Genomic DNA, 255,299 nt, shown 5'->3' on the forward strand with positions numbered 1-255,299 from the left:
ACCCCCTTCCCTTCTCCACCCCAACCGGAATCTCCACCCCCCGTCCAGCACCTCCTGCATGGGGGGTAGGACTACCAGTCGACCGTCCCCGAATACCTCTCCCTCGACTCCTACCTACCCCTGCCTTTACCTCTACCCTTGCCCCTACCAGTCCCAGCACCACTACCAGACGGGGGAAGGACCCCAGAAGTGAAATTCCCTCCCTTTCGTCGTCGGGGTTGCTGCTTTCCTTTTCCTTTTCCTTTTCCCTTCCTGGGGTTGGGCGTCTCGGGCGCGGGGCGGTTCGACCAGGTGAGGTAGCCTTTTAGGCATGCGCGCCAGGATCTGATTTTTTATTAGTATATGCGTAATTATAGTATAGGAGCGTTGATGTCTTGAACTGAGTGGTTGTTTCCTGGGGGTGGGGGAGGGGTGATTGATATCATACCGTGCCCTAATCCGTACGCTTCGGGCATGAGTAGAATCATCCCCCCCCCGACGAAGGCAACATAGGGCATCTCAGTGCAGTATATATACAGACCCCTAATCGAAAAAACGGGAATACTCACAAATTAAACCTCGTCCTGATCATGGTCGCAATCTGAGTATTCCCCAAAAACATCGCCATCCTAACCGCGGCCTTCGCATCGGCAAGCCACTTCCCCGGCGGATACGCCCTCTCCGCGACCTGCGAAGCCAACAAAGCCCTAACCACGGCACTCAAGCCCAACGTCGCGGCCAGAAACAACTCAGTCCGATTAAACCCACTGCGGGCATGAAAATGCACACCACACGAGATCAGCCAACAAGCGGTGAATTCATTCTTCTCGAGAATGGCCATATGCAAGACGGTCACGTCCCAGTCCGTGTCCATGGTGAGGAGATGGGGTGCTTTTTCGAGGAGGAATTGGCAGGACCAGCGGTCGCCTAGCGCGGCGGCGGTGTGGAGGAGGGTGTGGCCGGAGGCAGAGCGAAGGTCGATGGTCTCGGGGTGGTGGTCGAGAAGGTATTCGAGGAGGAGGGAGGGAGCTTTGGTGCCGTAGATCATGTTCTGGGTAGGGAAGCGGGAGATGGACGCTTCATGGCTGAGGAGGAGTTCGAGGATTTCCTGACGGATGTGGGGGCATTGAGGGCCGGTGTTGGAGGGGGAGAGGAATAATTGATCGAGTTCGGGGATGGTGGAGGGGTGGTAGCCGTCGGGATAGGCGCCTTTGGAGAGGAGGAGACGGGCGATGGGGATTTGGTGGGAGATGAGGGCGAGGTGGAGGAGACAGTTGGAGTTCGGGTCCAGGGAGTTGATCGGGATGGAGGTGAGGAGGGATTCGACGTGGTTGAGGTCGCCGGATTCGATGGCCGTGACGATTTCGGGGGAGTCGTGGTGGGACAAAGTGCAGGGGCGGTTCCATTTGCCCGTGGGCTCCATCCCGATCTGGGAGGGGAGGGTTGGATCGCTGGGCAGGGCGTCGATCCAGGTTTTGCGGCGCAGGGTGGTGGTTATGTGGATGTAGTGGCGACGGTTGGTTTTGGAGAGGCGCGCGATGGCTTCGGGGAGAAATAGGCGGTTGGGGAAGATGTCGTGGATTTCGTCGGGGAGGGCAAGGAGGGCGGGGCTTGCCTCGGGGATGGGGCAGTCGAATGGTTGAGGGGAGGACGGCATGATGGGTGGTTTGGGGAGAGTGGAGATGAGGATGGGTGGCCATGGTGGAGATTTTGGATAGTATGGTTTATATGTTGATGGGGTGGGGTAGGGTTAAGGTTGTTGGAGGTAGGTAGAGTGTTGAGGATTGAGTAGATAGAGAGGATGGGCTGAGGGATTTCTTTGTATGGGAAGTACCGGCAGAGGATCAAGGGAGACAGGGATAATCCCGTGTGAGACGTTGATTTGGGCAGTGGGCGCAGTCCAGGCCATCGCGAAAGATGAATCCCGGTTGGGATGGATGGTGGCTTGCAGTCGGTTTCGGAAAGGGACGATATAAATGTTGGACAGTGATGGTTGGTGGAGTATGTTATCCTTGCACGGGAGATGCCGTTGGATAAAGGCATGGTGCGCATTGTTGATGGTGGATACCGTAATTGAATGCTGGGTGAAACATCAAGGCTGTGACGTTTTGTAGCAGATGAAGTTTATTTGTCGCAAAGACCATGAATGGAATCCTCCTAAGTGCGGTGTTAGGGCGCTTCCGATAGACCACCAACCATCAGAAGGCAGGCGACGGTTGAGCTCATAGGATCTCCTCATGATTCTTTCAGAACCTGTCTGTGCCATCATTATTGACCAGGTCGGAAGTTAGGGCTGCATCATCAGGTCAGCCCACATTCTATCCTTACAGTATACGCCTCGACCAGAGTAGCGCACCAACATGTTTCATATTATCATTTACGCATCGTGTCAACCCGACGATGTAGCAGTGATTGGATTATGGCACCCTCGCAGTTAGCTTGGAGTGTTAAATGTGCTAGAACGGCTATGCTTGACCTCCTGTGCGCATCATTCCATCCACCCATTTAGACATCTCACTCAACCACCAGTCCATAAAAAAAAACAATCACAACTCCCACGTCCCCTCCACCTCCCTCGCCAACTTCCCCGCCATCCTCAAATCCAAACCCGACCATTTCCCCGGATCCATCACCGCATCCACATAATGCCTCATCGCCAACACCATCTGCCTGGCCCACTTCTCCGGCGAGACAAACCCACACCCAGTCGCCAACGGCGTCATGAGCACACTCTCAATCCTCTCTGCTTCCTCCGCACCCCGATTATGTCTCTCCACCGCACAAAACAAACTCCAAAGACACTCATACACGACCTCGCGATCCCAGCGCGTATCCTGGGGTACTCTCATCGTCGGACACAGGGCCAGGTATCTCGTGTTCCAGATATTCCGCGACAGCGGGGTGAATTCCTCCGGGATGGGGATTAATCTACAGGACCCCGGGGGCAAGAAGCCGCGATATTCATCGTAGAGGATGGATTGCACGTGACGGGTCAGAGCGAGGTAATCTTGCTTCGGGGAGAAGGCGCGGGAGATGGCGTCGTCAAAGCCGCCGTCGAGACGGCCGTAGGAGTTGGCGGGGGAGACGATGGCGTCGAAGGTGATGGAGGTGGTGGTGGAGAGGTACGACAGGGAGCAGTTGTGGATGGTGATTTGGGGGAAGTTGGTGGTGTTGGTTGTTGGGGAGGAGAGGAGGGTTTGGAGGGTTTGGCTGAAGTGGTCGTCCATGCAGAGGAGGTGGATGTGGGGGAGGGGGGATGCCATGTTGATGTTGTTTTGGGGGGAGTAGATGGGGTATGATGGTTGCAGTGAGGGTTGTGTGGTTGAGGGTATGAGGGCCTTTTATGTGGTATGTGGCGCGTGCAGCCTGGCCCCACTGGCTGTTCCGGTTAGTGCTGACAGGAGGCTGTGTGAGGTTGATTGCATGACATGTAAGGTTATTCGGGCATCCTATTCATAGGAATTATGTACATGATGCAGTCACAGCTTCTGCAGGAATACCTCCTGATTGGTCGCTGCTACCTTGCCAGCCAGTTCTTCCAAAATGTCCCTCTATTTGATGCGATCAATGGCAGGCAGTAGTTGTCGTGCACCTTTTCAAGATTCCTATACAGAACCCATCCGACTTCGCTACCACCACTGATAAGGAAATGTAAGGGTATGAAATTTTCTCAGTCAAAATAATCTAACGACGGGAAAGTGGATGGAATTGATATGCTCGAGACATGGTAGGTGATGGACTCTCGAAGAAAGTGTGAAGAGTCAACACTGACTGTTTAGCCCAGGTCATGCAGCGTGGATACAGTCATGTGAATATACAGCCCCGTTCAATTCACCTGGGCATTGCTTACCTTGAGCCCTGTCATCCAGCGTTGATAACGTGCTCCTGGCTGTAGTGATCATTTTTGTCTTGCTTTTGTTCTCCAAATCTTTTCATTTACATCATCCTCGCTGTCTGACAGATCTCCTCACAAGGTAATGAATGTATTCGGAATGGAAGTCTACTTCTGGATCGTGATTGGGATTCTATAGTGTGAGTGGGACTAGCAGACCCTTAATCGTTACTAGGTCGTGGCCGCAGGCCACGACCTACGGTCTCGCACACAGCTCAAGGCATTCCGAAACGCATTTTCTTACTAAAGCAGACAACTCTCTCTAAATTACATGAATAATGTACGTAAGCTCTGCAAGTTATATAAGAGGCACGTAGGACCTCACGTAGGGCCTCTGAAGCTATTCAGAAAAGTAAGCTGGAAGTAAAAAAAACAACGGAGAGAAACGGCAGAACAAAAGTCACGTTATCCATGAAAAATAAAAGCCAATAAGAAGCTGAATTGGTGAAATTTTTAGACCAATGAGAAGCGAACGGGCTGGCAACAGACCTAGTAGGAGGCTAGGAGCAAACCTAGAGTTACTCAGCGCTTCGTAAACAACAAACAGTCAAGATCGACTAAGTGGAGTAATTAGATGTGTGGAGTGAATTGAGATAACCAGCACTCCGAGGTGCAGGACATCAAAAATAGCCCTCAGTGAGGATTCTCGGGGTAATACACGTATAAGCATCATACTGAGCAGTCATATCTACATAAAGTCCCCCAGCTTAGCTGGACGCGTTACTCCACCCGTCCAGGTTGACCGTGACGGGTTTCCGACCGGCTCGGGTGATAATCCATTCCACATCTTGATCAGATGGGTTCACTTCCTGGTGTTCAGTGTACCTACACAAGACGATTAGATTCTATCAGCCTGTATGCTTCCAGAATGACTATGACATACGCAGGAATGATGGCAAAATCACCCGGGGCAAGGTCTTTCCGCTGCTTGCCACCATCGAAGACGATAGAACCGCGGCCTTTGGCGGCATATACCACCGTGTCTTGCTCACCGTGATGGTGAACGGCTGACGAGGAATGTGGCTGGGCGCACATGACTGGCAAGGGTTAGCTGTTGTAATAAACTTCGTCAAGGGTTCTATGCCACCATGGACCTAGGATAGGGATAGGGACATACTGACCTAATGCGCATAGCTGATCTGACTTGTCAACAATCGCTCCCTTGCGAACCATCCCCTCTGTATGACCTCCTGTATCTCCAGTCATTATTCAATTCTTCTCATTCAACAATGGCAGTACTTGCCGGTGGCTTCATTCAGCTCAGAAGCTCGCGTCACGTCGACTGTGTTAGCCATTTTGCAGATCCGAAGTCAACCGACACTGTCAATGTGTTTGCAGGAATCTCCCACATCTGCTTTGGGATTTTATATGCGTCGATGCAACCCCACCATGCTGAATCATGCGATGACATCATCGTCCACTCATGCGAAGATTCAAGATTATATCGCGAATATTTCTGCCTAGCATCGGCCGAGTAGCCCTGAATCTCTCAGACACAGTAGCCGCAACGTCTGAAGATGAGATACAGCTAAAGTTGTGGAATGATTTCTGTTCCTCAATTCAACACAGCTCATCTATACGGTCGCGTGCCAAGCTCATGTCTGGGCTTGGTTAGCCCACCGTGCTGAATGTGAGTCGCTCAGACGCGATTGCCAAGAGGCAAGATGTGTGTGGTGGGCCAGATAAGTGGTTCGGACGTTGAAACTGGGAATGGGAACTTGCAGTGCATCAGCCATCAAGGATTGAAGTCACCGTCAGCATGGGCTGCTTTCTGGTCTTTCATGACTCTGATTGGTTGCAGAAAATGCCCTCCTTGCTGCCTTGTCGCCTTAGCTTTTCGCCCTTATGCCTGAGGCGTAACACTTATGCAGTGATGTCCCATTGCTGACTCAGCTACGCGCTGCATGGCTTCTTCCCAAACCGGAAATCCCCAAACATCACTTCTTCGACCATTTCCATCTCCTGTCCGTCCTCTATCTTCCATCATCTTGCATGAATACCCCCATGACATCTGTTTATGCTCTATTCCGAATGCCATGTATTCCTTCCAGATCCCAATCACAATCTCTCCGCAACAAACCGTGGTCCAAGGCTCATGGCCATCCTTCGATCTCGGTAAAATTATATGGGATCATCCAGATCATCGGTACTATGTACAAAGAGCCGCACCTGCAGCAGTACCATGCCGCTGCATTGTCGATCCGATGGATGTTACACAGAATCCCATTGTGTCGATCTCCCGCCGCCAACTGTGTTACACGAGCTGCTTCGGAATGTCTTGGATCTCGGAATGATCCTATAAGTCTCGGATGGTCGTGCATCATCAAAAGATTTGACAGCTTGGGCGTGGGTGGCTTCCGAACTGGTATATTGATTGAAACGATGAATATCCAGTGGATTTGCCAGCTGCATACGGGACAAACACCTCTTGAAAGTTGCATTGTGACAATCGTTGGGAAGTAGAAGTATCAATTTTATCAGACCGATCTATGTCAGTCATCCAACATTTGCCTTTCAGGACGACGGCTAATGCAGTTTCTTGGCAGATGCGCTATTGATCACACTAAAACACTGTTTCCCAAGCCCACGGGTATGGTGATAAACGCCCATAATGGTGGACACGGAGGATGCCGGGACTTGGGCGTTCACGAAACTTGAGTAATGTAAGGCACCCTCTGCATAAAGCGATTGGGCTGTTCGTGTAGCGGATTGTTGCATTGATCGAGTCTTGCTTCGGAGTCATGCATATACAACTAGTGGGATGCCGCAATATCACTATACTACTGATGGTTATGAACAAAGAGCTATTGACTGGGCTCCGGTTACACGAAGCGCCCAAAATGAACCAATGAGCTACATAAGCGACGAAAAAGGTATGCCCGGTAGCTTATCATTCTATTCATTTGATCAGTCGAGTCGTATCACTTACTGAGCCTGAGTGTTTATTGAAAGCGCACCTAGAGGGTTGCGACATTTCGCGATACATCGGACATTCCTAGCAATACATATACCTTTACAAGACACAAAGTCCACCACCGCGTTTGTGGACCGAATGGATAGTGAAACCCCAGCATCCTCACTTTCGACTCCGAACATGTCTCAAGATCTTGACCGCCCCAGAGAATATTCGATTGAGGTTGACATAGAAGGCAAGTTTCCTTCCCCAACGCACTCACCCCAAGAAAAATAACGGCACAAACGTTGCAGAGAGCTAACGGCCGCCAGATACCTCCGAAATCAGCTCATTTGTCAACCACCTACGGACCGAAACCATCGTCATCCGCACGCACAATCTATCCTTCCACGTCCACCGCGGACTCCTAGAGGAAAAGTGCTCCGCACTCTACAACTACCTCACCACACCAGACTGGAACAGCCCTCCAAGCGAATCCCTCTACATCAACACCAGCAACGAGGTCATGTCCTCATTCCTCCAGTGGCTCTACACCGACACCTACCCCATCAAACACAACCCCCAAGATGCAGACAATACCTCCACGACAACCACCGACGCCAGCACCAACGAATTCACCATCTCCCTGATGCACCACACCCGCACCTACATCTTCGCATACGTATACCAGATCCCCATCCTGAGAGATCTTGCGGCGAAACATGTCACCAAGATGGTTGAAGCCCACAAATCATGGGCGGAAGATACTACCCCGCTCTTGATGGCAACCCGATTAGCACTGGTGACCTTGCCAGATGCTGACCCATTGGTTTGTGTTTTCCGGGCAATCATACTAACATATATGGAGATGTGGCAGACACCGGGCTTTATAGCGCTGATCAAAGAGTTTCCAGACTTTGTAGTGACCTCGATGCGTTTGCTAAAACATTTTCAGTCACGGCCCAACCTCCCCGTAGGGGATGTTGCGATGAATTGACTTGTGCAATTGTTTCCACGCGGAGGTGATATCTGATTTCCTTGCTGTACGCTGCGTGCGCCATGTTATCTAATGCATCCGTCTTCTATCTCTATCCTCCACGGTAATTCCAAACTTGTAACGCATCCACCAACAAACCACACCATTCCGACATAATCTCCGAACAGCCACCTGTACTCCATCGCGCCCATTCCCCAACCTTCACCCCCATCTGAAACCAACCCTAGAAGCCCCTAAAGCTTCCCAATTTCTGTGTCCTAACTCTCCAACTCCTAAGCCCTAAGTTATTAGTACCACCTCTCCCACTCTCGTAATTTCCCTAACCATGAGCTCTCATCTCATCCCACAGAACGATCCAAACTAACATTAAAAACCCCATATTCAACCCGACCCTTCAGGTTTTTTTAATCCTCCAATTTCACTGATTGTTCCGACCGTACATTTCCTCCACAAAGGGGACATATCTACCATTGTAGTCTATTGAATCGAGCATATCCTTTTCCACGACGGCTGTCTACGTGATGAGAGTGTTCGTGTCGAGGATAATCATGTTTCCTTGATTACGGATCCTTTTTGCTCGTTATCTACCTAGTCCCAGAGATATCTTGTATCTGAGGTACTATTCATTTCTGAATATCGTCAAGGGGTTGTTGTTGTGTTGTTGTTGTTGTTGTAGTACCATTGACATATATTAGAACCGTAGAAAAGACAGCGGACTATAATTCATAGTTCGAACTGACAAAGGCAACACTCAAGCTCTACAAGAATATGTATTCTCATGACTTCTACTTCGACCCGCGAAGTTTATTATTTGATATAGACATCCATGTCCGTCTGGCGGCTGCGTGCTCTGCCGCACAGTACATTCCCCGTATTTTCCACCGACGTCTTTATGTCCAGTATTTTGTTTTCGTGATATTCACGTTTCTGTTTGTGATCGGAGTCTGGTATTGGTGCCGCGTGGAGTAGCATCTGGCTGAGTGCCACTGAAACCGGACTCGGGAGTTCCGTGAGGACTGTTCGAATCGTTACCCTCAACCTTCTGGACTCAATATGAAATATACTGGATAGAGGGAAGTGAGGAGTGCCAGTACTCACCTGTCGTAACGCCATTCATTCCACGACACGATGGCCATGGAGCGGTGCAGACGGAGCGGTGCAATCTCCTCATAGAACTACTTACTGGTTGGTTTGATTAGCTGAGAAAGCTAGCTCAAGTCCACTTTCAGCGATTGATAAACCGAGATCGCATCTGTCCGCTCGTGCGGCCTCTGCCAGAGGAGCGCATTGAGCAGGCATTTCCCGATCGGCCCACACGCTTCATCATTCAGATATACCAGATTTTCACTGAGCTTCGTGATAAACGCGCGAGTCGGCGGATTGATCAACGATTTCAAATGATCTCCCATGAGGAAGTCATGCAATCTTTGGGGCGAGCCTTCCCATGATGCTCGATGTAGACGGAGGATCTCGTCCAGCGCCGGCAATTTGTCGATGAAGGCGTGTCTCAGAACCGGAACCAACGAGTAAAAGGTCTCCTGCAGTATCACAACCAAAATAAGTAGACAAATCAGTCGATGATCTTGTGCGCCAGAAGAATCCCCCTGTGGCGGTGGAATGCTCGAATCATTGCCCAGGAACAGTATGGTATCATGGAGAGTAGGGTACATGTGTAGTCCTTGGAAGGATTTCGGTTTGTTGTGAGTAAATCGGAGCTGAATGGCGGGATGTACGGCGGAGGGAACGAAATACTCGGAGATTTCCCAGGCATGGGCCGAGGGGGAGAGTCTGGATGGCTCGGACATGGAGAAGGCCCTAGGATGCAAGTTCTCGTTAGACCTCCTGAACAATACGGACCGTTGTACACTCACAGAAATAGAACCATATGCAGACGCCAATTCGATTTGAATGCCTTCAGCCCGCCTCTCGCCCGGAAGACGCTCAGGAGACCGTTTCGATGCGCGCGCCATTGGTCGTCCAAGGCCCAATACTTCTGTGATGGTAGGTGAATGAGCCCCGCACATAAACAGTCTTATGTTCCCTCAACGCATACCTCGAACATTAGCAGACGGGCGATCGCAGCAAGGGTCTCATCCTGTGTCGATCGTCTCTCATCCGCCAGCCACTTGGCGATGATGCCCACGGCCAGGGTTCGAAACTTTTCGGACTCCAAGGACTTGGTCTGTCCATGGCGGTGTGCGACATGGGCTGCGGCATGTGCCATCAAGGCACAGAACGAGGCACTGTTGGACAAGTCCATGGGGAGCCAGACATCGCGAATGGGGTCGAATCGGGTGTTGAGGAAACCGTCGGGCGTGAGACTGGTGTGTAACTCGAGCCCTGCTCGCCGATTTCATCATCAGTGAGATCGTCGTCTGGACAGGAATAGGCCAACTCACACGAGTAAAAGATCGTTTGATCCTTGGGAGAGAGATCGATGGGGAACTTGGTGGGAGGTGCCGGAAAGATGGAAATGTTCGGCGCCTGAGCCCCGTTGCTGCCAGGGCGTTGGGGAGTGACATGCCCAGACACTATTTTCCACCCATCGTCTAGGGAATCTGGGGACTTCCCCTGGGCCACATCCGCCTGGGATTCCCCGCTTTCTGAGCCACACTCCTTGGGCAGGAGAGTTCTCAGCTGAGGTCGGGAGATCCTGACCGAACTTTGCAGAGCCTGGTGTCGTCGTCGCCAGAACTGGCGCATGGCATGGCTGCGCGTCCCGGGTTGGTCCTTCCCAAAGACAAACTGGTACTCGGTGATGCCTGGATCGGAGCCAGGGCCTCTGCTCATGGTGGTGTGATCGATAGGGCATGCTGTCACCGCATGAGGGGTGACCGCGAGATTCATATAGTTCTTCACCGAGAAAAGAAAAGAAGATGCAACGGGTCCAGGTGGACGGCATCCTGGCGGGTGAGGGGTGATGGTCTGGTCTGCTTAAAGGGTTCGGCAGGGGGAACGAGCCCGTCGAATGCACGGGGTGACGTGGTTCAATGGGCCCAAATGGCCTCAACCAAAGTGGACAGCGCTATTTCCCATTCTCATCCTGGGGGACCGGACGATGTCCGAATTTCGCTGCAGCCAACGATAAGGATTGAGGGTAGACGCGCGAAGTGCATCGTCTTGCGCCGATATCCAAAGGGGAAGGTCAAATGAGGGTCAAAGGAGGCCTCATCTGTGGCTGTGCCCATCGCGGCGGGCGGTGACAGGTTCGGTGGCGACATGGCTGCCGGAGGGGATCGAGGCTGATGGAGACTCACTAGTGCCTGGCTAGTCGGCACATGTATCTACAGAGTCTATCCCGAGACTCCTATGGCATGCAGTGGTCGGGTCCGACGAGGAAAACCGAACGAAGCCGTGCCTTGGCTCCATTTCTTCAGGGTCGGCCCGGGTCGTGTCTGATTGGTCGATTACTCTTTCCCAAATCGGGGGAATTCTCTGCATGAGGGGACAAGATAGTATCGTTGATAGTAGTACTGGATCCTATCTGATATGGACCGGGTGGAAAGAAACACACTGGTCGTCGGGGCAAAGTCACCTCCTAGGTGGTTTGACATCTGGTCGGTCACCAGCCCGGCTCCTCTCACGCAGCTTAATTCCCGTTGCAAGATGCTACGCCTTTTGCCTATCGGATGGCGACAATCGATTCGAATATTACTCATCATGTCTCATGCCATTCGTGGTCTCGTTATGAAATAGTAATCTGAACAGGTGCAGCCACGATAGTCCCCCAACTGTTCCCTACACCCACCATCAACGACTGAGTGGATCACGGCCGGTGCAACCTGATCCAGGTCACCAGGCTTGGGTCAATATAAATGAGACATCGAGCAAGGATAGCGAAGGCAGCATTCAGAATGGACGTGGGTCGGTTCTTTCCATCCAAACCGCTCTAGACTCGAGCTATCAGTCAGCCATGTCAGGAGCCTGGTAAACCTGGCGAGGGGAAAGGACAGGATCGGTATGGAGCTGGGAGACGACGCGCTAGCAGGAAAGTCAGCAGTGTTGCCGGAGACTTGGTGGAAAGGCATGCCCACTCAACGAAGCCGAGACTCACGGCCCTGTCCCGCAAATGGTCCCGGTTGGAAATTATACTCGTCATCCCAGCTTTCCTTCGCGGGCAGGAGAGGTGCCCACCGCTTCCAGGTGTCGTGCAGGGATTTTCTCAATCCAGCGACACGTAGGTGAAGTGAGGAGCCCTTGAGCCTGGGCTGCGGATGGCTCTGGGAATTGGACGAGAGTGTGATGTACATTTTGGTGGGTTCTGTTCCGATCGCAACGGTGGGTGGCATGCATCCCTGGTGGGTGGGCAACGGATTCTTATGTGGCAGCGACCGCGAGAGTAGGCCGAGGGAAGGCCGACTGTTGGCCGGTGCGGCGGCAGCTTCCCGGCGTACCGTGGTCATCTTGCGGCAGACATCCTGTAACTCTCTCTCTCCTGATGCCTTCAGGGGGGCTATTCCATATGTCTCCGACTCGAGGGATGACCCTGGTTCAACCAACGTGAGGCCTCTAGACCCCTCCGACTGTCGATCGCGATGACTGGCGAGAAGTGGAGAGCCGGTAGGCTAGCAGACACCACAGGATGAGGAACAAACAGCACGACTGAACCATGCCGAGCTAGACCCGGTTGGCTGACCGGGCCGAGCCATTCAGCGCCATTCAGCGCCATTCAGCGCCGCGATCGCCGTCCCAGGCTCGGACCCGACGGGGCATCCTCCGGCCTGGAAAAGGCTTCCGTTCTGGCCGCCGTTCGACTCCGTAGTTCCCTTGCTTATGCCTGTGATCGCAGAGACTGACTTCCATGACCGAGTCCGCACGCTGGTATCCCTTGCATGTCCAGTTGCCCTGAACTAGCGCCGCCGCGAACCAGACTTGCCCTCTGCCCTACGCCAAACCACTCTCGTTCCGTTTTTCATTTTTCAGTCGAGGAGCAGCCTCCACTGTGGCACGGATCCACGCGGTTTCACTCATATCGATGGTTGGGTGGGGAGCTCGGACTACTTCCAGCCACCAAGATCACTCGGGGATCGACCGTCCCTGTGGCTGAACCACGCCATGTCATGGCGCTGAAGCAACGGACGGCCCTTTTTGTAGGTGACAGATTTGCCACCGGTGGGCCGCCGATTCACTACCGATTGTTCCACTGTAGGTAATGCATTGTGTCTGTCTTCTCGGAGGGTTTTTGGGTATGAGGACCAATCTCCTCCGTCACCTGGTCCGGTAACCACGTGCGTGGTACCACACGTGCTGCTGATCACGAGGATCCCTTTCTCCTGGTTTCGCCGAATGACGGGCGGTGCTTGAGGGATTTTCACCTCCCCTTCCTCTCCTGCATGCGCTAATGCAGCCATGCTTATCAGCGAACAAAGCCTTGACTAGTAGTGCCCGCTCTGATCCAGATGGCCGATCACCCTTTAGTCCGCTGCATCGGGCTGTCTTATCTCCCTGCACTGCCCAGACTGACCCATCAATCTAATCTCCCAAGTCCCAACAAAACCGTTGATCCAACTCGTCTCATTCGCTACCCTAGTAGACGCTATGCCCTAACACACAAAACCACCAGGAAGCAGCCCTACAGCCGCGAAATGTCCTTCACCTTGGCGCCCAACATCCGCGCCAAGCGGGCATCCACCCGACCAAACATCTCCACCACCGCCTCGGTCAGCGGTGTCGGGATTTCTCCTAGCGTCTCCGCCACAGTCGCAACCCAAGTGCGTCTCTCCGACTCATCAAACACGCGATTCCACAGGTCTCGCGGCTGCACAAAATCCTCCTCATCCACCGGGATCTCATGCTGTCCCAGCACAAACGACGGGATGCGCTCGTGGTGGCGGACCTGAGCCGCAGTGGGCTTCACCACACCCGGGGAGAGCGAGCTACGCACGTAATTCGGATCCCCGCCGTAGTTTCTCGTCGTGGTCGCAAAGCCATCTCGCTCATACGGTGCATAGACCGGACAGATGGCCCGGTTGGGCGGAAGCTGGGTGTAATTCACCCCGAGACGGTACCGTTGCGCATCGGGGTAAGCAAACATCCGCGCTTGCAACACTATCAACAGATTAGCCTGAGCCATTCACCATCAAACTCCCCGCGGGGAAGCTCCAATGTAACTAGGGACCTACTCGGATCCGGCGTCATGGCGATCCCCGGGACCATATTCGACGGCGAAAACGCGGCCTGTTCAATCTCCGCAAAGTAATTCTCCGGCTATTCCCTAGTCAGCTCATATCATCCAACCCCATGCCAAATCTCCATGCATTAAACTCACATTCTGATTCAAGGTCATCCTTCCCACCTCGAGCAACGGAAACTCCCTCTGCGACCAAACCTTGGTAATATCAAACAGCCCGCGTCCAAACCTCTCCGCCCGCTCCGGTTCCATGACCTGCACGCACAGCTTCCACACCGGATACTCCCCGCGAGTAATCGCATCCCACAGATCCTGGGTATGGTAGTCGGCATTCGCCCCCGCTAATCGCGACGCCTCTGGCCCAGAGAAATGCGTGATAGGGCGAACCGGTCGGAAATGGAATTTACAGTATCGAAAGGATCCATCCTCGGCGACAAGTTTAAATGTGTGTACGCCGAACCCGGTCACGGCGCGGATAGAGGACGGGATGCCTCGGCTGCCGAAGAGGTGGAGGAGGGAGTGGACGCTTTCAGGTTGATTAGTGTGGAAGTCCCAGAACTAGATTCTCAATTAGATTTGGGGTTTATAGGGTATGAGATGAGAGAATACCATCGTCCAATCCGGCCGATTCGTCGCGGGATGGCGTTTATGGCTTCGATTTAAAGACGGGAAGCGAACGGGGTCCCGGACGAAGAAGACGGGCTTCACCACCTCATTAGCATACCTCCTAACCCTTCCTATCAACATAGGGGCACATACGATATGATTCCCCACAATATCATGATTCCCCTCCTCGGTAAAAAACTTGACCGAGAACCCCCGCACATCCCGCACCGTATCCGCGCTCCCTTTCTCGCCACCCGTGGTACTAAGCCGGAAAAGCACCTTTGTCTTTTTGCCAACACCGTTGAGGAATTTCGCGGCTGTCAGGGCGGATACGTCGTTGGTCACTTCGAATTCACCCCACGCGCCGGCGGCTTTGGCGTGGACGACACTGTTGAGGTTAGTTGTGTTGAGATTACTTGCCTGGGAAGGATGGATGGGGGGTACCGTTCAGGGATCCGTTCCCGGTTAAAGTGCGCGAGGGTTTCCAGGAGGAGAGTATCGCCTAGAGTGGTGTGGGCGCCGCCGCCGATGGTGGGGAGGGTGAGACTGATGGATGGGTCGGAGAGGGGTTGGCCTGTTGGTCAGATTGATGAGATTGAGGATGGAGGGAGGGACGGACCTTCTGCGAGGGTGTAGGTTGGTCGAGACATGATTCAACTATCAATATAATTGGATGGGACTTATGTCTTGGAAGTAAAAGTTGTATATATAGATATGTGGATACGGGTAACAATGTCAGCCAAGAAAATATACTAAGCACAGACATGACGAGCATCAGGGTTCCTTTATATCCCACATTCCCTCGATCTCGATTCCCCCCAGCAAAACTTCCCCAATTGAATATCCCCTCAAAAAGCCGAGCAAGATGCCTCATGAGGGGTATACAGGAATCCATTTCCGTGCTTCATGGCCAGCCGTCTGGTGTTCGCCGAGAGATGCCCGATCCCGGACCGAGCGATTCCCGGCCGCCGAACTTGGGCCTTGCTCCTTGCTTCTCCGCGTGTTTGACTTCTCCTCTCGCTTCCTCGCTTTCCTCGCTTCCCCTCAGCGCTTCTCCTCATCTCCAACTCGTCATTGCAAACAAAATAATGCTACTGCTGGCAATTTTTTTTGGTGACATGATGCATCAACAGGATAGTGGGATGATTAGCTTGACTGACTTGACGGTGGATGCAGTCAGTACCCGATTAACTATGTCGATCGCTGACAAGCATTAGCTATCCCGAGCAGCAGGGATGCAGCATCGGCATTCCGACCCCTCATGCGGGGACGATGCCCGCTGCATTTCTGCATTTCTGCATTTCTGCTGGGCTGAATCTAGTGCCCCCTCACGGCATCCGACACTAGCCCCCTCCGGCACCACTATCTCCCCAATAAGCCACATCGGCCACGACGCTAGTATACGGCCTTTGCTCGGATGTCGGCAACGCATCTATATCAACATCATTTAACGATGAATATAAATATGGCTGAGTCCACTGATATTCATCATCATCATCATCATCATCATCATCATCATCGCATCGCATCGCATTCAGCATCACTCATCTCTTCCTTCACTGAATCCCCATCATGGCGATGGTATCCAACGGCAACGAATACGACTTCATCGTCGTCGGCGGTGGCACCGCTGGTAACGCGGTGGCCGGTCGTCTCGCTGAGAACCCCGATGTCCGCGTCCTCGTCGTCGAGGCCGGTATCCCCAACCCCGACCAGATCGAGGAAATCACCACCCCCTCCAAGGCCTTCAACCTCCGTGGCAGCAAATACGACTGGGCCTACAAGACCACCATGATCAAGCGCGACGACTACGAGCGGGTCGAGAAGCCCAATACCCGTGGCAAGGCCCTCGGTGGCAGCTCCTGCGCCAACTACTTCACCTGGATCCCCGGATCCAAGCCCACCTTCGATGACTGGGAGGCATTCGGTGGACAGGACTGGACCTGGGATAACTGCGTGGACTACCTTCGCAAGTGCGCCACCTACCACGACGATGAGAAGCTCTACCCCGCGGAGCTGAGCAAGATCGGAACCGGTGGCCCCGTCCAGATCGCCCACGCCGACTTGGTCCCGGAGATGCAGCCTTTCCGCGATGCTCTCACGCAAGCGTGGGTCTCCAAGGGCGAGAAGCTGACCGAGGACATTTACTCCGGTGAAATGCGCGGTCTCACCCACTGCGTGGACACCATCTACCACGGCCAGCGCCAGGGGAGCTTCCTCTACCTCAAGGACAAGCCCAACGTGACTATCCTCTACGGCGTCCACTCCACGCAGCTGATCATCGACCCCGTCACCCGCGTCTGCTCCGGGGTCACCGTCGTCAGCGAGGCCTACAACACCGAGCTCAGCGTCTACGCCAGCCGCGAAGTCATTCTCTCCCAGGGTGTCTTCGAGACCCCCAAGCTGCTCATGCTGAGCGGTGTCGGTCCCGCCGCCGAACTAGCCAAGCACCACATCCAGCCCATCATCGACTCGCCCCACGTCGGCCAGCACCTGCTGGACCACCCCATCGTGCCCTTCGTCCTCCGCATCAAGGACGGCTACGGTCTGGAAGACCACATCCTCCGCCCGGGTCCCATCAACGACGCCGCCATCGCCCAATACAAAAAGGACAAAACCGGCCCCATCAGCTCCGGCCTCCTCGAACTCGTCGGCTTCCCGCGCATCGACCAACGCCTCGAGAAATACCCCGTCTACCGCGAAGCCAAAGCCGCCAACGGCGGTCTCGACCCCTTCGGCCCAGCCGGACAACCTCACTTCGAGCTCGACTTCGTGGGCATGTTCAGCACCGCCTTCCAATGGCACTACCCCATCCCGGAGGAAGGCAACCACATGACGGTGATCGTGGATCTGCTCCGGCCCCTTTCCGAAGGCGAAGTCACCCTCAACAGCGCCAATCCTCTGACCCAGCCCAATATCAACCTGAACTTCTTCGGCAACGACCTGGACATTCTGGCCATGCGCGAAGGCGTCCGCTGGACCTACGACGTCCTCACCACCGGCGCCGGATTCAAGGATATCGTGTTGGGCGAATATCCCTGGAAGATGCCCCTGCACTCGGACGAGGAGATGAAGCGGGCTGTTCTGGATCGTAGTCAGACTGGATTCCGTACGTTGCCACCATCCCCCCACCATTCCATCCCACAGAACTAACATGGTATGGTATAGACCCCTGCGGCACGGCGCGTCTCTCGAAGAGCATCCACCAAGGTGTAGTGGACTCGAAGCTGCGCGTGCACGGCATCCGCAACCTGCGTATTGCCGACGCGTCCATTATCCCGGTGATTCCGGACTGTCGGATCCAAAACTCGGTGTATATGATTGGCGAGAAGGTGAGCATATACCTTTCTTTCAAACAAAAACCTAAAGCATGGCTAATGAATGCAGGGCGCCGATCTCATCAAAGCGGATCACAAGGATCTGTACGAGTCGGAGAATATTCCGTACTTTGTGGCGAGTCGGTTGTAGGGATTATCGGGAATCTAATATAAAATAGGAGCTTTTATGATTTATTAGTTTATTGGTTTATGAGAATAAGGGATGTCTAATCGGAGGCGCTATGTGTTACGTATGATCGAAGCAAGGATCTTGATAAAAGTACAGCAGATCCCTACGCAGAGAAATTCCACTAGAAGGTCTTACCCATGAGAAAGTAAATAACCCGAGCCCAAGCCGAGATATCGGAATGATCCAAGAATAGATATCTCCAATCCTCCCAGGTATATGCTCACCAGCCACATGAATCAGCCACACCCCACAGGAATCAAAATCCGAACGCGGAATATCTCTCCCCTCTCCCTATGCACGGGACGGAGGCGGTGTGGTATTACCACCAGCACCGACTATCCCAAGCACGCACCAGATATCTATCCCCTTGGCATAATTCCAATCCTACATCCAATTCACATCCGTGACCTTATCTCCACACCAGGCAACAACAAAAAAAAACACACGAAGCGGTTTTCCCTAATCTTCAATGGTGCACAGTACATATCGATGGATATGAAAAACTGCATTGAATTGGTGGATGGGTTGGTTAAGCCGTAGAGGCTATTGTGCTTGGTTAGGGCTGAGATACTTAGATTATATAGTATATGATAGGATGGTCAGGAGGGTAATCTGAGGTTGTGATAATATAAATAAGCGAGAGATGTATATCCTATTGTGTGGTCTTTTGACATCGAGGTTTCTTTGGGGGGATTTTTACATATACATATTGAAGTTTTAGTCGTTGATGAGTGTTTGGGAAAATAGCTCAGGACTGGGGAGTGAGAATGAGGATAGATGGGAAATGAGACACAGGGGTATCTGCCGGTGATGGCTTCGAGGGCAAGGTTGCTGCTTCCTGGCTGGGAGGCAATCCGCGAATAAGCAGTAGATGTGGCAGGGCGTCATATTGCGGATTATTGTCCAGCAGGATCTCTAGAGTATCGGAACTCTAATGTTACGGATTGCTGCGGCGATGGCTTCTAAAGTGATTGCCACTTACTTTTGCTGCCTTTGCGATACAACAGCGCAGCATGGCATAGTACAGATTTGCGGAATCTAATGTCCAAGGCAAAGTACTTCAAAGAGATCTATCGAATCCTGAGTAGCCTCTAGCAAATGAAGTACAAAGTGTCGGAAAACAGGAGACACTAAACCAAGAAAGGAAAATACTAATCCTAATTAGGTCTAGTATCTTCTGAATACAATTAACTTTACTAGTCAAAGGGAAGGATTCAATAAAAGTTTCCTAAATAGGAAAAAAAGTGATCGAACTTGATCAAAGAATTAATTCTCAGTTAAATCGCTTGAATCGCTTGAATCACTTGAATAAGAATGAAGTGAATGAACAAAGATTGAGACCATATTTATGTTCATTCACCTGTTAGGCTGAATAATCATGAATCAGGCCTAGATCAGTGTGATAGGATCTACTTGTCAGGGTAGAAGGCCTGTCGACTAGGTAAGGAACTGGCCACTGAACATGTAGGATTTCGCTGGTAATAACAAAGGTAGCCTATATCCACAAGATAGACTGATCATTGAAGGATCAGTAGTCTAATACTAAGAAGCGTTACCTTATAAAAGGTAAGGAGATCCCGAACTATCACTGATAATCTTATGACTTCCATGACCATCCCAGCACGTTACCCCGAGGACCCAGACCACACTGGCTGGACTACTATAGGATCAGAACATCAGTCGGGCCGCTGCCAATAAGATAAGGCCTTAATCTGGACCGTTCTATCACAATTAGGATGCTTTGAAATTAAAGTCATGAAATCATTGGAACACGAAGTAAAATAGGGTAATTGTCACAGTGCCTGCCTGCCTGTGTCACGGTGCCTGCCTGCCTGCCTACCTGAACCTGTGTGGTTGCCTGAATCCTGCCTGAATCCTGTTCCTGAATACCCTTATCTAGCGTGCGCAGTGTAAAGCCATTGGCTTTACATCCTAGTCCTTTTGCTGATAGTGTAGCGGGAAGTACCTGGAATGTGCACCCAGTATGCCCCGTGACAGTAATGTAATATTAAAGTAGGATAAAACAAGTTTTTTTAGTGAATGTGATCATAAAATACAAATAAATGAAGAAATAATGATTTCATATAAGCAGGCAAACACGACTATTCACTTGGTTGGCTGGGAAACCAGCCTGTAAAAGTCAAATTATCGGAGATGGCCGATTCCTGCGGAGATGACCGATTGGCGGTTTGATTAGCCAGTTGGCTTGCTGAATTTGGCCAGTTGATGAATTGGGAAATTCCAGCTGATACAAAGGATGCAGCAGAAGAATCCCCCGCTGGATTCAGATACGCGTTGCCTTTCAGTCATTCACTGGAGGCTTTGTCCAATTCGTAGGCGGAACATCGAGCCAGGTTTGACAAGGTTTGTTTCAGTGGCTTTGACAGGCTGACTAGAAAAAGATGATGTAGGTAACAAGGCTGGGCAGTCCCGATTCATCAACGATCAAAAAAAAAAACAAGGCTATCATGTCGATCTGTGCAGTATCACGTAGGCTTATGACGGATCAACTGCAGCAAGGTTAACCCAGAACACAGGTGGTAAGATGTACAGTCCATGGGTCTACTGGCCAGGTGGAATCCATGTGCACGAAACCGGATTGACAGCTCAGACATCCATGGAATGCCAAACCATAACAACGCGGCCAATAAGATGCCCATCTGGAACCCAAATTCTAATCGAAATAACCTTCCATGACAGCCCTCAGGTTCGATCTGGGCACAGCAACTAAATCCCGGCTGTTCCATGATTCCGACTCCCACCCATGGTTCCAGCAGCATCCTGACGCATATCGCATCAAGTTCTCGCTGAAGTAACCAGGCAACCTACCTACTGTATCGGCCGCCATGTGCTGAAGCATATCTCAGGAGTATGCTGCCGGTAACATTCCGAAAAATAATCGCGCTCTACCTCAACCTTGGAGCGCCAGGATCTGTGCGTATTTGCAGCATCCTGAGAGGCTGGAAGTCATTCCAGACAGGTGACGATGGCTTGGCTGATGAGGCCGTCACGATGCGCGCATTTGATCGACAAGATGACTCTGAAATCTGGACCGCAACGAGGTTGCTTCAGACATAAATATCGCCAGATCTGACACGGCGTCGAGCCAATGTATCGTCTCATCTTGAACAACTACACGCTTCTGGTATACGAACATGGACCATCACTTTTCTCATCACGTATCCAATACCCCGGATGACATCGCCATCGACGATGAATCGCGACAATGGTCATACGCGGATCTCGATCACGAGGTCCAGCAAGTCGCGGACTGTCTCAAGGGGTTGCAGCTGCCTGCTGAAGAACCCATCTGTATCCTGGAAGCCGTGGGCAATGCAACCATCATTGCCCAACTCGCCGTCATCCGCACCGGGCTGACATGTGTGCCCCTTGAACCATCCATACCCACCCTGCGCTTGAAGACCCTGTTGAAAGATATCGGGGGTCGATACATCCTCTCGAATCAGTCGCCGGATATCGGGGACGACATGACCATCATCCCAATCAGTGGCGAACATAACCCCAAGTCCATCCCCAAAGAAAAGTCCAACGGCGTCAACGGGACCCAGGTCGACGGGTCCAAGGAAACTCAGGGCTATCGCAGCCATATCCTCTACACGTCCGGCTCCAGCGGCAAACCCAAGGCGGTGCAGATTACAGAAACTAGTATCCTCCACATGGCCTTCGAAACGTTTGTGGCGCCGCTTGAGTCATCCGACCGCGTGGCCGTCATCAACAATCCTGGCTTTGATATCTCCCTCTTTGAGATCTTCGTCCCTTTGGTGGCAGGGGCTACCCTGGTCATCGTCCCCCGGGATATCATCATGGATCCGTTTGATGCGAGGGATTTTATCGCGCGCAAGAACATTTCCATCATGATTCTCACTGCTCAACTCTTTTCCATCATCGCACAGGTCTCCCCTGACGCCTTTGCGGGAGTGAGACATGTACTCACGGCCGGGGAAGTCGCCAATCCATCCAGCATGAAGGCCGTCCTGGAATCCAGCCACCCCCCTCAGCATGTATGGAACACCTATGGCCCTACGGAAACCACCACCCTCTCGACCATGCACGAAGTGACCCATAAAGATCTTGACTACGACAACATCAGCATTGGCAAACCGTTCGGCGATACACTGCTTCACCTGTATGACGAACAGTCCAACCGCATCACCAAGCCCGACACCGTCGGAGAGATCCTCCTGGGCGGATCCGGTCTGACCCCCGGGTATATCGGCCGTCCCAAGGAAAACGAGGAGCGATTCTTCACCGACAACGACGGCAATCGGCTGTATCGCACCGGCGACTTTGCCCGCTGGCGCTCGGATGCCCCCGACCTGCTCGAGTTCATGGGCCGGGCTGATCTCCAAGTCAAGCAGGGCGGGTTCCGCGTCGAACTGGGCGAGATCGAACAGGTCTTCCTGTCCAGCACCTGGCTCGTAGGGGCCGTCGTGGTCCAAATCCAGCCGGACACCCCCGACGACGAGGCCTTCCTCGTGGCGTTCCTCATCCCCGCCGTTTCCAACAGCGTCGGACCGCGAGAGATGACGGAATACATCCAGCCCCGAGTTCCAGGCTATGCCATCCCGCGCGACATTGTCTTCTGCTCGAAATACCCCATGACGGACCACGGCAAGGTGGATCGCAAAGGCCTCGCTCAACAATATCGCGACCAACATCCTCAATCGGATACTCCATCCGACACCTCCAGGGATACCACCACCACCCTCAAATCCATCTGGACCTCTATTCTCGGGGTATCCAAGATCTCCGACTCGGACGACTTCTTCACCACCCACCGCGGTTCCTCTCTCCAAGCCGCCGCACTCATCTCCAAGATCCAAAAACAACTCGGCAAAACCCTCTCCATGCGCTCCCTCTACGAACACCCCCGTCTCTCCGACCTCGTCGCCTGCCTGGACCAATACACCGAAGGCGGCAACGCGCCAGATGACCGCTCGCAATGGCTCTCTGACGCCCACATCGCCGACGACCTCCACGCCGTCCCGGACTGGCAATCCCCCGACGAAGGCCGGATCTTCCTGACCGGCGCCACCGGCTTCGTGGGCGCGCACTTCCTCAACCGATTCCTCCAAATGCCCACCATCAAAGAAGTCGTCTGTCTCACGCGGGGCAAATCCGGCCAACCCTCAAGCGAACGGGTCCAATCCGTCCTCCAACGCTACGACCTCTGGACTACCTCCGCCCCTAACATCAACAAACTCACCGTCCTCACCGGCGACATCACTATCCCGCACTTCGGCCTCGCCCCCGACACCTTCACCTGGCTCACCAACTGGGCCAGCATCGTCTTCCACCTCGCCGCCAAAGTCAACTTCTGCGAGCCCTACGCCGCCCACTACGACGCCAACGTCCTCGGCACGCGCCACACCCTCGAAGTCGCCACCACGGGCCGGCGCAAAGCCTTCATCCACATGTCGAGCATCGACGCCTGGGGCCCGACGGGCCTCGTCCTCGGCACGAAACGCCTCCTCGAAGACGAGCCTCTCGACCCACACCTCGGCGGCCTCCCCTACGACATCGGCTACGCCGCCAGCAAATGGGTCACGGAAAAAATGGTCCGGTCCGCCCGCTCCCGCGGCCTCGCCACGATGATCTTCCGCCCGGGGTTCATCATCGGGGACTCGCAAACGGGGTGCGGCAACCCAGACGACTTCTTCGCGCGCTTCATCATGGGAAGCATCATGCTGGGGGCCTTCCCACACCTCCCGAACCAACGCCTCGAATACGTCACCGTCGACTACGTCTGCGCCGCAACCCTGCACATCGCCTCGCAGAACACCAACCTCGGCCGCTCCTACAGCCTGGTGGCCCCGGACCCTGAGGACTCCGTAACCATCGACGCCACGCACGACGTGATCAACAAGGCCGGGTATCCCGTGAAAATGATCCCCTACTGGGACTGGGTGCGGATGTTACAGGAGGAAGCAACGCCCGAGAATCCACTGCAGGCGGTGATGCCGTTACTGCAGGAGCCGGTGCTGGGACGATTTTCGCGGTTCGAGACGAGTCGGAACACGCCGCATTATGATGCGCGGAATGCGGTAGAGGCGTTGAGGGGGGCGGAGGGGGTGGGGTATGTCCGGTTTGATGAGGGGTTATTGAGGCGGTTTGTGGGGTTTTGGGAGGGGAAGGGGTTTTATCAGTTATAGGGGGGGTGCTTGGTTGTGTTTATGAGGTGGGTGTGAAGTAGATGATAAGACTAGAATTCAGTATTGAACTGATATTCTGTTGGTGTGAGATCGGGATCCAGAGTACGGGCGGAATTAGGGTTCTGGTGGTGTCTGATGTAGCCCTAACCATGCGGCCTTCCAAGTCCTGAGTTTAAATTACCTTTATGGTCTCCCACGCAGGTAAATAAAATAAACATCAAACGTATTAATCGAATACTATCTCAATATTAAACCAAGTGCAGTATTAATCAGGGGCTTATTTATTCACCTGAAGCAGCTGGAATACTGTACAGCCTAGAGTACACAATCAGAGGTAAGAGAATATACCTCAATTCCCATAGTAATACTATCAGATCAACAATATACATAACCAGATTCATATTCTCCCTTCCAATGAGATGTTGCACATGTTGGGTAAGGGGAATCAATGGACGATAAGTGGCCATCGGGCAATATTTGGGTGTTGATCTTGCAAGCTCTAGAATGCCTCACGAGTCTCTGAGTGCTCAGTGCTACAAGGTTGTTGATATGGAGTACAATTCAATTTATGATAAAGTGTTTAATGATCGAGTCAGATTCATAAAGTGTCTTGAACAACACGGAACTTCAGCCTTAGGTAGAGTGGGTCAGACAGTAACCTGAACCATAATGGACTTGTTAGCAACTCTACCTTATATGATTATAAAATAAATATCCCCAAGCCTAATTCCATACTAGAATTACATTTACCTCTAGCCTTGACTAAGTACCTCACACTTCACATATCACCAATCTGAAAGTATCTTTTATATCTCGTGAATAAGATATCACTGATTGGGATCTCCGTCTCCACTACCTTGAGCAAGGTGCAATTAGCAGCATCCACAAACAGGAATCCGAAACGAACAAAGTCTACCATATGAATGTTTCACCTATTAATTGATCAAAGGAAATGAAGTTAATCTTCCTGAGATAAAGGTAACTAGTACATAAAGAAATGTCTACTTTGGAAGATAATTACTGGCGTAATCATTCCTAATTTAGAAAACTATCGCATCTAACTTAATCCCACAGAGTAAAAATATACATATAAATATTATGAGGTATCCCAATTACCTCCCGAAGCTAATAGCCACTTCTCGCTGTAGCCATTCCATATTCGCATTACACTAATCTTCTAATTCACACTCTGAGATAATACTCTAATGATAAATAACCACTTTGAACGTGACAGACATTCGTTGTAATGAAGTGTCTTCAGAGAGATATCTATCTATAATGTCTTAATCTAAGCATGACAGTCTAGTAAGGATCAGATAAATACCCGAATACCATGATCCAGAACCTTGACCAGGATTCAGAGGAATGGAATAACCGAATGCTGAACGCTGTGCTGAAATAATACCACCCTAGCACAGGAACAGATTCTGCGACGGTATACCTTTCACGGCACGTGGAGGATCACATTGTCATGGGTGTTCGGTCAGGTGGTCTTTGTCAAGGTCCGGCTAGCCTGGGGGTTGATCTCACTGTGGCCCGGTTTTGACGGGTCGGTTTGTATCTGGGGTATGGATGGTAGGATATTTGGTTGGGGGGGGTTCTTTGTTTGGATTTACCAATATCATGGTTCTGTCTGCTGTCTGCTGTCCAGGTGTAATTTGAAATATATAGTCTATGATGGGGAGGAAAGATTAATATCATGTATCTAACCTTGAATGAATCTCACTTAATGATTTGACATTGAATCGAACCCAATGTATCTACGCATCTACAACGCCAATCCTGCAACCACCAACCCACCCAAAACCATCGTGACCACCACACACCGACGATAAAACCCGACCGGGGGAGTCCCCAGCAGCACCTCCCGTTGCACCTCCGACGTGGGCAGGGCCACGCCCGACTGCGACCGTGTCAGTCCATCTTTGCGCTCTCGATACTGAGGCGGGTTCAGGAGGTAGGCGATGGGCGCCCAGTAACTGAGCACGGAGAGATAGCAGATGTGCAGCATCGGGGGCCAGGCCACGGTGGTGAGCAAGCGCAGGAGGCGATCCGGGGTCGGGGTGGCGAGGCCGGCGCGGACGGCCAGCAGCATGGAGCCAAGGGTCGCGATCAGCAGGACGATGCTGTAGGCGATGCCGTTGTGCCAGAGGTTGTGGTAGAGCTTCTGGAGGGAGGACGGGGTCGCGCGGCGGTTCCAGGAGTTGGCACTGCTTCCGGTCACGAAGGAGCCCTTGGGGCGGCTGGCGAGGAGATGGAACCGGAGGACGGCGTGGAGATGGGCTAGATAAGGTTAGCGTTGAGTACATGGATGGTGAAATGATGCTGCGTGAACCCAGATGTAGGAACTGTGCCAGGGCCAACGAAAGCACAACAGAACAGAGCAACAACACAACGGGTATAGAGCAGAAACAGTACGATAAGGAGAGAGAAGCGAGAATTACCTCCGGCCAGCCAGGTATTCTCCAAGCGAGCAAATGGCGCACTTTCGAACCCGGTGTGTGCACTTTGCAAAAGGTCATACGCCCAGGTCAAAGCGACGTGGAGGACAGCCAGGAAAAACTGGGTTCTGGCCAACCGCGGCGCAGCGTCCGGGATCAGCGGGCCCGACACCAAAAGCAATGGGACCGCCCCAAACGCAACCAGACAGCCCGCGACCCCCGCCAGGATCGAAAGTCCATTCCAGGCAATCGACCACTGCAGCGGACGGGGAAGAGTCCGGTTGGTGGGCGAAAAAAGGGCCCGAAGTTGTTGGGAATGCCCAATGTTCCAGCGGTTGCGTTGGGCGATGTGTCCATCGAGAGACGTCGGAACCAGCCCGTATTGCAACGGCTCTTGAATTTGGATGGTGCGTTGACCCAGACCCTGCAGCACGAGCGAGAGCTGCCAGTCCTCGGAAAAGGAATACGTGGGATAGCCGCCCGCATCGATGATGGCTTGTCGCCGGAACACGGCCCCCGAGCCTGCATCCCGGGCCACGCCACGACGATCGAGCTCCGCGTTCTCACAGCTGTAGAAGTGGAGGCGGGACTGGGACAGGGGGTCTCCCGCGGGCAGGTTGTAAAAGTACTGCCGGGTGGTCAGTAACGCAGTGTCCGGGTTGCGAAGTAAATGGGGCAGCGTGGCGCGCAGGAAATCCGGCATCGGAATGGAGTCGGCATCGAAAATGACGCAAAACTCGGGCTGCACCTTGTCCTGGAGGGAGAAAAGGGCGTAATTGAGGTTGCCCGCCTTGGCAAAGACCTTGCCGGATTGCTTCCCCCGGGTGTGGTAGAAAAGGTGAGGCAGATCGAGGCGCAGCGCCGCCACGGCGGCCTCCAAGGCGCTGGAGGCCCCATCATCCATCACCAGGACGCGGAACTTGGCGATGGGATAATCCATCCGACACGCGGCTCGCACGGTGTCGAGAATGACGTCCACCGGCTCGCCGCAGCAGGGCACGAGTACATCGACCTGGGGCAGCTGGTCGGTGCCGTGCAAACGCAGTCGCGGACGGGGCTGGCTGCGCGACGCGGGGCCCGCGGACAGGGTGAGCCGCTGATCACGACGCAACACGTCTATGGTGGTTAGCTTAGAAACTTGTTGGTGTTGGGAGGTGGCGCTGCATACCCGCGACAATGGCTTCAACCAACAAGGTTCCCCAGATGCGCCAATTCTGTTCCACGGAGGAGAAGCACAGAACGAGGCGGACGACCAAATACAGGTTGAAGGTCCATCCTGCGGCCGCAGCGACATAATACAGCAGGCTTCGATGTCGTTGGGCCGAGACGATGCGTTGATCGGGAGGGAGCTCCTGGATGGTGTACATCTTGCGGATGAACCCGGGGAGAGACCGTGGCTGGCTGATCGTTTGGTTTTGGACGGATTTCACCACACCACCAAGGATAGCTGCTCACGAGAAAGCAGCCGGGGAGAAAGGGCTGGCATTCCTGATGAATGCTGGGAAGTCCAACATTGTGCGGTACCCCCTTTTACGGCCGGGTTCTAGAATTTACCACGGGGATCCACTAATTGCCTCATTGGGATGGCGGAGGGTCTGGACTGGCCGATGCTGAGGCTGCCATGATATTATTAGATGCTCTATGCATTAAGATTGCAATTTATCTGGATGAAGATAATTCCTAGTAGTATTTATAGTCTCATCATGATGGATGCTTAACCCCGTGCACTGAGCGGGTGCCACCAGCCTGTCGCAGTAAGAGTATCTATCCCTGGTTCTTTCCCGACAGTCCCAATGCGGACAGTCAGTTCCGGCTTCCCCGGAGCGTCATCCAATCACGGACCCCCCTCTGACCGCTCTGCTGTCTGCCAGTTTCCGGCCCGGCCTGGCTGGGTGCCGCGGATGCAGAATGCTGATCAGCGTCAGTGACACTGTGTCAGACCTGGGATCCCTGCAGAGATCGTCTCGGAGATCCAGTGGAGCGGATGCACCATGTTGCCTGTCAACTGTCACGGGTTCCGGTGGAGGCCACTTCCCCATGATCATTTCGGCCGGAGCCGATCAGCCAATCGCAGGTCGAATCGAAGGATGGGTCCGGGTGACCAATCAGGGGGCAAGCGGAGGTTCCTAAGATGCATAGAAATCCTTCTGAGAGAAACAAACTTAATGGACAGAGTTGAGTAAAGTCAAAGACGGGCTGCAATGATCGGCTCGCCCGGCATCCTCCCGTCCGATCAGTCCATTCAGCCAGTGGCATTCATCATAGTCGGGAATCAAAGTCAATCGGCCCTAGTAATGACCCTATTCATGGTAGAATAATATCGATACGTATATCTCCTCCCTTTACTCATAGGAAGTGATCGGTCGGGAGAGGACAAGGTTCAATCGATAAAGGTGGCTGATTGCCAACACGAAGTGTGAAACAGTCCGGACCAACCTTCTGCCCAAGTGACGGCAGTCCGCGCGCCCTTTTGATGGGCCACTGTCTCCCGCTACGGTGTCGCGGGGACCCGGATGGTTGAGTGTCAATAATGGAGGATACTCCAGGAGGAATCTGCCTCTTCTCCATGCGGTTGCAGTGAATGCCATCCGATTTTCGCTGGCAGAACATTCCGTCTATATCGTGTAGCGCACCGGGTCAAATCCACCTCGTTGAAGTCCAGCTCCATGGAGGTGAGGTGGACCGCGGCTGGATAAGTTAGTCTGGGGCAGGCAAGGCTACGGAACGGGAGCCAAAAACACACTCACATACCGTACATTGCCGCGCCATACAGGACTGTCAGGTGCCTGGTTCCATTAGCATTGTTGTTCCGCCCTTTGCCCGCCACCATTTGTCAAAACCTACGGATTATGGGGCACGACAACCGTTAGCCCAGGGGCATTGAAGTGACGATTGAGTGACTGAGTCACGTAGGGGATGTGTGCACCCCCACCGACGATAAAGACATGCTGCATACCCGTTCACACCTTTTTCCCCGAGCAATGAGGAGCAGTGGGGTGCTGCTGCGTCGTTATCATCGTCCGGGCCCTGTCAACCATGGGCTCCAGAATACTGATCATATCCTGTTTGGACAAGAGGACCCTGCCCGTCCGAGCGTCATAATGAATGGGAACTGGGGTTGTTGGGGGGCATGGGGAATATCAGGGGGTATTGACGCTCCGGGAAATGGTCCTGTCGCAGATTCAAAAGCAACGCTTCAAACTGGATCATAAACTGACTTCCCGGAGCTCTGCTATTGACGGGGCGACCTGTGAACCCGTCGCCAAACCGGGCCTGCATCAAGCTGTACAGGCGGCTGTAAATCGACGCCACCCCGCATTTCCCCGCTGTGAAGCCAATGTCAGCGGGGTAAATACCTAGCATTACGCCAACTTGCTGCATAGCGGGGCGATGCAGCCTGGAGTAGCCGGAGGAACTCCTCGCAGACATCGGCGGCACTGAGGGTGTGGGGAAGATTGAAAATTCCTTGCCTGATGTGTTCATTGTCCAAACCTTGGTCGAGTTGCAAATGAAACCAGGAAGCACAGTTCATCCCTGGCAACACCTGGGCTCCCCAGTGGCGACCTGGGGGGTGCTCCAGCACCGAGGGTATTTGCCCTCCTACAAATAAGCTTTCAGGGCGCCTACCCCCGCTGTTTCTATTCTGATCCTCTGAGACTTTACTGTCCAATTTTAGCTCGAAAAGACGTCTTCCGTCCTTGATCCCGCGTTACTGTGATTTACCGGCCCGTGTAATGCCCCAGACTCGGGGTCGTATCTTTCAATGCCGATCCTCTTTGGGGCTTTGGCCTCGTACTTTTACCCCGTCAGCTTTGTTTTACCCAACAACCACATTCTTCGATTACTGAAAGCTTCCTTGCTCCACTCAGTATGATGGGATCCTTGCCTGGACGAAACCGATTGTCGACCATAGCTGAACCACAGCACGAAAGGGTTCGTGACCCCGGTATCTCCAAACAAAGCATCTCCCCGATCGACTTTCATACGCTCGTCAGCATATATACCCCGACAAAGCCCGCCTCCCTTGCTGCCTTCCTTCTCTCCTTCCGAGCAGGCGTCGAGCAAACCCCCCGAGACCCAGTCGTCCCTATCCATCATGCCGCCCAAACGTCCAGCCGCTGCAAAGAAGAAAAAGGGCAACTCCAAGGTAATTCCCGCATATGATCTCATATCATGGTCTGAAGGAGTCCCTGCAAAGGGGCTATTAGGATTGGTCTAATCGGATGAATTTCAGCCCTCTTCGAAACCATCCTCGAAACAGAGCCAAAGCCCGAAACCCGACAAAGAACCGACCCCTCCTGCCAACCAAGCGACAGTGATGACAGGGACAGACAAGAACCTCGAAGCGGGAGGTGGAAGTCCACCTGTAGCGCCAGACGAGACAAAAAAAACGTGATGAAGTGATTGAGCAACTAAATAAGGAGCTTTCAGCTGCGGTAGCAGATCTGGAGTGTCTCAAGGCCACCCACAATGACTGGGGGGCAAGGTGCAATCGATGGGACACCAAGACGATCGGTGATCTGGAGGAAATATTCCTCCATCTTTTCATTAACGTCGGGAACTGGGCATATCGGAATATTGATGCCCCGGCCCTGGACAGCCTTTCTGCGAGCACCAAGCAAGATCTCCTTAGGCGCCTTGAAGGCTACTGTCTCCAGGCAGATCTTAATGAAACCATGTCCAGACTTTGCCCTCTCGTCCGAAATGCCTTTGCCGATAAACTGGTGACCATGCTTCTGATCAAGGATTGCATTACGCGATTCTTTATCAATCCGTTTTGGTATATCGCGCCTGACCCAAACCCCGCCCCTGATACCGATGAGGGGATCCAAGCAAGACCGACGGAGTTTGGCAAGCAGCTCTATACCTTTTTCGAAATATCCTTCCAAGTAAGTCCTTCCTCGCCGAGTATTCGGGATACTGACAGCTTTGTCTAGCCGGGAACGGATTCATCCCCTCGTGGCGTTTATGGACAGTCCGCTTCTCCAACCCACAGGATCCCTTTTTTCGATCCCCATCGTACAATCTCGAGTGACTTTTCCACACAGATGCATGAGCGTCGGGAATCCATGGTCGACGTGATGGTCCAGCAGGTCTTGACTGACCCGCTCCTCCAGACGCTCCTGACCACCCCGGAAAACAAAGACGATGCTACGTCGCGGGACCGAGAGCTGAAAGAGATCTATCAGGAGGCTGCCCGGCTAGCGGTTGATATATCAACCCATACTATCTATTTGGAGTTCCGGACACTGGACAATATTGAGCCGAGGTTTCAGCGTCCCTCGACAGATCTTGAACCGTCAGCCCGGTGTGGCTTGCAGGAGATTGATAACCGCCCAGATGGGCATCGAATTCTGGCCATGAGCTACCCAGCCATCTACGTCCATGATGATATGACACAGCCTCCCTTGAGGTCGTGTTTGGTAAAGGGTTGTGTTCTCCTTGAGAACGACCAGGACTGATTCATCCTTTTTGCGCATCTTCTGGTTTCTCTATACTCTGCTTCTTCATTCCTTCTGTACAGGGCGCCATCGATCTTGGTGCTTCTAATTGCTGATGACAGGTGAATTCAGCTTTCCGGTCTTCCTTCTCTTCTTCTTCTTCTTCTTCTTCTTCTTCTTCTTCTTCATCATCAGAGATTCGTCGCGGTCAAGAGCCCAGATTGTCATGTAGTTGCCACTCTATCGTTGTCGGTACTCATAGCTCTCAAGCCCCCACTTTTTATTTCTATCTTTACTTTCCATTCATTCTTTGCATCTTGTATGAGGAATGTGTAGTACACTGGCTTCTCCATGTCCCGGGCCAACTGGCCAATTGCTCCAACTGGATTGATGATCGGTGCCCTGCCGGATCCTACTGGAGTGCCCCATATCGCCTCCCCAAATCCTACTCAGATGGCCGAACCGTGGTCAGAAGGGCAAAGAGAAGGGTTTCGGCAAGGTTGTTATTTCTATGGCTGTCCTGGTGATGGTATACTGTTTAGGTTGGTTATAGGATCGGCCAACGGACATCCATTCATTTACTCCTCGACTCCAATGGGACAACTCTGTGACTTTGTTACGCATCATTGCTTATTCAATCTGGGTGTGTCTTTGTATCGTCAGGGTGGAACTAGGGTAGTCTCCTCTCGGTTCTCAGTCTGGCTAATCAGATGAGTACATTCATCAATCGCTCCTCGCACCGTACGCCGTAACTAGCCATATACTTGGCAGAGCCAGGCCAATTCCCGATCAGTCTGATATTACCAGTCACTTCTGTGTGCGGAAACCCGTAGGAAACGCCTAAATGGTATTAGATCTCTGTGCCTTCAAGAGTGTGGAATCTATTTTGGGAGGTGGGGGTTAAGGAGGAGGGGGGGGGGGGGGGGTACTCGTGGCTGTCGTGCCGTAGTCGACAGCGATGATCATTCGAGGGTTGGAATCTAAGGCCATCTCGAGAAATCGATATGATCAAAGTTTCGTATGAGCGATGGGTGGAGTGAAGTTCAATGACCACCAGGAGAGCGGGCCAACGCTGGCTGTCAAAAGGCGCCCTGTGGCTACTTAAACGAGGAGGCGGCATCCCCTCCCTCTGATGGGGGGGGGATCGTCTTCGTGGCCTTCGTCATCGGATCTCGAGGTTTCGCCAAAAGTCCCTTTCGTGTCTCTCTGCCGGATCCGACATGCTAGGGTAGAACCTCAAAAGTCCCAGGGATGCCCCCTGTACGACCCGTGACTCGGCGATTCACCAAGACTGGCCGGTCAATAGCGGTGGTTGAACAAAGGATCAGGAGACTCCGCCTCCCCCCCTCTCTTCCCCACTCTCCCTTTTCTTTCTTTTGTTGCTTTCCTTCTGCCTTTCTCTCTTCTCGCATCTGTGAACGACCTTTACCCCCCCCCTCAATGCCTAGGAAAGTAGCAAAGACTGCCAAAAAGGCCAACGAGGCGAGTCTATCCATCTTCATCTGGCTGCCTACTGGTATGAGCAACGTACTTACATCCTGACTATAGCCTCTCCCGGCCGAGCCGACCGCCGTATCAGGCGACCGTCCACGGAGGACTGCCGCAAAGGCTAAAACCCCAAAGGTGAGGCATGGTCGTGCGGATAACCTCCTTTTCAAGTAAATCATCACGTTAACGATCTAAGTAGAAGCCGACCTCCGCGGAACGGATTCGACTCCTCGAGGAGACCATCGCGGATCTGGAGAAAGACAACCGGACCTTGCGGGGGAAGAAACAGGCCCTGAAGGACGCCAATCCAGCAGAGGACTCCAATCAGTTGCTGAAGGCAACGATCAAGAAGTTCAACGAATACCATGCCATAGTGGGGAAAGTGTTCTATCGGTATGTCGAGGACAACCAGTTCGCGACAGATCAGCTCGCCATGGATAATGCACTAGGTTCCTCGAGCCTGGAATGGGCTGATCTGTTTCCCTATAACTGGTCGAAGGAGATACGATGCGCTTGCGGCTTGTTCAAAGAATGGGTGATGAATCATGCCCGACAGGAACCTCAGGACCTTTCTCGGGAACAGAAGACGGACCTGATCCGTCGCTTAGATGGCTATTGCGTGCAGGAAGACATGGATTACATTTATTCCAGTCTCCCCAGGTCTCTCCAAGGCCGGCTTCTGCCACAATTGGTGGCGACCTATTTTATCAAAGACTGCGTGGATAGGTTCTTCACAAATCCCTTTTGGTGGATCGTTCCTCAGCCGGGCATTCAGAAAGGGGACGGTGAGAAGTCTCATTCGAGCACCTCTGACTTCGCAACCCAGCTACACGAACTGTATCAGAACATGCTTGCTGGCAAGGCACTCCCTCCCTGGCCTTTGCAACCATGACTGATGTATGACGGTAATCCCAGCTAAACCACAGGATGCCCATCTTTGGCGGCTATGGACCACGCGTTTCGCCCATCCATGGGCCGGTTTTGGTAGCGAGATGGTCTCGCATCGGATTTCTACCGTCAACTCCATCTGCGCGGACGCTCTGAAACAGGACTTCTTGCAGTCCCTGCTCCGGGATTCCGACCCGTCAGTCATTTCTTCTAGAGACGACTGGCTGCAGCGGATCTACCACCACTTTGCGGAAATATCGGTGAAAATGGCAGCCCATCTTTCTTATGTGCAGCTCGGGACGCTCCACGATATCGATCCTTACTTTCGCCGCTCTTCAGATAATACCGAGGCATCATACGGTCATGGCAAAGTAGACAAGCTAGATGGACATCGGGTCTTGGTCCTAGAGCAGCCGGCTGTCTACATTCGGGGCGGATGGGAAGACCCCAATGGCAGTGTCATCCAAAAGAAAGCCGTTGTCTATGTTGAAGAGCGAGATGATTCGAGCAAGTGAGCTCCAGTGGGCTGCCTTTGTCTATGCTGTTTGCCTGCGTTTTATTTTATTTATTTATTCTTTTTTTTCTTTTTTTTCTTTTTTTCTTTTTTGCCTCGGTTCTCCTGGCTGTATTGGTTCTGTTTGTGACAAATTCACTATTAACATTTTCGTCAATCGCACGCATGTCAGAGCAAGTAATCTGTTTGATTTTTCACCATCAGGACATATGCCCATTCCATCCCGGACCGTCCCTGGCAGTTGCCACATTAGTTATAAAACTCCACAAAACACAAGGAGTCTGCAGGCCGTAAGCAGTATGCGTATATCTTCCTCTTTTACATCTCGTTTGAGAGCATTTGCCAGCCAGTCTGCAATCTCAGGAATGCTACCACGGATTTATCTAGACTGTGAAGATGCCTATGTTTGTATCAGGCCATATTTGGTCTTTTTGTTAGATACTACTGTTTTCATCGGGGCGGAGAAAGGTTCGTATCTTTCTGTTGATACCATGGACTATGGGATAACGGCAGTCAATCCATTCAGCTGGCATTCAACGGAACCTCCTTTCCTTGGCTGTGTTTTTGGTGGCAGTTGAGCTGTTTGGAATCGTAAGATCTCTTCTATTGAAGGTGTAATTACCCTTCATCGACTAGAAAGGATGATGTGATCGTGGTAACTATATGGTCTGGACTGACCAGATGCATGGAAGATTGTTAGAAATTATCTTGATGAGGCGCTTGTGTAATTTGAGTTTGAATCACTGGCTTGCTTGTAGGCTGCATTTTGACCTTGTGTTGCATTGCGAGGTTGAAAGAGCGTGGAGCTGCAGTTGATATTACTGACACTGATTTGCCGGCCTAGTCTAGGTTATTTTAGAAGGGAAACATGCCGGAAAATGTACACGATACTCTTAGCCCCTAGTAATTAGTACCTACAGCCATTATAAACACCCAGTACCGTGTAGGAGGTAATATCCTATAGGCGGTCGAATTGTTAGCCATGGCATGGTAGAAACAAGCATGATGAACAGGATATCATGTTGGTCACCTCGAACCCCAGCTCTCGCAGTCGTCTTGTTTCAGCACCATACACCATTCTAGATAGTACCTTGTCCTGCAATGGGCCCTCTGCCTGAGAATTTGTAGCTCTGTATGCTCTTTTAGGGTTCTGGCCCTGTTCAAAGGGATGTATGTAATTACTGTAATTTACACTGTAGGTTATTTCACCGTGCTAACAGGGTCTGGCAAGATGCTGGTAAGTTCCATCTATTAGTGGTGTCACAGGTATCGATCTGAATCTTTGGTTACCAGACAGCTTCTTTATCTTCATTACCCTTGAACTCTGGTAGCGGTATATCTTTCTTTGTCTAGTCTTGCTGGGACTAATGACAGTATCTACAGACCTGACCACCGCCCGGTTCTTTGTTCGGTTTCAACAGCTGGCAAATCAGGATCGAGATCTAGGCATGTAATCACGTGTCTGTGAATTTTTCCCGGGAGATTATTTATCCGGTTTGTCTTGCTCAGCTCAGTCCGTCCCAATCATCTCATCTCATTCATCCCATTTTCTCATCTCTCGAATCTACAAGTACTTCATCGGATTCCCAGGGAGATTCACGGATGCCCAGGGAGATTCGCGGCATCATGCCCACTCCAAAGTCTCATTGATGAAATCCTGTTTTGCACCATGATGCCATCAGACCCACGTTTCAGCGGGCCCGGTGCGGTTGCAGTCTGCCATGCTGAACACATACTCGTCAACTCACTATCAACATCTTAGACGTGAGAGGCTGACTGTCCTACCCGTCATACGAGAATCTGTCTCCGTGGGATCAATACATGCAGAAACTTGGATAGCGGGATCGAAGCTCGATCCACCCCCATATAACATCTTATCCGATCCGGGGCTATCGTCCACTAGTTAGCTACACTACAGCTGACATCTCACCGGATGATGCCCCATCCCGGACCGTCGTCGGCCATACCTTATCTGCCCGTTCTCTTCTCTGGCTGGCTGCTTCATTCCATCCGACACAAATCTTTTGCAAATGCTTTCCAGAAGCCTTCTGTATCTCGGCTAAATGCCCCACAATCTGGGGCCCCCATTTTGCCGAGCCGACCAGACCATCGGAGCCGTTCACGTCCCGATCAATCCCGAGCAGCCCTGACCGGCCATTTCCGACTGCACACCGTCTGCACGCGACCTCCCACCATTCTTCTTATCTTGATCACCATGCAGTCCATCACTTATCTCGATCCTGCAGGACCACCCCCGACCCAATCGCCATCACCCCAGAAAATGGTCGTCACCTATCTCCCCGAATATGAAAGCGACGAGACGCCACACCCGTCGCATCACGGCCTCGAGCCCGCCATCCCGCCCTTCGCCGGCCGCGTCGGCGGAAACCAGGACTTTGTCATTGATCGCAGCGATCCCAAGAACTCCAAGGTGCTCGAAAAGCTCCCTGATGCGGCGCCCTGCATGACCCTGGCGGAGATTTTCGATCTGCGGGGATTCCTCAGCGTGGATTTATGGAAATTCGCCGTTCTCGAATGCATCGGTACGCCGACCATCTTCACCTCAACCCCTCCATACTAACTTATACCAGCCAGCATGATGAACGTCTTCATCACCAGCTGGGTCACTACCCACCCCTTATCCGCCACCACCGCCCCCCAAACCCAAGCCGGCGTCTACGCCACCGTCACCTTCTTCTCCCCCACCTTCGGCGGCCTCACCAACCTCCTCCTCACCCCGCTCCTCATCTACACCTTCTCCCCGTCTAGCGGCGGCCACATCAGCCCAACCATCACCCTCGCCACCTTCTTCGCCCGCATCATCTCCTTCCCGCGCATGGTCCTCTACCTCGCCGGCCAAACCCTCGGCGGCGCCTTAGCAGGCTTCGCTCTCCACAGCGCCTACGGCACGCGCGCCTTCACCGTCGGTGGCTGCCACATCGACACCACCATGGTCTCCGCCTCGGACGGCCTCATCATTGAATTCTTCGCCTGCTTGATCCTGATTTTCCTTGCCTTTGGCGTGGCCCTGGATCCCAGACAAGCTAAGGTCTTTGGCCCGGCTGTATCCCCGTGGCTTGTGGGTGTGGTTTTGGGGATTGTTACCTGGGGGACGGCTTTTACGCGGGAAGGTTATATCGGTGCGAGTGAGTATTCATCCCTTCCTAAGAAAACCTCAGTTCCATACCCTCCCTACCATGAGATATATCTAACGAAATAGGCGTCAATCCAGCACGATGTCTCGGCGCGTACGTGGCGAGTGAATTCCCCACTTATCATTGGATTCATTGGGTGGGTTTCCATCCCCCTCCCCTCCCCAATGTCACAAAATGGAGTAATAACTAACAAAACCAGATCGGACCCCTCGCCGCAGCCGCCGTGCACGGACTCGTATATTTTGTCGATCCGATGTGGAAGGATCCTCGGGGCGAGTAAACCCTTCTTTAGCCAGTCCTAGTACTGGCATGTAAATAGATGTATATAAGTGTATGTGTATACTAGAATAAGAATATAGATGGAGTTATCTACATTTTTGAAATATGATTGCTTGTTTTCTTGGCGTGTCTTGGCGGTGGGGTTTTTCTTGGCTTGGTGTAAGTGGCTCATTAGGATGGGTAGGGAGTTTGTTTGGGTGGTGGGGGTGATATAAGTAGGGGAATGTTGGGTTCTGGATAATGATAAGGAGTGATATTGGGATAGATGGGTTGTTAGATTGACGAGTCTTGCAGTCAGGTGTGTTAGCGGGGTAGATTATTGCACAGATTTATCCCGCACCGCTCGGATGTATCGAGCGGCGGAGATAGTATCCGTATTTGGACTTGTCTTAGGGCGGAACCTAATTTCATAGAGTTGGATAAACAGATTGGAATCTGGAGACAGCAATCACCATATAATTAAGCCATTTGAACGATGCAATTCTATTTCACACAGTAATTGCGATATCTTCCCAAGAGTAAACAACATGAATACGGAGCGGGGTAAGGGTGGATACATTGTGGAAGGTTCCTCTGCGGGGAATACTAAAATTGACAGATTTGTTGCAGGAGTCGGTAGTCTAGGGTCTGGAAAGGGAGGGGTGTCCTGCTTTGTCAAGACCCAGATTCGTAGGGGTGAATCTGATAAACGGGGTATGTACCTGTCATTGTGATGCGAAGAAGTGAATGTGATGATAAGGGGACAGGCACGTGGTGAAGGATGGATACTTATTCCGCAGAAGCGGGTATCTACATCAGTTGACTTACATATCCCTCTTGGTCGCCTGCCCGAAGTCCTATGCAGTCAGTTGAGTTTACATTAAGTTCACATGTTACTGCAGATATCCGTCCGCTGACAAACCGGATAACCCAGGCACTCGTAAATAATCAACATTACCCATATCATAATACATCAAGCCAATTCACATTCAATCAAACTCTCCACACCTCGCCGAACCGTCCAGATCTTGGTAATCCTCAGTCCAGCCGACTTGACCAGCGCCCGCCACTGCGTCTCCGTGCGCTCCGTCGACGCAAAGTCCGCCATCATGATGATGTCCAGACTGGTGGTTTCCCAGTACGCGTTCGTGCTGGGGATGACGTTTTCGTTCAGGAGCAACTTGCTGTAGCCGGGCTTCATGGCGGGGATGACATTGGCTAGGATGCGACGGCAGTCGGCGTCTGTCCAGTCGTGCAGGACGGAGTGCATGTAGTATGCGCGCGCGCCTGATCACGGGTCAGTGGTGCTCATCACTGGTTGTATGCTGTATCTAACGCACCCTTGATTGGCTGCTCCGTGAAAAAGTCATGGTCCATGAGTTCGATCGCTGGATCCAGATTCATTGTTCTCGCTTGTTCCACGACCTTGGGTAAGTCCTGTAGGATCAACCGTCCTGGCACTTGAGGCCATTTGCGATGGAACTCGGACAGATCATGTCCCATGCTGCCGCCCATGTCGACCAGCAATACTTCCAGCTCGTTGATCCTGGTGTCTGTTACCAGCGAGGGAACGGGGTAGAAACCCACGTCCATCCAGCTGGGTCGGCCTTGATGGTATGCGGACATGTGGTTGTTGAATTGTACCGCATGGGCAGGGTTCTCGCGGAGGAAGTCGAAGAAGTGCAGTGGGGTCTTGAAACCCCGTTGGAAGGCGCAGTTTGTGCCATCGCTGGGGTTGCGGTAGTTGGTTTTCTTGAGTTGGGCGGGGAGTGCGAGGACGCCGTCGGTGATGCAGCCGGTCCTGCCCTGTTAATATCGATCGTAGGGGGCAGGTATGGGGGCTTACATGCACGGATAGGCGTCGCTGTATCGGGGCGAGCCCATCGAGATGGAGAACCCGGTTCGACGGTACTCATCAGGCCCGGTTTCGATGATGACGCCCATGGCGGCGAGGTGTTTCAAGATTCGGGCTGTCAATTAGCTTTGTGGATGCCAAGGACTACTGAACCTACCGAGCATTGTGGGGTCGGCATGCGTTGCTGCAGCCAGCTCGGTGGCCGACTTGGGTCTATCATCCTGCGAGAGAACCGTGAACAGACCCAGGTCAACGCCGGTTTCGATCGCCGCATACAGCGTGCTCTGCGAGTATTAGTATGAGAAGTCCATCGCATCTATGGCAGTACCTGAGACCAGCAGTGTCGGATGATTGCCTCGCGAGGAGTCTCCAGCGCATACACCAATGATCGCGCGGTGTCGAGGATTTTCGTGCGCTCATTCTCATCGCTCTCCGTGAGGTATGCCTCACCATGCAGGGCGAGCCGCTTCAGCAGAGTGGGCACCTCCTCAGGGGCGTTAGGAGAAATCGCAACATTGCCATCGACAAAAGCCTGGACAGGCGGTTCGACGTGTCCATTCGCATGGCTCTCGGCGGGGCCGTTGTTTGCTGCTACTGCGACAGTCATTGTGATAGATCACTTTGAACGGATGGAGAAAGGTTGGGCGATGGAGACGGCATGTTATACTGCAGGGTACTGTCAGGTTCCCCTGAACATGGCCGGCGAGTGGCCGACGCTACGATAACGGCATGGCAGCTGATGCAGTGGAAGTGGGCCTACCCAGAGGGGTAAGCCGGCAGTCGGTTGCCTATCTGGGCTGGGTGACCGTTAGAACGTGGCGGAATGCCGACAGGATCGATCAGCATTGGACGCGTATGGGCCATGTCGGTCTGGCCGCCCATCGATGAGCCGTTGGTCGGTGCTGCTGCCTGCAGCTAGCCAGCTACAAAGTGCATGCCTGAATTAATTTACTTGGCGACTCTCGGGCCCCCTGCAGGTGCAATAAGTAGATAACGCATGAACATCTGGCATAGCATGACATCCATATGCGTACCTGGCAGGATGTTCAGGAGTCAGCATAGCACCGTTAGCACGCCGTTGGCCCGCGGTGGTATTAACCGGATGGGTCGGCTTCCTTCCTGACATGCCTGATCAGGAAGTGACAGGTCTTGACACCGAGCTAATGATCCTTCGGGCCCAGTTGCTCTCCTGGTTGCCAATTACCGTGGTTGCGATTTGCCATCTGGTTGCCTAAATTGTAATCCCTTAGAATTGAGCTGTTTGCTTGGACCTATCCGGGCTCGCTGGACTCCAAACAAAGTACCTTCATTAAACATCCCGGATGCCACCACTGGCAGACCCCGACCAGGCAACGATCGGAATAATAAGCGTACTAAGCTTTAGCCTTTAACGGCCGTGGCGGCTGACGGCCCCACAACCCGGCTGTCACCCTCGGACGGATTGAGACCCGCCAACAGGAGTTTTGCTCGGCTGCATGGATCTCCTGCAACGTTACCAAAACGGACAGCCGTGCAGCCATCCTGGTCGTGTCAGCACCGTATCCGCTAGTTGTTGCCTGGCTGCTCGCTTGCCACCGCACCAATAACATGAAACAGGCCGAAAATGACCAGTCGCGAGCGGCGTTCGTCTGACGGACTTCTGTCAAAATCACTTGATGTACCGACTTGATCGTCAATCCTCCAATCCTTGACAATGTCCTGCTCTGCCCCTTGTTGCAGATATCTCATGTCGACATTCATATTCTGATCACGTCCGTCGCAATCGTGCGTGAAGTCGGTGCAAAGATGACGACCACAGAACATGGCAACGCCAGCGATGACAAGGGGCCGATGATCCTGGCAGTGCTCTGGGCATTGACAGGCCTCACGACCGTGCTTGTCATAGCGCGCATGTACATCCGAACGAGTCTGCTACATAACCTCGGGGCAGACGACTGGCTGATCGCCGCATCGTTGGTATGTAGATACCTTCGTGGAGTGTCACTCTAACGCCAGCAGACGATGGGCCTCATCTACTGCGGAATCACGACTGCCAATGTGGAAATGGGATACGGGAAGCACGCCTGGTTGCTCAGCGAGCGGACAGTGGAAAAGGCTACTTTTCTCAATTGTCTGAGCTTCCTCTTTGGTATCATTTCCTTCACGATACCCAAGCTGGCAGTGACGGCCATGCTGAACCGGATCCTCAACCCGAATCTCGTCCAGCGCGTGTATCTATGGTCTTTGACCAGCCTGGCAGCTGTGGTTTCCGGCATCTGCATCATCATTTTATTCACCATGTGCGATCCGCCCAAGGCACTATGGCAGTCGCATCTGGTGACAGAGGGGAAGGCGACCTGCAAGGACGTGTGGATTCTCATCGACTATGCAATCTTCACTGGAGGTAACGTTATATATCTATCTTTTGAGGTTTAGCTAACAATCCAGCCCTCTCCGCATTCGTCGATCTCACGCTGGCCATCTACCCCAGCACAGTCCTAATGAAACTTCACATGTCACTACGAAAACGCCTAGCTTTATGTGCAGCGTTAGGCCTGGGTTCAGTGTATGTCTATCCCTTCTGATTGATCCCAACTAACATCGCAGTGCATCCGCAATGGCCATCATCAAATGTACCCAGCTGAAGGGACTCGCCGATAAAACAGACTATACTTGTACGCCCCACCCCCACCACCCTGAATACAACACTAACTAACAACTGGAAACCAGACGGAACCGCCGACCTCGTCATGTGGACCAAGTACTCCCTCCCATCCCTACTCCAAAAATCCTATTGACACCGCTCAGCATCGAATCCAACGTCGTCATAATCGCCTCCTGCATCCCGACCCTCCAACCCGTCCTCGAACTCATCCTCGGCCGCCGCACCACAAGCTCCTACAACAACAGTCGCAACCGATACAAAGGCAGTTCCCAACTCCCCGATACCTCCTACGATCACAGCAAGTTATCCAAGCCCCGGAAGCCCGATTACGAGACCACAACGGTGGGCAGTCAGGAGAGTATTCTGCGGGAGGAGGAGAGGGGGCGAGGAGGGCTGGTGGTGGAGGAAAGTCATCCGCTGGGGGCGATTCGGAGGACGGATAATGTGACGGTGGAGTATGAGAGGAGGGGGGATGTAGAGGGGGAGGGGGAGCCAAGGACGTCGTGGTAGATGTTTTACTGTAATTGTTCTCGGTTGATGGTTTGGAGGTGTTTTGTTTGATAGATTAGTGAAACGTTTCCTTTCGGTGTAATATCTTGGTCGGAATTTGTCTATTAGCGCATATCACATCGCACTGACATAGCTACCATTAGATATAAACCAAATAATTAAAAAAAATAGATCAAAATCACAATTCAACCAAGCCTCTTAAAATTGGAACAAAGAACCAACCCCTCACCACTCACTCAGGCTTCACCTAAGAAAATAGACTCGATCTATCACCTACGGAGTACTCCGTACACTCAATCTAAGCCCTTGCATTTCACAAACCAACCACCCAATCACCATCCCCCACTCGACAAGGATAAAAGTACCTGCATCTGGAAGTTACTACGGTAAGTAGCTAGTTTAATTCATCCCCGGAATAGGTAAAATAAACGAATATCCCTGCATTATAACTCTGGGGATATTTATTCGCCGTGCGTGGTATACCACATATTTAGCTAGATGGTATTTATCCATAGGGATTAAATTAATCACATGGAACAATTTCCGCACACACACACACACACACACACACACACACCCTCTACACACATAAAAGGAGAATTTGAAGACGAGCTAAGCTCAGCAAAGAAAGTACGACAATGTAATAGTGGAATCATACTCTACCCCCCTGCCCCCCCTCTGTAGTCTGTCGGCCCCCATGTGACAGGATATGAAAAGTGGGTCTAATTTTCATCGGGCCAATCATGTAGGCATGGATAAATTATCCTCCGCTTTGCTACTGAGTCGGTTTCGATTAGTCGACTGGTCTGGTCTGGGCGGGGTTCGGATGGGGGAATGGGGTGAATGGCATGAGAGTGGGTCAATTCTGGTTTCGATGGGTAGGTACGGAGTAGAGACTCACTACAAGTACTATTTCGTAAGTAATTCTTACTACTAGGTACTTATCTACACAGTAAGTGCTATGTGAAAGGAGGGTATCTCGATTCTGGAGTTTCTCTAGCTTGTTTAAGCATTATCATAGATCCTTTTTCTTTTTTTTTTTTGGATGGGGGAGGACAATCTGGAGCACAGTAATTGAATGTACTCCATATGGTACCAGGTATGGAATTTCCTGGGTTAAATTCTGCAGGACTCGGTATTTGAGGTTCTTTGTACGTAGTATCTATCTAGATAAGGAATGGATGGGGATATGAGTATGATATGTCATGTGGGGCCTGGAAGAGTGCTAGAGACTACAGCTGGGTTTTATTTGATATTAATATAGCTGGTTTATTCTCCTGCGCTGGTAGAGTTGGGTTAGCACTTTGAATAGGAAAATATATTTAAGGAGGGTATTATCTTTAGTGGGTCGGATGTCCCTGCAGCCTTGTCGGGTGTGTTTCGTTCGTTGCATGTTTATCTGCGATTACTGTACATAGATACCTCATCAATATATAGAACATTACCAAGTATATCTTACCGAAGTCAATTGACAGTTACAACACCAAATATCACGATCGAATCCCTCTACCATCCATGACCACCTTACATGCATCCCTACAACATATACCGAAACGTCGGCGACTTATCCCCCATCTCCCCCAACTCCTCCAGCGAATACTGCGGTCGCAACTCCACCAACTTATCCACCCGTTCACGATTAATATGCACGTATGTGAACCGGGTAATCACAATCGCCACCACACCCATAATCCCGAATGCGAGTTCCAAGGCATGGCCGAGCACGTATTGCGGGGCGTCGCGGGTGCGGTAGAAGTGGGAGGCCATTGCTATTATCATTAGTATACTATCCTCAGCAAGAAGGAGGGAGGGGTAAGACGAACCGCCTGCAAAGTTCCCCAGGCCGATGTGAATGGCCATTCCGGCGGCACGTTTATGTTCCGCGGCGAGATTACTGCTGAGCCAGGTGATGAGGGCGGGAATGGCGGGGTAGATTCCTAGTCTTGGTTAGTTCAATTGTCTTGTTGAGACGAGATGGGGGAGGACCTAGGATTGCTAGAAAAACGCCAAAGTATACAAGGCCGGGAACCCATCGCTGTGATCCAGCCAGGCAGACGAAGAATCCCGCGACGATGCATCCGATGTGGAATAGTAGCAGAGGAGAGCGCTCGCCGTTGCGGTCGGCGAACCAGGCGGCGAGGATGGCAGCGATTGCGGCGGTGATGTATGGGGGAACCTGGTCGTCAGCAAGCATACGCTGTAGATGTTTGAGACATACTGTAAGCAGCTGCGCGGTGGAGGATGTATATCCCAGATCGCGGATGATGGTAGGCAGGAAGAATGAGATGCCGTATAGCGGACAGACGGCGGAAAAGTATACTGCAACTGTCAGCGGGGCCACCAACACCACGGGCACATACTTAGAATCGCCATATACACTTGCCAATCCTTGGCTGCATCCCAGACATACTTCCATTTGAACACCACTGTCTCTGGCACCACGTTGCCGTTATTGGAGAATTGCAGTCGCAAACGGCGCAGAACCCAGGCTCGTTCGTCCCGGGTCAGGAAGGATGCAGTATCGGGATAGTCGTACAGTACAAAATAGGCCATTACAGCCACAAGCACCGTCGCCAATCCTTCGATGATAAAGATCCAGCGCCAGCCAGAAAATCCACCGATGCCGTTCATTTTCTACTCTGTTAGCACAGCCAACATAGAGGTAGATCATGACTCACTCCGATCGCAAACGCAAGTAATCCTGAAAAAGCCCCCGCAATACTAGCAGCGCTGAAGCACAAGGCTTGGCGGAACTGAGCTTCATGTCGCGAGTACCACATGGTGATGTAGTAAGTCACGCCCGGGTAGATGCCGGCTTCTGCATGCCGTTAGCATGATACCATCCAATGAAGGTAATAATACCTGCAGCCCCCAGGAACGCCCTCGCAATAAGAAGCCCCTTGTAATTGGTGACAATCCCCATCAGAGTCTACAATTAGCGTCGTCTTGGCTGACGGGCGAGAACCCACCATCACAATCCCCCACGCCACCATCAGCGACGGAATCCATATGGACGGGCGCACTTTTTGCAGAATAAGGTTTGATGGCAATTCGAAAACAGTGTAGGTGAAGAAAAAGACCATGACTGAACCATTAGAATGACTCGATAACAGGCGGGACTACCTACGCGCCCAGTTATATTGTGTCCCTCCTAGGTGCAGATCATCCTCCATGCCTTCAATCCTGGCGTTGCCGATGTTCCCTCGATCGAGGAATGAAAAGAGGTATAGCAGGGTCAGCATAGGCATAAGGTGGAGGTCCATCTTCCGCAGCAGCTTTTTCTCATTGATGTGACTGAGGTTGAGACCGGTTGGATGTCGTTCGCGACATACTGTTCGGCCTTCATGGTGTTGCTTGGATGGTTTCCCAGGGGTCATGTCGATGGCAGTCGATTAATGAAGCCACGAAGTTCTGACGGCTTAGGCTGAAGCCATGGGATGCTGTGAGTTTTGATTGATGCAGGTGTGTCTGTGGCTGAGGGCCATGCAAGGGGCTGAGGAATGTGGGTGGCGCTGGCTGCCGTTGATGTTCGATAGAATTATTTGATTCATATTATGATTTGCTACGTCTGCTTTCAAAACTTAATTCCATTGTTTTGAACCTCCGCTGTGTGGTCAAGCAAAGGGACGGACAGGTTGACGACCGAATTAAAGTGAGACATGTTACGTCTGCTGGCATTTAGAAGGTTAATCGGTGGATGATCTGCGGTGCGCTGAGACTGATGTATGGTCAATCTGGTGATCCTTGCACAGTGCCTTGAAGTCTGCAATGATCTTGGCTGAATTTGGACGACTCAGAAGGTGATAGTCAACGAGGGGTCTGATCAATTATTGGCGCGACATATGATCCACGCAGCTGCAATGAGGTAACTAGGCGTTGGGGCGACCCTCACTAGCGGTGAGAGGATCGCCCTTGCATGACACCTTGCATATACTGATTGAAGGTGTCAGGGGCTTAATAACTGGGTTGGTGGCTGCATGTGGCCCTTGTTGTAGTCAGTGTTGAAACCGTTGACATCATCCAGAGCACGCGACAAGCAGGTGTTGGGCATTAATGGCAGATTGGAAGCGCCAATTGGGCAAGCAAATTCGGAAAATTGCAAGCAAAGGGGAACGGGTATCATAGAAAGCATCGCAAATGGTCAATTGTAATGACCCGGCTGAGAATCGTGGCAGCCCCGCCTGTTCGAGGCTATATATATGATAAGTCCCACCGCTTCAGCGACATGCTGGGCGAGGTCGTTGGGACGACACAACACATTGTCACAACCACAGATCACCACAGCTGCATAATAAGCAATTTCTTGTATTAGGTGTCTGCCCGCCGTTGCTGTCAGCGTCATGATAGCGCCCCACCACGTCGGCTCCATTCACATTAAGTTTGGAATTAATTTCCTGCCGTCCTTTAGACCCTCCGCCTTCAGTTTGCCACCCTCGCAACCAATAACCCGGCAGAAAATCATGTCAAATTCCTAGTCCGCGGAAGTCCGCGTCCTTCATCCACCGTCCCGAGATGCGTGCACGGAAGGTCTCCCCGCCCAGCCAGCCCGGCAGTCCCGGCCCACAATCCGAGGCCGCCGGGCTAACCACTGGGAAGGTTCTGATTCCCCGGGTTCGATCGAGGATGCTGGCGAACTCCCAGATCCGGACCGCTCGAGCTTGCGATCCCTGTCGTCACCGCAAGGCCAAGTGCAATGGCGGGAGGCCGATATGCAGTCAGTGTGAGAGGCTCGGGATTGAATGCTTGTACACGGAGCAGAAGCGCACCCAGGAGAAAAAGGAGCTGGACATGTTGCGGGCTGCCATCAAGCGGCATGAGCGGATGCTGCAGCTCATGTCGTCCCGCTCGACGGATGCAGTCTCCGCAGGACATCCAACGGTAGCTAACCCGACGATGCATCTGACAGCACTAACCTGTGTAGGTTGCTCCACCGAGCCAACAATTGGCCATTCAACAAGCGCTGCCGGAGAGTCTGGATCGCACCATAGAGCTGCTTCACATCCAGCTCAGAGAGTTGCATAGTATTTATCAGACTGTGCATGATTGCGATGTTGCAGTGTTGCCCACCGTGGTGGACACCATCCGTAGGAGTGTCTCGGTGCATGAGGCTGCCACTCAGCTGACACGGCAGATGTCGTCGCAAAGCTCGGGAATCAGTCTGGAGAGGATGCAGAGGGTGTGGCTGACACGGATGTCGGGGAAGCCCGAGTTGGTCAACCGACATCCCTCGTACAACGTGAATGCCGGAGAACGCTGGACGTCGATCGTTGACAATGCGGCTGCGTCGCATCTCTTCTCGCTATTCTTCGTCTGGGATAATCCAACATGGCTCCTCATTGACCCCGTCTCGTTCCTGGAAGATTTTCACAGTGGGTCCACGCAGTTCTGCTCGTCGTTGTTGGTCCATACGATTCTCTTCTATGCATGTGTACGTATCCTACCCATATGTTGGCCGGGCTGACGGAACAGCACTTCTCATATGATCTGGAGAAACCGTGGGACCGGCGTGTGGAAATGTCCACCGCCAAACGGCTTCTGCGGGAGGTAGAACGGCTGTGGCAGCGCGACAAGCAGACCGTATGCATTCCCACTGTGCAATCCAGCCTGATTCTGGGGCTGTTCTTTTGTGCATCCGGGAAAGACAAGATAGGTGTGGAGTATATCCAATACGGGGCCCGGATGGCGTTGCATCTGGGTCTGCATACCGCCGCGCCGCATATCCCGAACGATTCAGTAAAAGCTCGGAACAAGTGGGCGTACAAGGCCATCGCTAGTGCGGTCCACGACGTGCAAACGTGAGTTATTAACAGACGTATACGTAGCACGTACTAATCCAACAGTCTGACTTTGCAACTAGCCAGGATCCCATCGGTCTGGCCCGGGCCACCAGAGCTGTTCTTATCAGAGGAAGAAGCGGCTGCAGCAGATCGGAACCAGCAATGGGCGCCATATCCATTCACTCATCCAGCCCACAAATCATTTCTATACACGGGGCTCTCCGCCAGACGAGAACTGTTCATCATCGTCAATGACGTGGGGCATCTGTTCCGTCAACTCGGTGGTCGGTTTGATATGCAGGGATGGCAGCAGGGGGCTGTCTTGTACCAGAGACTATTACATTTCGAGCGGGATCTTCCAGCTGTGCTGGGGGTCCAACGGAATCGGACGCCCCATAATCTCTGTTTTCAGTAAGTTGCCATGGCTTGTGCGTGGGAATTGCTAAGGGTACTAACCAGAGTAGCATGTACTACCACATGACGGTCGTGAGTCTCTGCGGACTCTTCGTATCCCGCGACAGCACGACCCCGACAGATGTCCTGATCCAAGCCACGAATTTCGATCCTCAAAAGCTGCTGGGCGACGCGATGGACGCAATCGCCACGCTGATATTGCTCTATCGAGTGTGTCACGGATGGAAGTCGATCCCACTGGTGATGATGCACTATTTTGTGGTCGCAGGAGTGCACGCAGCCTCGCATCTGGAGTCGTCGAAATGGCGCGAGGTGCTGGTCAGCTGCGTGTCTGGACTGTGGCACATGGGTCTGGTGTGGCGCGTCTCCCGGGCATTTCTGCGGACGGTCCAGCTGGTGCTGCAGAGTGCAGATCAGACGTTGATTCCAGCCGAAGCAGTGTCAATTCTGAAAGAATTCGGCGAAAAGGTGTGGAACCAGAACGAGGTCAACTCACTGGCAGCTGACTATGTGGTCTACCATCATCCGAAACGGACGCTGGCACTGGACCAGGGGAATAACTTTCAGGGGGAGAAACTAGAGAAGCTGATTCGAGCTTTCGATCAGTTGAGTACGGATGGATAGGAGAAGAGAGATGATGATAGATGGGGGGAGCCGGTCTGTACACGATGACTGTAAATAATGTTTGTTATGTTACCTGCGATACACGACGCAGCCACGCGCCACGAGAATATACGACTCGGGCGGTAAAATACAGCCTGATTTCATCTATTGCCTCTAATAGAGTCCAGCTCGTCTATACCTACAGTCTATACAGCTACGAAACCTCAATCAGCTCATCCCCGACCCTGCGCGTCCATTCCATCCAACTCCCATCATATACCCTCCTCGTCCCTTTGGCCCCAACCAACCGCAACGCCAGGTCCAGCGCCGCCGCCGTAACCCCAGAATTACACGTCAGGATATATTCCACCTTCCCATCGCCATCCTCCAACGCCCCGGCATCCACCAAAACCCTCTTCAACTCCCCAGGCGACAAAATTGACCCCTCCTGTTCGTTCAACAACCTCGCCAACGGCACATTAACCGCCCCAGGCATATGACCCGACCTCAAAGCCGGATCCATCTCCGCCTGCACGCCGCGAAACCGCCCCGGTATCCTCGCATCCAGAATCCTAGCCCTTTTCCCATCCTGCTCCCTGCCCCGTAAAACAACATCCCTAACCTCCTCGAACTCAATCACCCGCTGAGTATCAACCTCTCCTTCATCCACAATATACCCCCCACCTTCACCACCACCCTCACCCCGCCCAACATCCCCCACCACAACCTCCCCATCACCAACCGGCAAACCTAACCGCACATACGCCCTCAAATTATTCAAAACATGCACATGCCTATGCCCAAACAACTCACACATAAACGCCAACCGGGGGGCATGATACGTGCCTATTTCCTCTGCGTCGTAGATGACCAGGATATCGGATTTCTGGATCCCGAGGGCGGACATTCCGGCGGCGAAGTGCGAGGGGGTGGGGAGCATGGTTGGGTAGGGGGAGGGGGTGGTTATTTGGTCGAGAGGGAAGAATCTATCCGGTGTTTCTTGTTAGCTGTGTTTTGGATGGATAGTATGGGGAGGTGGAGGAGGTTGGGGAGGGATGGGGGTACTTTGAGCCTGGGAGATGGTAGGATTCGAAGGAGGCGTGGAGGGTGGGGCGGTAGGCTGCTAGCGGGATGATTCGTCGGGACTGAGGGGTGAGGGTGGCATTGTGGTATTCGGTGGGGGTTATTAGGGGGGTGGTGAAGGGGTTCATTGTGAATTGATTTTGGAATTGGGGGATGGTGGTGGTGAGGGGAGTGAGGATGCGTTATCGATAGTGCATAGGGATGCATATGTGGGATGTTAGTCAGCTGTGCAGATGTGCAGTGGGTAATAGGATCCATGCAAGAAATTGCATCATTGTTTGTATTGTTTGATCATGCAAACTAGAAGACAATACCATAACAATGCATCAAGGAATGACCATCACCCAGCTAAGGTTGTGCCTCTAGTTGACAGATCTCATTCTGATAGCAGCATCACAGCAATTACAGATGTGGCGCATTCAACCCCATCAAGCACAACACCCCAGCTATAATCCCCGCACATGGCATCGCGACCACGCCAAAAGTATCCCTCCCAGTTGCCGCCAATTAACAGCCCCAACATCATAGTTCATCAACGCCAACCCCCGTCGCTGCGGCCGTTAGACACTGCGTCGTTGACACTGGCAATCCCAGCCTTGAAGCTACCAGCACCGTCACTGCAACTCCAAGCTCCACCGCAAACCCTCGTGTTGGGGTCATCTGCGTGATGCCATTTCCCAGCGTCCGCACCACATGGTATCCATACACCCAGAACCCCGCTCCGATCAGTATGCCGGCAATTACCAGGAACCATACCGGAGTATGAGTCTGCGTATCCACAGCCGCTGCACGATTGGTGGCGTAGATGCCGGCCCCAAGGCGCGACGGCATTCGCGACGTCGTTGGAGCCATGAGCGATGGACATGAGCATCGCTGCGAGAACCAGGCAGTATCGCCATAGATGCTCGACGCGATCGTCGTATCGGTGTGCCCTCGCATGAATGGACCGGAGGTGGTCCGAGGGGGTGAGAACGTCGCGGGCAACGCCTTGGAGGAGGAATTCCAGCCAAGACCAGTATTTTCGAGGATGCAGCCAGGTGAGGTGCTGGGTTGGCGTGAGGAAGTGGTCTCTAGGGATGGGTGACTGTTTGCAGATTGACGGTATATGGTCTTGGGCGCTTTCGAGATCACTTGACCCCTGCGACTCGGTGTGTGCTATGGTGTTGACTTTCTCTCGAGGTTCGCTTTCATGGGAACTGGGCACCGCTGGCCAGTACAGCGGACAGTCATCTTTGAGTAGCCATGGTCCCAGCGGCAGATGATAGAATCGAAGCCTGGCATCCCCCTTGACGAGAATACGATGGAAGTACGGGACGAAGAAGACGGTCGCAAAGATCAGACAGCCAGCAAACACTCCCAGGACGATCCCAGCGGCCTTGCCTGCCCCAAACGCCTCCAGGGATGAAGCAGTGGATGCCGAAATCACGATAAACAGGGCAAGAAGAGCCCCAGTGAACGCCAGGTACACTGGAAACAGACGCATGGGCCACTTGAAAGGGTCCGCGCGTCCAAGAACTGTGCCTTTGATGGTACCAAAGATCAGAGCCGACAGGACGCAAGAAACAAGCGGGGAGACACCCCACGTGGCCACAATCTGAGAGACACTGCCATGGCTCCAAGCCCAGTCAATGTGAGCCTGTGATGCGAGTCCCACAGCCACGAGGGACGCGACCATGGTCTGCGTGGTTGACACTGGCCAGCCACGGCTGGTTGCGAACATGAGCCAGATTGCTGCCCCGACCTCGGCGCAACCCATGGCCAGCATATATGCACCGGGATGCTCGCTATATCGATCCACGTCAATGATACTATTCTTGATGGTTTCGGTCACCGGGGCACCGAGGGCCACAGCCCCGATGGACTCGGTAATGGCAGCGAGGATCCCGACATGCCATAGTTGAGGGTCTGCGCCGCGACCGAAGTAGCATAGGAATTGGCTACATCGTTGGCTCCGTTGCCAAAGGCGCAAAAGACAAAGGCGATAGACGCCAGGGCTAAGATCCAGTCATATTTGGCTGTGTCAGTGGGAATCATGTTGAGATAGATGCAGAATGCTGGTTGAGTGAAGCCGAGCATCTCAGTAACTATGTATATATCTTAGACTAGAGGTCAAACTTAGTCGGTCGGTCTAGACAGGCCGGACAACATCCTCCGCAGTGGTTACTGCCTCGTGACTGAATAAGATCATGCTTATCTGGAAGTTAGACTGTCAACTAGGTTTAGAGAAGCAGGTTTGGATGCTTAATTTGGTGGCGTCCTCGGCTCAAGACTGCGACACCATCGCTTGGAGATCCAGGAGAATCCCAGGCTGGTGACAATTGTCGCAGACGTAGGAGCCGAGCCACGGAACGGGTGAAGTAGGCTCAGCGACGCAGGATGGCAGGTGATGCCATCCAGAGGTACAACTGTCAACGTGGACATCGGAACCAGAGAACTCAAAAAAAAAAAAAAAAAAAAAAAAGGATATGTGGAAACGCAAAATGGAAGAGGTGGGTGGGTGGCCTGAAAGCGTAAACAAAAAGTGCCGAAGGTAGGAGGACGGCAGAAAAAAGAAAGGTCGTGCCCGGGATCGAACCGGGGTTGCCGGAAACTTTCGATTGCTCAAAATCCGGAGTGATAACCCCTACACTACACAACCTGTTGTTGTGATAGGCAGATAATCAATAGAAAAAACATACCCTTTTGGAACCAAAAACCGAGGAATAAGCCACGATCGGCCATTGCTTCACTTCCTTTCTCTACACCCAACTACCCGAAGTTTCGATCGATCGCACTACAACACATTAAATTTCATCAGGGTATTCATGCCAAGCTGCCCGACACTCAAATGATGTTTGACTCAATCCAACCAACCTGATTGTAGTGGTGATATTTCCAGCATGTCTACAATCCGCTGCAATATGTCCGTGCATTGTCCGGAATGACGAGCTTGTATGGGATGCTCCGTCCGAAGGACTGATGACAGCATCGACAGTCTCATTCTTCCAGGCACAAGATAACCGACCCTGCAGCTTTAGCGCGATGATCCTTGACTGTTTGGGAAGCCGGACGTCGATCGATCTCGGTGCAATCTCATCCGACGTAAGGATGCACGCATCGCAATGATCTCGGAGATCCCAGCATGTCCATTTCTCTCCAATCATGTCTTATACATACATAGTACTACTATGTATATGGTACTATGTAAATAGCATGAGATATCATCCTTGAGACCATACGCGCATGGCCAACTGAAGCTGACTGACCTCTGCTGTCCTGCTACCCGCGACCCCACCACCGTGCCGATCAATGACGTACTGGACAGCTTCATGAACAGCTCACAGCATTCAGCACAGCTTTTATGCAGCCAAGACCCGGGCCTCATCGGTGATGTAATTCTACACCAGCCGCCAAGTTTGAAGGTTTCTAAATATACCCGACGATGTCGCAACTGCAAGATATATATATTCTGCTAGTGTTCCTGGCATGTCTGCTTCACCATCCCAACTGCAGGGCACATCACCATGAAGACCCTCACTCTCTTCACAACTCTCTCTGCAGCAACTGCATACCAGTTCAATCCTCTTCACCACCTCGCCGGCATTGCTCCCTACTTCACTCCCCATGATCCCCCCATCAACCCAAGTCCCCCGGCCGGCTGCAACGTCACCCGGGCAGCCTACCTAGTCCGCCATGCTGCTATTTACGCCAACGACTTTGACTATGAGACGTACATCGAGCCTTTCGTTGACAAGCTGCGTAACACGACGCAGAATTGGGCTGGCACCGGGTCGCTTTCCTTTCTGACCAACTGGACCGCGCCTATTACCGATGACCACCTCGAAAAGCTCACCCGAGTCGGCCTGCAAGAAGCAACAACCCTAGGGGCCCAATTCCGCCAGCGATACCCAGACCTACACACTGACAAAGTCTGGGCCTCGACCGCTGAACGAACCACCAAATCTGCACAGGGCTTTATCACTGGCTACACACACAACCAAACCCACCTGGACCTCGTCAGCGTGGCAGAGAGCGATACCACTGGTGCCGACTCTCTCACCCCATACAAATCCTGCCCAGCATACAGTTCCAGCTATGGCAGCTCCTACGAAGAGGTACATACCAGTTCACAACCCTCTCCCAACCTCACTAACTTTGTCCAGACCTTCATAAACCACTACACCGCTGCCATAACGGCCCGCCTCAACCTCCTCGCCCCAACCTTCAACTTCACCTCCGACGACATCACCGCCATGTTCGAGCTCTGCGGCTACGAGACCGTCATCCGAGGCAGCTCGCCTTTCTGCTCGTCCACCCTGTTCAGCAGCTCCGAATGGCTGTCCTTCGAATACGCCAACGACATCATGTACTTTCACAACACGGGCTACGGCCGCCCCTTGTCCCCAGTATTAGGCTTCCCCTGGGTCAACGCCAGTTACTCTCTGTTGTCCGCCAACACCACCGACCAAGACATCTACGTCTCGTTCACGCACCGCGAAGTCCCTCCTACGGTTGCCACAGCCCTCGGACTATTCAATAACAGCGCGTACTCGGGCGCGGATAACATCAATGAAACTATGCCAACAGATGAAGTGAACTATAACCGGGCGTGGAAGAGCAGTAACATCTTGCCGTTTTTGGGGAATATTGGAATCGAGAGGATGGAATGTGATGGTCGGAGTGGATATACGGAGGGTGTGTATTACCGGGTGCTGGTTAATGAGGCTGTGAAGCCGGTGCCTGGGTGCAGAGATGGGCCGGGGGAGAGCTGCAGTGGAGATCAGTTTGGGCAGTTTGTTCAAGAGAGGGAACAGAGGTATGGGGACTTTGGGGCCATGTGTGGGAATTCGTCTGCTGTGGGGGAGTTGAGTATTTATGATTGAAGATGGTGGAAAATGATACAATGTATATAATATCTTCCTACATGATATCTGTACGATGATGAACTTCATTCTTGAGTCTTGAACTGTAGTAAGATTCATTCCACGAGAATTTCACTTTCAAATACATCCAGCACCTATCTCCTTCAGACCATGACAAACATCATTAGCCCTCACATGCATACCAAAGTCCTCAACACTCCAACCCGGTATCACGACATTGATGACGCAAGAAACTGTGCCCTGACAGGGGTTCATATCAAACTTGGAACAATACAACTTCTTTGACTCTCTTGGTTTTAACTCGGGGGGAGGTACTTAGTCTCATCGGTCACTCGAGGGGTAGTTCTTTTCTGCGTATTTATTCAATGCATGATAAGATAGCCTCCCGGCACTGAATCGATTGACAGAACGGTTCAATTGAGAATATCGCTTCATGCTGTTCTCATCACTCTCTATCCATGTCCATCCCCATGTCAGTGAGAGGCCCTAGCAAGGAGCCTGCGATACTCTTGTAATGAATGTATCCCCCCTGCTTTCCTCCTCTTCGCTCTCCTTTTCACCCCCCTTCCAGCACTTCACCCATCAAAAGAGATCTGACTTTCCCCACCGAGGCCTTCTATGCCACCACTGCTACTACCACCAGGTCGCTCGTGCTGCCTGAGGTATCCACCAGTGTAATGAAACCGTCGCTATATAATACATGATATTTGCACCGCAGCAGACCCTCTCAACCATAGCATGCCCCGACAACCCACAGACTGCCACCGCCCTCAATCAATATAACCGGCCCATTCGACTCGATGTCGCATTTGCAGTGTGGTAAATAGCCTTTGTATCATCCATTCAACCAACCCCCATCCATAATCCAAACAATCAGACCACACCAACCGCAGGGAGGAATTATGAAATATCTTCAATATAAATTCATCTTCCCTCGGAGTCTCCATCATTCTATTCTCACCATCACTCTTCACCAACACCTCCACCAGCCAGCACGATCTATTCCTTTCGCATCCTCCTCTTCCCCGGAATTTTCATCCATCAAAGTTCCCCAACAGCACCATTAACAACCTCCTTCTTTGAACCCCTCCTTTCTTACCGATCCGTTTTCCACATGCGGATTCAATACCCGGTACAAAACGGACCCTTGGGTAATTTGTACCTCGCTAATCGCATAACCCTCTTATAAAAAATGTTGAGAAAGCTACTGTCTGAAAAGAATCACGACCTTCAAGCTGGTAGCGCCATTTCTTCTCAACTTTCTTGGGTTAATTTTTGTCTGTTTGGGTCTTTTTTAGTAGACGTGCGAGCGGAATGGAGGGTATAGTTTCCACCTGATGGGGTAGTCTTTGATGTTGGGTATTGTGGTGAGTCAGTATTATTTTGTGTGGTTGTTTGTTTTGTTTCCTTTCTGTATCAGGGTTTCCTCGATCAGTGGGACTGAGATGCGATGTATAACGAGACAACACAAGAAGAATGGTAGGTTCAGATAATAGACCTCAGACTCATCCGTAGCGGTGTCGATTTTTTGTAACCACCTCCATTTCCCCGGCTGTCTTTGATAACATATCCATTGTAGAGCTCTGATTGAGTCAAGGACTTTGATTCAGATGGATATGGATCTAAACATCCAGCACCAGCACCCCATCCCCGCAGGAATATAGAAACTTGGTTCCGTAGCCCTGGATCGATGGAACGCAGCTGGGCTGCGAGGTATATGACATCTACCGATCGGCCGTTATGTTGATATTCCGATAGGGAGTTGGAAGTAAAGTAAATGGCAAATAGCCTTCGGGCATGGTTGGTTATGTCGCGCAGGTCTGTGCCATGCAGACTTTGTTCATGTGGGGATGGGTGTTGATAATAGTATCAATTGTGGATGATATCAATAAAGAAAGGTAGATATTGTCAGGGTTCAGCGGAGCCAAGTCGAGCGAATTGCATAAGTGTCCTGAATAGCTTGATCTATACTTTCGTGGCATAATCTGACATTCAGCGCAGCGGATGATGTACCAGTCAAGATAAGATTCTCTAGAATAGATTTTCATCCTAGGAATATCCGCACATGAATATGGCTATGAATCGGGCAGGGAATTGGCAGCAAGTGAAGCACAAGGTATAGCCTTCCTGGGTGGGTGATGAGTTGAGTCGGTGTTGAGAGAGGCCAGCGTTCAGAAGATCCATGATAATACTTGAGCGTGAGAAGACCGCCCTGTCTCGTTTGCGATCCATACGAGTTTGCAGGGCTGATATAGACTTCATGGCTTTGGGATCTTGAATATTCTGCGTACTGTATGGGTTGTTTTCATTGAGTGGTCAGGGGGGCCTAGGGGTAGGTCGTTCGATAGGACCCGACAACTGGACCTGCGGTCCACTCTGATGGTAGTACCTGAAGGTAGAGTGTGATTGGTGAGTTGATTGAATCGGACTTTCTTCCACATATAAGACCTCGGATCGATTGTGTAGAGATGATTCCGATTGGTCGGTCTCTGTGATGAGTATTCGCACATGTATCTGAACTCCATAGAGCGAGCTGGAGGTTGGAAGTAGAGGCCAGATAAGATCAAAGTCTCGCTCCGGCATGTTATAAGTCTTCCAGCTCGGTGATGGGTGTTCCGATTTCTCGCTGGGAAGTGTACATGGCACACATATGGGAGGGTGACATCAGACTTCCTTTTAATCACAGATCGATACCCAGACAATGAAAACCGCGAGGCGTGCTGATACCCAGGATCATAGTCCGTTGTTGTTAAATACGCGACCAGGAATGCTCCATGGCGAGTAACAAGACACGGTCCCTTGAATATTCCATCAAGGCCGTGTCAATCCGGTGGAGAGTTTCTTGTGAGATGCCTCAACAGACCCTTGTGTTCGTCTGGAACCTTCAATTTCTTCTTTCATTCGTCTGTTCGTTCACTTCCGCCGATAAATAGCAGACTACCCGCGACAATGCTGGGTTCGGTATAGCTTCACTAACAGCACATTGAGATGACCGTCTCAAGCCCAGTGTAAAGACGAGTGCGTATCAGCGACAATAAGTATTCGTCGTGTCTGTGCTTCTCAGGAAGCACGTAGGTTGCCGGGAATAATCGCTTCTTCGATTTGAACCCTCAGTCAACGAGTCATAACGCACCACCAGTGGGAGTGACCATGTCGTGTTGGACACGCAGAGTATAAGGTGCAAGCTTGTCGAAAGCCTGCTGAAGATACCGAAGTCCTCTGCTGTGTATTCGGAAGTAGACCAAGAGACATGTCCAGTGGGTAAAAATACCAACAGATACATCTCATCGGTATCATCGACGGAGTATATAGGAGTCCTTGAGCAGGCTGATCTAGTCGCATGTGGATTGAGCATGAAGCTGATGTTTTGACTGTTTTTATTAAATGCTCACAGTCTCAGGTGACATGGTAAATGCAGAGTTATGTCGTCCAGGATATGCATGCTCACTGGTTGTTGGCGCACACTATTACTTCACACATGCGTAGCCAGGGTAGTGGTATCAAGACGTAGACCATACTAGTGTTTCTCAGCGCTACCACGCTTCGAAAACCAGGTTTCAGTCACCGTGGACCGCAAACATGCGGTATTCCTCCAGCTCTGCTCAATCACTGCTTCATCAAGCATGCAATGATACCTCACATCGTGTATCTCGTTCCGTCTCGAGAATAGAACCGCCCGATGCTTCATCCGTGAGGCGGGTTGCTGTATCCTGTAGCAAGCGGAGTATGTAGTTGCATCATAGTTGGCGTAGAAGCCATACATGAGCGATGCAGCATGCTACCGCAACTTCATGGTGTAGTCCATATTGACCCGGTCAATAGAGGAACCTTGATGAGCATGATATCCTGCCGTTATGAAGGCTAATCCAGAGCCCTGATGTGGTCATACTTGGTGACTGAGTATTCGTATAAGGCAGATACGCAATACAGTCAGACATGTCCCCGGTCGGCTGGCGATATGGTAGAAGGCTCAGTATGCTTGAAGCTCGAGACCGCCACCCACTGTAAGGGCCTTGTGATAGAAGAACTCGCAACTTTGACGCGAGCTACACCATGATAACCATGGTGATTTTGCGTATCATATATCAAAATGCGTAAACAATGTCAAGGCCGAGGTGAGAGCATGAGCCTCGACTTGTGCAGCTGTGCTTGATGCAGCCATCAGCGGTAGCTCTGGTGACCATTCGTGTAATCCCTCCGGCGGGTGGAAGAGAACCTATATAGGATCGCAGAACGGGTCGGCCATGCGGATCTTACTACTGGTTGATGAGCGAATAGTTGATTCGTCCTGTGGTTCTGGAGTGAACACCGTAATGAATCGTATCTGGCATCTGGAGTCTTGCTGTGTCTGCCGTGGGCCTAAATGCACCACCGTGCAGCCAGCCTTAATAGCGTCGTCACATGGCCATACCGTCTGAGGGCAGCCAGATGTGAGGCCCCCCCACCCTGCTAATGTTGTCGATGAGTCTTCGGACCACTTGTGCATGGAATCAAGTCAACTGGAGAGGATGGTAGACGAAGTTCAGTATTGCCTTGCATCAACTCAATGATTATGCCGTGAAGGTCACGGCTGAATGAAGTTGGAGACAGTGAACTCTGCCCCGTTGCACAAATTTCTTTGATAGGATGTGTATGATATATACCACTCCAAAATGCCATGGTTGAACTCCACAGAAGGTGCTATCAGTTCACCCAGTAGACGTGAATATCTCGCCGATAGTAGGAGCAAAGCGTATAGCAGAAAGCAGAAATTCGACCGTGTCTCAGTACTGCGCACCCATGAGGATCGACAAGGATGATGCTGATCGGCTTCGTAGGTAACACCCTCGAGTGCAACAAGCGCACAGCTCAAGTTGATCAGGCCCAACGACCATGCAGCACCTGGAACAACGCCTTACTCAGCGTCGTGTCCAGCAGACAGAACCACAGCTGTTGTGGCATCTGAATCGGTGGCAACGATGTGACCAGCTCATGACGCATTGGCTAGAAGCCGAAAACTGTTTTCAGGCCTGCCATGAGCCACCACAGCACCATTACATGGTACTTGGTACCACCATCTTTGCCCAACTTTACTCGTTTGGCATCAAGTTGTGATCGCCGAGTTGGCGCGGACACTCATGAAATAGTCTTTATTGCAGATATGCGGTCTTTTATCTTGCTTCGCTGGCTGGGATTGCCTAGTCGCTGGGATATCCACAGGCATTGGCAGTGTCTGTTGCAGCAGAGGCAAGAGGCATGTTGGTGCCCACGTGGATTTGCTCTTAATCCTGGAAGAACAAGCGCCTCGAGAAGCAGTGGACCGACCGCGATTTGACAATTTTGTATAATGTAGAAAGCAATGTGTGAATCCCCGAGTTTGCAGATTGAGATCACTAATGTATAGGGAGCATGTTGAGGCAAATAAGCCTTCGATGTCGCCAAGTTGGACGAACTCATCTTGGCGAGCAGATTTTCTGAGGATCAGGTGGTCATGTAGACCAAGGAATGCACTCCTTGTAGTTGCGTCGTGATTCCTTGATGGGCTGCCGCGAGCCCATCAGGGGGGACCTTGCTATCTTATTTGAAGATTGCTTCCCCTCGCCGAAGTCTGAACTAGGTTTCTCGTAGTGAAGGCTGTCTTCAGGTGAACGTCAGCCGTTTCTGCCCCAAGAAATCGATTAGGGCCCGTGCAGAAGGACCTGGAGAATGAAATCTCCACTTGTTTCATACAAGGTGATACATAAGCCATCAACTGATATAAGAAAGTTGGTAATTTGCGGCTTCGTTTTAGAAATTACCAGATTGTATGTCGATCTAGTGGATAAATGTCCCAGCGAGTAATGTGTCCAGTTTGTAGCAACGGTTGTCTTCGCAGAGTCACCCAGCGACAATTCATTCGGCGTAGTGATACTATCCGCTCTATTGATGCAAGAACACAAGCATCTGCAGGACGCGATGGTTGCCCATGGCTCATCAGGTTGATTTTGTAGGGAGAGCGCCGAGATAAACCGGGAATGGAAATACCACGCTGATGTCCAATGGCTCCGTCGGTGTGTTCGTTCATTCACCCGGTCTAGAGCCCGAGTCATCTGCGCTGTATCTTAGCAACTTAAGCCTCGCTGGAAGCTGGCCAGCCTCGACAGATGATCTTGCTCATCTCAGGACCAAGGTCAGCGGCGCACATGCCTCGGAAGGTCATGAACGGGACCAATGTGTTTGCATCATTAACCCCGCTTCATTGAAATCAAACGCAGCTCTCGTTGAGACGGCCGTGGTATGTATCGATATCGCTCGGATGGTCTGATGCGATGCGAGGTCGTTTCAGCCTGTTTGTAATGTGCCAACACATAATCGGGTGTCTCGTCGGATTATCAGTGGACCGCAAATTATACTCGTCATAGTCGTCGTTGCGCCTTGCGAACCAGGCCACTCAAGGGTGCTAAGTCCCATCGAACAGAGATGTTGTTATCGATCGAATGTGTTTGCAGACCCGATCCCAGCTCAGTCAAGTCACACGGCGGGGAAGATGGATGCCCAGGCAGCACAGGATGAATCATATGGTAGGTATGATGGGTTCCTTTGCAAAAGCCACTGAAGTTGCCCGCTTAGGTGCATGGCTTGACGAGTTATGGATCATCAGCTGAGGGAATTGCGTCGAGAGATTATGTGTGGTGTCAACATAGTTGATTTCCCGGCTATCGATCAAGCAGGTAGAACCAACGGTCTACGCTGCGTTCAAAGTAGAGCTCGTAAAAACGAATTAAATATGTTGGCAAACGTGACGAGGGAGAAGTACGAGGCGGCTCATGGCCGTGATTGCGGGACCGTTAGTTCGGTTGGTCTGTCTCCGAATCAGAGACTGGAGTACCGGGCGACCTGTCAAAAACTTCAATTAGACAAAGAATAAAAAGAAAAACACAACTTACAACAGAAGGGATTCGCTGGTGGTCACCCATTCAACTACTAACCTCCCGGCTTGTGGCTTAAGCGTGGCCAAAAGTCGGGTGGGTGCCACCCGGTGTGACGGGCTAAGAAGCCGGGTGGACTACGTGAAGTATGATAGTCTGTAAAGGAATTGAATTCGCTGGAGAAAGAACTATCTAATCTGCGGACAGGTTGGGTTTTCTTATAGACAACTCTTTCTGGGGGGTTTCCTTTACGACTTTGGTAAGCTCCTTTGCTGCTCTGGAGATTCCCATCCTTTCTACGGGTGTCATCGGATTAAGGTCCAGGGCCAGACGGGTCGGAACATAGATATTCCGATTCCGGATGGCTGAAAGGGCCTAGCCCTTTTCACCCGGGTGAGCATAGGGTGAGGCCGCTTTACGGTAAGAGACCGAAGTAGTAATTGTGGAATTTTGGGGTGATAAGTACGTGGAGACTGGGGTTAAGGACTATGAGGTAAGACAAGGATTCATACCCTTACTACTTAACTTGCTTCAAAGGGGAAGACTGAGACTCAGCAAGGATTACGTGGACCAGTTGCATATCAACTTTTTTTTTTTTTTTTTTTTCATCTCAAAAGCTAATTTGTCGGATCAAGTCTAGCCTGACAATGGCCTCAATAACAGTGCTTCTCAGATAGCTATTGAAATCCGCCACCTTATCCGGATGATCTGCTACTCTACACCCACATAGCCGCCACTTCATGTTAGTGGGTGTCAGCGTGCAAGTACGAATGCTTTGATGTAGTCCATTCACGAAGGGCCAGTCGACTGACACGCTACAAACTTTATTACATCGTGTCCCCAAAATAAGTTACTGTACCCACAGTCCAAGAACATCTACAGAAAAGGATCAAGGCTGTGTCTAGACGACCAACTGTGACTTCACCAGCCAAGTTCTCCGAGATGGGGGTTTTAGTCCAATCGTTCCCCATAACTTAGTAACGAGATAACAAGATTCTCCGCACAGTAAGTGAAATCATGCCCTACCCACAGATTGGGGAATCAGGATCTTGAAAAGCTCTGGATAATGCTATTCCGGGCGGGACTGTCGCCTGCGGTTTCACCTAGGCAAGGCTTGTTACGTCTGGTAATTTACAGTTATCCGGTATGGTTACTTGAATTTACTCGGAATTACACAGTATGTGCATCTCATGCCGAGTAAGTTGGTCGAATACGACAATACAGCCCCACATCCGATGTAAATCATCGATTTCAATGCTATGCCCCAGTTAAAAGGAAAATCAAAACTTCGGGTATTCAACTGCAGAGTCGCGCTTCTTTCTTTCCCTCATACCATTCTCTTCATTCTCAGTAAAATGCCTGCTTCCTCGATCACCATTATCTTTTCTCCCTACCATGTGGGATTCCGTGACCACCGTGTTGGTAACGGCCCGCACCGGATTCGCTCGCTGGGCGTTGTCGAGGCCCTCGAGAAGCTGGGCGTGACCATCAACTTCAACGAGATCCCCCACGTCGACAGCTTCGAGGGTGAAATTGGTCGCAGCTTTGAACTCCTCCGCCGCATTTCCACCGCCGTTTCCCAAGCTGTGGCATCAAACAGCTTTCCCCTCATTCTGTCCGGGAACTGCATGGCCAGCGCTGCTGCCGCCTGTGGTCTGCCGATCAATGATCTCGGCTTTGTTTACTTCGATGCCCATGATGACCTAGACTCGCCTGATGTCAACGAGAACGGGTATTTGGACGCTATGGGTCTCTCCATGCTCCGCGGAGAGAGCTGGAAGACCCTCATGAACACTGTCCCCGGCTACTCGCCCCGGACCTACCGCCGCTTCCTCTACTGTGGTCTGCGTGACCAGTCCCCCCTGCAGCGTCAGCGTGTCATCGACGCCGGCATGACCTCTGTCTGGGGACGCTCCGACATCAAGGTTGACTTCGCCGCTCAAATGAAGCAAGAACTTTCCGCCCGCTCGTACGGGCCAGCTCTGGTTCATCTTGATTTAGATGTTCTGGATGAGTCTTACGGCAAGGTTAACGACTACCCTTCGCCCGGTGGTATGATGGAGGAGGACCTGATCGCCTGTATGGACATGGTTCCCCGGATGGACACCAGCCCGCAGTCGCTCACTGTCTGCTCCTTCGATCCCAACGCCGGTGATGGTGACAAGATAGCCACTATTGCTGTTCGCGCTATTACGACCTTTGTCCGGGCTCTCTTGGATACGAATGCCTTGACGAAGGCCTGAACTTGGGTCAATTCTTGAAAAGTGTTTCCTCGAGAGAAATGTTGCATTATCGAGAATGGCGGCAATGTTACAGCCAGAAGGAAATCGAGACAATCCTGTGCATTCAACGAAGGTATCAAGACTAAGGAGAAGGAGAAGGAAACTATCTACCTGGAGGTCTTGTTGTTATCACCCTCTAACCGGTATCTTCGATCTCGGTATCTTCCTTCTCTGCCAATTAACACAAGATGAGGCCGCCCATCGTCCCACACAAGGGGAGTTACAATACTTATAAATTCTTTGCATGAAGTTCGTCGAAAGTCAGCTTTCAGAGTGCGGTTTGTGAATAAAGTTATGACACATATGGGAGGAATTCTTGTAGATACAATTTCGCAATATATAAGAGCCGATCTCGAGATAGAAGTATGAGGTGCAGCCGTCCTAAGTACGCAAGTAGATTCGGTTGGGCAGAGACCATTCAATCGGGCAGTGGGACTGCCAATGCAGCCAGTGTTAACGAAAATCAAAGAAGTTATGTATTTCTTACACTAGAAAGAGAATGATGGTTATACAAGTGGATCAATGCTCCAAATCATATTCCCAACGGCCAGGGCTGATCCCCAGGAGGCATGGCCAACAACTCGGGGTTAATAGTATCTTGCTCGGCCCAAGAAGTCAAATCCTGCCACTCCATGAAACCATAGGGATCGAGGTCTTTTAAAGCCGACGGTGGATCAAGAGAGGACAGTGATTGCCTTTCGCCTCCCGGGAACATCCTATGTAATCCTTCGTGGACACCCCATTTGCGTGAGATCAACACTAGCGTTCTGACTGATCGTTCTGCCCATCCCCATGCTGTCTTCATTTCCTGGAGAAGATGGAGTGTTTGCATGAAGAGCCGTTCGGACTTGTCTTGCATCAACTGGTCGTGAGATGTCATGTTGAAAAGATGGATCATGGCAGCTGTTCGGGCTGAGTCGATGACTGAAATGGAAATGTTCCTCTAAGGGATCATTAGCTATCATCACCATCAATCGATGACTAGGTTGGGAGAATGATGGCAAAGAGAACTTACCAAAGAGTAAAACTTGGAATAAACCTGGAGCAGATGCGTGATCTGTTCAGCCGATTTGCTGCATGTCTCATGGTAAGACACCAAGGCCTTATTTAGAAGGCCATCCAACAGGTTGAAGCTGTCTGGGACACCGATAAACGGACGATGAAGGAGGATGATTAAAGTATAGTAGTGAATACTAAGACGATTCTTATTAAGGTGCACGAGTACTTGGCTTTCATCAACTTACTGTAAACAATAAAGATGGGGCGGAACAGGCTGCTTCGTTATAGCGGATGGAAGACGAAGAATGCTTGGGAAATTGCTGTAAAAGGACGTTAATTCGACGGTTGCTTTGGTCATGATATTTTTCTTTTCGCCTGAGGATGTGGAATTATTAGGAGTATATCTGGCAGTGTTAGATACGGGGGTAGCTCTGCAATATGAGAGGGACTTACATGTCGTCCAGTGGCTGCACGACCATCTGAAGAATTCGACACGCATAATGGAAGGTTGTTGTAGAATAGGATAGGAATGGTTGGGAATCAGGGAAGAACTCGCCGTTGTCATCCCATGGCTGATAATCGATCGCTGCACGGATAGGCGGAAGCGGAACCTGGATATCTCGATCGAGAATGATACTCGGCCGGCCGATTCCCACGGTAAATAATCTAGTGATTTCGTCAGTTTCCTGGCCAGGAGAAAAATCCAGTCTCGGGCGGACTTCTGCACGTACTTTTCAATCATATAGCATCCCCACCACGCAATGGATCGTAGTTCAGCCTCCTCGCCAGTCAAAGATCCGGAATTGACCCACTGACTGGGATCGATATGCAGACCAAGATTATACGCCATGCGTATGGCAATGCCTGGGTGAATGGGGGTTTTAAGTCGGTTCAGAAAGCGGAAACGGAAACTCATATAGCCAACTTACCTAAATAGGTCCAGCCTGCTGGTTCCTTGTCCACTGCCATTTCCATAAGGGAGATAAGCGCCGCCGCAATCACAGTTGACACGCGAGGAGCCTCGATCTCTTGAAAGAGGAGCGCTTTGGCTTGCCGTGCAAAGGCATCGCCAGCGGTCCTCGGATCACTGCCATCGACACGGGTCTCAGGCACGTCAACATACCTGGATGCCAAAGCAAGGATGCTGGACAACAGGAGTGGAGTACAATACCCATCCTCTCCGTCCCTGGCGAGACTCCTGGTGAAAGCCTCCTTGTGAATGAGGTATTGCCATTGATTTTGCCACCTCCAGAAGGCTGTCAGCAGCTTGTCCTGAGTATTGGGCAGAAGGGTGCCCCAGATGTCGGAGAGCTTTATATCTGAAACTGCTAGATGGATGGACGATGGATCTTCGGGAGTGTCTACCTGCTGCTCGACCAGACTCAGATGACTGCGAGATCCAAAATAACGGAGTTGATTGCCCTCTCCCAGACTGAGTCCTCCCATCAAGTCAACCAGGTCATCCTTGATACTAGCCTCCTTGAGATGTGGAGGCCAACCCGGCTCTGACTGCATGGCATACTTCTTCTGGTGTAGAGATCGAGAGCTGTCATTCTGGAACTGTCTATCTCGCCCCTGATATTCAAGAAGTTGGGCTTCCAAAGCCTGGACCCGAGCCTCTAATGCCTGCACCTGCTGTTTACTTGGCGGTCTGGGCAAGCCCAGCGGTTAGATGGCGATAGCGTGCGACTCCCTCGAAGTTTCGGGACTTACTTGCGTCTTTCTTCGTCATAACGATATTCACACTGCTCCTCTTCACTGGCACATCGACCACAGACGGGCTTTGCACCATCACACTAGTGAGTTTTTAGCAAGGTTGCAGCTGTGACGACGTGGAGCACTTACTCGTATTCGCTTCTTCCGGCACACGGTGCAAGCTAATGAAACCCGCTTTCGAGTAGGTTCCACTCGAGACATGACAGAATGCTTTGCTACACAGATAAATACTAGGCCGGGGTTTCCCTTGGCAGGCACCTTAGACTATAGTCTCTACAGAACAGGTAGGCCTCGGGGGCGGTAACGGTTTGGAATTTGGAACCGTAAACTTGGGTCATGACCTCAGCTCCCACCGCCCTCGGCAATTCACCGTACAGTGGGTGATCACCTGACGATCAGCACCACCTGGCGATCCATTTCAACCACCAACTCAGCAACAGAACATTAGCAGCTAGACTTGTTAACCCACGGGTTAAAAATGTTACGGGCTGAGCTCGCCCCTTGGGAAGACTAGGCCTGTGGCCTTGTAACCCTGGTAACCCCAAATTCCTCTCCCCAAAACACGTGAAAAGATTCTTGCTCAGCCGGTCCCTTTCTGGCATGTACTTGCGATATATGTCGAAAAGGTTTGTGGTATCTCTCTCATCAAAACTATTTCCCGCAACATATTCATCGTACGATGTCGTCCACCAGGTCTTGATAAAATCTTGCTTCTTCGCACGGCGCTTTTTAGCTGCTTTATTGTACCATACAGCTCGTTCAGCGGCCGGAAGTGAATTCTCATGAGGTCGACCAGCAATCCTTCTGGTAAGCTCATCAATCTTCTGGTAGATTCCAAGCATCTCAGAATCCGTCTCTATTTCAGCAACGGCAGCAGCATCCACCTTGCAAGGAGAGTTAGTATCGCGGTGATGGGCCATACTTTGCTCCGTAGCATGCGATTCATAGTCTGCCTCTTCGTTCCAGAAACAGGCACCTATAGAGTCCACGAATCTCGACCTTTAGGAGGTTTCTTTGCAAGCAACTCATCTAAAGATTGAATGCCCCTAAAGGCGTTGTCGGCAATACCATATACCATCAGCCAGTAAACAAAATTCCTTCCAAGAATCTTTTGCTCTCCGATCCAATTCTTAGGCCTATGTTCTGTTAGTAGTGATCAAATGTAGAGCAAACATCCCTGCAAAACCCGTACAGAATGGTTTCATCGTCATAACGATGACCCTTTAGAAACTCTGGCCTGATCGTAACCCAATATTTGACATTCTCTCCAGCATCCCACCTCATGTTCCAGGAGAGGTGCCATAGAGGCATTAAGCAGTTGGTTTAATTTACCTGATAATAAAGAGCCTCATTGGTGTCCCGGTAGGCACTAGATTCAACAATAGCGCCTGCTCGGGCCCCGGAAGAGGAAAATAGTGACAGGCCAAAGGCTTGTTGAAAACGACCGCGTTCATGCACATAATCATGCGTATCACTTGTGTAAAGATGTTGAATCAGAATATTAAGGTCTACCCGTGTCACAGGGTATTTCTCTCTATGTTTGGCGCTCAATCCGTACTTTGTAGTAAGCTCATTCCTGATATACTGCCATCCAATTAGTAGATACCTTACAAGAAAGGGAAAATAGAGAACAAACGCTATAGGCATCATCTTTGAGGTGTTTAGGTATTGCAATTTGTTTTACTCTTTCCCATTCACTCATGAAACGAGTAAGATAGCCGACGGCTTGGGTGTTCTTCCTCCAGTTCAGCTGCGTGGATAGCGAGCAGATATACAGGCCTGATCGAGCAGAACATCCTTTTCGACATTTTTGCGTAGAGGCTTATCCAGACCGGCGATAATACAGCCAGCCATCGGCAACAATCTCGCGTTGTTCATGACTTGTAGATGTCATCCTGATGCTGGATAGACAGAGTGGACGACAATCCTGTGGAGGCTTGTCGAATAGGCCCATGAGTCCAAGGGCGATCAGAAAGGCCCAACCGTCTAGGATTCCGCCAGGAAACTAGACGAATAGATCCCGGATGCCATTGCCCCAGTTGATTCGTCCCACGGCGGACACAGAAAGTGTGCATTGTGGCCTTCCACCGGGCAGTCAGCATTTTGCCGTCTGCCATATGCGCTGCATCTCTTGTGTCGCTTATTGATCGCCACAATGCTTTCGGTATGTGGCATTGGGCTGTGCCCTTGTGGAATCCCTAAGCGGGATTATCGACCAAACGACCACTGCAGTCTCGTCTCTTCTCTGTATGACTGCCATGAACACAGCGATGATACTCAAATATATAAAAGCAGATGTTCGAGATCAACCATCACGGGGCGACATTGTTTGTTTCTTGTCCACTGCATCAGAACTGGAACCAGACGTACCGCGATGGATTCATCCTCTGTGACAAAGTCGGTCGGGAACCAGACGGTGTGTGGAATATGCGTGCATTTTGCCTGAGGCTGGACATATGGATGGATCGCCTGTGTTGTGTCTTATATGGGTGATGCAGAGGCACAGCCTCATTTTCGTACGCGGTTCGACGCAATACATTTGATGGAGAACCTCGATGAGAGGCCATGATGTAAAATGTCAGCAAAGGACGGTTGGGATACCTTCTAGGTGCTGTATATAGCTTGATGCTCTTGTAGTGAGAGGATGATCGAGGCCGGAAGATCGTAGAGGCCATTGATTTTCAGATCTTGTTGCTTCTGTATCCGAGTTGGAATAGTCGACCACATTCTGTGCTTGTCAACCATGTGCTCCTTCACGTGCCTGCCTAATACCAACGGTTTGCTATGAGTGCCCTCCTAATATTGGGCCAGTCTTGAGCCAAGAAGTAGCCAGAAAACGATTGGTCGGCCATTGCGAAACTGAACAGTCTCCGAGACATCACACCAGTGCCAGGAGCTGTCCAATCACCAGAATCCCAAGCGCAATAAGGTCCCAGGCGTCGACGAGATGTGCTTAATGCTGCATAAAGTCGGTAGTGGCCCAGAGGTCTCTCAGAGTTAACCATCAGCGAGTCACGAGTCTGCCAGTCCCCTGAGACGACTCGGCGGATGAAGAAAGAAAGAGGAGTCACCAAATGAGGTGAAACGAATGATATCACTGAGATGACCCATTTTAGCTCATGAGCACTCCGCCAACATGCTTTCGGATTGCAGATTAGAACAAGGCATGTATGGCAGCACCGCTACCGACAGCCACAATGAAACCATTTGTTCAAGACTGATACTTTGAGGAGATTTTCGGGAATCTATGGGTGCAGTTGTAGCTGAAACATCCCCGGTACGAGGTTGTCTCCCGCTTTCTTTCCCAGCTGTGAGTGGCCGCATGATCTTCCGCTGTCGGTTGCACATCGCCATATAAATCGAATAACTTTGCTCTGCCTCAGAGCAGGGAATGGTAGAACCCTGTTTGGACTAGACACGTGAACAATGCTGTATGATGGGCCATAAACACATCGTGCTCGACAGGGTATTGGTGGGGTGACTGCTTGCTGTTTAACCGTATTCATCCAGCGCTGACAGCTGAGAACTGGCGCCAACACTGTATTAGGGACATTCGACGCGCCCGACAGATGTCTTTGTCGTTCAATCGGCATGCTCGGTAACCGTTTACCCTGGTAGAGTGTAGAGAGCTTCTTCGGTGATGCTTCAAGCAATCCCCAAAGCCTCAATTACCAGTAGACTCTGGCGTAACATAGACATGAGCCCCCAGTGGCTTATAACAGCGATAGATAGGGCCGAAGGAGGCACAGCAGCCAGGATCCTGGAAGACCCCGAATGTGCCGGGATAGCAGCATGATGGAAGGCCACTCTTCCTCGTCGTTGAAGCGGTAGATGGCAGTGAAACCGGCAGAAAGCCAGTATGCAGGGTTGGAAGGAGGCTTTCCGTTGGCAGCAGCCAGCTGAACCGATTGCAGGCATCACAAAGACCCACCATTCCGTCGAAGATCTGTCAGAGTTCATGAGAGTTGCGAAGAGGTTGTCGTTGCAACAGCCTGAGCTATGACGGACTGCCGTTTGCGATGCCCGTCTGTCGACTTCGTTCATCCCGAGCGAAGCGTCGAGGTCGGAAGTAGATGCCGGAGCAGGCATTCCCAATTCATAGGAGGATTAAATCAGACGTTAATTGATTTGAGGTCATATCTGAGCAAGAAAATATGCCCCAGTAGATTAGAGTCCACCTAAGACGGCGTCGACATTGTCGTTCGGGACTCGAGACGCGGCCGTTAACCGCGATCACTTCCACGTTTATGCTGTCGTCCATTATCCTTGCGGAAGCTAGCCTGAGGAGCAGACAGTGATCCTGTTGTGAGACATCTCCAACACGGAACCGATGCCCGAGAGACAGCGACACTTTGAGACGGCAGTCTGGAATCCAACAGACCATTCTTTGAAGTCTTTCCAGCGCATATATAGGTCTTCATGTGTCATTGCGTAGACGTCGATCCGTCCCAGTCGCGCAATGAGCGAGGACGCCCAGCAAGCAGCCTTAGAGCATGTGCATCAACCGCGTCAAGTAGAAGAAGAGAGCGAAATATTGCCCAACGGAGCGCATCATCTGATGTCCACGCCCACAAGGAATAGTTCCAGAACCGACAGCAACAGACACAGCCAGTAGAAAAGGTCATCCGTTCAGCTGATACCATACAACCCAGATCACAGGTATGACAGGCTTGGTTTCTCGAAATGTCGAAGTTCCACCCACGGTGAGATATCACCCTTTTGTCGTCCATCGAACGCGGTAATTAATGGGTCTGCGACAAATTGTTGGTCGTAATTTCGCAGGGAAAAGAACAGACAATTTCCACAGACACCGTAGGCATCTGAATTCATATCCAAGGTGCCCCTTGATCCCCAAAACGGCATGACTTTCGATACCGTGTCTTTCTGCAGTGCTATGTGCTACAGGCTAGAAGACAATGTGTCGGTTTATTGGTGATTGCAGACAATAATCCAGCACGGTCGACTGGAAGGCAAGACCAAGTGGTCCATTTTGCTTCCCCCAGTCGCTGCGATCTATACAGGGGTGCAGAAGGTCATGGGCACAAGAATCCAAGGCGTCATTGGTCAGCGGCATGGTAAATCGCCCGACGGAACGCGTACTTCAAAGAAAACTTTGTAAACCTTTGAACTGGCTTCAAGGAGGTACAACAGACCGATAGACCGCGGCATAAAGCAGATGCATGTGCCGAAACAGATCCCGTCGAGGGTCTGTCGTAGAGTATGACAGACATATAAGTGCCTCTTTCATAGCAGCCACCAGGTAGATTGCAGTCGAAGGAATATAAGCAAACAATACCACAGAGGATGTCAACAACACGAACAATAGGAAAAGAAAGGTGAAAAAGGTAACACCGATAGAATAGACAATGCAATCGCCGTGACAACCACCCCAGTGGTGTCGATTGTGTAGCACATTTTGCTACAATAGCGTGTCCGCTCTGGGTACACTGGAGACAGAACAACATGAGATAAATCACCCAGTAAGCTGGCTTCAAGCCGAAAGTGAAAAACTATAGTAAAACATAAAATATAGACACCAAGCTATGAAAGACCATGATCCTTCTAAATTTCACGGTTGCTAGGATTGTTCTTCGCTTGGCGGGATAGTAGTAGAAAAGAGGAACATCTGGCTGGGTGATGGATAAACTGTGTGAGAAAAAAGTGAGGGGAGGATCAGGGGAATAGGTAGTATTTATAACCAGCCATGGAGACTTGAATGACCGTCCGTGACTGAACTCTTCGTGAATCGATAGGCAGGAGTCTTCAAATGGCCTCACTGTTCGAGAAGTATAGGCTCGTCACTGAAGGGCGTCACTCGGGCGGTCCGTGCCGTTGGATTCGCGATAGAAATTCATCTCAGATACATCACTCCAGAACGCCACAGCATGGCTTGGGTATCACCGGTGAAAGAGAATGCATTCTGGGATTTGATCCAGTAGGCCAGATTTTGGATTCACATGTCACAGTTGAGGCTTGCTATGTTCAAGCAAGTATATCACAGGTGATGACTATCATCGTAGCAGGTATCAAGAGAAGCACAACGCCATTTTATTTACAGGCTTGAATGGCTTGACAGGCCTCATAGGGATGATCCAGCTGCGACATGTACCGCCCGGGCTGTTCCAGCAATCTCCGCCGATATTGGGGGCAGTGGCCGCTGATTAGGAGCTGTCCGTGGCAGGACTTGTCCAGAGCGTATCGGAAGAACTGCTGATTGGCCCACGCTCTGTTATTTTCGCGAAACATGGCCTCAACATCTCTCACATAGGCCAGGCAATCCGCGCAGAAGGCTAGATTGCCACCCGGGGCTTTCCAAGGATAGAGCAGCGCAGCTGGATCCGTTAGCAGACGGTCGGAGATAGCAAGGAACACTCACCCCCACCCAAAAGAGACAAGCCGATGGCGGCCAGGACAACTGAGATGAGATGGATCCTCATGGTGATGACCAGGAAAGGGGTGCTGGATGCTGGATGCCTGGGATGATGGCCTGAGGTGGTGGGTTTACCAATTCAGGCTAGGCACCGCCAAGGCCCGAGCCCTCCGCGATGGTCGCTACCAACAAAAAAGGGACAGAGGGACACCTGCCAAGTCACACAGGCAGGCGACCACTCGAGCAATATTGTCTTGGCCATTGCAGCCAAGGAGTCAGTCTCGATGGCAGGGCCGCGGCCACCCCACCGAGCAGCTCCTGCGCACTGTCCTCCACAAACCAGTACCCCCGAAACAGGTACAACTGTGCACAATACTGCGCCAGCAGCACCAGTCCAATGGGGTCTTTGTCCACCAGGAATCCGACAAACTCATCGCGCACGCTAATCGGCCAGAAGAAGATCATCCCGCATTGTGCGGGCTTCTCACAAGTCTGCAGCCGCCAGAAGGATTTCTCGAGACCTTCGATTGCGTGCTGATAGACGAGTCTCGTTTGCTCGCTCAAAGGTTCGGACGCGATCAGCCGTCGGATGCCTTCCAGCTGATTGTCGATCCCGGGGAATAGAATAGGTTGGTCATGGTCCCTGTCGCCATTAGCATGGGTGGAACCGTATAGGCGGGGGGGCTTACTGGGGCGGACGGGCCTCGAATCGGAAATCGCGCAGGAACAAAGGGGCCAGGGTACTGTTTTCCACATGCGGCATGAATGGTCGAAGCGTCATGATGCCCCGGCATAGGTTAAACAGCCGGATGACGCTCTCTAGAGGACGACTATCACCCAGGTCGGTCGGTGCGCCGCAGGTCCACACCATAATCAAACTGGAGAAGCAGAACAGAGCGCGACAATTTTCTTCGGTTGGCGTCTGCAGGATGATGCGAAAAGTCTGCAGCCCGAGGGCCATGTGAAAGTTGGAGGTGTTGAGATAGTGGCTATATTTCTCGGGCCGCGTGTAGGCCAGGTGCAGCGCGGACAGCGACAGGATGCCGTGCATGAGGAACTCATACGCATAGGCGATCTTGGGCACCTCGATCTGCCAGACATCGCGGATCGCCTCCCGATCCGACATGGTTTTGGCGGTATAGATGCAGTAGTGGTGCATCAGCTCGGGGTCCTGTGCGCCCCACTCGCGGAGAAAGGCAGACGCATCTGCCACCTGATGCTGAAAGGAACCGATGGCATTGTCGGTCCGCAGTGACAGGGCTGGCGAGTCGGACGAGCGATCGGACAGACTGAGGGGACTCGGGCCGGGTTTGGGACGACGTTCAAAGGTGCAGGTCAGGTGTCGTTTGACGCAGTTGGCACAAGGACAGGCCTCGTCGCACTGTGGGGTGAGCCGGATTCTTCACCTTCTAGGCCCGGGACGCACCTTGACTCGACGGGATTTGCATTGGTCGCATCCGTTCCGAGATTTCGTATGAGCACGTCGAGGAGGCATTCTGGTGCGGAGATGAGGTGCACAATTTCACAGATACTTCGAGTGCGAGATATACGATACGCGAGAGCGGGAACGAGGACGAGAACGAGGACGAAAACGAGAACGAGAGACGACGACGACAAGAAGAGAAGCGACGCGTCCGAGCAAAGGATCGAGTGGAGCCGCTAAAGCCTAGTCTCCGCAGGCCCAAATATAGCGTCGGCAGTCGGCATTGCCTCTGCCGGTGCAATTCATTAATCGTATCTCATATATCTATTCCGTACTCCGTATCTTGCGCAGCAACTTCACATCGGAGTTGCGGTGTCTGAGGTCCGATCGTCTCCACCATCCGGGCATCAGGCACAGCCAATGGCCAGTGAAAAAGCGAATGCGAGAACGAAACGGTTGACGCGGCGTAGCTTAGGCTCCGATCAGATCAACTGTGATCTAAGATTAACCATGCTCAGGAGATCAATGCAATAAATGCGAGGCATCCCCAGATCATGGACCGAGAACATTAGTAGGCAAATGGGCGATCGACGGTGTACGCCACGATGAGTACCTCATACGAGCTCTACCGGTACACCCCATCGCTGGCCGCTGCCATTCTCTTCATCATCTTGTTTATCCTCATCACAGCCTACCATGTCTACCAAATGGTCCAAGCGAGGGCCTGGTATTTTACCTGTTTCATACTAGGCGGGATCTGTAGGGTGCCTCAGGGTACTACTATGATTTATGCTGACCCCAGATAGTTCAAATCATTGGGTACATCGCCCGGGCAGTGGCACACAGCAACACCCAAAGTGTATCGATCTACGCCATCCAAGCGATTCTCATCCTGCTCGCACCGCCTCTATACGCCGCAACAATCTACATGACCCTCGGCCGACTCATCGCCTACGTGGACGCCGAAAGTCTCAGCCTGGTCCCGATCCGCTGGCTGACTATGATCTTCGTCACGGGCGACGTCTTATCCTTCCTCATGCAGGGCGCCGGTACGATCCATCCATATTTCTCCTAACCACACTAACCTCTCAGGCGGCGGCCTCATGTCCACCGGAACCGCGAGCGGAATGACCACCGGCGAAAACGTCATCATGGGCGGATTAGCCATCCAGCTCATCTTCTTCAGCGTCTTCGTGGTAGTGGCCACTCTATTCCATTATAGGATTCACCGAAACCCTACCCAAATATCCCGATCCACGAGCATTGCGCGTATGGGCTGGCGCACCGCGAATTGGGAGACAACGATGGTGGGGTTGTATATCGCCAGTATACTCATTCTGATCCGGTCGGTGTTTCGCATGATTGAGTATGCGGGGGGTAATGATGGGTATATTATGAGTCACGAGGCGTTCAGTTATATTTTTGATGCGATGTTGATGTTCTTTGCTATGGTGGTTATGAGTGTGCTGCATCCGTCTAAGGTGTTGGGTTCGGTAGGTAAGGAGCATAAGGTTGGGTCGACGGAGAGTGTGCAGTTACGGAGGGTGTATTCTAATGCAGCGTGAATGCATGGTGATTATGAATACAGCTGGAATATTCAAATTTCTCTCTTGGTAATTGAAAGTATCTCTTGGCACTATCAAAAAGACTGGATTTCGGGATGAATATCAGCGTATTGAATACAGTGTCATTCCTGCTAGTCAGATGAATAGTTTTCAAGAAGCCGACCTATTCATAGCCAGCTAGTGTGGAATACACCCTAATCACTACCTATATGTGACGGATAGATCTGAACAGCATCACTACCCCCATTCAACCCTACACTGACTCCATCATTCCATATGACTCGATGTAATTCAATTGCCCCACCCTCATATAAAAATCAGAGTTCTAATTATACACCCTCAATCATCCTCTTCCTCTTCCTACCGAAACGAAACACCCCGAAAAAGCCTAGGCAACATCATATCCACTCATATGTTGGACGATGCCGACAGAAGAAATTGCTTACAGGAACCACCCTATTTATTCCTCATATATATACCTTCTAATCGTCCACTCCACTTCCTAATCCCCATCCGTTACGAAAGCATCAATATAGAGCCTATCGAGGCACTCCTTATCTCGCCATATAAACATCCCACATCTATATCCACCACAACAAGGCCGTGGTAAATATCGACACCTCCGCCTTTAATTCATCCATTTTTCGTGCCACCCCTCAACCATATTCATCCGACGGATCTTATATACTCCATTGTCTTCGCGTAGATAATCCCGCGTGGACCAGATTAAACTCCAATCATCCCACCCAAAGCGTATCGAATCGGTGCTACACACCCCCGCTCTGCCATAACCACGCTCGCTCGCTCGCTTGAGGTGTCCTTATGTGGTCTCTATCGCTGCAGGGATATACCTCGAATCATCCGGGAAGGTATATACTCTACTTTACAGGGTCTGGTGAACTCTTCATCTCTGTGACAGCTTTTCTTCGCCTAGAAAGGAGTATGGTGTTCTCCAGATATCACTGGTACTGTATTCATGGCGTCTATGGAATCTTCAAAATACGGGCCTTGTCTTATACCGTCAACCGCAAATATATCGAATTAGTACAGCCGGAGATCTATAACCTACCAATTTGTCCAACGAAAAGGATGAACCAAATCCGGACAATACCAAAGTCGTTCTCAGGATCAATCACCATCGCATCCGACATTACTTCGCTTAACTTAGCGCTTGTACCGAACCAACGACATCTTCCTCACCGATTAGCCCACACTACAACAGCCAATCCTTAGTCCAAGAAATAACGACAGTATCTCGAACCCCAAGCCGTCCATCAGTACCGAACCAGGTTCAGACTGGCGTTCGCCCAACTCCAGCATAAATGTATCATCACGACGTCGACATGGAAACAGCGTGATCGAAGGTCTGCATCCGGTTATGGTGGTCTCAATGAGGCTAGGGGATGAGCGAGATATATCACCCTTTTTATTGACTCGGCAAAGGAGGTATGGAAATAGCTTGGAGCATACGCATCCAACAACGCTGCGGCTCAAGAACGAGTCCGAAGGAAATCTACAATACGCTCTGTAGATTTAAGGTCGCATGTGTGGATATTTTCTCGTGGGGCATATTCAACAAAGCCACCGAGAAGAAGCGTATCGTATAACTCTGCAAGAACACACATATATACCATACCATTTACCAGACACAATCATTCCTCGTTCCACAATGGTGTCAAAGTGCGGTCAGACTTGCGCGAATGTCTGCTGAACAGGACGATTCAACAAACAAGCTGCTAACGACGGGTTAGCTGATTCATCTCGTTTCAGATATCAGGCCATTCCTTATGCTTTTGGTGATAACTAGATGATACGCAGCACCGAAGGTGTGTTCCAAATCAAGAACACTGGATAGAAGCTGGTGTATCCGAGTCCATGGGAATATACATGCCCGGCAAGCACATGGGCGATTATCCAGATAACAACAGTGAGTTTCACCTATGATGGGGCTTTTCATGAGCATGCAGCATCTACCAGGAATGATGTCTTCCGCAGTGTTAAAGTCTTGGCAGCCGATGGCTGTGTGGTGGTTATATGGACATATCCATTAACATAATAAGAGGATCGTACTCTGCGCTGCTCTTGGATCGGATGAAGCTGATGTCGAGATTGGCATGTTCCATTCAACTACCTCAAACATAACCGAAGTGGAAACAAGACCAAGTTATATCTTTGACGATAAATGCCACGGTGTGTGAATATCATAAGCTGGATAGCATTGAGAGTATGCATCAAATGATCTGCAACGGGAAGTTATACGTCTTAGTTCCCTACATCCAACATGTGACACATGTGACACAGCCATCGATTAATATCCCACTGCTACCAACAAGATGAAGAGGTAATTGCAACGATACTTTGATCGGTCACCATAGAGATCCCCGTACCTGGGTATATCAGTCTGTCATAACGACGACCAACGAACTTATTACCCTGCCCGAAGATGATCCATCTATTTTCCCTAACACGGCGAAAGGAAAATCGTCAATGAGAGAGAGAGCCTCAGGGTGAAAACATCATTATCTCGCTCGTCACCATCTTTGCATGGATCCATCATGGATATGTGCATATATCCTGCAACGCTTAGACAAGAACCAAAACTAGACCTCAACGCAGTCTTAGTCTTATACGAAGCTACATCTCACGAACACACCATACGACCCTCAAAACACTGGGTAGTAGCTGTGCGAACTGTAAATGAGGGTTCTTGATTACTTACCGTTATTCTGTTGCCTCTGAGGAGCAGACGCTCATCGATGCTCAGATATCGTCGGTGCTGGTTGGGATTTGGTTTTGGTGATTCGGTCGACGATCTCGCTTCGTTGGATGTGGAATCAGCATCGCGCCAACAAAGTTACCTATGAACAGAATGTCTCAATTGTAATGGAGGTTATTGTGCTATTACTGGTATCTGTGATAAGAATAATCTTACCGGTCCTCTTACTGGAGAGCTTGAGGTCTCCTATATTCTGCTCTTTACTCTAGGTTTCTTCCGGAATGAAGCTGAGAGAGTCCAGAGTTGTATGATTTGGATGAATATTTTCTAACATTTTTCGAGTCTTTGTTACCGTCTTAATTTCTTATCTGGTGATATTAATTATTATAGTAATATCATGATGCTGTATTAACCCATCTACCAGGAGTTTGGCTACTTTGATCTTTCTCTGGTCCTAATAGACACTGAGAATGTGTACACCATTAAGACGTTTCTGAATTTCTCGACGGCCTGTGGCCACCTACTTCCTGGCAGTGGACGAGTGACTTTGATCTCCCATGATGGGAGGTACGAGCTTCCCCACCCGATACTCCTCGGCATCTTTTTTTTTTTTTTTTTTTGGTTCTTCGAGTCCTTTGTTATGCAAGTCGATCTGAAACCTAAACCCGGAACTATTCCATAGGCGATACCATCAGTGCCCTTCAGCGGATGTTAACAATTCGCAGTTTAGCCTGTTAGATCACCCACTCCTTGAAATAATCTGGCTGGGACTATTCCTTCGGCCGAGGGCGAGTGATTCATAGCTGTCTTACTAGTGAACTCCAACTTCGCAGGGTACACTACACTGCCTGGAATCACAGCCAACGTGAAACAGATCGATGACCAGGCCACCAGTCCATTAGGTTTGGTTGGCATCATGGTAAGTGCCCCAATCAGCATAAATACAGCTGGGTTCAAACTAATTATGCGAGGAATAGGAATTATTTTCATGGTCGGATCTAGTCTTCTAGCCGGCTAGATAAGGCATACTTCGGAGACATCGGGTTGGATGATGGGATGGCGTTGAGTCGTTGGCATAGCGGGGTGTAAGCCACCTTTTTAACGACTGTGGGTTATAATTAACGGAACAGGTGCTGGATCGAAGTTTCGCTGTTGCTGTTTGTGGAATGAGCGTTAGCAGGAGATCTTGCAGGGTCGCAATTTGGGTTTATTTTGTTGGGGTTGTGGAGATGTTTGGAAAGAAGGGTTCAGAGTACATTGCGGATTGTATACTTCTGGAAAAGATGTATGGATTGTATGTATTTGACCTTCGTCGTGTAGACTACGGAATGTACTTCTTAGCGCACTTGGTTGCTAGGATTAGTACTGGAGAATGAGAGGGATGGATTCAGACCACCCAATATTGGTGGCAAGTCTGGAGCAGCACATGTTCATCATAACATTATTAGGCATAACAGCAATCATCACATGACTGAAAGCCAGTGCTGACGTTATTCTGGCTTCTGCCCGTACACTATATGCACCTTGGTATACAAATGCAAATTCAAATCGCGCAGCTCCTGCTTCATGCCTGCCACAAACACCTCAATCTCCGGTCGTTGCCAGCCCATCACCCGTGTGAACAGCGCATAGCAGTATGGTCCCAATGCCTCGAACATGTTAACCTGGTGGTACCGACCAAGGTCTTTCATCTTAGGATCCTTCGGCCAAGGACTTTGTGGGAGCTGCGACCGTCAATGCTGATCCTCAAACGGCACGGGAAACCCACCTTGAAGATTTCCTCTCGGACATTGACGAAACCCGCCTTTTCCATCTTATCCTTCCATGAGTGCACGCTGGCCAGGTCCTTCCCATACTCCCGGGCGGAGTCGTGCATATATACAATGCCCTCCAGCAGCGTCTTCGCCTTCAAGTGTGTGTCATCGTCCGAGTATGTGTTGACCTCCATTGACGCAATCTCCATCCATCCCTTAGGCTTCAGGTTCTCCAACGCCTGGCGGAAGAGGTTGTCGACGTCGCGAATGCATCCCTCCAATTCCCGACCGTGAATATAATCGAACGGCTTGCTGTAGGACCACGGTTGCTCGAAATCATCGACCTCGAATCGGCAATTCGGCGGGATCCTGCGCGGTCAGTCAAGCCCACTATCCAGCGGGAACACCTACCATGATGGTTGAATGGGACTGAGGTCGTTGCCTGTCTCGTCAGTGATCATTCCGACATCGCGGCAATCCTCTTACCGATCACTTCGGACTCGGGGTGTTCGCTAAACGCATTAGTGCTTGCCATCATCAGGGATCAGGTATCGCATCGCTCACTCAGCAAAGTCAATGGCCCAGATGCCCGTTCCGGTTCCAATGTCCAAGACGCGGGCGGGGTTCTGGATTGGCGCTCGACACAGCTCTCCCTTGAAGAGCATGCGATAAATGTGGTGGCTCTGCTCCCGTCAACCCTGTCCCCTGCTGTATCCAATGCGACTAACCAGGTCGAGACGGTCTTGTTCTTGTTCATCGTTGGGCTGTGAGATCAGCAAGGGAATTGTTATCAGGTCGGATGGCGTACCAGGATGTATTCGCCCTCGTGGTAGGAATGGTATCTGCGACCGTTCTGCGAACTTAGCCGAGGCTCATCGGGGGTCGGATTCTGTGTACCTCATATCTGCCAGGGTCAGTAATGGCATCGCAGCAGGCGGAGAAACGTACGCATAATTCATGGCACTAGAAGTGATGCTGGTGGTGTAGCTGGCATCGCCCAGGCTGATCGCGGTCAGCACCGTGGAACCGCGTCGGGTAGGTCGCGGGTAGGAACTTACGAGCCGGGATAGGTGGAGTCATTGTCGCTGAAGCTCTGCGAGGATTAGTCCAAAGCTGCAAGAATAGGAGGAGAATGGGACGAACATCGGCCTCGATGAAGCTGGAGTCCTGGGGAGGAGAGCGGTCGGAACACATGGTGGTGAAAAAGGACGGGCGGGACGATGGATGGCGGGAGAAGAAGTGCGGTGCGGCCGAGCAGTAATCCGATCCCCACTCCGCTGTCGACCCCAGGCAAGATGCGACGTTCCAGAACAAAAAGGGGCCAGATAAAAAAAAGAAAACGAGGAAGGGGTGACGACAAAAGGATGACGATAAAAATAAAGCCAAAGATGAGCTAGAAAGGCGGCGGCTATCCCACAAGTGCGATCGGCTCGAGATTAGTACCGGTGACCAAAGTACCGACCGGGGAGTCAAGGTGAATGGATGGATGGTGCCTGCAGCCATGAGCCACCCTTCCGATGAAAGAGGTCAAGTTGGACCCATGCGGGATGACCGTTTTGCTCCCACCATTCGCCAACCGTAGTGCCCGAGTCAGTCGGGCTTCACGTCTTGGAGGATGGATCACCGGGGTCCAGCACGGTAGCACAGGCTAAGTGGCGGTCGCTGGGGATGCAGCAGGATCGCTGGCCGGGGGAATTGCGCCAATACGGTTGGTCTGCTCGCTACGAGGTCTCTGCTGGTTACAGCCTATCGGGGCCAGCCGCAGTACTAGTCTTGCTGGCGGGCTTGCCAGTTGCTGCCTCCCCAGCTTTCCCCCCAACTGTGACTGACCGGGATCAAAGTTTAGTGCCCCCGTGCACCTCGATCCACGACTGCTGAAGAATTGAAGAAAGCAACCATGAGGATGACACATGGCCATCCACACTGTCTATCCCCGAAGAAGGCAACGCCTGCGCAGTTGATCGACGCTGGCCTTTCTCGCTTTATCTAGCTTCTGCACCTCGGCGGATCCAGTGTCATTGCCCAGAGTCTAATCCGCCATGTGCCTTGGCCTCATCCTGAAGAACTGCACGTCGGACCCAAGTTTCTCCTGGAGACCGCCGGATACTACTCCCTGCCAGTGGCAGCCCTCCACGAACACGGGCATCAACCCTTGCATTCATTTTCAGCTGACTACGGAGTAGTGGGGATATCGGTCGAATGGAGGAAATCGATAGCACTGGCACATCACACACATGGGGGAACTAGCAGGAAACTATTTGATATAACTATCCAGGTCAACCCCTGGGCATTGGCAGCCATCCTGTTCCCTGTTTTTACCCTGCGTGGCTAATCCTCTTCCCTGCCTGGCTGGTCTTCCCCTTTTCTGTCGGGAAACGAGCCCATCTACGTGAAAGCTGAACGAGAATGAAGAAAACCCTGCTGGCTATCGGCAAGGGTGGGTAACCCCATGCCTCCACCCCTAGAAGTTTTCGCCAATAAGGGATGAAACTGGTGCCCCGTCATTCTTCAGTGTTAGCAAATGGGTCCGGATCGTCCCATGCCGCGGGCCCGTCTCCGTCATCAACCACAACACAGCAGTGGCACCGGTCGGTATCTGCTCTGAATGGGACTTGATCATACCACTGTGTTTGGGCCAGCCTGATGCATGTCGGATTAGCTGGCATTTAATTGCGAGTACTCTGGAAATTACAAGCGGACAGACATCCGGAGGACAACTTGATCACTGAAAAACTCTCTAGACATACACCTGTCGTGGTTGACTTTGCCAGCTACAGCCGACTCCACCGGCTAGCCACTCGCCTATTTCTCACCAGGCACCGTCAGCGAGACGTTGAAACAGAGTCGTGGCAAAGTACCGCCCATGACTGCCGCCGACCGCTCCGACCGCCAGAGTGCCAGCATAACAACTTTACCTACGGCGTGGTAGGCTGTCCACTTTCATACTCTTTATTTGCTACCATGCTTCATCTGCATCCACTCCTGCTTGGAATACCACCCCACCGTCCTGTCTGATCGCTCGGTGAACCACTCATCCTCCAGAAGCTCCCTGGCAGTAGGACGATCCCTTGGGTCAAGCTGCATGATTTTGAGAACAAACCTTTTGTCCGCATCGCAAATCTCCCGTTCACGCAGATACCGAAATGGCTTAAGCTTCTCGGGTGGGATAACCGACATGATGCGCATGATATTCTCTTGTGTCTCCTGGTCGGCAATCTCCTTGTACGAGATGGGAAAGGGCCCAAACCACTGATGGTGCAGCACCAGAATCTTGACGTCGTACAACTCGTGCCCTTCTGGTACATCCGGCTCGAACAGGTGGAAGTTGTACCCCCAGATGAGGTTGATCAACTACTTAGTATTAGCGCTGCCAACTATTCAGGAAGTGAGAATACTCGCCGTCACGCCGAAACTCCAAATGTCGGCGGCCGTGCCCCATCGCATCTCCAGATGCACCTCGGGAGCGCGAAACACACTCGTTCCAGTCAGGACGCCATCCTTGGCGAACTCCGAATCGACCGAGACAGCTCCTCCGCAGTCCGCTAATTGTATTTCGGAGAATCGACGCTCTCCACTGCCGTAGTTTACTAGGATGTTGCTCGGTTTGATGTCTACGCTATCAGAGAAAGAAGCTGTGAGGACATGGGTATGTACCGGTATGAACATGGCCATTTTCGTGAAGCACCTGCAAAGCTTCCAGCACATTCTTGGCCACAGATTTGATCTCTTGCCGGGTGAGTCTCTGTTTCTTCGATGCCCTTGTCACATCATCGTCAAGGTACTTGAGGATTATAGCCGGGGGTTCCACCGGCTCTTGAATCTCGTCCAAGAGGGGGCGCAGAGTAGGGGCGCGAAGCTGAAAGCGCTTGAGGATATCCCTCTCATTATGAAGACGCCAATGTCCTTCAACGCTTTTAACGACGACGCGACTGTCGCGTTGATCTCTAGGCCTCTTAGTATGGTGTAGTCGGACCGGTGACAGTAACGAACGCTGCAAGATATACAAACTCGGAAACCTGCTGTGTAATTCGATAGGTACCAGCTCTGCCTGTGAGACGCTGGCCTAGGCAAAAGAGGGACTTTAATGACATTGCAGGTGTTGCCGTCAAACATAGAATGACCAAGGGGAATGTGAGAAGTACCAAGGGGCTGCCCGGTTGCGCGACGATCACCGTAGCCGCACCTCACCAATTGCAAACATAGCACAGGGTACAGCTGGACACGCCCGGCTCAGTTCCGATTGATCCTTAGCAAAATTGCTAGGGGACAGGGCAGGAAAGCTGGTTAAGTTGTACTTCGTACAGAGTCGTCTGTGGTATTTTGTTGAGGAAGCAAAAATACTCCCGCACAGAAAGATTGGCGAAAAACAAATGATGAAGATGCATTAGCTGGGAGTCGAACCCAGAGCCCAACCTCACAACCGAATGGAAGGGTTGAATGTTACCGCTACACCACTAATGCTGTGGATAAAATATTTTCCTTACTTTGCGGTATACATAGCAACGCACCGTTTTAATCAGAGTCAGTACTCTATAAGTCGGCTGGGCAGAAGATTCCACATCGGTATCATGGCAATTCCAATGCAAACACATCACCCGACCAACCGCGGCCGTCCTTGTGAAACCTACCGAGAACAGCTCGGTACTTTCGACCCAACAAACTAGTACCTACTCGGTAGCATGACCTCGAATCCCTCAACATGCCACACCATTGTGCCGCGCCCTGCAAGAACCAATCCATGTGGTTGACAACTGTGGGCCCATAAGCTGACGTGCCGTCTGCCCATCCCGCTTTCCCTCACTACTCCATATCCAGTACAATCTACACCGTCTAAACGTCCCTCCTGCCAAAAGCGGCAAATGGTCTCCATGGAAGGATTCCGTGGACTTTTGTCTGCCGTGTGAATCCCTGCTGACAGGCTATATGTGTTCGGCTTATTACGGTCAGATGTGCAGCTGAACGGCTTGTGCTGGAGTACTCCGTAGGGAAGGCCAAGAGTGATACGTCGACCTGGGGTATCTAGAGGTAGATGGGCTCGGACAGTTCCCGTGGGTGGAGCTCATGCTGCCTTCCTAGAAAGGCAGTAGTTAGGTAAATGGAGTGTCAACGGAGTCAAGGACACTGTGAGGCTACGCTGCATCGTCTGTGCGCTACATATCCTGACTCAGGAGTCCTGACAAAGAATTACCCAATGCGGGAACAAATGGTGGTTAGTCACGGGATGCTCAGTTGGCAGTTGTCCACCCGCGCGGGGTATCGCTTGGCGACAAGTCACCCCGGAATCCGAGCACAACAGACAAGTCACCGTCCTTGGTGACCCTCTTGAGAAGGCAATTAGTTCAGGGCAGTAGCCTTCGTGCCTGGTTGGTAAGCAGATGAGTATGATTCATTCAATCACTTTCTTACGACGGTTTCTAACGAGACATCGCTCATAGTCAGACCAAGCGTGACCGTGCACCTTAGCGACCGATTGATGGATTGTCCGCATACCAGAGTCGAAGTTCTGCCGCAGATAGTCGCAACGGATAGGCTTATATGCTGCGTTATCGACTGACCGCGCCATCCTAGGTTGGCCGTATCAGGCCAGAGACACACGGTTCAGGGACAAGCTTAGGAGACTCCAGGACTTGGCCACGTGGAGAGTTTTAGTATGCCATGACTGAGCGGTCTATTCGTGCACTTGGGCGATGAGATGGCATATACTCGGGCTCGTGACGCGAGGATACCTGCTCCTGGGTCTACAGCGCTTCAACACAATGGGCACAATGGACACTCCGCTGCAAGTATGCGCGGCTGTGACGTACTAAGAATCCAAACAGTGCGGCTCTGAACGAGACAATGGTGTGATGAACTGGTACATACAAGTACTCGGCTGAGTTGGCGATATTCCTGTCTGCTCTGCCCCAAGCCGACGCCTTCATCGCTTGTTGGACGCACTAGGCCACTTGACTTCTCGGAACCCTGTTCTTCGTCCAGCTGGGGCGATCTACCCTGAGTTACGGACTACAATGGCACAATAAATATGCTTGGGCGGTGCAATTAGCTTCCTATGGAGTATGGCTACGGTCAGACTGCTCAAGCAGCGACTTACACCCTAGTGGGAAGTCCGAGATAGACAAGCTCGGCGTGAAACAGCCTCAAAACTCAAGGTCTATTGGCGAAATACAACAATCTCTCAGGCATGCAAAGGGTAAGGAGTGATGTCGTCGTCATTGCCTACCACAGTACATCTATCGACACCCACTCGTTTCATTCACAGACGCTCCAATCTTCATTGCGACGTCGTCATTTTTCACAGGTGCGGATAACGGCCCTCACCAAGGGGCGGCTTATTGAACCCCCTCCAGCATCACTCGTACACTTCGTAGAGACAATGTTCCCCAAGCGCAAAACAAGACCACCACAACTGACGATCCTTAAAACAGGTCGGTCGCTCGGCTGGATTCAGCGGTACTGACAACAGACATATGTCCATCATAGTCTGAATCATTCATATCAACCTCACTACTTCTCCTCAGCACAGAGTAGCCAGAATTCATTGTCGACCAGGTTCAGCACGCATTGCCAGCTCGCAAACCTCCATAGCAATCAAACAATACCACATCCCACCTTCCAAAGGAGCAAGTTCACATTCCATAAGATCTCACAACTTCCTCTGACATAGAATTTATTGCAACATCAACATGGACAGTACACATATATACCTCGGACAATCATTCGAATTAAATGTCCGTTCATTCATTAATGTTGCCTAATCCCAACATGACCGATCCATGAACCGCCTCACAGTCTACACAGTATACTAGTATGGCTACCTCCAGGCATCGACTTAGGGTAAAGTGCCTACACCGTCTTTTCGGAAATATATCTTGCAACAAGGGGATAGCCGATTGTAGAGCCTTTAATAGGAGCATAATTTTACTCGATCAGCCTCGATTGACCACCTTTTGATGTGTATCTCCGAGGGAGAGAAATGTGTATTGGGTCTTGGAATGTTCTCGTTTGGGTAGATATGTCCGACATCAGTATGTTTCTCCATAACCGAGTTCTCGGGTGATAAACATAATCATCAACCACAGTATGACTATTAGGTCGATCGTGAGAATATCTATGCGCAAAATTCAGTACTCCATTCGAATCGGAGAGACTACATGAGAAGGATGTTCATAATACACCAAAACGGAGTGCTAACATGACTCTTTCGCGTCAAATTGATTGGAAAAGGTCGCGTACATGGCGCCTACAACATATCCTTTTCCTGAATGTAGCTCGAGCCCTGGCTCAATTGTAAGCTTAAACAAAATTATTTAAGCATAAACAACGTACCATGGACAGTCTCCATGCTCACACGTAATCATTTGCAGCATCTACTCAAGAGAATGAAACCAGCATCAACCTACTCTCCAACGCCTTGATGCAACTGCAACGCCATTCAGATTACGTACCACGACACAATCCATTGCAACATTATATTAACCCTTATCGATATCAAATTTATATCTTCTAGATTAAAATCATGCCAGGCTCCTCCTCAATGTGGAAATTAGTTCCGACCATGCCGACAGACTTAACCCGATGGCTCTTCAAGCGGGCCCACTAAGCATGCTAATACGTTGAACGCCTGGCTCGTGACGTGGACTGTGTAGACTGTGGAATCAGACCGCAGTCTTAGTATCTCTGTCAAAATCGTGATCTCTTTCTCAAGGTTCATCAGTGCGAGTGGTTGGCACTCATGCAGGGCACCGCCATTCATAATCTCTTGTGATCGACACTCTTGCATAATTCCCCTGCATATGGAGCACGGACGTATTCTTCCCTCGTGAAATGTCTAAGACACTGCCCCCCCACAAACCAACTGGTAGGCGTAGCTGAATACGAATACGCCAGACATATTATTTTTAGGTGCTGCCTACTGTGGATTTAACGGAATATTCTATACCCCAGTCCTCACCAACAATTTGCGACGGCCGAATCCTCCATCCATCCTGAAACAGTGAAGGGTGAGTCAGATCAGCGAATATCAATGCTGACGATATCAATTCGTCATGAAACACTGCAACGGTTACTATTTCTACCGACACGGGCCATAGCGGAGCACTGCCTCAGTGACCCTGTCGTTCGTGGTGTGGTGGACGGCAGAGGATCACCACTGGATCAGCACGCGACCGCGTTTCAGATGTCACCATGACGGGTGGCTATGAGGAATCCCACGGTCTGATGTCTCATTTAGGGAACGATAACCAGACGGATAGGGAAGTGGAGCGACACATTCTAACATCTGATGAAACCTATTCCGAGGTTGGTATATGACCGGCGGATCCAGACCATTCTGATCAGACCCTGACGGCCTGACCAAATCGACCGCCCTGCCGATTCGCCCAAAGCGTCCGTCACGATAAAAATACCTACCAATGGAATCATGGTTGCCTAGACCAGCAATTGCCACGGCCTCAGCCCCATGCATTGCGCGGCCCATCTTTTTTGCGGCCAGGGGCCACGCCATCCCATTGGTTGCAACCCCGGATAAGCCTTGAAGTTTTGTGCAGTAGCGGAAGCTTGGCAACCACTCGGCCAATGGCGACGGCCTCGTCTCCTCAAAAAGAGGGCCGGCAAACGTCACGGACCCCCCCGGACGGCCGCGTCACAGAAACCGGCTCAAGGCAACAAGGCTCCTCATCGCATGGCCTTCATTGGCCCGTCTTGCGTGATGCTGCAGCTCGGCCACAGAATGAAAAGTCAATTGTGCTGACTCCTGCAGGTGTCCATTTATAGCCCGCTGTCTTCCGGTCGCATTTATATCTACCGTGGTTCCTGTCGGCCAAGATTCTTACCTCTCACCCATACCACACTTCACTACCCTACCCTACTTTACTCTCCACTACATACCATCATGTCTGCTCCTGACGTTGCCCACGATCGTCCCGAAACGGGCCACTCGGCTGGAAAGAGCTCTCTATCCAGCAAATCGGACCCGAACCAAGCCCTGAGAGGCGAAGAAGCCGGTACGTACCGTTGCAGCTGGCCACAGACTCCCACTAACATACAGCACAGTCTACAGCGTCGGTTCCACCGGATTCTCCCTGCGCTCGATCCAACATCGTGACCGCGAAGGCAAGATAATCAGTACGTGCCTCCCCATCCAAGAAGAATGCGACCATACTAACAAGCAGCAGCTGAACCTGACCTATCGAACCCTACCCGCTACCGATTCGAGCGACCATTGGACACGATCCGATCGTTTGAGGCAGCTATTGAGCGCCGTCGGAGGGAGAATATGTAGATGGATTCAGCATATTCATACTGTGATGGATATAGACATGATTTTGTGTGTTATGGCGTTGGATGACGTATGATTTGTATGTCTTGGATATGTATGGTTTGAGCGTGTATATTATGAGTATGCTGGAATGTTAGCATTTGTTTGTGTCATGTTTGTGCTGAGTGTTCGGATTGTTGGATCATGGTAAGCGAGGGTGTACAGGATATAACATTATCCCTTCACGATCCTCGTTCTCGTCTCTTGGCAGCTTCGTGATTGTCAAATGCTTGGCTGGGTGTATAGTTTTATCCGGATCTCCACCAGCGCTCGGATGGCATCCATTGCAAGCGATGTCCACTGTCTCACTCATCTCCTACGCACCGCAACGGTGATGTCTAGAAGGATCAGTCTGCTTGCTGCCAAGTCACTTCGAACAACACTGAGCTTGGCAGCTGTTGAAGCAATGCTTGTGACATGTCGAGTATAGTGGAGCAATACAGCGAAGCAAAGTGCTGCATCGTCATTCGTTCATCCCACTCACTCATTCTTATTTCTTTCTTATTTCAACATGAAAATCAGACTAATCCGAGGAGCCCTAATCTGTTCTACTAGCAGAAAAGTCAACCGTATCATCATCGAGGTACGCGAAGAGGGCTACATATCCAGAGGACACAAACATCTCAGGTATCTAATCTAATTCTTCTACGGCAGCAATAATATCCAATTGTCAGCTGCCTCACCCCCCAACCTCCAAGTCCAGCGCCCGCTAATTGCAGAGCTATATCTGGGCATCACCTACCAAGACACATCTATCCCTGAATCCACCTAGAACTACCATCAATCCTCCCAGAGGACCACACAGACAACTGATAATCCAGCACACCAATCCCCAGCCAACCCAACCCTCTTCAACCGCGCCATTCGCGATACATGAACATAACCGACAAAATACAACAACACACTCAACTTCCCAACAGGGAACAAACCCTCCAATGAAAACCTATCTTCACCACCAGCGCCAGCATTTCCGGCAATGCAGCCGTCCAGAAGCATCAAGACACAGGGCTACTGATCCATCGGGGTAGAGTGGGATATACAATCAAGGCTGATTCCGATATCCGGGTCACCGTGGCCGATTACGGTAACTGCGAAGTCTGAAGACGAGTGGGGGAGGGGGGTTGGTTTCTCCGTATATGATATCTATTCCTGGTGAGGTGACTCTAGATACACTGTTTCAGTCTTCATTTCGGAAGATGGTTGTAGGAGTGTGATGTTATGGGAATTCACGGAAAGTGAGCCCTTGTTTGGTCATCAAATGCATACGTCTCTACATGGGTTTAAAAACTGGCAATGAGTACGGTATCCTCCGCTTTTCCAAAAAGAGAAAAAAAAAGGAGAAAAAAAGGAAAGTAAAAGATCTACTGAAAACAAACTAGACCTTATCCTTACGATCAGTAAATCGAATACTTTCAAACTCCTTGAACTCTTATTCCTTTACCACCTATCGAGTCCAACATATCATTTCCACAAAACACCCTCCCTAATCCTAATCCTGTCGCACCATAACCTCAACATGGTAAGCTGCCCCTGCTTAAATCCGTAGTAAAGATACCCTCCCCAGCACATCCGACGCAGACCTCTCCAGTATTGTGTGTGGCTATGCTCCTTGCGAGGTATTTCATCATCATGAGGCGCATAGTATGTGTGAGGCAAAACAGCAGTTGAATGTTGTGTTTAGTTAGTATGGGTGTTGTGGTCTTAGGTCCTAGCTGGGATGTTCTTGGTGAGGTGAGTGGCTGTATAGGAAGGGTTTGGTCGGTAGTTAGCGTGGGAACTGGTATAGATACAACTAGAGCCGATTATTCAAATGTTTATAATAGGTCCGAAGACCCCACAGAGACCATGGGGCATATTCCGGGGTACAGGAGTGAGTGGAATCATAGGTAGATCCCGACAGACTACCTCATACATAGATCTCCAAGACTGGAACACGGACCAGACCTCGTAAGCTGTAGGTAAGTACTGCAAGGTCACCTATCACTCCAACTGCAAGAGCAGCAGCTCCCTCAGCAGTCATTATCCTCTTGGTTAGGATAACCAACTGCTCATTAGCTGCTTCCAGGCACAATCATCCAGACATGCCTGGCGACCTAACCGGACAGCGGGCCTTGCGCGCCAAACTCAAGCTGGAATTGAAGATGAAGGCCGAGGTGGAGTTTAATCGGCACTTCAGACATCAAGTTGGGCAAATGCGACTGCGAGGGGTCTAGCGACAGTCACTGAATCGTGGTCTGATTTCCATCGCCCTCCTTTTACACCAGTCTTTCAGGACCTGACGGTTTTTGGAGGACAGAGAGTCTCCCTGCGATGTGGAGGCTCAGGGGCGACGAGGTGGGAAACGTCGGTGAAGTCTGATAGATAGTCTTATCGGGATCCGATCCGAGGCATCGATAAGAGATGGATCAGATACACTCTGTGGGGTCTGGTCTGGGGTTCGGCTTGCCTCGGCTATGGACTGTAGGTCCCAGCGGCCACCAAAAAGGTTGAACAAAACGAAGAACCATTTATCCTACTTCTGGGGAAAAGGCTTTGTCAGTTCTACTTTCCGCCGATTGGCGTCGTGGGTTCATTGAATGATGTCTTCTTATCAGTAAGAAAATATGTCCATCGAGTCCATCATCGAGGGGACCAACGCATTTTGATAACCATATCTTAATCGGTTCTTCACGCATAATCACCGACTCCCTTTTGTTACTTACTCCACGAGTATTCTTATGACTTGATAGTCGTAAGGTCGAACCAATGTCGTTGTTCCCATAACACATGAACCAAGGTCGGTTGATTTCTTCTTCTCGGATAGGTACTCTTCGCGGGTTATTACCTGTTGCAATACGGCCTGCGCATGAGGGCGTATATCTTCTCTTAGGCAGAAGTTGTTAGTATCTCCATTCCCGGACCGGCTGGACACTTCAGAGTTTCTCTCATGTTGACTATATCCTTGAAAATGTTTGTAAGTATCAAGTAGAGAGCTGGAATGTAGCTGCCTGTTTTTCGGGCGAGTTGAATCGCAGTGATACTGCAATAGGTCTAGTCTCCGTCACAACATGTTCAATGTGAGGTGAAAAACTAAACTATCCGCGTATACAATGGCACCACACTGATGGAGACCAGGCTGCGGCATTAACGACTGTTTGTGCCGTCTGTCGACCACGCCTGGTAACCGCATCCACCTCTTTGATAACGGCGCTCCATGGTAGAACCGGTGGCGGTTTCAACTGATCGGAATGATAAGGATCATCCGACGATCAGTGGATATCCGAGAGCCTAAACCAGACAATACCGGGAAGTATATTACCGTCCCCGCTGAATGCCTTGTGGGATATCATCAACCCTGCCGGTTCGGATTGGAGATCGCTCGGCGGTAATTACTCTTTCCGGATGAAGTCGGAGATAGACAGCACCCCAGGCAGTCGAACGTGCCTGCAGATGTCTGCAGCCGAGCAGCATGCACCCATGCAGTAGTATGCCTTCATGACGAATGATGTCTTGGCTGAAGGCTGCACATGTGCGAGTCCGCCGACATCGGATTGGTTGAAGGACAGCATTCACTCAAACTGCTCGAGTACCTTGCATTGCCAAGTAACCGGCTACCTGTCTATTCTGCTAACTCAACCTCTCGCTTAGGTTGGCTCGGCCGTGTATCGTACCATCGTCTACTCAAGTAGACCCATACTACCACCGTCACTGGATTGCCGGTGGAACATGATGGGTAGCTTCAAGCAACGATCTACTGCAGCACTCGTCATCAGTCCCACTATACTGACACGCAGGTACCGCTGCAGTCATCTCATATACTCTACAAAACCTATATAAACCCGTCCGCACCACCTTCAACCATCAGTCTCATCAGCATCACCGTCAAGATGGTCAAAACCGCAGCCTTCGGCCTCGTGGCCCTCGGTGCTCTCTCAGGAGTCACGGCCCTCAGTTCCTACGGACTGCCCGACCCCATCCTCGTCGACTTTGATGATGACGGAGTGGTGGGCGGCCTCTACCGTCCCAATGCTGCTAGTCCGCTCTCTCGCATCGGTGTCTACGTGATGCACGCCGAGCAGGACTACCTCAACTTCTCGGCCTGCCACGAGCTCCCCAAGCGCGGCTTCACCACCTTCTGCGCCAACAACGATGCCAGCAAGAGTGGCTACATGACCGACCTCGACTTTGAGGAGATGATGACCAACGTCGCCCAGGGCATGAGCTACCTGCGCAACTTGACCGAGATCGACAAGGTCGTCATCTTCGGCCACAGCGGTGGCGGCGCCATGATGGCCGCGTACCAGAACATTGCTGAGAACGGCGTCAGTGCCTGCAACGGCCCCGAGCGCATCTACCCCTGCTCCGACGCCATGGCCGGCCTCCCCGCTGCCGACGGCCTCATGCTCATCGACGCCAACTACGGTCTCTCCACCATGTCCCTGCTGAGTCTCAACCCGGCCATCGTGGACGAACACTCGGGCTCCAAGATCGACCAGTCCCTGAACCTGTACAACCCGGCCAACGGCTTCTCCGAGAGCGGCGCCAACTACACCGCATCCTTCAAGAAGGCCTTCCAGAGCGGTGTCGTGGCTCGTAACAACCGCATCCTCGCGCACGCTGAATCCCGCCTGGCCGCCATCAACAACGGCACCGGCATCTTCAGCGACGACGAGCCCTTCTACATCGTCGACTCGATGTACGTTGGCTTCAACAACAAGTTCTTCGCCCAGGACACCCGCTGGATCCACCACACCACCCAGCCCTGGCCCCTGCTGCACCGCAACGGCTCCATCACCAAGCAGATCGTGCCGTCGGTCCGCGTGCCCGCCAACTTTGAGAACTTTGCCGACAACTTCGAGGGTGGCGCCATCAAGACTACTATCAAGCGCTACCTCTCCACCCTGGCCGTCCGCGTCACGGACGACTTCGAGTACAAGGTCGACGGCTTCGAGGGTATCGTCTGGAACTCCAGCCAGACCGCTCCGCTGGGTAACATCGGAGGTGTGACCGTTCCCTTACTCAACATGGGCATGACGGGCCACTACGAGTATCTCAACGCCGAGAAGCTCCACTTGGCAGCGGGCAGCAAGGATGCCGCGATTGCGTTTGTGGAGGGCGCTCAGCACACGATTGTCACTTGCACCGAGTGCGAGTCGTACCCGGGGGAGTTTGGCAACACGCTGTACACTGCGTACAACTTTATGGCGGAGTGGTTGAGCAAGGAGGGTCGGTTCTTGTAATCATGCATCCTGTGTATAATAGCCGTGCTGTACGCGTACACATATGTTTGTCTGCGAATAGATAGGACTAATCCCTCAAATGAAGCCCCTTTCATCGCCGTCTCCATCTATTCTTCCCCATTATCCTTGATAATCTAGTTACAACCACCCCCGTATCTCCCCATCCATGAGCCAAATAGAGATTCTCATTGCCTTCATAGATGGAAATAGAATACACATTATTCTCCAGCATCCTATGGAGTAACACCACAACCACAACAACCGTACACCCCACACAAAAATCCAACCCAACCAAACCAAGTATTTATCTCCGAGATCCTCACCATCCCCATCTTCACCCGGCATCTCCCTCCCCTCCCCGTCCATCCATACCACGAACAGTTTAGTCTCCGCATCCTAACCGAACCCTCTGCGGGGTTCTTACCGTCTTCCACAATATCCGTTCCAGGTTATTCACGGGAAGGCCCGGGATCGGACACAATACAACCTCCCCAGCCTTATTACCGAGCAGGCACTACTTTCCTGGACTGCTTCATTTCTTCGTAATAAGATTATCCATACGACACTGCAGGATCCATCTTAGCCCGACATGAGGCCCTCTGTGGGGATGCCTCTGACTAAGCGGAAGGAAGATAAGCTTAACTAACTAGTTATTTCTTGCTTTTTTCATCGCCTCCATCAGTATTTCATTACAATACCAGAAAGCTGTATGGTATTTAATGTACAACCAGGGTAATGAAGAATACGGCGTGGAAATAGCCCTGCATGAGGTAAAGCTAAGCTTTATCTTTTGCTTCTTTTTGGGACTTTTGAGGACGGGGTAAAGTACGTGTACCGGGGTGGAAGTACGGGATAGAGTTGGTTGGGCGGGGTGGGAAGGTAGATATCTGGGCGTGGAAGTAATCTAGGTTGCACGGATATGGTGCACCGCCACAGACTAAGGCGAGGACTAATCTACGACAGGCATGAATAGAAGCTTTTGTATAATGGTTGGGTTTGGTATGTCACGGATGCTTTTTCTACGTGATGGTGGTGGTGACGGATTGAGAATTAATGGGTTTGTAGACTTGGAAGTGTCAGGTCTAGAACTGTGCTGTTTGACATGGAGCACTCGAGTTGTTATTGACTAACACAGGCGCTGGGCGTATGGTATCTAGTTCTGTCTGACACAGTGGGGTTGGTTGTTTACCTCACCTTGCACCTTTTGCTTATTGCCTAGTTCTGATGATGAGACCGGCGTTCAAAATCTTGCTGATGATGCTATGCTAAGGTTGAGGCGCACTGGAGAATCGAGGGTAGGATAAATCGATTATGAAATGTATAGCAGACCACCAGCTCGGTTGCCTTTCATTTGAAGCAAGTGCATAAATACCCCACAGAGTAAAATACTACGTTAATCGGATATCAGCGCTCAAATCCAGTGGATAACATTAGTCTGGGCTAGTCGCTGAAATTGTGGTTCCTCACAAATAAGCAGTCGATTCATTGTCCATAAACTAGTGGTGGCCTAGGTTCCCAAGGAGAAATATTCACAGTAGAGCGATTGTGCAAATGGTCTAGGTTCCGGGAACCGCCCATCGATGCGCCTTCAGGTGTGAATCGCTAGAGTGAAGAGCGTGGCCAATTCTAGTCCATGGCAAGCACAGCATCCACTACACAGCTAGGTTGGTTTGGTCTTCATATTAGACATCGCCAGTTCTAGGCTGCAGCGTGGCCTGTTTCGAACTGAAGGGAAAGCTTACCTTGACAGCACGTCCCTATATACACGGTTAGTGACTGACTTCGAGTATCTCGAGAGCCAATATTCTGACTCGATAGAGGGTGCCAGTGGAACAGGTACAACGCACATTAACTGGCTTCCTTTCACCTTGCCTACACTTGCAGAACCATGCTTTCTCTGACTGTCGATCTGGTCCGGTCTGAGCACTTCACATTGATTAGGCTTGCAGTGGACGCATGCACTAGGCAACCATGGATTGTAGAGAGTGAAGTTGGCTAGCCAATGTTAAAGGTGGGCCAACGATTTTATTTCCACTTGTAGGGTATTCATTCGTAGCATTCCCCACATGTAGGCCAGTGATAGTGACTGGGACTCAACTTGCCTCGACCTCGTCGGACACAGACTGTATGAAAACTCTTCCCCCCCAATCAAAAGCAGCGAAGCTGATTGGGCCTCTAGAGAAAATCTCTGGGTTGCTTATGGGGATGAATAGCTGTTGTTAATCAACTGTCCCCAGTCACAGAATCAGAATGTGCATCACTTGTATCCGAGCTAGTTGGCCAGGCCTTCCATGCCTAGAAGGGGTCGACTCAACCTATGGGATGTCAGTTAATACCCTCTTTTCTGGGAATGTCGCTCCGCTATTTACCTGGTCAGAGAGCAGAAGTGGTAACCACAGCCTGTCAACCAGATTCACTTTCCCTAGTCACCGGGACTTAAAAGCACAACAAACGTGTCTGTCGCTCTTTTGCTCCTGCACAACATGCCCCCAGCTATCCTCCCAGTGTCCCAATAATTAGAACCCCTGTTCATCATCTACTTAATCATCCATTTTCTCTCCCAGATCCTTTCTCGAACTTCCCCCATATCTTTCCATACATATCTCCCATTATCTCTCTCAATAGCTTCCAGCTCTCTCCAATATCTCCCAAACCATGTCTGTCAGCAGCCCTTTTGCAATGGACCTTAGTATTGGAAACCTCATCAGCGACGCCATCCGCGAAGGTTTGGGCGATCTTCGAGGTGTATTTCAAATTGCGCAGCAGGTCCTAATCTGCCAAGAGGACACTCGAAAGGAAGTCAAGGAGCAATACAAGGACTTCAAGGGAGCTGTAAAAGATCTTCATAACGAGAATGTTGGTCGTGATAAGGAGATCAATGAACAATTTCAGATCTGCAGGGAGGAGCTCAAAGATTTTCGAACTGAAAATACTATCCGTGACAAAGAGACCAAGAGAAAGTTCGATGTCTTTGAAAAGGATCTAAAGGGTCTTCGCGGCGAGAACGCTATCCGTGACCGAGAAACCAAAAGGCAGTTCCAAGAATTCCGGCAGTATTGGAAGGATTACCGCCGAGAAACCAGAGAGGACCTTCAGGTCTTCCGGGAGGATCTTAAGGATCTTAAGGAAACCAAGCAAAACACTCAACAGCTCCAGACCTTGTGCATGCTTCAAGGAAACGAAGCAGCAGCTCCGAGCGGTGCAGGAGGATGTCGAGGTCATCCACGAGGAAACAAGGCAAAATACAAAACAGATTCAAATCCTGCAGAAGGATGTCAAAGACCTCCGTAACGAAACAAAGGAGCTTCGTCATGAAACAAAGCAGAACACGAAACAGATTCAGATCTTGCACGCGGATGTCAAGGACCTTCGTATCGAGACCAAGCAGAACACGAAGCAACTGGAAGCATTCCTGAAGGAAAATAAAAGCGAGTTTGCAAATGTTTACAATCGCTTTTCAGTTGTGGACGCGAGGTTGGATGCAATGAACGCCACTCTCTCCAACTCCAAACTGGCCTACCTTCCTCAGAAGATCACACCCTTTCCCATGTTCGACGATTCTAATAACCGCCTTCCGATTCCAGAATGCTTCCCCACACGCTTGTCCACTCTCGTTTCACTTAAGAACAAAAGACACTGTGGGTAATCGTCTTGCCCCGCCGAAGCTGCGACTAACTTTATTAGGGCCAAAGCTTCGAGAACTACTCACGTACTATCAGCTCGAAGCCGTAACAATCCAGGTCATCTATGATCAGGATACCGGGTTCATGGACACCACGGATGGCAATTCTGGCGGAAGCCACTATAAATATACCGAACAGCAACTACAAGACGCCATCGAGTCAGACCCAGAGCAAGCTATCGATATCCTGGCATCTCATCTTGGCATCGCACCCGTCGTCCGTAGACGGAGAACTTCTTCGCACGAATTCGGCCAGATGGTTCAACAGATTGGTAAACGTGTTCGACAGGAAAGCGATCGGGGACCTGCTGCCGATACCAAACCGGGGGAAGAGAATGGTGGACAGGAAAGCCCTGCAAAAAAGAGGTGTGTTGACAGTAACTTACCCAAGCCCTCTGACCCAGTTCCATCGCCTTCGAGTGCGAACTTCGACTGGGACGCATTTTATGATGCGCATGGCACAGTCTTGGACTGGGAACCCGACGAGTCAAAATTTCGGCGGGAGACGGCCCACCTGGTGCTTCGGGATACCACTATGGAGACAGCCCTAGACATCGACAGTATAATGGCTGCAAGTGTGACAATGAGGGAGAGAAGAAGCCAAGCTCCCCGGACCCGACGTGGATTTCCACCGGAAAGATTCCTAGTTCGAAGCAGGAAGGTTAAGGCCACGACGGTGGGGATTTACCTGAGACAATGCTGTAGAAACGACATGTTTTCTTTGATGCAATACAGCGTTTACCCCGGAACAACTTGGATGTTGGGACTAGAGGCCTAGCAAGGGTCCCTTAGCAGGTGACACAATCTTGGAGCATTTTGGCATACACATAGTGATAAGATTATCGTGCCTGGTGCCTTAGCCAGGGAGTTTGAAGACATGTATCCGATTATGTTGCTTGAAGCATAACCTGTTGGAAAGGCTTGGTCAGCGTGGTTATTTCAGTTGTATGTTATCATTACTAAATAGGGAATATGCGATCACTAAGGTGTATGGTGTTTCCAACGCAATGGAACCAACCCCGGAAGAGCACTGGATAGGTCTTGAGCTCGACTAAAGGACTTGTAGAACATGTCAACCAAGTTCTCAGAAACAAACAGCTGTTCCAAAACTCTCGTAGCTCTACTTATGGTATCATCAAGGCCCGCATATCTAAATAGAGTAGCGCTGGGATACTTCTGGGTCAGCCAGCTACATATATTTGCCAGAGTACCAGGACTGCCGGCATCCAGCTGTGGTTTTGTCTACTTGGCACATCGTGTGATTGCTTCAATAGATGTGATCTAGGCGACCGCCCGGCCTTGCTTTCTACCATCATCTGCATCAACATAATCCTTCAAAAGACAGACCACGGGTCTATATTTGACAAGAATTTAAGTACTAGGAGTCTACGGACCATGAAGACTCAAGTCTGAATCGAGGATCTGTGAGACTAATAGGACCTAGAACTCCCCGTCAGATGTCGAATATTACTGTGAAGATATATATCACTAGAGTCCAAGTAGCATTATTGAAAAAGATCGTTTTTCTTCACAAACAGTTGGACTTTAATTTCTTGGATATACGACACGGACAGTATTACGTTGTCTTCATTAAGCTGATATCTTAAATCGTGAACGAGGTCAATTCCACTGAGTCCTGATTTAGTCAACCAAAGATCGACTTCGCCGTTTCGACGACTCTATACATATACACACAAAAAGAGTAATTCCAGTTATCGAATTAGACGGAAACTTAGGTACTTTGGACACTAATTGAAATGGAAAGAATTCTGAATAACTCTGAAGAGCCAACAAGTTAGAATTTGGGCCTGCAGGCAAAGCTAGCTGCCTCATCCTGATCCCTGTCTCGGTTCACCCAATCTTTCAGCCACTGACCTCTGCATTGGGAGTCTTCGGACCGTATCGCTCCCTAAAGCAGGCCATTTTACGGCGACTGTTGTATACTATATCATGATATCAGTCGATACTATACAGACAGCACCTCAACTGGAGCGTTGTTTTTCTACGGTGAGAGTGAAAGAAATCTAGAAGCTAGGATAAAAGGAGCCTGAGGTAGAAATCCCGCAAGTCACGTGGTCGTGGGCCTTTTCGCACGCTCTCGACTTTCCCCTCATTCTCCAAGTCATCACACTCCCTTATCATGACGCCTTCGCAACCCCCTGAGCTAAAAAATCGCTCATTAATCTATTGAGGAGCCCTGAATGCCGCGCTAACCTCCAAATGAGGCGCGATGATAAGTTCTAGTGCTCCTTCCGTGAAGTGGAATTAAGGTTTGGGATCAAATAATATATCTTGCCGGTGAGTCAAGCTGGTAAGTCAGGATCAATCTAGAAAAACGTGGCATTTGGTTGACTCTTGTTTGGCTCGAAGGAGGATCTCGTATTCCGACCGAACACATCGAGTGAGCAAAAGGATTAAGCTTCAGATCGGGATTGCTCATCCGGCAGGTTTCGGCGCCGAATCAATATCCCCACTGTCGCAACTCGCAACACGAGTAAGTTCCACTACATTCCGAAATAGACAGCGTACCCTACATGACCAGTCCTGATTTATCCATCACAAATTAAGTGTGTCTCGAAGTGTCTTTCTGGGAAAAATGGGCAGCGCACCAGTTGCAATAACCTCGTCTCCGGATATTCGCCGAGATGGGTGAGAAAATGGTCTGACACGCACGCCGAATACGGTTCATCTATTCTGCCCACAGGAATTTCTCCGATGTACCCCATACGTACAAGAAGGTTGTGCTAAGATTCGACCGCGAAGCTTGGTTTGTCGGGGACGGGCAAGTTGTTCCGGAAACGGTTGCTTCATCACTATGCATTTCCACCAATCATCACCGCCTGGACACGTAAGTGGAGGAGGGGAGAAGCTCCTCGTGATTCAGGAACAGAGGAGGGCTGCTGCGAGCTCGCAAGATGGGAACTGGATGGGAAGGGAGGAAGGGCCATCCGGACGGGAAGGTTCCATGGATAGGCGACCCTCTTTCCTATCCGGGCGACGAAGAAACACACCGCGCGAGTACCATCCGATCCTTCCGCTATCATGTGCAGTGTGCAAGGATGGGAGATAATGATGAGCAGATGACACCGCTGCGGCAGGCTCATGATTACCCCTGGAATCACGCATCCATTCCCGACCTTAAACTGCCGGCGATGTGGTTAGAAGCCGACAATGGTTGACAGACCTAATTACGTACATGATTCTGGACCGCATCGGCCCCCCACAAGGTCCATCTTATCGGAGCTTCCGAACAGCCCTGGCAGGCGGAAAACCATCCAGCCAAGAAACCCCTGTCTCAGACGCGAAAGCTTGGGCTTGGCAGTCTCCAGCGTTCATTTCCTCTTGCCAAGGGCATCTAAATGAACTACTATTGCCTGAGTTTATTAAGCGGGTGATTATCATCATCTGATATAGGGCTAGGGTCTGCTGTCATTCGATTCTCCGATTCTCGAGATTGCCTGCAGATTAAGAAGTCGCCCACAAGGGCGGCAATTGGCGGAGAACGCGGGTCCACTTGCCCTAAGAAGCTTCTTCGAACGCCTCCACTCGCTCAACGGCCGGCCGAATTGCCTGAAGTTTCCTAGCCACCTCAGATATAGTTATTCAGTACCCCTTCTGGTAGTGACGAAACCCCGCCGGCGTCTCCACCCGGAGGTCCTGATCCGTATGAGAGGAGCGCTGCTAATCTGCGCGATAAGAAGAGCCCTTTCTAAATGGATAGGATGCGGTTCCTATAAGAACGAGGTCTTGTCGCAGTTCTCTGGTTCCTCCATCAACAGCAAACTTAAGCTTGCCGATCAGTCGATCCTTAACCGCAATCATGGTCAAATCCGTCATCTCTTCCCTCTTTTTCGCGGCCACCGCGCTGGCTGCCACCCGCATGACGGCTCCTTCCGGTGCCATTGTCGTTGCCAAGTCCGGAGGTGACTACGACACGGTACGGATCACTGCAGATCGCATGCCGAGAGAATGACTGACGAAAGTTTCTGGATGAACAGGTCAGCGCTGCTGTTGCCGCTCTCAGCACTACCTCGACCGACACCCAAACCATCTTCATCGAGGAGGGTACCTACGACGAGCAGGTCTACGTTCCCGCTCTCAAGGGCAAGCTGATCATCTACGGTCAGACTGAGGAGTATGTTCATTCCAAGCATATCAGGTGTAGACGATCTCTGACGATTCTAGCACCACCACCTACACCGGCAACCTGGTCAACCTCACCCACGCCATCGCCTTGGCTGATGTCTCCAATGACGACGAGACCGGTGAGTCATTCTTACGTGCTTATTTTGCTGGACGTGCTGACAGTAATTAGCTACTTTCCGTAACTACGCCGCCAACTCGGCCGTCTACAACCTCAACATTGCCAACACCTGTGGTCAGGCCTGCCACCAGGCCTTGGCCGTGAGCGCCTATGCCTCCGAGCAGGGTTACTACGGCTGCCAGATGACCGGCTACCAGGGTACGTACCAAAGCAAGTATTCGCTCGGACTTTGCTAACGATGTGACAGACACTCTCCTGGCTGAGACTGGTTACCAGGTCTACGCCGGATCCCTCATCCAGGGTGCCGTGTATGTTCCTCCTTCAAATGTCTGAGAATGAATTAGGCTAATTCTCACAGTGACTTCATCTTCGGCCAGCACGCCCGTGCCTGGTTCCACGACTGCGACATCCGCGTCGTCGAGGGCCCTACCTCCGCCTCCATCACCGCCAACGGTCGCTCTTCCGAGACCGACACCTCTTACTACGTGATCCACAAGTCCACCGTCGCCGCTGCTGATGGCAACGACGTTGCCGAGGGTACCTACTACCTCGGTCGCCCCTGGTCCCAGTACGCCCGTGTCCTCTTCCAGAAGACCTCCATGACCAACGTCATCAACTCCCTCGGCTGGACCGAATGGTCAACCTCCGAGCCCAACACTGAGAATGTCACCTTCCTCGAGTACGGCAACACCGGTGCTGGCTCCAAGGGTACCCGCGCTAGCTTCTCCGAGAGAATCGACGAGCCCGTCTCCATCTCTACCATCCTCGGCTCCGACTGGGAGGACTGGGTTGACACCAGCTACATTGTCTAAACGGATCACCCGTGAAGCACTCGAGGGGATGCGTATATAGTGTGTGGATCTGTACATACTGATAGTAATTCCTTAATATATCTACCTAGTAGATTGGCATCTCCTGCTTCTTATTCCTTGAAAACCGATAAGTGAAGGCGAGTAGACTGGCACTTTTCTCCTGTCAGAAGGCAGCATAAGCTCGACTTTCAAAAGCATACTCTATTGATGGAGAAAGAAAAGAAACATCGATCGCTAATAGACGTCACAAATACCTAAATTCCCAACCAAGGTACAAAGAAATCCCAAACCACGAACGGCCGTCAACCAATCACGCAACACCTCCCTCCCCTCACTGAACAGAATCCTCTGAAAAAAAAAAAAAAGTCCCCGCCCGCAGAACACCACGCTTAATAGCATCCATCCCATGTTCACCGTCCGCCATGCATTCACCCACACAGCTCATCTATGAACTGGCAAAACCATTCCTTATCTCTATTCATTCATCAATTTACCAAAATCCTCGCGAGCTATTTGACTAAGATTGTACCTCATTGATCTGACTGTAACCCATTTAATTCACAGGATGAACATAGCGCGTCACACAACACGGCTCACGAAAGTGGCCGATCTGCACCGCGCCGGAGTTAGCGTCAGTAATTGACCCGACATCTAGCCTGGTCGCTCGTGAGAGGTATGTCTAACGTTGTAGTGCCATGTCACTTTCCATCAGCAATACTCAAAACTGGCCACTTCTCGTCTACAAAATAATACTAAACATCACAACTACCCCCCAATAACCCTCCAAATCATCCACTCATCTAATGAATAAAATCCGCCGGCACCTCCGGCCCCCAAACCGCCAACGCCTCATTCCCCGCCCTCATATACCCAATGGGGGTCTGATCTGTAACCAAGTCCCCATCCGCATAATGTTCCACCATATTGCCCGTCGTGTCCCACCAGTAATCAAAGATCTGCGAGCCCAGGATATGTCGTCCGACGCCCCAGACGGATTTGTATCCCTTTTGTGCGAGCCAGTAGTGGCCTAGTTTCTGGGTGTCGAAGTCGTGGACTTCGAAGGAGCAGTGGTGGACGTGGGAGGTGTCGTTGGCGCTCATGAAGAGAGTGTGGTGGTCGACGCCGGTGCTGCCGCGGTCGATGTGCGCGAATACGCCTACGGTTTGTTTTTGATGCTCTTTTTCGATGTAGAGGAAGTCGGTGGGGACGAGGTTGAAGTGATGGGTGTAGAAGTTGAGCATTGTCGGGAAGTCGGTGACGCAGTAGCCGAAGTGGCCGAGCTGGTTCGATTAGAGTGCGTCTCCTACGGTGAGGGGGTGGAGGGCATACCTTGTGCACTGGTGCAGGACCGGGGTTGAATCGATGGAACTTTCTTAGCCGTGTCTTGTCTGTCTCGTAGTTGATGATCAGCCGTTCTGGATACTCTCCCGGCTGCTGAGGTATTTGGCCATGAATCAAGTTCACGGGATAACCTTCAGGATCAGTCACAGTCACCAAGTGCCCTCCTCCTGGATGATCGACCAATTCCTTAATCCCGCTCGCGTTCGGGAGCTGCAACGCCCTGCATTAATCAGACCACGATTCTCAAGAATTCTAACACAGAAGAAACGAACCTTTCCAAGTCCTCATACGTCTCCACTTCAAATGTCCCCCCAAGAAACGCCTTTGGCCCCTTTTTCGCATAGTAAACATACGGATCGGGTCCATAGCCGCGATACCAGACCTCCTCGTCTGTCTGCTTGACGACCTGCATGCCGAAGTCTGCGCCCGTTAGCATATGCCCACTCTCAATCTACGCAGGAAAGCAAAAACCTTTCATGAAGGTAGTAATCTCCTCCAAATCCGGATGTTGATACCGCATATGCGACAGTTTGACCAACCGGATCTGACCCTCGGGGTTAATCCCAGATCGCTCTCTCCAGGATGCCACGGATTCTTGTTCTGGTCCCATGGCTGTGATGTCGGGGATGGAGGCTCCGTGACACCCGGATGGGGTCTGGTGGCTTGGTTGTTACCATGGAGTGGTGGGATCGGTGTATACGATGATGTCTTACCGGTGCTGCCTGGCTGCCCATGTTGTGCTGTGTAGTCTGTGGAAGTTTGTGTGTAAAAATGGTGCGATGTGTTTCAATGGTGAGATTGGAGATGGTTACCATCGTTAATCGACTGTCAGCAACTGCGGGAACGCTCCCCTCCCTCATGTGGGGTCAAAGCGGGGGTGGGGCTGGGAATGTGGACTGTGGATTGTGGTCACTGGTCAGTCCGTACCTAGTCGTATTGCCGCTTTCACCAGGATTGCGAGCATTACCTAAGGATGGAGTCCTGTGCCATTGTACTGCAGGCAGACAAGGACTTGGGCGTTTCAGCTTGGCTACCTATGAGGTCTATACAGTCGGGGAAGGTGGTAGATGGTTCAAATATCAATCGTACGGATGACCAGCATTCGGAATTAAGAGCGGCTGTAGCGAGAGTGGATGGTGGACACATTCATCTATGTGGACTTTCGGTCCGTTGGAGTCTCATTCCGGCTAAATCTTTTTCCTGGTCTTAGCAACAACCGATTCAAGACACAGAAAGTCAATCGAGATCCCCTATGTTTGTAAAGGATAGCAGTATGAAAGTGCAGATGATAATATACCTGCTTGACTGTGAATCCGAGCTGTTTTCAGTGCTGTAAGCCAACAATGTTAAGATCTGCCGGGGCTGAGAAAACCCCGAGAAAAAGTCCCGACATGGTTACATGCTCAAGGTTTAGAAGTGTACACTGCGAAACGCGGCAACTAACCATTTGTGGCCACCTTAGTAGGATCAGTAGAAAAGGCGCAGAATTGTTGAATATACTCGGAATATGACTTCCCCCTGGGGTTTAAATACCAGCGACTCCCCTCAGTGCCGTGACAGATCACTGTCTCTTCGCTTGTTGTTCGTATCACCCAGAATATGACATCATACACTGGAACATCAAAGGGGTTCATCAAAAACACTTTTAGTGAAATCAGGAGGCGCTCCTCATGGCTCAGTCCGGGTGCCTGGCAGATTCGGAGTATATATACCCAGGCCCGTGTCTCGCAAGCTGGCAAGCAAGAAACAGCAGTATGACAGCCGAGTCCCCTGGAGTATCTTGCAGGGTTGTGCCAGAGCTCTCGCATGTAGCGATGTTACGAGTATTTCTGATTCCTGTCATGGGACAAGCTACTGTTGCACATTCATAGGAAGAAATCCATATCGCGTCCGCTCGTCGAATTATTGTATGACTCCCATGCGGATCTCCTGTAGAATGGGATGAACTCCCACCAATGGCCAGGCATGCGCTTGACACGATTGCAACCTTATGCAAGACGCTGGATCCCTCTTATAACCTGCTTTATAAACGGCGACTTTCTGCCCGGGAAATTAGCACGCCCGGAGATTTCTGTTCCTTGTGCGCAACAGCGGTACCAGCATACTATATTACCTTCAGTGCACATTGGGAGAATACCGGCACTTCGGAAAGTGTGTGTCCCTTCTCAGCAGTTCTCACTGCCTTGGCTGCCTAAGGCGTGAGCGGAGACCGGTCACATGGCCATTGACAATGGAAGCGAGCACGTGGTGGAGGCCGCGATCCACATCGAGAATGTTGGGGAGGAACCTCACCGGGGGCAGCCAACCAGCGCGCCATGGGGTAACAACAATGGACAACAAGACGGTCGACCACCTGCTATCGCCATCGTGGGCATGGGAATGAGGTTTCCTGGTAACATCCGAACTGCAGAGGACTTCTGGTCGTTGCTGGTGGAGAAAAAAAGCGCTGTGGGTGAGATTCCTCCGGGCAGGTACCACGGAGACTCATTCTATCATCCCTCCAGGCCCCATGTGGTAAAGACGAAGCATGGGTATTTCCTCCAGGAAGAGTACCTAGGCAAAGTTGATCCAGGATTTGTTGGAAGACCCCATGAAGCTGGCCTATTGGATCCCCAACAAAGGATTCTCCTCGAGGTTGTCTGGGAATGTATGGAGAATGCTGGCCAGTCGGACTGGAGGGGTCACGATATCGGCTGCTTTGTAGGGACCTTCGGTGAGGATTGGCTGGAAGTCACCAGCAAAGACTTTCAGGCTATAGACCGTTTTAGAGCAATGGGTACTGGTGATTTTGCGCTTGCCAACCGGATCTCATTTGAATTCGATCTAAAGGGCCCGAGGTGCGTTCGAGGGCCTCCTTTCAGTCTTGCTGATGACTTTTCTTCTCACCTATCTGATGCCGTGATCTGACCATTTTATACCTAGCATCACCTACAAAACGGCATGCTCGTCCTCCCTGGTCGCACTACATGAAGCCTGTCAGGCCATCCACTCAGGCGACTGTTCATCAGCCATTGTCGGCGGTAGTAGCATTATATTCTCCCCTACAATGTCAATCACCATGTCAGATAGCTTGGTGTTAGCCCCTGACGGTCGATGCAAAACTTTCGATGCTTCAGCCGATGGATACGGACGTGGAGAGGGCGTGAATGCCATCTATATTAAACCGCTAGACGCTGCCATTCGAGACGGTGATCCAATCAGGGCAATCATACGTTCAACTGCAACAAACAGTGACGGGAAAACTCCAAACATCTCCACGCCAGATCGACAGAGCCAAGAGATACTGATCCGTAGAGCATATAGTCGGGCGGGAATCAGTGATCCCTGCCAAACGGCCCTGTTTGAATGCCATGGAACTGGAACAACAATGGGCGATGTTACCGAAACCGAGGCGGTCGCGAGAATCTTTGGAGAGAAGGGGATATTAATTGGTGCGGTAAGTCGCACACAGGCTCAATCGCCCATAGCTTTGACTGACTTTACCCGGAAAGGTGAAACCAAACGTTGGCCACATGGAAGGTGCTTCTGGCTTGACCAGCGTCATCAAGGCCGTCCTTTCCTTAGAGAATAGAAAGATTCCTCCTAATATATACTTTGAAAGACCGAATCCAGAGAGTAAGTTGATTCGAAAGGTTGTGTCTACCGCTAATCAATGTAGTTCCATTCAAGGAGGGCAAGTTAGAAGTTCCAATAGACACTTTACCATGGCCAGAAGACAGGGAGGCTCGCGTTAGCGTTAACAGCTTTGGAATAGGTGGAGCAAATGCGCATGTAAGCCCACCGAGCTCTGAGATTGCGCATTGGATGTATTCTAATGTACGGTCAGGTCATTTTAGACGCCTTCAAACGGCGTGCCCCGATGCCAATATCGTCGCACGATGGAAGTTCAAACCAACTCTTGGTCGTTTCTGCATGGAGCGGAAATGGACTTGATCAAAAGATTCAACAGCTTCAGTCATATCTCGACCAACACCCTGAATCCTTCAATGATGTTGCTTACACGCTTGGGTCTCGCAGGGATCATCTGGCTCACCGTGCATTTATGATTACAGACGGCAAAACGGGGATTTTAGAAGGCTTCCAAAGAACATTTTTACCCGAGTCGCAGAGGTCAGAGTTGATATTCGCTTTCACAGGTCAAGGTGCTCAATGGCCTGGGATGGCCAAGGGTCTCATCGAACGCTACCCCCAATTTTACAGAGACGTGCAGGCAATGGATGAGACACTTCGAGGTCTCCCGATGCCGCCAAAGTGGAGTTTACATGGTATTCATTCACGTTACACCTGTCTATGAATAGCTCTCATTAACAGACACTAGATACCTTGATGGAGGGCAACCAAAATACAATGGACCGTGCCGAGTGCTCCCAGCCGCTATGCACCGCTATCCAACTGGCTATCATCAACATTCTCGCCTCATATAATATCAGCCCCTCTAAGGTGATAGGTCACTCGAGTGGAGAGATTGCTGCTGCATATGCGTCGGGTGCCATCTCCATGGAGACCGCCATTATTCTAGCATATTATCGTGGCCAGGTATCATCCCAGTGTGAAGGCAAAGGGGCGATGCTAGCAGTGGGCTTGAGTCCAAAACAGGTCCGATCATACATCACAGGGGGCGTTGTCGTAGCATGCTACAATAGTCCCGAGAGTGTGACGCTATCAGGAGATAGCGATTCTCTGGATGAAGTGGCAGCTAGAATACGTGCCGATGTACCAGATACTCTGATGAAGAAGCTACCTGTTCAAGTGGCCTATCATTCTAGTGAGTGACAGTCGTCTATCCTCGGAGCAGTACTGATATTGCTAGGCCATATGATGTTTGCAGCCGCCCATTATGAAGAATTGATTCGCCCCCATATTACCTGCAGGCCAAACATGCTAGCCCGGATGTTCTCGACCATGACAGGCCAGGTGATACATACTCCAAGCCAGCTGGATGCAGGATATTGGAGGGCAAACCTCGAATCACCAGTCCAATTCACGGCTGCCATGGGCGCAGCCTTAAAGTCGGCGGCTGACACACCGCAGCCACTCGTCCTAGAGATTGGGCCGCACTCGGCTCTTTCAGGGCCTATCCGCCAGATATCCAAGGATATAGAGAAGTTGCATTCGTATTGTCCGACCGTGGTGAGAGGAGATGACTCTACTTCTACATTCCTCGATGCAGTGGGTCAGGCATATCTACATGGTGCCCCGGTTCGCTTTACAGCGGTCAATGGAACTGGATCCTGCTTGAATGATCTATTACCCTACCCCTGGCAATACGAAAACTTAGGCTGGTCCGAAACGCGACCCCCACGGCAATGGCGTTTGCGCAAGTTCCCACACCATGAACTGCTCGGTTCTCGTACACTGGAGTCGAGCGACATGGAGCCATGTTGGAGAAACGTCTTTCGCCTTGATGAGGCTCCATGGATCTGGGACCACAGCGTTGCTGGCCAGATCGTCTTTCCTTGCGCTGGATATATTGCCATGGTAACGGAGGCGGCCCGTCAAGTCACGGCATCTGATAGTATCACATTACGGAATCTCTTGATTCGGACAGCTTTGATTGTGGAACCCAGTCTAGAATATGAGCTTCTGACTAGCATACGACCGGTGGCAGTTAATGACCTGGTGGAATCATCATGGTACGACTTCACGGTGTATTCGTATGACGGTACCTCGTGGAAAAAGCACTGCGCTGGGCAAGTCAAGTCCGGCACCCCCTCCACCCTGCTGCAACCCCCAGGGATCCCGGTGTACCCTAGAGCCGTCTCTTCATCGTATCTATATCGGCAGCTAAAGAAGGCGGGGTTGAAATATGGGAAGAACTTCCAAGGCCTGAAAGATATCACCGCCAGTCCTTCGACTTATGAAGCTGCAGCGACAGTGCAAGATGACCTGCAGCTACATGGTGGACGTTATCTGATTCATCCCACTGTGATTGACCAGTGCTTACAATTACACTGTGTGGCGGCATGTCGTGGCCTCACACCGGGAATGGGCGTTGTGGGCGTCCCCTCATATATTGGAGAGGTATACATAACCCACAGTAGCGAAACTATGTCACTCGGCGTCGGTCCTACTGTCTCCAAGGCTATTACCGATGTCTTGGGTGGAGATGCACGTCTCATTCGAAGTGATGGGACAATCGCGTTGTCGATGCGCGACGCCCGTTTCTTTGCCCTGGAAAATGATGGAAAGGTGCGTCAAGAGCCTTTTCTGTGCTCGTACATGAAGTGCCAGCCGGATATCCGTCTCAACCCTGCAAAAGGCTCTGTCAAAAGGGCTGCTGTAGATACGGGGCTAGAAGTAACGGCCAGACTTGCTGTTTTGGCAATCCTAGATTACGATATCCTGGTGCGTGACCTCACCCCCACGGTGCCTCATATGGTTAAGTATCAGCAATGGATTAAGTCCGAAGCGCTGCAAATAAGAACAACAGACTATCATGGCATTGGAGAAGCACGACAATGGGCGCAGATTAGTTCCGGTGAGCGACTGGACCTTTGGAATACACTTCTTGACAAGGTTGCCGATGTCCGACTCTCGGGCTTTTTCGCGGATGCCAGATCCTGCCTGGCATCAGAGATGGACTCCCTGATGACGGGGAAATCATCCGCTGCTCAGCTGCTTACATCGCGGGACTCCTGGAAAGACCTCTATGCCTATGCCGTCGATATCGTTGATTGGCACCGGTTTTTTGAGCTTCTTGGTCATTCCAGTCCTCAGCTGCGGATCCTGGAAATCGGTGCTGGCACAGGCTCTGCTACTGCAGGCGCATTGAGAGCTCTTGTTGATTACAGAGGCGACCGATCCTTCTCTCGCTATGTAGTCACGGATATTACGCCTGGATTCCTGATACCGCTACAGGAGCAACATGGCAGTCAGCTCGAGTATGCGGTTCTCGATATATCACTCCCGCCTGCAGACCAGGGGTTTGATGTCAGCAGCTTTGACCTGGTTATTGCATCCAATGTTATACATGCCACACCGAGTCTGAACAAAACGTTGTCTAATGTGAAGACGCTGCTGAGGCCGGGTGGCTGGCTCATGCTTCATGAGCTTTCGGCTGGTATGTCAACTACCCCCCTTGAAGATGACTGCTGACGGTTAGGCCAGCGGTTCCGTATGTAGATTGGGTGATGGTATGTTGTTCTTGGCATGATTAAGCACAATATTGGTTTGAGGTATTGTACCTTCAGAGTAAACTAACTGTTGTACAGGGTACACTACCCGGATGGTGGCTTGGGGAGGCTGACCAGCGTCTCGGTCGGCCATATGTCACAGTGGAGAGATGGAACGACGAACTCGTCAAGGCCGGTTTCACAGAAATAGAAGATGTTGCTTATGATGAAGATTTCCCATTCCAGATGTCCGCCACCATGATAGCAAGAAGCGTCCCAACGAAGCCACCCGTGCCTGTCGTTAGCCTTCTCGGGACACGGGAGACTCAACAGCATCCCTGGGCGGGCGTGATAGAGAAGAAACTTTGCGACCAAGGCTACACTATCCAGTGGTGTATGCTCGGGGAATGTCCTAAGGAGAGCTTCGTCATTTCGCTCCTCGATCTCGATGGGCCGTTCCTTTATGACTTGCCCGAAGTGCCATTTTCCCAACTCCGGAATTATTTATCCATTGGACGACAGACACTCTGGATTACGCGGCTCTCCCAAAAGAGCTGCCAGGACCCTCGATATGGACTCATACACGGCTTCAGCCGTACCATCCGGGCGGAGACTGGCATCGATTTCAGGACCGTTGAGGTGGACGAGTTCAACGACACCACTGCAGACGTCCTAATGCGCGTGTGCAGAGACTGCCTTGATGAGAAGGCCAATCCATCTGGAAAGGACTTTGAATACTCCATCGAAGATGGTCAGGTATATACCTCGCGATGTAGTCGCCTAACAATGGAGGAGCAACTCGGGGTTTCGGGTAACGATGGACCACTTCGCCTCCATCCTGAAACGCGCGGTGTTCTAGACACGCTCCAATGGGTAGAAGAGGAAGAACAAAAGACCCTTCAGCCGAATGAAGTCGAGGTTGACATGAAGTATCTGAGCTTGAACTTCAAGGATCTCATGTTCGCCTTGGGACTCTTGGGAAACCATCTTCCTCTAGGTATAGAAGGCAGCGGTGTTGTCCGACGAGTGGGTTCCGCAGTGGGTGACCTGCACGAGGGAGAGGCAGTTATCATCATTCAGCAGGGCACATTCAAGACACGGTTGGTTACGAGGGACCTGAATTGCATGCGTATCCCAGATGGAATCTCCCTCGAACAGGCATCCGCGATGCCCTGTGTTTACGCAACGGCCATCTACTCTTTATTAACTTTAGGGAACCTGAAAAAAGGACAGGTAAGATCACTATCAGTGCTTCGCATAGTGGTGTCTACTGATGTCTCTTCTAGTCCGTTCTTATCCATGCAGCCTGCGGTGGTGTTGGTCTGGCGGCGATCGACATCTGCCGCATGGTTGGTGCAGAGGTAATTCTCTCTAACCGCGCAACAGCTGATGCTAACCTATACGCAGGTTTACGCTACTGTTAGCAGCGAAGAGAAGATCCGCTTCCTCATACAGACATTCAATATCCCACGGGAGCGAATATTTGACTCTCGCAGCGTCTCGTTCCGCGGCGGCGTCCTCGATGCGACAGACGGACGTGGTGTAGATCTTGTCCTGAATTCGCTAGCGGGCGAGCTCTTGCACGCGTCTTGGGACTGCGTTGCTCCCATGGGCAAGATGATAGAAATCGGCAAACGCGACATGCTGGAGCATGGGAAACTTGAAATGGTGCACTTTGCAAATAATCGCTCCTTCTTCGGTGTTGACTTGAGCGAGATGCTCGAGGACTGCCCGGAGCTTGTTCGGGGGTAGGTTACACTTCGCGGTCGACTCAAATGGATCCCATACTAATGCCCTGCAGTTCCATCAATGAGATGTTCATCTACTGTCAAGATGGGCGACTACAGGCGCGTTTGTTTCCACGCATGTTCGAGGCCAGCGACATTGCAGCTGCCTTCCGCCACATGCAGACCGGTAGGCACATCGGTAAGATAGTAGTCAAGATGCCGGAAGATCCTCACAGTCTCAAAAACAAGCCGATTGAAAGAAAATACGTCTTCTCACCTACCAGGTCGTACCTGTTAGTAGGTGGATTCGGCGGTATTGGTCGCTTGCTAGCAACGTGGATGGTCACTCAGGGCACCCGACACTTGGTGATCATGTCACGCTCGGCAGGTCAATCCGACTCCGACCAAAATTACATCAAGGAGCTCGAAAGCCAGGGCTGTACCGTTACGGTAGTCCATGGCAGTGTTGAAGACCCAAGTAGTGTCGAGCAAGCGGTCTCCGCCAGCGAGCATGAGCTGGCCGGCGTCGTCAACCTCTCCTTAGTACTACAGGTAAGAAAACTTACCTTTAAACAATCCGAGAAAGCTATTTAACCTACCCTCTCCCACAGGACGAATTCTTCGCCAACATGTCCTACACCCAATGGCTCGCCCCCCTAGGCTCAAAAGTCCGCGGCGCATGGAACCTACACAATGCCTGTTCCGAGAAGCAGCTCGACTTCTTCGTCCTGTTCAGCTCCGTCGTCGGCACGTCCGGCAACCCCGGCCAATCCAGCTACGGCGCCGCCAACACCTTCGTTGACTCCTTCGTGACCTACCGCCGGACCCAAGGCCTCCCAGCCTCACGGGTCACACTTGGCGCCGTCGAAGAAGTCGGCAATTTCAGCCGCAACACACGACTCCTGGAGCTCTTCCACGCGCAATCGCGCTTCTCCCTCTCAGAAAAAGACGTAATCGACTCTTTCCGCCTCGCCCTGCCCCATACCATCTCTAGCTCCACTCAAGCCCCCCACCCCCTCGACATCATGGTCGGCGTAACCTCCTTCCTAAACCCCGACGAACTCTCCACCACAAAAACCCACTTCGACCAAGACGTCCGCTTCAACATCCCCTCCCTCATGCGTCCCACCAAAGGCCCCGAACACAACCAAGAAGATGACGTCCTCCTGCGATTATTCGAATCCATCGCCAATGACCCCTCCTTCCTCAACGACCCGAAATGTGAAAGCACTATCATCCGGGAACTCGGGAAACGCGTAGGTAACTTTTCGGCTCAGGCGGGCCTGGACGAGAAACAGATCGCCAGTTTCCCAATTGATTCGCTCATGGGGTTGGAGGTGAAATATTGGATTCGTCGGAGTTTGGATTTGGAGACCTCCGTGTTGGAGATTGCGCAGGCGAAGACGGTTGCGGGTGTTGCGGGGTTGGCCATGAAGGGGTTGAGGGCGAAGTATGGGATTGGGGCGCCGGAGACTGCGACTGCGGCTGCGAATGCAAGTTAGGTATAGAATTGCTATAGGAAGTCGGAATTAGGAAGATAGGAGGTGGTGAACTGGTGGTGTGATCGTCCACGGTGGAGTGCGTGGAGACACGGACAGTTTGCGTTGGTGGGTCTGATTTGGCGCTGATTGTTGTGGCCTGATGTTTTGCTGTGTTTGCTATGTTTGCTTCGTTTGCTTTATTTCACTCCTTGAATCACTCCGTCTAGTCGATTTCGGTAGTTAGAATGAGATTGCTTCAATGAATGCAGGGTTTTTGTCTTTTGAGTTCGGAAATATGTCATAAGAGGATGCAATAGAAGCTGGGATATATATCCAGGTTAGTCATGTAGATTGTCGATCTATGTCTGGAGTATGCGATGGGTACTAGTACTCTGCGGTCTTCATTCTACGTGTTTCTACGGTCGCGGACTTGGCGCGTGTCTTGCCTCGGGCTGTTTAGTATCTACACTGAGAGTCTGCTTGCACCAAAATCATGATACCATTTGGCTCGTAACTACTATTTCATCGTCCTTGGGAGTCAGATATATGACTTGAGAGTAATCTAAGAATCTTCATGATCAACAAATTGTACTGGACTTGTAAACGAAGAGGACGACATTGCTGTTCCGCAGGAAAGATATATTTTCATCACAATTAACGACTTTCCCTGATCTCCCCATCCAGATAGCCCAACATAGATTTGACAGCCCGTCTCAGCTCTTTTTCATCCGTACAAGATGCGTAGATGAATCTGTCCATGCGGACAATCACGTACTTTCCCTGGATGTTGTTTCTCAGGAGAAGAGGATCGTGGTCTAGTGGTTTGGGACGGTTGTTGCAATGGGGTGAGGTTGAGAATTCCTCTGCGGTGGCGATTTGGAATATGTTCGATGGCTTTGATAGATCAGTGGTGATGTTCTCTACGATGATGGGGATATGGATGGGATTGAATTCGCCGCGCGACCAGGATTCGATGTCTTGGAGGGTGTCGTTGATGGAGGAGAGGTCGGAGGTGTCTTGCAGGTAGACGAATAAGCGGAACAGGGACTTGCTGTCTGGACTGTAGATGGCGTCGTCTGTGAAGAGGATTTCACCTTTCATTGTACGACAGTATACCTGGGGGAGATAGAGACCGCCGTTTAGGTCCGGGATGAAGGGCATTCCATCGGAATGTTTGTATCGGACGATTGCGTCTTTGCGACGACCGTGTTGTAGTTGTCGTCTCCAGCTGGGAATGAGCTGGATGAGCCAGATGTACCAGTCGCGAATGAATATCTTGAGCGGATGTGTTTCGCACACCATGCGCCCGTTTTCAACGGTTGTCGCCAAGGATAGCGCGAGCTGTTGCTTGCGCTCTTTATACCACGCTTTCAAAACATCATGGTGATTTTCCTTCCTCGGTTGATAGCGGCAGAGCATGGCTAGACGCCAGGATAGGGAGATCGCGTCCCGAAAACCCGAGGCTATCCCTTGGCCTCCGACTGTTTTGGTAAGCACATGTGGGAGACATGCAAAGGATAACTTACAGGGAGGAAAAACGTGTGCTGCATCGCCGCATAAGATTACTCGACCCTTTACCCATATGTTACATATGCGCGACGAGAATGAGAAGGGGCGACAACGGAGCACTTCGATGCAATCTTCAGGAAACTGCACATCCTCGACAAGGCTGTGAGGTCAGCTATGCACAAGGCAAAGGAGGGATAAACTCACTTGTATCGACTTCCCCTGTGTGTGAGATAAGGATATACGATGCTTCGCATTGCCTCAGGCTTGGCCATTGCGTGTCCATCTTCGTCTTTCTGAATAAGATACTCGAACCTCCACAGCCGATCGGTTGGCAGGCCAAAGCGCCCGCAGACTGCTGGCCTGTACGGGTTGCAGAGAAAGCGGAATTCCGGAGGAAAAAATAAGTCGTACACTTGCTCAGGGGAGTATCCTTCTTTCCACAAAGGAAAGCTGGGATGCGACCGTGGGGTTGGAATGGTGATCCTCCAGTTCAATGCTACCCAAGTGTCTTCGTAGAAGGCCCTACTCGGTATTAGCCACACAATAATCTGAGAGTTGCTATACTTACTCATGGAATTTCTCCAACATGACTCCCCGCGGTTCCAGATATTGCTTTCGCGTATAACCAGTCTTTCCGTCTGCGCCAACAAAGAATAGCGCCCGAATCTTGTGCTCTCCGTCTGCGTCGCAATACGTGCAATACGTCCACTCTTCGTCTTCTTCGAGCTGGGTGACGGTCGAGTTACATCTCAGAGAGCAGAAGGAAGGAGACATGGCGCTCCTGATCTGGCTCTCGAGGACGGGTTGTTTGTGACCGATGAAGCCGACATGGCCTGTGGCACCGGTGGTCTGGTCCGTCAATTGGCGAACAACAAGAGTAGACAGATAAATCCCACCGTGTTGTAGTCCATTTCCAGAATTGGTTTTGTGTGTAAATCGCAAGTAGTCCCGCCGACGAAATTGAATCTCCCCATGCCTGAGCTGTCAGTCCCAGCCCAGTGCGAAAGTAGGTAACTCACTGGTGCCGATTTTGGTATAGACGGAGTCATAGAGCCCCAGGCCTTGTAAGAAACGAATTCCATCGTCATCCAAAGCAATGCCCCGCGGATCGGTCGTTATCTCTGGTTCTCTCTCCAGGACAATGTTGTGAACGCCCATGCGACCGAGGTAAGCGGACAAGAGGGCGCCGGTCGGGCCGCATCCGCAGATAACGACGTCTGTTGTTTCCCAATGCCCGTCGACGCTCATTTTGAGACCTGGCTTTACCTTGAAGCTAGGATGGGGTGAAAAATGCGTCCATCGTGGCTAAATAACGCCGCGTGGCCGTTGAGTAGTGAGGAAGCCATCTGGTGGGACACTGGCGGGACCCCAACGAGGCCCTTGCATCAGCTGCGCGGTAGGCTGCGCGATAAACTGCGGGATTGGACGAAGGGCAGCATTTGAACATGGTAGGAAACTAAAACTGTATCTAGCGCCCGAATGCTCTCTATTGCCCTGTCCAGGGTCGTTAGATCTAACGGAAGATGAAGATGAGGAAAAGAGGGGAAGCCGGTGGGACGGCGGGACCACCTTCGCGGGACCCCAGGCACCGGCGGGACCAACAACCAGCTCAACAATCATCTCTATCAGTCTATCGATCAGCTCAACGTGTCCACGCAGGATCGCACTGTATCCATTCCTACACCGTGCCAATATCGCCGAGCATCGGGATACTTCGGATCCAAAGCTGATCTGTCAACCTGATGCCACCGACTCGAGATCGCAGCACAAAGGAACGACGTTGTCCCTGGTGCTCTCAGTCGTTTGCTAAAGAGGATCACCTTTCTCGACATATCAGAACTCACACAAAGGAAAAGCCATTTACCTGTTCCGCATGTGGCAAAGCATTCAGTCGCTAGTGAGTTCTCGCGCCCTAGATTTTGATCTTGACTGATTCTCCAGTGATTCCCTCCTACGACATGCGCGTAATCATGGGGAAAGTCATATGAAGCAGCCAATGCTCACACGCTCTGTAGCTCAAAGCATTGACTGCACAGGGTCCGATTTGCATGGTATCATTGCTTCGAATTTACTGCAGACACCCGTGACATTGAATACGCCATCTGGTGCATCAAGTGATCGGCCAGATGTACCAAGGCTGGAACTGTCCCCATACGAGACCAACGCCCTTCTATTGATGACCGACAAGGCACGTGCGAGGTCTCCAATTTCGGATAATCTGACCCATATAGACACCTCGGTCAATGAGGTAGATAAAATCCTCCAAGAGCACAGCTCTGGCTGGACACTGGACCTTGCCGCGCAGATTCCAACCTGGCTGGTCACTGATGATTTTGACCTTGACGCGCTCAATGCATCCATTCATGCATCGGCCAACCCACCAGAGCCGCTGTCCCCAGCTATTGACCCTGCGAGTATCACCCAACAGACATGTGAAGATGCATTGCCGCCCCTAGAGCGATTCGAGGACCTCGTCCGCCGTCACTGGTTCACACACTTTGAGCAAGCCAACACCGGCCATGCCACTCCCGATAGATTGGAATTGACGTATGTGGATGAGCGATACCGACAGAAATTGACCGAGCATGTCCAATATCGGATTCCAACGGACCCGTTGCCATCAACAGACTTTTTAGTAAGTTTGGACCAAATATCCAGTAACCTACTGACGCATTAGAACATGTGCATCCAAATGTATTTTGCCAGATTTAATCCAGTCTTCCCTGTTGTGCATGCTCCGACTTTTCGCCCATCAACTCAGAACTCGTTGCTGTTGTTATCAATCTGCTCGATCGGAAGTCTTTTCCTGGGGTCAAAACAGGGAGCTTCGCATGGTGCCCAGATGTTCGACACACTCAACAAGGCGACACTTGCATCGGTGAGTGGCTGCTGTACGGACCAAGGAAACTATTAATGCCGGTAGTGGGAGAAATACATGACGAAACAAAAGGCCGAGATCCGATCAATGACCCAGGCATCCATGATTGGCCAAATATTTGCGTATCTCACTGGAGTATGTATCTCACCAAGAACGATCCAGCATCTGACCTAGTAAGCGTCCTAGAGAGCTCTTGTTGGTCCAGACATTTCACGGAACGATAATCACGGTAAGCGGGTCTTTCGATGGGTTATGCACTACTAATAGGTACAGTGGGCCAGAAGGAATAGTATGCTTCGCAATCACCAGACGACCGATCAGATCGAACTGGAAATTGCACGCGACCCAAAAAAGGCATGGTTGTCTTGGGTTGCACGAGAAGAGCAAAACAGGTTAGTCTGCCAAAGACTGCCAGTCCAGACTGACAGTGCATAGGCTCGTCGCGGGGCTGTCTATCTTGGACAGCGAATTCGCGGAAATTTTCCTGGCAGAGCCATTCATGCGGCGACGGTCATGGATGTCCTCGATCTGCGATAATGAACTGTGGATGGCCACAACAGTAGAAGATTGGTGTCGCCTTATCCGACAGCAGGATTCCCGTACGCGCCGGAAAAGCACGCCAAACAAATTCAGGGAATATATTGAACTAGAGCGGATTGCGGCATCTATTCGGGATGCCCGGACATGTGACAACTGGGCATCTGCATCGCCACCATTGCGGGCTGCCCTCGAGTTCCACTATAGCAACTTCCAGAGTCATACGTCGGATGGACCCGATATCCTCTGTCTGAAGGCCTTGTGGCATACTGCATTCTTGACCTGCTTGGTAGATTTTGATCGCCTAGAAGTCGTAGTTGGACGGGAAGGTTACCTGGAGTCACAAAGGGAACTGCCTTTTGTGCAGACATGGGCGGATTCACGAGATGGCTGTCGGTGTGCTCTTCATGCAGCGTTGATCCTTCGCTGCTTAGAGAGCTTGCCTAGAGGGAACGTGCCACCGATTCATGCGCCGCGAGTCTTATACCGAGCTACATTGGTCTGGTACTGCTATCTCCAGTTTAGTGCGACATCCGATCAGGCGAATCAAGCGCCCCTCGACTTCCCCGAACTCAAAAATGCAGGTATCGACTGTGAAAGGCTGCTCGCGGAGATGAATGACTTTCGGTCAGTGCGACCCAAGCCCCTGCAGTCCAGCATCCTCAGTCGATGTGTTGATTTGTTGAGAAACCTTGGACCCTGGGGTCTTGGGCGACAACTGGCTGCCATGTGGGAGGCAATTTTGTACCAACTGCCACAGCTGAATGGGGGATCAACTTGATACTCCATGGAACCTGCTGGCATCGTCCATTAGAGTGCTTTGGGCCTAGCGCTGTGAGTCCTCGACAGGGAGGCTGCTGCCATCCGCACTCACGCAACCTGCGCTGTACCTTCTGCATTTGGCAGCGCAGGTTTCTGTCAACTATACCTAAGGAAACCACCTATGAAGTATCTGAAAGTAACCAAACAGACGAGAGGCTTGCAGTGTACCCAACCGGAAAGTGTTTTGCCGATCTTGCTAGGTGCTACGATGTGCCCGATCTCAGACTAAGGCTCACAGACATCCGGCATCGTTCGACATCGTCTAGGCCTGAGCCCGTGTGGCTTGGCGCGGTGTTGTGGCATATCCGTGTAATAGGGGCGGCTGCCTCTAGTCAAATCCCGGTTAGTGAATGAGAACAATGGCGTGTCTCAGATGGCTAACCAGGGCTTAGCCGAATCCGGGGAAACCAGTCAGCGTGGCGGAAATCTAATTGTTGGGTGATTAATTAGCCCGGGATCTGGTCAGTCGATTGCCCGGCATCCGGGTGGTGTGTCCGATCAGCCCATCCGGATATCCACTGGCTACAGTCGCCCGCGTACTCAGAAGTACATATACTGTAAGCCAAGAGCCTCCAATACTATCACCATCAAGCGCGGTCCGGAGTTGCACTCGAAACGTGCCTAGCCATGGACTTCAACCTCAACTCGACCGTCGCGGCGCAGGCCACGGCCTCATACTCTGAACTCTTTGCCCTGGCGAGCCAGAACCCGAACCTATCTTTCCTGGAAAAAGCCTGGTGGACACATTATGCCTACTGGGATAACGATATTATCGCTACTGGTACGATATTCCTTCCTAGACATACAAAATACTAATTTTGCAGGCATCATCACCTTCCTAGCCCACGAAATCCTTTATTTCGCTCGCTGCATCCCGTGGATCATCGCCGACGCCCTGCCGGGTTTGTTTCACCGCTACAAAATTCAGGACAAAAAAGATCCTCCGTCTGCGAAGGAACAATGGAGCTGCGTCAAATACATCCTCGCCATCCACTTTATCGTCGAATTGCCTATGATCGTCCTGTTTCACCCGATGATGGAGTTCTTCGGTTTAAAGTATGGCCTCCCGTTTCCCGACCTCAAAACCCTCGCCATCCAGATCGCGATCTTTTTCTTTGTTGAAGATACATACCATTATTGGCTGCATCGGGCATTCCACTGGGGCCCGCTGTATCGTTCCATCCATCGGGTCCACCATCAGTACGCCGCGCCGTTCGGTCTGACGGCCGAGTACGCCAGTCCATGGGAAACCATGCTTCTCGGCCTCGGCACCATTGGACCCCCTTTGGTACTCGCATCCTTTACCGGCGAGGTCCATCTGATGACAGTGTTGGCTTGGGTGGCGCTGCGTCAGTTCCAGGCGATCGACGCGCATTCCGGGTACGATTTTCCCTGGAGCCTGCGACGGATTTTCCCGCTGTGGGGAGGATCTGACTGGCACGATGATCACCACCGGTATTTCCGGGGAAATTATTCCAGCTCTTTCAAGCATTGGGATGGTGAGTGACCTATCTCGGTGTAACCTTCATAAACTGACCATTTGTAGTGCTTATGGGAACGGTTGCTGGACCTCGGGGGAAGAAAATGCGCAAAGAGGAGTAACTGTGATGGATGGTATCTATATACTTTATCTCGTTCACCTTATCACGTTCTTAATGCCTAATAATAATTATGTTGCCACTGGCGATACTAATACGAGTTGTTGAAACACGTGGTAAATTTCCGATCGTATGACTTTGACGCACGGATCATCTCCCACCGATAGGCAGCCATGCACGGAATCAAGGGCTCGACAGTGACACAGTGTGAATATTTATCAGATATCCTAGATGTATGTCAGTCCTATAGAAGAAGGAGGATTCATTTGATCAGCCGCGATAAAACTCTCGCAAACCATGTATTCCCACCTGCTGTCCCAGATGCACTCATTCTCAAGCCTTTGAGCTGTATGACCTGGCGGGATAAGAGAATACTCCGGCTGCGGGGATCCTTCTCACTTGCATTGCTGCTGCGTTGAGACTTAGGAACGGACGGTTCATGAGCGATTTAGTGGGAAATTTTACTTCGGTCGGGCAGTTCCACATAATTCTTGTCCCTCTTATGTCCCAGTCATAAGGCGTAGTCTACTTCTCCTGATACAGAGGTTCAGCGGTAATTAACTAATCCTCCTAATGATCAGAACACGGAAAGTTGCTTACTGAAGAATTGCATTCTCCGAATCACTAGTTGATCACACAGTTCAGGTCTATAAATTCATTTCATTGCTTCCCGAGTCGGACGACAGACAAGATCGCATTGTTTGTATGTCTTGATAAAAATGGGTTAGAAGTAGATGTTGGTCATTCGGAGTGAGGGATCGATGCTGTTCTCCATGTTCGTTCAATGGATGTTGCGCGTGGACACGTGGTTATGGTGGTCGTTGTCCATACAAGCTTCAAGAGTAAGGTCTTGAAACATTGCACATTCGGAAATTGGATTTGACTCACACGTGTAGAAATCAATCTTTGGGTAGCTTAGAGATCCACAGAGATTAATGATAGGTGTATGTTGCAGTAAGCAGATTCGAGGCGGAATATTGTCACAGGACTTCATCTACGGAATATCTTCGAAGCCACTGGCTATAGCGAATGGACACTATGACTGAGCATCAGTCGGTTGCAGATCCGGAATCTACGGGCTGAGTATGGGGGATTGCTGTGGGACTAGGGGATAGTAGAAGCAAGAATGACTTTCCCGGAATATTTGCTGTTATCATCTCATTGGAGCATTTCGCCCACGGGAACCTCCATTCATTCGGTAGGATTCAATCTAACCTGACTGGTCAAAGCCAGATCAGACTGTACTAGATAAGCCTCGACGGACTATGCCTAACCATCATCTGCAAGCTAGTCAGATATTTGAAGAAACATAGTCTACAGATACTCGACACAACATCTAAATCCCCTACACCATCCATCACCATCACATCCCATTTCATCCCATCGCCAACCATTCATTCCCACTAACCTCTTATCACTCCTCGTAAAAATAAGCACTACCAAGCATCTGACCGACAATCCAGGATAAGCAACAAGAGACCACCTGTCTTTACGCAATCTTAACCTTATAACCTCTCCTCTATCCTGAAGTACTTTCCCCAGTCTCTACCCCTATACAACCCATACAACCATCCCTCCATTGAACCAAACAATCACATCCCCAAACCAGCTTACCCCACACCAGCAAAATGCCCACCCCCAAAATCAAATACCACCTCTCCCCCGCCCACCCAACCCACGCCCCCAGCCTCGCCGAAACCATGATCCTCTCGCGCCTGACCGACCCACACTGGTCCTTTCTCTTCATCGACCCCATCCCAGCGAACATTATCTCCGCCACGAGGAATCGACTCCCACATACCCTCACTACAGCTCGGGATGCGCGACGCCATGAAGTTATCATCCTCGACACTACCCCTACCCCCACCTCCAGCTCCAGCTCCAGCTCATCTGACCCAGAAAACAAGGATGCTAAAGACCAAAAGAACGAAAAAGTAATAGCCTACGCGCGCTGGACCCTCCCGCCCTCTCTCGCCCAACAACAACCCGAAGGTACCGTCTGGGTCTCAGGCCAAGTCCCATCCCCCAGCGAGTCCGAGAAACAAAAGTACAAAGAAGCATACGACGCCGCTAGCGATGCGAAGGGCCGTGTCCCTGGGATGAAAGACACGGGATTATTAGAATTTCGCAGTGCCCCGTTAGAGCGGGCCGAGGAAAAAATCCTTTCTGTGGATGGGGTTGTGAAGGGGGAGGAAGTTCTCAGTTCGTTTCTCAGACCCCTTTCCATTCCTCCCTCCCTGCTGTATCTTCTCGTTCGGCATAATTACAACAATGGCTAATGATGTATTTGACATATAGCATTGGAATATTTAACAACCCACCCCAAATACTGGCACCTCGGGGCCGCTAGCATGCTCGTGAAAAGCGGGACCGACGTGGCGGATAAATACGGGCTCAAGACGTATGTGATGTCGGAGCCGGCGGGGTTGAAGGTGTATCTGAACCATGGGTTTAAGGTGGTGGAGGAGGTGGCGGTGGATTATGCGCGGTTTGGGGGGACGGAGGAGACGGTGCATTATTTTTTGGTGAGGGAGGCTGTTCCTCTGTGAGGGAGTGGTGTTGGTGGGTTGTGGGTCTGGGGGGACTATGGGGACTATGGGGGTGGTTGGGTTGGTATGTGACTTATGTCGTGGTTGGGTTTTGTTGGAGGGTATTGTGGATAAGTTGGTTTAATATGGAGGTGGAAGGAGGAGGGATACAAGATTAGGGAGAAGATAGATGCACGTTGGATTATACATGATAATGATGATATTGCAATACAGATCGATATGCACTTTTCTTGAATTTGGCACTGCACTCTCCCTACCCATTACTAGTCGCTTAAGATCATATGGCAGCATGTTCTTGAAGTTCCGGGCAGGCCATACATTTACTAGAAGCGGTATTTCATTCCAGACGAGCGATATTCTGCTCGACTTGACCAGATATCCTGTTGACTCTAGACCAGTAGTAGCGGTGCACATACGTCATAACTATATGATCATAGCTAGGCAAATGATTACGATACGGAGTACTGCTGTAAACCCCGGACAAACCCCGGTGAGGCGGAAGAGAAATCCTGGATGTGGAGATCCTGTTGAGGATAACCTGTAACAGGAGTGGGTATTGACAACTGGGTCTATATTTGATGTCGTCACGGCTTACAACACACGCATAGTTGTGCACGTTGGGATTCGGATTACCCTATCTCCGCTATGTACGGAGTACCAGTAGAAAAAATGCCGGTGGCTGCAAACTTTGATTAAACTTCATCAATACGTGCCACTATTGACACGTGGTGGCACCGTGGTAGCGGCAGTGGCAACCCTGCAGAACGGCTTACGGATATCGGCGGCTAGATAGAAGCTCATGGAACAATGGAAGCCGAGCCCCGGAGAAAGATCGGCACGAAGCGCCAGGTTAAAGCCGGGCCGTGTCGTGTCAGCCGGAGATATCTCCGTCCGCAACTCCCCTTGTCACGCTCTTCATTCCTCAGAAGGGCACATAACAAATATGGTTGGAATCGAGAGTTTTCAAGCATCACTGCTCACAGGAATCCTCGTAGCTATCATTGCTAAGATGAAGAAGCTCTACCGATGTATGGCTGCCGCTGTCAGCATCTTATTCTTAACTCCGTGAGCGGGTCGTAAGCCGCGGCTTAGCGCACCGCATCCACGGGTCATAATCCGAAAGATGGAAACTCGCCCGAGAAATGATCCAATGATACCAGCGAACCAAGCTCTTGCTTCCCCATGGACCTGAAAAATTCAGCAGAAAACCCCTGATCATACCACAGGCACACAGTGTAAGCTGTTTGCCTCAGGTACATCGGCAGCTGGATCCCTGTAAGCCGTGGCGTACAGCACGAAACCAGGGTCGATCCACAATTCTCATTGAGTCTCAAATGGTTTCGGACGCTCCACAGTCATGATTCGAAGTGGATCGATGGCTCTCGATTGCTAAGCATCCCGTTGTCCTGGTAGCAATGCCGTATATAAAGGCCTGAGTACCCCGGGAGCATCGAGACCATTAAACAACGATACCACTGAGTACTCAGCCCATAACCAACCAATAAACACAATGGCTGCTTCCGATTACAAGTTCGAGGGCTGGATGGGCCTGGACGCCTCGTCCGTCAAGGGCAACATGGTCTGGCAAGGCTTCGAGCCCAAGCCTTGGGAGGAAACCGATGTCGATATCAAGGTCTCCCACTGCGGTATCTGCGGATCCGACTTGCACACTCTCGGCAGCGGATGGGTATGTCTCCCTCATGACACATCAAGTACTCCGTATTAACAAGCGTAGGGCCCCACCATCTACCCCTGCTGTGTCGGTCACGAAATTGTCGGTGTCGCCGTCCGTGTCGGCTCCCAGGCCGAGGGTGACATCAAGGTTGGAGATCGTGTCGGTGTCGGTGCTCAGAGCGACTCTTGCCGCGGCCGCAACGGTGACTGCGAGGAGTGCGCCTCCGGTCTCGAGCAGTACTGCCGCCACGGCATGGTTGGCACCTACAACGGTGTCTACCAGAACGGCGGCAAGTCTTATGGCGGTTACTCCCTCTACCACCGCTCTCCCTCTCGCTTCGTCATCAAGATTCCCGACGGAATCTCCTCCGCCCACGCTGCCCCCATGCTTTGCGGTGGTATCACCGTGTACTCTCCCCTGAAGCACTACGGATGTGCTCCCGGCAAGCGTGTCGGTATCATCGGTGTTGGTGGTCTCGGTCACTTCGGTATCATGTTCGCCAAGGCCCTTGGTGCTGCCAAGGTTGTTGGTATCTCTCGCAAGGCCAACAAGAGGGAGGACGCCCTGAAGCTTGGCGCTGATGCCTACATCGCCACGGATGAGGACGCCGACTGGGCCAAGAACAACGCCCGCTCTCTCGATCTGATTGTCTCGACCGTCTCCTCTTCCAAGGTATGTGTCCCTCAGTCTCGCGACATCACAATATGCTAACAGTTGTAGATGCCCATGTCCGACTATGCCGCTCTCCTCGACCTTGACGGTAGCTTCGTCCAGGTCGGTGCCCCCGAGGACGGCGCCCTTACCATCCCCGCTTTCTCTTTGATCGCCAAGCGTCTCAAGCTCGGAGGTTCCCTGATCGGAGGCCCCAACGAGATCCGCGAGATGCTCGAACTGGCTGCCGAGAAGAACGTTCGCCCTTGGATCGAGGAGCGTCCCATGAAGGACGCTAACCAGGCCGTTGTGGACATGAACGCTGGCAAGGCCAGATACCGCTATGTCCTGAGCAACGAGCTGTAAGCATGTATAATAATTACCTGTATATAGACGAAGTGACGTACCTTAGACTTTCAAATGCTCGCACTGTGTATTCAATTCCTGCGATACTAACTGTCTGGCCAGTTTGCCATGTACCATCTTCAATGGCATTCATGGAGGGCAGATAATCTGGACCTATGCAGTGCTTGACCTGCCATCCAGATGCATCCCACTCCTCTCTTCGAGCACTCACATCCTTCCCCTCTTTGACGATTGTGGTAGATGAACCTTTCGGACGGCTATGCACTTGAACCTGGCGCAGAGCCAGATACGTGCCCCAGACTCTTCCGATAAAGGTCCTCGAGATTTCAGCCTCCTCTCCTTCATCTAAGGACCGTGCCTTGGACTCAAGGACCCATGAAACACCCTTATTATGGCCCTCCGGTCCCTGCCTAAACTCCAGCTCTCGCCAGACCTCTTCATACTGCGCAATCGGACAGCCAGGGAGATCAGCACGAGGCATCTCGCCTTCTTCAAGATCATCGCCATTAGGAAGCGAGGAAAAGGTGCCACAATCGACCGCGTCAAAGGAGTTTCTAGAGTCGAGTTCATGGGTAAATGCCACCCGACCTTCTGATGTCAGCCTTTTGCTACAAAAAGAATGGGGATATCCATACTAGAGTCATTGCTATCAACAACACGTTGACCGGCAATAGCCCAATCGATGCCCCCCGTTTCTTTGTCCACGCGAAGGTCGACGTACCAGCCCGCGACGGACATGACTATCGTGTCGGTATTTTCAAAGGCAGGTTCTGGCACCCAGCGCAGGGAGATGCGCGTGGAAAGACGACTTTGGGAGGGAGGATTCTGGGCAGCCATTTTTTGTCGGAGCGATGTGAGGTGCAGTTGCTTGGGGTGGTGAGGGACCGTGGAGGAAAAGGTGACAGATAAGAGGAACTTGGTTGGTGGGTTGACTAGTCCACGCTATCTCGGTTACCCCCGCACGCCGTCGGCCGAGCTGCTCTCCCACCTTTGGCCCTCGCTGTACAGCGTATTTGAGGCGTCTCATCTTCGAACGGAGAATACTGGCATACATATAATTAATTTCAGCTTTATACCATTGATAATGCATTTCGGTAAAATATATCCTGGTAATTGATGCCTTTCCGCTATATATCTATAACAGCGACAATGCGCAGATCCCATGTCCGCCACGCATCTCGCGAAGATCTCTGATCTGTTAGACTGGCTCAGAATTGACCACTGCTTGACAGGCCAATTGGATACCTCATGCGGTACCAGAAGTCGCTGACGAGTCCACAAAGCTCGTCGAATTCCAATCTGAAGCCATCTATACCCATAAAATTAGCCATTACACATCATCCCCAATCCCTCCCCACCTTAACCAGGACCAAAACTCACATTCCAAGCATCAATCCTCAACAAACTGGAACTATTCGTCTCTTCCACCGAAGTAAGAACCCCAATCGCTAAGCCCCATCATCAGCTTACCCCAAACCTACTCCTCCCATCCGACTCGAGGGCATTCAACATACCTATAACATTATTCAACCAATAATACTTCCGACTCCCCGTCTCAAACACCAATCTCAGATGCAACTGTCCACTAGGCGACTTCGGACCCGAGGTCTGGATGAAGATGTTTTCTCCGTCGTTGGTGCGGAGATTGTAGCGGGTGTCGGCGCTGAAGATTCCGGTTTGCGGGTCTACGAGACCCCAGTCGGCGCCGACGGGGAGGATTTCGCCTGTTTTGGTGCAGGTGGCTTAGTGTTTGTATGTAGGGGAGTAATGGAGGAGGAGGTGGGGAGTACCGGAGAGACGAGGGCCGGTGAAATTTCCACCCACGATTGGGATGGTGCGTCGGATGCCGTGCGGTCCGGGGGAGTCCATGAGGGTTGGTTCGCATTCTACGTAGGCGGTGTATAGGAATGTAAGATCTGGGGGAGAGGGAGAGGGAGAGGAAGCGGGAGAGGAGGTAGCTAGCGAAATGTTGAGGGAACTGAAGAGAATGGTTTGGAGGGCCAGGGTGGTCCAATTTGAGATGTAGGGGATATGCATGTTGGGATATAAGTTGAATAGAGCAATGGGAATCAGATTGATAATTTGTAGTGTAAGTCGTTTCAACTAGAGGTTCGGAGGGAATTATATCTTGAAGAAAGTGTGGAGCCTCGGTTGCAAGGTGTCGTATCATGTATCGATTACAAGAGGATACATTTGGACCATCAGGCACTTAAGTGCAGATCCTAGACACCAAGTGCCGGTAATTGAGGCCGAGTCACTTCTAGCGCGGACTTTGTTCAAATAATGATGCCTGCCGAACGGATATGCCCACGACAGTAGAAGGGCAAGGGGGCATTCCAATAGGTAAGGAAATTATCATCGCCTGACTACACCCACTGGAATACCACAATATGCTCGTTTGTTGTGATTTGCTTATATATTGCTTGTACATATGCTGGAGTTCAAAGAGTATCATCATCTGTATTCACTGCCGCTCTATTACCCCGCACGAAGGAGTGGACCACGTCTCCACCCGGACGGAGTTTTCCCAGTCGAAGTCTGCCTAGATATGCATCGCCATGCTGTCAGGGCGCATAAGTTTCCTGCTTGAACATCATGATTTCACTCGAGGGGTAAAGATCAGTTTGCAGGTCTGTCCCTTGGGCCGAGAAGCGATGATTTGATCGTCAATCTCCATAGAACCTTTCATGTCGGGCGCTACCGTGGTCTGGAACCGAGAATAAACTTCTTGAAGAAGAATCTTCATTTCAACCATTGCCAGGCTGTGGCAGTTAGAAATGACTTGCAGAAGGAGACTGGCAACTTACTTTCTTCCAGTACATCCCCTTCCACCGGTGCTAAAAGCGAAGAATAATCGGTTGCGCTCGTTGAAGCCTTCTTCCTCCATCCATCTATCAGGATTAAATCGATCCGGCTCCGGGAATACCTCTTCATTTAGGCGATGCACGGTATACGGTTGACAGCTAACAATTGTTCCCTCGGGGATGAACTTCCCATCAATTGTTCTGCCTCCGCTGGGAACATAGCGAGGGAACGACATGGGAATCGGCGGTGCGCAGCGCAGGGCCTCCTTAATCACAGCATCCAGGTATGGCAGTCGATCAAGAGGCGTATCCTCAGATGCAGATCGTAGCTCTTCATAAAGCCGGTTTTGGTATCGGAAGTTGTGCGGTTGCGACAACTCCCACATCAAGAAGCACAGGCCATCTCCGGTTGTGTCAATGCCAGCGGCCATATGATCTTTGCATTCGGCTGCTACTTGGGATAGAGAAAGAGATGTGTCTTTTCTTCTGAGACGAGCAACCAAGCTGTATTCCTCTGGATCCTTTTGAGCGATCACTTTATGGACGTACTCGTTGGCTTTTGGAGCGCGGCGAGGCAATAGACACGAAGGGAAATACGGCGCCAACTTTGGTAGATAATAATGCAAAAGAACCTCTGCACTGGTCAGCAAGTATACATTACGTGGATATAGACATACTTTGCAAACTATTATGGTATGTCATTTCTTTCATCAGATCAAGGTCATTCTCATCACTCAGAGACTTCAATCCAGCAGGACTGAACATAAAGTTGGTGACACAGTCAAGCGCATAGCAATGTAAGTAAACCTGTCCACATTAGCCGGGAAGTTGCAGCTTGGACGCTACATACATAAACATCCACACTCAAGCCCGTGGCACATTTGGAGACGAATGATCTAGCATTCTCTCGAATGGACGACGTATGATGCTCTCGCATTATGTTTGACATTGCATAGCGATCGGCTAGCTGCCGTTTTCTTTCACCGTGCTTTGAAATGTCAGCTGTGATATTTGATAAATGATAATACTAACAGCTTGCTTGCCAAGTGTGGAAAACATTGTCCTAATTCAGTTAGTATAGTTCAGACATCGATGCGATGCCACCTACTTGATACCAAATTGGCGAAACAGGTCATAAAATTCCGTCTTATCATAGCCACTGCCTCCCGATGCGTAGATCTCTCGAATAGCATCCAGAGTAGCGAAGGATACTTCATTCGGTGCTATACGGACGACAGGTCCATATTCTTTGTGTAGTCGATGGATGAAGGTACGGCGACTGGCTGAAAACTCATGGTACTTGACGACAAAACTTGTCAACTTGGTGTACCGGGGGCCAGGAAGGTTGGAAACGGGACTCGATAATCGCCGGTAAAGGAAAATAAAAATGTATAAGATGCCAGCACACCAAAGTGTCAACATTGTACTCCTGATTAAGTGTTCTTTGCGAGTCACTCTGCATAGATTGGCAAGAGGCATACACGGATGCCGGGTACAAATAATAACAACGATAAGGGACGTGACTTAAACAAGCTATCCTCAAAGGGAAACAGGAGGAGATCGAATCAAATCTGGAGAGAAACAATTCAATTTCCTCTTATCATTGGGTTGTGCGGCACTATCGGCGAAGGATGACACTAACAGCACCTAATATCTAGTGTCGTCGTGCGGGGTGATCGGTCCTCCCTGCTGATAAGATGCCTTGTGAATCAACCACAATTGACTTTGTTCCATGCCAGGCAAGCAGTGATAATCTATGTTGATACTGAACCCGTTTCCAAAAGACTTTCACCAGCTTGATAGGCAAGGGACTGGGAACACTGGTAGATATTAGATCTCTGAGACAAATCGCTCGACACGTTTTGCAATCCCCCAACTAAGTTTGTAGCCGCTTGGACCCGCCCCATAGCAATGAATGACAGGGATAGAGTTTTGCACATTTCTCAGGCCATCTTCTGAGGTGTCTTGGAAGGCCAGATCTTCTCGTTCTAGCCGCAACCCACCCTGCCGCATAGGACGTCTGGCGATATACACCTGACGAATGTCGAGGCCATAACTCGAGCCGTTATCAAGACTGTCTCCCACCAATTCCGGGCAAAGCGTGAAGGCCCTTGAGAGAATCGACACTGTCGCCGTATCCGAGATGGAATGTGACCTGCAGATTAGCATTTGAGCCTGTCATGATTTGAATTGAACCGCTTACCAGTTGTTTGGCTCTTTGGTACCACCTATAATTGTTCCTCCCCCAAGAGGACGGGGAATAATGACAGTTGTCGACCCATCAGCCCAATGGTGACTGATCATTCTCTGACACGGGTTAGACACCGCGATAAATTGTCCGCGCGACGGAAAAGACTTGGGGTCATTAAAGCCCCGACCGCTGGCATTGATGACCGCAATGACCTCGTCGGTCCCACTAGCCGATAACCTTTCTTTGCATATGAAGACAGCCTCCTCGATCGCAGATAGCCTTGCACGTATAAAGCTGACACCATATTTCACAGCCTCGTCCTTCAACCATTTCAGGTAAACAGGAGAGTTCAATACCCATGCCGTATAAGTGACTCCAAGCTTGATCGACTCATACTGGGCCGGCAGCTCCGAAGAACGAAGTACCCGGAAACCTGGCCAAGAGGCATATCCGTTTTCTTGAACGAGCTTCTCATCGCAGTATGCAGGGTCGGCAGTATCAAAGTACTCGATCGCAGGGATGAATTGGATGCCTGTCTCGGGGTGCCTGTCTGCCAAGTCCTCCATTTCTCGGTAGGTTTCTCGCATCAGTTCTTGTTCGAAACGATCCTCTGGTTTGGTCGCTGGGACGGGCCGGAAGTGAGATCCCGCCCATGGTGATGCGTAGTCGATGTCGTAATCGCCGGGGATCTCTCGTGCGACCACGGTGACTTGATAGCCTTGACGGGCCAGTTGGACAGCGCAGCTAAGTCCTATGACACCGGCACTACACTCATTAGCTTATCCAGCACGATTGAAGTATTACCAACCCAATTACAACAACATGGCGTTTGTCCATGGTGTGGGCTGACTTTATGAGACTTTCGTGAAGAATGATGTTGATGTGGAAGTTGAGTGTTCTGTTGACACGCCCGGTGTATGAATTGAGGAGCGGTCTCGGACAACAGCGGCATGACTCATCTACTTCACGTCGACGGCATAGACAACCATAGTCTGGCGAAGAGAAACAAGTCTGATTCAGTCATTAATACGTTCATCTTAGAAGTCTAAAAATGGTTCTTATAGTTGTAGGAAGCTGTTCATTCGAAACAATGCTCTTTATCGCCATAATGAGGACATGCATATCAAGCTGCCCATAGGTGGTTAGGTGAGCTCTAACCCGGTGTTATTACGATATGAGTAAGTCGATATCACTTGCTGCTGATACATTGACTATTGCAAATACTATAACTTCAAGAGATCTTAAATTAAACAGAAGCAACAGTAGAACTCGGTAGAAACCTCGGCCCCTATGACGGAAGTCGCGTGAATATCAAGCAATCTTAAACACAGATGAACCAAGCCATGCCTTATCAGCCATAGCAGTTCTAGTAGCATGACTGGTTGCTGCACACCAACTGGCATAGAACTGATCTGCTACAATGGATAAAGGGAAAACCAGGGGACTGGTGTTGCTATCGAAAGTTGAGAACAAGATGCTAGATTCAGATTATGTGGGCAATTGGTATAAAAGAGACCATGAAAGCGCTTACCTGGACCAACCACCTGGGAGCGCTTTGTGCGACAGTCTTTGCAACAAACAATATAGCTCAAGCCATTGGCTGTGTTCGTCTCGAGAATATCAAGAAACAGCATTCCACAATGACGGCACTTGCTGGTATCATGAAGGAGCTTATGACCCTGCTCCACAGTGGCAGTCATTGCTTCCAATCTGTTCTGCATCGCTTTCTTCCCAGCTTTCATCTCGGCAACTTCAGTGTCCGCAGACACTAGGCATTCTTGCATTACGATGAGCTGTGGCTGCAGCCATTCATATTCCAACTTCATGGCCTGTATGACATGTCTAGTCAGCTCATGTGGGAAAGGAGCCTCCGGAATCTTTGGTTGGTAAAAGTTGTCCAAGTGTTTACTGATGGCACCAGCCATCGTCTGACGGAGGACTACGTCCCCAGTCATTTCATATTCAGTCCTGACTATATCCTCGAACCCCTTGAGCACCAGGGAGATTGTAAGAGCCGCTGAATCTTGATATTTGTAAGCTTAGAGACTCCACAATTTCGTATTCATAGGTAATGGCGTTGATGGAGACATGGGGGAGGAGGACCTCTGCTGTGGATGACGGGAATACTAGAGAAGCGGTGGTGTTGTTCTTTTGTTCTCGCTTCACTGTTTCTAATATGCATGATTGTTAGCAAGGCTCGAGATACAGTCCTACCAGTCAAACAGCGTACCCTGCTTTATAATGTAGAATGCGATGCTGTCTAGGAAGCTGAGTAATAATTCTCTATAACTATGGAGCGGGAAAGGGGGCCTGACATCAATCTGATCATTAAAAGCAGCAGAAAGAACCCGAGATTGGGGACATACGATCGCTTTATGCACCGCAGACCTGGCCCCATCGCATTCGATTGTAAGGTCTGTACTTTTGCGAGGTACGGAGGCTATGTAGAGGAGAGGGAAGAAGACTGTTTGATGACAGGTTGCTGCTATCCTTGAGTAAGGATCAATTCGAATAAGGCATAGAAAGCAAAACAGATACGAACGACGACCCAAAAGGAAAGGCCGGCAGTTGTAGATGAGGAATGGAGCGAAGTCATGTGCCGGCAGTATTCACTTCAATGGTCCGCCCAAGTTCTATCACTTAGCCTTACCATTTCACCAGGTCTGTAGACATGACTGAGCTTGCAGCATGCAGCTATTTCCTACTCGGGGGTTTCCTAACTCGATAGAGGTGGTTGAATTATGCTACCGCATCCACCTTCACCCCAACTTGATTAGCAAGGGAATTCTCCAATGGCTCATGGTTCAAGTTTCCGGTATGTGCGTCTCTATAGGATTAAGTCTGAAGCATGTTTATACTTGTTGAGTTCCTAAATGTGGCGTGTGATCTGGATTCTGACCGCAGCCTCTATTTCAGTTCCGACGAAGCGTCTGCACTGCCTCTTCCCAGATTTTACCATCTCGCCAATAGCCTTCGACCAGTGGCTTCCTACCTGGACGACCACCACGCGGTAGCTCATTGACCCATCCCCAACGGATTTTATCCTTCCAACCCTTTTCCTTCCACGCGTTGAGGTCAGAGGAGGGCGAGTCATTTAACGTTGGCATATACCGCAGCAACTCCGTGTCATGAGCGATGCATATCAGTACATCTGGAGAGGACTCGAATTCCTGGAGCTTGGTTACTGACTCCTGAGCAACAGTTGGGTCGGTAAAGGCGGTTGCGTCATAACTGGACACCTCGTAGAAGGGCGTTCGACTTGGCTCATCCTTCGTTCTGGGGTGGTGGGCTGCGAAGAGACTGCAGGGACATGGTGTCGGAAAGAATGGGTCCTTGTCTAGGGCCTCTGTCGGAATGTGGGCTGGGAAGGGCAATTTGGCGTTTGGCCTAATGATCCCGGGAAAGTGGCAGATGTCACCACCGAGGAAAATGAAAGTATCTGCTGTTGTCCGAGCAAGGCCACATAGATGGCCAACGCAGTGTCCGGGTGTGTCTGATACGTTAGCACCATTCCTTTCAAGTGCGCAACTCTTACTTACCAAGCAGATAGAACGAACCGTCTCCGAAGAAGTCATGCGCGCGAAAACCCCCAATCGTTAATCCATCGGCGAAATCGGGCTCAACGACGTCTCTCCCAGCAAATGCATCCGCCGGAACAAGAGAGTTAGAATCGTCTGGGAAACCTGGCAACAAACGCGGCTCGGCTTTGAACCCTGGACCAACATACAACGATGTTGATGGAGGAAACAAGGCTACATTTCCGATATGATCCCAATGGTAATGAGACCAAACGATTGACCCTATAGAGGTCAGCGCAATGCGAATCTAAGCCGATCCCCACTCATAGCACGCACCGATGTCGCTGAGTGGAATGCCACACTCACGAAGAATTTCACTAACGTCCTTGTCGATTCTCACCGATGGCATGAATTGATCGAAGGTCAGTCGAACCGCATCGGGGAGGTTCCAGTAATCCTTTCGCGTCCCGAGGTCAAACATGACCTTTTGATTGGATCCTTCATGCTCAATAAGAAATGCAACATCCGTGAGGTTCAGGATTTCATGGCCAGGCTGCACTGGTTGTACAAGAACCTCGCTCCTCACAGTCATCAACGTGGTAGTGTCGACTAGGCGCACCCGGACGGTACGGTCGGACGTGGGGAGTTCGAGCATTTTTCAGGTGCACTTGTCTTGTCTAATTCGATAAGGTAAGAGGAAATGACTCGAGCAGTATGCATGCGTCGCTGAGGACTCCCACGCTATAAGTGCAGCGGGGATGCCCTGTCGGGGGGAATGCGACACCCGTCCAATGCGCATTGGCTCGGGCGATCGACCATCGGCTTAGTAGTCTCCAACCGGACCATGATCCCCTCACTTCCCCGCCCACTGATTTGCAGCATCCACGAGACCCACCCTTGGTCTCAGCTAGTTTGATTACTGATTATGCGATGTAAAGGGAATAGTCTTCGGTGAAGTCTACAGCACGACAGCCTTCACATGATAAGCCTAGCTAGCGACAGGGATGATAACAGGCCTAGAAATCGGTTATATATTTGGTCCGCCGTCCGTCGGACTGGTAACCTAGCTCATTATTAATGTCCTCATAGCCAGACCAGACATCATAATTCACCCAACATGGGCTCTATTGATCCAACGCCAGCTAATCCAGTGTTCGAGAAGTACGGCTTATCCGGCCACCTTCGTCTCGGAAGCAACACTCCTGGACCTCACCCCTCGTCCCAAGCTCGACCCGTCCATCGTCCTGAGTGGGACAGACCATCCGATCGCGGATACACTGTCTCCAACCACCTCATCAATGAGCCACCGCCGGAAAAGCCTTTCAAGATCATCATGCTGGGGGCTGGGGCAGCCGGAATCGATTTCCTTCATCATGCCCCGTCCGCCTTTGCAGGCTTGGGCGTGGAAATTGTCTGCTACGAGAAAAACGCCGATATAGGCGGTACCTGGTATGAGAATCGGTACCCGGGATGTGCTTGCGATGTGCCGAGCATCGCTTATTCCTTTCCGTGGCGTGCGAATCCGAAGTGGTCGAGCTTCTATTCCAGTGCAAAGGAAATTTGGGAATATCTGAAGCAGATTGTCATCGAGGAGGACATGATGAAGTACATCCAACTGAATACTCGTGTGGTGTCAACGATATGGGATGAGACCAAGAGCAAGTGGGTGATCAAGTTGCAACGGGGTACAGATCAGTGGGAGGATGAGTTTGATTTGTTCCTTAACGGATCAGGGTTCCTCAAGTTCGTTCCCCCTTCCCTCCATGACCACTCCCACTGACGCGGGGCAGCGCATGGAAATGGCCTGATACGCCGGGGCTGCACTCCTTCAAAGGGGACCTGTTCCACACGGCGGCTTACCCGGAGGGCTTTGACTTAAAAGGCAAGCGGGTGGCGGTGATAGGATCAGGCAGTTCAGGTATCCAAGTCGTTGCCTCTATCGTGGATGAGGTTTCGCACTTGTACAGCTGGGTGCGAAGCCCAATCTGGATTACGGCTGCGTTTGGACAGCGCTTCGCTGGGAAGAACGGCCAGAACTTTGACTGTATGTTGTTTCTGCGATAGTGGGACATCTCATAACGTTAGCAGACACCCCGGAGCAAAAGAGCGAGTTCGACCTCGATCGCGAGAAGTACCACCGATACAAGAAATCAATCGAGCACGAGCTGAACCAGCGTTTCAAGCTTGCGCTGCGCAATACGGCTGAATCCGATGATGCCAATGCGGTAAGTCGCCACGCAAGCTCCTCGAGTATTACTGACAATGCACAGTCCTCTTACAAAACCATGTCCGAGAAGCTTGCAACGAAACCCCACGTCAGGGACGCGATCATTCCCAAAGACTTCAACGTCGCCTGTCGGCGTCCAACCCCAGGAAACGGCTACCTCGAAGCTCTGGCTTCTGACAAGACCTCCGTATTTACCGAGCGGATCCAGGCTATTACACCTGCAGGCGTAATTGACTCTGCGACGGGAATCGAGCATGAGGTGGATGTCATTATCTGCGCCACAGGCTTCGACACCTCATTCCGACCGCGGTTTCCACTGATCGGTCTTAACGGAACAAACCTGTCTGACAAATGGGCCAGTGTCCCTACGAGCTATCTAGCAATTGGCGTCGATGAATTCCCGAATTATTTCAACTACTCAGGCCCTTATGCACCAGCCGGCCATGGATCCATCCTATCCATCATCACACACTTGACACACTATTTTATCCAGGTCGTCAAGCGCATGCGTAAGGAGCATATCCGACGACTGAGCCCAAAGGCGTCTGCTATACGAGACTTTGTCGAACACGCGCAGACATTCCTCCCGCGGACCTGTTGGTCGGATCCGTGCTCAAGCTGGTTCAAACAAGGTCGGACTGACGGCCCAGTCGTCATCTGGCCTGGGTCTCGCCTGTCATTCTTCGAGGCGCTGAAGACCCCGACACTGAGCGACTATGATATTGAGTATTGGAGTGGGAATCGGTTTGGCTATCTGGGGTCAGGGTTCCTGGATGCCGAATTCACCGGAGGCGATATCACCTGGTATCTGGATCGGTACTCAGATAACGAGGAATGGATGAAGCACGGTGTGCGGTACGACATGGAGAAGAATGAGTTTGCCTACGTGAATGAGCAAGCACTTCGTAAGTGATATACAGCTGTTGCATATTCAAAGTACATACTACAGATAAACAGAGAGGTCTTTAAATCAATACAACAAAATCCAAAACCACTCTGTCCGCCTTACATACCAGGAGCACCGAGGAACCACAAGATCTCCCGAGTAATACAAAGGTCCCATTCCCGAGAGGACCACAAGCCATCAATGCGTCGAAAGTCATGCGGCAACCCAGGATAAAGCCTTGCCCGATACTCGACCCTATAATCATCAGCACGGCCCAAACACAAGAGGAAGAACCTACCCAGCCTGTGCCAAAAGGTTGATCAACTTCATCCCCTGATCCCTCAACAAGCTCTGCCCCGGTACATGGACCGACGTCTTCGGCAAGCCGGTAAAGTTCGTATCGCTATTCAGCACAAACGTCGGACAATGCACGGCATCAATAGCAAGCAGATCGCGGAACATCTCATGCAGCGCTTGAGGAAGCAAGGGCGCATTCACATTCTGCGCCCTGGAGAGCTCGCCATTCCCCTCCTTATCCATATGCGGCAACCACGGCGAACACAGCATCAACCCTGTAATCGTCAACTTCCAGGGCTTTGATATTCCCACGACACTGTTGGCAAACACCGCCACCCAGAGTACCAGCGCCGCGCCAGAGTCCGTCCCCCCGAGGATGATTTTGCGTGGATCGCCCCCAAACAGGACGTCCACCTCTTTTTCCAAGAACTCGTAGACATCCCAGGCGTCGCGGAAGGCAGCGGGGTACGGGGCTTCGGAAGTAACACGGTATTGAACGCTGATGACAACCATGGGGCATTTGCATGCGGCGAGGAGGGCGACCGGACGCGCGCATGTCGCGTCTTCGGTGTCAAGGTTGCCGGATAGGAAGCCGCCGCCGTGGAAGTGGACGTAGACGGGGAGGGGAATGCCGCAGTGATCGGTGTTATTGGGGGTGTAGGCTCGAATGCGGATGGGATTGTCGGGGTCCCTATCTCTGGGGATGCTATAGTCGGTGGTTTGGACAAGGACGTTGAGCCCTGTGCCACCACAATTGGGTATTAGCGTTGAAGAGGGGTTGCTGGGGGTAGTACGGACCCTCGACCTCTACCGCATGACGGGAAGATGTTTCCCAGACATCGTTGATTCTTTTCTGAATCGTGCGATACGGGAGACGCCCTTCATCGGGGAAAATGACGGGCGCTGTGGGGATTTTGTTGGCGATGCAGTAAGAGACCCATTCTGGGGACGGGCCCTGAAGGAATAGGATCTCCTGGCTGGGGTCTGTCATTGGGATTACTGTTGGTGGATGAGAGCTGACGTTAGTAGATGCCCGGAGTTTCAGGCCTTTTGATACTTATATACGGCCTGTGTTTCTATTTTCACCTTGCTCCTGATGACGGTTGTAAACAAAGAGCATGCACAATGGGAAGTAATTTGGCCACGCGGGTATGTCTTTGACCATGTTTGAGAGCGGCACAAAGAAGTGTTCTTATATCTTTGCCGCATGCAAGCCTTTATCTACGTGGTACTCCGCCTACAGGGATTCTACCATCAAATTGAGTAGCATTTATAGATTTGATCCAAGATTCGTCACGAACAGCCAATCTAGTCGATGTGACCAAATCACGTTAATTAGTGGCAGCGGACTCACAGAACCGGAACATGCCGCCTCAATAGCTTCAATAGATTCCATATACCTTACTTCTACCGACAACCTGCCAATATAATACTGGAATATCACACCATACCAACGGAATCACCCACCCATAAACCCCATCTCGACTCTCCCCTCAACTCTAAACCCCCAGACCCCTTCGAAGTATATATTTCCCCTTTCAACTCCAGATCAGACTCGAACATTCCCAACCCATCACGGACACACCTCAAGCTCCCTCACACCACCTTCACATCCACAATGCCCCGCATCACCTCCTCTCTTTCCCCTTCCTCTCCCCCAACCACCACAACCACAATGCCTACTACATCCACCACCACCGAAACCACAATGGCCACCCACCCCAACAACAAAAGCAAACCCATCCCCTCCCCCACACCCTCACCCATCTCCCCAACTAAAAAATTGAACCTCTCCACCCTCCCCACAAACCCAACCCCCACAACCCTCCCCCCCGACTTCTTCCCCCGGTATTTCTCCTTCTCCTATTCCCCTTCATACTCTTATAAACGTCCGTCTACTAAGCGGAGAGAGTCGTTTACTCCGCCGCCGACACCGGCTTTTACGCCCTTGATGCAGTCGCCGGTTTTGAGGCCGAGGGGTGTGGGGAGGGGGGAGGTGGAGGGTTAGAGGGGGTGGTTTGGTGGGGGATACTTGGGGTTGTGGGTTCGAGGGATCTTGGTTCTTGAGATGGATTGGTGGGGATGAGGGTGGTTAGGGAATGGGAGGGGAGGGAGGCCTGGGGGAAGGAGGGGAGAAGTGTGAAATAGAGGGGGTTAGATGGGTAAAAGGGGAAGAGCTTTGATGTGCGATGAGGGTTGGGGTATTGGGGGAAGGGGGTGTGAACACCTGGGGTAAATAAAGTACGGGAAAGAGAGGAGGGAGATTTATCTACTGCTTGGAGGTTAATAAAGGTTTGATTTTTCTTTTTTTTTTTTTGCCTCAACGGACAAGAATGTAGTTAACTTCATGGGTGGAAGGTATGAGCTATTACTAGTTTCATGCATTCATGGCTGTGGAATCGGAGCTTGGCTACGGAGTATATATGTGTCTGATGACGTCTGGGATTGCGAGAAGAAGTAGACTTAGGGGCGGTCATGGGTCCGCTCCTACACTCCCACCTCTGTTGCGTGCACATTTACCGGCATATCCCCCGGCTTCCCCAGTTCGTCCTCTCGTGCGGGATCTTGCTCTTCAGTGAGGAGACCAGTCGTCGGTGATCTCCCGATAATTCCCCGCGCCGTGTCCCTTTTCTCGAGGTAGGCGATAACCCCGATAAACGGGAGTGTCAACGCCCCTGTAACTAGACTGGCAATGTACCCCTTTTGGAAATTAGGGGCATCCGTGGCGGGATAGAAGATCAGTGGCCACCAAGTCACAAAGGCAAAGTCGAACGAGTTCATGAACCCTGTGGTGATGGCGCGGAGTTGGAAGTCATGGGCTGTGACATCCGCCATCCATGAGTACCAGACGGCCTGGGGGGCGAAACTGGTGCCTAGGAGATAAAAGGCAAAGAAGTAGCCTGCGTCGGTGGATGGGCTGGATACGAGGATGGCGGAGCCGATGACGAATGTGAGGCCAATGGCGATGGATACCTCCCAGCGTGATTGTAGCTTGTCAGAGATGGCTGCATACAGGACGGTGCCGAGGATGGCGGTGGCGTAGATGCCAGTCGGGTAGTTGTTTTGTTGGATTGTGGTGTATCCCCGCGAAGCTAGCCAGTAGGCCATGACGTTGTTTTGCAGCATCTGTACGCTGAGGGAATATACTGCTAGCCATTAGAATAGGCGGTGATGAGGGTTGGTAGCACTCACGCATGAAGATAAATGGCAAAAGCCAGAACTGCCAGCTCAGTAACACGCGCTTGAACACTGTCCTATCCCAGGATTTCTTCGACAGGCTGCCCAATCGTGTTGCCGCGTGTTCCTTTTGCTCCTCGGTCAGGTACCAGGCTGCGCGGTGTGATGGGAGGTCCGGAATGAAGATCCATCCTACATCACTGTCAGCATTCGTCTTCTGGGGAATGCTTCAACTCACCGAAGAGTGCGACTGGAACTGTCATCACGGAAACAATGATAAAGATCCATTTCCATGCTGGAAGGCCACCCTTTCCAGCCAATGTGGCCAGCAGTCCTGCTTGGATCCAGCTGCCGGACATGGTTCCCAGCTGGCCGAGAACGCAAAATACTGCCGCACGAATGCCGAGCTCGGACTTTTTGTACCACGAGCCGAGGATAAACTGTGCACCGACACTATCTATAGTTAGAATCACAGCTTCCATCTGTCCTGCAATCTGCGCTCACTATGCAACAGCTGAAAACCCTCCTTCGATCGCATTCAGTAGAATCACCTGCCAGGCGCGGGTCATCTTGTATGTGATCAAGGTCAAGATACTCCAGGTAACATTGGCAGCGACAAAGACATATTTGGGCCGCACAACTGTGAGCAAACTGGTTCCCGGCATCTGAAACACCGCATAGACCACCAGGTACGCGGTGTTCATGTAGTTGTACTCTTTCCCCTCGAATCCAAGCGCCTCCTTCATGCCGCTAATATAGGCAGAGGAGTAGCTGGCACGAGTGATGCCGAAGAGGAACCAAATAAGAGAAAAGTAAGGGAGCAGCGTCACGTCGAGCTTAGCCAGCAGTGCTCGATCCTTAGGGTCGGGCCCCCAGAGCCAAATGGCAAGCCTGGTCTGAAGCGAGGCCATTCGGTATGTCTTCAGAAAAACGCAACGGTAGTTGTATGGTTCTTTATCACCTTCAGCGCAAGAAGTGTCGAGGATGGCGGTCAATGCTGGGCGAGACAGATCATGCAGGGTGACACCGATGCTGCTGGCGCATGTCGCACAAGCCTGCCAGGTTTCACACGGTCTCAATTAAATGCAAAAAGCATCGTGAGAAATAAGAATGTCCAGGGTGTCAGCACGCTAGTGCTCGGAGATGATGAAAGACTGCCGGTGAATGGTGAGATGACGGCCGATAAGCCGCTCCTGCGGTCGGGATGATGTGATGGATGCTGATCGATGCTGACTGCCGGAGATGCAGTGAGGGGTCCATTCCCGCCGGCCGACCGCGTGACTCCGATCCATCTCAAATTACTCGGACATTTGTGCATTGATATCTTAGTCTGGACTCTCTGCTAATTGGAATGAACTAATAGCCAACTGAGCGTAGATACATATCTTTGTGACGGAGCCCATCCAAGTTGTTGACCTCAGGCAAGGGGGATGAACTGTCCTACCTCCCACATCACAAACCCCATTATGTCTTGGCTACCCCCTTTCCAATTAAGAATATCGGTTGCTTGTTGCTGAAGTTGGATACATCTGACAGGACTTCCGCAGCTTCGGGGCCTTTAAAGGCTTCCTGAATGCTTTCCTCGCTTTCCCAGGCGATAATGCATCCGATTGTGTAAAGAGGCCGAGTCCCGTCAACCGCGGGATTGTACCGGGTTACCGACCAACTCTGGATGCCGTACTTCTTCCAGTGTCGTTCCACTAAAGGCATGTGGTTGGAGATATAGTAATCAAGGTTGTATTTTGCGTCGGTTTCATTAGGGTAGAGAACAGTGAGGGTGTAGGCCATTGTGGTCAAATGGAAGCTATGGTGGAAAAGTGTGTAGTTGGTGATGATAATGGGGTGAAGGTTGGCTCGGGAGCGAAAAGGACATGGGACCGCGCGGGATTTCTATGGCCTTCACCACTGACTTCACCATGATTCTTAGAGCATCACAAATGACCTTCATACCTGAAAATACTACCCCAAAGTCTAATCAAGCGAGTACTCGTGTAGTCTAAGTTTCTCTATCCAACTTTCCTGCCGTGTTCAAACCTTACCAGCAAGCCTAAGCTAACTTTATTCTTGCCTTGTCAAGTATCCTTTCTAGCCATGGAACACCCGCCCAAGGTCAATGAAACCTACCCCGTCCCTACCTCAACTTTGACTACAGTTGAAAGCCATGATATCGTTCCATAGCGGCAAGACACATGGATCCGTACGTCACGGAGATTGAGGATGACCTGAGTGCCAGCACTACCTTTACCGTGGTGCCTGATGATGCAGACTGGGCAATACTTCGTATCATTGAACAAAGAAAAGCCGAACTGTCGACGATGAACCATGTGCAGCATATTCTCCTTGTCGGCAGTCTGAGAATAATGTGGATTTCGACGGTTCCCCAATTATGCAGTCACAATGAGGTTCAGTGGAAACTCACTGAGCGCGATACAGGGAGGAGGCAACCCCTATGGAGCCGCAAGGTAAAGATGGCCTAGCACAGTCGTCAGAGTGGATGTGGGGGTCAACCTGAGAGATTTGGAAACGGATTCTCGAGCAAAGCGACTAGATTCGGTTCAACTAAGAAACTGCCGGCATGTCAGGAACATAATGACCGTCAAATATTACTCCGATCTGAACGCCCCCCCCTGAATGCAGCCATCACGGCTTGAGATTTGGTTCCGTAACCCCCAATACGATAGGACTTCCACTCCTTCCCAGAAAGCTAGCGTCGCATGTATCTCTCTGTCAGCTGAAAATAGCCCCAGAGGGGCTAAAGTTACCGACGCAGTGGAGCGTGGTTCGTGTTGGGCAGGCACTCCGGAAAATTCTTCACGACGCGCATCCCCCATCCCACTACGGCGCAAACCGTTATTGCGCTAAAAGTTGCAGTCACCAATAATGCGAATACTAGTACGCATCTCTGTCCAAAACCGTCAGGAAGCCTGGCCTGATCCGAGCCTAGAGATATAAAGGCCATCTTCCGGCAGCAGTGGTAACCGTCCGACGCAGAATTGATGTCAACTAGGCCCCTGCGGCCATCCATTCTTTCGGATTTCCCTCCACATTCGTTTTTAATTATAGTACTTAGCCTGCCATGAAGGTATCTCGCCCCGTTCTGTCACTCGCGTGGCTAATGAGCCACGGCATTGGGGCCGTTGTCCGCGCGGCCGACATCGAGATCTCCACCCAAGTGACCCGGGATTTCATTGATAATGGGCATTTCGCCGACAGCTCCGCCTGGACCTCGACTTCAAGTTCGGATGAGTATTCTATTTCTACCAGCGGTGGATACAATGACGGAGGCATGCTGTAAGTTGAGCACGCCTTTTTCATTCCCTCCACTCCATCTGATCCAGCGACAGTGAAATCCCCCATAGCACCTCCGCAAATGGCTTCGAATTCGAGCAAACGATCGCAGTTCAGAAAGGCCCATACTATCAACTTCATTCGTACTGGAATCTGTTCGGGGATCCGGATTCAGACGGAGCCTATCCCTACTGTTCGATGGATGTCTACGCCGTAACCGACGAGACGACGGAGTTTGTGACCTACGGAAGTATCTGGTCGCCAGATGGCAGTGCCACAGGATGGGATTTAGTACTTGGACAATGGAGATCCCAAGTCAGCGAGGTGACTCTCAAGTTTCGCCTCACCTGCTCGCAAGCATCCAGCAGCACTCTTCAGATCTCGGGCATTTCATTGCTGGGTCCGGAGGTCATTTGTACCTCTCAGTGTGCGGCCTTCACGACCACTCTGTCAGGGGAGCTTGTTCAAGACGGGAGTTTCACTGACGGCGATAGTACGGAGTGGTTGAATATGGAGCGTTCCACTAATCTCGACCTGGTCGATGATGATGCCCCGGGAGGTGGCCAATGTGTAAGTAACATCTAGAAGATCAAGTGATAAACATCCGATGTTGAGCTTTATGTTAGGTATATTCCCGGTTCGGATTACGACTTCTATCAGCTCAACCAAACAGTCGCCAATGCCCAAGTCGGTCAAACATACAGCGCGTCTGTCTCCTGGCGGCTTAAAACAGAAGTGTGTGATGCAGATGTTTCTGTTGCCTGCAGCATCGATTATCGATTATCAAACGACGATATAGGCCTCCTGCTGGATATATTGCATCAGGGTGTTACGGTTTCCTCAGCTGACAGTGGTTGGATAACGGTCAACGGAACCTGGGATGCTACTGTTTCGGATTTCACGATTATGATCAGCGTACAGTGTAGTACGGATGACACCGAGTATCTGCCAGACATTGAAATAGCCAATGTTCATCTCAACATCCAGACCGTGAGCTGTCCGGTGCGAACATCTTCAACGGCCGTGGCCAGTTCCACCCCGGTATCATCAGCTTCCCGAGTCTCATCAGCTGCGGTCTCCCCAGTCTTATCTGTGACTGTTCCATCCTCGTCATCGCCAGCGTCTTCCCCAGTGCTAGCGTCTTCGGTCGCGGTGAGTCGCAGTCGAGTCGCTTCGTCTTCATCCATTTATCCAATGTCCTCTGTCAGTCCTTCAGCAATTATCAGCCGAAGTCGCGTTGCTGCTTCGCTCAGCTCCCTAGTCTCGTCAAGCATCGCAGTCACTACTCCGGTGACTATCCCGTTCTTCGTTCCGGTGTCGTCATCCGCTGTGGTGTCTCCAGAGTCTCCATCATCGTCCATTCCCGCCTCTTCGCGTATTGGGACGCCCGATCAACCTGAGAAAACCAGAACACCCACCCTGGCACCAAATCCTCTGCCTACAACATCTGGATCTAGCAGTCCGATCCCCTCTGTTAGCTCGGACATGACTACCTCTAGACTATTTGCTACCAGTACTGCTACGGTCACCGCTTGCCCTTCTACCGTTCCCGATTGTCCCGCCTCTCAGAAGACAACATATTTCACTACCGAGACCATTCTAGTCTCGACAACAGTGTGCCCCGTTACCGCCCTCGCAACTGCAACTGCAACTCATAATGGGTCTTACACGTCGACTATCCTTACGACTAGAACCGTGACTGTTACTTCGTGCGCAGCTACCGTCGAAAACTGTCCTGCCAGCTCACAGACCACCTATACCAGCACGCAGACCTTGGTGGCTGGAACAACCGTCATATTCACCGGCCAGACGATTTCTGCTGAACCAATCCTACCAACTACAACCCGTATGCCAGTTTATCAATTAACACCACGACGATTAAGAAGCCACACGGCACCGGAAATGAAGCTGCAGGCAGTCAGGGAGCTCCAACAATTTCCAGCACGGCGGCCAATTTCCTTGGTGCGGGTGTGGCCGCATCCCCGAGTACTGTTACTCCTGAAAAGCCCGGATCGCTAGGTTCGGCCTCTTCTGAAATCGACAGTTCCGGCTCCACCGGCGCTTCCAGCTTCGCTGAATCTTCTGGCTTGGTTAGTGGTTCTGGGATCGAATCTGGTGTTTCTGGATATTCTGCGTCCAGGGTTGTTGTTTCTGGACCTACTGTTCCTAGCGTTTCCGCTTTCTCCAGTGATTCTGGGTCTGCCTCTGACTATGGCTCTGGCACCAACTTCGGCCCCGTTACCTCTGGCTCCTCTGGCTCCTCTGGCTCTGACTTTGACTCTGACTCTGACTTTGGATCTGGATCTACCTCCATCGGTAGTTCCGCCTCTGTGTCCGGATTAGAACCAGTCACCTCAATCCCCAACCTTGCTAGCTCAACCTTATCCACTTCTGTCCCTAGCTCTAGCTCTGCTGGTACTGCTTCTGGCTCCAATCATGCTAAATCGACCACCAGTGAAACACTTCCCAACTCCCACACAGGTGTCTCCGGTGCCTCTACGACAGGCTCCAATGACCAATCCAATCACTCTGGTTCACCTGATCCAGTATTAACAGCTGCCCTAACCACCTCCAGTACGGAAGGCCTTCCCAGTGTCAACTCCAACGCACCATCTAAAGGAGGCAAGGATTCTGCAGGATATGAAGGATCTTCGCCTGCCATCGGTGCTACTTACGGTTCCCCCAGTAGCGACAACTCCTCAGCTGGCTACGCATTCTTGACAAGTCCTGCAATCAGCAGTATCACTCCATCCATGACCCCGACACACAGCGCGACTAGCCAGGCATCAACCACTGCATCCAGCGCCATCGGACCTGTCTTTACGGGTGCTGCTTCTGTCATTCGCTCCCAGTCTTGTGTCCTCGGGGCGCTTGCTATGGTCCTCGGCGTTGTGGTCCTGTGAGAGATGTCTCGATACCACTCGCAACGTTTCTTTCATGTTTTGAAAGCGGCTTCCTTCGATAATGCCGATTATCTCGGCTCCTCATAGATAGGTATGAATGTAATTCTTTGGGAAGCCAAGACTCAGTATATTTTGATCTTGTGTAAACCTCCAGCATCATGCATGGTGATAGCAAGTAGAGGGTCGGCGGCAGAGGAAAACCAGAGTATGTCTATCCGATTCAGCGACCAAACAGGAAGGTGGGGGACTGGATATGGAGATAAGAGATATTGTCCTGCTTTTGAAGGTTTCTGGGAACGACTACTTTTGCTACACCTTATGCGACCTCTCAGCTATTATGACCCCCGGATTCCTCTACAATTCTGGACAAGAGAGGCAAGAGAGGCCGTGATTAGTTTGTGGGGAAGAGGTATAAGTCACGTGGAATGGGGAAGCAGACGATTGAATGAATGGGTTGGTTAGCGCCGACAACACATCTGTTAGCCCGAACAATCATGGGACTTCTTCACATCGAAACAATGCAACTAGTAAGCTTTGTGGACGCGCGACAAGCACCACCATACGCCATTCTATCCCATACCCGGGGCACTGAGGAGGTGGAAATCTCAATTAGCGATTTGAGGGTATGGACCGACCATTGATAACCCACCACCAGAGCTTTCCCCTAAAGCTACCGGATGGGCCAAGATCAAGCAGGCCTGCGAGAGGACCCTCTATTATTATAGATGTCGCTACATCTGAATCGACACCTGCTGCATCGACAAATTGAGCAGTGCTGAACTTCAAGAGGCTATTAACTCTATGTTTTCCTTCTATGCAGACTCCACGATATGCTTCGCGTATCTTGTCGATGTTGAAGGTGCTTTGGACAATGAAGTCCAAAATGCCCGGTGGTTTACCAGAGGATGGACCCTGTAAGAATTACTCGCCCCGGAGAAGCTTGCTTTTTTCAATCGATATTGGGTGGATATCGGGACTAAGATCGACCGGTATACTCTTATCGAGCATATCACGGGAATCCCTAGCAAAGATCTGTTCTACGGTTTCGGTGCTTTTACGAAAGTACCACCTAGCTACGAGCGGATCCAAAGTGCAAGCGTGGCATAACGAATGCCGTGGGTAGCTAAGAGAAAGACCACTAGACGAGAGGACATGGCGTACTGCCTCCTCGGTTTGTTTGACATCTCCATGCCTCTACTATATGGGGAAGGCGATAAAGCCTTCCTAAGGTTTCAGGAGGAGGTTATGAACGTTACAAATGACACATCCCTGCTCTGCTGGGGTCTTGCTAGCCACTCTGGCTATGATGAGTTCTATATCACCGGTGGCGACTTGGAGATCACTGCCGAAACCTCATCAGAGCAGCCAATAATGGCACCAATCCTGGCAAGTCACCCTGGATTTTTTCGCTGTTGTGGAGACATTGTCCAGATTCCGATTCGACCATTCAAAGAAACCACTTTCTCCATGGCCCAAAAAAGCCTGCTTTTACATCTTCCTGTGGTCGTTGATCGGTGCTACAACACTATCGCGTACGGAATCCTCAGTTGTGGGACAATGCGAAAGGTACTTCGCGAAGTGCGATACATCGCTATCCCACTGGTCTCTAACACTGCATGTACGTGGGCGCATGAGTCTATGGACGACGAATATTGCGGCCACTGTGGTGTAAGCTGCGACGCGTCGCACCAAAATTTGCGGAGGGGACGAGTATGAGAAACATCCTGATCCGACGTGCCAGGCGGAGCGATGAGTCTTTCAGAAATCTACCATTTGGGTATCACATTAAATGGAATCCGAGCGTGCGAGTGATGCAAACGTATCCTCCTCAATCATCAATCTCTCTTTCAAGTCTCTCTCCGTACGAAAGCCACCAGGGAGTAAGTGTATTTCCACTACTGGAGTCTGCCGGCCAATTAATCAACCTCAGGCAATTCGATAATGCGTCGAAGGTACTCTACGCCCAGCCCGAAGGAGGGACAGAGAATTGTCATTCTCAAAAATTGACTTACGGCCTTTAGCCGTCAAATTGCTTGTTGTCATCGATTATCGAATGCAACCTGGGAGCTTTACACCCGTCGACTTTATTGCTACAGGATGGACCTACAGCTTATACTGTCGCATCTTTACCTTGCGTGGCGATTACTCGTTGAGAACACTTCGAGACTTGCTTTTATACAGAATTACCACACTCTCTATAGTCTTGCTCAAAGGGATTCTGAACAAACCCTCATCTAGAATAATGTTTCATCTGCTCCATGTTTTGTTGAAGGCACACATTACATGAGGCGGCGATGTCCAATAGGACCGGCAAGAACCAACAGAAGTTCCCACACATCCTCATAAATTGGAGGAGATGCAGGATGATATGTTCAACACCATAGAAAGTGAGGGGGTAAAATCCCCATTTCGTCGGGGAGTGCGGGGTGGTGGTTGCCTCCTTGCGTCAGGCCGCGACAGGGAATTGCGCCCGTGAGTTCTCACGCTGGCATGAACCACCATCCTCAATCATCAGCATCATCTATTACCATCCATCTATATTCCACAGCGATATTACTCCAAACATCCAACATGCTATTTCCCTTCCTATCTTCTACATCAGCGTCCTATGTGAAATCACGGGCGAGGTATCGGAGATGTCACCAAAAAGTGCCATGGCCTATTCGCCAGCGTAATCGGCGAGTCTGAGCACCAATTATTCCAATCTCGTCTGGTGTTGCCATCTCCTATGTTGCACATAAATCAAATATCTTTGCAAATGGGCCGATTGATTCTATCAATGGGTGCTACTAGATGCCCGCCTTCAGCTCAGCTGGCAAGGCTAGATGGGAATCATTTTTCCCACCTGAGATCTTCCTCCTGACTTCTGAAGCATTTCACTCCATCCGCAGAGCAATCAACAGACTCACATCCACTAAGACTATCAGTTCAATATGCCGGAGCCTTACCATCCGTCAAGACCTACGACGACAGATGATCTTGTTGATCGCTTGAAAAAAACGCCAAGTACGAAAGAAAGGGAGGCGTTGGAGGCCTTGGTATCGCGCATGGTTGAATTATTCAAAGATCATCAGAAAGATTCATTCATCATCGAAGCATCCGTGATTTCCGATGTTGCCTCCAAGCAGGACTGCCACGATCTCGTCTACGCCTTCTCTCGAGCGATCATTACTGGGACGGCAGATGGGAATGTGGTCAATGCAACGCTACTGATGTCATTCGCTTCTTGCCTCGGTCATATGAAGTTCAAAATTCCCAAAGAGATCGCGCAGTTTGCGTCACTACTCCGGAGTCTGAGCAAGCAGCTGACAATCACAACCAATAGCGGCCAGCCTCAAGATCGTTACAATCTTCTCTGCACGATTGGCAATGTTTTGGACGCAATGGTGGACATGAAGTTTTCGGGGATTGACCGGGAAGAGCTACACAAGCCACTGTTGGATAACCTTCATGCCCTGGGAAAGAGCGATGAGCCTCGAACGTCACAGGCAGCAAGATATGCACATCAGGCTCTGCTCAAAGTGCCTGATAATGAAAGTCCGTCGGGTGCATTTTGTCGCTATAGCTGGACTATCATCAATGCGACCACAAAGGTGGCCAGTACTACGTCCCTCATCGATCTAGGTGTATTTCTGGAAGCTACGGCTGATCACAGACCCGTACTTAACTTCCTCAAGAAGATTGGCAACATGGCAAATTAACTGTAAAGTCTCTCAAAAGAGGGCAAAGAGGCATTGTTGGAAGGGATGAACTCGATCTCTAAGAGCCAAGGGTAGTATGCAGTTCTGCGTTACACGGGCATGCTGATCAAAGCCCGTGCATTCAACATGCTAACGTCCCTGCTATGCCGAGGTCTTTGTGTCGAGGAGGAGCCATTTTTTTGTGGGCTTTATGCCCAGCTCGAACAGGCCTGGTGCGGAGACGAGCATGCCAGGCGTGGTATCGAAAGCCTGATCCAGTCGACCCTCTCAACATCACAACGCCACAAACAAACGTCGAAGTGGATCAACATTCTTGCGGCGACAATGGGAAAGTGGGAGTGGAAAATCGAGCAAAAGGAATCCAGACTTCTCAGATTCAACCTGCATCGAACCAAAGAAATGTTGGGCGTTCAACTCGATATATTCAGCCGGAACCTATTGATCAACGAGACACCCAGACATCTATGAGATGATGCATGGGGGAGTTGCCAGAAAGCCAAACTGTTCTACGCCGATATTGTCATCGACAAGTACTACAGGGAACCGGGCCGATTAGATATTGTCCGCCTGTCTCGGGACCTGTTACCGATGGATAAATGCTACGTGAACCTTACAATCGTTGAGTCTTCAATAACAGTAAATGTGGGAGGTTCGAGGTCTCATCTCAGGAGGCAATCGGTTTCAGAATTCTCGATAGCTAGGAGATTGAAGATTGAGAATGTCGGCGCAGAAGCAATAGACTTACCGGGACTATTTGATGAACGGCAGCTGGAGAAACAGACGATCGTCCCGCGACGTATTTTGATTCGGGGTCGTGCTGGGGTCGGGAAAACGACGCTTTGCAAAAAGATTATTCATTGTTTCATCAATGGGAAGATCTGGACAAAGCAATTTGATCGAATCTTGTGGATACCCCTTCGGCATCTCCGGACACAGCCCGACCCGGAAATCTTCATTTACAAGGAATTCCTGTCTGAGCAACCAGACAAGACGTTTTTTCCCGCGCCTTGGACGATATCATCTGGGAGCAGGTGAGATCAAACAGGACTTTGTTACTATTGGATGGTCTTGATGAGCTCACGAGGGATCGGACCGAGCGTGGCGTTGGTCTTCCCACTCAGATCGAACGACTTCTAAACCAATCCAATGTCCTCGTTACATCTCGCCCATACGGCATTAATCTGCCAGGGCTACATAAGTTTGACCTCGAGATGGGAATAGTCGGTTTCCGCCCAGCCCAGGTCAAGGCTTATCTTTCCATGGTTGCGGCTGATCCGAGCGAGGTAGAACGAATGGAGCAATTCATCCAACGACACTGGCTCATTCAGGGACCGATGCAAATCCCCATTCAGTTAGATGCGTTCTCTTTTATCTGGGGCGGCGAGGGGGAGCTGAGCCAAACAGTCAGGAGCATGACAACGCTCTACACAGCCATCGAGCACAAATTATGGTTGAAGGACATCCCGCGCATCCGTCATGGTATATCCGCTGCCAAGCTCGAGAATATACGTATTTGGAGAAAGCTAGAGACCCACGTCAAAGAAGAATGTGAGTTCCTGGGACTCCTAGCCTTTACCGGTCTGTACAATGATATGGCTGAATTCAGCCCATGTCATCGGGATCAAATATACGAGCGGCTGCCGTCTACCAACGTAGATGACAGGATTTTGGAGAGTTTATCATTCCTACGCGCCCTTGATTCCGCGAGACCGCGGGAAACGGAATATTACTTCATTCACTTGACCTTCCAGGAGTTGTTCGCAGCACGGTACTTCGTAAGCTGTTTGTCCGAAGGAAAGGACCTCATCTGTATCACCCTGGGAGGCAGCACGAAATATGAAGAAATGGACAGATTTATCGCTCGTGAAAAGTACAATGGACGATTCGACGTTATGTGGCGGTTCATTACGGGGCTTTTAGAGCTCCAGGACCAAAAAGGGCTTGCTCGCTTCATCAAAACGCTTGACGAACCACGTGACCTATTAGGTCTAGCGCATGCCCGACTGCTTATGCACTGTCTTGCTGAGATAACGTCGCTCAGTCTCGAAACCGACCTGCAAAGCTTTTTGGTTCGTACCGCTCATCAATTGATGCGGCTTCTGCTGTTTGAGGCTCAAGCCAACCGTATAGAGCCTAGATCACTACTAAAGGCTAGGCGTGCATACAGCAAGGGGCCATCACTGGGTACCTCATTGGAATTTCCAGAGTGGATTCTGCAGACAATGCTAGAAAGGGGAAAAGACAAGCATAGGCAGATTGCATTAAAGGTACTGGCCAGGCGCCCTCAGGTTTCCTCGACTATATTTGAGCAGGCAAGATCTACACTCGACGGAAACGACTGTGATGAAATAAAAGCAGAGGCCGCTTTCATACTCGGAAAAAATCTACACCACTCGCCTGAGATCATAACCAAAGCAATACAGAGTGAAACCACACTGATTCGAAACATGGTATCAGCTGGCCTGAGAGAGGCTCCTAAGTTGAAACGGGATATCCTTTTCGCTGTGCTATCCCAATACAGAGTTGACAGATTGGATGGCTATAGGGAGATTATCAAAAATCAATCGGACTCACTGCTTGATACTATTGATAGCATTGTGTCTGAACTTCACTATTCAAGTTTCGCGCTTCAGTACTGTTGGCCACCAACACTAAAAGTACAACCGCAACTCGGCAAGGGCGCTTTGGAGTCAGTTGCTGCCCTTCTCGGCGATGAGAATTCCTATGTGGCAGTAACATCGACGCTACTTCTGGCTAGGGATACCAAGTTACCCCCATCCTGCATCCAGGCTCTCATGTCTCGGCTAGAAGGCGACATTGACCGCTATTGGTACTCGGCCCATCCTCTTGAAAGGCAGGATGTCCTTCCAAAGGAGATACTTGACCGAATCAAGATTTTGGCCTGTGATCGTGCATATCCCACCTTTCTCTGGCCTGTCATACAAAAGCATTCGGCACCTTCAGATGAAGATCTCCTCGCAATGTTTAATAGAGCAAGAAATCGAGATGGCATGTCTGCTGCCATAACACAGTCCATGTTTCAAAGGCAGGAAGACCCACCAGAGGAAATTCTCAATCACTGCGTCTCCCTGTTACTATCTGGTGAGTATGGACACCTCGCAGTGGATGCTCTGACCATGAATCCCAACTTGCCGTGTGAGATCCTGGATAGATTGTGCCTTGCACTTAAATATCCCAGCATGTATATGAGAGAGGTATTGAAGGTAATTTCAGCGCAGCACATCCCACCCTCACAATTCCTGCCAGCCATTAAGCCCCACATGGAAGGGCTCTTGAGTTATGATCTTCTTGAGACATTGAACAAGTATCCAGTTGTCCCTGATGATATTCTCAAGAGCCTGATTTCACATGCTTTCCGCAAATATCCTGTCTCCAGCAATGACCTCTCTGATTTACTGAACCTTCCAGCAAGTCGTCAGCGCTCACTTTCGTCCTCTGGTATACGTATGACGACAGAATTAGAGGTGGACTGTGCGTATTCGATTCGAAGGTGCCCCAAGTTCTATCCCATTCTAGAGAAGTTGGATACAGAATATTGGGTGTTTTGGCTCAGAATACTTTTCGAGTGGTCCTTTAAGGAGGGTGTGATTTGTTACATCCAGGACGACCATTTATGGTTGGAATTACCCGAGGGTTCTTTCAAACTAAACATCGGGCGTCCTGGCCAGCGAGAGAAGCTCGACGCGGCACTTGATTCTATACACAACGAAGTCGAGGGTTCGCTTGATGATTTCCACCTACTTGAGCTATCTCCTGAAGAGCATAATGTTCTTTCTTGAACGACTCCCGATACTGCGTTTGCATCGAGTGATAACTTACCGTTTCTTTTTTTTTTTTTTTTTTTGTGATTGGCGTGCAGAGTGTTTTGATAAATCCACTAAATTGCCTTGATGGCCTTTGTGATGAGATAACCTGCCACGCTGATGGAAGTTTTTGGTACTTGTTTCTTACATGTTTTCTCTTAATAGAGTATGATGTGCAATGTTCAGCCTGAACTAAAGTTATTCGTAGGCCTATGACGTCCCCCTTCTCTTCAATATAACACACGCTTGGTATCCCGAAGCACCTCAGAGGTGTGACCGTTGTGGTCAAAGGAGCATATCTTAATGAATCTCTCATATGTGACATCATGTCACATAACAAGTCTTTGTGGAGGTATTAAATTGGTTTTAGTAGCTGTATCTGTCCTCTCTTATTGTTAGCAAGGATCGTGTGTGACTTTCTTCTTCATGATCCCGAGCCTCTTTATCCACTAACGACACTTTCATTCTTCGAATAAACTACTCTAGTTTCATACCATCACTTTCTTTAGACTACTACTCGCCTACACCAACACCCTTGCAATTACAATTTCAATTCCATTTACGCTAATCATCCAAGCTCCAGAGGGCTAGCTTACTTTGTAATTGAGAATGTGAGTGGTGGACAAGTACGATGGTAGGAATTAGATGTTTTATGATGTTTCTGCGTCGTCGCTGCCTAAGGATCAGCCATGTGATGGCTTTGGGTAAATGTGAATATAAAAACCTTCTGTTTGTGAAAGGTGATGGCAGACTCCGAGGTACGTGCGTTGACTTCACGGCCTCATGTCACTGTTTGCTTATGGAATCATTGTTCTTTGTAGGGTTTTGTTTTGATTATCTGTACTGAGATATATGCATTAGACGTAAATAATCATGGCCTATTGATAGCCTAGCTCGTACTTCCCACTCAGATGTGATAAAGGTATTATTTCTAGGTGTACTGGTTTCATTTCTTGGTTTGTCATCGTTGCTAGTCTGCTACTGTATGGTGACCCTTGGTGTATTAGTATATTATACCTACTCTCATGCTAAGTAACCGATATGATCCTGGCTTCAATTCTCCGTTAAGTTTCCTAATATCGAGTGGAGATTGCAGGTGATTGCCTTGGAATCTTGCTGCCTATCAGAGGCAATCTCCCCTGATCATTGCACGAAACAATAACAAACACATATAAGAAGCCCCTCCTCCCCATTCTTTTTTCTTTTTCTCTTCCCTCTCCAGGCAGTCAATCAGGATCCATCTTTCTTATACTTGACTTTGCTCACGACCTATCCTCTCCCTATATATAGCCTCCTGGTCTCTCCACATCTGCACTGGCGGCTCCTCCTTCCAGTTCTGTTCCCTTTCTGGTGATGCACGTCGGCCACTGCTGGTCTCGAAGGCAGCAATTCCAAGAACACCGACTCTTCCTCGCAGATCGTTCCACCAGGGTATACAACAAGATCATTCTCTATCATCCTCATACACGGACAAGAAGCATGGCTCGAAGCCCCTTCTAGCCCTTTTTCTCTCTCCTGTCGACATTCATGACATTGGCGGCATAACGAAGGACTCCCATTTCTTATTTATACCAACCGTCTACCAACGCGAACTTCCAGGAACAATCCCCTTCAGCGGCTGATAATACCCAGCAGACACTAGATTTTGATTTTGGGATGACCATCCTCCAACTATATAGCACATGACACAGTCGTGCTACAGCCACCAGCTCCATCGCCTCATCAAACGATTAACTCGCTAGGAGAAGTCCGGGCTACGTCTTGCTCCGCTTGAGGGATGAGACTGTTCGACTACCTGCGCAGGACTCCATATATATTCCAGTCAAACTGTTTTCACTGAACTGACTGCGTATCTATCTTTCCGATCTCACATCGCATCATCGGCTTCTTGATCACATGGGATCAAAGTTCTCCTCGGGATAATTTGAGGAATCATGTAGGACTTTTATCACTTGGCATATTCCAGAGATGGTATTCATCTAGGTACTCAGACATGACTTTGTGGAGTCCTCTATCTGACTTTCGGCTTGACTCTTAACAAGGTACGTTAGTGGGTGCAGTCAGTGCTCGCTGGCGAAGGAGCTTGAGAAGCTGCTCGATCAACTCTCCGGGGTGCTCTACTATCATCTATAATCGAATAATTGGACATAAACTGATGGTGCATGGCGCATCCCGAACACTCTAATAAACAGGTCCTTGGCCGTTCCATTACAGCACTTCAGAACGCGATCTTCTGTGTTAGCTCGACACGTTGGCGACAGATCCTAGGGTCCTCTCACGGTGGATCTCAATTCCCAAGTGTTTTAAACACACGATGGGTGACTTCAACATGCACAGGCATGTGTGGTGGAGCAGTTCCACAGCTCAGATCATGATCCTCGATACCACCTCCCTATTCTTCGGAAACTGAAGATATACTTGACAGCACTATGCCAATCTCCGGCTACTTCATGAAAATCCTGAGAAGCAGAGATTGAACGATGGGGTTTGTCCAACAGGAAGCTTTCAGTGTTGGCTTTCAAATACTTGACATTCATTTCCCTGATAGACAACTTGCTGCAAATTATCGCAAGGATCATCCTGGAGACTTTGGTATATCTACAAGCGCTTCCTTCCATGTGGAGCCGAAGCTTCCTTGGAATAACAATAGAACGCGTGGGAATAATCAGGTCGATATCTACATTATCTCCTGCTTTCAGCTTTCCTAGCCTCGACCTAGCTGCAAGCTATCATTGCCTCTGGTCCCGGGGATTTGGCTCTACCACCCTGATCTAGATCCATCTCATCATCTCGAGACTACCCAAGCTCTCCAACAGCTGGGATCCTCTTATCTACGGAACAACGGTGTCTGCTGTATCAATGCGTCACATCTTACGCCGTTCCCCTCTCGCAATACTATCACTGATTATGCACCCTCTGTTGAATCAATCCGTCAATATCCAAGTGAAGCTCTGTCTCTATGTATCTGCATTTCAAGGCTCCTTGCCGCGGACATGGGCAGGTAGGCTGGTTCGGACATCAGGAACCCAGACACGCGAGCCAAGATAGGTGTGTATTGCTAGCTGGGAACTTGATCCATCTCTACGTTCAAATCCATGTTGGATCTGACCCATCTTGACGAAGGCAGAGCCGAGATGACCTGAAAGGGAAAACTGGCCCTCACATTTTCCCGGTATATGACCGTTTCGGTGACAAATGGTTGGGTTCTGCTTTTTCTTCTGAGCCCCTCGGCCGGTTCAGTGATTCTCACCTTCATCTTTGGGTGCATGTTGGGTCGAAGTCCCGTTGGAGGGATACTAAAAGGGCATAGGGGACGTCCTACCCTCGTCGGATATCGGCCACCAAATGGCTTCAAAATTATGGCTGAACCAACCACCGCTCCACTCGCTTCTCCTATATTGTCTCATTTGCCTGCGATGGCCCACTCTCTGTGTCCAGCATTTTTATGCCAATGCCCCCGCGAGAGAAATGTGTCTGAGCTTCTGCTAACTACAACTCCACTTGCTGTGGTCTTGCGCCTCCTCAATTATCCCTGCAACATGAACACGCTGCATCGGAGATTGATTCATGCGATGCGCACACGATATCATGGAGCTTTTCAATCTTAGCATTCATCCTCGTCGCGAACCGATACCCCAAATTGCCCTACGAAGGAAAATGTCGCTGACTCGACTGCCTCCACTCACTGCTCTACATCTGCGTCACTCGCCTAATTACTGGTCTACCTTTCCTGTCAGAAACCGATATATAAATTGTTCCAAAAAGATATAGGACTAAACTAGCCGCCTCGTCACTCCCTCTCCTCCTCTTGCTTCCCATTCTATTGCTCGCACGGAAAAATCTGTCTCGAGCGATCCAATGCCGGGTTGGAGATATGATCCGGACCAACCTTTTTCATGAGGATGTCCACTCCCGCCGGCTATCTATAGCAACCGGTCCTTACAAGAAACAGAAACCGTCTCAGCTCCCTCTCCATCCCCTCCTTGTCTTCATGCCTTCTCTTACTGGACAATCAAATGGTCCAAGAGATCTGCACAAGCGATCCAAGAGAACGTTGAGTAGGATAACATACTCGCCGCCCTCACATGCCGTCCTCCTCGACTGCAAATTGGTGGACGGTCCTAGTGCATCAATATAGGTTCTAAGCGGTCCTTTGAGAGGATGGGGCTGATGACTGTTTCATCATGTACTCCGCTCTTTTGCTCTACTCAATGGTTTGTGACATGGTCCGGATAAATTGGGAGCAGGGATCCGAGGCATCGTTAGGGATGACACAACACCCTCCAAAAGGTGCGGGTTCAGTGGCTTTCATGGGTGGTTTAGTAGTGAAGGGGGTGAATTGCAGAGAAAAAGGCCAAGGTGTGGGACTTGGCAGATCGGAAAGTGTGTTCGAAGGGAGGCGCTGGCTATGAGACGACAGACACGGTATTCTGTGTGGTTCTTTGGGACTAGTATGGGTCGGTGTCGGGACCTTCGACATGCGCCATGGAGACTGCACATACTCCGTACAGTGAACATGGCCGACGTAGGGGTCCTGTTTCACGGGTGGTTATGGAAGTGGATAGAGATAGGCCTGTTGGGTTTGACAGTTCATCGCCTGTCTGGATTTGGTAGACGGCTGGGAAGAATGTTCCTCGCAAGGCTGTTCCGGGTCTGAAATGAACATTGGGGGTGCTTCCATGGGGCCTTAATCGTGCCGGGGCAACAAATTATGGGATACCATGTTTGGTTCGAGGCTGTCTACTACCATAGCTTCAGTCGCTCTATCCTTTAATTTTAGTATATATGTATGCTAAGCATATCAAATAATGCTATATCTACAGAGCCGACTTCCAGTCAAGTATGAGGAGATTGCCCATGAGATTCCATTCTCAAAAGCGCTATAACCTACCGGTACACTTCATCTCTGTGGCTTTCCCATCATTTCAATCAAGCTTCAGCAGTTAAATCCAACTATCCAAATAGCCCAGCATGTAACAACGTAAAGAACCCTAATAGGATGAGCCAATGAAATACATACCCTCTTTACCAACTTTAACGCAGTTCACCTCAAACATCATCTTTAGTGATATCAGTGTTTTAGAAAAGGTAAGCATTACCATACCCACTCATCCGAAACCTTCATTCATGTAGAAATATTCTTCTCTGCTGACTTGCTAGGTATCACCGGCTGAAGTATGACCTGCTCGATGACTGATCATACAGTGAAATATAGCTCGAGTCTGTGAGTGACCCCCTCCCTAAGCTCCTCGATAATAGAGACCAGTTACACACGGATGCTATTTCGAATAGTCTGGCCTGAGGCTGTAGTACGATACTCCCAGCCTTTGAAATATTCGTGAGAGGCTGTTTCGTTCCAACTTTTGCCTCTAGACGGGGTACCAATCCACCGTCAACTCTCACCTCTTCTCCAGCAGGCAAGCAGATCGATCATCTCTCGGGACTTTCCTCACTATCTTATTTGAATCAGCGGCGGACCCCTTCCACGTTTCTCTTAATTCCTATACACCCCACCCTCGATGAACGATACCTTCCACTACTCTCAGTATTCCACCTGGCGCTAGACATTACCAATCCAACTTATTCACTCAGACGCATATACTCCATCCCTTTCAGACAAACTGCAGATATGAAGATCCTAAAATCCAACGAAGCCTTCGAAAGAATCAACGACGAGCTGCAATTCTCCTACGTCAAATACTTCGTGCAGCGAGATGGTGTGCTCTACTACGGCAAGTGGAAAAATCGATACCATCCTCCCTCCACTCTGGACCAACTCGAGGAAGTGCAGCAAATCCAAACTAACGACAGAGGCCCACTCATCCAACCCACCTGGTCAACAATCTACATCAAGACACCGAGTCTTCTGTCGTATGTGGATGGGTCTGATTTGGAACAACAGATTCTCCGGGAAGTGACTGTGTGTGAGATTCTGCGGAACAACCCACACCCAAATCTAGCAACCTACTACGGGTGCCAGGAGACAAACGGTCGAGTGTCCGGGCTGTGTTTCAAACGGTATACATGCACTTTACTCGAAAAGGCCAATCCAGGGCATTTAAACAAAGAGGAATTTCGTCTGAGTGGACGCGAGCATGTTGGTGAGGCCATTCGGAGTTGTTTAGATGGGATACTGGACGGGATTAGACATCTTCATTCCCTTGGGTTTGTGCATAACGATATCAATCCGGCGAATATCATGTTCGATGAGGATGGGGGGCCGGTGATTATTGATTTTGATAGTTGTCGGAGGATTGGGGAGTCGTTAAAGGGCACGGAGACGAAGAGGACGCATCAGTGGCATGATCCGCGGGTGGAGATGGTGGTGCAGGTGAATGATTTGGATGCGTGGCAGGTGTTGAGGATTTGGTTGATGGGGGGGCTGGAGGAAAGGTTTCTTTTTGGGTCGTGAGGGAGTCGTTTGAAAAGGGATTTCTATAGCCAAAGGCAGAATACGCTTGATGGAATGAAGCTATGTAAGTGGCAGGCACTTACAACTGGTTAGAAATGAGAAGGGCACCTTCACCATATTATTAACGTAGGGAGTAGGGTGCAAAGTACTGTAACACCGACTCACTCCCGTTTCTCTGGGCCCAATCGATTGCTGAAAGTCCGTTGCGATCATTCAGATGGGTGTAGGAATGACTGGTCTTTTTCAGCAGCAATTCGACTATATCCCTTCTCCCACACTCTGCCGCATGTGACAATAGTGTCCGTCCACTGGCGTCTACCATGAATTTGTTAACCTGGGCCTGTGAGAGAAGAAACCGGATCACCTCCACCTGCCCCTCCCTAACAGCATAGGCCCACGCGGTCCATCCTTTCTTGTCGGCTGAATCTAGATAGATTCCAGGCCAATTACATAACAGCCAGAGTACTTCGATATGACCGCGTCCAGCTGCATACGAAAGCGGTGTTCTTCCTTGAAAACACTCATCGCTCGGCTTTTTTCCAAGCCACATGAGTCTCACCAGTATCATCCAGGCAACTTTCACATGGCCGCCTTCTGCTGCGTATGACAGCCCTGTCCTCTGGTGATCATCTGAGCACTGTACAACTCTTGGGTCAACGATGGCAAGCTCTCTGACAGACTCTTCATCCCCAATCTTCGCGGCACACAAGAATCGTTCCATGACTCCCCATCCTGATGACGAGACCGGTAATCTGCGTCTGGCGTATGGCGTGGGCTTCCACGGTCCCCTGAATAAACTTTCGAAATCACTCATTAGAGGGTCAAATACCTCCGGGGCCCTTTGTTGCCGTGCTATCCTGACTGCGGCTGCTCGGCGCCGCTGTGGAACGCATACCTCTTTCACTACAAGGTTGGCATGGAGGTAATCATAGTCGTCGGTCAATTCGAGTCTGTCACTCCATACCCGTCTGAACATAATTCCTTCATATGAAATTTCCTGCAAGTAAATACCAAAACTCCTGTGTGAAATCACTGCTGGATCATCAAGCTGGTTGACGTAAACGCCACCAAGTATGCCAAGCACGAGCCCTGAATGTCCGACTGGTAGAAGAGGCATGTTCAAATGAATTCCTTTGTTGTCCAGGGTCCAGGAAGTCTTTCTGAGGCTGTTGGGGAATATGCGCATAGAAATACCCGCCATGCCTTCAAATGCATCTGGGGAGGTAGCAAGCAGCCCACCATGATCTTCTGTTTTAGACGCCCAGACGAGAATGGAAGGATCATCGTATGCTTTCATCAGCTCTTCTTGGAGTCTGATGAAAGCTTTTTCTCCCTCTCCGTAAAGTAACGGCATGTTTATGTCAAAAAGCCCCAACAAGGAGTATGCTCGATCCTCAGATCTAGTTGTGCTCCGATTTGCCGCCCACGACATTCTCTGGGCAATAGTGATCTCCTCCAAGCCCTCTGGGCCTAGTAGGACCAGAGGCGATATCTGAGTCCTGTCCTCGATTCTTTGCCATAGACCCTGTTTCGTCCCTAGTATCTTCCAGTACTTGTTATAGAAAAGTATCTCCGTCGGAGCAATCAACTCCTGAAGTGTCCATCCTCTGGTGAACCATCTGCTACTTGCGAAATCATCCAAAGACACGACATCCGCCAGAAAGACATAACACACTTGCGCTTTCTGATACCATCGGTACATCGAGTTGATTGCTTCGGACAGCTCTGCACTGCTGGTTTTATCGATACAGCAGGTATCGACCCAGGCGTACTTCCAGCCATGTCTCTTGGCGGTTGTACATGTCATGGCAATTTTCGCGTATCCTTTTTTTTTCGCCGCGTTATCTTCCCCATAGTGAACCTTGGACATCTTTCCAAGTAATCCCTTTTTTATTGCGTATGTCTCTTCCATCTCCTGCAAGGTAACCTCCTCCTCACCCCACGTATGGGATAGAATCGCGTATGACGGGATATTGTCATTCTGGAATTCTTCGATTTTGAGACCATCGTCGGTATCGACTCCGCTCACGTTGATGAGACGCATATTGTGCTGGATCTGAGATGTTTGGGTCAGCTTTTGTGAGTGGCAGGTTCAATCATACAGGTCGAAGTGTGGTGGGGTAATAAGTCCTCGGCCGATCCATGCAGGAGCATTGTTGGGCATCACTGCACCGCAGCACCAATGATCAACATCACTGGAGTCAACACTTCAGAGGCATTCCGAACCACATCCGTCAGATTCTTCAAAGCACCTCTTCATCATGCCCTAGTGACTGTAGCAAATATTGGCTTGCGACTTTGGAATTCACCCGCTGTTCGCTGTCCGTAATACTGCCCGGCCTTCATCTCAATGGCGACCCCGGCCAAGCGGTCATTGGCATCATTAGAGACCGGTAGATTGAGACACCATCGTCTCCGAAATATGACTTTATATATGTTCCTGGACATTGCACCTCCAATCATTGGCTCTAAGGCAATAATTTCGTCAACTGCGTGTCGATGACTGTAGGTGTTGCGAACGTTGAGTTGGTTCTTGAATCGTTGAGGTATCATCCCTTCCTCCATCATTACATACCTTCCTCTTTCAGCAATTGTCCCCATCATCTCTCCTAGCAAGACGATCCTCGCACCCCTGAGCTCTTAGATCCATGCAGGCAAAGACTGTGCCTTGCAGCTATATACAAGTTGTCTGTCGGGATGCTGCAAATCGCTGTGTCAGTCTGCTTATCAAGGGTTCTCAACTAGGTACTAAAAAAGACCTTGACTTATGAAGCTCATTGGAGCCAATTGATTGAGCCAAATCAACTAATGACGATCCCGCATCAAGCCGATATGTGATAACAACCCACCTTCCTGACCCCTCCTTTCACGCCTTGTAACCCCCATAAAACATCCCATACAAACCAAAACCCCCCCTCATGGCAAATGCTCCTTCCCCACTGACCCCAAACTCAAGTCCCACTCCCCGATTCACGCCAAATAAACCCAAGCCAATAAATCACTTCCCCTGCACCCACCCAGTCAGCATAAACTCTCCACCCCGCAAGCCAAACAACTTATCAGTTATCTTACCTCAGACGTCTCCGTATCTCTCTTCTTCTCAGTCTCAGGGCAATCCCTCGCATCATGCCCTCGATGATAACATCTCCGACAGATCTGCTCGGGACAAGTCCGCGCCGTATGCGCGAGTTTATAGCATGTCCAGCAGCGCGGAATGGGGCATTCGGAGGTTTGATGGGTTTGCGAATTGCAGTTTGCGCAGGGATCCATCGTTTTTTCTTCTAAGGTATGAATATGTGTTTATTTCTTTGATGATTTGCGATGGCTTTCTTGCGGTGGTAGTGATATCTTAGCAGGTAGATGATTCGACTTCCACAGGTGGTATTAGGTCTGGCTTGGCCTTGACGAGATATATAACTGGCCGTTTACCCCTCGACCATTGAATGATATCGAGAAGGTCCTTTGTTCTGATACTAAAGATCTTGATTACGGATTCACTGGCACATTCTTGACCCGACGATGCGATAGCGGGGAATGAATGTCCTGTGCTGCAGTGTTACCATCTTTGCGCCGGGTGAAGGCCGATGATGCCGATCCGCAACCAGTGTGGGGGTGCCCGTCTCGGGATTTTAAGACAGGGTGGTAGCTACTGGCCACTCCACGATTTCCGCACCCGCATGATTGATGTCATTCTCCCGAGATAATACTCGGTACGGCATCTCTACCGGAATTGACTTCTTTTTGGCAAATGCAGGGATGAAATATAGAACCTTGTTGGAATACCATGCAGCGTTGGGAGCATTAGCCACCGCGCTTGGCATTAATGGGGCTGCCGATCGCCCCGTCCTATTTCTGGGGCGTCGACGTTAGTCGCCCCCAGTCGGCCCTCGGTTATTACTTGTCCGAGTGGTAGGTAAGGGGCGTTTCGTTGCACAATCCCAGAAGAAATTCTCACTGTGCCTGTTGTCAATTAGCTGGCGAGTTCTTTTTAGAGGATTATCAAGTTTGAGGTTTATTGACAGGTTCGAGACTGTTTATAATGCAAGCCAAGCGCACCTCCAGCGATCGGAATTACACCTAAGATGTACCGGTCTGGAGTACAGCCTCGGCTCATTCCAGAATAATGGAAGCTTTCCCCGCACATCGCAAGGGCGGCTGGGCCGGCTACTTATATAGCTGCCCCCGCGGATCCCACCCCCCATCATTTCTTTTTCTCATCTCTTGCCCGTGTTTTTTCCGCGCGATATCACCGTGAAGCCTGGGAATATCTGTAGATAGCTGAAACCCTCGCACACCGACTACAATATGGTTTTCCTTCCTGCGAAATCGGCAGGCACCCTGCCGCCAATCCCGGACAATATTCCGCTGAGCGAATTCATGTTGACGGATCTTCACGGGCGTAATCCCCTGGGGTATTCAAAAGATCCTTTCACCTGCGGTATCACCGGGAAAAGCTACTCGTCTTTGGAAGTGGTGGACCGCGTCGATTATCTCTCTCGCGCCTTGGCCAAGGAACTCAACTGGAGGCCTAACACGGGGACCGAATGGGATAAGACCCTTGCGATTTTTAGCTTGAACACAGTGAGTCTCCCTTGTGCAATCGATACTCGGACCCAGCTCATCGTTTTTCTGCCTAGATCGATACCCTACCTCTATCATGGGCCGTCCATCAGCTGGGCGGACTTGTGACCCCAGCGAACGCATCCTACTCGGCAGCTGAGCTGAGACATCAGCTGCTCGATTCCAAGGCCAAAGCACTATTCACCTGTCTCCCCCTACTGAAGACCGCCCTCGAGGCCGCGTCCCTGGTTGGGTTGCCAAAGGAGCGTATATACTTGTTAGAAGTCCCACCACAACTCACACCCGGAATTAAGGCCCCGGCACAATACAAGACCGTCTCACAATTCATCGAAGAGGGTAAGGCGCTTCCGAAATTGGAGAAGTTGAACTGGGGCGCCGGAGAGGGTGGCCGTCGCACTGCATTCCTATGCTATTCCAGTGGAACATCGGGCTTACCGGTAAGTCAAAGCATTTCAGAGAGAAACCGGAGATTTTGCCTAACCATTTCACTCCAGAAAGGTGTCATGATCTCTCATCGCAATGTAATCGCAAATGTGCTCCAGATTGGGGAATTCGAGGCTTCTTGGCGCGAGTCCCTCAAGGTTCCGGGAAGCCAGTCCAACCACACTGAGGTATCGCTGTGTCTGCTTCCCCAAAGCCATATCTATTGCCTAGTAGTCATCTGCCATGCGAGTCCATACAGAGGCGATCAAGCTGTTGTGTTGCCCAAGTTTGACTTGAACTCGTATTTGGCGTCGATCCAAAATTTCAAGATCTCGGGTTTGTTTCTGGTCAGTAACCCCTCACTCCGCATGAAGACGCCATTATGACAGACTCACTGACGGATCTTTAGGTTCCTCCAATTATTATTAACATGCTTCGGAACCATGAAACATGCTCCAAATACGACCTTAGCTCGATCAGCACACTCTTTACCGGCGCCGCGCCCCTAGGTATGGAAACAGCGGCGGAGTTTCAGAAGCTGTATCCAAACGTCATTCTTCGACAAGGATACGGTAAGCACTCATTTGAATATTATACGATTCATACTGACTGTCTTCAGGCCTGACTGAGACTTCCACTGTGGTGTGCTCGACTCATCCCACTGACATATTCCTCGGGTCGTCAGGCTGTCTCCTTGCTGGTGTTGAAATGCGTATTGTCACTCCCGAGGGAAAGGAGATCACAAGCTATGACACGCCGGGTGAACTGGTAGTCCGCAGCCCAAGTGTCGTTCTCGGATACCTAAACAACGAAAAGGCGAACAAGGAGACGTTCGAAAACGGGTGGATGAGAACCGGTGATGAAGCCGTGGTCCGCCTGAGCCCAAAGAACACGGAACATGTCTTCATTGTTGACCGTATCAAGGAGCTCATCAAAGTCAAAGTATGCCCACTAGGGTCCCTTGATTTAAGTCTCGAGCTAATAGTCAAATCATTAGGGATTGCAGGTAGCTCCAGCTGAACTGGAGGCACACCTTCTCACACACCCAGCTGTGGCTGATTGTGCCGTCATCGCCATTCCGGATGAAGCAGCCGGAGAAATCCCCAAAGCCATCGTCGTCAAGTCTCCTTCTGCTAGCGGCAATGACGAGGAGATTATTGAGTCGATCAAGAAGCACGTCTCAGACCACAAAGCCCGGCATAAGTGGCTCAAGGGTGGGGTTCGGTTCATTGACGTTGTTCCCAAGAGCCCCAGCGGCAAGATCCTGCGCCGGCTGCTTCGAGACCAAGAGAAGGAAGCAAGGAGACAGGCCGGCTCGAAGCTGTAGACGGTCAGTCTGGTGGATTAAGTCATGCACAAGGCATTTGTTCCATCACGATTTATGATTCAGATATACGCATGGCGAATTCATAGATACGATAACAATATGAGTGTACTATAGAGAGTTCATGAATGGCTACTCGATCGGCGGGATGCAAGCGGCATGACTGTTTGCTGTGTTTGCACCCGCCGCGGGGAAGAATCGAATTTCTAAGCGGGGGTTGATCGGGAAGATTGATCAGCAAAGAAAAAAAGTCATTCTCGGACTGCGCCCTGTTGTCCTCCCTGCACATTTGCTTGAATATTAAATCAGGGATTTGGGAGCTTACCGTACAACTGTCGCTTCCCTTTCAACTTCCTAGACATCAATTTCCCCCTTCTGCGCAATCCCCGCAGCTCTCACAAAACCCGCTCCAAATACATCATGTCATCCTCTCAAGATCCTCCCCGCGCCGACGAGGACGCTTACATTGAAGCCGATGAAGCAGAGGAGGTCTTCAACCGCGATGAGGACCATCCTATGGAGTCCGACCCCGAAGACGATGATCAGCCTATGACTTACGAAGAACAAGAAATCACCTTGGAGAACGACTCTGCCGCCCACTTCGATAGCCACACGGACTCCGTCTTTTGCATTGCTCAGCATCCGGTTCACAACTCCATCGTTATTACTGGTTCCGGTGACGACACCGCTTATCTCTTCGATTCGACACCGAACAATGAGCGCCCTCTCCTTCCCCAGAGCTACGAATCGGATCCGCAACCGAGGCGGGAGCGCGACTCCCTGAAGCCCCTCCTGAAGCTGGACGGCCACTCAGACACTGTGAATGGAGTCGCATTTACAGAGCCCAAGGGCGAGTATGTTATTACGGCAGGAATGGACGGCAAGCTGCGTGCTTGGCGCGATACCACTCCGCAGGGAACCGGGCTCGCATGGCAATATCTCGCGGAGGTCCAGGAAGTGGAGGAGATCAACTGGGTCGCTGTCTGCCCTTCTGAGAAGGGTGATGAGGAAAAGAGCAATGTCATTGCTCTGGGAGCCAACGATGGCAGTGCATGGGTGTTCCGTATCGACCACAAGGACTCTGCGGAGCCCATCTCCATCATTCAGTCGTTCTTCCAGCACACCGGATCTTGCACTGCCGGTGCCTGGACCCCCGACGGAAAGCTTTTGGCGACTGTTTCGGAGGATGGCAGCTTCTACGTTTACGATGTCTTTGGCGCCGCTTCTGCTGCTGGCATCGCCTACTCCGCTGGTACTAGCGCCGTCGTCGGTCTGACCGCAGATGACCAGCGCTTTGCTGTTGAGGGAGGACTGTACTCTGTCGCCATCGCCCCGTCTGGCACCATTGCTGCTGTTGGTGGTGCTGAAGGCCACATCAAGGTGGTTGGTCTTCCCCGTCTGGCGCCCTCCGGCGGTGCTGCGGGTTCTAAGGCGAAGGGCCGGGGAGCTCCTTCGCAGACGAGTGCCTCTGCTGCAGGCACTCTCCTCGCCTCTCTTCAGGCCCAGGGTGACGGTGTTGAGACTCTGTCTTTCTCTTCCGCTCCCATGAACCTTCTTGCGGCTGGCTCCGTGGACGGCTCGATCGCGCTCTTTGACACTGCTCATCGCTTTGCCGTCCGCCGCCACATCAAAGAGGCCCACGAGGGAGCAGTGGTCAAGCTCGAGTTCTTGCAGAGCCGTGCGCCCGCCAACCCCTTGCCTCGTCCCAGCCCGCTTGCGTCTGCCACTGCCGGCCAAGGCCAACCGTGGCTGCTCACCTCCGTGGGTATGGATGGCATTGTTAGACGCTGGGATGCACGTGGAGGAACTGCCGCTGCTGCCCAGGGTCTGTTGAAGGAATGGAAGGGTCACCTGGGTCTTATCGAGAACTCCGAGGGAGAGCAATCCGGTGGTATCATGGCCTTTGTCCAGAGCTCGGATGGCAAGAGGGTTGTTACTGCCGGTGATGACGGTATCTCCCTGGTATTTGAGGAGTAAATGTTTGATGAATAGACAAAATACCTGTATAGATGCAAAGTCCGACTTATTATGTGAATCTGATGATCATGTTTGTTTCCAATTACTGGACAGTCTTACCACCCCATTAGTAATCCTAAAAGAATCCTAAGCGCAAAAACCAATAATCGCACCTGGCTTGTTAAACAAAGCATGCACTTGTGATAAATAACAGTTACTATGTACACCCGACAAATGAAACAACCCAAGCGCCGTCTGTAGAGAGCGGGGGTCATTCATGATCTATCTCGATCGAAACAAGCCTTCCCGGCCCATACACCACATGTTGTGACCCTTCTAGCACGTACGGATGCCATCAGTCTAGGCAATCCGGGGTATCCTTCAACTTTTCCACCGTATATCAGCTTCCTGCTACTCCGCGCCTGCTACCCGTATCCCCCGATCGTGACTTAGTGGTGGCCCTCGCCATGGTGGTGGTGGTCATCCTTCAGGAAGAAGTGCTCGTAGGTGCAGTAGCCGGCGAACGCAACACTGGCAATGCCGAAGCCAGGGAAGATGCGCTTGAAGCGGTTGAAGCGGCTGAAGGGACCGGTGTATCTCCAAGTCTCACTGATGAAACGGTTAGTACATGCGCAATTGTGAGTCCGGCAGCGGCGGAAGTCGTACTAGCGAGCCCAGGGGTCCTTCTTGGCCCAAGACGACCGGGGGTGGGCGGCCCTCTTGAATTCGTTGATGTCAAATCCGGTGGGGTGGGGAGCCATGGTGAGCGGATTGGCGACGGATAAGGGGTGAGTCGGGGATGAGTGGAATGGCGGGTCGAGCAGTGAGAGTATTGACTCCGAGATCCGCAGGGTCCGGATAGACAATGGACGGGCAAGCGGGGAGAAAGCGCGAGGATGTGGACAGGCGGGAACGAGAGGAAGTTGAAGCTGTACGGGAAACGAGGGAGCGAGGACTGGGGGCTTGGCGCGCTAGGCCGAATCAAGCAACCGCAGCTGTCCGCCTTCTTCGCGGCGAGGATGAGCCCGTCCGTCCCAGAGCCCAGCGCGAAAAGAGCCGACCGAATCCCACTCCCCCCTCCCTCCGCTTTCTCCATCTTTCATCCCAGTTTCAGATGCGTGACGGCTTATCAGCTTCGCTGCCTACGCTATGCCCCCTCCTGTCGGCAGATACGGGCCTACTGGCCTAAACGCTTCCTATACCCACCTCCAACAAGCCCATCTCCAACAACAACAGCAAGCCCAACACCACCCGGCCCATGCTCAGTCGGCCAACACAGCTCTCCCGCCTCCCTCCATAGGTGGCCACCCCGGGTTTGCAGCCGGGAACCCGAACACTAATATCAATCCTTTTACGTTGTCCGGCACCGGCATCGCAAACGGCATGTCCGTCGCAGGGTTCGGGGGTGCCGGGGATGGAGGCGGGACCGGGCTCGCCAGCCATGCCGCCCAGATGGGCTTCGCACGAGGAGCGCAGATGCAGCAACAGCAATTACATCAGGCTCACGATGGTCGGTTGGCGCTGGAGACAAAAGCTGGTGCAGTGAAGACACGGATACGTGACGTATGGAGCCACAACCTGGCTCAAGAGATGGCTATCCTCCGACAGTTCGTCGAGAAGTACCCTTATATCAGCATGGTAAGATCGAGCTAGCCCATGGTGAAGCTGGAGAGCTAAGCTGGATGCCTGCTTATGCTGGGGAGGAATGAATAACGCTAACAATGGTTAGGACACCGAGTTCCCCGGCATCGTCGCACGCCCCATGGGATCGTTTACGAACAAAGCAGATTACCACTATCAAACTCTCCGGTGTAACGTCGACCTCCTGAAAATGATCCAGCTTGGTATTACACTCTTCTCCAACGAAGGCGAGGTACCCCCGCCCAATGCTACGGATGCGAATGGACAACCTCTTGGAAACAGCCTGGTTCCGGCTCCCTGCACATGGCAATTCAATTTCCGGTTTTCTTTGGAGGAAGATATGTATGCGCAGGAGTCGACGGCTATGCTTGCCAAGGCGGGTATCGATTTCTCCATGCACGAGAAGAACGGTATCGACCCGTTTGAGTTCGGTGCTCTGCTGATCAGCTCGGGGCTCGTTCTGTTGGAAGACGTCCACTGGGTATCGTTCCACTCCGGCTATGACTTCGGATACCTGATGAAGATCATGCTTTGCAAACCCCTTCCCGAGAACGAAGAGGAATTTCACAAACTTCTCAAAATCTTTTTCCCGTCGCTGTATGACATCAAATACCTGATGAAACATGCTGGACGCAACCAGGCTGTAAACGACTCTCCGTTAACGCCGGCCGCTGCTCAGATTCTCACTAATCTTGGACAGAAGTCGGGACTTCAAGACATTGCCGATGAGCTCGGTGTCAAGCGCGTTGGCATCGCTCATCAGGCGGGATCGGACTCACTCGTGACCGGCGAGATCTACTGGAAAATGCGTCAGCTTGTCTTCAATGGCAGCATTGATGAGTCGAAGTACTCTGGACAGATCTGGGGCTTGAATGGGCATATGCCGTCTTTGCTGTACCACATGCAACCACATCAAACCCCCAACCTCAATGGCGCCACAATCTACTCGGCTACCGGCACGCCGAGCACCCCCAACGCTGGACACATTGGTGGCAGCCAAACACCCCATACAATGACTCCCGGTGCCACTGGGGGCGTCCTGGGTCAATTCCAGCTTGCCAAGTCATGAGGCTCGTCGGCTTGTCTGGCTGTTGGTACTCATCCCTTTTTTACCATTGGTGTTAGATCAGGTTCGGGGTGTTCGTGATATTGCGTACTTTTATTTACATTTACCCTGACTCTTCTCTTCCTGCTTGTATAGGCCCCTGCTCCCTTGACCTGCGGGATCTGGCAACCCAATGCACAGCTTCGGGGGGGTGCCCGGATTCATGGTCTATCTTCCTCATTGAACCTTAGCCGGCGGTTCTGGTTGTTTCTTTTACTCATGTTGCTTTCGGTGGGGAAGGCAAGGAATCTATACGATGTGATGGATGTAAATAGCATGTGGCATCGGTTGTGTTTTCTTGGTGCATTGTCTTGTTGTTAATTCTCGGTCCGTTCATGGAGTTCATCGCCTGAAATGCCTTCGTATTGCTTTGGGGGTGGGTGTTTGCAACGGGTGTATGGTGTTCATCTCTGGCTGGAATGTGATCTACATCAAGCATTATTTCTTTGAGCGTCCGGAGCCTGCCACTCCGATCTTATCTTTTACACGTAGGCAGAGCCGGTTGGATTTACTTGATCTATACGATAGACGCGTTGGTTAGCATTATCAAACACCATTTGCTAACCTGCCCCACTTGGCTGGCCTGGCTCATGATTCCCGGGCACGACTGATCCAGATCGCGTTGTATTACCCCGTCCGCGATGAGCCTGCAAATCAATGCACCGAGGTTCTAATCGGAAGGCGACAAGACCCCTCCGGGGCTCTTGATAGGGAACCACATCCGACGCCTACATCGGCCCTTCCAGGCCAGCGCTCGGGTCAAGTGAGCGAGTCCGGGGGGGTGTCAGGGCGGGGACTACTCGATCTAGGGACCCGACAGGGTTTCCATTACCGCTTTGAGTCCCGGCGGGGACGTCAACTACTCTAGACCGCTTTGGGGCAAGGAATCCGGGCGTCTTATCGGGCGTATCTTATCGCTCGTGCAGCTGGAGAGCTGCTTCTGTACAATCATGCGCTCGTGCAGCCATCCTCGCGTTCCTTTATAAAGCGTCTGTCCTCCATCCCCAGCCATTGTTTCACAGTCAGGGTGGTAACATCACTTTTCTTCTTGTCTCTCTGGAACTCTCGTCCTACCCAACCCGGCCAAGTCGCCGGTTCATTTTCCTCACTCGGAAACATATACCACAGCCGATACCTTTATCACACCGAGAGAACACGAGCCTTAGACACCCACCCTTCATACACCGCTCCTCCCATCATGGTTCTCGAGCGCCTTCAGCAGCTGACCCACCAGGTCAAGGCTACATCGCCTCCTCCCCATCCTCTAGATCCCCTCTCAACCGTGGAGATCGATACCGCTGTCGCCCTTATCCGCAAGGAATATGGCAAGGTCAACTTCAATGCGGTCACTCTCTATGAGCCCCGCAAGGCAGAGATGATGGCATGGCTGGAAAATCCTCAGAAGGTCCCTCGCCCGACGCGCGCGGCCGACGTTGTTGCTATTGCACCTGGTGGCAAAGTCTATGATGGAGTTGTCAATCTCGATGAGAAGAAGATCGTGAGATGGGAGCACACACCTGGCGTTCAGCCCTTGATCACCATGGAGGACTTGCAGGAGGTCGAGTCCATTGTTCGCAAAGACCCCAAGGTCATTGAACAGTGCGAGATCATCGGCATCCCCAAGGAGGATATGGACAAGGTTTACTGCGATCGTAAGTTGTTGTGCTACGGTTTGGCTTGATTTGGACAGTGCTAATCAATCGCAGCTTGGACAATTGGCTACGATGAGCGTTTCGGTACAGACGTTCGTCTACAGCAGGCGCTCATGTACTACCGTCCGCATATCGACGATTCCCAATACACATATCCTTTGGACTTCTGTCCCATTTTCAACGCAGAAACGAAGCAGGTTATCCACATCGATATTCCCCCGGTACGGAGGCCAATCAGCAAGGCTCCTCCCAACAACTACCACCCCGCGTCGATTGAGAAGGAAGGCGGTTACAGGACAGATGTGAAGCCCATCCATATCACTCAGCCTGAGGGTGTTTCTTTCAGTGTCAATGGACGCTCTATCGACTGGCAGAAGTGGAACATTCACGTTGGTTTCAACTACCGCGAAGGTATCGTCTTGAACAATATCACTTTCAACGATAACGGCAATGTTCGTCCTATTTTCTACCGTCTCTCGCTCGCAGAGATGGTCGTTCCGTACGGAAACCCGGAGCATCCTCACCAGCGCAAGCACGCTTTCGACTTGGGCGAGTACGGTGGTGGCTACATGACCAACAGCCTGTCTCTTGGCTGTGACTGCAAGGGCGCTATCCACTACATGGATGCCGCTTTTGTCAACCGTGCAGGCGCCAGTACAATTGTCAAGAATGCCATATGTATTCACGAAGAAGATGCGGGCATTCTCTTCAAGCACACTGACTTCCGTGACGAGTCTGTGGTTGTGACTCGTGCTCGGAAGTTGGTCATTTCCCACATTTTCACTGCCGCCAACTACGAGTACTGTGTCTACTGGATCTTCCACCAGGATGGTACGATCCAGCTTGACATCAAGCTGACTGGCATCCTAAACACCTATGCTATGAACCCGGGCGAGGACACCAAGGGCTGGGGTACGGAAGTCTACCCTGGCGTCAACGCACACAACCACCAGCACTTGTTCTGTCTGCGTGTGGACGCCAATGTCGACGGACCCAACAACACCATTTTCCAAGTCGATGCGACTCGTGGCGAGGGAGAGGTCGGAAGCGCCGAAAACAAGTACGGAAACGCATTCTACGCAAAGAAAACCAAGTTTACCACCCCTCTGGAAGCGATGTCCGACTATGACGGCAACACTGGAAGAACCTGGGAAATCGCCAACACCAACAAGCTGCACCCCTACAGTAAGAAGCCTGTCTGCTACAAGCTAGTCAGCCGTGAAGTTCCCCCCTTGCTTCCCAAGGAAGGTAGCTTGGTCTGGAAGCGGGCTGGCTTCGCAAGACATGCCGTGCATGTCACTAAATGTGAGTTCTTATCCGTATACAGTGACGTTCTGTTTGTGAATCAACTAACTCTTCCAAGACTCCGATGACCAGATTCACCCTGCTGGACGCCACGTACCACAGACGTCGGGTGAGCCTTCCCAGGGTCTGCCGGCTTGGATTGAAGCGGCTGGTGCGAATTCCTCCATCGACAACACGGACGTTGTTCTATGGCACACGTTCGGCTTGACGCACTTCCCTGCCCCTGAGGACTATCCTATCATGCCTGCAGAGCCAATGACTCTGCTTCTCCGTCCCAGACATTTCTTCGCTCGGAACCCTGCCTTGGACGTTCCTCCCAGCTTTGCTCGGACGCCATCTCAGGTAGCAGCTGGCGCTGGATCGTGCTCTTCTTGCAAGAAGAGCGATGGCTCTAGCGTTCTGGTCTAATTTCTTTTCTATTTTACCTGTCTTGGGGGTCTTGAATGATTATCATGATGTCTTTTTGTTTAAATACCATGTCGGTTAGCTTTCCAATACTGAAGTCATTGCAGAACAGAGTGTGGTAGATCCTTGGATGTAAAGCTATGTAGATATTGACTTGTCGGCCCTCTATTGGCCTTCCTAACAAACTATAAGACAGCCACACTAGCCTATCTGATATGTGCTCATTCATCCAATACGGGAAGACCTTTTCCGAGCTTAACGGCACGCTTTCATATTGGTACTAACTGCCCACGTAATCCCCAAGACCACCGGTCAATCACTTGAAGCCTTCCAACAAAGGGCCAAGAAGCAGACAGTTAAAGCTCAGTATATTAACGCACTCCGTGTCAAATTCACGTTCACTGGAAGAATTATGACAAGACTTCGCAACCTCTACTTGTAGCGACTATCTGCCGTGTAGGCTCGATTTTTCACTTTTACCTTCATTCCCTCTTCCCGGCTGCTTGATATATCGGTTTTTGTCTGTGCCTCACTGGCCTCTTCCATCTCTTACTGGGAATTCCGATAGGCTTCGCACAATTCTAGAAGCATACAGAACAACGTGAATTCAGATCTGCATCTTCACGCTTCGCAATATCTATGCACGTACAGCCTGATGAAAGCGGGTCTTCACCAGCCGCATCACACTAATGTGCGTTAATAGTCTAAATCAGCTGATCTAAACAATTATAAAAGCGTCCTCTCTACCTTCTCGCCTCTCGCTTTCCTCTCACTCAGTTCTAACACTCCTCCTCTTCAGGCCTCTCTTACCTTCCTCCTATCATGGCTACCACCTTTGTGCTTCATCGATATGAAGCTGGCATATACTCAGACGACCTTCTTCCATAAGCTTTCTTCTATCACTTTAAAGATCTCGTAATAGTACTTTCTTATATACAGTATTCGACTTCGGTCTTTTCACTTCTACCTACAGTATGCCGGATCAGATCCTACTGCTGGACTGGCTTGAATCCGTTGCACGCCATTTGCAGCATACAGCTCGCTTGGCATTTGCCTTGATTATGTATATAATCAAGGCCACTATGAATAACTGGGCTATGTGTAAGAATATTTTCTCTCTTCTTCCAACAGAACTGACCTTATTACCTTTATACTTTAGATGGTCATCACTGTTAATGTTAGCGCCCCTGCGCTCAACAATCAACCATCTTCGACGTCCCGCCCATCCTTCGGAGAAGCGGTGAGGATAAACGATTCTCGACGACATCTTCATAAGAACATGAAGCACCGACATGCTCTCTGCATCGTGCCATAATCCTTTCTGGCTCCAAACAGCCAGAAATCGTGCTATGATACCTCGAGCGACTTGTCTCAAGCACCGAGTCGTATCGTCAACTTCAACATCCCTGGCGATACCAAGCACCATGAGCTAAATCCTGGATTCCAACAACCATCGATGGTTACATTATCCATGGCAAATAAATAGTGGATGACAGAAGGAGTCCCTTCATGCAGTTTCGCCTATCCCGCCTAGAGCAACTCGATCAGGTCTACTCGGAGATGATATCGTTGATTGAAAATTGACATCGTGTATCGATGTCCGTCCGTTGCGGATGTATTGATCCTGTCAAATACCTGGACCTAAAGGCTCTCGACAATATGGAGCTACCAGGCTCATGAGCAGCGTTCAGCGGTTTCGTGATGCTAAACGCATCACAGCTGACAAGCAACAAGCAAGGACTAAGTTCCCCCCGACCCTGAAACAATCTATATGCCGGCGAAACGCAATTACCAACCGGACAACACTCACTTCTCGGTTTTGATCGTTTGGCTCAGATGTTGTCATATTAGCACAACGTTGTCGGATGGTCGTCAAAGCACCTCTTCAGTACATCCGCTCTGAGGCTCTCGAGTGTTTCTCTACTGTATAGCCTCCTGACGGTACATCATGTACCTGAAAAAACTGAATGGTGTCATGTCTCACCCTTTCTTCTTTCAGACACCACTGGTGATGGTCCCAGAAGTTCTCCAACAACAGGGCGTTGATTCAACCCCTGGCTCGATACTATGCTGGGGAAAGATACGTCATGTGTCTTTCCCCACCACTTCCATGCACACGTGGTTCTTCTGTCTCTTTTTCATGTTTTCTTCAATGGACGTCGGAGCCTATCCGGTCGATAAGCCTTGATCTTTACTCAAAGCTTACTCAAATGGCGTGATTCGCCATGTCAGACCTTTTCAAGTGGTGGGAGCTTCTGAGTTCCATTTCTGGCTCTACACTCTCCCCGGATATGTTTTCCAAACCATCTATTTTTGGATTTTGCATCGGAATCTATGATGCTGGTGAGAGATGCATTTGATATGCACATCTCTCCATCTCGAATCCCTTCCAGCATCTGCTCATGCATGCATTTCCTTGTCAGGTTTGGCTGGTGCAGGGACTCTTTTGTACCCAAGTCTACCTCTACTGTGAGCCTTGGTTGCGTACTCGGCGAACACAGGTCACAAAATCTTTATGACCATGGACTTGCATAACACCCCTCACCGGAATGAGGGCAACTAAGGTCAAGAGCCAAGCACAAATTATTGGTATGACCGTTGACGGAGACCTAAATTTGCTGTCTGCGGTTCATTTCGGCTCAAGATGAACCTGGGTAGGATTCGTCCGTCCCCAGGTTACGGTTCTCGCTTCTCTGCCATCAACACCTGAATCATCCGGTCTACAAGCTTACCGAACAGCGGATGCTTTGGGATGTTATCGTCATTTGGCTAAAATGTCTGAAAGCTGCATCGAGCAGCGTCATCTGTCGGCTTCGCGCCAAGCATTTAACGAGGTCATTCGAAGATTCACGCCGCCCACCTAATGTTTCGTCCAGAAGCGATAGGAAGAACGGCTGTTCAAATCACTCAGACCCTTGTCTATATGCAATAACTCGGTATTTTTTCGGGTATACTGAGATATGCAGGGCACCGGCGGGAAGATTCATGACTGGGCTTGCTGAGCCTGACTTCAAGAGACTTCTGATGCCTCTGCTACAGCCCGGAGAAATGTTCAGACCCTCGAGTTGCTTTCGCAAGAGTTTATCCAAGCATTTTTTGCTTCATGCACATCACTGTTGCTTATTTTGCTCAAACTGGATATACGGTCAGCATTTCCAATATCGCAGCCAATTATCAGCAAACATGCTTGGTCAAGCGCAACATGCTACGCCCAATGGCCTCGGAATATTCTTAATCCTTGGCAATGTCCTAAAGTATCTCGTCAGGCTAATTACGAATCTCCTATCTTGGCCTCAGGTTGTGAGGTCTGATGAAATCACTTCTTAACCCGCCGCATGATGCCTCGACGATCTCCAACTCGTTCTTAGAGGGCTTCTCCCGTGCTTGACGCATCAGTGGGTCGTTTCTTGTCTTCTCCCGAGTGTGGCATGTATCCAGTACCTTCATGACACAGAAACCCCCAATCGAGGCGACAAGTTATCTTACAAGCATCTACCTCCTTCGTGGTTTCGGCCTTTTTTTGCCTGCGATATGTAGGGAGAAGCATGACTTGAGAATGTCCCAGGTCTTCACAGGCAACTTCGAAGACTCTGCGCAGGAATTTCTGTCAGATCACTGGTTCCCTCTCCTGGGTCTCCGGCTATGAGCCTTATCAGTATCTAGCGCAGTTCCAAGGGTCAGGAACACTTGAAGCAAGCTTTAAAGTCAGGAGAGACGATTCACAGCACACTGTCTTTTCCATTACGCAATGGAACATCATGAAATCGATCTCATTCGACACAACATGGCTTTCTCGTAACGGATGCCTTAGCAGCCATGCTTAGAACACCCGCTGTGGATGTATAATGCGATGCCGGTCAGGATATCGGTTCCCAAGCAGTTTTTGCAAGTGTCTCCTCGATTTGAGCTCCAATCAAGGGCCAACTACACCGGCTTCATGTCGCTAGAGCCTAAAGCGTGCCTGTTCTGACGCTGCCGGAGATAGGATTGCTGCAGAGTACTCCCTCAGTTCGAAGACTCATGTGGGTCGCTTAAAACGCGGAGCATCCGACTCGCATCGAAGAGCCGTGACGAGCTGAAGATCATTGGCTCTGTTGCTTCACGTTCTGAAGATTGCTGTCATCCATACGCGAACCACACATAGCATCTGTCTTCCTACGCTGTTTACCTGCTTACGGCCTTCACAAGACTTTCGCCAAAATAAATACGGATATTCGCCTTAAAGAATCCGCTGGTCTCGCTTTGGTGCAACTGGGGACCGCACTGGCTTTGATGAAAGATACGCAAGATATCGTCAAATAATGTGGCCGGAAGGGGGTTGAAGTGTCATATCACCTCCTTCAAGTCAATTTCAGTTATCGGGATTCCAAGAGGATATTCCAGATGTTTTTTCATGACACTGAACCCTCCGACCCATAACCTCAGTGGCTTCTGGCAGTCGCTACGCTGTAGGGATACTATATTACCTAAACAATTCAACGTCGGTGATTCAAGTTAATAACGGCACTTCTCGCAGCAGAATTGGCTGTCTTGAGGCTTTGCCTACTCTTGGCAAACTTACCAGCGATGGCAATAGCCACGGAATTAACCGCCATGCATCGAGGCACAGTTGAACCAATCTTTCACTGTCCTCGGGGCTATTATGCAACAAGACGGGTGGTCGGTGCTAATACTTATATTGGAGTACGCAATCTTCGATTCAATATGGCTCGACCTGTCAATCGTTTCAGGATTCCATTTTGATCTTTCCAACAATAGTACCTTTTGGCCCTTCTCAAGGCCTTTGGGTGACTTTGGAGAACGAAAGATGTCTTACTGTATAGTTGTCCAACTTGGCACCGTCTTTATTCCTCTCTTCCTCATAAAAAAGTATGAGAAGCCGAATTGCTTATTTTGGACAACAGCCCATGAAGGACACTTCCATTGTGTTGTTCGATGAGGCTTGCCCAACAATTCTCAAATCGACAAATGTCTGGAGCGACCTCTCAAACTCACCTCACAAACTTGAAGCGGCAATTACGACTTCTTGTATTGTCTATATTCGGCGCGTGGAGCTGCGGGACGTTCTTCTCCATCCTCTAGTTCATATACAACAACCACTACGAGAAACTGGCTACGGGCCTGTACTTGCGAGCGCATTCTCACAATGTAAAGGGGCTTGTTCGATATGACACTCATTCTCCTCCATGATTATGTTGCAAGTAGAGGAGGCGCCAAGTCTTCGCAGACTCAGTCTCCCGCTTCTGGAGCCAAGGCGATAGATATGATGCGCATATTTATTGGCGTCTTGAATGCTCCGCTCGTCAAGTGTTCCGCTTGGGTCCAGTGGACCCTTGCCTCGCTTGATATTCCATAGCCATCGTGAGAAAACGCGGCGTGAAAATGAGAACCTACGCCAACCCAGTGATCGAATTAGCAGGGCCATTGCGGCCAAGAGGCATCTTAATCCGTTTATATGTGCTGTTGATGTTGCATACGGCGAGGATGAGGTGCATTCTATATTTAATGGAGACCACACCTCATGTGTCATATACAGATCTCTGGACACGCCATCCTAGCCGGGTACAAAAACAGACGAACGGCTTGCCTTCGTTCACACCTTATCTACGTTCGAGTAACGGGGTGTCTCATCATGGGATCATCTTCGGCTCTTCGATGGAACATGGGTCAACGGGCATGCGAAACCTTCTCCGACATACCAGCATAGATACTCTCTACGACCTTATATGTCGTTGGTCGTCGCCACAAAGAATGGCTACTTTCAAGCCTTGCGATCCTGCGTTCGAGAGGAACGCGCGCCATGGGAGAGTTGATTTGGTCGCCTCCACGATCTTACACTTGTGGTTTGGCTGATATGGCAAAGACGCGACGGTTTGAAGCAATTCATCGATGATCTTCCATGGCACAGCATATGTTGATAATACCATATTCTTGTCTGCTCCTCACCTAAGCATACACAGTTCCTCGGTCTCATCCCACTACTACAGTGGATTCATTCGCATATTATCGATGCGCTCAGACCTAGTTGCACGGAGCTTCATCTCCTACACGGTTGGGCGGTGTCACCCCTACACAAGGGCCTGGTCCATAAGAACAATCTGTTCAACCCAAACATCACCCAATATCAATTCGAACGACTCGAGCTCGTCGACAGATGGCTCCGGCATTAGAGCAGATAACCGGTTCTTATTGCTTCCATTGCGCTTGTTTCGGTTATTTGGAAACCAATTCTACCTACTATCTTAAGTGTGTCCACAAGGATATTTTGGAAAATCGGAAACGCAGTGCCTCCATGGTGAGACATGGCCAAAAGGGACGCCGATGTTGGAAGACTCTCCATGTCGTCAGCCAGGCTGGTCTCTTGCTCTGGTACCATATTTCACGGCCGTCATAAAACGATATAGTCAAACAACGACATGATCAACTCATATTGGTGGCATTTAAACACTCGATACTCTCGAGAAGACTACCTTACTCTGCAAACTTTCTTCACCGGATTGAGAAAGCAACGCAGTCCACATTCTGCACGGCTTCGAGATACAACAAATTGTATCCTCTCGGGCATTTGGTCCTTAGACATCCGCGTCATGAAGGCGATACGCTCAAGCCTATTAGTAGGTGGCTGTTCGACTCTTACCACCGGGTTGTCCTCATCATGAGTCGACATGCTCGGGCCTGTTGACATCCCTGAAATCCTCAATTCGGACTAGTCAAATCCCTCCTATGATTGACACCCGTTGCACCATAAGGCGAGTGGTTCAACGACGATGGACCATTTTATGTGGGCACTTCCAGGATGTTGGCGTTGGTCAACGGCAAACTACAATTTCGTGCAAATGACAACACTTCCATTTTGTAAGCACCAGAGTTCACACATCTGGTGTCTCAAGGTTCGTCCTTCCACCGACAAGGGTATCCCAAACCAGTGCTTGCTCTGGGATGTATTATGGCTACTCTTCTGTCACCATATTCCTTGGCTACACTCCAATTGTCTACACGATGCAGTCACCCCCATCTGAGGCACCTAATGCTGCGTCGACTACTTCGCGTTGCAATTGAGTCCAGTTAATAGATAGAAGACACTTGTTCTACGCACCACACCTTTCTAAAGCATGCATATTTCCCTGCTCAAGCGGAAATTAGCCCAAACGGTCATACCTATCAAACAAGACTACTATGTATCCTCTGATGCTGTTCATGTTTACGGTTGATCTCATGGAAAGATCAGAACGGCTCGATCATGGATATGGACCATGTCCAGAACGAATACGGATACTACTGTCGAAGATAACCATCCTTTCATATGATCATGGTACCGTCCGGGCTGTGTCGATCTCTCATTATAAGACAGCCTCGCCACATTCTGGACAGCTCTCAAACACTCCAACATGTCGGCCGCATAAATCTGTGGCCAAAGACCCCAATAGGGAATAATTGGGGCCGATAAAATGCGGGAGGGCATCCCTATTTCTCATATTTTGGGGTTTTTCAGAGGCTCCGGGCTCCTCGCACGTGGAGTACAATGCTATGAGCCTGTCCCCAAAGACCCCAATAGGGAATAATTGGGGTCGATAAAATGGCCAATGATATCCCTATCGAAAATTCGTCTTGCTGGTTCAGTTGCTCAGGGCTCTTCACTTAGAGTCCAATGCCAGGAAAGCCATAATGAGCCTGCCTCTAGAGGTCCCAATAGGGAATAACCGGGGGCGATGAAATGTCCAAGGGCATCGCTATCTCTAATATCTCCCGCTGGCTCAGTGGCTCTGGGCTCTTCCCTCAAGCGTCCAATACCATGGAATCTCTAAGCCCCTCCAAATACACTACCGAATCATCGCAATGCGGAGTTCACCTGGCAAATATTGCACCACCGAGCTTCGAGACTTGGTGATCGGGTCTACTATTCACACCTCACGGTTCTGGCTCTACTTTTTTGTGTTTGACTTATCCTCTGCTATCCAAGGACGTGGTCACAGAGGTCCTGCATGCGTGCATGTATTGAGATTGTCCGCGGCAGGTCGGAAAAATCGATTTGTGTCCGGGTTGACATGGACAGGTGTGGAGGATTCGGCTTGTGATATGGGTGTTGATGTCTTTTTACCTTCATCTCCAATCCTACCTTGGAAGGGTATCTCGAAAGCCTGGCAATGAGTTGGTTTCGAACAATCCTTCCATCGTCCGATACAAGTGGCTATGGCCGAGATAGCCGATAGCCCAGAGCTCACATGCATGAAATTACCTTATACAAATAATCATCCTTATGCTCACAGATTACTCCTATGAATAATGGGAAATGGAAATAGTGTCTTGCTTTCGTACATAGATATATAGTATCTAGTAGAGATCTTATTATCCATCTCCATCCTTTAGACATAACCACTACGAAACAAATACAAACCTCCTTCCCTACCTTAATCAACCCCAGAAATATATCACCCTTATTATCCTGCTAGGCTCTACCAAATCCAAACCTACCCTAACCTCCATACTCCGTAGTCCAAAGAACAAATAGTTACAACCTATGACGTAACATCCCCACCCACAACCCAGAACCCACCCCACCAAACCCCTACCCATCAACCAATACAAGCCAAACCCCAAACCAAACTACCAACAAAGTCCGATGTGGTGTAATGGCTAACATCGCTGTCTCTCACACAGCAGCTCGGGGTTCGATTCCCCGCATCGGAGATTCTTTTTTTCCTTTTCTTCCCCTTCTTTCTTCTCAGCTATGCTTTGCTTTGTTTTATCTCTTGGTGATTGGATTGGCCAATCAACCATCACTTATTCATTACTATTGATTAATTTTTGGTGGGGGGGATTTGTATGGTACCGAGGGTGTCTTTGTTTCATGTTTTTTGCTGTGTTGCTGGGCTGGTATCTGTCAGTCAAGTCAGCCTTGTTGTAGGGCTAGGCTGTTTTGGGGTGGGATTGGCGAAGCTTTCTGTCGGTACGGAGTACTTTTTGTGTTTTATGGTTTGTGGTTTTGAGAGACAAGTAGGTAAGGTGGGATTGACATTGAAAACATTTTTTGAGATAAACAATCAAGCATGATATTCATATTCATACAACCGTAACGCCGTTAGGAAATCCGTCCATCTATCCATCCACTCAGTCAGTCCGATTCAGTCGGTTCAATCCGCAATCGAATCCCAGCCGATAGCTCTCAGCAGCTCGGTAACAACCCACATCACACCATTCCTTCACACATCTCATCCATCTAAGCACTCGCACTCGCCCTCTTCTCCCCCTCCTCCACCTCGGCCAACAACCCCAAAAGTTCCTTCCCCCCCTCACTCGCCCTCCCCTCAATCTCCAGTCCCTTTTCCACCAACCCCCTGGCCTCCTCCCACCTCCCCATCTCTACCAAACACTTCCCTCCCCTCCACCAAGCCTTCACATTCCCCACCGGCTTACTCTCAACACTACACCTCGCATCCACCAACCCCTCCGGCCACTTCCTCTGACTCATCCACGCCTGCGCCCGATTCGAATACAACCCCGCCAACTCCTCCCTAGCAAGGGTGACGGGCTCCCATCCCGGCCGTCCAACCGCCATATCAATAGCGTAGGTGTACAGCCGGGCCGCCTCGGCGTGGTTCGATTTGCGGAATGCGGCGTTGGCGCTGTCGCGGAGCTTGGTGATTTGGGCGCTGCGCTTGGGGTTGATGGGGAGTGGGGGAGGGGGGATGTTGGGCGGGTCGAGGGAGATGAGGGATCGGTGGAGGGCGTTTAGGTGGGTTAGTTCGGTGGTGATGGTTGCTGGGGAGGCGGGGAGGGATGTATTCGTGTTGGTTGGAGGGAGGAGGGAGATGGATTTGGAGGTTGGGTCGAGGTGCAGGGGGTATTGGTTGAAAAGGTCGAGGCTGGTCATTTTGGTGGGTGTTTAGTCGTGGGTGTGTATGGTTGTTTGTTGGTGGTAGGTAATGTGCTTGACTGCTGAGGTAGGCTCCAGGCGTAGCAGTTTGTGGAGTGGTCTGTGCGGCGTGTTAGTGGTTTCGTTTATAGTGTCGTGACGGTTGTGGTGGATTAACTCACTTTGACGACCAACGTGAAAACCTGGGGAAGCACGCGGTCTTGGATTGATTGATATACACGTGAGATGAAGAAGTAGGAAGAAGCAAGGTGGACGCAAGCTGTCAAGTCCTCCGATAAGTCCAGGGCGGTGGCAGAATTGCCGGCACAATGCAGTAGCGGTCAGCGATTACTTTCCAATCCATGGACTTCGATTGGCAATGACATAATACATTTACAGTTAATGCTATCTATCAAGTCCAGTACAGTTTCATCCAGATCATCAATAGCCATGCAGACATAAGGCCGTGCGGACGGCAAGTCCAAATACAACAATCGTCACCAGAAGCAGACAGGTGCAGCCAAAGAACTCACGCACGCAAGAAATACAGAATACAGCACGAAATGCGCCGCGAACACCGCTCCATGGTCGTTTCGAAGAGACAAACGCAAACGCTAGTTACCACGCTCAGCGCCCATAGCCACTTACGGTGGTTCCAAATTCCGACGGTGTTCCATAATGTTGTCCGTGTGCGCCACCATAGCTGGTGTTGTAGTCGTGGAGGACGCTTCCCCCGGAAACCGTCGGATCGTATGTGCCCGACAGCGCAGAGCGCGCTTGTGAGTTTCCATACTCATCCACCTCGCTCTGCTGCAACAGAGCATAGTCCTCGTCTCTGTCGCCACGGACAGAAGAGCCGATCCCAGCGCGGGAGCGGAAATCATCTTCTTCCTCCTCAAAGTCATGTGCGGGGTTGAAGGCGGCCTTCGTCTGGGCAGCAAAGGTAGGGTCGGAAACGGCGTCGGGCAAGGTGCCGGTTCGGCGGAAATGCGCAACATTGCGGAAAGACATGAAGGCGGTTACGATGAAAAGCAAGCTGTGGAATCTATTAGCACATGCCAGGATACTCGCGAGAGCACTTACAAGATAACAACGCCCATGATCACCGTGGCGGTGCTGATCTTGCATTTACTTGCGCTGCCATAAGCCCAGTTATCGCATCCACTTTTGGCGCTGGTGGTGGTGCTACTGGTACTGGTAGTAGTGCTGGTGCTGGTATCTCTCCTAGTCGAGGTACTAGAGCTGGAATCCGATTTACCCTTGCTCTTTCCTTCCGCCACATAGCTGGCCACGCAAACCCACGCAGTGAACCATAGAATAGCGTACAGACAGTCGACGGTTGCAAAGGCATATACGTTTCCGAAGCGTCGTGCGCGCGGCCACATGGGCACTGCCACAAGGTAGATCAGACCGGGGATGCTAAACCAGCACTATTACGACATGTCAGTATAAGATCAAGCGACTTGATAAACGACCATGATCGCACGTACCAAAGCCCAGTACCAGGCCTCGCGCCCATCAATGCCATCGCCCTTTGTGAACACAGCGATGGTCAAGACCCACGCCAGAAAGATTATGAAGGCCTGAAAGCCATGGATGATGTTTTTTGTCCGCCCGGGATTGAAGGAAGGTCGAGAGATTCTCATGTTGGAGGGGAGACGAGGGGAGCGGTGCCTGACGACAAAGGGCGCTTCCTACACGGAAGCGAAACGGGGGGCGACAGCGACCTGACACTTGTCTCGTTGAGTCGATTGCTGATATTCTTATTAGGTGCCTGTATTCAGAACAGCGCAATCATAGAAGATCGTGGACGGCGTGAATGGAGAGTGGAATGATTTGTTTATGCCGATAGCGATCGAAAAACCCACGACCAGGTGAACGGGGCAACCCGATCAATGCCGCGCGGACGCTAAAGTGGGCGGTTTCAAGTGGCAGGGTGAGGGAACCCGGCCAACGCAACGTCAGGCAACGAGACAGAATCAATCCCTTGTGACTTACAAGAAATCCAGAGTACGGAGTAGATGAGAAAGAAAGGGGCAAGAAGATTGAACTGAACAAGAGATTGTGGCTGAGGACATTGGCATCCGCAGCATCTTCAGCTTCAGCCTTTGGTACGGTACCGTAACCCGAGCGATCTTACCACTTGCCTAAATATAGCCTAGGCGGAGGTGCCGACAGAAATAGCAGCAACTAAACTCACATGTGCAGCTGACATTTGCCATGACGATGCACGGTTTACTTTGAATTTAATGAGATTCGGTTTCTACGGCATACTATCTGCTTCCTCGTAAGATGAGGCCTTCCTGGCTTCCTCCAGGCTCGGTTGCTGACATTCCTTGCGGGGCCCTGATACCGAGGCCCTCCATATAAAGTTTTTATGGGCCAATCGGAATCACGGTGGGGATTCCTCGAGGCTGACGAATGCAGCCTGACCAGTTCATCAGAGAGGTCATGGGGCTTCTAGGCAGCTGAATATATCGCCAAGTGGCAGTTGCCAGACAGTATTTCGTCCTCTATGGATAGTATACAAGAAATCTCGTCTTGTCCGGCTGGATGGATACAAAGCAAGATATTAAACGTTAGCGTACTATTCAACTTATGAAGAATAGGCAACAAAAACCAACAGTATTCACTTTTTATATCTACTATACATACATATCTATCTTATATGCTTCTAGTATAATGACGTGGTTCCTTCAGGTGCACTACTTCCGAAGTTTACCCAACATCTTTGGGCTCTGATTAGCCACGGGTAAATATACTCGGTATCATGACAAGTATAGGTGACTCTTAGAATATCAGAGTCACTTGATCGTAGACAAATTCCAGCATTTAGCATTTACTGTTGAGCCATGTTGTTTCTACCTTCTACGCCCGTGGCTAAGAAGGAAATATATTCCTTTTGGCCTACGTTGGTCTTGACATATTCCAGCTACATGATGTCCTGACATCTTGCCATTTCTTCATTACGTTCGGTGAAGGCAGCTGCACGTGGTTGACAATAATGTCTATTTGAACTTTACCATTCCCCAGAGTCCGTGTGTTGCCATCATAGAATGACCCCAGATAACTTGGTAAGATACAGTAGGATGGTGCCAGTCATGGCATGTAACAAGTACCGGCGTGCTAGCGGTTTCATGGTAGCGCCAAGGCGCTGTTCTCATGGAAACAGCTTCCATGGTCGATTCCTGGCATGCACCGCCGAGTCTAGCCATGCTCCACTGCAGATCCTAAGCAATCGCTTGTCCGATCTATGTTCCTATTCCCTATGGTATCTGACTCAAACATCCATTAAAATTCCATCATCCGCAGTATTAATCCCAAGGCGCCACCTGATGCTCCTAGCTAATCGTAACATCGTGTCCTGTGGTTCCATATACCTCCACGCTGACTGCAACAAAGGAAACAAATGAATGAATACAAGCCTCATGCTCTCTTCGGTTTCACAATCATCTCCAACTCCCTCAACGGCTGGTAGATATGAGCGTGCCACCACCATGGCATCGGGTCAAGCTGTGAGAATTTCTGGTTCTTCCAGAAGAACAGCAACTTGCTCCCCTCGGAGAGAGCACGATCAACCCCTTTGAACATCGGAACCATCCTCTTCACATTGCACTTCTTCACAGCCCGATACAGGCTGAACCCCTTGCGCGGCGGCGTGGAGATGTCCGCCTTCAAAGACATCTCCCCGGTCACATTCACCTCGGCCACGCCATTGGTCTGCGGCGTCAGCACCCCGAGATACCCAGCCACCAACGACCCCGGCGCCTCCTCCAGGAGGAGATACTTGACAGCCGATGCGCCATGCACACAGCTATCAATATGGATCACATATCGCAGATAGCTCGCGGCCATCTCCTCATCGACCAACAACTTCAGTCGCATGTGGCCGGTCAGCCGGGGTCCAACCTGCGTCGCAAACCGATCCATCAGCGCCTGAATCGCCGTCGCCAACCCGCGATCCATCGGTGACTGGCCCCAACCACCCTGCTCATCCGCAGGATAGATCTTCGAGGCCTTGACATGCCCCGCCACCACGACCATCTCCGCAAAGAAACTCCCCAACCTCGTCTGCTGCTGCAACGTCCACGGCCGCTCCCTGGAGATGCGAATCTCACTGACCTCCGAATACGTCAAACTGAGCGTCCGCTTCGGCAACACCACCTCCCGATCCCCGTCCCTCCGCATATTCCACACCTTCGTCGGCGACCGATGCAAGATCTTATGCACCGCATCTCTCGACAACACCTCATGTCTCTCCACCACCGGCAACCCCTTCTCCACCAAAAACCTCATAAACGCCTCCCGATCCGCAATCAACTCCACCATCCCCCGATCCAACGTCACACACTTGCACTCTGTCCGCGCCTCCACCACCCCCTTCGCCGCCGCATCCCCCTCCTCCCCTTCCATCCCCTCACAACACGGCACCCACACATCCACCTTCTCCTTGACCACCACATCCAACACCTGCACCACATACCCCTTCCTGGTCAACCGATAATACTTCCCCAACGCCCTCGACATACTCTCCCCGCACGGCACCCCACTTCCCCCCTCCTCCCCCACCACCTCCGCCCCAACCACCCGATGCCCCTCATAATACCACCCCCGCGCAACCGCCAGTCCATACGGCGTATCAATCCCCGTCACCAGCACCGTCTTCGGTTGGAATGACTTATCCCGCAGCGCCGCTTGCCGTCGTCGCGTCCCCGTCTTACTATCCGATAGTAATCCGACAGGAAGACATCGTGCCGCGTACGCCCCGAGCAGAATGGTATTGTCGAGCGGTAGCAGAGCGAGAGAAATCGCGACGCGGAACAAGTGAACCAGCACTTGCAGGTGCAGTATGTTGCGGGTGATTTGTATCGAGCGGTTCTTGGTCGCTGATGCGGAGCTGAGTGCTCTTCGGAGCCGGACAGTGTGAACGGCCATATTTTTTTCTCGTAGTATACCTCGTTTCAGTGTTCGTGGGTTGGTCGTTGGTAGGTAAGTATGCTGGAATACTAGAACCGTAGCTCAACTGAAGTCAAAGTAAGATTAGATCAATTATAACAAACAATAAACACCCAAAACCAAGAAAAATATAATTTATAGAAGGAATAGATCCCTCAGCGGAAAAATCCCCTATATTAAATACACCCAAAACCAAACCCACGGAAAGAATGCACCACGCCGACCACGTCAGCCCGCATATGTGATGAGGGGTGCTGTGTTGTGTGGTGTGCTGTGATGAGGTGGCTGGGCTGAAGGCCGCCTTACCTTGCCTTACTTACTTACATACCCTACTACCTTGCCTGTCTTTTGCTTTGTTTGTTTGGCACAGGTAGGTGGTAAGTTTCAGGATTCAATTGAGTTTTAGGTGCACAAAGGGAAAGTAAAATATGTAGTTGGAGTGCGTTGGATAATGGATTTAGGTACTTGGTTGGGTGTTGGTATTCTCCGGCCCCCGGGTATGAAGTGGAGTAGTACTCCGTATGGAATTGGGAGTTTGGGAACGTGCCTCGGAGGGTTTTGGGGTTAGTTTGACATTCCGGTTTCAGATTCACATTGCTTGTCTGGCTGGTCCTTATCTAGGTACTAGTACTCTGTACTATTTAGTAGATAGATAGATAGGTTGAACCAAAATGGGCAGAAGAAAAGAAAGGCCCGGATGAATACCCAACCCAGCCCAGCCCGGCACAACCCAATTCAACACATTCCGTACAAAGGAAGGCAGATAAGGATAAGCCTGCGACAAGGACAACACATGGCGTGCTGTATGCTACGTTGTTGTTTCAGCCGATAAAGTAGGAAACAAAGATTGGTCCAAGTTACGGATTGACATCACTAGTCTCATTATTTAAATCAAGTTTACATAGTAGTACTAGTACCTAGTACTCCGTATTCTGGTTCAAATGTAAACGTGCGTGCGTGCGTGCATGTGCATGCAGATGAAAGAGGAATAAAATAAGATGATCTGATCTACCCTTCCAGGGACATTTCTCCTCTGAATTAATTGCAATTTGGCATTTACTAGCCAAGTACTAACTTCGTATGGGTTTGGCCAAGTCTGGATCTATCGTCGGTGGGAATGAAGATGGTGGGAGGGGCAGGAGCTGAAAGCGGCGATGGGACATGCATTTCCGAGTCTCGGATTTTGATGGCCGATGCATGCGGAGATTGATACGTGCATGCAGGATGGCAGATTTGTTCGGTATTTGCTTAGTATTCTTTCTCTCTTTCAGTCAGATAGATTAGAGTATCAGTAGTACGAATACGGAGCGGATTCGATCAAGGATATCTGATTCTGACAGCCATGGGAGCCCAGACTAGACCCAGCAGATGTTACACATGATCTCGATAGTTGTCATGATGATATTGTTTCTCTTAATCTCCGGAATAGCCTCAAGCGATGGTCTGCGATAAGCCTGGTTGCTAAGATCGCCCCACCTCGGCCTATTCATCCTATCCACAGTCCTGTAGCAACTACGAAGTAGCAACTAGCAACTAGCAAGTAGCAAGGCATGCCCCGCAGTCTCTCACTGCACTAGATAAGCCAGATGAGGAAGAAAGTTTATCAGGTCAGACAAAGAAACGGGGCGACACGGGATCGGGACCACCAGGCATACCAATCTGGTAACCATCTCCGACTGCCCGGAGCTTGTCAATGCCGTGAACCAGCGCGCCACCAAGGCTTGATGCCATTGCTCATTGATTTCAACCCAAGGAATCACAATGCGATCGTCATGAGGTGGTCCACAGTCAGATGGCGACATCTTCGGCTTTATCAGCCACTGCTGTCCACCTTTGCGCCGACTGGACTGGCTCGCACGTTTTTCTCTGCTGTTAAATACCCTGTGGTTCCTCGAACGTGGCCTCAGAGCCCACCCTCGTCCCTTACTGCACCTGTCCATCATCGGTATCCTTCGGCCTCCACATCCCGGCTATTGTCGACCATGGGTGACAGCGCTACCCCCGAGGCCCCTCAGCCTGTAGTAGAACGCTCAGTGAGTCTGCCGTATCTCATTGGTGGTCCAGACTAACATCCGATGCCATCCATAGCGGGAGGAAGGCCGAGAGCTGAAGCTGCTTCACTTCATCTATAACCAGCCGAACCGCGATGAGATCCAAGGCAACCCCGAAAAGGTCCTGGATCTGATCGAAGAGTTTGGCAAAACATACCACTTCATGAACATCGGTCGGGCCAAGGGAAAGTTCATCATCGACATCATCACCGAAAAGAAGCCCGAGACCATGATCGAGCTCGGCGGCTATGTTGGCTATTCGGCGATTCTCTTCGGAGATGCCGTGCGCCGGGCCGGCGGAAAGCGCTACTATAGTCTGGAGCTGAACCCCGAATTTGCAGCCATCGCAAACATGCTGCTGGAACTGGCGGGCTTGCGCGACTTTGTGAAGATCCTTGTCGGACGGAGTGACGTGTCCCTCGACAAGCTCTTTGCCAGTGGCGATGTCAAGCAGGTGGAGGTGATGCTCATTGATCATTATAAGCCTGCGTATATCACCGACCTGAAGCTCTGCGAGCAGCTTGGCAAGATCGTTCCCGATGTCTCGGTCGTGGTAGCGGACAACGTGCTCTACCCGGGCAACCCGCCGTATCTGGAGTATGTCCGCAGCACAGTGGAGCAAAAGCGCGAAGCTGCCAAAGATGGGCCGGTTCGGGCCTATGATACGACCAACCTGCCTCAGAGGTCAGTCAATTCCTTCATGCCTGCCGATGCAACCCCCGTCTTCGACATCATCGGCAACCCGAACCTAGTGTATGAGAGCAAGCTCGTCAAGCCCGAGACCACGCGAGTAAGTTGGCTTTCCCAGACTATGAGTGGACATGCGCTGATGCGCTACCTCTGTAGGACGCAATCGAGGTGACCCGATGTGTGATGATTCAAGAATAGATGATATTAGAGGGGCATGTTATGGCTTATGCTACGAGGACAGCGTCATCGGCAGAGCGCAGAATGAATTCCGAAAGTGACGCATCGGCTTTTGCCGCCCGCTGCCCCGCCGGACCCAAAGTGGAAGGTTTCCGACGTGCCGTCGCGTCGCCAGGACCTTCCCCCACACTCTCTGGGGGCAAAGAGAAGGGGAAGGAAGAGAGGGGCTTGTTTGTAAGCAGTTAGATTAATGATATCCAGCACGTATATAATGCCGAGCTTTCGCTCCGTTTCCATTGCCCCTCCAAAAGTTCCCCCCACCCCAGTACAGAACTATCAACTCAACATGGCCTCTAAGACCTGGAACGTCGGAATTGTGGGATACGGCCTCAGTGCCAAGACCTTCCACATTCCCTTCATCCAGGAAGTCTCCCAGTTCAAGATCTACGCCATCGTGCAGCGAACCCCCAAGCTTGAGGATGATGCCGAGAAGGACCATCCCGGGGTCAAGGTCTACAGAAGCGCCGAGGAGATGATCAAGGACGAGGGTGTCCACGTGGTCGTCATCACCACCGCCCCCGATTCGCACTATGACTTGGTCAAGTTGGCTCTGGAGAATGGAAAGCACGGTAAGCAGCCAGTCGACGTCACTCCCTTGCACGGTTATTGACTTGGCGGTTATTGACTTGGCTTTCCATCACAGTCGTCTGCGAGAAGCCGTTCACTCCCACCTCCCAAGAGGCCGATGAGCTCAACGCCCTCGCCAGCAAGCAGAACAAGCTCCTGGCCGTATACCAAAGTACGTTGTTTCAATCCCACAGTCGATCCGAAAGGGCTGGTTTAACGATATTATCGGATAGATCGCCGGTGGGATGCCGATTTTGTAACCCTGTCGAAGCTGGTGAAGAATGGCTCCCTTGGCCGTGTGGTGGAGTTCGAGTCTCACATTGACCGCCATCGCCCCGAAGAGCCTGCCGCGGATGCTTCGAAGTGGAAGAACAAGGTTATCCCTGGTGGCAGTTCCATTTACGACCTGGGATCCCACCTTTTGGACCAGGCCGTCTACCTCCTTGGCAAGCCGGACCGCGTTACTGCGTTCATTGGCTCCCAAAGAGAGGTGAACACTTCCGGGTTCGAGGACTCTTTCACCGTTTTGCTCCACTACCCGAAGGGCGTTCTCGCCACAATCAAGGCTGGTGTCGTCAGCCCGGATAGCGAACAGCTGCGCTTCTGGGTTCGGGGAGACAAGGGCAGCTTCAAGAAGGTGAGGCGACCCCACCATCGAGTATATCTGGCAACCGTGTGCTGATGAGAATGTTCGAATAGTACCACTTTGATATCCAGGAGGAACAACTCAGAGCTGGAGTGAAGCCTGGTGACAGCGGATACGGCAGAGAGCCTTCAGAGAGATACGGTATGTCAGCTCTTTCTCAAGTAGTGTAATATGCTGACAGTTCGACAGGTACACTCACCACCGTTCAGGATGGCAAGTTTGTCAAGGAAGTGTTGCCCACGGTGGAGCCACCGACCTGGACGGAATACTACAGGAAGCTGGCGCGGGCTCTTGCTGGAGAGGGTGACCTCCCTGCCAGCGGAGCCGAAGCTCGTGAAATCATCCGGCTGATTGAGCTGGCCCAGGAGAGTTCGAAGCTTGGCAAGACCGTGGATGTATAAAGTTGTGCGATATTTAAGTAACGTGAGCCATAATATGATGATTGAATGATGATTGAATGATGATTGAATGATGCTAGAATTGTACGTAGAGGAATGTATGTTCTGTCTCAGGGTGACATGATACAGCAGAAATGCTTAACGATGCTAAACATTAGTGTGCTCCACCTCCTGTGGGCGAAAAGTTGCACCGTCGTACTCCGCAGGTGTCTGTGTATTGTGTAAGCGAACACGGTGAACACGGTGAACACAGTACAGAGTACGGAGTACGGAGTACCTCTTCCACTGACCCGGGCGCGTCGGGCGAGATCCAAGAAGGCTCGCGCCTTTTTGTTGGAGACCCCAGATTGATCGACGATTGCTCAGTCTCGGCATGAATGAGGTTCGCCCTGGATTACGCGGTACCAGTACGGAAACGAGGCCGAGAATACCGAGAGATTGGTAGGAATGGTGGGAAAAGGACCCCGGGGTCGGGTAACAGTCGGCGTAATGATACGGTCCAGTGACCTCATCGCAACTCATCGCAACCTGCCCCCGACGCTAAACCGGACGCGGAGTTTCCATTACCCAACTCGAATATCGTGAGTGGCAGGTCCTGTTCACTTGCACCCGACAACCAAAGGGTCCCTGGGAAACTCGGTTCCCATGCGTCAATGCCTTCCCAGCTCATCATTGCATTCTTGCTGCTTCGCTCCTCTGCTCCGCGGAGATCCTGTCCGTTGCGATGTTGGAGACGTTCCTTTCTTGTGCCGATTCTTCCAGGACTCCTCAGCGCTCGACCATGGCCCCATGTTAGTATTTTAATCTCCAGCAACCCCATAATGGCCCTGTCCGCTTGCGCATCGTCGGTTTCAGACTTCCAATGGGATTGCTCCGTTATATTTAGTTTCTCCTCTCTCTCTCCTGTCAATCACGTAGTCCAGGCAAGTTTTTATTCTCACCCCCCCTGACATGATGGACCCGTCGGGTCTCCTCTTAATCAAATGGATGCCTGCCTGATGGTCTGTTTCAATCCGGGGCCAGAGGCCAAATTCTGCTGCTGTCATTTCTCCTCAAACATGTGCGCTCAACTGCCCGTTGATTCGTGGTTGTGTTGATTTTCAATGTCATTTGGAGAGCTCTTCGTTGTCATTTGATGGCTGTGTCTGACTGTTGCATTCACCAGGCTTGCAATTTGTACTGTGAGCCGTAGAACTGCCCGGGCTGGTTACCGGCAGTGCTGAAGCCATGAGTACACAACCTGCTCAGCCGAAGTCCATGCTTCAGCGCATCGACTTTTCGCGACTACATGTGGACATCGATGCCTATATCAACCCATATCTCCCGCCTCCACCGTGGCGTCGGCTGCCCCGGCCCGTCTCCCGCTTTTTCGGATACAGAGAGACTCTCCCTCCGAAACCCTTGGGGAATCTCGTCGTTGCCTTCTGGGCCTTGATCGGTGTCTTCTGTGGTGTGCTCATCGTAGCGGAAGTGTCTGAGCATGTCCCATCCTTTCAAGCCCACCATGCCCCGGTCATCGTGGCCAGTTTTGTATGTATTAACCCAGACACCAAGTCTTGCTCGACGAACTAACATTTTTGTAGGGTGCTGCGGCTGTCTTGGAATTCTCCGCCATCGAATCGCCCTTCGCCCAGCCACGGAATGCCGTTCTCAGCCAGCTTATTGCTAGTGTCATTGGGGTCGGCATCGGCAAGCTCTTCGCGCTCAACGAGAATGCTCACTCCATGCCGCAAGTCGGAGGGGCTCTCGCGTGTGCTATCACCACTGCGATCATGACATTAACGAACACGATCCACCCTCCTGCTGGTGCGACGGCCCTTCTTGCTGTCACGCAGTCCTATGATGTGGGCTGGTACTTGATCCTCATCATGTTTCTGGGATGTGTGCTCATGCAAGCGGTCGCCTTGTTCATCAACAATATTCAACGCCGCTTTCCGATCTATTGGTGGACGCCGCAGTCTTTGGAGCGGCCCAAACCCGAGGACCCCGAAAGCGCCAGGCAAGTGAAAGAAGGAAATGCTTCTATTTCTTCCAACGACACATTTCCGGGCGCCCCCATGCAGATCGTGATCGAGCGTGGTAGCGTCATGCTGCCGGATAATTTCACGGTCACTGAACAGGAGATGCTGGCCTTGCGGAGGATTAGCGAGCGAATATAGTCATTCAATAAATGACCATACCTAAAACTATCTAAATTTTATCCCAATTAGGTTGTGTTTCCGCGAAAATACTGGTGTAGTGCGTCACAGATGGGCCTGGAATCGTAGATGAGGTTGGGAGCAGGTTGGTCGTTGCAACGCTGCACGACAAATCCCAGCCAATCACCGAGCTAACCAGGAAGGGAAGTTTTATAATGGCTGCCGTTGGCTTAGTGAGGTTTTTGCTTATTGACAAGTGCTATGGTTTTGTATACGGAAAACATCCTCTTTGTCAGAGGTGTCCAAGATAGCCCACATCTTCCAACCTCCGCCTAGTATCGGCTCCATAGTGTTGGTGGAGTCCGGCGTCGTCTTTGTTCGGTTTGCTCGTTGCTGACCATTAGCTGCCCCTGCCTTGGGCGTAAGGCTTCACTTCACGTGATGGTGGATGCCCAATGCGGCAAGCGTGCGCCACGTCCCGTGCTGTGACGTCGTGGAGCCAATCACAGCGGGTCTCGGCCGCCCACTGAAGGAATTTTCGAAGCAAAACACCCATTGATCCTCCATCTCTCTTGCCTCCTTCCACACATTGTTATCGGACTGGTTCAGATAGGGAGTTGAGTTCTTTGGGTCTCGTATATATCAAATCACTGCTTTCTTCTTCACGGGTTCTCCTTCTTTTTCTCTTGTCTATCGTCCGCCAAACCTGAGTCCAATCTGAACGAAGCCACCTATCGATAAGGGCTATCCAAGGAACCTCCCCCAACTCAGAAGACTTTCGGTCGCCCCCCTCCCACCCCGCTATTATTACTGGTCCACCTTCGCTCGAGTTCTTTTTTTCCCTTTTCTCGCCTTCACGGACAGCTTTTGGCTTCTGACCGTCTTCTTCCTTTCCGCCTTCCCACTCTCCCCTCCCTCCCCTCTCTCCCTCTCATCAACCACCGTTATCCGACAAAATGGTGTCCGCTTCCAAAGCCGCTCGTCTGGCCAAGCGTGCCGCTGATGGCGACAAGAAGAAGACTTCCAAGTCGAAGAAGGATGCCCCCGCTGACGAGACCCCCATGCTCGACGGCGATGGCAACCCCCTTCCCGCCGATGAGCAGCCTGCCACCACCGATGAGAAGATGAAGGAGGTCGAGAAGTTGACTGCCCAAATGGACAAGCACGGTCTCTCCGATCGTGTCACGACCGGTGTTCTTGCTTCTCTGCCCGCCTCCCGCGACGTCAAGGTCACCTCCGCCTCCCTGGTGTTCCACGGCAAGGTCCTCATCACCGACTCGACTCTCGAACTCAACTTCAGCCGTCGTTACGGTCTCCTCGGTGAGAACGGCTGCGGAAAGTCTACTCTGCTCAAGTCCATCGCCACCCGCGAGTTCCCCATCCCCGACCACATTGACATCTACCTTCTCAACGAGGGTGCTCCTCCCAGTGACCTCGGTGCCCTTGAGTGGGTTGTCACTGAGGCCCAGAACCAGCTTGACCGCATGGAGAAGCAGGCTGAAGAGATCCTCGAGAGGGAGGGCCCTGACAGCCCTATCCTTGAGGACCTGTACGACGTGAGTTTCTCGCTATCTTTCACCCATTACCTTTCTAACCCTTTTTCTAGCGCATGGACAAGATGGATCCCTCGACCTTCCACACTCGTGCCTCCCTGATCTTGACGGGTCTGGGTTTCAACAAGACTACCATTCACAAGAAGACCAAGGACATGTCCGGTGGTTGGCGTATGCGTGTGGCCCTTGCCAAGGCCCTCTTCGTCAAGCCTTCCCTGCTCCTGCTGGACGACCCCACTGCTCACTTGGATCTCGAAGCCTGTGTGTGGTTGGAAGAATACCTGAAGAAGTGGGAGCGTACCCTGATCCTCGTTTCCCACTCTATGGATTTCTTGAACGGTGTCTGCACGAACATGATCGACATGCGCATGAAGCAGCTCCTCTACTACGGTGGTAATTACGACTCTTACCACAAGACCCGCGCCGAACAGGAGACCAACCAGATGAAGGCCTACACCAAGCAGCAGGAGGAAATCGCCCACATCAAGAAGTTCATCGCTTCCGCCGGTACTTACGCCAACTTGGTCAGACAGGCCAAGTCCCGTCAGAAGATTCTGGACAAGATGGAGGCCGACGGTTTCATCCAGCCCGTCATTCCCGACCGTGTCTTCAGCTTCCGTTTCGCCGATGTCGAGAAGCTTCCTCCCCCCGTCCTGTCTTTTGACGACGTTTCTTTCTCCTACTCTGGAAAGTGGGAGGACACCCTCTACGAGCACCTGGACTTCGGTGTCGACATGGACTCCCGCACGGCCCTTGTCGGACCTAACGGTGTCGGAAAGTCTACCCTGCTGCGTATCATGACGGGCAAGCTGAGCCCCATTGGTGGCCGTGTCAGCCGTCACACTCACTTGAAGCTGGGCATGTACTCTCAGCACTCCGCCGAACAGCTGGATCTCACCAAGTCTTCCCTGGAGTTTGTCCGTGACAAGTTCCCCGAGAAGAGTCAGGACTACCAGTACTGGCGCCAGCAGCTGGGCCGTTACGGTCTCAGCGGTGAAGCCCAGACTGCCCTCATGGGTACTCTGTCCGAAGGTCAGAAGAGTCGTATCGTTTTTGCTCTGTTGGCCATTGAGTCCCCCAACATGATCCTGCTGGACGAGCCTACCAACGGTCTCGATATCCCCACTATCGACAGTTTGGCTGATGCCATCAACGCCTACAGTGGTGGTGTTGTCGTCGTGTCCCACGACTTCCGTCTGCTCGACAAGATCGCCAAGGACATCATGGTCTGTGAGAACAAGACCGTCACCCGCTGGAACGGTACCATCGGCGAGTACAAGAACCATCTCCGCAAGAAGATGATTTCCGAGGGTGCTGTCTAAGAAGCTAAAGCAGCGTTGCTTTTTGTCTTCTTGTTTATGATTGGAATGTTAGAGACGACACATGCAAATAAAAGGCTGTAGGGGGAAAAGTTTCTTACAGGAGAGATGAACCATCCTGAATGACATTGGGGGGTTGTCCGTTTTTCGTCTTTAAATACCTGGAGATATCTTGCTCATTATTTGGGTGCTTGTTTTAGATGGTCTGTTTCATACCTCATCCCCTACTAGACTTGAGCGTTTGAGGGTTCAATTTGATATCATTCCCTTTTCTTATCTCTATACCATGTAGTTGTCTGTCTACCTTTGATTTTTTCGGGTTCTCCCTAAGGGAGATTTGAACTATTATTAAAGTAATCTTGTTTCTTGATTGATACTAGCGTAATGCTAACCCGTTGACTAAACCTCTATTGAACAGTAACTATAAAAGGTACATCCGCGCAAGCCAAACCCAAAAAAACAACACAATCAATGCTTTTCCATCTGATGCGCCTGCCTACCTGCACGCTCAAATCGGCAATCCACTTCCATCCCCATTCAAAATGAAAATCAAAAGTAGAGATAAAAAAGAAGGAAAAGGAAAAAGCTACTGTATACCTACAAAGTTACTACAATTGTGAATATTGTCTTCAACCATCCAATTGCTTCTCCTTGGTACGTTGCATGACCAAATCTCCACCAAAAAGATCTTTAGGTTCGTTTCCGTGCTCTAGTTTCCTCTTCTTGGCGAGACGTTCCATTTCGCTCTCTGATGTTCCGGATTCGCCGGCCGCGGCGGCGGCTGCTGCGGCGGGGATGCGTTTCTGGCCGGCCAGGTTGGCTTTTTCTGGGTTTTGGCAGTGGTAAAGTTTCTTTCCGATGATGCGTTTGAGGGTTTTCATGCGGACGTCATCGGATGCAAGGGGTTTGTAGGCCTGCAGGATGGTGGCGCAATTGTTGAGGGTGAGGAGGAGTTTGGTTCGTAGGGCGTAGAGGGGGTTTCCTTCTTGTTGGGTGGTGATGGGACCGCCTAGTTTTGTGTCGAGGTAGAATTCGGCTAAGGGACGGTCGGCGAGGAGTAATGCGGAGAGCCAGATCTGGGATGGCGTGTAGAGGAAGTAGGCGTCTGTGATTTGCGCGGCGGTTTTGAGGATCTCGCGAGTGGCGTGGTGGGCGCGGGAGATGCGGTCGTTCATTGCGGCTGCTGATGCTGAGGATGGGGAGAGGGAGAATAGACCCCGACGTAGGTCTTCGGGGGTTTGCGCTAGGAGGTGTGGTGCCGGTTGGCCTTGGCCTTGGGATATGGCGCGGAGCTCCATGACTCCGCCTTCGAGGCCGCGGAAGGGGTGGCGCACGTCGAAGGTGAAGCGGAGGCTTTGCATGACGAGGAACTCGGGCGCGATGATGTCTTCTGCAGCGGGCTGGCCGGGGACGCCTTCGGTGAATTGCCGGAGGGAGAGGTAGTAATTGTCGGTTTTGGTGGCGAGGAAGAGAGCGCACGGCATGATTTGTTTCGGGTGGTAGGTCATCGGCGAGTTGGTTAGGTAGAAGCGGCGGAGATATTGAATTGCTGTGGCCTTGGAGAAGAGAGTTAGGGCCTGTTAAGGAGTGAGGGTAAAGGAAGGAGGATTGACGTACTCTCACTATGGTGGGAAGCGGTGGCTTGTAGTTCTCGCCGAGTTGTATGATCTGTTCGGAGTAGTAGTCCACGACCTGCTGCTCTTCCTCTGGTGTCAGGCAGTCAATCGGTTTCTCCTCCGTTGCCTTGCTCTCTGCATCGCTCCCGGGTGCTGGCGTCCCTGTTGCGGAGGAGTTGGCTGATCGTCGGGCATCTTGAGCTCGCCGCAGAGCTGCTCGCACCCGGTCGCTCGCGACGGTGTTGGTAGTTGCTCGTAATGACTTCAAAGATGCTTCAGTGAAGGACCACAGTCGGAACTGGGAGGATGATCGATAAACGTCGTCTTCGATCATGGTGGAAGGGGCTGGTCAGTAGGTGCAGGGTAGGTGTCTCCGGAGTGAGTGTCAAAGCTGATCTGCATCGGAGAAGTTGAGGCCGCCGCAAATCCACGTGCTTATCGATAGGCGCCTTCCTTCACCCACCAATGACCTCCGCCTCAATTCTTGAAGACTGCTTGCATCCACAAAGACTTGAATACTTATTTTACAGGGGTTTGCTTCCAATGACTTCGGAGCAGAAAAATGATAAAATCAAAGCATAATCCTGGATAGGCTGTATCGAAAAATGCAGGAAGCGAATAGTCACATAGACATTGGTCATCACAGCGTAAGAGCGTGGAAAATCAAGTCTTGGTTCGCAGGAACAACAGTCCTTAGAAATGTAGAGAACAAACTCGACGAGGTCGCCCGGCACCGTCGCTATTGCAAAATCTAAACCATTCCAACTTGGTCATCCACTACGGCTCGCCCAAAAGCCGTGCAGTAATGTCCCCCATATACGCTTCTTCCAGCTCATAGTCTTCTCCATCCATCCGGTCAATGCCAAAGTGAACAAATGCAGATACCACGCGGTCGATGTCAAAGCCCATACTGCAGAATCGGTCGATCAAATCTTTGTTATATCCATCATACCTGTACATAACGGATTAGCAAAAAGCAGATGCCCTAGATAACTATGCACCTACTTAGATAAATCCTCCTGCTCTTGTTCTTCCTTCGATTTGAGCTCCTGCAGCCGAAGGGTTTCATCTGTCACCCCGCCACTGCCTTCGCCTGCGTATTTTCTAGGGGCTCCTGCATACACAACAGCCCACTCCTGAGCAACACGCGCAAATTCCTGCGGCCTGCGAAGCAGCATCGTGGCTACCTCTGCATCTTGAGGGTCCTTGGGTTCTGGGGTGCTGAGTAGCGATTGCAGTGACAGGAGAGCGGATTTGATCGTCAAGACCGGCGACCACGCTGTTGAAAGGGTATCCAGACAGATAGCGCCCTAAAGAGATGTCATTAGAGAATCAGCCAAAGACAGGCTAGGTTGTCCAGGCGAAAACTGATGAGACTTACTGTTTGACTGCTAATATTAGGGTGCCAGATCTTGGTAACAAACTTCATTACAGGAGGCCGAAATGGATATTCATTGGGAATTTTGATATCGACGGTGTAATGACCGCCTTCATAGGGGGTGCCGGGAGGCCCTGGGAAGGAGCCCCGAAGATGTGAGATATCTTCCTCACTACCCAGCGGCTCCGCAGTGATCTGCGACTGTGTATCGGCATGAATGTCGGCGATCTCCTTTGCGATACGCCTAGCTCGATTGGAGGCCATGATGCGAGAAGAACTGGGTTGAGCTAAATCAACGTTGGGGGATGAGGTGCCTGTTTCTTGGATGTACCTGTCAATAAGGACGGGAAAGTATAAGGATGTAAAGAGTCTGCGAAGTATAAGCGGACTGTAAGCTTCGTCAGCCTGCGGTGGCTATTGGAGGACTATGGATTACAACGCACGATGTTTGGCAGAGGAAACCGGGACAAGAGGGAAACAGACGAGGAAAGGGAAAGGAAAAAGAAAATACGGAAGTTGGTGACCAACGACCGATCTGTAACAGCCTCACCTAATCTGGTGGGGTGACTGGAGGAGGTGGAAGGTGAGGGGATCAATGCTCTCGGCGGGGCGTAAGCGCTCGTGCAGTGATAGAGCGCTAAACAATCGGAATGAAGGCACAGAGTCGTTCAAGACATTACAGTAGGATATCAAGGCGGGATCAACCAGGCCGGTCTACATATAAATGGCACGGTAAGTACGAAGACTCATCGGAGCCAGGAAGAAGAGCTACAGCAAGTAAGTAGCCAAGGGAAAATGACCCGTCGCCTTACCTTGGCTTGATGGAGCAGAACTGCCTTAGGGAGCTACTAGCCGCCTGGGTCCATTGGTCGAGGAGGCCCAGATGCCTCAAAAGTGATCGGCGACTATTTGTCCAGGCACCCAGGCTCTCAGGCAGCAAATGATGCCGACTCACATCACGTGCCGGCCCATGCGCTGGACGGGCGCCAAGGCCCGAGCGGATGGCGACAACAGCTTCCCAGTTGCTCAACTCATCAGCTTCACGCCCCCATCCTCCCTCATCCGTCACCCATCTGCTCAGTGTCTACACGAACATCGTGGCTCTTCAGTGTCATCCACTATATATTTGAATAGTTTGTCACAAGCGAGTCTTTCACATTTCACATTCTGGGACTATGGTTGGTGACGAGCCCTCGCCCTTGTCGACAGCTCTTGTTGGCGCCTGATGTCACTTATCTAACCGGTCTATACAACAGGGTAATCAGCAGTCCAACATCGGCGGAGGTTCCGGCGGCGATGGAAGAGATGAGAAAGACAAGAAGGTTTGCTGCCCATACACTCCGCGATGGATGCGGTCGGCTTACGGTATGTTTCCGCGCAGAAGGATAAGCCCAGATATGAACCCCCTCCGCCGCCTACGACCCGCGTCGGCCGTAAGAAGCGCAAGGCTGCAGGCCCGAGTACTGCTTCCAAGCTTCCGGAAATCTTCCCGACGTCACGATGCAAATTAAGATATCTCCGGATGCAACGGGTCCACGACCACTTGTTGCTGGAGGAGGAGTACGTGGAGAATATGGAACGCCTGCGCAAGACCAAGGCCCAGGCTGCACTGGATTCTACGAGTCGTGGTGACCTTGATATCATGGACAGAAATGCGGACGAGCGCAGCCGGGTTGATGACATGAGAGGCAGTCCTATGGGTGTCGGAAACCTGGAAGAATTGATCGACGATGACCATGCGATCGTCTCGAGCGCGACTGGACCGGAATACTACGTGTCTATCATGTCGTTTGTGGATAAAGACCTGCTCGAGCCGGGTGCTAGCATCCTTCTGCATCACAAGTCGGTCTCGGTCGTCGGTGTGCTCACTGAAGAGTCTGACCCCCTCGTTTCGGTGATGAAGCTCGACAAAGCTCCTACGGAGTCATATGCCGATATTGGTGGCTTGGAGACCCAGATCCAGGAAGTCCGAGAGTCTGTCGAGCTTCCGTTGCTCCACCCGGAGCTATATGAGGAGATGGGTATCAAGCCACCAAAGGGTGTCATCCTTTACGGTGCTCCCGGTACTGGAAAAACGCTATTGGCCAAGGCCGTCGCGAACCAAACCAGCGCCACTTTCCTTCGTATTGTTGGTAGTGAGTTGATCCAGAAGTACCTTGGTGATGGTCCTCGTCTGGTTCGACAGATCTTCCAAGTTGCAGCCGAACATGCCCCTTCCATTGTTTTCATTGATGAAATCGATGCGATCGGTACAAAGCGTTATGATTCCACATCGGGTGGTGAGCGAGAGATTCAGCGTACCATGCTTGAGCTTCTTAACCAACTGGATGGATTCGATGACCGGGGTGATGTCAAGGTCATCATGGCTACGAATAAGATCGAAACTTTGGATCCTGCTCTGATCCGTCCGGGTCGTATTGACAGAAAGATCCTTTTCGAAAACCCAGACCGTAAGTCTTTGTTTGGTCCATACTTTTATGCCATTTTGCTAACGACACCCAGAAAACACCAAGAAGAAGATCTTCACTCTGCACACCTCCAAGATGTCCCTCGGTGATGACGTCGATCTGGATGAGTTCATCAACCAGAAGGATGATCTCTCCGGTGCCGATATTCGCGCTATCTGTACTGAGGCTGGTTTGATGGCTTTGAGAGAGCGCCGGATGCGGGTGCAGATGGACGACTTCCGTGCGGCCAGAGAGCGGATCATGAAGACAAAGCAGGATGGAGGCCCAGTGGAGGGTCTGTACTTGTAGACGTGCAGGTATCGACGGTGCACTTAGATCTCTCCTAGGTCAGCCTATGTAGTACGGTGAGATTAGGTCAAGAATCTATTCTAGTGTATTCTTATGCTACCAGCAATTATGGGCCTCTTGGCCAGGCAGTGATGCAAATGCAGTTGCAGGATCCCATGCCATAGCATGCAATCACTACAGCAAGGGTTCCTGCAACTGGCGTAGGTCAAGCATAATCGACCCAAGTCAAGTTATATAAATAATTCAACCAATGACATAGCCGATAACACTGCGGCTTGGATCAATCACCGAGTTGTAATGATCTTAACATCATTGTGGGAGCTGATGTATGTGCGTGCTGTGTAGTATAGCTAATGGAACCTTTCAATAGAACTATCAATTACCATAGCTTCAGGCCAAGTGAATAGTGGAGAATACTAAGACTTTCTTTTCATTAAGCTGCATTGTGGTGACGTCGCGAGGCCGAGTGCTTATCGAGCAGCATTATCTTATCATCACGTGAATAAACAAACATTGCAAAGCCCCCAAACTTAACAAACAGCACGAACATCGTTGATGCCATCTGAATTCATTTCCTTCCAGACTCCATCCATCTGAAAGACCCAGTGCCATTATGGAAGGATTTGACGAGGAGGCTTTCAAGAAGTTCTTTCCGACCAGCTTTGGCCGACAAGAGAAGAAAGCCGATGTGAACGCGCAGATCGATCGCACCAAGCGCGCAGAAGTGTCTGTTAAGCCTGATGGCGACGACGAAAAGGCCGCCTTGATTCAAGAGGCGGGTCCTGAAGTGAACCCCGAGGCCGGGGAAGAGAATCGGAAGAATGACTCGAATAGCGACGATGGAAGCGACGATTCTGATGATGATTCCGAAGATGATGAAGACGAGTTTCCTGTGTCCCATGAACTCACTCTCAAGACACACGACCGCGCAGTGACTACCTTGACCGTGGATCCCGCGGGATCGCGACTGATTACCGGCTCGACCGATTGTACCATAAAGCTACATGACTTTGCGTCTATGACACCTTCGACTATACGCGCCTTCAAATCCGTCGATCCTTCAGCCAAAAAGCAGTCGGCTGCCCAGGAGGCGCATGCCGTGCATTATGCTGCGTTCAACCCCTTGTCCCCTAGCTACGTCATGGTTGTTTCCGCCACCCCGCAACCGAGGATTTTGAGTCGCGATGGAGATACGATTACCGAGTTTGTGAAGGGTGATATGTATTTGAGAGATCTTCACAACACCAAGGGTCACATCTCGGAGGTGACCAGTGGAGCGTGGTGTCCAACCGATGAGAACTTGTGTGTCACGGCAGGAACAGACAGTACGGTACGCATATGGGATGCCAATGTTGGCCGGTCACAGAAGGAGGTGATCGTACACAAGTCAAAGATGGCGGGCTCCGCTGGTCGGAGCAAGATGACCGCTGTTGCATGGGGCTCACCCAAGCAGGGTGGCCCTAATGTTCTGGTTGCGGCTGCGCTCGATGGTAGCTTGGTGATGTGGGGTGGAAATGGGCCGCATACTCGGCCAAGTGCAGAGATTAGGGATGCCCATACCAAGGATACTTGGACGAGTGGAATTGACATTAGCTCGGATGGCAGACTCGTTATCACTAAGGGTGGAGATGACACGATCAAACTTTGGGATACTAGGAAGTTCAAGCAACCTATCACGACGGTTTCCCATCCTTCAAGCACTCGGTATACATCGTCAAATATCATATTCTCACCTACGTCGGCCAATGTCCTCACAGGATCGGAGACTGGACACCTGCACATATTGAACCCAGCTACCCTGAAGCCCGAATTGGTCACGCCCGTGACGCCAGGATCCCCAGTGATCAGCGTTCTATGGCATGAGAAGATGAACCAGATTATTACCGGCTCAGCAAACGCCGAGACGCATGTTCTCTACAACCCCAATACGTCGACCAAGGGTGCCGCCCTAGTGATGTCCAAGGCCCCGAAACGCCGGCACATCGATGATGACCCGAGCCTGACCATGGACCTTACCCAGGGCATCTCGGGGGATTCTGTGGTTGTCGGGTCCAACGGTGTGCCCCATTACAGCTCAGCCACCTGGTCTGCTCGCCATCCGACCGTTGGACTAACGGCGTCGGGTCGTTCGAGGGATCCACGAAGACCTCACCTGCCAGCCCAGACACCTTTCGCAAAGTCGCAGCCAGATGAGAAACACATCCGGGAGAATATTCCTCTTAGCTCCATGAGGGATGAAGATCCTCGAGAAGCGTTGCTGAAATATGCAGACAAGGCCCAAAAAGACCCAATTTTCACTAAGGCGTGGCAAGAGACGCAGCCTACGCCCATCTACCGGGATATCAGTGATGATGAGGGCGAACAGGGCCCGGATAAAAAGAGGGCAAAGAGATGATGTCGCGACGAATTGGGAGTAGATAGTTAATGCGGCCAGGATACAGCAATCTGGGACAAGTATACATGTATATTTTGAGCAAGGGCGGCGTTGAGCGTATCTTCTCCTTCAAGGCCGATAAAGTGTGTTAATAATCAACCGTCTCAAACCGTAGTCAACAAACAAAACAGAGAGTCTACGGGAGGAATTTAGCATTGTAGCCATCATCACATCGTGCAGATTGAAAAATGTAGTGGTTTGAATGGGCGCCTGCTCGATGACGTTGAAGGGGCTGCTGGGTGGGCCAGGATGATAAGTCGACCATTCTTCGGATCGCCCCCTCTGGCTTGTCCCTACGAGGCCAGCAAGCCAATGATCCCACGACTGCGCATGGCACTTTGATGGCTTGCAGCCTCTCTGGCTTTTGCTTCGCGCCAAACCTCGCACAATGCTGCGCTTAGCCTTGGTTTTTCCTCTCCCCCCAACTTGAGCAGGCTTGCACGTGCGACTGGCCGTATCCAAGCGATTTTAGGCCCGAGTTAGGAGCTGCGCCTAGTTGTCTCGCCGGTTCTCTCGGCATCTCCCTCTTCCCCCCCGTCCCAAATCTCCGTCCCCAACTCTCCTCCTCATCCGTGCACGACAGAACGATCGGATCTCGCTCGTCGTCGACGGGTATCCCGTAACTGCCGCCTTTGTGGCTCTGCTGGAGTCTCTTGTCTTTGCTGATAAACGAAGACTCCCGAGCTTGCATCTTACCGCCAGGGGATACAGAATGCGGTGGCTCACAGCAGCATGAACCCTGCCCCAAAACCGATGCCCACAATTTGAAGGAATATATACTGTGAAGGTTCTTAGGGTCTCACCTTAAAGTCGGTCTTTTCGACGATCCGTGCCGATTTGTCGACGCCCGGAGGCTTTCCGGATCCTACGGTCAGGATTTCATCGATAGCGGCGGACCGTTCGGCACCTCCTTTTCCTCTTGCGCCTGCCTTTTAATTAGGCCTACCCTGCGCCCGGATTTTCCGTGAACAAACCCCTCATCGCGGATGGCTTACTTACAAGAGGTGCCCCTGGCAGCAGGTCTGCTCACCGCGCTCGCCTCCGCTCTTCCCACGCCGACCCCCACACCGTATCACTTTCCATCCTCGTCCCAACCTTCTCCTACGTTCACACCGAGCCCCGGATCTGACGATGGCGGAGGCGGAAGCGGTGGAGGAATGCATGAATGGTCTTCCCTGATTGGTATCGTGACTGCGCTGGCTGGCAATGTGTTGATTTCCTTAGCTCTCAACATCCAGCGTTACGCTCATATCCGCATTGATAAGGAGTGGGAGCAAGATAAGTTAAAGCAGGAGCTGGATTGGAAACGGGCAAGCCATGGCCATGGCAGCACGGGTGCATATGGGACTGTCGATGACAGTGACATCGACGGAGAAGTGAGGCGAGGAAGGAACCATGCGTCTCAACAGGGTCGTTACCGAGACGAATCCCCAAGTTCTGAGCCCGATCATTATGAAGAACCCCGCGGCCACTCTGGACGGAATGGCCGCTACAGAGACGACGACGCGGACTCACAAGATCATATGCAAGATTCCATGATGTCCGACCGGACTGCAAGGCCAGGCAGTGATCGTTTGCGCCGCAAGTCATATCTCCGTTCGCCGTACTGGTGGGTAGGAATTGTGCTCATGTCTCTTGGTGAGGTCGGAAATTTTATGGCCTATGGATTCGCCCCGGCATCTATCGTGTCACCACTAGGCGTTGTCGCTCTCATTTCGAACTGCGTCATTGCGCCTTTCATGCTCAAGGAGAAATTCAGACAGCGCGACTTGTGGGGAGTTCTTATCGCCATCGCGGGAGCGGTGGTGGTTGTTCTCAGCGCAAAGTCATCAGAAGAGAAGATCGGTCCCCATGACATCTGGGAGATGATCACACGCTGGGAATTTGAGCTGTATATGGGCGTCTCTGCTGGATTGATTGTTGGGTTGATGTACACAAGCGCCAAGTATGGATCACGAACGATCCTAATCGACGTTGGATTGGTGGCATTGTTCGGTATGTCTCAATATGTTCCTATGTTGACATATCCCCTGCTTTGGGGATTGAATGCTTATTATTACCAGGTGGTTATACTGCTTTGTCGACAAAAGGTGTCTCGTCATTATTATCCTTTACGCTGTGGCATGTCATCACATTCCCGGTGACCTATCTACTGGTCTTTGTCCTTATATTCAGCGCGCTTATGCAGATTCGGTACATCAACCGAGCCCTGCAACGATTTGATTCCACTCAAGTTATCCCAACCCAGTTTGTACTTTTCACGCTCTCCGTGATCATCGGAAGTGCCGTGTTGTATCGGGACTTCGAGTCATTCACCGCCGAGCGTGGAAGCAAATTTGTGGGTGGCTGTCTTTTGACGTTCTTGGGGGTTTACTTCATCACCAGTGGTCGAGTACGCGCGGACACCGAATCAACTTTCTCCGTCGATGACGAAGAAGAGGCTATCGGCTTGCTGTCAGGAGAACGTTATCGTGATAGCGTGGACATGTCTCCTCCTGGTCCTCAAGGAAAAGCCCTTAAGACAGGGCGAAAGCCCCGCACTGCCCCGGATGATCGTCTACAGTCTCCTTCAGGGTCACTCCTTAGCCACGGTATTGAAGATGTGGATGACAACCAGGGGACCCCCAGGGGCGTCTTGTCAGCTGCACCATCTTCCCCAGGCGGCTCGTTGACCGCCGAATCTCTCGAACAGCCGTCTTCCGAGCCGTCGTCTCCCCTGCATGCTCGTTCGCTCCTGACAAATCCATGGGCCGACTCTCTGGAATCAGCCATTCAAACCCCAAATACCGAGCCTGCCATTATCCATCGTCCTGCCACACCTCCCACGCAGTCGGCCCCTGCCGCTCACGAGTCACCGTTTCTTCTCCGCTTCCCCCCTGCGCCTGGCGCTGAGGACGGTGATCTGGAAGGCCCAACATCAGGACACGGACGGACACAATCGAATGTCCGAAAAGCCGTCGTGCCGCAGACTCCGCCAGCCCGACATCTACGCAAGTCCATCTCGAAGTTCTCTCCTGGACCCCTTCTTCCGACAATATCAGCTGGGTTCAGTGCAGTAGTGGCCGAGACACTTCGCCGCGGCGAGATCAGTCCTAACAAAGGCCGGAAACTGCAACATCGGATGAACCGGCGAAAGCAGCTAAGTACGACGGTTTTGGAAGGATTTCCTCGCACTAGGGGCCGGGAGGCGACAGATCCGGGGTACGAGTCGGATGAGAATGCTGAAGATGGTCACGACCTTCGATTCCCCGGACCTATCGGTCGCCTTCGAACTCGTGGTGACCTTGCCACCGCTCCATTGAGTACCGGAATATTGACTCCGGCTGCTGATTCTGAGGACGGACCTAGCGATCAGCGCACGAATGATACCACCTCAATCTCGCGGCTTCGGAGCCTAAGTGACTCATGGAGCGGAGGTCTAGCGTGGCTCGGTGGCGTTCTCCACAAGCCTGGTGCGAACAGAGGGTCGGGGAATCCGACGAGCATCCGAGAGAATGAATATGAACATAGCATGGACTCTCCGAGTAACCAAGAAGGGCAGGATACCGACGCAGATACGCGGGCGTAAATTGAGCTCTGAGGGTGACCGGCTCCCACTTCTTGTTAGTACATACCTTTGTTTTCCTATAGATAATTCACGGTGGGGGCTGTCTGATACTACCAAAGCATTAGCGTTCTTCCACTATATAGCTGTTTAATAGAATTTGAAAGATAGGATGTGTTTTCAGCAACCTGAATCCGGTTCCAGTGCGTATGAGGTGAGAGAGAAAACGAGGAAAGAGGTGGAGCCTGACCCAGCGACTATGTAACCGTCGGTCTCACACCAGGACACCGTCTTCTTCTTCAGCTGGGCCACTATGGGTTAATATCGGGACGGGCCTTAGCGGCATCCTTGCCAGAGTCCTGCACCCGCGGAAAGGCGACGATAGGTGGAGAAAGGGCATCATGCAGCCGGGAGGTCCGCACCGGATCCCCTGCGCCCTGGCCTGGTCTGCTGCATGGATCACCTTCGGGCCTCCGCGAGATTGCTACCCCTCCATTTCTACTTCCGCCACTCCTGACTTTAGCCGTCTGCCCATCCTGCCCGGGAAATTGCTCCATCGACTCCAATCTACAAAGTACCGCGGGTCTCTCGAGGTGACCACTCAGGATGCCCGGCTTCAGCTCCCTGGTGCTGCCAGGGTCCCTCATTCGTTGCTCCTTCGACGCTCCATTATCACCGGATGCCTTGGATGCTGGGCTCATCTCCGAGCTGATCGCATGAGCAGCCTAAATTAGACCGGTTTCTTGTCCGTTGCTGCCGAAGGAGCTATTTTGCTTTTTTGTCATTCTTTTTTTTTTTTTTCATTTTATCTCTAGCTCCGCTTGATAGCCCAGTGGAAATTATGGTGCTTGGAATGACGTTAAATACCGAGGGAACGCCTCCCTCGAGCTCTCCTCGTCTTTCTCCAGTACCTACTTGGCTAGGCTGCTTCGTCACCAAAGGGCTCGGATAGCAGCTATTCAGCTCCTAGCTCAATCACCATGGTGGCCGGTCTCCTTACAAAGGGGCTTTTGCTCCTCCAGCTTGGATCTGGGGTGCTGGCAGCGCAGAATGCCTCCAGGCCGCTCTACAAGAACCCCAATGCGCCGGTGGAGGCGCGAGTTTCTGATCTGCTGGGTCGGATGACTCTCCAGGATAAGATGGCCCAATTGATACAGGGTACGTATTCTTCCGCGGTGCAGACTTTGTCCTGAGGAGGGCATCGTTTGCCTTGGCCTACGTGCAATTGCATTGACTCATAATACCTGCACAACAGGAGATATCAGCAACTGGATGGACACTACGACCGGAGCATTCAACTACACAGGTCTGGTGGAGAACATGGACATGAAGGCGGGAATGTTCTATGGTATGGGATTCCTGTAACTTTCACCTGGGCTAAACGGTTAATGACTTTAGTGGGATATGCTGTCCCCTGGGACTGGCTTGCGACCAACATCAAGAGAGCACAAGACTATCTTCTTCAGAACACAACTCTTGGTATCCCAGCGCTTGTTCAGACGGAGGGTACGTCTAGCCTCACTTTTCATCGCTAGCTACTTTACTGACGGATAATCGCTATCGCTAGGTATCCATGGCTTCCTGCTCGAGAATGCGACCATCTATAACTCCCCGATTGGATACGCATGCTCTTTCAATAAAGAGGTAAACTTGAGATTTCATCTTGCACGACCCCTAGATTATAAACTGATGCATGATATCACAGCTGGTCGAGAAAATGGGCAAACTCATTGCGCAGGAAGCTCGTGCTATCGGTGTCACCCAACTGTTTGCGCCGCTAGCTGATCTGGCCCGCGAGCTCCGATATGGTCGGGTAAGGATGAATCACGCAGTGCAATAAGAGTTAGTCTAACAAAGTCTCACCTCAGGTTGAGGAAACGTTCTCGGAGGATTCATACCTCGCTGGTGAAATGGCCTATAGCTACATCACGGGCCTGCAGAGTCTCAACGTGTCTGCTACCGTCAAACACTTTGTGGGATATAGTCTGCCCGAGCAGGGATTGAACACTGCGCCCGTCCAAGGAGGAGAGAGATATCTGCGCTCTACGTACGTGTGCACTTTTCGATTTCGAAGGTCAATGTCTAACTCGAAGTAGCTGGCTGCCGTCCTTCAAGAGAGCCATCGTGGATGCCGGCGCATGGAGCATCATGAGTGCCTACCACGCGTGAGTGCCTGCCGTTGATGGAAATCACATCTGCTCACATTGGACTCTAGATACGATGGCATCCCTGCCGTAGCCGACTGGTACACTCTGACAAAGATCCTCAGAGAAGAATGGGGCTACAAATACTGGGTCTTCAGTGATTCTGGTGCCACCGACAGACTGTGCACAGCTTTCAAGCTCTGCAGAAGCTCTCCCATCGACATGGAGGCCGTGACTATGATGGCACTACCCGCTGGAAACGACGTTGAGATGGGTGGAGGTTCATAGTGAGTCCGATGAAGAGTAGCAGTGTCGATGCAGCTAACATGTTCGCAGTAACTTCCAGAAGATCCCCGAGCTCGTAGAGTCAGGCCAGCTGGACATCGATATCGTCAACACCGCCGTCTCTAGAGTGCTGCGGGCCAAGTTCGAGATGGGTCTCTTCGAGAACCCGTACCCTGCTGCGCCTCAATCACAATGGAACAACCTGATCCATACCCCGGAGGCAATCGAGCTCGCGCGAACCCTGGACAAGGAATCCATCGTGTTGCTGGAGAACCACAACACCACCCTTCCGCTGAAGAAGAGCGGCAACATTGCCGTGATTGGACCGATGGCGCATGGATACATGAACGTGAGACGCCCCTACTCTCCTCCACGAATAATCCCCTCCCATACAAATCATCTGCTAACCCACCCAGTACGGCGACTACGTTATCTACGGAAGCCAATGGCGCGGTGTCACTCCTCTCGACGGCATCAAGGCAGCCGTCGGCGACTCCGCCACCATCAACTACGCCCAAGGCTGCGAGCGGTGGAGCAACGACGAATCCGGCTTCGATGAAGCCATTGCTGCAGCGAAGAAATCCGATGTCGCCATCGTAGTGGTAGGCACCTGGTCTCGGGACCAGACCGAACTCTGGGAGAACTACAACGCCACGTACATTCCCTTCCTCTTCCTACCTCCCCCAAGTCAACCCAGCTAACCAACCCTCCCAAACAGAACCGGCGAACACGTCGACCTCGACGACCTCTCCCTCGTGGGCGCCCAAGGCCCCCTCATCCGCGCCATCCGCGACACCGGCGTCCCCACCATCGTAGTCCTATCCAGCGGCAAGCCCCTAACGGACGTAACTTGGATCGCGAACAGCACCTCCGCCCTCCTCCAACACTTCTACCCCTCCGAACAAGGCGGGAACGCACTCGCGGACGTCCTCTTCGGCGACTACAACCCGTCGGGCAAACTCTCCGTCTCCTTCCCGCATTTCGTCGGCGACCTGCCCATCTACTACGACTACCTGAACTCCGCCCGCAACATCGGCGACGCCGGCCACGCCTACGCCAACGGCACCCTCGACTTCGGCCACCAATACGTCCTCGGCGACCCGCACGCCGTGTACGCCTTCGGCTACGGAAAAAGCTACTCCACCTTCGAATACTCGAACCTCCAACTCAGCAAGACTAACGTGACCGTCGCAGACACCGTGACTGTTAGCGTGGACGTCAAGAATCTGGATGAGACTCGCGAGGCCACTGAGGTGGTGCAGGTGTATGTGGTGGATGAGATTGCGTCGGTGGTGGTGGCGAATCGGTTGCTGAAGGGGTTCGAGAAGGTGGTTATTCCCGCGGGGGAGACGACGAATGTCAAGGTAGATATTAAGGTTGAGGATTTGGGTCTTTGGAATGTGTCCATAAAGTATGTGGTGGAGAAGGGCGCGTTTGGGGTACTGGTGGGTAGTAGTTCGTTGGATATTAGGGGGAGTGCGGTGTTTTATGTTGAGTAGGTTGATGTTTAGGTGGAAGGGTACTTGATGGAGGATAAGGATATGCATAATTCTGACAGATAATGTCCAGTTTAGTTCAATTCAGTTCGTGTGCTTGCTTTCGTAGAGTAACAACATAAAAATCGAATAATTACGCCGCCGAGTAAAAATAAGAACCGAACTAGAAAATAAATAACAGCCAGGTACGACAACCGAGCCACAACAAAGCCACGGATAGGACATATTAATATAACACCCGCCGCGCTAATCCTAATCACAATCACTGATCCGATCCCTCTCGTTCATTATTCGAATTCTCCGCTGTTTCCGTCTCACCCCCTGTTCTCGAATGCGTATCATCTGTATCTGCCTGGATGCTGGGCCGTCGGATAGGTTGAGCAGCAGCGGCGGCAGCAGCAGCAGACGACGTGGCCGCCGAGCTACCTGCCCCTGCAGCTGCGGTTGCTGTTGCTCGACGGGTTTTGGCGCCCTCTTTGAGTTTTTCCCATCGTTCGCGGTAGCGGCCGAGGACGTCGCGGAGCTTGTCGTTCTCGCGACCGACTTTGTTGAGTTCCTTTTCGCCGCGTCGGACCATGTCTTCGAGTTCTTTGATTCGTTGGTCGTGGTCTGTGATGGGTGGGGATGAGAGGCCGCCGGTTGTGACGGATGATGCGGCGATGGATGGGAGAGGGGGTGGATGGTCAAGGGATGGGATGTTTTGATGGTGCATTGCTTTGAGGGATTGTTGTAGGGCCATGGAGGATGATTGGGCGTTGACTTCCCACATGTGGAGGCGCTTGGAGAGCGTGTCGGATAGGTGTCTCAGGGCTTGGTTTTCCATTTGCAGTTCTTCCATGGTTTTGGGGTTGTGGAGACTGTTGAACTTGTCGCCGCTTCGGGCTGCTTTGCCTTGGGCGCTGGAGAGGCTTTGGCGCAGTTCTGGAGATGGGGGGGTCTCGCGTGCGTCTACGAAGTCCTCGTCGCCGTCTTCGAAGCTGCTTCTTCGGGCTTCTTTTTCGGCTCTTGTTAGGATCCCCGCGTATGAGACTGTTCCGCCGGTCGTGGGAACGACGTAGAAGGATTCTGCTGTACTTCCTGTTCCGCCGCCGGTTGTGTCTTTGATCGCTTGTAGGGCTGCTCGTGAGAACATCTTGTTGAGATCCGGTTCGGCGGACAGAGATGGCCGATCAGATGTGGCATTGTACCGGTCGGTCTTGGTGTCCGGGGCAGATTTGCGGCTAGTGGAATCGGAAGATTCGATGCCTAGAGGGAGACCCGCAAATGCCAACGGCGCAGAGATCTTCGAGATCAGGCCTTCGAAGGTGGAATAGAACTTTTGGAATGGCTGGTCCTCTGTGTGCGGGGCTCGAGACTTCGGGCGCACGGGCTCCGAGGGCTCTGGAGGTGCGAATTGCTGCGACGTGATATCGGTAGGGCTTGGTGCTGGCGGGGTCCAGGATTGTTTCGATACCGAGATACGGTTCAGGCGCTCCTTCGTCCCTTGCATTTGAGCACCCCGCAGTCGCGACTCGCTCGTCCGGACCTTTGTCGGACCCTCTGTCATCTTTGCACCGGCCTGCTGAGGAGTGATTGTCGGAGATGCCGGAGAGGCGCGGCGTGGCTGCGATGGGATGCCCCGTGCTGAAGCAAGATTGCTGGCAATCGAGGAGGACTCCCTTGATGGTAGACGAGGATGTCCTGATAGTCGCGGGGGCTGTTGTGGATCTCCAGCAGATGCGGACGTTCTCGTCCCGGATTCCGTTGCCAGTAGTTGAGCATTCGCATTGGCACCCGCCGTACTTGGAGGATTCTCATGCTGAAAGCGTAGGATCTGGGCGAGCTTCTTGTGGTGCTGTTCGAGCAATTGAAGGGTCCGCAAGGCCTGTGCAGCCCAGGAAATGTGTCAGCCTCCGGTGGCTGTAGAACCAGGAACGCGTCAGGAACATACCTCTCGATCAGAGCTGTTCTGGGCTGCAGTCGCAAACTCGCCTGCAGCTAAGTCATGTTCCTCGCTGGCAGCTACGGGGTTCGATTTGCGAGTCTCGAGAACTGCATTGCGAGCGTGGGTATGAGCCTTTCCGAAGGGGTTTGTCAGGCCGGGATTACAACGCAGGAGGCTGCCAGCAGGCCGTGCAAACGAAGACTTACCAAGGTGAGAGGAGCGGTCTCCATGGCTGCGGTTGTCTCGATACTCTTTAAAGAGGCAAGCCGCCTGCCAACCTCCAATCCGACGCGGTTCTTTTTTCTGGGGAAGCAAGAAGACTAGGAAAGATAAGGGCTGGAGGAGACTATCGCTAGAGTGACGACATCCCCTCACCGCTTCGGGCAGATCACGGGGCCGTACCAATGGGACGGTAACATTACCGCCCCTCACGCCAACGAAGCGTCCATGGAACCACTTCCCCCCTGATCCAGGTGTGGGCGGTAAGTATGGTCATGACCGTGACAAGCTCATACACGGTGACAGCTCCGTCGCCGCGGTTAATTCTATAATTATCCTGCAGCCGATAGGAGGTTGCACTACTTCGACCACAATAAATTAAGGATCGGAAGCTGGAAAGGAGCCAAGCAGAGTACAACGAAGCACCAAGATCCTAGCGACAGCAGACTCATCACCGTAAATTGTTCCTGCCGATCGGGAACCCCCACTCGCGTTGCGACTGTGTACATCCTCCCGGCGGAGAAATACAGGCGGGAGATGATCACCTGCGGTAATAATGCTCCGTTCAGTTCACCGTCGTTGCTGGCGGGCAGGCAACATTGCGGAGTGCAACTCGAAGCGCCTCCGTTTCGCTTTCCTTCTCCTCATCGTCACCTCTCTTTCCCCCCTTCTTCCCCCCTCCGTCTCGTAAAGACCCCACCGCAAGGAAAGAAAAAGGACGGGCGTGCTGCTGGGTCTGCGACCGTCTAGACTCAGCAATACTTGATCCACCCCCTCATCGGCCCTCCTTTTTGCTGACGCCGCTTCTTCCATGCATTGCTAGACGTCGACAGGTTCTGACCTCTAACATGCGTACTACCGTGGTACTCCAACATTCACCTGACAATTAACACAATTGGTGAATCCTCTTCATTACTTTCTTTACCTCCCCTTTCTTTACCTCTCGCACCTCAATCCGCCTATCCAACATGGAGAACTCCACGATTCCCGAACCACCCCCGGTCCCCGACTCCGACATCCCCAGCTTCAACAAGATCAATCGCACCAAGACTACTCCGGTTGATCTGGAGACCATGGGAAGCTCGGGCCGCAGCAATGGGCGCTCCTCCTTCGACTCAACATCCGATAGACCGAAGTCGCAATCCGGCGAGGCTGATTCCGCCAAGGCAGGATCCAGCGGATTTTCAAAGCTTCTAGCCGCTCGACGAAAGAAGAAGAAGGAGAAGAATCAGAAACCGTCAGATGAATCGTCAACCCAGCTAGAATTAGAGGGTGATAGGGATGTTCCAGAGGGTCGTTCGACAGAGTCGCGCGATGGTGTTTCGACCACCTCATCAGTCGCCAACGAGAATCTGACCGTTGTAGATAATGACGCTCTCAACCTGCTGACGGACGACTCCGAACCAGAAAGGTGAGTCTGCATGTCCCTACTGAATTGGTACAGTATCAAAGAAAGTGAACAGGTTGTCTAACGTCGGACTGCGCCCAAGAACTCCCCCTCTTACCTCCCAGAACTCACATGCCGGCTTCTACACCTCCTCCTCACCTCTCATTAAGACCGAATCGGTAGATGAAAACAATGAAGGCGCTCAAGGCGATGTGGAATCTACCGCCCCCGAGTCTCAGCAGGATACAGAGCTCTCACGGCCGCCTAGCCACCCCGGTTCTACATTAAGTGTGCCATCAGAGCGCAGTGGAAAGAAACGAGGCATCTCGCCCGGGCGGCGCTTCAAAAACGCCTTCGGTTCGAATCCAGACAAGAAATCCCCCAACCGCGATCGAGCAGGGTCTACTTCGAGCACGAAAAGCAACCGACGTGGTAGCTTATCGGCGAAGAAAGCTCCGACTATCATTGACGAAGCGCCTCCGCCGTTACCAGCGCCCATCCGCACCGATCTCAAGGGAGATAAGCCTTTTCCTTCTTTAGACATACCCGCCCCGAGAACGCCCCCGCACACAGCAATTCCGCAGCCTTATACCACCGTAACTCCCCCTACCCCGAACACCGAGTTTCCTAAGCTCTTCACTTCTCCGGATGTGACTAGATCGCCTGATTCTATCCACTCAAAAGAGGCCGGCCCATCCGGCATCGTTGTCAGTCCTTCCGGGAATATGATATCGCACCGACGGGTGCGGTCCGCCTCCGCTGCCAGTCACAAGCCCAGCAAACTCTCAAACTCCATATCTGCTTTGGGTCCGACTGTCGAAGAAACGAAGGCCAGTGCTAAACCACCGGGCGCCCCACAGACTGGGTTCTTCTCTTCTGTATTTTCAGCAGCACAGAACGCCGCGTCGACGCTGAGCAGCAGTCTCAATTCTCAGTCGAAAGCGCGCAATGCTAGCCAAGCAGGAATGGGCGAGTCCGAGAACCAGCCGGCTAGTGAGGTCACCGCAAACCCTAGTCAGTCAGCCAACAACAGCAAACCAGAGGAGAAAAAGCCGATGGCCGTGGACACCTTGGGGTCTGGCGACTTGGATTTCAGTCATCTGGATATCGCGATCCCCCCCGGGGGTTCTGTCTCAACACCGGATGGCGTTGTGATCACGAAGCCAGACCTACCACTTGAGAAGCGCAAGAGCCCGGGCGTATCCCAACGGGATGAGGAGGCAGCCAGACTCGAAGATAGCCGTGCCGCCCGAGCAGTTACCATGGCCTATGAAAAGCCGTCTGAGACGTCGCTGGTCCCGGATGACGGTCTTGACCTACAGTCTAGTACATCTCTCACAAAGGAAGCTGCCGGTGATCAGACGCCACCGAATGGCAGTATCCTTGATGGAGAAGTTGGTACCACTCGGCCACATAGAAGTGGAAGCGTGCGGAGCCGGCTTGCCCGGCGTCGACACCGGGGATCTTCAGCAACCACATCCACGATTGGTGCGATTGGCGCCAGTGCGATCGCTCTTGGTGCCCCGACCGCCAATGCCAGCATGCCTCGGCTGACCGGCTTTGCAGTTGCCAGCAAAAAGCGAAACAGAGACTTTCATCAGCTGTTCCGCAGCGTGCCGGAAGATGATTACTTGATCGAGGACTACAGCTGTGCTTTGCAACGAGAGATTATCCTGGCTGGTCGAATTTACATCTCAGAGGGTCATATCTGCTTTTCCAGTAATATCCTGGGGTGGGTGACCACCCTCGTGATCAGCTTCGATGAGGTGGTGGCCATTGAAAAGGAGTCAACTGCGATGGTATTTCCGAATGCGATAGCTATTCAGACGCTACACGCCAGACATACCTTCCGCAGTCTTCTAAGTCGAGAGTCTACTTATGATCTCATGGTCAATATCTGGAAGATCAACCATCCTTCCCTCAAGAGTTCCGCCAATGGAACCAGGGTTACTGATGGCACCGGGGATAAAACCGAGAAGGCCGGAGAGAGCGACGATGAGAGCGAGGAAGAAGACGAGATCTACGATGAGGATGAGGAAGGCGACAACGCGGACAGCCTTTTCGAAGCCGCAGGCGCTAGCATCAATGGAAGCGACAAATCGTTGCCTACCAAGAGTGTAAGCCGCCAAGCTTCGGGTCCTCTCGCCAATGCGAAGGACTCGGGACAGTCGGGTTCCAACTCCAATGGCGATGCAAAAGGCAGCAAATCTGGCTCACCAGCTGACGGTGACGCTGACTTCCCTGGTCCATCTACTCACCCTCCAACGGAGTACACCGACCCTGCGGGTCAGTACGACAAATTGATCAAGGACGATGTGATCCCAGCGCCTCTTGGAAAAGTCTACTCGTACGTTTTTGGGCCGGCCTCCGGTGCCTTTATGACGAAGTTCCTCGTCGACAATCAGAAGTCGGGCGAGCTGCAGTTCGAAAGTGGAAACAAGGGCCTCACTAACGACAGCCGCACGAGAAACTATTCCTACATCAAACCGCTCAACGGATCTATTGGTCCCAAGCAGACCAAGTGTATCAGTACTGAGACTTTGGATTTTCTCGATCTGGAAAAGGCCGTTCTTGTTACGCTGAGCACACAGACGCCTGACGTGCCCAGCGGAAACGTCTTCTTGACCAAAACCAAATATCTCTTCACCTGGGCACCAGGAAATCAGACGCGGTTCCTCATGACGTGTACCATCGAGTGGTCAGGAAAGAGTTGGCTGAAAGGTATGTCCTAATGCCGGATGGCGATCAGAAATCACTGTGCTAATGGAAATAGGTCCTATTGAAAAGGGTGCGATGGATGGTCAAACGACATTCGGAAACGAATTAGTTACTGCCCTCAAAGCCGCTGTTGTCCCTCGCGGCCGCACAGGTGGCGGCAAAGGCAAAGGCAAGGGACGGCGCAAGAAGAGCGAAGTTGCTCAGGAAGCAGCAGCAGCGGCAGCCGCCAAGGCAGCGGAAGAGGCACAGGCGCAGCAGGCGCAGTCCTGGGGGCCTTTGGAGCCACTCCACGGAATCCTTGGACCTGTTGTGGACATGGTCAAGCCTTTGCTGGGCGGAAACGTTGCCTTTGTGATAATTGGCATCCTGCTCTTCATTCTCTTCTTCCGAAGACCCTCTCAGTCGTCTATCGTATCTCACGACATCGGGTGCCCCGGTTACTCACTACCCCAGCGCCTGGCCGCTTATGAGGAGATGTGGCGCCGGGAGGAAAGCGAGCTCTGGAGCTGGCTGGAAGACCGGGTCGGCATGGACGGCCTCGCCGTCCCCACTGTCAGTCGGACGATGGAGTCGCGCACACAGCAATACTCTCGCAAAGTCCAGAGCGAACGTGCGTTGGCCAGCAAAGTCAACGAAGAGAAAATGTCCGATCTCGAAATGGACCATGCCATCCGCACCACCCGCGAAAGGCTCGACACGCTCGAGAAGATCCTACTCGATCGGCGATCCGACTCAGCAGTCGGCCACACCGAGTTGTAACCGCCAACACCACACGACTGAAACAAACAATACTAACATGGGTGAGAAATCAACCCCCTACTCTGTATGGTGAAACCAGCCTCCATACGTCCTTCGTTTCCCAATTTTCCTTTACTCTCCTTTACCTTTTTTCAACCATCTCGTCTATCAGCGAGTTGCGGTGTTTGGGCCCATTGAAATCATGTTCCCAATCTCAAGCATCAATCTGGGATTTGTATGCTTAGTATCCTGAGCGAGGCATTCTCCTATTCCAACCCTTTTCTCACTTTTCTCATTCCCTCGTTACCTTCATATTCCTGCTCCTATCTATACATTCCTCGTCTGTCTGATCGGGTCTGTTCAGACTAGCACTAGCTCGTTAAAAGAGCACCGTGCACCGAGCACCTTTGTACATGAGCGCCAACTGCATGTCTATATAACCAACCCTACATAAGGTTCTTACATTCTTTGTCTATGGATATTTCTTTTTCTACTTTTGAGTCAACTTTACTGCAGTTTGATTTGAGAGGTTGGGTGTTGTGTAGTGTATGTAGGTACTGAAAAATATAATAGTATATACTAGTATTCCAGATATGCATGACACGCTGTGTCTTAGCAGTACGCGATTTCAATAGAGACGGAAATATGAACAGCAATGGCGATAGTCAGGTCAATGCAACATATATATGCATCGCTATCTCTGACATTCAATAGAAGATAACTAGCAATAAATAAAATCGCTGGAAATTCCACAGACAAGTAGCATAGCAAATTTGAACATGGCGAAAGATAGATACAACAGATATGTGCGTATATATTAGTACAGAGAGATCCATCTATGGTGTGGTGATCCTCGTGCTTTTTTGCGAAGCAGAATGGGGTATGGAGGCGGTGGGGATATCATTGTCGGGAGAAATGGGAGATGGAGTATCGTAGGCGTCGTGAAGCGTGCGAGGAGTTGTGATGTGCATTTGGAAAGTGGAGGGAAAGGAGGGATTATGATTCATGTGTGCCCTCATTATTCTGCGCTTGCAATGGCTGCCGTTGGGATTGGGAGGAGGTTGAGTGGGAGCGTGATACACCTCCATTTTCGGCGTTGCGTTTCTCCTCTTCTTTCCGCTTCTTCTTCCGGATCTTCTTCATCGCTTCTTCGGTTAACTGCTGGCGGAAGAGACGTTCGACGACGTCCTTCTTGCGGGTCATGCGGTCTCCCACCATGATCAGCACACCGCCCGTGATGTTGCAGCAGATGGAGCAGCAGAGGATGACGGTGGTGAGGGCGAAAGGGCGAACATGGTAGCTGATGGCCCATGTGCAGGTACCCAGAGCAATCTGGAAGAGGGAGTGGCAGTCAAGGAGCACGACGATGGCGATGAGCAGGCGCATGGGGAAGGCGTGGTGGGTGAAGGTTTCGTGGGGTTTGTAGAAGGTGTGGGAGTTGGACAGCTTGGTTTGGTGGTGGATGAGCTTTTGCTGCCGCACAGGGTCGAGCACAGTAAACTCATACTCTTCGTCCTTCGGGGTGTCGCCGAATTCGACATCGACGTCTGTTTCACGTCGTGACGGAAGATCGTTCTTGTTTTTGAGATCGGGCAGGTGGCGTTTACGGCGGATTTTCCAAGTCATAAACGTGTACCGTGCGATGAATATCATGTGGTAGGTGTCGATTGCTCGGAACGGGGCCAGCCCGTCACCCATGATTGCGAAGAGGGCTACCAGGACGTTATCGATGACATTAATGATATAAGATTGCCGGCCTCCGACATTGATCCAGCCTATTACTGCATTAGCACGTGGTCCTATGAGTTGCTCGTAAATATCTCGGATAGAGTCATACCAATGAGGAAGAGTACCCAGGCCAGTCCAAAAAGCGTAATAAGGGTGGCATAGAGGGTAACAAGGAATCCAAGGGCTGCGAAAAAAGGTTAGCAGTCAATATGAAGAGGCGGAGGGCATGACCCACGCTTAGATACGTATTTCCTGAAGCCCTTCATCGATCGTTTAAACTTTGATCGGCGAGAATGCAGCATGTGCCGGACATGATCGTTAAGCTCTTCTATTTCTTCATGACTCCAACCCGCAAGGTCACTGCCATCTGGCAGTATAGCAAACCGAGGCTCACCCGCCTCAGCTATAACAGACGTGAGAGTATGTTCGATAGATGGACGGACTTCAGGTTCCTTTGTCTCGTCCGAAGGCTCCTCGTCACTTGTCGTTTCTAGTTCTCTTAATGGAGAAGGTGGCGAGAGGGTATAAGTCTGGTTACGATTCAAGAGAGGCCCCAGATTGGGAATAAACAGAGAGTTCTGCACGTTGGTGAGCGTAGATAGTGCCGAAACTTCCGGATCTATAAAATATCAGTCAGTATCCTGGCCTAGAAGACTAATAAAGTCAGCGAAGGTGATGTACCGATCACGTCCAGAACGTCGACAATATGAGGGCGATATTCATCGCTCATCTCATCAGTCTGAGCTGGAGCGCTTCCGCTCACAGTCGTCGCGCGATTCCTAGTGAACCGGTTCGTGGCCGCTCCACTCGCCCACCGCATTGGGTTTCGACTTCCCCTTCTGGGTATCTCAGGCGGCGGCGGGACAACCTCTGGGAGTGGTCGACGTGACTCCGCGGGGATCGGACTATGGTGTGACGATTCCTCCTTCACCGGATGCATCTGGTCGGCCGTTGTCAGCCGCGCGAGGGCAGCCGGGTTGGGCGTCGACCATCGCCCGGGTCGAGGTTCGGAGTTGCTGCGGCGACGATTGCCCTGCCATGACTCGTCTTCGGTGGAAGCCGCAGGAATGGAAGGAAGAGGGGCCAGGGTCGATCCAGCCGGTCGGCTGGCGCTATCGCCATTCTGCTGCGATTGCTGCGAGCGGGGTGTGGAGAGGCTGGCTTGTTCGAACGAAGGGAGGCGTTGGAGGCGAATGGAGGGACGGCGGGAACGCAGCGAAGCCGCACGTTGTCGGGGGTATGACGTCGGTCGGGAGGCGGTCGGGGGCTGGTCTTCGTGGGGATCGGGCGAGCCGTTGACGGGCTCGATGGGATCCATTAAAGACAGCGTCAACAGAGATCTTTCACATAGACAGGCACAGGAATGATGGGAAAGGGACAGACAGGCGAGAGGCGATGAAGAAGGGAAAGGTGGAAGGGGCCGCAAAGGTTAAATTTATTGGGGGTGCCAGCAAAGGTGCCAAAACTAGTTCGAAGAAAGCGCCCGTGGTTGCGCCGTGACTAAGCCAGCATCGCAACTTGACGGATGCCAAGACTGCGTCGTCGATCGATCCCCCAAAGGCTTGTTTCCCCTCCAATTCCCGGGGATGTCGCGGATCTTGCTCGGTCCTTTTCCCCCATAATCATTGAGAAACTTGGAGTATGTGGCCACTGGATAGGATAGATATGAATAGCCGTTTCAGAGTAGCAAGAAGCCTCGCCTTATCAGCAAACAAAACGCAGGGTCTCGAGGGTTTGCCCCAGTTGCGGTCTAGCCCCCGTTCGACGGCCTAAGGCGATATCCGTGCGTGCGCTCTTCGAACGGCAGTCGGTGATTGGTCCGTGACCTCAAAAGGATCAATACTCCGTCCGGAGTACGGAGGGAATACGGGTCTCACGTAATCTCTTTCAGGCATTCATCAACGAAAGATTCCCTTCGACTTGGTCCTGACATTGGTAACAATGGTATATACATGTGGCCTTGTCCCATCTCTGTGCTCCGAATATCAAAAACAAAGCGTAAGTGTGTTCAATGAATGATGAGACCGTAGTCAAGGAGACAATCAGCTTAATGTCCAACCATAGCCTGCTGCGCCGGGGCATATCTGTTGCCATGGGGCTTAGCAGCGTCGATAATCTTTCGCATCTCCTGTTGCTCCTCTTCGGTCAAGTCGACCTCCCGAGACGCCCAGTTCTGTTCCAGTCGGTGCACCTTGGTCGTGCCGGGAATGGCAATCATGCCCTGAGCAGCAACCCAGGCCAGGGCGATTTGACTGATCGTGCAACCCTTCTTCGCGGCAAGCTTCTGAATCTCCTCCACAATACGCTTATTCTTGTAGAAGTTCTCGCCTTGAAACTTGGGGACTGTGGTCGTTTAGAAATAAAGCCAGTATACTCCGGGAAGGTAACCACTCACCAGTCCGACGGAAATCGTCCGGCGCAAAATCGTCAGGAGTCTTGAAGGGGAAGTCATCAACAAGCCAGCCGTGGCCGAGGGGACTGTAAGCCACGTAGGCAATACCCAACTCTTTGCTGGTTTCAATCAGGCCATCCGTCTCGTGCAGGGTCTCAAAGGCTGAGTACTCTGCCTGGACTGCGTCGATCTTGGCAACTATAATTGCGGTTAGCGAGTCTGAAACTAACAGGATGGCAGACGGGGACAAACTTGAGTTCGCCTTGCGCAGCGTCGCGGCCGAGCATTCGGACAGGCCGATGTACTTGGTTTTGCCCGCCTTACGGATCTCGTCCAGGGCGGGGATTGACTCTTCCAGAGGGGTGTCTACCTTCGGTTAGTAGTCGAAATGACTATGGCCAGACAAAACATACTGGGATCGATTCGATGCAGATAATACAGATCAGGCGTAAAGCCCAGTCGTTCAGTCGTGTCTTCAATGTATTGCTTGATGTGAGCGGGAGAGTTGGTGACAGCACGGGTCGGTGAGAAGACGTCGAAGCCGCATTTGGAGGCAACTGTGATGTGGTCAGTAGCTTCACTGCAAACTGAAATTAGAATTACGTACTGAAGACCTTGTCGCGGACATTGTGCTTTCTAATGAAGTCTCCGAGGAGCTTCTCATTCACACCGGCTTGGTAGGCAACCTTGAGCTCACACGTTAGGCTTGCAAATCCTACTCTCAGACGGCAGGTTGAACTCACGGCAGTGTCCCAGAAGGTACATCCCAACTCGATTGCCTTCAAGAGCACCGGCTCAGCTTCTTCGTAACTGAGATTGGAACCCAGCCCGAAGCTGAGGCCCATGGCACCAAAGCCAGGCGATGGGACTTGAATGTTTCCGAACGTGAGCGTCTTGACCATGTTGGGCAATGATTGTTGGGTGGATATAATTGTTGGTAGTCTGTCTAAAGTAGAAACCTGGGATGAACTTCGCAACAAGGGCTGTCTGGAAGGCGATGGGAAGATGAATCCATCGTATCCGGGGAATGGCTTTTATAAGAGTCCGAAACCCACATACTTCGACTTTGGACGTCACCCATGGTACTTTCGGTGGAGACAACAGGCTGGCAGGGTCTTGGCAAGGAGACCCTTCTCTGCTTGAGAAGGCAGGCTCGTGATTCGTAGAATGATGATCGAGTTCCACTATCTCGTTCTGATCCTCGCGCCTCACATCGAACCGTGATACTCGCAATCGCTCATGCAGCTAGCTTACTCGGCAAATGCGGAGACTGGACCGGGGTTTACACTAAACTCCCTCAAAGTCCGGTAAATCCGAATGAACCACACAACACTGTGCCTCGCGAAAAGTTGATAGTAAATTGGCGACTCCACTGTCAAAATCAAGCGAAGAAGATGAGGATCGAGGATATGTCGAAAGGATGTTAAATCCACTTTTGGGTCAGCGCATCTGCAAGGGTCAGCATTTAGCACCAACCCTAATGCCGTGCGGGTCCAGTTCCGGTTCCGTTGCCATTGACTGGCTGAGATGACGACAACCAGGCTTCCATTACTTATGTTTCTTATGTTTCTTTGTGCAGCTCTAAGAGATTTTGGGACATTGTACTCTATAGGCTATCAGCCCTACCGTTCCTATCAAGTGAGCCACGCTTGCTTCTTAGTGGCCGATGCAGATAAGTACCTTGGACTTTACAGGCGAAGATCAGTATAGTACAGCTCAAAATCGACTTTCAGGCCCCGTTAGAGAAGCTGTGAAACGTCTCTCGCCCTAGAGGCGTTATATGAGTTGAAGAAATAGCAAATTCTATTCCAAGAACTGATGAAGGCATTCAGTTTGTGGCCCTATCGCTGGTGTATCCCGGATACCTACTAGGATATGCATGGATCAGATGGCGCGAAGCTTGTTTGGTATTAGCCTGAGCTATAGCCACGACTCCATGCTGACGCTTATTAATAATGAAAAGCAGACCTCTACCAGACTAATCTTCATGTCAGCAAGCATACAATCGACTGTGGCATACCCCACCTGTTAATCGTTTAGTGAATATGCCCCCTGCCATCGAGGCGGAAGTAATACCGTCGCCGTTCCCGACGCGGGGTCGACAACATATCAAAGCCGCCTGTGATGAGTGCCGACGGCGCAAGCTGCGGTGCGATGGGCAGCAACCACTATGCGGGGGCTGTCAAGACTCGGGGTCGATATGTGAAGTCACTCAGCGCGGTACCCGGGGGCCGAAGAAGGGCTACATTAAAGCGCTGAAGAACCGAGTAGTGCATCTGGAAGCTATGCTGGAGAGTCATAACGACGCTCAACAGCAACAACAGAGTCAGCAGCGCAGCACGGAATCTAGCAGCGACGTCCATGCTATGCCAATAGTACCGCCGGTGGAGATTCCCGACACAACAGTGGTTGACCATGCTCAGCTATGGCTTCCAACAACACCGGCGCCTGAGGCGCTTCTTCCGACTGGCTGTGTGGCCGACTTGGGTTCTTTGTCTGACTGGTCCTTAAGTTCCACGTTATCCTCGACTCCTGATGCCCTTGTACACATCACAGATATCATGCGAGATGAATTGTAACAAGACCAGCTCTTTGTCCGTAGAGCAGGTGCGAACGAGAGGAGCTAATCTTGTTCCCAGAGACCAGCTCTACTTTGATCGCGTACACCCGTCGATCCCCATTATCCACCAGCGGCGGTATGCATTGTGGTCCAAAACCAGCCCGAAGTTGCCGTCGCGCACATGTCTCCAGTATGCAATGTGGACGCTGGCCACTTTGTTCTCGGCACAGTTTCGGGACATGACGGAGCCGCTCTACCACAAAGCGAAGCACCTGATGGAATCTCCCGGTACCAGCGACGCTAACACTGAGCTGGTGCAGGCATGGGTGCTTATTGCGACATGCGAGTCGATGCGTACTCGCCACCGACAGGCCTGGATGAGTGCTGGCCAGGCATTTCGCTTGGTACAGGGAATGCGTTTCCATGAGATCGACCGCCCCAAAAACAGCCCAAGGACTATCTCGCCTCCAGAAAGTGAAGATTCTATTGGAACTGAGGAGAAGCGTCGCGTGTTTTGGATGGCCTACTTGCTTGACCATCTTTTCAGCATGCGTAACAACTGGCCCCTAACGTTGCACGAGCACGTGGTAAGTTACCATACCACGCACAGAGCATTGGATCAACTTGATTCTTGGACTGATGGGTTTGCTTGAGATCGCAGGTTTGCACTCGCTTGCCAGCCCCGGACGTGGACTTCCAGAGTGGTCAGCAAGTGCTGGGGGCCTTTCTATCTGAAGCCATGACAGAGCCCACCCCAAAGGTGCGATCTCCGTTCAACGAATGCCTCATACTCGCCACAATTTGCGGACGCAGCCTGTTGCGGGGTCAGCAGTACAACATATCCAAGGCCTACGGAGAAATCCCGTTGGACTGGACGGAGCAGCGTTGGTGGCTAGACGGCATTCTCACCACCAGGCTCCAGGTCCTGTCGCAGTGCTATCCGTCCCCTAATGAAGTGTCTGATCCGCTGCTTTTATTTGCCAACATTCTAGCGCAGGCCACCGTCATCTACTACTGTAAGGGTATAATGTCGTTGTTTCCCACTCCTGTTGATCACTCAGACGCCAGCCCCGAAGTCATGGAGTGTGTCAATCGGGCCTTGACTGCTGCCGCAGATATCGTCCGTCTGGCCAAAATGTTGCTCGAGTTCCACTTTTCCAAGGTGAGTATTTCTTAGATCAGGATGAGAAGACCGTGGCAGCTTACTGATAGATCTGTCTTGCCTAGATCCATCCACTTATGCCCATCCCGTTGTTCCTCAGTGCCGAGTTTCTCTACGACAATATGTCAGGTTACGAATCCTTTCGCTTGTGTCTACAGAATCTCATTGATATTTTTGGTCGGCTGAAAAACGTCAATAATCACGAGCAGAGTTACGTAGATCTGTTACCGCAATCATGTGTTTCCAAGACTACGAAGTTGCTCGACTATAGCTCCAAGGGCCGTGATAGCAGCCAGTGATTGGCGGATCGGGTTTCAGGAGTTGGGTCAGGGAATGTTAAAGATGCTGTCAACTGTCACTTCATCTAAAAGAGAGAGGTTATCTACATGTAGCGTATAATGCATCTGCTGGGTTCGATTAGCTAAGGAGAGTGGGGTGTTGCTCCCCAGCCAGATCGTGCTGAAGAATTTCAATATCTTGTTCATCGCATCTCATAACCGGCAGTACAAAGAGAAGCGCAAGAGTATCCCGACTGTTACAGACTTAAAGGAAGAGTCCTGCCCTTCGTAGCAATGCTCCTTGGATGGTAAGCAACTTGGGTCATTTTCCTTCGATATAAGAATGCTTGAGGTCGCTTGCTTCGTTAGTCAGTCGTCGTCAAATCCCGACATCCCAATCTGATCCGATCCTTTCCAACCACCAAATATCACCGAATTCCATCAAGTCCCCGGGTTTCGAGAACTCCAGCAAGTAACATCCCGGGTCCAAAGACTCCCCATCATAAATCGCAGAGCATATACATAGGAAACGGGGTCAAATTGAAAGAACTGCGTTGTCAAGAGATTAGGTTTGCAGCAGTGACTCCCATCCAAGGCAAGCCCGAAAAGGGTGGAGCCGATGCCATAAGCCCTTGACAACGCGATTCACTGACATAGCATTCACCACAACACACAAATCTCTGCATCTGCGTGCTCAAAGTCTTTCTGTTTTCCTTTTCTCCACCACAGATCGCGTCTCTCGGTATCTTTTGCTCCCCCGTATCGCTTCTCACCGCTTCTAGTCGCGTTTGAAGACGGACAACTCATCTCTGCCTAAGCCTCAAGACCTGGGCATCTCGTCTGCCAGCTAGCCCTGTCAAAGGCAATAAAACCCCTCCAGTTCCTATTTTCAGCAAAGAACCCACTTGACAAACAGTCCATCTTTCGTGCGACCCATCGTGTCCAGCACTCAATTTTGAGACCACCAGTGCCCACCTTTGATCATACCACGTCTTTCTACCTCACCCCCATCTGCCGCTCATCAACTCCCGTCCCTCCGAGATCGAACCCAGCTCTATCTACCAAAATGGCGATCAACAATCTTGTCGGCACTGCTGCAGAACCTATTACTTCCAGAAAGGGGGGCCAGATTCCCAAGACCACAGAAATCGTCGAGTCCCAGGCGTTGGCCGATCCTCGGAAGAAAGCTGCCGGTAAGATCGAGCTTGCCACATCCCTGACAGGTCAGCTCTCAGGGTTGATGGAGACCGCTAAACTATACCCAGACGACGATATCCGTGGAGCGACCAAGGCTCTCAAGCGCCCAGCCGATACTGTGACGGAGCTTAGTGTCCCTAGGATACGGGCTCGAACTATGGCGGCTGACTCTCCGGTGAAGGCTGACGATCACCAACGTCTAGTGGATACGGCTGTGGAGTCTACTGATCCTGAAATCGAGGGTCAGATCCCCACTGTACAGACCGAAGCTGATGCCCAAAGGGATGAGGATCTCTATGCGTGGCCTACCGATGAAATACATACATTCGATCCAGCAGTGGAGTTCGGCACTTCCACTCAGGGCACGATACGGGAGTCACCGGTAACAGAGAATGTTCTCGCAAAAGCAAATATACAAGCCACTGCGGAACAACACTCTATTTCCAACTCTATTCCGACCACACCTGCTTCTCCTCCTTTAGACACACTACCAGAGTCTCCCATTTACATCGAGGATAACTCGGAGGAGACCGGGACCCCGGAAGACATCCACCGAGAAGCGGATATACCGACTGCGACGCAGCACTCTATGTCCAGCCCTATTCTACTGGTAGATGACACTCCCTCCCCAGATACGACAGAGGAGCCCCACGAGGGAAACATGATGTCACAGATGCGGAGAAAAGAAAACATCCAGACAGAAGCAAATATAGAGCGAGCTGCGGAAGAACAATCTACTTCCGACACTATCCCGACTGCAGCAGTTACTCCCCCAGGTAAACAACCTCCGCCCTATACGGATCAATTCTTTGCAGACTTGGCGAGCACGGTCTCACAATCCTTCCCCTTTAAGGCGTTTGCTGCCTCTCATAATTGCAGCATAAGTGAAGTATCTCAGGCCATTAATGCTGTGATTGTCGGCCCTCTGTCGGATCCAGACTTCCATTGGCATGAGGACAGTGGGATTACCATCTCGAGATTTGGGAGACATATGATTGCCACTTGGAAGGAACATTGCCGCGTACAAGCTCGCAATAAGCCTGCTCTTGTTCCTGCGCTGAGTAGGGGGCCACCTGCTTCGGCCCAAGGTAAACCGAAGAAGAAAGTTCGGTTTGATCTCCCGGAAGATGTTGAAGGGTAGTGGATATGTTCCACAAGGGAGACATCTGAGACTGGCGATGTATCATTCAGTATACAAGTGAGATTCTGTGAAATGGAGGTCCAGGTGGAAGGTTGTGGATTGGAGGTACCAGTGAAGATGGATAGGGTACGCGACAATATGGGACTATCTTCCGGATGATCTACGAAAACAGCACGAAACGCTTACCAAAACGGCCTTATGGGAGGATATAAGATTGGTGCCCGAACAACTATTGAAACATCATGAACGATATACAGAGTACATTGTTTATATTGGATACAGATCCTATTGGTTTGTCTACCCACCAAGTGGAATGCGGGTAGTATTGCCGGGCCAGAGGCATTGTTGGTTGGGAGATCCTTGGGGAAATTGGGCTGGCCGGAAGTTTGCGTGGAACGGGCTGGTATTGGTTGCCGGATGATTGACGGGTGCGTCATGTACTAGTCGTCTCGGCTGCAGGGGTATCGATATTGCAGGATGCATACAGGAGTGACAGACGACATTCCGCAATTGATTGCTCACGCGCCGGAATCCGTGTCCAACTCGACTCAGAAATGTGGTAGCTCTGAGGAATTGAGGTCTCAGTTGGAACCGTTCTGTGTGATCCACGGCATGAGCAGGGCAGCACTTGAACAACAGCGGGTCATCCAGTCAGGCTGAGGGAGAACACCAGCGTGGAGTCGCGATGACGGGAGCGAGGGCGATCTGGCCAGATACAAGTTGGCAAGTGGGGATGGGGCTCGCAGTGGTCGGACTAATGAGAGGGAGGGACTGACTGCAGCTAGAGGTACGTCCCTCTGCAGGATTGAGGGATAATGGCCTCACGGGTACTAAGTTTGCTTCACCTCATCGATGAGGTTGGTGGTGGCAGTCGCTCATTTCGACCTCATATTCATCGGGCAAGCACGATGCTGTTCCCGCCCCAACAAACCAACAACCGTATGAGGCAGGATGAGTCAACAAGGCCGGTGATGTCAGACCCCCGGTGGGCTCCAACTGCTCCATCGGGCCTAAACTGCTCCAGGGAAGGTGCCTGAAGACCGCCCAGACCGCCCAACGGAAAGTCCACGTCGGGCACCCCAATTCGGTCTAGCGCGGTACGGAACTGGTACGGCCGGCCAGCTGGGAGGCATCTTCAGGCAGATCCAGGCAGATCCAGGCATCTTCAGGCAGTGACCTGCTCCGTTCGGCATAGGCCCGCCACCGCCCTCGCTGCCTGCCCTTTTTCTCTCACCTTCTCCTTTCCCCCCCGTCGACTTCATCCTTCCTCAAGGTAAATCTTCATCGTCTCCAACCAGATTTCCCCCCGTCAACTCTCGTATCTAGGGCACCAAGCTACCCTTTTCCTCCTCCACCCACACCCCCCCTCTTCAAGTTACTTCCCATCCCACCTTCTTCAAGGAAATTTCAAGTACAGGCGGTCATTAGCTCCCCTGAGTCCTTGTCTGAACGCACACAAACCGGTCAAGACTTCCCCGCGCGCAACCTTACCCGTTCAATTCTCCCACACGCTCAACCCCCCGTTGCGTCTTTAACCGTCAAGATGTCTGCTGCCGTCGAAACCACCGCCGACCCCGTCGCCTCTGTCCCCGCCACTACCGCCCCCGAGGCTACCAACGGCACTGCTCCCGCCCCTGCGCAGTCTACCGATGCTGCCGCGGCCAGTGCTGATGAAGGACGTCGGTTGTACATTGGGAACCTCGCTTATGCGACCACTGAGGGGGAGCTCAAGGAGTTTTTCAAGAACTACACCATGTAAGTGCTTGACCTGCATTCTTCCACCTGGCCTTTTCTCTCGACATATCTCCCGGTTGGTCTAAGCTCCCTCGGAGCCGTCCAGGGCCACGTTGCCGCCCCCTTGCTGTCATCGGAGCTAGTCCAGCCCTGTAGCATGTGACCGCTGCTTCACGCCCCGTCTGGAGCTCTTTGGTGTAATGTTTGGGTTCGGTCGATCTAACATTGCTCAATTTAGTGAGAGCGTCTCCATCCCCGTGAACCCTCGCACCAACCGCCCCGTTGGATACGCCTTCGTGGATCTCGCCACTGCCCACGAGGCCACCGCTGCTATCGATGAGCTGTCTGGAAAGGAGATCCTCCAGCGCAAGGTCTCTGTCCAGCTTGCCCGCAAGCCCGAGCCCGCCGAGGCCAAGGCTGAGGGTGCCGCAAGTGGCGGTGAGGGTGCCAGCGGTAACGAGGGCCGCAAGAGGGCTGGTGGTCGTGGCCGTGGCCGCGGCCGCGGTCGTGGTCGTGGAGGCCGCCTGCCCCGTGCTAGCCGCTCTGTAAGTCCTTTCGATAATTCCGGGATCTGACCAATCGATGCTAACATCATGTAGGAGGGTCCTGCTCAGAACGGTCAGACCACTGAGACTGCTACCATCCCCGACGAGGCTGCTCCTCTGGCCGAAGTCACCAACCAGAACGAGACCGTTGCTTCCGGTGAGGCTGGCAAGCAGGCTGGCAAGCCCCGTGCTCCTCGTCCCCAGAAGCAGCGCGGACCTCCCGAGGATGGTATCCCCTCCAAGACCAAGGTCATGGTGGCCAACCTCCCCTATGACCTGACCGAGGACAAGGTACGGACTATGAGCGGTTTCTGCTGGATGCATGCTAACCTCCCCTCCAGCTGAAGGAAATCTTTGCCGATTACCAGCCCGTTTCCGCCAAGATCGCCCTTCGTCCCATCCCTCGCTTCATGATCAAGAAGCTTCAGGCTCGTAACGAGCGCCGCAAGGGCCGTGGTTTCGGTTTCGTTACCCTGGGCTCCGAGGAGCTCCAGGACAAGGCCGTTCAGGAGATGAACGGCAAGGAGATTGAGGGCCGTGAGATTGCCGTCAAGGTCGCCATCGACAGCCCCGGCAAGGAGGACGACGTTGTCGTGCCGGCCGAGAAGACTGAGGAGGAAGCGACCGAGGCTCCGGCGCAGGAGAACGCTGCTCCGGCCGCTGCCTGAATGACAAGTTCGTTCCCCACCTGAACGAAGAACCCCCGTGGAAACTCGGGGGTCCATGGAGGAGTCTGGACCCGTCATCTGGATGGTTTTATAGTGGGCGTCGTCAGGAGGCCATTTGTCTTTTCCGGTTGGGGAGAAAGGCGCAAGAGCAGAAAGGAAAAGTTCAAAAGCGAAAAGCCTTTTACTATTCTTCCTGTGTGTCCGGTCCTGGGGGGGGTTATATCTTGTATACGGATACCCGAAAGGGATTCGTACTGGAGAGATGAAAATGCGTAATGTTGACAGACCTGACCATTGCTCATGATCTGCCCTTCTGCTACTGTATCTTAGCAATATTTATTTAGCTTATGATTGCCCAAGGCTGGCCTGGAGTATGCATATGTAGTTGTATGCCTTGAACCATTGTCTTTCGCAGTGAAATTGACACTATGTATTGAAAGAAACAGTGATGTAATGTTCCCCGCTTCAGTCCACAACCCTGGATGGCGGTGGGTCTATTTATCCTAGTAATTTATGGTAGATGGTAGAATGTTCCATGACCGGTATACTAAGGTCTGTGAGGAGTAGTTGAGTCTATTCTGAGCAGAAATCAATTATAATTTTCGGTCATTTATTTTATCCGAGCAATTTATAGTGCTAGGTAGAGTAAATAAAGTAAAATCAGATACTATATTCTTATCCCATCCGTTAGTTGTGTTAATTGATCATACTGTGATGTCTATGTATCCGCAGAGATATCATTACTGACAATAACGAATAAAATACAATACCTAGGCTAGATATAGGCAGTAGAATAAAGGAGAAAAAGGCATGAGTAATAAATTCCCTAGATAGAATGGGATATAAATCGACAGGGATTGATACATTAGAATATTTCTACTCATGTTGGATATATAGTTCTTATCCGATAGTAGAGAGTGATAGTCTGAAATCCTGTTGATAGTATCATATAGTAATCACATCAATACAGTTAGGTGGATAAATATCATTCATCATCATTGTTGAATATAGATAGTACTCCATATCCGTAATGAAGAGTGATATTTGAGGACCTTGATAGATAAAAGAACAATCAAATCCATAAAGAAGAAGAAGATCCGGAAGTCTGGCAGAGAGTCAGGATGGAAACGAAGGAAGGACGAACATCGTCCAGTAGTATCCCACATCACCTCACCCACCTCACCCCACTCTACCATACCCTTTCCTGATAGATCATAGATGAAGTGAAGTGGAAACTGAGAAGGATCCATGCAAGTTGGGTTCATAGGATTAGGTAATGGGAGTATTTCATCGTCTTGGTGTATTTGTACGATGGAGAGTATATGTACTCGTAGTATATATGCACATGCACCCAGGGAGAGGAAGACAGAAGCGAAGATAAGACTTCCTGGTCTCTTGCACGTAGCTGGACGGGGCGCGAGGAGGGTATATTTGTGTGTTCTGGGTATCTGCGACTGTCTTTGTAATGGGGATGTCGGGGAGTAGACATCTGGTCCTCGGCTGGGTTTTGATGATACTGCGGTTGTGGTTAAGTGTTGGTGTTGGGGATGGAGAGAGGACATAGATCGGATATAGATGTGTAGGACTTGGACGGGCTCGGTTGGGTCGGTAGAGGTTTGTTTTGATGGGAGTGCCTGGGTTTCTTTCTTAATTGGCTCTTGGGATTGTTGTAGTGAATAGTTGTGGTTTCCCATGAGACTGGGGATCGGAGGTGGAATAACACGCTGATCGGGGTATAGATATCTAGGACTCGGGTTGACTCCGTTGGGTTGATTGAGGTGCATTTCGAGAGGAGTACTCGGTTTCTCTCTTTGATCTTCTCCGAGATCATATCGATAGGCCAGCGTAAGGAGTGGTTATCTCGAGCTTTGGAGGACAGCACAGGACTAAGGCAGCTTGGATTGCGTTGGCGGTATGACTGACTTCTTGCGTTTGGCAGGAGTCGCGTAGGGACTTTTGTTGGAGGCGTGAGTCTTGGATTCTGTTTCTGACGAAAGCAGCCAAGAGGTTCGAACAACTGTATTTACCCAGTGCAGAATCCAAGGGGGTTGGGGTCAAGTATGCTGTATGGCTTCAATGGATGTAGGGTCGAACTCTCGCGTGGAACCCTTGTCCGCAGCGGTAATTTTCTTTCGGGACGACAGAACTAAGGAGTCGGGGTAAGCTTCTTATCTCCAACGGCTTCCTAATCCGAGGGCTAAACTGTGAGGGTCGTCTCGGGACTCGAGATCTTTTCCCAGATGACAGTCTTACGAAACTATACCCAATCAGCGCAGCACCGGACTCAAGGGATGAGTATGTGCTGTATCCCGCGTCTGTGGCTTGACTGGTAGGTTGATTACCAGATGGGGTCGAGACTCGTGTGAAAGGTTTCGGGATATTTGCACCTTCGATTCACGCTCGTCCTGTGGTTGCCTCAAGAAAGAGAGTGAATTATACCAGCGCAGCTGCGAGACGTCGCGCATGCGCTGAATGTTTCTGTCTCGAAGATATAATGGTCTAATGAGACGATGAGGTTGGGACTCCTGTTGATTCGGGTCTGAGACTGATCTGGGAGGATCCAACAGGGACCAGCAAAAGGGTCGAGTTGTGCAGTGCGAAGACGGGACTGTAACTTCCGAGGATCACCGCCTGGTGCGGACTGGATAGGCGTGGCTAGGATGATTGCAGGAAAGGGGATGATAAAGTATGCCTTGGGGGACTGTGAGCAGGAATTAGGATTCATTAATCTGGAAAGCAAGGAACAAGGCGAATGGACAGACATAGGGGATTGGGTAGTGGTGTTAGATTCTCAAACTTACAAACTGTAAGCCCGTATACATCCGTGGTCACGAGCGTTCGACAGTCTCCACATATTTCCATATAAATGGTTGATCTTTTCCAATAACTCTGCCAGAACTATCCGTCGTAGTCTCTCCCAACCTCAGCCAAACTTGGGCCGGTTGACTTCACGAACCAGCCTGCTTTGTCCATCTCAAACTCAACAGCCAGTGTATTCGCTTCGCTATAGTAGGTAGAGCGAAACGCAATGTGTGGGAAAAGCAAAACCGTTGTACACCCTGGGATATGAGATGGCATGCTTGTGGCTCTCCTGGCGGCTGCAGCATGTTTCTTCAATCTGGCAGAGTCCTGCCCAGTGCCGATTAATGGTTTTAGCGTAGTCGGTAGAATATCTGTCGAGGAGTTGAGAGATACTTCGATCCTTATGTCTCCGAATCAGGTCAGTTACGCGCGGTGTCTCAATTTGTCAAATGGTCAGATCATTCTCGGAACATCTTCATGATTTCTTGGACTTGGATCATCTTAGTCTATGCATGGCGGACTCGACGCCCAACTTCAGCTCTGATCAGACAAGCAAAGCTTGAGCTCTTCCTCGGACAACCGAGTGCAGCCACTGCATCACTCCCGAGAATGTAATCTGACTTTGACCGGGGTACCCAGCACGAACCACACATCTCCTGGTTCTGAGTGACACCATCTTATACTTTTTCAGCCAAGATGTTCAGCACCTGAATACCTCTCCTCATGAGACTAAACCTGTATGGCACGCCCCCAGAAGACGACGTCTCATATTGCTGCCTGACAAGGACGGAGCTAAGGCTAGGACCTACGATGGTCCTAAGCCGGGGTTTGAGATGTTTGGAGTCGCTGATACTTCAATCTCACCTCTTCCATTGGATTGAGGTAATCAGTGCCCAGGGTTTGCCTAGGGGATACTGTAGTGTGGTTGACCTGTCCAGGTATTTGCTGTAAATACTGTGTGACCAGGCTGTATATCTGCGCAAAAACTTAGGGTTGATCCGGACCAAGCCATTCGCGTAGGGTATTTAGTTTGTGGTCTTCGTTTGGTTGACATCTCTCGGAAATCGAGGGGTATCATGGGAGTCCCTAGTGCCAACTGGTAAAGGGTAATCTCCAATTCGGATATCGAGTCTAGATCGTAGTCAGAGACTATGAAGTCGGTGTTGTATGTGGAAGCGAGTTCATAGATAGTATTGTCGTGGTACGCCTCCGAGCGAATAAACTCGTGCCACCACTATGTCTGAATAGACTAGCGTGTCCAATGCATGATATGGTCGAGAATGTGGGCCGGAAGAAAATAGAGTTGCGGTCTAGATGATCTTGGAGTAGCGAAGCCAGACTGGTATTCCTTGGTGTCGGCTGGTTGACAGGGGTGAGAAATGCCCGAATCGTGATGGGAACAGATCATCATAATCGGCGCAGCTGTTGCCACGTATTGATGCTAGACTATGCGAAGGCATGGCTCAAGGCTCTGCTCGCGTCCCACAGCATCAATATCTGGGGGTTTGTATATAAGGCATGACTGGAGAGTATATCGTGCGAGACCCCGGATCGGGGCCTTGAGATGCTTGATCAAGTGTGACTGGCTTGAATGGAGGTGATAGAAGCAGGTCACTGGTCTTTATGTATTGGATGCCAGCAGATGTGTAATCTGAGTCTATAGGAGTATTCCCACGGATCGTAGGAACATTTCATTGTAGTATAACATGTATATTCCTCGCTGACTGTACAGTACTGGTATCTGCCTAGCGCAGACCAGATCTCAACGCACAATGGAACTTTCCAAGAGTAGTGTAGTCGAAGCATCTATATATGGTATACTACCTCCACGAATTATCCCATCCGGCCTGCTCTACGGCAAAGGCGATGGCTAGTTCGGAGAATCGAGCCATGTGCTACCCATTGTCAGCATGTCACAGAGTAAGACAAAGTGATTACTCACATCAAGAGAGAAAACACCTGTTTCATCATCAATATCCATCGTGTCTCCCACGCCGTGGATGTAGGGATCGAATTCGCCCGGGAAGCCCGCCCCGCCAAGAGGGTTTCCCTCGGAGGCGAAGGCAGAGGGGTAGTTGAGTTGCGTATAGGACATGTAGTCCGAGCCCGCGTTGCTGGTATTGTTAGCATTCTTGGTATACCCACCATGGGGATCAGCTTACGGTCCGAGCTCATATACTTCTGCCGGAATGGAAATATATTCTCGGCTCAGATTCACAGTCCAGTTTGTAAGCGCGGCATCGGCCTGTGTCGAGACAAAACCGATCGTCTCAGTGGCGTTGCGAGCAATAAACGCTGTCATGTCCTGGAAGAATGGTTAGATGAGATGATGGTGAGTATTGGTCGACTTACAAACTCCATCATCGCGCCAATCTTCGCGCCCTGTTCCTTCTTGTACCGCGCGACAGCCTGGCTGCCCAAAAGTCCGCCCTCTTCGGCCGCGTACCAGTGGAACTCGACAGGACCATACTTGGGCGCGTACCCACTTTCAGCGAGGATGCGAAATGCCTCGAGGATACTGACGGTACCGGAGCAATCATCGTCTGCACCAGGGGCAGGGAGCAGCGGGAAGAGGTAGTTGGCAGAGTCTTGGTGCGCGCCGATGATGGTCAAGGGCAGGGAAAAGTTGCGGACTTTGGGTTCAAAACGCGCAATAATAGACGATTGGCGGAATGGATGGGTAAAGTATTCCAGGGAGATGTGGGTGCCGAAGGGCGAGTTAGCAATGATCTTGGATGGGTTAGTGATTGGCGGTCGTAGAGGGGAGGTGAGGGGTACCTCGGCAATGTGATCATGAAGCCATTCGGAGCTTTTTTCGCCGTGAAAGTCACCGTAGTAGCGGTTGTAGTACGAGGTCATATGCCGGAGGACGTCGGACATTCGTTGCGTCTCGATGTGAGCGAATAGCGGCTTGACAAGGCGTTTGTGGACTAGGTTGGGGAGATCAGTAGAGAAGAAAATGTTAGCTTTGGGTTCATACTTAGAAGATGACAACTTACTTGGGTTACCGGCAGTAGCAACTGTCGCCTGCTCGGCGTAAAATTCATGGTGGTCGGTGATGTCTATGAACTTTTGACCGCGGCGGCGGAGGCGGATCTTGTCTCCCTCAGTCATCCATTCGGGCTTTTCTTCGCCTCGGACATGCAAGAGACGCGGCTCGGCCAGGAAAGCGGCCTGCTCAGGATACAAAGATACCAGCGCCGCGACAGGGTCGGAATGGGTGTTCAGGGCGGAGAGAATGGCCTCGTCCACCTCGAGATGGCCATATGCACTGGGGCCCTCCGGGGACGGGGCAAAGACTACTTGGGATTCGGAGCGAGGGTGGGGCGAGGCCAAGGCAGCTCCGGCGGTGCTCCAGAGGAGCAGCAGAGTGGAGGTAAGCATGGTGTTTGGGGATGTTGTGGGTTGGGGATCGAAAGAAGTTGGGGAGGAGAGATGGGGAATAAATAAGCTCGGTGCAAGGGGCCGATAGGCAACGGTCGCGCTTATCAGTCCCGTCATCCGTTGGCGCTATTTGCTGATGGGCGGGACTCGTTCTTTAATCTATCCTCGCTGTCACGGATGCCTAGTGGATGGTACATCCTCCGTACATGAGTACATAATGGCCGGGTTGTCCTCTTCAATGTGCACACCGGGGAACTGTGCCTACATCGAAACAACTCGATAAGGACGAGTGAACGACTTAACACCATACGTGATCTACGCCTCCCTTCGCCTCATGCTTCTTGTCTGGCCTTTGTGTTGTCGAAAGCCCGAGTGAAAGTTGCCACATTCGAATTCTCCCTCCTGGCCATACGTGGTAATACCAACGAATCCTTCTCATTTTTCTCTTCGGTCAGGTGGTTTGTTACCTTGAAATATATCTTACGGACTCTACCTGAAATCCCACCATCCGAGAGAAGACTACTAAGGAAGACGCTTTTCGGGACATCCTACTATCACTTGTTTGCGGGATGATAACTTGAGCATCAAGAAGCTTTCACCTTGTTTTACTTCAAGTCCTTGTAAGTCCTCCACTATTCTCTTTCTGAATACGCGTTGAACCCTTAGCTCATCTAATTGCCTTATTCCCAGTACGATATACTTTCTCAAGATGACAAGCTACCTGGAAATCAATGGGAAGTTATATTCTCAACCGAGGACAACCCCATGCCAAAGGTATGTAAATTCTCGCTCCTCCAAGTCATGATAAAAGTCTGACACGGATTACACTATTACGCCATCAGGGAAGTAATTGTGAGGAATAGTACCTTCGCTATCTACATCCATGTGCCTCCGAACACGATAGTTGACGCAGGTGTCGTAGAGGCATGGCGGAAGACCTACCTCTAAAAGGAAGGCTTTTCCAATGCCATGTTCCTTCAAGGCATCAATTTTGGCGGAGTTGGAGCGTACTCCACTTTAAACGAGAAAGTCACTTCTTTATTGGAAAGATGGAGAACGGCGGATTGTCATACGAACCACATCCCCGTTGCCCATGTGGGCCGTGATCCATTGAGCGAGGGACTTTCAACGGAGTATGGAAAGTCTACGGTGACAGCAGCATGCTTTCCTGCAGGCGATATGGCCATCATCCCAAGTCGGTGAGTGAGTGACCCTACCAGATTGGAATGTTTAGGGGCTCAACCATTCTTCTATAGGCGAAGACTGGCGGTAGACCTCGCCGGTGGAGGAAAAGGATCTCCATTTATATCTCTACAATGGACGTTGGTTTCTCCTGGTGCGAATTCGTCCTGTTTGGACCATGTCTTACATTTGAGATGCTCTAGCTCACCTGACATAACTGGTTCTACTCTGCCTACAAATCCTCTGAGAAGGTTCGAAAAAACCATGTCATAATACATCGGCCTAGTCCATTAGTGACAGGGGGTGAGGCGGTGTTGGTATGGACTTCTCCAAGATCGCCAGCTACAGGAATCAATGCGTTACAAATAGGGAATTGGGCAAGGACATCACTGGAACGGTGCTAACGATGCATATTGACACCGTGAACCTCAGATACCGGGACGAATGGAACAGGCAGCCCGAATGTTCCTGGGCTGCGGGCCACATTTCTTTCATCAATCCTTCAAGCCCCGAGTTGGCCATTCCGAGTGAGTCTCCCATTGTGTGCTATACATCAACGCATGCTCACATCTCCTTCTAGTCGGTCAAATCGATTACCACTCCCGGATGTCTGACCGAACAGAAAAGATCCCCAGGTACTTTCTCTGATGGGTCCCCTGGGACCAACCTGGAACTGATTGAGTGGACCGGAAGCTGGCCTTTTGAGCATTGACGGGCGGAGACAGGGTTCCCACAAGCCATAGATCGTGTTTTCGATGCGATCAATTTAGTCAACATATGAATCTTCGATCCGTGGTCATGCATAGAGCACGAACCATGGAACAATCGTGGAACTGCCGGCCGAAGACACCTAGATAAATCACATGGGTTGTAGTCATGGCCTCGTCTGCTTGCGGACTGGGATATTGACCAGGAAGAAGTGGATCGGGCGGGTGGAGCGAGGCTAAACGTAGTGCCGTGGCTCCCCTCCGATCGGCCCCTCTCTGTCTCTCTCCCTCTCCCTCTGCTGAACCTCTCCCCGATCTCACCGCATCCAGGGGCTGGAGCATTGAGCAATTGCTGCCCGTCTTGTTCTTCCATCCATCCGAGCTCCTACCTCTGCCCACCCGCTTTCATCATGTCGCGATTGTGGGAGGTTGACCCTGAGACAAGGGCCAAGGTATGCCACCATCCCTCCATCCCCTTACTCCTGCATCTCCCTCCTACGACCCGACTGACTTCCCCGGACTCTTCCCCTCTCTAGCTCCAGCAGATTTCCAAAACCAACGGCAACGACAAATGCTGCGACTGCGGCGCACCCTCGCCCCAATGGGTATGACCCCTCAAGCACGGCACCACACGCCACTCCCACTCAATAACAAAAAAACTAACACAACCCCATATCCAGGCGTCACCCAAATTCGGCACCTTCATCTGCCTTAACTGCGCCGGCACCCACCGCGGCCTAGGCGTGCACATCTCCTTTGTCCGGTCCATCACCATGGACGCCTTCAAGACCTCCGAGATCCTTCGCATGGAAAACGGAGGCAACGAGCCCTGGAAGACCTTCTTCGACTCGCACCCCATAACACAATCTGAAGGCCGCACGTTCGAAGACTCCACCATCAAAGAGCGCTACGAGGGCGAAGTCGGCGAGGAATGGAAAGAGAGACTCTCCGCCAAGATCGAAGGCCGGGATTACGTCCCGGGCCAACAACCCGCACAACCGAAGAAGAAAGAACCGACGTCGCGGTCGAGCACGCCGCTTGCTGCGAGGGGCGGATCCCCCGCGTCGCATGACGGAGTGCCCGAGATGAGCAAGAAGGAACGCAACGAGGCGTATTTTGCTCGGTTGGGGTCGGAGAATTCGTCGCGCTCGGAATCGTTGCCTCCGTCGCAGGGGGGGAAGTTTACGGGGTTTGGGGGTGGCATGCCGGCTACGAGTGCGCCGAAGACAACGGGTAACGGGGCGGGGATTCCAGGGTTCGATGATTTTCAAAAGGATCCGATGGCGGCGTTGACGAAGGGGTTTGGATGGTTCACCACGACCGTCGGGAAGGGCGCCAAGACGGTGAATGATACGTATATTCAGCCTACGGCGAAGACGGTACCATCCCCCCTCCTTTCATACCCTATTCGTGGAGTAAACCATACTAATTCTCGGACTACAGATAGCAGAATCCGACTTTGCCGCCCAAGCCCGCGTCCACGCTTCCACACTAGGCCAGAACATGCAACACGGTGTCCGCGGCGCAGCGGACCACTTCCAACGTTTTGTCGAAGGACCCGACGAAGCCGCAGCTGCGGCCGCAGCCCGGCGAGGCCGCGCCGAACCCGAACGGAAAGACTTCTGGGATTCCTTCTCTTCTCTCGCAGCGGAAGATAGTCATCGGAGGACGGCATCCAGGTCGAGTGCGATTGGAACGGCGGCCATGAAGACGGGGCCTAGTGGTGCTGGCGCTTCTTCGGCTTCGTCTGCTGCTGCTGCTGCTGCTGCTGCTGCTACGTCCACAACAGCGACGTCGACTTCTGCGGCCGGGAGAAAGAGTACGGATGAGGGAGGATGGGGTGACGATTGGTGATTGGTAATTGGATTGGATTAGAATTCCTCTACCTAGTTAGATGTTGGGTAGATATGATGTAGCGTTCGTATAGTTACTACCGGTTTGTCTGTCTGTCTGGTCCTGATCCTTTGAATGACGGGCAGAGTACGCTGTTAGATGGATTGATTGTTGGTTGTTGATTGGGGAATGTGATATGAAGCATGACATGGAGTGTGTGGTGTTTTGCTGTGTTAAGTTGAGTGGTTGCATGGGCATAATGAATGCATCGAGAGTACTTGCTCCATATTCTTATTCGTACGAATCAAGATCTGCATTTCTTGGACTGGACTTGTCCACGTAGATCATATTACCCACCGTCGCTGAGAAGGATCGTTTCTCCATGGAAACGTCTCCCTGAGTTCGTTGTCGTTCCGAATAAAAGGCAATATTTAGCAAGGTAGCTAGCATATGGACCAACCTGGCTAGCATACATAATCATAACATAGCAATAGCAATAGCATTAGCAAGACCAAGACCATTCATTAGGAATAAGGAGATACCAAGCAAGATAAGTGACCATTCATTTCACAACATTACCAAGCAACCATTAATCCTTAATAATAATCATAGAGATAACAATAACAATAGCAATACCAAGCAAGTCCAAGATCACTCATTAGTAATAGGAGATACCAAGCAAAGTTACCATTCGTTTCACAACTTTACCAAGCAACCATAATCCTTAATAATAATCAACGTAAAAATAAGAGGCAAGATACCATAATTTCTGCTTTTAGAAATGGATGTCAATTCTTTCCAGTGAAAGCGGACGCTCCAGTGGACAGAACTATGGGTTTATTGATGGCGCGCAGAGTAGTGAGTGCTGCGGTGACGAGGTGGAGGTCGGTTCCTAGAACAATATTAGATTTTGTGTTGTGGTGAGAAGGGGTATGGACTTACCTGGAGGGCCGACGAGACCGATAGCGAAGGGAAGATGTTCTTCCTTCTCGGTTACCTTCGAGGTGTAGAGAATTTGGCTGACTGGAAAGGGATTAGTCTTGGGTTGGTGGTTGGGGCAGGTTAAACTTACTAGGAACAACTAGTTCAGGTGCGCCTAGTACGGATGCCAGCATGAGGGAGTTGACGCTGGGACCGCCTTGTTTATGCCTGAAGAACGATTGGTTAGTCAGTGGGTACAGTAACGAGGACATGCACTTACTGTGGTCCCTCATCACGATAGCTAGGGCTCATGTTCTCTATCGGGAGGACGAGGAGGCAATTGCCGGAAGTCGGGGCAAGGATAGCGTCCTGGAACCAGATTCGATAGTCATCAAGTTTCGCAGCCGCTCGGTTTCGCTCAACCTCAGTGATGCTTTTATTCCGGGTCCTACACTATGTTTAGTTATATGATTGGTGTTAGTGTGAGAAGGGCATACCAGTTCTCGCGAACGGCCGGACTGATGTATGGTGCCTTTTGAAACCGGCGTTGGTACTCCCCGCGGAAGTCATCATGCTCATGGTAATCGTCGTACCAGATATGGCGCATTGCCTGACGGTTTGTGAGATGAGATCATATTGTTGGATCGGAACATACATCATTCATATAGTTGTCTAATGTCCCGAAGCCTGGTCGGGGAGTTTCCCATCTGGATTGGATCGAGATCGTCTCGTGCCAAATACCCAAGGCAGCTTCCATGTCTAGGATGAACTTCTCGGCGACGGTGCGTTGGTCGGGGTGTACCGTGTTCCAGTAGTCGGTGGGCCAGATGATCTTTTTGAATGGCTGCCGATTGTCAGAGAGCACCAGGGGATCAGACGGAAAGCAGTGTACCTTAGGGTTGAAGGTAGGGAGCTCATCTCCATACCAGGCAGTTATAACATCTCTGAACATGCCAAGGTCTCTTCCTAGAAACCCGGGCGTGTCTAGCTTTCTAGTCATCATTAGCTTACTTAAACCGGTCCGTGAGGGACAATAGTCGTACCCGATGCGCGCAACCAGACCATGAGTCGATAGCGCACCCCAAGTAGGACGAATCGCAAAGCAACCATTCCACAGAGCTGGCCGGAGGATACTTCCACCAGCTATGATCGGTTAGTTGACAGACACTGACGCCAAGGCAGACTCACTATCAGTTCCAACCGCAATATCCAACCAGTCATAGGCCACAACAGCTACAGCACTACCACTGTCGCTACCCCGGGGAGTTTGATAGCCATCTCCGCGCGGGTTCCAAGGTGCTTGATAATCCACGTTGTGAATCGGCTCTTCCCATACCCCGAACGAGTTCAGCTTGGTTTTCCCAACGATGGTCGCCCCGAGATTGATTAGTTGTTGGATACATCCCGCTGTCGTTTGCTGTGGGGCGGACAGCTTGTGATAAGCTCTGTTGCCTAGAGATGTCTTGAGCCCCTGTAGATGAATATTATCCTTGACAGCGACTCGTAGTCCGGCCAGTGGGAGGGTAGATTGGGAAGACCTGAGACGTGATGTAACGGCGATGTCTGAGGTCCCGGCATGTGTAAGCGAGAGATGGAGAAAGGGGCTGCAAGAAGAGATCATTAGCCCGATGTCTATGCATTTGGCGAAGGGATGACTTTCCTTGTCTGTCCTGGTTCAACTGCTTCCAGAAAAGCCCCATTTGTGTCGGGGTACAGCCTCCAGACCTCTTGAAGAAGTCCGTTGGTAAGGAAATATGGTCCAGGATGGATATCTTCATCGCCCTCGGGAATGCTTTGAATCCATTCAATGCCTACCTTCTGCATATAGTCGTGAACACCATCAGCCATCGTGATGAGGGCATCATCCAGACCGACGAGAATGATGCCCTGGAGAAAGGAGACGTGGAAGACATCATCTTTGGCCTGGCATTCCGAAATAATGGCTGCCAGCCAATCGATCGTGATGGTGAATGGCCCTTCATGGGAGATATGAAAGACCGTCACGAACGTCGACTCCGGGCCTCCGTCGAAGGGTGGTGCCTAAATGAGTTGGTGTTGGCCAGCATAGTGAATCAAGGGGAGGGGGTCTTACATTTTCATCTGGACGGACATAGTATCGTCGTCCCTGCAGACTATATATATAGCCATCAGGGGAAGAGCTGAACGGGATATTGGGTAGAAGGCTGTCCTCCATCGCTACGGATTGAGGGATGGAGACTGCCTGGAGAGGGAGAGAAGGAGGGAAGATGAAGACGATGGAGGGACGACTGCCGGTATTTATCCACCCTGATCCAGCCTCTTTGTCAGCCGTCATTTTGGAGCCTTCTGCCTAGATAATACGATTCTCCTGTCGCCTACTGAGAATGGTTACACGGAGAGTGGCGATGAGCGTCCTGAGCGTTAATTTCTGTCGTCATTCGTCGGGGCTAGATGCATCCTATTAGGACATTGCCTTACCTAGGGGCTAGAGGCCATACAGAGGAGGCCGTTGTAACCAGGACTCTCAATGGCTGAAACAGACCATTCTGTTTGACGAGACAGACACTTGGGTTTGCTCCGTCATGATGAAATGCAACGAAATCTGCCTCCTTCTCTTGTCCACGAGCTAAGCTATACTCACTATTACTGTTCCATATAAGCTATATGAATCCCGACTGACCAACAATATTTGCTTTTCCCGAGAGCCGCGCCCAGTCGGGCTGCAAGCTTGACCAGAGCCCAGCCTTGACTTGACGTTGCACTCGACCCCGCGAACCTGGCGGAAAAGGAGGCCCTGTACTACGACACCGGTACAGCCACCTCGCCAAGGACCAATTACTGGGAAGAGCCAGCCCATGTCCTCGTCGAAAGCAAGGTCAAGCGTAATGACTACACCGTTAGGGGATCTGTGCTCTTCCTCTCGTTTGCTGCCGTAAATGATGCTAGACGATATTTACTTCCACTGCCTGTGCCGGATAATGACCACAATACTTACCAGCATTACTCCCACTTTCAACAACTGCTTCTAGTATCTGACGGGCCAGCCCGTAGGTTAAATTCAGGGGTAGATGTCTTGTCCAAACGATACCATATTGCGCCATTTTATTTGGTTGAAACAACCTACTATGGCTCATGTTGCGTTGCATATGCCATGTCGATTGACGACGACTGCCAGCCAATAGACAGATATCAGAGGACAAAAGCGAGAGAATTTTTTACTGTCATTAGTAACTTACTTTCATTGTGCAGCATATCTGTATATAAATTAGTCCCCTTAATTTCCACGGAATGGAGTCGAGTCGAGCATTCGCAGACAACACCTGCGTCGAAAGTCTCCAAAAGGAAGCTCTATCTGCCCGAAGGCCTCTATAGCCACCATAACCATAGCCAATCAACACAACTCATATCCTTCATTCGACTCCTGAGACACGTACATACCATAGAATCTGTCCACCCCCTTAAACCTCCGTTTGTCTGAGGCGAACTAGACTACAGTCTCTCGCCCAACCCGCCATTATGACTCCATCACCGCAAAGTCAGGTCTAACCCAGAATCCCATCACCATCAATATTAACTTCAGTGGCATACGTGCCTACTCAGCAAATCCCTAACCCTATAACCCATTTCTCGTTCGTTTTCTTTTTCTTGATTGTTGAAGCCTTTTGCATACTAAGCCCCTACAAACGTTCCCTTTCGCTGAACCATATCAAACTGACCCATGGACCGTATACATCATGGTCATGTCATTTCATCAGATTTCATTCAAATCATAAGCGATCTAGCATCCTACCTACCTACCCTATGTATTTCCCTCATCTCCACGCATCCACGTCGGACTATCCATCTCTAAAGATTCAAAAAAAAAAAATGTTGCTGCAAAGAAGACAACCCCTACAACCCCACCCAATACCTCGTCCTCTCGACCGTAAACTGCCCCCGGAGTTCCTCCTCCCCAGTCCCCGTAACCAAGACCCCATACTCTCCCTTCTCCGAGACCCATTTCTCGCGCTGCTCGTCCCACCAGCTCGTCGCCAGTTTCTTCTCCACGACAATCTCCACCTGTTTCTCTTCATCCGGGTTAAGGAACACCTTCGTGAAGCCCTTGAGTTCTCGCACGGGACGAGTCACCCCGGTGACAGACGGCGGAAGGACCCATAATTGGATGATTTCGGCGCCGGGGACGGAGCCGGTATTTTTCACGGTGAGGGTGGCGGTGACGGGTTCGCCGTCGTGGAGGGTGGGTTGTTCCGGGACCGTGGTGAGGGAGAGGTTGGCGCGGGAGAAGGTGGTGTAGGAGAGGCCGTGGCCGAAGGGGAAGAGTGGGGGGAGGTTGATCTTGTCGTAGTATTTGTAGCCGACGTAGATGTCTTCGCCGTAGAGGACTCGGCCGCGTTCGGAGCGGAAGTTCAGGTAGCTGGGGTTGTCTTGGAGGCGGACGGGGAAGCTGACGGGGAGTTTGGCGGAGGGGTTGACGTCGCCGTAGAGGATGTCGGCGATGCCGTTGCCGCATTCGTTGCCGCCGAACCAGGCGTGGAGGAGGGCTTTGGTTTGATGGATCCAGGGCATGGTGACGGGAGTGCCGGATTGGAGGACGACGACGGTGTTGGGGTTGGCGTCGAGGACGCGGGAGATCATGTCATCGGTGCCCGGGGGCAGGTCCATGTGTTCGCGGTCGTGGCCTTCGGTTTCCCATTCGCTGGTGAGGCCGGCGAAGATCACGACTTGGTCTGCGGTGCGGGCTTGGGTGACGGCGGCGGAGATCAGGTCTTCTTGGGTGGTTTGGCGGGCGGCGCCGAAGCGGAAGCCACCGGGGCCGAAGACGACGATGCCGCGGGTGTCGAGGTCGGAGGTGGGGGCGGTACCGAATTCGAAGACGACTTTGTAGGTTTGGTTGGCGTTGAGGTGTTTGGAGCCGCGTTCTTCGACGGTGGCGGTGCCGAAGAAGGCGGAGCCTTGACGCTGGTTCTTGGTGTTGTCGACGACGAGTTCGTCGTCGATGAGGAGGCGACCAGTGCCGACGACGGTGACGCCGAAGTCGTAGATGCCGGATTCGGAAGG

General features: G+C 51.3%; 86 protein-coding genes and 3 non-coding genes across 89 annotated transcripts in view; 45 read left to right on the plus strand and 44 right to left on the minus strand.

The window, feature by feature from the left end:
* Positions 1-86: 86 nt before the first annotated feature.
* BO80DRAFT_476560 (ankyrin repeat domain-containing protein) lies at positions 87-1,754 on the minus strand. Its single transcript, XM_025723235.1, has 2 exons — positions 549-1,754; positions 87-324 (listed from the first exon to the last, which is right to left on the minus strand). The coding sequence occupies exons 1-2, from the start codon at positions 1,634-1,636 to the stop codon at positions 111-113; spliced, it is 1,302 nt and encodes a 433-aa protein (XP_025574446.1). The 5' UTR covers positions 1,637-1,754; the 3' UTR covers positions 87-110.
* A 562-nt stretch (positions 1,755-2,316) lies between these two features.
* Positions 2,317-3,281, minus strand: BO80DRAFT_425912 (uncharacterized protein). Its single transcript, XM_025719636.1, has one exon. The coding sequence runs from the start codon at positions 3,240-3,242 to the stop codon at positions 2,526-2,528; it is 717 nt and encodes a 238-aa protein (XP_025574447.1). The 5' UTR covers positions 3,243-3,281; the 3' UTR covers positions 2,317-2,525.
* Positions 3,282-4,191: 910 nt separating this feature from the next.
* Positions 4,192-5,576, minus strand: BO80DRAFT_383849 (RmlC-like cupin). Its single transcript, XM_025716932.1, has 4 exons — positions 5,115-5,576; positions 4,993-5,061; positions 4,755-4,908; positions 4,192-4,696 (listed from the first exon to the last, which is right to left on the minus strand). Exons 1-4 carry the CDS (start codon positions 5,164-5,166, stop codon positions 4,579-4,581), a joined length of 393 nt encoding a protein of 130 aa, XP_025574448.1. The 5' UTR covers positions 5,167-5,576; the 3' UTR covers positions 4,192-4,578.
* A 1,143-nt stretch (positions 5,577-6,719) lies between these two features.
* BO80DRAFT_445824 (uncharacterized protein) lies at positions 6,720-7,741 on the plus strand (the record flags this gene model as incomplete). The annotated part of the gene is made up of 3 exons (XM_025721513.1): positions 6,720-6,744; positions 7,097-7,670; positions 7,720-7,741. The coding sequence occupies 3 exons, from the start codon at positions 6,720-6,722 to the stop codon at positions 7,739-7,741; spliced, it is 621 nt and encodes a 206-aa protein (XP_025574449.1).
* Positions 7,742-8,969: 1,228 nt separating this feature from the next.
* Positions 8,970-10,551, minus strand: BO80DRAFT_357737 (uncharacterized protein; the record flags this gene model as incomplete). Its single annotated transcript, XM_025715854.1, has 4 exons — positions 8,970-9,576; positions 9,633-9,754; positions 9,815-10,101; positions 10,161-10,551. 4 exons carry the CDS (start codon positions 10,549-10,551, stop codon positions 8,970-8,972), a joined length of 1,407 nt encoding a protein of 468 aa, XP_025574450.1.
* A 975-nt stretch (positions 10,552-11,526) lies between these two features.
* Positions 11,527-12,378, minus strand: BO80DRAFT_108197 (uncharacterized protein). The gene is made up of 3 exons (XM_025713387.1): positions 11,801-12,378; positions 11,713-11,742; positions 11,527-11,632 (listed from the first exon to the last, which is right to left on the minus strand). Coding segments are annotated over exons 1-3 (396 nt in total). The 5' UTR covers positions 12,165-12,378; the 3' UTR covers positions 11,527-11,630.
* Positions 12,379-13,265: 887 nt separating this feature from the next.
* On the minus strand, positions 13,266-15,241 carry BO80DRAFT_425920 (catalase). The gene is made up of 7 exons (XM_025719637.1): positions 15,117-15,241; positions 14,942-15,071; positions 14,651-14,885; positions 14,501-14,593; positions 14,030-14,449; positions 13,884-13,968; positions 13,266-13,809 (listed from the first exon to the last, which is right to left on the minus strand). Exons 1-7 carry the CDS (start codon positions 15,145-15,147, stop codon positions 13,334-13,336), a joined length of 1,470 nt encoding a protein of 489 aa, XP_025574452.1. The 5' UTR covers positions 15,148-15,241; the 3' UTR covers positions 13,266-13,333.
* Positions 15,242-15,988: 747 nt separating this feature from the next.
* BO80DRAFT_425921 (GMC family oxidoreductase) lies at positions 15,989-18,146 on the plus strand. The gene is made up of 3 exons (XM_025719638.1): positions 15,989-17,606; positions 17,666-17,829; positions 17,885-18,146. Exons 1-3 carry the CDS (start codon positions 16,070-16,072, stop codon positions 17,963-17,965), a joined length of 1,782 nt encoding a protein of 593 aa, XP_025574453.1. The 5' UTR covers positions 15,989-16,069; the 3' UTR covers positions 17,966-18,146.
* Positions 18,147-21,159: 3,013 nt separating this feature from the next.
* On the plus strand, positions 21,160-24,595 carry BO80DRAFT_502758 (non-ribosomal peptide synthetase; the record flags this gene model as incomplete). Its single annotated transcript, XM_025724341.1, has 3 exons — positions 21,160-24,101; positions 24,441-24,511; positions 24,573-24,595. 3 exons carry the CDS (start codon positions 21,160-21,162, stop codon positions 24,593-24,595), a joined length of 3,036 nt encoding a protein of 1,011 aa, XP_025574454.1.
* Positions 24,596-25,817: 1,222 nt separating this feature from the next.
* Positions 25,818-28,107, minus strand: BO80DRAFT_425922 (glycosyltransferase family 2 protein). Its single transcript, XM_025719639.1, has 3 exons — positions 27,787-28,107; positions 26,622-27,734; positions 25,818-26,460 (listed from the first exon to the last, which is right to left on the minus strand). The coding sequence occupies exons 1-3, from the start codon at positions 27,983-27,985 to the stop codon at positions 25,946-25,948; spliced, it is 1,827 nt and encodes a 608-aa protein (XP_025574455.1). The 5' UTR covers positions 27,986-28,107; the 3' UTR covers positions 25,818-25,945.
* Positions 28,108-29,142: 1,035 nt separating this feature from the next.
* Positions 29,143-29,572, minus strand: BO80DRAFT_445831 (uncharacterized protein; the record flags this gene model as incomplete). Its single annotated transcript, XM_025721514.1, has 3 exons — positions 29,143-29,306; positions 29,370-29,404; positions 29,463-29,572. The coding sequence occupies 3 exons, from the start codon at positions 29,570-29,572 to the stop codon at positions 29,143-29,145; spliced, it is 309 nt and encodes a 102-aa protein (XP_025574456.1).
* Positions 29,573-29,714: 142 nt separating this feature from the next.
* Positions 29,715-30,150, minus strand: BO80DRAFT_445832 (uncharacterized protein; the record flags this gene model as incomplete). The annotated part of the gene is made up of 2 exons (XM_025721515.1): positions 29,715-29,944; positions 29,991-30,150. 2 exons carry the CDS (start codon positions 30,148-30,150, stop codon positions 29,715-29,717), a joined length of 390 nt encoding a protein of 129 aa, XP_025574457.1.
* Positions 30,151-30,714: 564 nt separating this feature from the next.
* BO80DRAFT_445833 (uncharacterized protein) lies at positions 30,715-32,080 on the plus strand (the record flags this gene model as incomplete). The annotated part of the gene is made up of 4 exons (XM_025721516.1): positions 30,715-30,765; positions 30,853-30,984; positions 31,040-31,507; positions 31,556-32,080. The coding sequence occupies 4 exons, from the start codon at positions 30,715-30,717 to the stop codon at positions 32,078-32,080; spliced, it is 1,176 nt and encodes a 391-aa protein (XP_025574458.1).
* A 1,397-nt stretch (positions 32,081-33,477) lies between these two features.
* On the plus strand, positions 33,478-34,950 carry BO80DRAFT_465560 (uncharacterized protein; the record flags this gene model as incomplete). Its single annotated transcript, XM_025722728.1, has 4 exons — positions 33,478-33,541; positions 33,608-33,682; positions 33,747-34,332; positions 34,463-34,950. The coding sequence occupies exons 1-4, from the start codon at positions 33,500-33,502 to the stop codon at positions 34,948-34,950; spliced, it is 1,191 nt and encodes a 396-aa protein (XP_025574459.1). The 5' UTR covers positions 33,478-33,499.
* Positions 34,951-37,230: 2,280 nt separating this feature from the next.
* Positions 37,231-38,384, plus strand: BO80DRAFT_357530 (MIP transporter; the record flags this gene model as incomplete). Its single annotated transcript, XM_025715841.1, has 4 exons — positions 37,231-37,492; positions 37,541-38,095; positions 38,170-38,240; positions 38,304-38,384. 4 exons carry the CDS (start codon positions 37,231-37,233, stop codon positions 38,382-38,384), a joined length of 969 nt encoding a protein of 322 aa, XP_025574460.1.
* Positions 38,385-39,137: 753 nt separating this feature from the next.
* On the minus strand, positions 39,138-40,899 carry BO80DRAFT_425925 (o-methyltransferase). The gene is made up of 5 exons (XM_025719640.1): positions 40,546-40,899; positions 40,375-40,501; positions 40,209-40,332; positions 39,703-40,163; positions 39,138-39,649 (listed from the first exon to the last, which is right to left on the minus strand). Exons 1-5 carry the CDS (start codon positions 40,822-40,824, stop codon positions 39,336-39,338), a joined length of 1,305 nt encoding a protein of 434 aa, XP_025574461.1. The 5' UTR covers positions 40,825-40,899; the 3' UTR covers positions 39,138-39,335.
* A 950-nt stretch (positions 40,900-41,849) lies between these two features.
* Positions 41,850-43,371, plus strand: BO80DRAFT_408880 (uncharacterized protein; the record flags this gene model as incomplete). The annotated part of the gene is made up of 6 exons (XM_025717862.1): positions 41,850-42,173; positions 42,216-42,600; positions 42,633-42,762; positions 42,804-42,871; positions 42,927-42,957; positions 43,005-43,371. The coding sequence occupies exons 1-6, from the start codon at positions 42,003-42,005 to the stop codon at positions 43,369-43,371; spliced, it is 1,152 nt and encodes a 383-aa protein (XP_025574462.1). The 5' UTR covers positions 41,850-42,002.
* A 1,389-nt stretch (positions 43,372-44,760) lies between these two features.
* On the minus strand, positions 44,761-46,772 carry BO80DRAFT_494296 (MFS general substrate transporter). Its single transcript, XM_025723864.1, has 9 exons — positions 46,499-46,772; positions 46,341-46,456; positions 46,234-46,300; positions 46,050-46,189; positions 45,732-46,005; positions 45,590-45,690; positions 45,358-45,547; positions 45,195-45,308; positions 44,761-45,140 (listed from the first exon to the last, which is right to left on the minus strand). Exons 1-9 carry the CDS (start codon positions 46,746-46,748, stop codon positions 44,908-44,910), a joined length of 1,485 nt encoding a protein of 494 aa, XP_025574463.1. The 5' UTR covers positions 46,749-46,772; the 3' UTR covers positions 44,761-44,907.
* Positions 46,773-47,639: 867 nt separating this feature from the next.
* On the plus strand, positions 47,640-50,317 carry BO80DRAFT_383878 (uncharacterized protein). Its single transcript, XM_025716933.1, has 5 exons — positions 47,640-48,249; positions 48,293-48,799; positions 48,841-49,166; positions 49,212-49,559; positions 49,613-50,317. The coding sequence occupies exons 1-5, from the start codon at positions 47,884-47,886 to the stop codon at positions 50,184-50,186; spliced, it is 2,121 nt and encodes a 706-aa protein (XP_025574464.1). The 5' UTR covers positions 47,640-47,883; the 3' UTR covers positions 50,187-50,317.
* On the minus strand, positions 50,318-51,386 carry BO80DRAFT_383881 (sulfurtransferase). Its single transcript, XM_025716934.1, has 2 exons — positions 51,231-51,386; positions 50,318-51,151 (listed from the first exon to the last, which is right to left on the minus strand). The coding sequence occupies exons 1-2, from the start codon at positions 51,374-51,376 to the stop codon at positions 50,380-50,382; spliced, it is 918 nt and encodes a 305-aa protein (XP_025574465.1). The 5' UTR covers positions 51,377-51,386; the 3' UTR covers positions 50,318-50,379.
* Positions 51,387-51,740: 354 nt separating this feature from the next.
* On the minus strand, positions 51,741-53,369 carry BO80DRAFT_425929 (inorganic phosphate transporter). The gene has a single exon (XM_025719641.1). The coding sequence runs from the start codon at positions 53,011-53,013 to the stop codon at positions 51,781-51,783; it is 1,233 nt and encodes a 410-aa protein (XP_025574466.1). The 5' UTR covers positions 53,014-53,369; the 3' UTR covers positions 51,741-51,780.
* A 433-nt stretch (positions 53,370-53,802) lies between these two features.
* Positions 53,803-53,886, minus strand: BO80DRAFT_t184. The gene has a single exon. It is a non-coding gene; the product is annotated as a tRNA-Gln (tRNA).
* An 839-nt stretch (positions 53,887-54,725) lies between these two features.
* BO80DRAFT_465568 (putative histidine acid phosphatase) lies at positions 54,726-56,179 on the plus strand. Its single transcript, XM_025722729.1, has 2 exons — positions 54,726-55,342; positions 55,391-56,179. The coding sequence occupies exons 1-2, from the start codon at positions 54,752-54,754 to the stop codon at positions 56,108-56,110; spliced, it is 1,311 nt and encodes a 436-aa protein (XP_025574467.1). The 5' UTR covers positions 54,726-54,751; the 3' UTR covers positions 56,111-56,179.
* An 8,148-nt stretch (positions 56,180-64,327) lies between these two features.
* On the plus strand, positions 64,328-65,559 carry BO80DRAFT_425931 (arginase family protein). The gene has a single exon (XM_025719642.1). It carries the CDS (start codon positions 64,353-64,355, stop codon positions 65,238-65,240), a length of 888 nt encoding a protein of 295 aa, XP_025574468.1. The 5' UTR covers positions 64,328-64,352; the 3' UTR covers positions 65,241-65,559.
* Positions 65,560-65,795: 236 nt separating this feature from the next.
* Positions 65,796-68,282, minus strand: BO80DRAFT_408899 (uncharacterized protein). Its single transcript, XM_025717863.1, has 8 exons — positions 68,124-68,282; positions 67,992-68,074; positions 67,208-67,929; positions 67,010-67,142; positions 66,732-66,944; positions 66,524-66,682; positions 66,295-66,472; positions 65,796-66,222 (listed from the first exon to the last, which is right to left on the minus strand). The coding sequence occupies exons 1-8, from the start codon at positions 68,193-68,195 to the stop codon at positions 65,812-65,814; spliced, it is 1,971 nt and encodes a 656-aa protein (XP_025574469.1). The 5' UTR covers positions 68,196-68,282; the 3' UTR covers positions 65,796-65,811.
* A 5,760-nt stretch (positions 68,283-74,042) lies between these two features.
* Positions 74,043-74,431, minus strand: BO80DRAFT_445846 (uncharacterized protein; the record flags this gene model as incomplete). The annotated part of the gene is made up of 2 exons (XM_025721517.1): positions 74,043-74,326; positions 74,371-74,431. 2 exons carry the CDS (start codon positions 74,429-74,431, stop codon positions 74,043-74,045), a joined length of 345 nt encoding a protein of 114 aa, XP_025574470.1.
* A 152-nt stretch (positions 74,432-74,583) lies between these two features.
* On the minus strand, positions 74,584-75,859 carry BO80DRAFT_445847 (Zn(II)2Cys6 transcription factor; the record flags this gene model as incomplete). Its single annotated transcript, XM_025721518.1, has 3 exons — positions 74,584-75,007; positions 75,054-75,745; positions 75,791-75,859. 3 exons carry the CDS (start codon positions 75,857-75,859, stop codon positions 74,584-74,586), a joined length of 1,185 nt encoding a protein of 394 aa, XP_025574471.1.
* Positions 75,860-76,168: 309 nt separating this feature from the next.
* BO80DRAFT_465573 (RTA1 domain-containing protein) lies at positions 76,169-77,446 on the plus strand. The gene is made up of 3 exons (XM_025722730.1): positions 76,169-76,546; positions 76,594-76,836; positions 76,880-77,446. Exons 1-3 carry the CDS (start codon positions 76,393-76,395, stop codon positions 77,350-77,352), a joined length of 870 nt encoding a protein of 289 aa, XP_025574472.1. The 5' UTR covers positions 76,169-76,392; the 3' UTR covers positions 77,353-77,446.
* Positions 77,447-81,446: 4,000 nt separating this feature from the next.
* On the minus strand, positions 81,447-83,190 carry BO80DRAFT_425935 (class I SAM-dependent methyltransferase). Its single transcript, XM_025719643.1, is given in 11 exon segments — positions 81,447-81,792; positions 81,837-82,191; positions 82,234-82,264; positions 82,309-82,334; positions 82,387-82,505; positions 82,551-82,586; positions 82,631-82,675; positions 82,752-82,755; positions 82,768-82,824; positions 82,881-82,915; positions 82,966-83,190. The coding sequence occupies 11 exon segments, from the start codon at positions 83,014-83,016 to the stop codon at positions 81,559-81,561; spliced, it is 993 nt and encodes a 330-aa protein (XP_025574473.1). The 5' UTR covers positions 83,017-83,190; the 3' UTR covers positions 81,447-81,558.
* Positions 83,191-84,771: 1,581 nt separating this feature from the next.
* BO80DRAFT_357767 (kinase-like protein) lies at positions 84,772-85,913 on the minus strand (the record flags this gene model as incomplete). Its single annotated transcript, XM_025715857.1, has 4 exons — positions 84,772-85,173; positions 85,228-85,433; positions 85,477-85,764; positions 85,796-85,913. The coding sequence occupies 4 exons, from the start codon at positions 85,911-85,913 to the stop codon at positions 84,772-84,774; spliced, it is 1,014 nt and encodes a 337-aa protein (XP_025574474.1).
* A 289-nt stretch (positions 85,914-86,202) lies between these two features.
* BO80DRAFT_t183 lies at positions 86,203-86,283 on the minus strand. The gene has a single exon. It is a non-coding gene; the product is annotated as a tRNA-Gly (tRNA).
* Positions 86,284-90,712: 4,429 nt separating this feature from the next.
* BO80DRAFT_455988 (DUF2406 domain-containing protein) lies at positions 90,713-91,102 on the plus strand (the record flags this gene model as incomplete). The annotated part of the gene is made up of 3 exons (XM_025722143.1): positions 90,713-90,824; positions 90,874-90,945; positions 90,996-91,102. 3 exons carry the CDS (start codon positions 90,713-90,715, stop codon positions 91,100-91,102), a joined length of 291 nt encoding a protein of 96 aa, XP_025574475.1.
* Positions 91,103-92,654: 1,552 nt separating this feature from the next.
* BO80DRAFT_435526 (uncharacterized protein) lies at positions 92,655-93,302 on the plus strand (the record flags this gene model as incomplete). The annotated part of the gene is made up of 6 exons (XM_025720913.1): positions 92,655-92,657; positions 92,690-92,779; positions 92,844-92,869; positions 92,962-93,008; positions 93,055-93,085; positions 93,194-93,302. 6 exons carry the CDS (start codon positions 92,655-92,657, stop codon positions 93,300-93,302), a joined length of 306 nt encoding a protein of 101 aa, XP_025574476.1.
* A 1,702-nt stretch (positions 93,303-95,004) lies between these two features.
* BO80DRAFT_476736 (uncharacterized protein) lies at positions 95,005-96,357 on the plus strand (the record flags this gene model as incomplete). The annotated part of the gene is made up of 1 exon (XM_025723236.1): positions 95,005-96,357. One exon carries the CDS (start codon positions 95,005-95,007, stop codon positions 96,355-96,357), a length of 1,353 nt encoding a protein of 450 aa, XP_025574477.1.
* Positions 96,358-99,219: 2,862 nt separating this feature from the next.
* BO80DRAFT_319921 (uncharacterized protein) lies at positions 99,220-100,571 on the plus strand (the record flags this gene model as incomplete). The annotated part of the gene is made up of 4 exons (XM_025715116.1): positions 99,220-99,317; positions 99,787-99,995; positions 100,042-100,377; positions 100,444-100,571. Coding segments are annotated over 4 exons (771 nt in total), but the record flags the coding sequence as incomplete, so codon positions are not given.
* Positions 100,572-102,635: 2,064 nt separating this feature from the next.
* On the plus strand, positions 102,636-103,218 carry BO80DRAFT_435529 (uncharacterized protein; the record flags this gene model as incomplete). The annotated part of the gene is made up of 3 exons (XM_025720914.1): positions 102,636-102,688; positions 102,744-102,887; positions 102,924-103,218. 3 exons carry the CDS (start codon positions 102,636-102,638, stop codon positions 103,216-103,218), a joined length of 492 nt encoding a protein of 163 aa, XP_025574479.1.
* A 641-nt stretch (positions 103,219-103,859) lies between these two features.
* Positions 103,860-105,115, plus strand: BO80DRAFT_357604 (pectinesterase pmeA; the record flags this gene model as incomplete). The annotated part of the gene is made up of 6 exons (XM_025715846.1): positions 103,860-103,976; positions 104,038-104,174; positions 104,225-104,304; positions 104,355-104,501; positions 104,551-104,611; positions 104,662-105,115. The coding sequence occupies 6 exons, from the start codon at positions 103,860-103,862 to the stop codon at positions 105,113-105,115; spliced, it is 996 nt and encodes a 331-aa protein (XP_025574480.1).
* A 559-nt stretch (positions 105,116-105,674) lies between these two features.
* Positions 105,675-107,263, minus strand: BO80DRAFT_383910 (trihydroxytoluene oxygenase). The gene is made up of 5 exons (XM_025716935.1): positions 107,170-107,263; positions 106,928-107,111; positions 106,729-106,876; positions 106,445-106,676; positions 105,675-106,395 (listed from the first exon to the last, which is right to left on the minus strand). Exons 1-5 carry the CDS (start codon positions 107,188-107,190, stop codon positions 105,916-105,918), a joined length of 1,065 nt encoding a protein of 354 aa, XP_025574481.1. The 5' UTR covers positions 107,191-107,263; the 3' UTR covers positions 105,675-105,915.
* Positions 107,264-108,673: 1,410 nt separating this feature from the next.
* Positions 108,674-116,865, plus strand: BO80DRAFT_465579 (polyketide synthase; the record flags this gene model as incomplete). The annotated part of the gene is made up of 13 exons (XM_025722731.1): positions 108,674-109,293; positions 109,379-109,892; positions 109,948-110,071; positions 110,115-110,227; positions 110,283-110,721; positions 110,775-111,221; positions 111,267-113,516; positions 113,564-113,589; positions 113,668-114,801; positions 114,855-114,929; positions 114,976-115,316; positions 115,370-115,847; positions 115,907-116,865. 13 exons carry the CDS (start codon positions 108,674-108,676, stop codon positions 116,795-116,797), a joined length of 7,452 nt encoding a protein of 2,483 aa, XP_025574482.1. The 3' UTR covers positions 116,798-116,865.
* A 565-nt stretch (positions 116,866-117,430) lies between these two features.
* Positions 117,431-119,533, minus strand: BO80DRAFT_357580 (putative monooxygenase; the record flags this gene model as incomplete). The annotated part of the gene is made up of 6 exons (XM_025715844.1): positions 117,431-118,257; positions 118,303-118,445; positions 118,490-118,807; positions 118,854-119,134; positions 119,182-119,261; positions 119,305-119,533. The coding sequence occupies 6 exons, from the start codon at positions 119,531-119,533 to the stop codon at positions 117,431-117,433; spliced, it is 1,878 nt and encodes a 625-aa protein (XP_025574483.1).
* A 137-nt stretch (positions 119,534-119,670) lies between these two features.
* Positions 119,671-122,851, plus strand: BO80DRAFT_476778 (uncharacterized protein). The gene is made up of 7 exons (XM_025723237.1): positions 119,671-120,182; positions 120,227-120,920; positions 120,963-121,163; positions 121,209-121,298; positions 121,342-121,392; positions 121,437-121,555; positions 121,599-122,851. Exons 1-7 carry the CDS (start codon positions 120,028-120,030, stop codon positions 122,479-122,481), a joined length of 2,193 nt encoding a protein of 730 aa, XP_025574484.1. The 5' UTR covers positions 119,671-120,027; the 3' UTR covers positions 122,482-122,851.
* On the plus strand, positions 122,791-124,209 carry BO80DRAFT_108854 (sterol desaturase family protein). The gene is made up of 4 exons (XM_025713391.1): positions 122,791-122,864; positions 122,915-123,303; positions 123,347-124,021; positions 124,069-124,209. Exons 2-4 carry the CDS (start codon positions 123,150-123,152, stop codon positions 124,122-124,124), a joined length of 885 nt encoding a protein of 294 aa, XP_025574485.1. The 5' UTR covers positions 122,791-122,864; positions 122,915-123,149; the 3' UTR covers positions 124,125-124,209.
* A 1,580-nt stretch (positions 124,210-125,789) lies between these two features.
* On the plus strand, positions 125,790-126,720 carry BO80DRAFT_408934 (uncharacterized protein). Its single transcript, XM_025717864.1, has 2 exons — positions 125,790-126,322; positions 126,419-126,720. Exons 1-2 carry the CDS (start codon positions 125,821-125,823, stop codon positions 126,667-126,669), a joined length of 753 nt encoding a protein of 250 aa, XP_025574486.1. The 5' UTR covers positions 125,790-125,820; the 3' UTR covers positions 126,670-126,720.
* Positions 126,721-127,959: 1,239 nt separating this feature from the next.
* BO80DRAFT_109110 (NAD(P)-dependent alcohol dehydrogenase) lies at positions 127,960-129,215 on the plus strand. Its single transcript, XM_025713393.1, has 2 exons — positions 127,960-128,356; positions 128,405-129,215. Exons 1-2 carry the CDS (start codon positions 128,180-128,182, stop codon positions 129,053-129,055), a joined length of 828 nt encoding a protein of 275 aa, XP_025574487.1. The 5' UTR covers positions 127,960-128,179; the 3' UTR covers positions 129,056-129,215.
* Positions 129,051-130,248, minus strand: BO80DRAFT_109125 (uncharacterized protein). Its single transcript, XM_025713394.1, has 3 exons — positions 129,997-130,248; positions 129,403-129,949; positions 129,051-129,343 (listed from the first exon to the last, which is right to left on the minus strand). Exons 1-3 carry the CDS (start codon positions 130,196-130,198, stop codon positions 129,337-129,339), a joined length of 756 nt encoding a protein of 251 aa, XP_025574488.1. The 5' UTR covers positions 130,199-130,248; the 3' UTR covers positions 129,051-129,336.
* A 359-nt stretch (positions 130,249-130,607) lies between these two features.
* BO80DRAFT_455999 (cytochrome P450) lies at positions 130,608-133,587 on the minus strand (the record flags this gene model as incomplete). The annotated part of the gene is made up of 10 exons (XM_025722144.1): positions 130,608-130,670; positions 130,742-130,809; positions 130,876-131,085; positions 131,152-131,464; positions 131,967-132,123; positions 132,169-132,799; positions 132,843-132,972; positions 133,016-133,153; positions 133,198-133,228; positions 133,274-133,587. The coding sequence occupies 10 exons, from the start codon at positions 133,585-133,587 to the stop codon at positions 130,608-130,610; spliced, it is 2,055 nt and encodes a 684-aa protein (XP_025574489.1).
* Positions 133,588-133,995: 408 nt separating this feature from the next.
* BO80DRAFT_435540 (FAD-dependent oxidoreductase) lies at positions 133,996-135,193 on the minus strand (the record flags this gene model as incomplete). The annotated part of the gene is made up of 3 exons (XM_025720915.1): positions 133,996-134,320; positions 134,369-135,121; positions 135,165-135,193. The coding sequence occupies 3 exons, from the start codon at positions 135,191-135,193 to the stop codon at positions 133,996-133,998; spliced, it is 1,107 nt and encodes a 368-aa protein (XP_025574490.1).
* A 686-nt stretch (positions 135,194-135,879) lies between these two features.
* BO80DRAFT_476784 (uncharacterized protein) lies at positions 135,880-136,471 on the minus strand (the record flags this gene model as incomplete). Its single annotated transcript, XM_025723238.1, has 1 exon — positions 135,880-136,471. A coding segment is annotated over exon 1 (432 nt), but the record flags the coding sequence as incomplete, so codon positions are not given.
* Positions 136,472-137,097: 626 nt separating this feature from the next.
* On the minus strand, positions 137,098-138,560 carry BO80DRAFT_383941 (MBL fold metallo-hydrolase). The gene is made up of 3 exons (XM_025716936.1): positions 138,211-138,560; positions 137,896-138,156; positions 137,098-137,849 (listed from the first exon to the last, which is right to left on the minus strand). Exons 1-3 carry the CDS (start codon positions 138,527-138,529, stop codon positions 137,269-137,271), a joined length of 1,161 nt encoding a protein of 386 aa, XP_025574492.1. The 5' UTR covers positions 138,530-138,560; the 3' UTR covers positions 137,098-137,268.
* Positions 138,561-138,962: 402 nt separating this feature from the next.
* Positions 138,963-141,093, plus strand: BO80DRAFT_408952 (flavin-containing monooxygenase). Its single transcript, XM_025717865.1, has 4 exons — positions 138,963-139,617; positions 139,665-139,918; positions 139,963-140,099; positions 140,145-141,093. The coding sequence occupies exons 1-4, from the start codon at positions 138,992-138,994 to the stop codon at positions 141,012-141,014; spliced, it is 1,887 nt and encodes a 628-aa protein (XP_025574493.1). The 5' UTR covers positions 138,963-138,991; the 3' UTR covers positions 141,015-141,093.
* Positions 141,094-141,106: 13 nt separating this feature from the next.
* BO80DRAFT_476788 (alpha/beta-hydrolase) lies at positions 141,107-142,275 on the minus strand (the record flags this gene model as incomplete). The annotated part of the gene is made up of 3 exons (XM_025723239.1): positions 141,107-141,242; positions 141,286-142,024; positions 142,083-142,275. The coding sequence occupies 3 exons, from the start codon at positions 142,273-142,275 to the stop codon at positions 141,107-141,109; spliced, it is 1,068 nt and encodes a 355-aa protein (XP_025574494.1).
* Positions 142,276-143,667: 1,392 nt separating this feature from the next.
* Positions 143,668-145,531, minus strand: BO80DRAFT_383945 (pantothenate transporter). Its single transcript, XM_025716937.1, has 4 exons — positions 144,966-145,531; positions 144,700-144,914; positions 144,477-144,653; positions 143,668-144,430 (listed from the first exon to the last, which is right to left on the minus strand). Exons 1-4 carry the CDS (start codon positions 145,370-145,372, stop codon positions 143,772-143,774), a joined length of 1,458 nt encoding a protein of 485 aa, XP_025574495.1. The 5' UTR covers positions 145,373-145,531; the 3' UTR covers positions 143,668-143,771.
* A 331-nt stretch (positions 145,532-145,862) lies between these two features.
* Positions 145,863-146,265, minus strand: BO80DRAFT_425955 (uncharacterized protein). The gene has a single exon (XM_025719644.1). It carries the CDS (start codon positions 146,247-146,249, stop codon positions 145,926-145,928), a length of 324 nt encoding a protein of 107 aa, XP_025574496.1. The 5' UTR covers positions 146,250-146,265; the 3' UTR covers positions 145,863-145,925.
* Positions 146,266-153,197: 6,932 nt separating this feature from the next.
* On the plus strand, positions 153,198-154,393 carry BO80DRAFT_502788 (uncharacterized protein). The gene has a single exon (XM_025724342.1). It carries the CDS (start codon positions 153,586-153,588, stop codon positions 154,351-154,353), a length of 768 nt encoding a protein of 255 aa, XP_025574497.1. The 5' UTR covers positions 153,198-153,585; the 3' UTR covers positions 154,354-154,393.
* A 254-nt stretch (positions 154,394-154,647) lies between these two features.
* On the plus strand, positions 154,648-155,505 carry BO80DRAFT_109206 (uncharacterized protein). Its single transcript, XM_025713395.1, has one exon. The coding sequence runs from the start codon at positions 154,942-154,944 to the stop codon at positions 155,386-155,388; it is 447 nt and encodes a 148-aa protein (XP_025574498.1). The 5' UTR covers positions 154,648-154,941; the 3' UTR covers positions 155,389-155,505.
* A 59-nt stretch (positions 155,506-155,564) lies between these two features.
* BO80DRAFT_502789 (uncharacterized protein) lies at positions 155,565-158,153 on the plus strand (the record flags this gene model as incomplete). Its single annotated transcript, XM_025724343.1, has 1 exon — positions 155,565-158,153. One exon carries the CDS (start codon positions 155,565-155,567, stop codon positions 158,151-158,153), a length of 2,589 nt encoding a protein of 862 aa, XP_025574499.1.
* A 5,653-nt stretch (positions 158,154-163,806) lies between these two features.
* Positions 163,807-164,589, plus strand: BO80DRAFT_445873 (kinase-like protein; the record flags this gene model as incomplete). The annotated part of the gene is made up of 1 exon (XM_025721519.1): positions 163,807-164,589. One exon carries the CDS (start codon positions 163,807-163,809, stop codon positions 164,587-164,589), a length of 783 nt encoding a protein of 260 aa, XP_025574500.1.
* A 121-nt stretch (positions 164,590-164,710) lies between these two features.
* BO80DRAFT_408959 (ankyrin) lies at positions 164,711-166,633 on the minus strand (the record flags this gene model as incomplete). Its single annotated transcript, XM_025717866.1, has 1 exon — positions 164,711-166,633. One exon carries the CDS (start codon positions 166,631-166,633, stop codon positions 164,711-164,713), a length of 1,923 nt encoding a protein of 640 aa, XP_025574501.1.
* Positions 166,634-168,698: 2,065 nt separating this feature from the next.
* On the plus strand, positions 168,699-171,147 carry BO80DRAFT_109269 (acyl--CoA ligase). The gene is made up of 6 exons (XM_025713396.1): positions 168,699-169,170; positions 169,227-169,607; positions 169,665-169,940; positions 170,003-170,165; positions 170,213-170,535; positions 170,591-171,147. Exons 1-6 carry the CDS (start codon positions 168,895-168,897, stop codon positions 170,918-170,920), a joined length of 1,749 nt encoding a protein of 582 aa, XP_025574502.1. The 5' UTR covers positions 168,699-168,894; the 3' UTR covers positions 170,921-171,147.
* A 1-nt stretch (position 171,148) lies between these two features.
* Positions 171,149-173,091, plus strand: BO80DRAFT_109276 (WD40 repeat domain-containing protein). Its single transcript, XM_025713397.1, has one exon. The coding sequence runs from the start codon at positions 171,338-171,340 to the stop codon at positions 172,892-172,894; it is 1,557 nt and encodes a 518-aa protein (XP_025574503.1). The 5' UTR covers positions 171,149-171,337; the 3' UTR covers positions 172,895-173,091.
* On the minus strand, positions 172,997-173,726 carry BO80DRAFT_425957 (NADH dehydrogenase [ubiquinone] 1 beta subcomplex subunit 3). The gene is made up of 2 exons (XM_025719645.1): positions 173,540-173,726; positions 172,997-173,482 (listed from the first exon to the last, which is right to left on the minus strand). The coding sequence occupies exons 1-2, from the start codon at positions 173,632-173,634 to the stop codon at positions 173,323-173,325; spliced, it is 255 nt and encodes an 84-aa protein (XP_025574504.1). The 5' UTR covers positions 173,635-173,726; the 3' UTR covers positions 172,997-173,322.
* Positions 173,727-174,022: 296 nt separating this feature from the next.
* On the plus strand, positions 174,023-175,583 carry BO80DRAFT_357560 (CCR4-NOT core DEDD family RNase subunit POP2; the record flags this gene model as incomplete). Its single annotated transcript, XM_025715842.1, has 2 exons — positions 174,023-174,511; positions 174,603-175,583. The coding sequence occupies 2 exons, from the start codon at positions 174,023-174,025 to the stop codon at positions 175,581-175,583; spliced, it is 1,470 nt and encodes a 489-aa protein (XP_025574505.1).
* A 999-nt stretch (positions 175,584-176,582) lies between these two features.
* BO80DRAFT_425959 (peroxisomal copper amine oxidase) lies at positions 176,583-179,088 on the plus strand. Its single transcript, XM_025719646.1, has 3 exons — positions 176,583-177,271; positions 177,326-178,576; positions 178,635-179,088. Exons 1-3 carry the CDS (start codon positions 176,818-176,820, stop codon positions 178,982-178,984), a joined length of 2,055 nt encoding a protein of 684 aa, XP_025574506.1. The 5' UTR covers positions 176,583-176,817; the 3' UTR covers positions 178,985-179,088.
* Positions 179,089-187,597: 8,509 nt separating this feature from the next.
* Positions 187,598-187,669, plus strand: BO80DRAFT_t181. Its single transcript has one exon. It is a non-coding gene; the product is annotated as a tRNA-Glu (tRNA).
* Positions 187,670-187,746: 77 nt separating this feature from the next.
* BO80DRAFT_109417 (uncharacterized protein) lies at positions 187,747-188,186 on the plus strand. The gene has a single exon (XM_025713398.1). The coding sequence runs from the start codon at positions 187,805-187,807 to the stop codon at positions 188,030-188,032; it is 228 nt and encodes a 75-aa protein (XP_025574507.1). The 5' UTR covers positions 187,747-187,804; the 3' UTR covers positions 188,033-188,186.
* On the minus strand, positions 188,089-189,080 carry BO80DRAFT_502794 (uncharacterized protein). The gene is made up of 2 exons (XM_025724344.1): positions 189,017-189,080; positions 188,089-188,955 (listed from the first exon to the last, which is right to left on the minus strand). The coding sequence occupies exon 2, from the start codon at positions 188,850-188,852 to the stop codon at positions 188,199-188,201; it is 654 nt and encodes a 217-aa protein (XP_025574508.1). The 5' UTR covers positions 188,853-188,955; positions 189,017-189,080; the 3' UTR covers positions 188,089-188,198.
* Positions 189,081-189,461: 381 nt separating this feature from the next.
* On the minus strand, positions 189,462-190,480 carry BO80DRAFT_445881 (uncharacterized protein; the record flags this gene model as incomplete). Its single annotated transcript, XM_025721520.1, has 3 exons — positions 189,462-189,870; positions 189,918-190,264; positions 190,325-190,480. 3 exons carry the CDS (start codon positions 190,478-190,480, stop codon positions 189,462-189,464), a joined length of 912 nt encoding a protein of 303 aa, XP_025574509.1.
* Positions 190,481-192,253: 1,773 nt separating this feature from the next.
* On the minus strand, positions 192,254-194,191 carry BO80DRAFT_109444 (uncharacterized protein). Its single transcript, XM_025713399.1, has 2 exons — positions 194,107-194,191; positions 192,254-193,857 (listed from the first exon to the last, which is right to left on the minus strand). The coding sequence occupies exon 2, from the start codon at positions 193,767-193,769 to the stop codon at positions 192,261-192,263; it is 1,509 nt and encodes a 502-aa protein (XP_025574510.1). The 5' UTR covers positions 193,770-193,857; positions 194,107-194,191; the 3' UTR covers positions 192,254-192,260.
* A 1,581-nt stretch (positions 194,192-195,772) lies between these two features.
* Positions 195,773-196,747, plus strand: BO80DRAFT_494328 (O-methyltransferase; the record flags this gene model as incomplete). The annotated part of the gene is made up of 3 exons (XM_025723865.1): positions 195,773-195,823; positions 195,879-196,631; positions 196,688-196,747. The coding sequence occupies 3 exons, from the start codon at positions 195,773-195,775 to the stop codon at positions 196,727-196,729; spliced, it is 846 nt and encodes a 281-aa protein (XP_025574511.1). The 3' UTR covers positions 196,730-196,747.
* Positions 196,748-197,054: 307 nt separating this feature from the next.
* On the plus strand, positions 197,055-198,382 carry BO80DRAFT_357649 (putative NAD binding Rossmann fold oxidoreductase; the record flags this gene model as incomplete). The annotated part of the gene is made up of 5 exons (XM_025715849.1): positions 197,055-197,337; positions 197,412-197,507; positions 197,569-197,972; positions 198,035-198,122; positions 198,171-198,382. 5 exons carry the CDS (start codon positions 197,055-197,057, stop codon positions 198,380-198,382), a joined length of 1,083 nt encoding a protein of 360 aa, XP_025574512.1.
* Positions 198,383-199,606: 1,224 nt separating this feature from the next.
* Positions 199,607-200,538, plus strand: BO80DRAFT_357658 (HPP family protein; the record flags this gene model as incomplete). The annotated part of the gene is made up of 2 exons (XM_025715850.1): positions 199,607-199,909; positions 199,963-200,538. The coding sequence occupies 2 exons, from the start codon at positions 199,607-199,609 to the stop codon at positions 200,536-200,538; spliced, it is 879 nt and encodes a 292-aa protein (XP_025574513.1).
* Positions 200,539-201,092: 554 nt separating this feature from the next.
* BO80DRAFT_502800 (ATP-binding cassette family ATPase ARB1) lies at positions 201,093-203,787 on the plus strand. The gene is made up of 2 exons (XM_025724345.1): positions 201,093-202,073; positions 202,124-203,787. The coding sequence occupies exons 1-2, from the start codon at positions 201,474-201,476 to the stop codon at positions 203,390-203,392; spliced, it is 1,869 nt and encodes a 622-aa protein (XP_025574514.1). The 5' UTR covers positions 201,093-201,473; the 3' UTR covers positions 203,393-203,787.
* On the minus strand, positions 203,751-205,672 carry BO80DRAFT_109660 (TFIIH complex kinase subunit CCL1). Its single transcript, XM_025713400.1, has 2 exons — positions 205,007-205,672; positions 203,751-204,945 (listed from the first exon to the last, which is right to left on the minus strand). The coding sequence occupies exons 1-2, from the start codon at positions 205,337-205,339 to the stop codon at positions 204,019-204,021; spliced, it is 1,260 nt and encodes a 419-aa protein (XP_025574515.1). The 5' UTR covers positions 205,340-205,672; the 3' UTR covers positions 203,751-204,018.
* Positions 205,673-205,782: 110 nt separating this feature from the next.
* Positions 205,783-206,647, minus strand: BO80DRAFT_357684 (E2 ubiquitin-conjugating protein UBC1; the record flags this gene model as incomplete). Its single annotated transcript, XM_025715853.1, has 3 exons — positions 205,783-205,957; positions 206,011-206,315; positions 206,387-206,647. The coding sequence occupies 3 exons, from the start codon at positions 206,645-206,647 to the stop codon at positions 205,783-205,785; spliced, it is 741 nt and encodes a 246-aa protein (XP_025574516.1).
* Positions 206,648-207,905: 1,258 nt separating this feature from the next.
* On the plus strand, positions 207,906-211,534 carry BO80DRAFT_456018 (26S protease regulatory subunit 4; the record flags this gene model as incomplete). Its single annotated transcript, XM_025722145.1, has 5 exons — positions 207,906-208,833; positions 208,886-209,125; positions 209,289-209,339; positions 209,432-209,465; positions 209,746-211,534. The coding sequence occupies 5 exons, from the start codon at positions 207,906-207,908 to the stop codon at positions 211,532-211,534; spliced, it is 3,042 nt and encodes a 1,013-aa protein (XP_025574517.1).
* An 878-nt stretch (positions 211,535-212,412) lies between these two features.
* Positions 212,413-215,191, plus strand: BO80DRAFT_109704 (DUF803 domain membrane protein). Its single transcript, XM_025713401.1, has 2 exons — positions 212,413-213,568; positions 213,637-215,191. Exons 1-2 carry the CDS (start codon positions 212,560-212,562, stop codon positions 215,139-215,141), a joined length of 2,514 nt encoding a protein of 837 aa, XP_025574518.1. The 5' UTR covers positions 212,413-212,559; the 3' UTR covers positions 215,142-215,191.
* Positions 215,192-215,974: 783 nt separating this feature from the next.
* Positions 215,975-219,175, plus strand: BO80DRAFT_109714 (putative beta-glucosidase). The gene is made up of 11 exons (XM_025713402.1): positions 215,975-216,275; positions 216,373-216,465; positions 216,516-216,623; positions 216,685-216,761; positions 216,823-216,930; positions 216,986-217,164; positions 217,214-217,282; positions 217,333-217,548; positions 217,598-217,895; positions 217,963-218,201; positions 218,265-219,175. Exons 1-11 carry the CDS (start codon positions 216,098-216,100, stop codon positions 219,043-219,045), a joined length of 2,346 nt encoding a protein of 781 aa, XP_025574519.1. The 5' UTR covers positions 215,975-216,097; the 3' UTR covers positions 219,046-219,175.
* BO80DRAFT_384003 (uncharacterized protein) lies at positions 219,101-221,196 on the minus strand (the record flags this gene model as incomplete). Its single annotated transcript, XM_025716938.1, has 3 exons — positions 219,101-220,906; positions 220,973-221,098; positions 221,173-221,196. The coding sequence occupies 3 exons, from the start codon at positions 221,194-221,196 to the stop codon at positions 219,305-219,307; spliced, it is 1,752 nt and encodes a 583-aa protein (XP_025574520.1). The 3' UTR covers positions 219,101-219,304.
* A 728-nt stretch (positions 221,197-221,924) lies between these two features.
* BO80DRAFT_109794 (uncharacterized protein) lies at positions 221,925-226,476 on the plus strand. Its single transcript, XM_025713403.1, has 3 exons — positions 221,925-222,596; positions 222,676-225,293; positions 225,346-226,476. The coding sequence occupies exons 1-3, from the start codon at positions 222,154-222,156 to the stop codon at positions 226,047-226,049; spliced, it is 3,765 nt and encodes a 1,254-aa protein (XP_025574521.1). The 5' UTR covers positions 221,925-222,153; the 3' UTR covers positions 226,050-226,476.
* A 95-nt stretch (positions 226,477-226,571) lies between these two features.
* BO80DRAFT_384009 (uncharacterized protein) lies at positions 226,572-229,131 on the minus strand. The gene is made up of 4 exons (XM_025716939.1): positions 228,438-229,131; positions 227,992-228,375; positions 227,866-227,940; positions 226,572-227,803 (listed from the first exon to the last, which is right to left on the minus strand). The coding sequence occupies exons 1-4, from the start codon at positions 229,072-229,074 to the stop codon at positions 227,025-227,027; spliced, it is 1,875 nt and encodes a 624-aa protein (XP_025574522.1). The 5' UTR covers positions 229,075-229,131; the 3' UTR covers positions 226,572-227,024.
* A 538-nt stretch (positions 229,132-229,669) lies between these two features.
* On the minus strand, positions 229,670-231,519 carry BO80DRAFT_425972 (aldo-keto reductase). The gene is made up of 6 exons (XM_025719647.1): positions 230,892-231,519; positions 230,756-230,834; positions 230,562-230,705; positions 230,401-230,514; positions 230,152-230,346; positions 229,670-230,099 (listed from the first exon to the last, which is right to left on the minus strand). The coding sequence occupies exons 1-6, from the start codon at positions 231,048-231,050 to the stop codon at positions 229,804-229,806; spliced, it is 987 nt and encodes a 328-aa protein (XP_025574523.1). The 5' UTR covers positions 231,051-231,519; the 3' UTR covers positions 229,670-229,803.
* Positions 231,520-232,151: 632 nt separating this feature from the next.
* On the plus strand, positions 232,152-234,329 carry BO80DRAFT_494340 (Zn(II)2Cys6 transcription factor). Its single transcript, XM_025723866.1, has 4 exons — positions 232,152-232,723; positions 232,788-233,295; positions 233,370-233,870; positions 233,936-234,329. The coding sequence occupies exons 1-4, from the start codon at positions 232,194-232,196 to the stop codon at positions 234,167-234,169; spliced, it is 1,773 nt and encodes a 590-aa protein (XP_025574524.1). The 5' UTR covers positions 232,152-232,193; the 3' UTR covers positions 234,170-234,329.
* An 801-nt stretch (positions 234,330-235,130) lies between these two features.
* Positions 235,131-236,777, plus strand: BO80DRAFT_109811 (uncharacterized protein). Its single transcript, XM_025713404.1, has 2 exons — positions 235,131-235,341; positions 235,414-236,777. Exons 1-2 carry the CDS (start codon positions 235,215-235,217, stop codon positions 236,484-236,486), a joined length of 1,200 nt encoding a protein of 399 aa, XP_025574525.1. The 5' UTR covers positions 235,131-235,214; the 3' UTR covers positions 236,487-236,777.
* Positions 236,778-237,639: 862 nt separating this feature from the next.
* BO80DRAFT_425976 (RNA recognition motif domain-containing protein) lies at positions 237,640-239,853 on the plus strand. Its single transcript, XM_025719648.1, has 4 exons — positions 237,640-238,241; positions 238,459-238,765; positions 238,820-239,056; positions 239,107-239,853. Exons 1-4 carry the CDS (start codon positions 238,030-238,032, stop codon positions 239,431-239,433), a joined length of 1,083 nt encoding a protein of 360 aa, XP_025574526.1. The 5' UTR covers positions 237,640-238,029; the 3' UTR covers positions 239,434-239,853.
* Positions 239,854-243,929: 4,076 nt separating this feature from the next.
* On the minus strand, positions 243,930-245,732 carry BO80DRAFT_425977 (peptidase family M28). Its single transcript, XM_025719649.1, has 6 exons — positions 245,235-245,732; positions 245,014-245,180; positions 244,588-244,965; positions 244,398-244,540; positions 244,178-244,349; positions 243,930-244,130 (listed from the first exon to the last, which is right to left on the minus strand). The coding sequence occupies exons 1-6, from the start codon at positions 245,617-245,619 to the stop codon at positions 244,056-244,058; spliced, it is 1,320 nt and encodes a 439-aa protein (XP_025574527.1). The 5' UTR covers positions 245,620-245,732; the 3' UTR covers positions 243,930-244,055.
* Positions 245,733-247,228: 1,496 nt separating this feature from the next.
* On the minus strand, positions 247,229-248,046 carry BO80DRAFT_109923 (uncharacterized protein). Its single transcript, XM_025713406.1, has one exon. It carries the CDS (start codon positions 247,879-247,881, stop codon positions 247,378-247,380), a length of 504 nt encoding a protein of 167 aa, XP_025574528.1. The 5' UTR covers positions 247,882-248,046; the 3' UTR covers positions 247,229-247,377.
* Positions 247,553-249,380, plus strand: BO80DRAFT_109877 (GTPase-activating protein GCS1). The gene is made up of 4 exons (XM_025713405.1): positions 247,553-247,960; positions 248,045-248,113; positions 248,189-248,887; positions 248,952-249,380. The coding sequence occupies exons 1-4, from the start codon at positions 247,919-247,921 to the stop codon at positions 249,360-249,362; spliced, it is 1,221 nt and encodes a 406-aa protein (XP_025574529.1). The 5' UTR covers positions 247,553-247,918; the 3' UTR covers positions 249,363-249,380.
* A 535-nt stretch (positions 249,381-249,915) lies between these two features.
* On the minus strand, positions 249,916-252,576 carry BO80DRAFT_502814 (amidase signature enzyme; the record flags this gene model as incomplete). The annotated part of the gene is made up of 11 exons (XM_025724346.1): positions 249,916-250,233; positions 250,284-250,364; positions 250,414-250,490; positions 250,543-250,710; positions 250,760-250,872; positions 250,918-251,106; positions 251,155-251,254; positions 251,306-251,405; positions 251,451-251,866; positions 251,923-252,302; positions 252,355-252,576. The coding sequence occupies 11 exons, from the start codon at positions 252,574-252,576 to the stop codon at positions 250,130-250,132; spliced, it is 1,950 nt and encodes a 649-aa protein (XP_025574530.1). The 3' UTR covers positions 249,916-250,129.
* A 1,443-nt stretch (positions 252,577-254,019) lies between these two features.
* Positions 254,020-255,299, minus strand: part of BO80DRAFT_409037 (beta-glucosidase H) — a 2,982-nt gene continuing 1,702 nt past the window's right edge. The window contains exon 3 of the mRNA XM_025717867.1: positions 254,020-255,299. This exon is cut by the window's right edge and continues 676 nt beyond it. Coding sequence (XP_025574531.1) covers positions 254,133-255,299 — 1,167 coding nt within the window. The 3' untranslated portion in view covers positions 254,020-254,132.

Source organism: Aspergillus ibericus (assembly GCF_003184845.1).
Source record: "Aspergillus ibericus CBS 121593 unplaced genomic scaffold BO80scaffold_24, whole genome shotgun sequence".
Taxonomy (NCBI): domain Eukaryota; kingdom Fungi; phylum Ascomycota; class Eurotiomycetes; order Eurotiales; family Aspergillaceae; genus Aspergillus; species Aspergillus ibericus.

Coding starts and splice junctions, on each gene's coding strand:
- BO80DRAFT_108854 (XM_025713391.1), top strand. CDS start 123,150: ATGGACTTCAACCTCAACTCGACCGTCGCGGCGCAGGCCACGGCCTCA. Junction 123,304..123,346: donor TAACGATATTATCGCTACTG/GTACGATATTCC, acceptor CTAATTTTGCAG/GCATCATCACCTTCCTAGCC. Junction 124,022..124,068: donor CTCTTTCAAGCATTGGGATG/GTGAGTGACCTA, acceptor GACCATTTGTAG/TGCTTATGGGAACGGTTGCT.
- BO80DRAFT_109714 (XM_025713402.1), top strand. CDS start 216,098: ATGGTGGCCGGTCTCCTTACAAAGGGGCTTTTGCTCCTCCAGCTTGGA. Junction 216,624..216,684: donor AGCGCTTGTTCAGACGGAGG/GTACGTCTAGCC, acceptor CGCTATCGCTAG/GTATCCATGGCTTCCTGCTC. Junction 217,165..217,213: donor GAGAGATATCTGCGCTCTAC/GTACGTGTGCAC, acceptor AACTCGAAGTAG/CTGGCTGCCGTCCTTCAAGA.
- BO80DRAFT_109110 (XM_025713393.1), top strand. CDS start 128,180: ATGGCTGCTTCCGATTACAAGTTCGAGGGCTGGATGGGCCTGGACGCC. Junction 128,357..128,404: donor ACACTCTCGGCAGCGGATGG/GTATGTCTCCCT, acceptor TAACAAGCGTAG/GGCCCCACCATCTACCCCTG.
- BO80DRAFT_425959 (XM_025719646.1), top strand. CDS start 176,818: ATGGTTCTCGAGCGCCTTCAGCAGCTGACCCACCAGGTCAAGGCTACA. Junction 177,272..177,325: donor GGACAAGGTTTACTGCGATC/GTAAGTTGTTGT, acceptor AATCAATCGCAG/CTTGGACAATTGGCTACGAT. Junction 178,577..178,634: donor TGCCGTGCATGTCACTAAAT/GTGAGTTCTTAT, acceptor AACTCTTCCAAG/ACTCCGATGACCAGATTCAC.
- BO80DRAFT_108197 (XM_025713387.1), bottom strand. CDS start 12,164: ATGACCACGGTACGCCGGGAAGCTGCCGCCGCACCGGCCAACAGTCGG. Junction 11,743..11,800: donor GGGCCGTGAGTCTCGGCTTC/GTTGAGTGGGCA, acceptor CTTTCCTGCTAG/CGCGTCGTCTCCCAGCTCCA.
- BO80DRAFT_384009 (XM_025716939.1), bottom strand. CDS start 229,074: ATGGATCCCATCGAGCCCGTCAACGGCTCGCCCGATCCCCACGAAGAC. Junction 228,376..228,437: donor CGACGTTCTGGACGTGATCG/GTACATCACCTT, acceptor GATATTTTATAG/ATCCGGAAGTTTCGGCACTA. Junction 227,804..227,865: donor CTGGGTACTCTTCCTCATTG/GTATGACTCTAT, acceptor ATGCAGTAATAG/GCTGGATCAATGTCGGAGGC.
- BO80DRAFT_383941 (XM_025716936.1), bottom strand. CDS start 138,529: ATGCTCGAACTCCCCACGTCCGACCGTACCGTCCGGGTGCGCCTAGTC. Junction 138,157..138,210: donor CATTCCACTCAGCGACATCG/GTGCGTGCTATG, acceptor TGACCTCTATAG/GGTCAATCGTTTGGTCTCAT. Junction 137,850..137,895: donor CGGTTCGTTCTATCTGCTTG/GTAAGTAAGAGT, acceptor CTAACGTATCAG/ACACACCCGGACACTGCGTT.
- BO80DRAFT_109206 (XM_025713395.1), top strand. CDS start 154,942: ATGGATAAATGCTACGTGAACCTTACAATCGTTGAGTCTTCAATAACA.
- BO80DRAFT_425912 (XM_025719636.1), bottom strand. CDS start 3,242: ATGGCATCCCCCCTCCCCCACATCCACCTCCTCTGCATGGACGACCAC.
- BO80DRAFT_425955 (XM_025719644.1), bottom strand. CDS start 146,249: ATGGCCTACACCCTCACTGTTCTCTACCCTAATGAAACCGACGCAAAA.
- BO80DRAFT_109125 (XM_025713394.1), bottom strand. CDS start 130,198: ATGGCTGCCCAGAATCCTCCCTCCCAAAGTCGTCTTTCCACGCGCATC. Junction 129,950..129,996: donor TGTTGATAGCAATGACTCTA/GTATGGATATCC, acceptor TGACATCAGAAG/GTCGGGTGGCATTTACCCAT.
- BO80DRAFT_109276 (XM_025713397.1), top strand. CDS start 171,338: ATGTCATCCTCTCAAGATCCTCCCCGCGCCGACGAGGACGCTTACATT.
- BO80DRAFT_425921 (XM_025719638.1), top strand. CDS start 16,070: ATGGCGATGGTATCCAACGGCAACGAATACGACTTCATCGTCGTCGGC. Junction 17,607..17,665: donor TCGTAGTCAGACTGGATTCC/GTACGTTGCCAC, acceptor GGTATGGTATAG/ACCCCTGCGGCACGGCGCGT. Junction 17,830..17,884: donor TGTATATGATTGGCGAGAAG/GTGAGCATATAC, acceptor TAATGAATGCAG/GGCGCCGATCTCATCAAAGC.
- BO80DRAFT_383910 (XM_025716935.1), bottom strand. CDS start 107,190: ATGGGCAGCCAGGCAGCACCG. Junction 107,112..107,169: donor TGGGCAGCCAGGCAGCACCG/GTAAGACATCAT, acceptor CCAAGCCACCAG/ACCCCATCCGGGTGTCACGG. Junction 106,396..106,444: donor GTCCTGCACCAGTGCACAAG/GTATGCCCTCCA, acceptor TAATCGAACCAG/CTCGGCCACTTCGGCTACTG.
- BO80DRAFT_109811 (XM_025713404.1), top strand. CDS start 235,215: ATGGCGATCAACAATCTTGTCGGCACTGCTGCAGAACCTATTACTTCC. Junction 235,342..235,413: donor TCCTCGGAAGAAAGCTGCCG/GTAAGATCGAGC, acceptor AACTATACCCAG/ACGACGATATCCGTGGAGCG.
- BO80DRAFT_494296 (XM_025723864.1), bottom strand. CDS start 46,748: ATGACCCCTGGGAAACCATCCAAGCAACACCATGAAGGCCGAACAGTA. Junction 45,309..45,357: donor CGTTTTTCTAGCAATCCTAG/GTCCTCCCCCAT, acceptor AACCAAGACTAG/GAATCTACCCCGCCATTCCC. Junction 45,141..45,194: donor CCTGGGGAACTTTGCAGGCG/GTTCGTCTTACC, acceptor TAATGATAATAG/CAATGGCCTCCCACTTCTAC.
- BO80DRAFT_465568 (XM_025722729.1), top strand. CDS start 54,752: ATGAAGACCCTCACTCTCTTCACAACTCTCTCTGCAGCAACTGCATAC. Junction 55,343..55,390: donor ATGGCAGCTCCTACGAAGAG/GTACATACCAGT, acceptor AACTTTGTCCAG/ACCTTCATAAACCACTACAC.
- BO80DRAFT_408952 (XM_025717865.1), top strand. CDS start 138,992: ATGGGCTCTATTGATCCAACGCCAGCTAATCCAGTGTTCGAGAAGTAC. Junction 139,618..139,664: donor AACGGATCAGGGTTCCTCAA/GTTCGTTCCCCC, acceptor GACGCGGGGCAG/CGCATGGAAATGGCCTGATA. Junction 140,100..140,144: donor AATCCGATGATGCCAATGCG/GTAAGTCGCCAC, acceptor GACAATGCACAG/TCCTCTTACAAAACCATGTC.
- BO80DRAFT_502788 (XM_025724342.1), top strand. CDS start 153,586: ATGCCGGAGCCTTACCATCCGTCAAGACCTACGACGACAGATGATCTT.
- BO80DRAFT_425922 (XM_025719639.1), bottom strand. CDS start 27,985: ATGTACACCATCCAGGAGCTCCCTCCCGATCAACGCATCGTCTCGGCC. Junction 27,735..27,786: donor GGTTGAAGCCATTGTCGCGG/GTATGCAGCGCC, acceptor TAACCACCATAG/ACGTGTTGCGTCGTGATCAG. Junction 26,461..26,621: donor GAATACCTGGCTGGCCGGAG/GTAATTCTCGCT, acceptor AACCTTATCTAG/CCCATCTCCACGCCGTCCTC.
- BO80DRAFT_425935 (XM_025719643.1), bottom strand. CDS start 83,016: ATGTGTTCCGACCGCTCTCCTCCCCAGGACTCCAGCTTCATCGAGGCC. Junction 82,916..82,965: donor CCAGCTTCATCGAGGCCGAT/GTTCGTCCCATT, acceptor TAATCCTCGCAG/AGCTTCAGCGACAATGACTC. Junction 82,192..82,233: donor AGTCCCATTCAACCATCATG/GTAGGTGTTCCC, acceptor CTGACCGCGCAG/GATCCCGCCGAATTGCCGAT.
- BO80DRAFT_383945 (XM_025716937.1), bottom strand. CDS start 145,372: ATGGCCTCGCTTCAGACCAGGCTTGCCATTTGGCTCTGGGGGCCCGAC. Junction 144,915..144,965: donor GGGTTTTCAGCTGTTGCATA/GTGAGCGCAGAT, acceptor AACTATAGATAG/TGTCGGTGCACAGTTTATCC. Junction 144,431..144,476: donor TTTGCCATTTATCTTCATGC/GTGAGTGCTACC, acceptor AATGGCTAGCAG/TATATTCCCTCAGCGTACAG.
- BO80DRAFT_425977 (XM_025719649.1), bottom strand. CDS start 245,619: ATGCTTACCTCCACTCTGCTGCTCCTCTGGAGCACCGCCGGAGCTGCC. Junction 245,181..245,234: donor TGCTACTGCCGGTAACCCAA/GTAAGTTGTCAT, acceptor TCTTCTCTACTG/ATCTCCCCAACCTAGTCCAC. Junction 244,350..244,397: donor GAAGTATATGAGCTCGGACC/GTAAGCTGATCC, acceptor TAACAATACCAG/CAACGCGGGCTCGGACTACA.
- BO80DRAFT_109923 (XM_025713406.1), bottom strand. CDS start 247,881: ATGGAAGAACAAGACGGGCAGCAATTGCTCAATGCTCCAGCCCCTGGA.
- BO80DRAFT_476560 (XM_025723235.1), bottom strand. CDS start 1,636: ATGCCGTCCTCCCCTCAACCATTCGACTGCCCCATCCCCGAGGCAAGC. Junction 325..548: donor ATCAGGACGAGGTTTAATTT/GTGAGTATTCCC, acceptor ATAAAAAATCAG/ATCCTGGCGCGCATGCCTAA.
- BO80DRAFT_476778 (XM_025723237.1), top strand. CDS start 120,028: ATGCCACCGACTCGAGATCGCAGCACAAAGGAACGACGTTGTCCCTGG. Junction 120,183..120,226: donor GGCAAAGCATTCAGTCGCTA/GTGAGTTCTCGC, acceptor CTGATTCTCCAG/TGATTCCCTCCTACGACATG. Junction 121,299..121,341: donor TATTTGCGTATCTCACTGGA/GTATGTATCTCA, acceptor TGACCTAGTAAG/CGTCCTAGAGAGCTCTTGTT.
- BO80DRAFT_425972 (XM_025719647.1), bottom strand. CDS start 231,050: ATGGTCAAGACGCTCACGTTCGGAAACATTCAAGTCCCATCGCCTGGC. Junction 230,835..230,891: donor GTACCTTCTGGGACACTGCC/GTGAGTTCAACC, acceptor TGTGAGCTCAAG/GTTGCCTACCAAGCCGGTGT. Junction 230,515..230,561: donor TCTGCATCGAATCGATCCCA/GTATGTTTTGTC, acceptor AACCGAAGGTAG/ACACCCCTCTGGAAGAGTCA.
- BO80DRAFT_109444 (XM_025713399.1), bottom strand. CDS start 193,769: ATGGCCGTTCACACTGTCCGGCTCCGAAGAGCACTCAGCTCCGCATCA.
- BO80DRAFT_109417 (XM_025713398.1), top strand. CDS start 187,805: ATGGTACCGAGGGTGTCTTTGTTTCATGTTTTTTGCTGTGTTGCTGGG.
- BO80DRAFT_425925 (XM_025719640.1), bottom strand. CDS start 40,824: ATGACTGTCGCAGTAGCAGCAAACAACGGCCCCGCCGAGAGCCATGCG. Junction 40,164..40,208: donor AGCGACGCCTATCCGTGCAT/GTAAGCCCCCAT, acceptor TTAACAGGGCAG/GACCGGCTGCATCACCGACG. Junction 39,650..39,702: donor CACGGAGCAGCCAATCAAGG/GTGCGTTAGATA, acceptor ACCCGTGATCAG/GCGCGCGCGCATACTACATG.
- BO80DRAFT_425957 (XM_025719645.1), bottom strand. CDS start 173,634: ATGGCTCCCCACCCCACCGGATTTGACATCAACGAATTCAAGAGGGCC. Junction 173,483..173,539: donor AAGGACCCCTGGGCTCGCTA/GTACGACTTCCG, acceptor CCGTTTCATCAG/TGAGACTTGGAGATACACCG.
- BO80DRAFT_109269 (XM_025713396.1), top strand. CDS start 168,895: ATGGTTTTCCTTCCTGCGAAATCGGCAGGCACCCTGCCGCCAATCCCG. Junction 169,941..170,002: donor AGATCTCGGGTTTGTTTCTG/GTCAGTAACCCC, acceptor ACGGATCTTTAG/GTTCCTCCAATTATTATTAA. Junction 170,166..170,212: donor CATTCTTCGACAAGGATACG/GTAAGCACTCAT, acceptor GACTGTCTTCAG/GCCTGACTGAGACTTCCACT.
- BO80DRAFT_502794 (XM_025724344.1), bottom strand. CDS start 188,852: ATGACCAGCCTCGACCTTTTCAACCAATACCCCCTGCACCTCGACCCA.
- BO80DRAFT_425931 (XM_025719642.1), top strand. CDS start 64,353: ATGCCTGCTTCCTCGATCACCATTATCTTTTCTCCCTACCATGTGGGA.
- BO80DRAFT_502800 (XM_025724345.1), top strand. CDS start 201,474: ATGGTGTCCGCTTCCAAAGCCGCTCGTCTGGCCAAGCGTGCCGCTGAT. Junction 202,074..202,123: donor TCCTTGAGGACCTGTACGAC/GTGAGTTTCTCG, acceptor CCCTTTTTCTAG/CGCATGGACAAGATGGATCC.
- BO80DRAFT_425929 (XM_025719641.1), bottom strand. CDS start 53,013: ATGCTGGCCATGGGTTGCGCCGAGGTCGGGGCAGCAATCTGGCTCATG.
- BO80DRAFT_425920 (XM_025719637.1), bottom strand. CDS start 15,147: ATGTCTCGACCAACCTACACCCTCGCAGAAG. Junction 14,886..14,941: donor CGGGAACGGATCCCTGAACG/GTACCCCCCATC, acceptor TAACCTCAACAG/TGTCGTCCACGCCAAAGCCG. Junction 13,969..14,029: donor GGATGACCTTGAATCAGAAT/GTGAGTTTAATG, acceptor ACTAGGGAATAG/CCGGAGAATTACTTTGCGGA.
- BO80DRAFT_383849 (XM_025716932.1), bottom strand. CDS start 5,166: ATGGCTAACACAGTCGACGTGACGCGAGCTTCTGAGCTGAATGAAGCC. Junction 5,062..5,114: donor TGAGCTGAATGAAGCCACCG/GCAAGTACTGCC, acceptor CTGGAGATACAG/GAGGTCATACAGAGGGGATG. Junction 4,697..4,754: donor GATTTTGCCATCATTCCTGC/GTATGTCATAGT, acceptor CGTCTTGTGTAG/GTACACTGAACACCAGGAAG.
- BO80DRAFT_408934 (XM_025717864.1), top strand. CDS start 125,821: ATGATCCTCTCGCGCCTGACCGACCCACACTGGTCCTTTCTCTTCATC. Junction 126,323..126,418: donor GAAGGGGGAGGAAGTTCTCA/GTTCGTTTCTCA, acceptor TTTGACATATAG/CATTGGAATATTTAACAACC.
- BO80DRAFT_109704 (XM_025713401.1), top strand. CDS start 212,560: ATGGCTTACTTACAAGAGGTGCCCCTGGCAGCAGGTCTGCTCACCGCG. Junction 213,569..213,636: donor TGGATTGGTGGCATTGTTCG/GTATGTCTCAAT, acceptor TATTATTACCAG/GTGGTTATACTGCTTTGTCG.
- BO80DRAFT_408899 (XM_025717863.1), bottom strand. CDS start 68,195: ATGTCTCGAGTGGAACCTACTCGAAAGCGGGTTTCATTAGCTTGCACC. Junction 67,143..67,207: donor AGCAGGCTGGACCTATTTAG/GTAAGTTGGCTA, acceptor CCATTCACCCAG/GCATTGCCATACGCATGGCG. Junction 66,945..67,009: donor GGATGCTATATGATTGAAAA/GTACGTGCAGAA, acceptor CGAAATCACTAG/ATTATTTACCGTGGGAATCG.
- BO80DRAFT_465573 (XM_025722730.1), top strand. CDS start 76,393: ATGAGTACCTCATACGAGCTCTACCGGTACACCCCATCGCTGGCCGCT. Junction 76,547..76,593: donor TTTCATACTAGGCGGGATCT/GTAGGGTGCCTC, acceptor GACCCCAGATAG/TTCAAATCATTGGGTACATC. Junction 76,837..76,879: donor CTTCCTCATGCAGGGCGCCG/GTACGATCCATC, acceptor CTAACCTCTCAG/GCGGCGGCCTCATGTCCACC.
- BO80DRAFT_383878 (XM_025716933.1), top strand. CDS start 47,884: ATGCGTGCACGGAAGGTCTCCCCGCCCAGCCAGCCCGGCAGTCCCGGC. Junction 48,250..48,292: donor TCTCCGCAGGACATCCAACG/GTAGCTAACCCG, acceptor TAACCTGTGTAG/GTTGCTCCACCGAGCCAACA. Junction 48,800..48,840: donor CGATTCTCTTCTATGCATGT/GTACGTATCCTA, acceptor CTGACGGAACAG/CACTTCTCATATGATCTGGA.
- BO80DRAFT_109877 (XM_025713405.1), top strand. CDS start 247,919: ATGTCGCGATTGTGGGAGGTTGACCCTGAGACAAGGGCCAAG. Junction 247,961..248,044: donor ACCCTGAGACAAGGGCCAAG/GTATGCCACCAT, acceptor TCCCCTCTCTAG/CTCCAGCAGATTTCCAAAAC. Junction 248,114..248,188: donor GCGCACCCTCGCCCCAATGG/GTATGACCCCTC, acceptor CCCCATATCCAG/GCGTCACCCAAATTCGGCAC.
- BO80DRAFT_109794 (XM_025713403.1), top strand. CDS start 222,154: ATGGAGAACTCCACGATTCCCGAACCACCCCCGGTCCCCGACTCCGAC. Junction 222,597..222,675: donor GACGACTCCGAACCAGAAAG/GTGAGTCTGCAT, acceptor ACTGCGCCCAAG/AACTCCCCCTCTTACCTCCC. Junction 225,294..225,345: donor AGGAAAGAGTTGGCTGAAAG/GTATGTCCTAAT, acceptor TAATGGAAATAG/GTCCTATTGAAAAGGGTGCG.
- BO80DRAFT_383881 (XM_025716934.1), bottom strand. CDS start 51,376: ATGAACCCCTTCACCACCCCCCTAATAACCCCCACCGAATACCACAAT. Junction 51,152..51,230: donor TACCATCTCCCAGGCTCAAA/GTACCCCCATCC, acceptor AACACCGGATAG/ATTCTTCCCTCTCGACCAAA.
- BO80DRAFT_425976 (XM_025719648.1), top strand. CDS start 238,030: ATGTCTGCTGCCGTCGAAACCACCGCCGACCCCGTCGCCTCTGTCCCC. Junction 238,242..238,458: donor TTTTTCAAGAACTACACCAT/GTAAGTGCTTGA, acceptor TGCTCAATTTAG/TGAGAGCGTCTCCATCCCCG. Junction 238,766..238,819: donor TGCCCCGTGCTAGCCGCTCT/GTAAGTCCTTTC, acceptor AACATCATGTAG/GAGGGTCCTGCTCAGAACGG.
- BO80DRAFT_109660 (XM_025713400.1), bottom strand. CDS start 205,339: ATGATCGAAGACGACGTTTATCGATCATCCTCCCAGTTCCGACTGTGG. Junction 204,946..205,006: donor CGCTTCCCACCATAGTGAGA/GTACGTCAATCC, acceptor CTCTTCTCCAAG/GCCACAGCAATTCAATATCT.
- BO80DRAFT_494340 (XM_025723866.1), top strand. CDS start 232,194: ATGCCCCCTGCCATCGAGGCGGAAGTAATACCGTCGCCGTTCCCGACG. Junction 232,724..232,787: donor GATATCATGCGAGATGAATT/GTAACAAGACCA, acceptor TCTTGTTCCCAG/AGACCAGCTCTACTTTGATC. Junction 233,871..233,935: donor TCGAGTTCCACTTTTCCAAG/GTGAGTATTTCT, acceptor TGTCTTGCCTAG/ATCCATCCACTTATGCCCAT.